Source organism: Hyla sarda, chromosome 5 (assembly GCF_029499605.1).
Source record: "Hyla sarda isolate aHylSar1 chromosome 5, aHylSar1.hap1, whole genome shotgun sequence".
NCBI classification, from domain to species: domain Eukaryota; kingdom Metazoa; phylum Chordata; class Amphibia; order Anura; family Hylidae; genus Hyla; species Hyla sarda.
Window position 1 is genome coordinate 31,974,878 of NC_079193.1, and position 262,621 is coordinate 32,237,498.

Genomic DNA, 262,621 nt, shown 5'->3' on the forward strand with positions numbered 1-262,621 from the left:
AATGTTGTGTACGGTTGCATCCGTTTTGCCTCGGATATGGTTTTGCCGATTTTTGACTGTCCTGCAACTCCGTCCCACTATCCTCCTCCACCTCTACCCCAGAGAGTACTTGCTCAGATAGCAGGAGACTCTTTTCCAAGTTGTCTCAGTGTTGCCAGTTGCTCCTCTAGATCCAGGATATGGGCTTCCAAATGAACAACTCACACAGCAATATGCACCCTCAAACTGCTGTTCAAGGATTGCATACATCGCGCAAGATGTACACCGGACTGCATTTTCCAACATGGAGGCCATCTAGTTATGGGGATTTCAAAGATGAACAGCCAAAAATAGACAGTATATATTACAATTAAATTCTCAGTAGACCTTGTGAGTTTGAAGTCCCTACAGTGTAAGGACAGTAACACTCACAGCGATCTCAAACTCCTGCTTTCAAACTCCTGTTTTACAACTCTCTTTCAGCTGCCTCTCTTCCAAAGCAACACTCATTTTATCAGTCACTCCAACTCCACAGATTCACTCCGCACAGCAGATATTTCCTGTTTTACAACTCTCTTTCAGCTGCCTCTCTTCCAAAGCAACACTCAGATAGAGTAAGCAAGCAGCTGATAAGTACTGCAGGGATTAAGATTAATTTACAAATCTGTTTAACTTTTTGGCACCAGTTGATGTAAAAAAAAAAAATAGTTTTCCACCGGAGCACCCCTTTAACAGTCCTGTATAGCAGTTTCTCTGCTACATCAATCTCCGTGGAAAAGAATATGGCCACCATTGCACAGCTTTCATTACCCTACATAGGCATGACCAATTGGCCTTTCTGCAGGTACATTCCCCCCACTGAACAAGGTATATTCAGTACTCTGGAAATGTTGGGTAGTTTGTTGGCTCCCATTCTATCAGATATATTACAATATATTGTATTATGAACAACCATAACAGACATACAAGTTCTGATAAAGTGAACCAGTGAGACATTGGGTACATGGCAGCCTTCTTCTTGCGCTTATTAAACATTGAAAATGACATTAGGCTCCTCTGCAGTTTTGGAAGTGTAATTTTCAGCCGCCCTTCTAGAACTGCAGCATCTCCTACCAGGACAGTGGGATATCGATCCCAGTTCTGCAGACACATGAAAAATTCACCAAAGCCTTTGTGTCAGAACCTTCCTTTATAGTCTTTCCTTTATAGGTTTTCACTCAGCGAAATACATCAGCAAAAATACATCCAATAAATCCTATTGTGTGATCTGTAACAGAAATTTCCAATTCGAATATTAGATGCCACATGACATATAATAATGGCTGCCATTAGGGTCGCCATAGGGATATCATCCAGCAACCCAAAAACTCATTACTATACACAGTTACCCAAAAGATCTGTCTGCAGATGGGTATTATTTTTCCTTCTGGAGAGTTTTCTTCCTTGGCATACATTCCCAGTCAATTTCTAATATTCCTGATTGTTTAAGGGAAAGTTAACTGAAAGGATGGCATGATTTTGCTGATTTGAAAATCCTTTCTTCCCAGAATTCAAAGAAGAGTGCTAATGGCTTATAAATCTCCACCCACAGTTATGGTGCTCTCCTCAAGGAGAAATCTTACCACTTTGACCAACTACGGTCTGCAAATTGAAAATTTGCTTCACCTAAAACTTCATGTTAAAATTATATAAAGTCTAGTTAGTCAAACAAAGAAGGTTTAGTATTAAAGATTCTTAAAGATTCCCTAACTGCTCCCAATACCCCTCCTGCCCATAAATGTTTTACCGAGCATTAAAAAGCTGTGTATCATGCCTTTCCCCTTGTTCCCAGCAGGCGCGACGTCACAGAAGCCTTTGAGAGCTGCGCCTCGCCATGCCCTGCATGCACTTCTTGAGTTTGGTCTCCTGCCAGGCCGGGAGGAGACCAAACTAAGGGTATGTTCACACTGAGGAATTCATGAGGAATAATTTTGGTCAGGAAATTGTTGCCTTCTGTCATTTTATCCCTCAAGCAGAAATCAAGCGGAATTTCCACGCGGAATGAAGAATGAGAATGAGGAATGGAGTAGGAGGCTATTTAATTCTACTTTTATGAACTCCGATTGAATTCCGCGATGTCGGGTGGAAACATTTTTTACCATTAACAATTAACTATTGGATTCTGCTCACTGATTCCGTTTGAAGAATGAACATGTTCTTTCTTCAAGCGGAAAGGAATTCAGCTTTGGAATTCCGTGAGCTGAATCTCCGCACTGTGAACAGGACAGCAGAAAAAACATTAAAGTCAATGGACAGAGGAGATGTGCATTAATTTGGAGCAGAGAATTCAAGAGGAATTACTCGAGTAAATTCCTCTTGAATTACTCATTACTAACTGTTCGACTGGCGGTAGGGAACAGAACAGAGCTACCTAGTGGCTATTTTTTCAATCACATTAAAAACATACACTGCTCAAAACAATAAAGGAAACACTAAGAAACACATCCTAGATCTAGGTCTTTACATAGTTGAATGTGCTGACAACAAAATCACACAAAAATTATCAATGGAAATCAAATTTATCAACCCATGGAGGTCTGGATATGGAGTCACACTCAAAATCAAAGTGGAAAACCGCACTACAGACTGATCCAACTTTATGTAATGTCCATAAAACAAGTAAAAATGAGGCTCAGTAGTGTGTGTGGCCTCCACGTGCCCATATGACCTCCCTACAATGCCTGGGCATGCTCCTGATGAGGTGGAGGATGGTCTCCTGAGGGATGTCCTCCCAGACCTGGACTAAAGCATCCACCAACTCCTGGACAGTCTGTGGTGTGACTTGGCGTTGGTGGATGGAGTGAGACATGATGTCCCAGATGTGCTCAATCAGATTCAGGTCTGGGGAACAGGCGGGCCAGTCCATAGCATCAATGTCTTCCTCTTGCAGGAACTGCTGACACACTCCAGCCACATGAGGTCTAGCATTGTCTTACATTAGGAGGAACCCAGGGCCAACCGCACCAGCATATGGTCTCACCTACCTCTGGCAAGCACATGGCTGTGCGGCCCTCAAAGAAATGCCACCCCACACCATTACTGACCCACCACCAAACCGGTCATGCTGGAGGATGTTGCAGGCAGCAGAGCGTTCTCCAAAGCTTCTCCATACTCTGTCATGTCTGTCACATGTGCTTAGTGTGAACCTGCTTTCATCTGTGATGAGCACAGGGCGCCAGTGGCGAATTTGCCATTCTTGGTGTTCTCTGGCAAATGCCATACGTCCTGCACGGTGTTGGGCTATAAGCACAACCCACACCTGTGGACTTTGGGCGCTCATACCACCCTCATGGAGTCTGTTTCTGACTGTTTGAGTGGACACATGCAAATTTGTGGCCTGCTGGACGTTATTTTGCAGGGCTTTGGCAGTGCTCCTCCTGCTCCTCCTTGCACAAAGGTGGAGGTAGCGGTCCTGCTGCTGGGTTTTTGCCCTCCTACGGCCTCATCCACACCTCCTGATGTACTTTCCTGTCTCCTGGTAGCGCCTTCATGCTCTGGACACTATGCTGACAGACACAGCAAACCTTCTTGCCACATCTTGCATTGATGTGCCATCCCGGATGAGCTGCACTACCTGAGCCACTTGTGTCCTTTTACCACTAGAGTTAAAGCACCGGCAGCATTCGAAAGTGACCAAAACATCAGCCAGGAAGCATAGGAACTGAGAAGTGGTCTGTGGTCACCACCTGCAGAATCACTCCTTTATTGGGGGTGTCTTGCTAATTGCCTATAATTTCCACCTGTTGTCTGTTCCATCTGCACAACAGCATGTGAAATTGATTGTCAATCAGTGTTCTTCCTGAGTGGACAGTGTGATTTCACAGAAGTGTCAGTGACTTGGAGTTACATTGTGTTGTTTAAGTGTTCCCTTTATTTTTTTGAGCAGTGTATAAAGGTTGAGAATATTAACACCAAGTAATTAGCAAAGTGTCTTATAATTACATAAGCAACAATATATTAAATGGGCACTGTCAGATGCAATAACTTTTGATATGTTATAAAGCATGCAAAAAAACCATATGTTTTGCAATTGCTTTCATCAGAAAATTTTCTGTATTTAATACTGAAAAAGCCAGTCAAAGAACTGGCCACTAGTGGTCCCACTGCCTCCTGGGACACATTGCAGCAGTCCTGCAGTGTCCAGTTGTCATCGACATGTCTTGGACACCATGAGTGATTGACAGGGTTTCAGGCAGGTCCAGGGCCCTCTGTGAGTCAGAGCAGAATGAGGGTTAGGAAGGAGGGGGAGGAGTCATCACAGTGAGGAGGAGAGAGGGATACGCCCCATGCCTCTGCATGGACAGAAACCCCACTGAGCAAATGATGGCAAGTAAATAAAGGTAATTCTGAGAGAAATATAGGTCGTAGACACATAAAAATCAAATGCACATGATCAGGACGAGGTACTGAGCAACATGTAACAGGTTTTTTGGGTGGAGGATCTGACAGGTACGCTTAAAGGATACGTTCAGACGTACAGGATCCTGCGCAGATTTGATGCGCAGGATTTGTAACTGCAGATTAGTCATTTAGTTTACATTGAAATGTAGCAGCAGCAAATCTTGTGCATCAAATATGCGTATGTAAGTATATATATCCTATATATAAGTATATGATATCCTGCAGCGGCTCTAGAATAAATACAATCTGCTTTCTGAGTATTAAATATAAACTTTATATGAACAAGTGTAGATGCTTCTCATTTCTTCAATATATGCATTTTAAAATGTGATTAACAGAATATATAGAAGCTTCACAGTTTTATCATCTCTCTTTCTATCTGTTTTTCCAGTTCTTCCACCTTTCCAAAGCGTTGACCACCCTGATGCCCAAATAGAGCCTTCCCTTTGGCCATAGCACTAATGAAGTCCAAGCATTACACTGGCAGGCAACTCACAAAGTCCAAAGCTGACACATGGGTAAACAGCAAGGATATAGGATATTGATACCATATAGTTGGGGTTATTTTTTTGTCTTCTGTTTTTTCTTTTTTTTTTGTATATAAAATTGGTATTGTATAGGATTTCATTCACACAGGCACAGACAGGGAATTTCGGCTTTGGTGGTAAGGGGTGTCACATCTGTGTTACTTGTACAACATGTATGTATATATGTATTATGTATAGGTTTTTTATTTTTTGAGGCGTACAGAGGTTAGTCAGGTAGCAGTGGATCTCCAAACTGTACTGAGTCCATAATAAGAAGTGTCCTCCAGCACTAAAGAGTCTGTAGCCCAAAGAATCTGGGCTACGTATGGAAAGATACAAGTCTTTGCCATAGGCGAGGTATTCTCAGTCAGCGTAGATGATAAATCCAGAGAATGTGCTGTATTTGTTGTTGTTACCGCCATGGGCTTTCCCGCCATCCAGTTTAATATATACTTCGTCACCAGGCTCTAGGTGTAGGACCACGCTGTTACTGGCATAGTCGTAATTCTGGTCAGCGTCCTGCGCAATCGCACTTGCCCGGACCTGCGCAAGAGAAGAACTAGAATGAGTCATTCATATACAGAAATTGGTTATGGACATCATAATATAAATATTTATTTATTTAGTTATTTATTTTAATAAACCACCATCATTTTTTTTTTCTTTCGCCGAAGCACCATACTTTGGGGGTGGGTATAGTTCTGGGGATGGGAGGTAATTTCCTCCCCCTAGAATATAACACGCTGTAAGTTGTAATTATAATTATTGATATAGGGTTAGGGAAAATGGGGAAAAGTGCATTTCCTAAAGGTTTACCGTATTTTTCGCCATATAGGACGCACTTTTTCGTCCCCGAATACACACCTATCGGGTCGGTCCCTGCAGCCATCAACGGCCGGGACCCACGGCTAATACAGGACATCACCGATCGCGGTGATGCCCTGTATTAACCCTTCAGACGCGGCGATCAAAGCTGACCGCCGCGTCTGAAGCAAAAGTGACAGTAATCCGGCTGCTCAGTCGGGCTGTTCGGGACCGCCGCGGTGAAATCGCTTCGTCCCGAACAGCTTACAGGACACCGGGAGGGACCTTACCTGCCTCCTCGGTGTCTGCTCTGTGCCGGGATCCCCTGCATGGCGGCGCTCTCCTTCGACGTCATCAAGTCGCCGCGCACGCCGTCCCGTCATCCAATAGGAGCGGCGTGCGTAACAACGTGATGACGGCGACGGAGAGCGTGGATCCCGGGGAAGAAGACGTCCGGAGCATCGGGGACACCCCGGGAACGAGGCGACAGCGATGGAGCGACATCCAGGGCAGCGGTGACATCCAGGGTCCGGAGCGGCGGGGACACGTGAGTATTACCTCCTATCCAGTGATCTTCAACCTGCGGACCTCCAGATGTTGCAAAACTAGAACTCCCAGCATGACCGGACAGCCGTTGGCTGTCCGGGCATGCTGGGAGTTCTAGTTTTGCAACATCTGGAGGTAAGCAGGTTGAAGATCACTGTTGGGTGCAGAATCTTTTTTTTTTCTAGATTTTGCACCTTTAAAATTGGGTGCGTCTTATATGCCGGTGCGTCCCATAGGGCGAAAAATACTGTATGCTTTATATTTGGATAATATTGAATTCATAAAGAATGATGGAAAAAAGACAAAAAAAACACCATCATAACATAAATATATATTTATTTATTAATTAATTTATTTATTTATTATTAATCACCATCATGTCAGGCTGCACCCCCTTAGTCCCTGCTTTAGGGAAAACACAGTCTGGGGGAGATTTATTAAAACCTGTCCAGAGAAGAAGTTGCTGAGTTGCCCATAGCAACCAATCAGATCGCTACTTTCATTTCTGAAAAATGAAAGAAGCAATCTGATTGGTTGCTATGGGCAACTCAGCAACCTTTTCTCTGGACAGGTTTTGATAAATCCCCCCAGTTTATGCACATAAAAACAGTAAATTCCCTCAGCTTCCCAATGCCATAAAGAGAATACAGGTAGACATAACAATAACAATCGTAAATCACCATATATGGAGCATCAGTGTCACCATGGAAGTGGATCCTACAGGACGGATTCCTTGGGCACCTGTGGCTTTTACCCCAACCCCATATTTCTCACATAAACCTATGAAACTGTGCTGGATGCAACTATATTTATGGTGTCCTGAAGTGGAACATCCTTGTCTACCTGCTCTGTTGGGTGGATGTTATGCTAAGGTGCCCGCTTCCGACAGCCAAATTTGTGTCTTAATGTGTTTTGTGAGAGAAATGCTTTAAAGGGGTACTCCGCTGCTCAGCGTTTGGAACAAACTGTTCCGAATACTGGAGGCGGTGCCGGGAGCTCGTGAGGTCATAGGCCTGCCCCCTCTGGACGTCACACCCCGCCCCCTCAATGCAAGTCTATGGGAGGGGGTGTGGTGTTTGCATTGAGGGGGCGGGGCGTGACACCATGAGGAGGCGGGGCTATGTCGTCACGAGCTCCCGTCGCCGGCTCCAGCATTCGGAACACTGATGGTTCCAAATGCTGAGCAGCGGCGTACCCCTTTAATTTTGTTTTCTAACTTTTTGGTGATATTGTGCCTTTAATTAAATGTAAAGGGTAAACTGTATTTCTCTGTTAAGGATGAGTGAGGAAGCCACAGCAGCAGTTGAGCCAACCAGGGCCCTCCTGCCCGGCCTTCACCCTAGTCTGGCTAGATAGGGTGGATCCCTCAGTTAGTGTAGTAGTCTGGCATTGGCCTCATGGGAGTAAGCCTTTGGTTTTTCCTCTAGACTTCTTCTTGAGTGGCTTCTCACCCTCACACAGATCCCGCCATCCAGGTCTCAAGTCTCAGTAGTCCCAGGATGAAGGTGTGATGATCCTACAGTCACATCTATCCAATCTGTTGACCCCTGGCGGTAAGCACTAAATAGGAAACCCGTTGTGAGGGACTTTACTGGTAGCAGCCCTCTCTACGTCTCCTCTACCTCTTCTACTATATAGTCAGTGTCAGTCATCTCTTCTAAAGTCGAGTCCAGCCTAGATCAAGTCATAGTCAAGTCAATGTCTACTACTACTACAACCTCTCAGAAGGAGACTAGTGAATGGAGGATTATTCTTATCGCACAACACAAAAGTGGTCAATAGAACCCTTTATTTCCCAAAACACCTAAACTAAACGTACAAAAGTAAACCTTTATTGGGAATTAGACACACACATTATTAAAAACATACAGTGCGCCTCCTCTCTTGTTATCCTGTCATATCATGGGAGCCTTCCAGACTGCTGGCTTAGTAGAACAGTATGTGTATATGAAACACATCTACAGATTATGTCCACACTATTATAGAGGCATTAGCACACTGTAGGCTTAAAGGGGCACTCTGCTGCTAGACAAGTTATCCCCTTTCCATAAGATAGGGGATAACATGTCTGATCGTGGGGGTCAGCTGCGGGAGTCGGTGCCCGCCATCTCAGTCATCCGGGGTGAACCCTTCGCAGTGCCAGATGACTGGCAAACACAGCCGCCATAGACATGAAATGAGGGGGCATGGCGTGACGTCATGATCACGGGAGCCCCAGGCTTCCATGACCCTAACGCCTCAGTGCCGGCCCGGAGATCGTGGTGGGTCCCCACGGCCAGCCCAGACACCCCAAACCCCCCCCCCCCCCCCCCCCCCCGCGATCAGACATGTTATCACCTATCCTTTGGATAGGGGTTGATATGTATAGGGGCAGAGCACCCCTTTAACATCACAATCTCAACATTTCACCACATCAGTGGCGTTGTTAAGAGGTACTTGGGCGAAAGCCAAAGACTGTCTGGGCATGCTGGGAGTTGTAGATTTGCAACAGCTGGAGGCACCCTGATTGGGAACCGCTGCTTTAGAAGCTTAGAAACAGCTAAGAACAGGTTTCCTGTACCTGCGACCAGTGCTTGACACTTTATATAAGAAGCCACTGGAGTCTTTCCTTCATCATGTTTCTTTCTCCTTTAAAGGGGTACTCCGGTGAAATCCTTTTTTCTTTTAAATCAACTGGTGGCAGAAAGTTAAACATATTTGTAAATTACTTCTATTAAAAAATCTTAATCCTTCCCGTACTTATTAGCTGCTGAATGCTACAGAGGAAATTCCTTTCTTTTTGGAACACTGATGACATCACGAGCACAGTGCTCTCTGCTGACATCTCTGTCCATTTTAGCAACCATGCATAGCAGATGTAAGCTAAGGGCAGCATGGTGGCTCAGTGGTTAGCACTAGGTTCAAATCCCACTAAGGACAACAATAGATAAAGTGTTGTTATTATTATAATAACGTCAGCAGAGAGCACTGTGCTTGTGATGTCATCAGAGAGCATTTCAAAAAGAAAAGAATTTCCTCTGTAGTATTCTGCAGCTAATAAGTACAGGAAGGATTAAGATTTTTTAATAGAAGTAATTTACAAATATGTTTAACTTTCTGCCACCAGTTGATTTAAAAGAAAAAAGATTTTCACCGGAGTACCCCTTTAACATCATGAATAGATGGAGAAGTTTGCGCGTACGTCTATACATAAACAAGGCCGGATCCGGGTAGCTTGGCTGGAACGTACATGTAACAAGTGCAGTAATTAGGTTTGTAGGGGGGAAAAAATGAATGAAAAAAAAGTAAAAACCCAAACAACACGACCCTTTAATACTAAACTTAGAACTTCTGATAAAAGTATGCGGATTCTGAGACATTTTCAAATACTACCTCACGCTGGGAGCGCACTTTAACTTTCCCGGCAGTGCACAAGTCGAAATAATAAGAGAAGAGTTCAGAAAACACTCGGCTGAGATGTGCTGGCATCCCGAGCTTTTCATCCCTCTCCATGGATCCTGAGTTACCCGCACTGTAATGGAAGAGTGGGCTCTGTAACTAGGTCACATGGCTGACATGTGCCTTTCATCGCTCCGGTCCGATATCAGCCGCTGTGATCAGTATTAAAGGGAATCTGCTCTGATATCGCAGGTGAGCGGGAAGTGAATACGCACCACAGGCTCGTGCACGTGGATCTGTGTCGTACGGGTCTATGGGCCTATACTGCACTGCTATGTCTTCTGTTTTCATAGGGAGAGTATAGAAAATTGGGGCTTGCTCTGTTGCTTGGGATGCCACCCGGCTGGTATTTTACTGGCACAGACGGTATTTTGGCCACCCTGACGGTATTTTCTATATTAAAAATACCGGCCATGCAATGTTTTTTTTTGTTGCACCATATGCTATACCAGTGTTTCCCAACCAGAGCACCTCCAGCTGTTGCAAAACTACAACTCCCAGCATGTTGGACTATATAGTAGTACAGCGGTCCCTCAAGTTACAATATTAATCGGTACCGAGACGACCATTGTAGGTTGAAACCATTGTATGTTGAGACCAGAACTCTATGGAAACCTGGTAATTGGTTCTGAAGCCACCAAAATGTCATCCAAAAATAGGAAAAAAAAGTGAGGATTAAAGATAAATAATTAGATAACTAATATAGATAAAGCAAATCCTTACATATAAAATTAAGAAAGATCTGATGGGAGCTGTAAATCACTGTCTATTTCAGTGTTTCTCAAACAGGGTGCCTCCAGCTGTTGCAAAACTACAACTCCCAGCATGCCCGGACAGCCTTCGGCTGTCTGGGCATGCTGGGAGTTGTAGTTTTGCAACAGCTGGACGCACCCTCTTTGGGAAACACTGGTCTATGTAGAGGAAAGGAGCTTCTTCAGGGTCCTGTACAGTACACAGTGTCCTAAAAAAAGTAAAATGGAGCCGCCCTCACCTGGTGTCCAAAGGAGCAGCTAACCCTGGGACAGGTAAAGAGTACATAACATGTAATACCTCTCTGTACTGTAGGGGGCGCTACCAGACATCAGTCAATGCATACACTTCAGTAATACAGGTAAAGAGTACAGAACATGTAATACCTCCCTGTACTGTAGGGGGCGCTACCAGACACCAGTCAGTGCATAGGCTTCTGTAATACAGGTAAAGAGTACAGAACATGTAATACCACCCTGTACTGTAGGGGGCGCTACCAGACACCAGTCAGTGCATACACTTCAGTAATACAGGTAAAGAGTACAGAACATGTAATACCTCCCTGTACTGTAGGGGGCGATACCAGACATCAGTCAATGCATACACTTCAGTAATACAGGTAAAGAGTACAGAACATCTAATACCTCCCTGTACTGTAGGGGGCGCTACCAGACACCAGTCAGTGCATGCACTTTAGGAATACAGGGGTTTTACCAGTGAAATGTCCATTCTGATTGGTCGGTTCTTCCAGCCATTGACATGTTTTGCAGATTCCATTAGCATTGTATGTTGAGTCTAGTTTCAAGTTACAATGGTCCAGAAAAGACCATTGTATGTTGAAATTATTGTATGTTGAGGCCATTGAAAGTTGAGGGATCACTGTATATAGTATAGGTCAGTGTTTCCCAATCAGAGCACCTCCAGCTGTTGCAAAACTACAACTTCCAGCATGTTGGACTATATAGTAGTATATAGTTTAGGGCAGTGTTTCCCAATCAGAGCACCTCCAGCTGTTGCAAAACTACAACTCCCAGCATGTGTGAGGGTTCTGATTCCTTGCCACAAAGCTCCAAATGCAGCACATGGTCATAGAGTAAGGTCAGGATATTGTTTTCCAACCAGAGTGTCTCACTGTTGCAAAACTACAACTCCCAGCATGCCTTCGGCTGTCCGGGCATGCTGGGAGTTGTAGTTTTGCAACAGCTGGAGGCAGCCCTGGTTGAGAAACACTAACCTATACTATATACTATATATAGTCCAACATGCTGGGAGTTGTAGTTTTCGTTTGGGGCAGCTGCTGAGCCACAGGCTGTATCAGGGCATGCTGGGAGTTGTAGTTAGTAAGTAACTGCAACTCCCATATTTGCTACAAAAAAAAAGCGATCAAAAAGTCCCATCAAAACAAAAATGGTACTGTTAAAAACTACAGATCGAGGTGCAATAAAAAGGGGCCCTCATACAGGCTCGTATAAGGAGAAATAAAAAAGTTATAGGGGTCAGAATAGGACAAAATTTCCCCTACATATGTGTGTCCTGTGATGTTACGCATCTATAATGAATTATGCAAATTAGCATGGCCGGTATTTTTTTGCAAGAAAGATGGCAACCCTATCTGTTGCATGTCATGCTCCCAGGCCTGCGGCTCTATATTAAGAGACCTGTAGGAGATACACATGCAGCTGTACCTGCAGTCAACAAGCATATTATAGGGACCATGAATATGGCTAAATTCAAGGGCCCAATTCTATTGCATTTGATGTACAGCAGGGGCTCGAAAGACAATGTCTCAATGAAAGGACTGTCCATTGCATTTAATGTACAGCAGAGAGGAGGTAGGTCTTGCACATTCACTATTCCTCAAAGTCTATGGCCAAATAAGAGAGGGGTTCTTTGACCCAAACACAGGGGTGTAATCTGAGGGGTGTAGTCACATATGGGCCTTGATACCTAAGGGGTTCCAAAGACCTCTCTTCCACATAAGAAAACTCTTGTATTATAAATGAGACAAGGCAGGTGGGGGCACTGAAACAAGTTTTTCCCTCAGGTTCAGGAGCCTTAAATGGGCACTTTTGGATTCAAAAACGTTTTATATTTTGTACATCTTGGAAAAATATTATCCTTTCTAACAAACGTTATAAGAACATTTTTTTTTATAAAACACCACTAGGGGTCCCCATACCATCCAGAACATAATGTCTGGCTGCAGCATCATCTTTGTCCTAGCTGAAGCACAGGCACAAAGTCCAGCACTAGCATTTCTCTGTGTTCACTCCTGTCCTATCAGCATAAAAATAGGGAGGAGGGGGTCACTGAACAGCCTGCAGTGACTGGATGAAGAGACCCAGCACAACACAGCAGACTCAGGGAGGAAGATGAGTCATGCAGAGTAAGGACATGTCCCCTCCAAAGCGCAGGAGAAAAAACTAAGTGAGCACTAAAAAGAAGGTATTTGTGATAGAAATATAAATGCTTGGACCCATTCTTTAAATTAAAATGGAAGTCATATTAAAAGGCTCAAGGGTCAAACATTGACAACATGAAATGTTCCCTTAAAGCAGCATTCCCTTAAAAGTCAGTGTTTCACTCCATCTCAGAGTTTTAGAAACTGACTGGGAATGTATGCCTTGCCAGAGATATCTCCACAAGGAAAGACTACCCACCTGAAGACAGCTGTTTAGGGTTATTGCCCCTTGACAATAAAGAGCGGGGTTCTGGCTGGCTAGTGAGAGGCCTATCGGTATGGGACCAAGGGGTAAAGGTGAGAATGGCATAAAGACGTGTGGAGGCCTACAGGCCATTCATGCCTCATGGGAATTCTGGAAAGGAAGGATATATACCTCTCACTTGCCAGCCAGCACCCTGTTCTGTACTGTCAAGGGGCAATTACCCTAAAACAGATGTCTGCAGATAAGTATTCTCTCCTTCTGGAGAGACTGCTGGCTTAGCTTACATTCCCAGTCAGTTTCTAAGACTCCCAGTTGAAGTTAAATACTGACTTTTAAGGTCAAGCTACCTAAAGGGGTTTGAGAGCTGCTGTACAAATCATTTCTTTCCAGAATTTCCAATGGAGCATCAATGGCCTATATGCCTCCACATGTCTTTATGACACTCTTACGTAGGGCAAGGAAATGTGCCGTCCTGAGATTACCCACAGCCACTTTTCTTGCCTACGTTAGTATCCTCCCTAAGCGATGGTTTCTTAACTGGACAGTGGTCTTTGTTCTGAGTAAGTGCAGGGGTAAGCTAAGGGTCAGGATACATAGGATATATCAAGCAAGGAGTTATACAAAAGGTAGTGCGGAAAGACTGAACACAGGCAACTCAATAACAGACAGGTTGGGAAATTATATCCACCTGAGAAGGGCATGGAGGCTGGGATCAGATGTGATTAACTTAATGTCTAAGCCCCCTGATAGGCCCCAAGTTTTGTCACAACAACGGAGAATGCTTAAGCCAAACACCAGAGAACTTAAAGGGGTACTCGGCTGCTCAGCGTTTTGAACAAACTGTTCCGAATGCTGGAGCTGGCGTTGGGAGCTCGTGACATCATAGCCCGCCCCCTCATGATGTCACGCCCCGCCCCCTCAATGCAGGTCTATGGGAGGGGGCATGACAGCCGTCACGCCCCCTCCCGTAGACTTGCATTTTTCATTGAAAGCTGTCACGCCCCCCTCCCATAGACTTGCATTTTTCATTAAAAGCCGTCACGCCCCCCTCCCATAGACTTGCATTTTTCATTAAAAGCCATCACGCCACCTCCAATAGATTTTCATTTTTCATCAGCCGTCACACCCCCTCCCATAGACTTACATTTTTCATCAGCCGTCACGCTCCCTCCCATAGACTTGCATTTTTCATTGAACTAAAGATTAAAATGGAAAATTTCTTAAAGGGGTACTCCACTCCTAGACATCTTATCCCCTATCCAAAGGATAGTGGATAAAATGTCTGATTGCCGGGGTCCTAATCTCGTCTGCGGCACCCCAGACATCCGGTGCCCGTCAAGCCCCCTCCCATAGACTTGCATTGAGGGGGCGTGGCTGTGACATCACGAGTAACAGTAATACTGTTACTGACCAAATCCTGTATACTGAGACGAATATTACCAATAATACCAGTATACAAGGAGGAATATTATCACCATAGATATTACCATCATACTGTTACTGACCAAATCCTGTATACTGAGATCAATATTACCAATAATACCAGTATACAAGGAGGAAATGTTATCACCATACATATTACCACCATACTGTTACTGACCAAATCCTGTATACTGAGATGAATATTACCAATAAACAAGGAGGAATATTATCACCATAGATATCACCATCATACTGTTACTGACCAAATCCTGTATACTGAGACGAATATTACCAATAATACCACTATACAAGGAGGAATATTATCACCATAGATATTACCATCATACTGCTACTGACCAAATCCTGTATACTGTATCCATGTGCCATCAATAACCACCACATCTGCAGCTATGGTGACCTGTTGACAACACATGAATCTACGCCAAATCGCACATTATGAAGGCTATGCGACAACTTAATATTTCCACGACACAAGGAGATCACCAAACAGGTAATGGATAAAGGGGAAGGGTCATCCCCTGGTCAGCTGACATCCTGGGAATTACAGGATAACATAATCACCTACCAGATCCCTTCTAGTAGTTCACAGATCTTTCCCCACCAAGCTCTATCTGTATACTGCTGCTATCTCATGGGATCAACATATATAGCAGTTGTACACCTCCCCTACAGCTCTATCTGTATACTGCTGCTGCTATCTCTATGGGGTCAGGATATACAGTGGGGCAAAAAAGTATTTAGTCCTGTATGAGGCCTGTAATTTTAATCATAGATATACCTCAACTATGAGAGACATAATGAGAAAAAAAATCCACATTGTCTTATTTTTAAAGAATGTATTTGCAAATGATGGTGGAAAATAAGTATTTGGCCAATAACAAAAGTTCATCTCAATACTTTGTTATATACCCTTTGTTGGCAATGACAGAGGTCAAATGTTTTCTGTAAGTCTTCAGAAGGTTTTCATACACTGTTGGTATTTTGTCCCATTCCTCCATGCAGATCTCCTCTAGAGCAGTGATGTTTTGGGGCTGTCGCTACAGACTTTCAACTCCCTCCAAAGGTTTTCTATGGGGTTGAGATCTGAAGACTGGCGAGGCCACTCCAGGACCTTCATTGCCCGGGTGGTGTGTTTGGGATCATTGTCATGCTGAAAGACCCAGCCACGTTTCATCTTCAATGCTCTTGCTGTTGGAAGGAGGTGTTCACTCAAAATCTCACGATACATGTCCCCATTCATTATTTCCGTTACATGGATCAGTCGTCCTGGTCACTTAGCAGAAAAACAGCCCCAAAGTATGATGTTCCAACCCCATGCATCACAGTAGGTATGGTGTTATTGGGATCCAATACTCTTCTGGATCATCCAAATGCTCTCTAGCAAACTTCAGACGGGCACGGACATGTACTGGCTTAAAGGGTACTCCTGTGGAAAAAAAATGTTATCAACTGATGCCAGAAAGTTAAGCAGATTTGTAAATTACTTCTATTAAAAAATCTTAATCCTTCCAGTACTTATCAGCGGCTGTATGCTACAGAGGAAATTCTTTTCTTTTTGAATTTATTTTCTGTCATAACCACAGTGCTCTCTGCTGACCCCTCTCTCCATATCAGGAACTGTCTGGAGCAGGAGACAATCCCCATAGCAAACATATGCTGCCCTGTAGCATTCCTAAAATGGACAGAGGTGTCAGCAGAGAGCACTGTGGTTATGACAGAAAAGAAATCCCAAAAGAAAAAAATGTCCTCTGTAGTATACAGCCGCTAATAAGTACTGGAAGGATTAAGAATTTTTAATAGAAGTAATTTACCAATCTATTTTACTATCTTGCATCAGTTGATTTAAAAAAAATAACGTTTTCCACCAGAGTACCCCTTTAAGCAGGGGGACACGTCTGGCACTGCATGATTTGAGTCCCTGGTGGCCTAGTGTGTTACTGATAGTAGCCTTTGTTACTTTGGTCCCAGCTCTCTGCAGGTCATTCACTAGGTCCCCCCGTGTGGTTCTGGGATTTTTGCTCACCGTTCTTGTGATCGTTTTGACACCACAGGGTGAGATCCTGTGTGGAGCCCCAGATTGAGGGAGATTATCAGTGGTCTTGTATGTCTTCCATTTTCTAATAATTGCTCTCACAATTGATTTCTTCATGCCAAGCTGCTTGCCTATTGCAGATTCAGTCTTCACAACCTGGAGCAGGTCTGCAATTTTGTTTCTGGTGTCCTTCGACAGCTCTTTCGTCTTGGCAATAGTGGAGTTTGGAGTGTGACTGTTTGAGGTTGTGGACAGGTGTCTTTTATACTGATAACAGGTTCACACAGGTGCCATTAATACAGGTAACAAGTGGAGGACAGAGGAGACTCTTAAAGAAGAATTTACAGGTCTGTGAGAGCCAGAAATCTTGCTTGTTTGTAGGTGACCAAATACTTATTTTCCACCATAATTTGCAAATAAATTCTTTAAAAATCAGACAATGTGATTTTATGGATTTTTTTTCTCATTATGTCTCTCATAGTTGAGGTATACCTATGATGAAAATTACAGGCCTCTCTCATGTTTTTAAGCGGGAGACCTTGCACAATTGGTGACTGACTAGATACTTTTTTGCCCCATTATATAGTAGTTATACACATCCCTGAGGCTGTGTTCACACTGCATTTTGGCTGTTTTCTTCTGTACTATTATAGGTCAAATCACTTTTTTATGGCAATATTTCTATAAAAAACACACTTTTTGTATAAAAATGCATCAAAATTGCATGCAATGTGAACTGACACAAAACCAGCTATGAGCCTCAGGAGTTTAGGTTTCTGATTGCTGGAGCCTAGCCAGGTGATTAGGTTGATTTCATATAGAGAATTGCAGTGATTGCACTTCACCCTGTCTCTCTGCAAAGTCAGAGAGTTAATGGGAAATGTAGGCAGCATGAGAAACTCATTTTTGTTCTAAAATAGAATTAGTATTACTAAAAACCCATGCCTTCCACATCATCTAAAAGCGGTAAGCACAAGGTGTTCACATGAACCTCTACATGATTCTCTAATAATAGACTATGCTGCACAGTAAAAGTAAAAAAATATATATATATGCCGAAGTGCTTCTTTAATAAAACCCCTGTGATCTCGGCTGTGGCACCCCAGTCATCCGGTGCACGAAGCGAACTTCGCTCCCTGCGGGATGACTGGTGATGAGCCACTGGAGCCTTGTGGCCTCACGGCCACACCCTCTCAATGAAAGTCTATGGGAGGGGGCGTGACGGCCGTCACGCTCCCTCCCATAGACTTGCATTGAGGGAGCATGGCCGTGACGTCACGAGCCTCCGGCGGTGCATCCGACACTCTAAACGAATGCCGAGACTGAAACGCAGCAGCACGGTGCGCTACACTGTGGGAGAATATGAAGCTTTGTTAAAAGTTATTTTATATATTAGCAATTCCACTCTTCGTGCATCATAATAAAAATAATGGAAATTGGAAGAAGCGGAGCCTATTTACTCCAACACTAAGAAAACAAAAGTAGTAATTTTGGTGCATATAAGGTCATTACGGCGGCCGGCGAAGGCTGTGGTTTCCTGCAAAACGCTTTACACCCCGTCCGAGTAAATATGCCAGAAAATGATTTTATATTTTCTTTTTTTATTGCTGGAGAAATAAATATTATATTGTACCAAGAAGAAGTGATTTACCAGCGGCTGTCAGTAGTGTAGGGTGAAAAAAAATCCTAAAAGAGTACGGCCCTACATTACGGGGAATGTATCATCACAAAATTTAGTGTTTAACACCTTATGCTGCAAATTTTTTATATTTATGCACTGTATGTACCCTGCTATATATAATGTCTCTATTTAAAGGAAAACTGTAGTGGTATATCATTTATCCCCTTTTCAAAGGATAGGGGATAAGTTATAGATCGCGCTGGGGCCCCCCGCCATCTTCTCTACGGGGCCCCGGCAGTGCACAGGAAGGGGGCATGTCCGTCCCCAGCATGAGGCCGCGGCCGACACGCCCCCCCTATATGACTCAATTATTAGGGGGACAGACAGGGCAATCTGTCACAAAGACCGGGATTGCCGAACAGTGTGCTGTCTGCCTGGCGCACGAGTTCGGCACATCGCGGATCGGGTTGACAGGTTGTTGGGCGGGGCTGGAGAGGACCCAGCAGTCATGGTACATATTGGCACCAATGACAAAGTAAGAGGTAGGTGGAGTGTCCTTAAAAATGATTTCAGGGACTTAGGCCGCAAGCTTAAGGCAAGGACCTCCAAGGTAGTCTTTTCTGAAATACTACCAGTACCACGAGCCGCACCAGAGAGGCAGCGGGAGATCAGGGAGGTAAACAAGTGGCTCAGAAGCTGGTGTAGGAAGGAAGGGTTTGGGTTCATGGAGAACTGGGCTGACTTCGCTGTCGGTTACCGGCTCTACCGTAGGGACGGGCTGCACCTCAATGGGGAGGGTGCAGCTTTGCTTGGGGAGAAGATGGCTAGAAGGGTGGAGGAGTGTTTAAACTAGGGACTTGGGGGGAGGGAACCTACAGCAAAGAGGGGGAAGATAGTGTAGATAGAGAGGTGGGAATTATAAATGTACCTGGGGGTGGAGCGGAGGGAGGGGTTAGAATAGTTAATAGGAATAGGCTTCATAGGAAAATAAAACTTACACCCTTGAATCCCATTAACCCCAATAACATAAAGGATGGAAATGTAAAGTGTATGTTCACAAATGCCAGAAGCCTAGCAAATAAAATGGGGGAGCTTGAGGCCTTGATACTGGAGGAACATATTGATATAGTTGGGGTCACTGAGACATGGCTGGACTCCTCGCATGACTGGGCTGTCAATCTCCAGGGGTTTACATTGTTTCGCAAGGATAGAATGAACAGAAAAGGTGGTGGAGTCTGTCTGTATGTAAGAAGTGGTATGAAAGTCAGTGTGAACGATGCCATAGTGTGTGATGATTCTGAGGAGGTGGAATCACTGTGGGTAGAATTACAAAAGGAGGGAAATACTGAAAAAATAATATTTGGGGTAATCTACAGACCCCCTAATATCACTGAAGAGATAGAAGTTCGGCTTCATAAACAAATAGAGAGGGCCGCCCGGGCAGGTACAGTGGTAATAATGGGAGATTTTAACTATCCAGATATAGATTGGGGTCCGGGGTTGGCTAAAACTACAAAGGGGCGACAATTCCTAAATTTATTGCAGGATAATTTTCTGGGCCAGTTTGTGGAGGACCCAACAAGAAGTGATGCCTTGTTGGATCTGATCATTTCCAACAACGCAGAGCTGGTTGGTAATGTAACTGTGCGGGAAAACCTTGGTAATAGCGACCACAATATAGTTACTTTTGACTTAAAATGTAGAAAACAAAGACAGGCGGGGAAGGCAAAAACATATAACTTTAAAAAGGCAAATTTCCCTGGGCTGAGGGCTGCACTACAGGTCATAGACTGGGGGGAGGTGTTCTCAAATACTGATACAGAAGGTAAATGGGACATCTTTAAATTAACTCTAAATAACTATACAGCTAAATATATACCAAAGGGGAACAAATATAAACGATTAAAACTAAATCCTACATGGCTGACACATGATGTTAAAAGAGCAATAAACAGCAAAAAAATAGCCTTCAAAAAATACAAATCTGATGGGTCAGCGATAACATTTAAACAGTACAAGGAGCTTAATAAAATCTGTAAAAATGTAATAAAAACAGCAAAAATTCAAAATGAGAGACAGGTGGCCAAAGAAAGCAAAACTAATCCTAAATATTTTTTTAGATATATAAATGCAAAAAAACCAAGGACAGAGCATGTAGGACCCCTTAATAATGATAATGGGGAGGTTGTCACGGGCGATCAAGAGAAGGCGGAGCTACTGAATGGGTTCTTTAGTTCTGTATACACTATGGAAGAAGGAGCTGACATTGGCCAGGTCAGTGCTGGTAACACATCATGTAATGTACTGAACTGGCTTAATGTAGAGTTGGTACAAGGTAAGTTAAGTGATATAAATGTAAGCAAATCCCCAGGACCGGATGGACTACACCCATGAGTTCTTAGAGAGGTAAGTTCAGTAATATCTGTACCCCTGTTCATGATATTTAGAGATTCTCTGGTGTCTGGTATTGTGCCAAGGGACTGGCGCAAGGCGAATGTGGTGCCAATCTTCAAAAAGGGCTCTAGGTCTTCCCCAGGAAACTATAGACCGGTAAGTCTAACGTGCATTGTGGGTAAATTGTTTGAAGGACTTATAAGGGATTACATACAGGAATACATAGGGGATAATTGTATTATAAGTGATAGCCAGCATGGGTTTACTAAGGATAGAAGTTGTCAAACCAATCTAATTTGCTTTTATGAAGAGGTGAGTAGAAGCCTTGACAGAGGAATGGCTGTGGATATAGTGTTTCTGGATTTTGCTAAAGCATTTGATACTGTCCCTCATAGACGTCTGACAGGTAAGTTAAGGTCTTTGGGTTTGGAAATTTTAGTTTGTAACTGGATTGAACACTGGCTCATGGATCGTACCCAGAGAGTGGTGGTCAATGATTCGTACTCTGATTGGTCCCCGGTTATTAGTGGTGTACCCCAAGGTTCAGTACTGGGACCGCTGTTGTTTAATTTATTTATTAATGATATAGAGGATGGTATTAACAGCTCTGTTTCTATCTTTGCAGATGACACCAAGCTTTGTAGCACGGTACAGTCTATAGAGGATGTGCATAAGTTACAAGATGACTTGGATAGACTAAGTGTCTGGGCATCCACTTGGCAAATGAGGTTCAATGTGGATAAATGTAAAGTTATGCATCTGGGTACTAATAACCTGCATGCATCGTATGTCTTAGGGGGGATTAAACTGGCAGAGTCACTGGTAGAGAAGGATCTGGGTGTACTTGTAGATCACAGACTACAGAATAGCATGCAATGTCAGGCTGCTGCTTCCAAAGCCGGCAGGATATTGTCATGTATCAAAAGAGGCATGGACTCAAGGGACAGGGACATAATACTCCCCCTTTATAAAGCATTGGTACGGCCTCACCTGGAATATGCTGTTCAGTTTTGGTCACCTGTCCATAAAAGGGACACTGCGGAGTTGGAAAGGGTGCAGAGACGCGCGACTAAACTAATATGGGGCATGGAACATCTTAGCTATGAGGAGCGATTAAAGGAGTTACAATTGTTTAGTCTTGAGAAGAGACGTTTAAGGGGGGATATGATAAACGTATATAAGTATATTAATGGCCCATACAAAAAATATGGAGAAAAACTGTTCCAGGTTAAACCCCCCCAAAGGACGAGGGGGCACTCCCTCCGTCTGGAGAAAAAAAAGTTTAGTCTCAAGGGGCGACACGCCTTCTTTACCGTGAGGACTGTGAATTTATGGAACGGTCTACCTCAGGAACTGGTCACAGCAGGAACAACTAACAGCTTTAAAACAGGATTAGATACATTCCTGGAACAAAATAAGATTAATGCTTATGAAGAAATATAAAATCTCATCCCTTCCCCAATATCGCGCCACACCCCTACCCCTTAATTCCCTGGTTGAACTTGATGGACATATGTCTTTTTTCGACCGTACTAACTATGTAACTATGTAACTATGTAACTATATATATCCCATAGAGATACATGAAGGGGGCATGTCAGCTGCCTCGTCATTTGGGGACGAAACCCTCCCTTCATGCGGACTGTGGGGGCCCTGTACAGGAGCGTGGGGGTGTCCCAACGGTCAGACCCCCTGTGAACTATAACTTATAAGGGTATAAGTTACAAACCACTACAGTTTTCTTTTAATGCATATTGGGTTGATATATATTAATATTCACTGTATGTGTCACCTGGGGAATTGTTCAGCATGCATCATCTTTTTACTTTTGATAATATTGGTTTATACCCCCCTGAGATGTATATGGGTGTACAGAAATATTTATATTACTTATTGATCTGATCCCAAGAACCCCTGTTTTTCTTCTTTGGGTGGTTACACAAGACATGTCATAAATGATGGGTAAAAGCAAAGAGCTGTCTCAATACCTTCAAAACCTAATTGTTGCAAAACACAACAATGGTGTTGGTTACAGGCGCATTTCTACACTTCTGAATGTTCCAGTATGCACTGTTGGGGCCATAATACAAAAGTGCAAGGATAATCATTTCACCATGAATTTGCCTCGACCAGGCGCTCCTCACAAGTGAGAAGAATAATCAGAAGAGTTGTCCAAGAACACGTGTGAAGAGCTTCAAAAAGACCTGGAATCAGCAGGTACTGCTGTCTCAAAGAAAACAGTAAGTGATGTACTACCCTGCCATGGCCTGTATGCTCCATTTCTGAATAAAAAGCATGGGGAAGTTTCTTTATTGGTCAGGTGCAAAAATGGAATTGTTTGGATGCCATAATATACACCATGTTTGAAAAAGAAATGGCACTGCACAAGTGTGGGGTGAGAACATAATGGTATGGGGTGGAAAACTTCACATTATTGAAGGTAGAATGAATGGGCAAATTTACCGTATTTATCGGGGTATACCACGCACCGACCTATAACACGCACCCTCATTTTACCACGGATATTTGGGTAAAAAAAGTTTTTTACCCAAATATCCATGAAAAAATGAGGGTGCGTGTGTGCGCGTGTATACCCCGATATACCCCCAGGAAAGGCAGGGGGAGAGAGGCCGTCGCTGCCCGCTTCTCTCCCCCTGCCTTTCCTGGGGTCTAGAGCGCTGCTGTCGGCCCTTTTCACCCCCTGGTTATCGGCGACGCTGCCCGTTCTGTCCCCCTGACTATCGGTGGCGGCGCCGATAGCCAGGGAGAGAGAAGCGGCGCCGACAGCCAGGGGGAGAGAAGGGGCAGCGGCACCCATTGCCGGCGCCGCTGCCCCGTTGCCTCCCCCCATCCCCGGTGGCATAATTACCTGAGTCCGGTCCGCGCTGCTCCGCTGCTCCAGGCCTCCGTCGTGCGTCCCCGGCGTCATTGCTATGCGCTGAACGGCGCGGCGCTCTGACGTCATGCGCCGCGCCATGCATAGCAATGACGCCGGGGACGCACGACGGAGGCCTGGAGCAGCGGAGCAGCGCGGACCGGACTCAGGTAATTATGCCACCGGGGATGGGGGGAGGCAACGGGGCAGCGGCGCCGGCAATGGGTGCCGCTGCCCCTTCTCTCCCCCTGGCTGTCGGCGCCGCTTCTCTCTCCCTGGCTATCGGCGCCGGCACCGATAGTCAGGGGGACAGAACGGGCAGCGGCGCCGATAACCAGGGGGTGAAAAGGGCCGACAGCAGCGCTCTAGACCCCAGGAAAGGCAGGGGGAGAGAAGCGGGCAGCGACGGCCTCTCTCCCCCTGCCTTTCCTGGGGGTGTATCGGCGTATAACACGCACACAGACTTTAGGCTAAAAATTTTAGCCTAAAAAGTGCGTGTTATACGCCGATAAATACGGTACATTTGACATTCTTGACAAATATCTTCTGCCATCACCTGGGTGAAGAAGATGAAACGAGGGGGGACATGGCACAGCCAGTCACCTGATCCCTTTGAAAATCGATGAAAAGAACTGAAGATCATGATTCATAGAAGAGGCCCATGGAACCTTCAAGATTTGGAGACCTCCAGACAGCTGCGTATTAGGGTACGTGAGAATGCACAAGATATATTGTCAGCATGAAGTTGCACTGACATTTCTGGTCTCAAAACCTTACCACAACATTTTAAAGGAAAACTGTCACCCTAATCACCCATACTAAACCCAATTTAGTGTGGGTGATTAAGGTGACAGTTTTCCTTTAAAGAAAAACATGGATGTGACTCGAGAAGCTTTAAAATTAGTGGTATAGATAAAATTCAGGGGGGTATGAGAGGAGGTAATCTGAAACGTACTTTGGCACAGAAGGAGTGCAGGTGGATCATTACGTTAAATATGATGATCTCGAATGGGTTAAACGAGAAGTTGAGCTTTTCACCTTTTTTGTAACTTCCTTTTGATAATAGAATTATTCCATTGGTCCCTTTTTTTTATTTTAATTGTATGTCGTGTGATGTGATATGTTTTTGACAGTTGTAATATACAGTATGTATTCTTAATGTATTTTTTGTGTTAATTTCTTTAAGATATTTTCTCACATGTCTTCACAATTTTAAGATATTCACCGTGCCTTGTGTTCGGAAGATAACAGTTGAAATATCTAAAGTTTTCCAAGCAGCCATGTTCGTGATATATTTATATGTTAGTAAATAGGATTTTATGGTTAGTAAGAGGGATAAGAGCATGAGGTTTTATGTATGTAACCCATTACACTATTTCACATTATGGAGTGATTTTTTTCACGTGTTTTATGAAATGTGTTGTCATTGTAATATTCTTAGGTATGTGGAGTATATACTGTATATTCACCCTCTATTAGTCATATACACAGTAGTAGCACGCTTAATACTGTACTTATCACAATTGTTTAATGTATTTGGATTATTTTGAGCACATCGCTAGCACTTGTATTAGAATATTATTATATTAATATATGTAATTTTTAGAATATTGATTTGTATTTGTTTTTAGTGGTACAAGTTTGCATATGTATCTTTGACCACCATATGTGGCCAATTTTAAACTTACTGCACTTTAATGTGGGTTACAGGACATTTATTATCTTCCATTCATTGCTATGATAACTGCAGAGTAAAAACACGTAAGTGCAGATGTTTAATTGTATTCCATATAGATTGATAGATAGCGCTGCCTCCTAGTGTGCCTGCGCCCTATGTCCTGTCCGTCATGAGGGGGCGGGGCTATGACGTCACGAGCCTCCACACCGGCTCCAGCGTTCTGAACAGTTCCCCTTTAATGTCTGAGCTTATTTGTTTTAGTTTCCTTGTATGTATGGATTACTTGGGTTGTTACCAACAACTGGGAAAAAATGTTATGTCAATAGCACCTCTGTAAATATATTTAACCAGTTAAGGACATAGGGGGAGATTCATCAAAACCTGTGCAGAGGAAAAGTTGACCAGTTGCCCATAACAACTAATCAAATTGCTTCTTTAATAAAAGTGTAAGATAACATTTAAAGAAAGGTCTATCAAATTAATTTATTCTAATAAAAATATATATATATATTACGTCTTTGGTATCGCCACATGTGCAAATGTCCAAACTATTAAAATATAATGTTTATGACCCTACACGGTAAATGGCGTAAACTTTAAAAAAATACTAAATACCAAAAATACTGATTTTCATCATCTATCAAAAAAAAATTTTATAAAAAGCAATCAAAAAGTGCCATTAAAACATAATTTGTACCCAGTCAATCTACAGATCACAGCGCAAAAAATGAGCCCTTATACATCCCCGTATACAAAACAAGTATAAAGTTAAAAAGTTATACAGGTCGGAAAAGGACAATTTTATGCAAATTAATTTTATTTAAAAAAAAAGTTTGCATTTTTAAAAATAATTCAAAGATATAAAAACTATATATATTGGGTATTGTTTTAATCGCAGAAAACAGAATAAAGGTAAGATATCATTTTCACTGTAAAGTGCACAGCGTAAAAGTTAACACCCCCAAAAAATGTTTTGGGTTTCGCGGTACATTTTATGTAAAATTAAAAATGTAACTACAAAGAACAATTGGTCGTGCAAAAAGCAAGCCCTATATGGGTCTGAAGGAATTATGTCTCTTAAAAGGAAGGGAGAGAAAAACGAAAACACAAAAATGAAAATTGGCCTGGTCCTTAAGGAGTTAATGAAAAAAATGGTGATGTGTTCAATACTTATTTTGCTGTATATGTCTCTGTAAATATGTAATATGGTGGGTCACTATATTATTATCCATTGGGGTCCTGCCTTTGTGACCCCCACTGATCTGGGTAACAAAAAGAAAAAACAGTTCCTTCACTTTCTGTAGAGGAAAAAATGTTTTTAAAGGGTACTCCGTTCTTCCCCATCTTATACCCTATCCACTGGATAGGGGATAAGTGTTTGATCACGGGGGTTCTGGCCACGAGGACCAATTGCAATCTCCTGCCGGGCACACTGGTAATCCACATGCACGGAACGATCTCCCCTCCATGACAGTTTACAGGTGACCACAGCCCAAAGCAGTGGCCTACACACCCCCTCCATATATCTCTATGGGAGATATGGAGATACACGAATGCTGTATCCCCGTTTTTTCCATTGACATCAATGGAGGGGGTGTGATGACCATGGCAAGTCTAGTGTGGTCTCCCAGTGCAGAACACACTTGTCCACCTGCCCTGTCAGGTAGATGTCACTTTATGGTGTCTGCTCCGGCCCACAGCTGCAGGTTTAAATGTATTTTTGTAATATATTCTGAATGTATTCTCCATTATGATAAACCTATATATCCCTTCCCCAATGTCGGCTCCAATGTTGAAAAACATACAATGGACTCCATTGGTTAATGTACTCATATTCTAATTGCCATTAAAGTGCACAGGGAATCACATGTGCACTTTGGCCAATCAGGGCCTCCTGCCCTGTTCCCTCAGGTCTGTCTAGATGTAGAGGAGTTACTTAGCCAGTAGTTAGTTGAGTCTGGAGAGAGAGTGAAGGTTCAGCCCCAACCTCTGCTGTGTGACCTGTACCTCATCACATGGGGACAAGCCTAAAGGACTCAGTTGCTGCAAAGATTACAGTTCCAGAGCGACATCACCCTTCACCAGGATCACGCCGACCAGGTCATCCGTCTGTCAAGTTCCAGTCAGCTTTGAGGACAAGTGCCAAAGAGCTGTCAGTCCCCATAGCCAAAGAAAAGGATAAAGTGAGTGAAGAATGTGGCCAACCATACTGTTTGTACAAGTCCACCCTGGTGGTAAGCCCTTACATTGGATTCCACAAAGTGAAGTTGCAAGAGTCAGTGAGGGTCAGCTCCCAAATCAAGTCAAGGCTAATACAAGTCAAGTCTCAGTCAGTACAGTCTAGTCACGTCAAGGCTAGCTCAGTCAAGTTTGTCCATGTCAAGTTCAGACAAGTCAAGTCACATCTTAGTCGGAAAGTCCTAGAATGCCAATACAGCAACTGTAATTCCCTATAGCATCCTTCAACAAAGTTGCACTAAAATTGAACTGTTCTGTTTGTATCACCCTGCTACAATTCCTGAAGTAAAGTTTACGAGTGGTTTCCCCAACCTTGCATTAACTTGGCACCACCTTTTCGCATAACAAACTCTTACCATAGTCTCAAAACTCACCATTCTACATACACATTAGTACCGCCGGTGTTCTGAACATAAATGTTCAGAACACTGGGGCACCTGGCTGAAGATCGCAGGAGTCTAGGACCAGAGTACCCCTTTAAGAAAATTTTGTAGGACAGAGAAATATACAGTAGTAGAAAAAGACAATAAAATAAGAGAAAATGCTAGAATGAAACACCTGGATCTCTCTGAAGATATGTCAGTATTAATTCACACATTTGTATCTCTATAGTCAAAATTCTCCAGTCACCTGTAGAACGGGCAAAACAAAAATAAATAAGAAAATAAGAGCATCACCTTATTGTATATACAATGAGCCAGAGGTGTAAACTTGCAGATTCTAGGCTCCTATGCAAAATAAGTAACTATCTACCTAGGGCCCTGTCTACCTAGGGCCATTTATAATACTAGAAAATAACAAATAAAATGTACAAAAGTACAAACTAGCTCTTACCTCAAAACCAAACTTTATTCTGCACTGATGACCTGGAGCTTGATGAGCTGACGTGTTTCCGTCGCCATTGGCCTCAATGATAGACTAACTATGATTCAAGGGGTACTCCACTGCTCAGCGTTTGGAACAAACTGTTCTGAACGCTGTAGCCGGCAGCAGGAGCTCGTGATGTAATAGTTGCCACACCCCCTCCCATAGACTTGCATTGAGGGGGTGGTGTTTGACATCATGAGGGGGAGGGGCTATGGCGTCACGAGCTCCCGACACCGGCTCCAGTGTTCAGAACAGTTTGCTCCAAACGCTGAGCAGCAGAGTACCACTTTAAGGTTAATGGTGACCAAAATGTGCCAGATCCCTGTCTGTCCGTGCTGTGTAATCTTTGTAATTAAGATTTATGTAACGTAACAAGATTTATGGAAACTTATCCTGCCAGAACCCTTTTTGTGTCTTGTATACATTTATAATACTGGTGAATTCTTATATAGCAAAGGAGCATTTGGGAGCCCTCCTGCACCCCTGTTCTCCCTACAGCTTCTTCCCCTGCACAAAACATCTTGCTCTGTCCCAGTCAGCAGTATGTGTACATAGGTCTGTATGTGCCTTTAGGCACCCGTGGGCCTGTGTCTAGGGCAGCAGTGTAACAAGGGTACTTGGCTGCTCAGCATTTTTAACAAACTGTTCCGAACAAGGGAGCCGGCGCCCGAAGCTCGTGACGTCATAGCCCCACCCCCTCATCACGTCACGCCCCACCCCCTCAATGCAAGTCTATGGGAGGAGGCGTGACGGCGGGGCTATAACTTCACAAGCTCTCGGCGCCGGCTCCAGCATTCGGAACAGTTTGTTCCAAACGCTGAGCAGCGGAGTATCCTTTTAAGGGGGGGGGGGGGGGGGGGCTCAATAAAAATATATAGTTTTGACATAGCTGCCACCACCATGCTAGCTTGGAGAACAAAAATCTATTTACCCCTTTGGGTAACTCCACATGGGTCATAATTTTACCTTCTGTTCTACAGATGCTCATTATAGTTGGGATTTGTGATTGATTTTACCACTTTTATGTGTAGATGGGCGAGATACATGGTGAATCTGCAACATAATCTGCTTGTAATTCATATGGTTTAGGCTCCATATTTGTCACAGATCTGCATGAAAAAAATGTTGAGTCACCCTATATGGCCCTGCTTGTATGGTGTATCTTACCAATACAGCTAGGCTGTAAGCTCATGGGTTTCGCTCTCTCTCTCTCTCTCTCTCTCTCTCTTTCATTTATCTTTTTTTCATTTTGTATTGGTTGTTCTATTGTGATGTTATCTATTATCTACCATACTGAAACATGATTGTCCTAAATACAGAAAATCATCATTTTTATGAGATGAGGTGTGATACATAAGTGATACTCGTCTCTCTCTCTCCCCATGAGAAGAAGGCTATGAAAGAATCTCTTGCTGAGAGTTCTGCCAAAATCTGCCACTGGATAGGTGACAAATGCTGGATCAGAAGGTGTCTGACCACTGATACCACCAGGGATCACCAGAATGGGGCATCCAATCCTCCACATCCTGCCAACGGATTGCAGGTGGGAGGATCTCTTGGTTACATCTATCAGAAGTGAGGGGACTCCATAGCAGACATGATGTTTGCCTCCTATTATGGTGAACAGAATAGGAGGCATAATATGGTGGACAAAAAGGTTTGATGAATATTTCCCCTTTCTTTCTATGACCCATTGGTCAATACCCCCGCTATTAATTTGCTGACAATGCATTTCCTTGGAGAGAGGAGCGCTGCACAGTTTCCTACCGATAGAAAAAGAAATGGGACCAACCAGGATGGGACCCCCACTCTCCAAGGGCCCCATGGCAGCCGCATGGTCTTCCACTAAGGTAAGTATATGGTAAGTATGGTCTACCACTAAGGTAAGTACACCCGGTGCCATAGACCATGAATGAAGGAATGAGCTGCATTCTTTTGGCTCGGGTCCCCTCAGTCTGATGATGGATGGGAGTGCTTGGGGGTCCTGGTGGTGAGACCCTCACTGATCTAGCATTCATTACCTATCCAGTAGACATGTAATGATGGCCGCAGGCTGGAACATGTTACCTCAACACATTTTGTCACTGTACTGTGCATTTCTTAACGCGAACCTGTCAGTGGTGTTATGCTGCACAAAGCATTCAGGACTTGCTCGGGCATTTTAATGAAATCATAGGAGGGGATTTATGAAGTTATCTACAATAAAGACTATGGCCCTCGTTTACTAAAGTCCAACCGACTCTTTTTCTCGGTTATTGCGCCTAAATTTTTGTCGCAACGTCTGTGCGACTAATTATGCGACCAAATTTTAGTCACACAACCGACATTTTAGAAAACACTCGGAGTGTTTTTTTTTCACTCTGAAATGGGTGTGTTATATGCAAAAATGGGCGTTTTACCGACAAAAACCAAAAAATACTCAGAGTACATCCAAAATTACTCGAGAAAAAATGTGAGTTTGCCTCACAGAATAACCGACAGCCAAGAGGCCAAGTGAAATTCCCAAAATGGAGCGATTTCTAACAAGGGACTGTTTGCCATTGTGTTTTGTGTGAAAGTAACTTGGTTTATAACCGGAAAACATTTTGTACAGTTAAACACTTTTATGAATAAAATATTTAATGTTTGGGTGATAATTTTTTTTATATTTTTTTTTACATTATAACACCTGAATAATTTTAATTAATGAAACTGTTTATAAACAAACTAGTCCAAAACCTTTTGACTCACACAAATACATTTTTATTTATAAATGGTCTATAAGGTCCAAAAAAAGTTTGTTTTACGTGTTTACATGTGCGACAGATTAGTAAATAAGCCTGGAAAAAAAATTGAGTGATATAGAAAACACTCCACAATAAACACTCCACTTTTAGTAAATGAGGGCCTATATCTGTTGCCCGTAGCAACCAATCACAACACAGCTTTAATTTTTCAAGGCTAAAATAAAATATGAAATAAAAGCTGCGCTGTGATTGGTTGCTATTGACAACAGAGATAGTTTTTGTTTTTAAATGGCTTCCTATTTTTCCCCCACAGCATTACAAGCTGCCGGGAATAGAGTAACTAGTCATTTGGACGCTCTATGGTGGCTGGGTCCGCCAACCGTGACTGAAGCTTTATCTGAAATACCCAGGCGTTTTTAGAGTAAGGTCAGGTTCACACTATGGAATTTCCAAGGGGAAATCCCGGTGCAGCAGAATCCCATTGCTGGAATTCTGCCATCAAAAGAATGAGCTTGCTTATTCTTTCGGCGGAATCCTTGCCAAAGACATTGCCGTCTATGAAGATGACAATGTCCGCACAGTCCTAGCAGCGATTCTCCAGCCGGGAATTCTGTAGTGTGAACCTAGCCTAAGGGTCTATTCATTTGTACAGTATTCTGAGCATTTTGATGCTGCAGATTTGAAGTTTATATTGGACTCTGCATAAAATGCATCTGCATCAAATATGCGCGGGATACTGTAAATGCAAATACACCTTTAGGGTAGGGTCACAAAAAGCACATACACAGCGTATTGTGTGATAAATCAGCCATGCGAAATACACTGTTATGTGCTATGAGCAGACACACAGGACTTTCTCCACCACAGACCTGTGTGTGTACTGAGGTTCGGAGGCGGACCAAGCACATCAACGTAGCTGTGTCACGCGGGCCGTCTCCAAACCTTATTGCACACACAGGAAAAGCCCTGTGTGTCTGCTCTTAGTGCATACGCAATGTATTTCATGCTGCCCGGCAGATCTCTTGCAGTGTCAGGGTAGGATTACACATGCTGTATTTTGCTGCATAATTACTGCTTTTACTGATTTTGCTACCCAGGATCTGAAGCTGCAGATTTTATGCTGCAGAGTTCAATGTGTGGTAGCGCCTTGGGGGTGTATTGTAGTTGAGGTGTTGCTTCGGTATATGAGGAGCTAACTTGACCCCTGTCACTCGTGACGCCAGGGTGAGGGTTAATACGCTGAGGTAAATCTTCGGTCTATCGCCACCCTTCCCAGAAACGATAGGTGCGTGCTTAAATGAATGAAGGTCCACAATAGAGATGAATTTGAACAAACTTTACTGAAGTACTTGCAGTACATCCAATTAACAGCAACATTCTTAGCAATACAGTCTCTATGTAGTACGGCAGTGATTGACAGATGCCACGGACCATTAGCTTATCCAAAGGACTAGTAGAATTAGGATTGATGCAGAGATCCGTCCGGATTTAGGGGTCTGTTTAGGTCCGGTGATCTTGCAGATTGAGGTAACTCACAGTTTTGTAAGATGGCCGTTGCCGCAAGGCTTGGGCCTAGTCACTGCTGATGACAGCTGCGCAGATCCTCCTCTATCAGCAGCCCACAAGGAAAGAGAGATGCTGCTTGCTTGGCAGCACAGGAACAAGAGAGAGATTAATGGCCACCGCTCCCTTATATGGGCAGGGCCGTTTTGGATTGGTCCAAGTCAGCTGTCACTCACCGTTACAATGCATGGTGGGCGATCACCTGACTTCCTCCAAATGTCCTTGAACCATAAACCATAGAGTTTTGCAACGCATCACGTGACCCACAGGTTCTGCGACACTACAACAAGGTAAGTACACTTTATATACATATATACACTTAGAATTTGAATAGTTTTAACTATTAAAGGGGTGACTAGGGGCTAACTATAGATGAGGACCACACCAGTACCTAGGGACTCTGACTTTGGGGACCTCACCACAAGGTAACGGATGCAATCCGGGACACCACAAATGTAAATATATACCAATGTAAAAATATTTTAGGTCCCACAAAAGAAAAGTATGATTTTGAGAAATTGTCCCAATGTAATGGTAAATTACATTTGGTCTTTTAAATTCAATGGGCCTGCTACAAGTACGCCAATGTATGTTTTTTTGACAGGATGCAACATCCACCTCTAAAGTAGTGAAGGCACGCGGTGTGATCTTAGCCCAATTTTTCCCTACCATGCAGCCTCCAGCTGTAGCAAAACTGCAACTCCCAGCAGTCCGGGCATGCTGGGTGTTTTAGTTTTGCAATAGCTGGAGATACTCTCGTTGGGAAACACCGTCCTGGCCTTACTCTATGACTATGAGCTTTGTGGCAAGGAATCAAAACTTCCACACATTTGACATATACTGTACAGGAGTTATACATTGTTACACATTTCTATATGTTTTTACGTGTAAAGGCTTTTTTTTCATGTTTTTTATTCTATGCTATTCCATTAAACACAATATATAAACAGATTAAATAAAATTATATATATATATATATATATATATATATATATATATATATCAGTCCAATGATTCCACAGCACACCAAACGATTTTTTCAAAAATAAATGGTGATTTATTCCATATCCAGTGTTACAAATACGCTACGTTTCAGCAGCCTCTCGCCGCCATTTTCCCTGGATATGGAATAAATCACCATTTATTTTTGAAAAAATCGTTTTGGTGTGCTGTGGAATCATTGGACTGCTATACTGAACAAGCCCCTGACCAAGGCTCTTGCCTCTGCGAGCACCCTCTTTATTTATATTTTTTCTTTTTGTAGTAGTGCTGCTCTCCTGGAATATATATATATATATATATATATATAGATATATATATACTAGCTCAGTACCCGGCGTTGCCCGGTTTTTCCTTCCTAATCCTTGTTGTGGAGGAAGATCAGTAAAGGAGGAAGCTTTTGATTTCCTGTCCTGTCCTCATATATTGTTGTCATATCCCAACCCCATATCCTCATATCTCCCCCATCCTCCTATCCCGACCTCCTATCCCGACCTCCTATTCGTCTTGCTATCCCCTCCTCCTATCTCGACCTCCTATCCCGTCCTCCTATCCCGACCAATCTCGACCTCCTATCTTGACCTCCTATCCCGACCTCCTATCCCGTACTCCTATAACGTCCTCCTATAACGTTGTCCTGGAAAATAAGTATTTGGTCACCTACAAACAAGCAAGATTTCTTGCTCTCACAGACATGTAACTTCCTCTTTAAAGAGGTACTCCGCTGCTCAGCGTTTGGAACAAACTATTTCTAATGCTGGAGCCGGCGCCAGGAGCTTGTGACATCATAGCCCTGCCCCCTCATACATCACGCCACACCCCCTGAATGCAAGACCATTGGAGGGGGCGTGTCAGCCATCACGCCCCCTCCCATAGACTTGCATTGAGGGGGCAGAGCCTGACGTCATGAGGGTTCGGGGCTATGACATCACGAGTTCCTGGCGCCATCTCTAGCGTTCGGAACAGTTTGTTCTAAACGCTGAGCAGCGGAGTACCCCTTTAAGAGTATCCACTGTCCTTCACTCGTTATCTGTATTAATGGCACCTGTGTGAACTTGCTATCAGTATAAAAGACACCTGTCCACAACCTCAAACAGTCACACTCCAAACCCCACTATGGCCAAGACCAAAAAGCTGTTGAAGGACACCAGAAACAAAATTGTAGACCTGCACCAGACTGGGAAGACTGAATCTGCAATGGGCAAGCAGCTTGGTGTGAAAAAATCAACTGTGGGAGCAATTATTAGAATATGGAAGACATATAAGACCACTGATAATCTCCCTCAATCTGGGGCACCACGCAAGATCTCACCCTGTGGTGTCAACATGATCACAAGAACGGTGAGCAAAAATCTCAGAACCACACAGGGGGACCTAGTGAATGACCTGCAGAGAGCTTGGACCAAAGTAACAAAGGCTACCATCAGTAACACACTACACCGCCAGCGACTCAAATCATGCAGTGCCAGACATGTCCCCTGCTTAAGCCAGTACATGTCCGGGCCCGTCTGAAGTTTGCTAGAGAGCATTTGGATGATCCAGAAGAGTATTGGGAGAATGTCATATGGTCAGGTGAAACTAAAGTAGAACTGTTTGGCAAAAACTCAACTTGCCATGTTTGGAGGAGAAAGAATGGGGAGTTGCATCCAAAGAACACCATACCTACTGTGAAGCATGGGGGTGGAAACATCATGCTTTGGGGCTGTTTTTCAGCAAAGGGACCAGGACGACTGATCCATGTAAAAGAAAGAATAGTGGGCTCATTCTGTCTCTCATAGTTGAAGTATACCTATGATGAAAATTACAGGCCTCTCTCAGCTTTTAAGCGAGAGAACTTGCACAATGGGTGGCTGACTAAATACTTTTTTGCCCCACTGTATATATATATATATGTATATATATATATATACACACTCACTTAGGCACTAAGGTTTATTAATGAAAATGTATAAATACATACTGAACAATAGGTTTCAAAGCTTTTTTCCTTTTTTCTTTTTTATCTTACATGGTAAACGTATATCTATGTGTGTGTGTGTGTGTGTGTGTGTGTGTGTGTGTGTGTGTGTGTGTGTAAATGAAAATATATGTGTGTATTGAGCAATAGGTTTCAATGCATTTTTTCATATATACATATATAAAGATATATACTGTATAGTATACATATAGATGCTATAGTATAGTATAGTACTGCAGATGGTTTATTATCAAGGGATAAGACTTGTTTTTTTTTCTTATAGGTTTTCAGCTTATTCATTTCCTCATATAATCATATCCTGCAAACTGGATTTACATGAATGTCTGCAGATCCTATGGGATTTCTATTTATACACATAATCATGTACACGGTCTGTGCCACTGCCAGGCCTGCTGATATTTTATAATACAGTGAATCTGAGGGAAGTCTCTACATACTGTATATGGTTAGACATTTATAACTTTTTTGTCATAGCCATAGCATTCAAACATGCAAAGGGAATACCAAGGATTAAGTGGTGACAATGGCATCAATCGGGGGGGGAGGGGGGGTTATATTAGGCAGCAAGTGACCAGTTTGTTCTTGCAGCTGATGCAAGAAGCAGGAAAAATGGAGAAGTATAAGGATCTGAGCGACGTATCAGGGCTGAGTTGTGATGTCTAGATGACTGGGTCAGAGCATCTCCAGACCTGCTAGGCTTTTGTGGTGTTTCTGGTATGTAGTGGTTAGTACCTACCAAAAGTGTTCCAGAGAAGGACAACCGGTGACCAAGGACATGGTCATGGGTGCCGAAGGCTCATTGACGAGTGTTTGGCATAAAAGGTATGTCAGTTGTGGTGACACCAGGGCACCGTTAGCCTATACACGGTGGAGACAGCTTCTCCTGGGCCAGACACAAGGGGTAATAACCACACCGATGTCGGGATACGGATAACTGTCTTTTACTGAGCAGGGTGCAGATGGTATTACACACACACACACACACACAGTATGGAGCAGAGTAGAAGGGATGCAGTGTCACCCTTTGGGAGCCCTGTTTGGACTTATGGTGCTTTTCACCAACTTGAATAATACTGACTTGAGAATAGAGACTGCAGATTTCCCACGCAGACTAGGGTTCTGACAGGGTCCAAGTACTATCACCGCCAGGGCTTGACTCACCGCTGTACGGGGGAACACTTCCAGAATAGCAGGGCTGATTTGAGAAGAGATTTCTTAGGTTTCCCTATAGATTCACCCCACACTACTTCCACCTCCTTTCCTCACTGTTGCTCAGACTCTCCTTACTACTAGACTGGGGCAACCCCCCCTACACTATATACTGACCAATTTAGGGGTTCCCATTGGGCAGGCAGAGTCACCTGGTTTACACTGCTCCTCTTGCTCTTAAAGGCATAGTACACAGATACCATGTTATACAGTGCATGTAGAAAATATAATAAAGTGCATTAACATGATGAACATAACAGACACTTTCACAGTGGGCCCAACACAAGAGCAGCAGGAATGCCCGAGGAGATCCACAGCCCACAGGACAGCCTTTGGTGCTGGGACACCACACAGTTCGATCACACACAGAAGCTGCTGTAGAGCAACTGCTGAAAAAGTTCCTGCTGTCTGTGATATAAAAGAGTCAGATCACACGGGGCATCACAGCTTTCTGTGTATGAGGCTCTGCAGACCAGTTAGAGTGCCCATGCTGACTCCTGTCCACTGCTGAAAGTGTCTACAATGGGCTCGTGAGCATCAGAACTGGACTTAGGAGAAATGGAAGAAGGCGGCCTGGTCTCATGGATCACAATTTCCTTTTCCATCATGTGAATGGTCGGGTACATGTACGTCACTTACCTAGGGAAGAGATGGCACCAGGATGCACTATTGGAGGAAAACAAGCCGGCAGGGTGGTGTGATGTTTGGCTGGAAATCTTGGATCATGTCGATGTTATTGTGACACGTACCACCTACCTAAGCTTTGTACAGATCCATTCCCCCCCCCCCCCCCCACACACACACAACCCTCTTCATGGTTGTGGGATCCCATAATGCCTGTGGCTTCTTTTTGTAGGATAATGCCCCCTCTAACATACTGTTTAGGAATGAGGAACATGGTAAAGAGATCATATTGGTGACTTGGCCCCCTAATTTCCTAAATCTTATCAAATTGATCGATGTGCTGGATAAGCAAGTCTAATCCATGGATGCCGCACCTCCCAATTTACAGGACTTACAATGTTGGTGTCAGATATCACAGGACATCTTCAAAGGTCTTGTGGAGTCCAGGCCTTCAGGGTCAGAGCCGTTATGGCAGCACAATAAGATCTACACTATATTATGGCTGATCAGTGTATAGGGTAATATGTAACTACAATACATACCAATTCAAATATACATTTCCATTGCCATATATAGACATTACATTCTGATGCTTGAACCTTAGTATTATACAAAGATGAGATTACTACATAGACTACGCTTATCTCTTCCTGCAGACACAGATCTCTTTTGCAGAAGGTTCTCCAGTGCCAACCATTAATTCACTGATACATAGCTTAACAGATGCATCATTATACAATTCTGCCCCAAGCTGCTGCAAAACATCATAATGCACAGACCCTCACTAATCATAAAGGGATGGCATATTGCTAGAATAAACTCAATTTATATGTCTATATACACATATAGATATATATGTATATAAACACACACGCCAAGATAAATATGAATACCCAATGTTCAGTGTTCCTAGGGTTGTACCCCCCATGTTTCAGATTGCCGGTGGGGTATATTTCCATGTCAGAGATTTATTTTACACAAGTGAATAGGATTAATATAAATCCTATTTACAATAATCTGGAGTAAAATCCCTTATATGTCATAGGATTTTCCTGCAGATCTGGCCTTTTTGAGATCCATAGTAACATTTGGGGAAAACATTAGGGGAAAACCATAATTATTATTATAGATTAAATTAGGTATCTGTGTCCAGCCCTCTCTGGTGCCCCAGTCACTGGTCTACGAAGCTGATGAAAGCTGTGAGGGGTCCTGACAGTAAGTTTTGAATTTCTTCATGACAAACACTGTTAGTGCAATCAGACATTACTCCTTTATCCCACCTCAAAATAAGTACAGACCGCAGACCGGACCCCTGGAATTAATGCAAAACTTAGACCAGGCCACTAAAATCAATCAACCCCAGATCAGACTCTTTAACTTAATAGAGACCCCAGACCCTTGTAATTAATACTGACCTCAGACCAGGCCTCTGAAATTAATAGAGACCCCAGACCATATTCCTTTAATTAATACAGACCCCACTCCAGACCCCTGTAATTAATATAATCCCCAGACCAGCCCTCTGTAATTAAAACAGACCTCAGACCAAACTCCTTTAATTAATACAAACCCCAGACCAGGCCTCTTTAATTAATACGGACCTAATATCAGACTCCTTAAATTAATACAGACCCTAGACCATACCCCTTTAATTAATATAGACCCCAGACCAGACCTGTAAAAATAATACAGACCCCATACGAGACTACTATAATTTATACATACCCCAGACAAGGCTTCTATAATTTCTACAGACCCCAGACCAGACTCCTATAATTAATACAGACCCCAGACCAGACTCCTGTAATTAATACAGACCCCAGACCAGACTCCTGTAATTAATACAGACCCCAGACCAGACTCCTGTAATTAAAACAAACCCCAGACCAGGCCTCTGTCATTAATACAGACCTCATATCAGACTACTGTAATTAATTCAGACCCCAGACCAGCCCTCTTTTATTAATACAGACCCCAGACCATACTCCTTTAATTAATACAGACCACATTCCAGACCCCAGATCTCTGAAATTAATACAGAACCCAGACAAAGCTCCTATAATTAATACAGACCCCAGACCAGACACCTGTAATTAATACAGACCCCAGACAAAGCTCCTATAATTAATACAGACCCCAGACCAGACACCTGTAATTAATGCAGATCCCAGACCAGACCCCTGTAATTATAAAGACCCCAGACAAGACCCCTGTAATTAATACAAACCCCAGACCAGGCCTCATTCATTAATACAGACCTCATATCAGACTACTGTACTTAATACAGATTTCAGACCATACTCCTTTAAATAATAGAGACCCCAGACAAAACCTGTGAAAATAATACAGACCCCAAACCTCTAAAATTAATACAGACCCAAGACCAGAACTCTGGAATTTAATACTGACTCCAGACCAGACCTCTGAAATTAACAGTATAAAAATACAGAGACAGAGAATTACACCCAGTATACAGAAGTGGTTCTGTGTACTGTCCATATATACAGAATAAGAACAGACACTGAGCATTACATGACTCACACTGTCTCTCCTAGGAGTTCAAATCATATATATATATATATATATATATATATATATATATATACATATATTTATTAGGGATGTCCCGATACCATTTGTTCAAGACCGAATACAAGTACCAATACAAGTACTCGGCAATACCAATTACCAATACTTTTTTTTCAATGTCATGTGACAGGTTTTTTTTACATTCTCATAGCATCGATCAGTCTTATCGCCAATCCCTCACTACAGCCTTCCATGGCTGGCTGCAGTAAAGGAGCGACGATCGGACAGCACGGAGCTTGGTAAGGGACCTCCGGCTGTCCTCTCAGCTGATTGGGACACCACGATTTCACTGCAGTGATCGTGATCAGCGTCCCGGAGCTAACCGGCAGATACTATCAGAACTTTTAGACGCCGCAATCAACTGATTGCGGCGTCTAAAGGGTTAATGCAGGTCTCAGCTACGATGCTCGCTCAGCTGCTGAGTGCGCTGCATAGCTCACTTAAATTTATGCCCTGCGTCCTGTATGAGTTGATCCGTGTGGAGAGTGCAGGCAGCTTACCGTACCTCTGTGATACCTGCCGGCAGGTATCTGATTAGGTATCGGGAACATTTGCATGAGTACAAGTACTTGTGCAAACGTCCAGTATCGGTCCCAATATCCATACCAGTATCGATATCGGGACATTCCTAATAGATTGTATATAACAGGTGTCAGCAGAGAGCACTGTGGTCACACTAAAAAGAACTACATAACTTCCTCTAAAGCATATAGCAGCTAAGTGCTGGAAGGATTAAAAAAAAATTATAGAAGTACCGTATTTATCGGGGTATACCACGCACCGGCCTATAACACGCACCCTCATTTTACCAAGGATATTTGGGTAAAAAAAGTTTTTTACCCAAATATCCAAGGTAAAATGAGGGTGCGTGTGTGCGCGTGTATACCCCGATACACCCCCAGGAAAGGCAGGGGGAGAGAGGCCGTCGCTGCCCGCTTCTCTCCCCCTGCCTTTCCTGGGGTCCAGAGCCCTGCTGTCGGCCCTTCTCTCCCCCTGGCTATCGGCGCCGCTGCCCGTTCTGTCCCCCTGACTATCGGTGCCGGCGCCCCATTGCCGGCGCCGATAGCCAGGGGGAGAGAAGGGGCAGCGGCACCCATTGCCGGCGCCGCTGCCCCGTTGCCTCCCCCCATCCCCGGTGGCATAATTACCTGTTGCCGGGGTCAGGTCCGCCCTGCTGCAGGCCTCCGGCGTGCGTCCCCTGTGTCGTTGCTATGCGCTGCACGGCTCGGCGCATGACGTCAGTGCGCCACGCCGTGCAGCGCATAGCAACGACGCAGGGGACGCACGCCGGAGGCCTGCAGCAGCGCGGACCCGACCCCGGCAACAGGTAATTGTGCCACCGGGGATGGGGGGAGGCAACGGGGCAGCGGCGCCGGCAATGGGTGCCCCTTCTCTCCCCCTGGCTATCGGCGCTGCTTCTCTCCCCCTGGCTATCGGCGCCGGCAATGGGGCGCCGGCACCGATAGTCGGGGGGATAGAACGGGCAGCGGCGCCGATAGCCAGAGAAGGGCCGGCAGCAGGGCTCTAGACCCCAGGAAAGGCAGGGGGAGAGAAGCGGGCAGCGACGGCCTCTCTCCCCCTGCCTTTCTTGGGGGTGTATCGGCGTATAACACGCACATAGACTTTAGGCTAAAAATTTTAGACTAAAAAGTGCGTGTTATATGCCGATAAATACGGTAATTTACAAAAGAGGAAGAAATATGTTTAGCTCACAATTATATCACCAACCGAGGACAAATGGGTAATGCACCTATACCTATGGTGCCAATAATAAATATTAGAAAAAGAGACAAAAATACCCAGACCTCAAGGAAGGTAAACTATATGAATCAATTCAAGGAAACAAGGATTGTGCTTCAATTATAATAGGATATACAGATTTTATTAAAAATGTATATAAAATATTCCACCTCACAAGGGGCCCCTTGTGAGAGGAGTAGACAATGACCTAAAATAGACTATCAATGGTAATTAATTAATATCACAGAATGCACTATTAAACTGGAACAGTTATAGACAAATTGCACTGAAATAGTGAAGGCAAAATATACTGATTTAGACTGAAAGAGTTAAAGACCCTTGAATTGCCGGAAAGTCTCTTGGAAAACAGTCCTTTTCACTGGAGAGATGATAATGTAATATTGTAACAAGTTCCTCTTAATGGATGGCAATGAAACAATGTTTGGGGTGTTAAACTGAGGAAGTATTAAAGTTCACAGTTGCTAGTATCACTGTATCACTGTGTCAGGACGGATAACAGGCAGCTTGGTGGTACATTACCGGTCCTGAGAGCGGAAGACTCCTGTGAGGCTGGATTGGTGGTACATTACCGGTCCTGAGAGCGGAAGACTCCTGTGAGGCTGGATTGGTGGTACATTACCGGTCCTGAGAGCGGAAGACTCCCGTGAGGCTGGATTGGTGGTACATTACCGGTCCTGAGAGCGGAGGACTCCCGTGAGGCTGGATTGGTGGTACATTACCGGTCCTGAGAGCGGAGGACTCCCGTGAGGCTGGATTGGTGGTACATTACCGGTCCTGAGAGCGGAGGACTCCCGTGAGGCTGGATTGGTGGTACATTACCGGTCCTGAGAGCGGAGGACTCCCGTGAGGCTGGATGGATCTAGCACTTGGATGGTCACTGCAGGTGGGCTACCTCCGAGTCCCGGCGCTGGCAGGCGTCGGGGATGGACACTTTCAGAGGTGGCACTCGCTGGTGGAAAAGTCCTGCCGTGGAGACCAGGTGTGCAGCAGACCGGTAGTAGATGCCTCTGCCCCGTGAGGGTGGCGTGTGGTGTCAGTGCCAGCACCTGCAGGATGGGCTTTGATTCCACAGCTCACTGAGGATCCACTCAAAACTAGATGTAAATTATGGACCGGAGCGGCAAGATCAACAGGGTCGTCTCCGGACCGGACCAGCAAGGCCACAGAGGCATGTCCAGATAAAATTTAAGTGCCAAGTACAGTCAATGATAGTCCGCAAACTGACTAGACGCGTTTCAGGGTATATGAATGGACCCTTTCTTCAGTAGTCAGGACTTTTCCACCAGCGAGTGCCACCTCTGAAAGTGTCCATCCCCGACGCCTGCCAGCGCCGGGACTCGGAGGTAGCCCACCTGCAGTGACCATCCAAGTGCTAGATCCATCTAGCCTCACGGGAGTCTTCCGCTCTCAGGACCGGTAATGTACCACCAATCCATCCTCACGGGAGTCTTCCGCTCTCAGGATCGGTAATGTACCACCAATACATCCTCACGGGAGTCTTCCGCTCTCAGGACCGGTAATGTACCACCAATCCATCCTCACGGGAGTCTTCCGCTCTCAGGACCGGTAATGTACCACCAATCCATCCTCACGGGAGTCCTCCACTCTCAGGACCGGTAATGTACCACCAATACATCCTCACAGGAGTCTTCCGCTCTCAGGACCGGTAATGTACCACCAATCCATCCTCACGGGAGTCCTTCACTCTCAGGACCGGTAATGTACCACCAATCCAGCCTCACAGGAGTCTTCCGCTCTCAGGACCGGTAATGTACCCCAAAGCTGCCTGTTATCTGTCCTGACACAGTGATACAGTGAAACTAGCAACTGTGAACTCTAATACTTCCTCAGTTTAACTCACCAAACATTGTTTCATTGCCATCCATTAAGAGGAACTTGTTACAATATTACCTTATCATCTCTCCAGTGAAAAGGACTGTTTTCCAAGAGACTTTCCGGCAATTCAAGGGTCTTTAACTCTTTCAGTCCATATCAGTATATTTTGCCTTCACTATTTCAGTGCAATTTGTCTATAACTGTTCCAGTTTAATAGTGCACTCTGTGATATTAATTAGTTACCAGTGATTGTCTATTTTAGGTCATTGTCTACTCTTCTCACAAGGGGCCCCTTGTGAGGTGGAATATTTGATATTTTATATCAATTTTTAATAAAATCTGTATATCCTATTATAATTGAAGCACGATCCTTGTTTCCTTCAATTGATTCATATAGTTTACCTTCCTTGAGGTCTGGGTATTTTTGTCTCTTTTTCTAATTTACAAATCTGTTTAACTTTCTGAAGCCAGTTGATTGTTTTTCACCGGAGTACCCCTTTAACACCTTAACAATGCAGGACGTATATTTACGTCCTGCGCCGGCTCCCGCGATATGAAGCGGGATCGCGCCGCGATCCCACATCATATCGCGTCGGTCCCGGCGCTCATCAACGGCCGGGACCTGCGGCTAATACCACACATTGCCGATCGCGGCAATGTGCGGTATTAACTCTTTAGAAGCGGTGGTCAAAGCTGACCGCCACTTCTAAAGTGAAAGTGACCCGGCTGCTCAGTCGGGCTGTTCGGGACCGCCACGGTGAAATCGCAGCATCCCGAACAGCTTACAGGACACTGGGAGGGGCCTTACCTGCCTCCTCGCTGTCCGATCGGTGAATGACTGCTCTGTGCCTGAGATCCAGGCAGGAGCAGTCAAGCGCCGATAACACTGATCACAGGCGTGTTAATACACGCCTGTGATCAGGATGAGAGATCAGTGTGTGCAGTGTTATAGGTCCCTATGGGACCTATAACACTGCAAAAAAAAAAGTTAAAAAAAGTGTTAATAAAGGTCATTTAACCCCTTCCCTAATAAAAGTTTGAATCACCCCCCTTTTCCCATAAAAAAATAAAACAGTGTAAAAAAAAAAAAATAAACATATGTGGTATCGCCGCGTGCGTAAATGTCCGAACTATAAAAATATATAATTAATTAAACTGCACGGTCAATGGCGTACGCGCAAAAAAATTCCACAGTCAAAAAAGCGCATTTTTGGTCCCTTTTTATACCATTAAAAAATGAATAAAAAGTGATCAAAAAGTCCGATCAAAACAAAAATCTTACCGATAAAAGCTTCAGATCACGGCGCAAAAAAATGAGTCCTCAACCCACCCTGTACGTGGAAAAATAAAAAAGTTATAGGGGTCAGAAGATGACATTTTTAAACGTATAAATTTTCCTGCATGTAGTTATGATTTTTTCCAGAAGTCAAACCTATATAAGTAGGGTATCATTTTAATCGTATGGACCTACAGAATAATCATAAGGTGTAATTTTTACCGAAATATGCACTGCGTAGAAACGGAAGCCCCCAAAAGTTACAAAATTGTGTTTTTTCTTCGATTTTGTCGCACAATGACTTTTTTCCCGTTTCGCCGTGCATTTTTGGGTAAAATGACTAATGTCACTGCAAAGAAGAATTGGCGACGCAAAAAATAAGCCATAATATGGATTTTTAGGTGGAAAATTGAAAGGGTTATGATTTTTAAAAGGTAAGGAGGAAAAAACGAAAGTGCAAAAACTGAAAAACCCTGAGTCCTTAAGGGGTTAAGGATCTTCCTAAAGAACAGGATATGTGATGCTCAGCAATAGGAAGGCTGAAAACCAGCGATAGTCACTACATGTTTAATGCTCCACCACCGAGCTGTCATGTTACTGTGTCTTTTGCCGGTGCTGACTACAAAGCCACTTGTAACCACAAGATTATATAAATATTGATATGACCTGGATGCCAAGTGTGCCACCCGCATCTTATCTCATTGCCCCCTGCCCTGTCTGCTCTGACAGCAGCGCACATCCTCCCAGTCATATATACTGTATATCCCCATGTATACGCTCATACACAGTTCTGAAGATACAATGTATCCGATCCATCTGTAGGAGGTTTACATCCATCTGCTGTGATAACCGTCTGCTATATTGACCTCGTAGCTGCTGGATTCTATTGATGGAATAGGAACACAGCGAGAAGATCAATATGTTTCCTACTTGGTGCGCGTTTACTTATAGAAGTATCTATCATGTAATTCCATATGGAATGAGGCTTAAATAAATTAACCAATTAAACCAATTATTATTGGTATGCAATATAACAATGACATATAGCAATAGTTATTGATCTAAATGGCAAAGACGTATCAGCGAATGGCGACGACACATCAGTGCGCTGTCTGTGCGTGTTATTTGTGGGTTCCTCCCACACCCCACAAGGGAGCAATGAAAATGCCGTCTATGTATAGTGCAGCGGGATATGTTGTTACCATATGTTGTCACTTTGTAGAATAAAAAGCACTCATATATTGCTATACACAAAGGCGTAGCTCGTAGCTTCTGGGCCCCGATGCAAAATCTGTAACAGGGCCCCCCTATGCCAATTATATATAAAATTCTAATGGGACAGATGTGCTTTGTGGCCCCTTTAGGCACCAGGGCACTGGTAGACTGCCCCTGGCTATATATAGCCACGACATCCATCATCAGCCATAACATTCAGATAAAAAAGATGAATAGAGAGAGAAAAAGATAGATAGATAGATAGATAGATAGATAGATAGATAAGAGATAGATAGATATGAGATAGATAGATATGAGATAGATAGATAGATAGATAGATAGATAGATATGAGATAGATAGATATGAGATAGATAGATATGAGATAGATAGATAGATAGATAGATAAGAGATAGATAGATAGATAGCTAGATAGATAGATAAGAGATAGATAGATAGATAGATAGATAGATAGATAGATAGTACAAACAAAGGGGCTGCACGTCCCAACAAAGGCTTGTGTCCGGGTGCCTGGTGTGTCCGGTCCGGGTCAGGACCCCCAATAGTAGCAATCCAAAAGACAGCGGCACTCCAATGGATGAATTAAGTGAGGTTTATTGCATACAAACGTGAGGCAACGTTTCGACTAGCTCACCTAGTCATTTTCAAGCCTAGGAAGGCTTGAAAATGACTAGGTGAGCTAGTCGAAACGTTGCCTCACGTTTGTATGCAATAAACCTCACTTTATTCATCCATTGGAGTGCCGCTGTAGATAGATAGATAGATATGAGGTAGAGAGATAGATATGAGATAGATATATAGATAGATATGAGATAGATATGAGATAGATAGATATGAGATAGATAGATAGATAGATAGAGATAGATAGATATGAGATAGATAGATATGAGATAGATATGACATAGATATATAGATAGATATGAGATAGATAGATATGAGATAGATATGAGATAGATAGATAGAGATAGATAGATAGATATGAGATAGATATGAGATAGATACATAGATAGATAGATAGATAGATAGATAGATATGAGATAGATATATAGATAGATATGAGATAGATAGATATGATATAGATAGATAGATTGATAGATAGATAGATAGATAGATATGAGATAGATAGATATGAGATAGATACATACATACATACATACATAGATAGATAGATAGATAGATAAAAAGATAGATGGATAGATAGATACAGTTTACAATTTATCACAGGAAAGGATTGCAGTAACACATATTTCACTATAAACATTTTTATTAAAAAAAGCTAATTGGTCATAATGTCACCAAACTCCATAAATGGGCTGCACAAAATAATTGGCACCTTTCAAAATTGTGGATAATTGTGGATCAGGCGACCCCCTGACGAAGCACAATGCGAAACGTACGTTGGGTGGAGCTGGTAGGTGGTAATGTGTATGGTGAGTAGTTTCTTATTTCTTGGCTGGTTTTCCTATATAGGATCTATCTTATGTCCTGACAATCGCTCTGTCGTTGCCTATGGTACTTTTTTTTTACATGCAATAAATACCCTGCGGTTGATTATACAAAGTCAATTCTACTATATAAATGACTTTGTTGACAAAGTCAGCTCAGATACATTTCTAATAAGACAATAGAAAACAGATAATAGAAAATAATCTAGTTAAGGAGAATTACATGGGACTGGCCCTAATATGTAAATGTTATATCGCCTTTCCGAAATGTTTATTTAAGATTGTAGCATAAACTGCTGTAAGCATAAACACATCTGTTCTATGGTGACTGCAGGAATGTAGGCACAGATGCTATGGTATATACTCTGCTCCAAAAAATATAAAGGGAACACTCCTACAACACAATGTAACTCCAAGTCAATGACACTTCTGGGAAATCTCACTGTCCACTCAGGAAGAACACTGATTGACAATCAATTTCACATGCTGTTGTGCAAATGGAACAGACAACAGGTGGAAATTATAGGCAATTAGCAAGACACCCCCAATAAAGGAGTGGTTCTGCAGGTGGTGACCACAGACCACTTCTCAGTTCCTATGCTTCCTGGCTGATGTTTTGGACACTTTTGAATGCTGGAGGTGCTTTTACTCTAGTGGTAGCATGAGACGGAGTCTACAACCCACACAAGTGGCTCAGGTAGTGCAGCTCATCCAGGATGGCACATCAATGCGAGCTGTGGCAAGAAGGTTTGCTGTGTCTGTCAGCTTAGTGTCCAGAGCATGGAGGCGCTACCAGGAGACAGGCCAGTACATCAGGAGACGTGGAGGAGGCCGTAGGAGGGCAACAACCGAGGACAGGACCGCTACCTCCGTCTTTGTGCAAGGAGGAGCAGGAGGAGCACTGCCAGAGCCCTGCAAAATGACCTCCAACAGGCCACAAATGTGCATGTGTCCACTCAAACGGTCAGAAACAGACTCCATGAGGGTGGTATGAGGGTCTGACGTCCACAAGTGGGGGTTGTGCTTACAGCCCAACACCGTGCAGGATGTTTGGCATTTTTTCCAGAGAACACCAAGATTGGCAAAATCGCCACTGGCGCCCTGTGCTCTCCACAGATGAAAGCAGGTTCACACTGAGCACATGTGACAGACGTGACAGAGTCTGGAGACGCCATGGAGAATGTTCTGCTGCCTGCAACATCCTCCAGCATGACCGGTTAGGGGTGGGTCAGTAATGGTGTGAGGTGGCATTTCATTGGGGGGCCGCACAGCCCTCCATGCACTTAGAGGTAGCCTGATTGCCATTAGGTAACAAGATGAGATCCTCAGACCCCTTGTGAGACCATATGCTGGTGTGGTTGGCCCTGGGTTCCTCCTAATGCAAGACAATACTAGACCTCATGTGGCTGGAGTGTGTCAGCAGTTCCTACAAGAGGAAGGCATTGATGCTATGGAATGGTCCACCTGTTCCCCAGACCTGAATCCGATTGAGCACATCAGGGACATCATGTCTCGCTCCATCCACCAATGCCACGTTGCACCACAGACCACCACCTCATCAGGAGCATGCCCAGGCATTGTAGCAGGGGCGGACATACCATATGTGCAGCCTGTTCAGCTGCACAGGGGCCCAGGAGCCAGGGGGGCCCAGCCGGAACTGAAACTATTAGCGAGTCAGTGAGTGACAGTCACTCACTGACCGCTGGGGCCAGGCCCGTCTTTAACGCGGGGCAAAAGGGGCAGCTCCCCCAGGCCCTCTCATTCCTGGGGGCCCAAAAGCAGCTAGCCCCTTTTGCCCCACGCGGGGCTCTGGTCATGACAGGCGGGCTGGGAAACAGGCGGGCCAGGCTTAAAAATTTTTGACTGAGGGAGGGGGCCCACCACCACCGCCGCCCGCTACCTTTTTTTTAACTCATTGCTGCCGCCTCCGCCGTCAATCTTCCACAGGCAGCCACTATCCCAGGACCGCTGTGGCTGCCTGGGAAATAGTCACGCCCGCTGACGTGACGTGCGACGTCACGGCGGGCCGCGGGCATCATAGAGATGAAAGGAGCGGAGCAGAGAGGAGTCCTCCACTCCTCTCTATCAGTGATTTACAGCCCCCACACGGCCTCCAGGCTGCAGCGTCACTCACCGGCAGACCGGTATATCATCTGGATTACATGTGAGTTGAGGGGTAGGGGGTTGTTTGGCAGGGGGGTGGGGTGAGGATTGGGGGGGTTGCGATTGTGTGTGGGGTGGGTGGAAGAAATTATGCATGTGAGTGGAGGATAATAATGATTATTATAATCCTCCCATCACATGTATGTAACATCTCCCCCTCACATGTATAGTCTGATAACCCCCTCACATGTAATCTTATTAGGAGATTATATTTGTGAGGGGACTATAAATGTGAGGAGGGGATTATCAGATTATACATGTAAGGGGGAGATAATACATATATGTGAGGGGAGGATTATAATAATCCCCTCCTCCCCTGTATAATCCCCTCACATATACTCTGATTATGATATTATATATGTGAGGGGATTAAAAATGTGAGGAGGGGATTATCAGATTATACATGTGAGGGGAAGATTATAATAATCCTCTAACGTTTATAATCCCCTCCTGACATGTATAATCCCCTCCTCACATGTATATAATCCCCCCTCACATGTGTATAGTCCCCTCCTCACATGTATAATCCCCCCCTCACATGTGTATAGTCCCCTCCTCACATGTATAATCCCCCCTCACATGTGTATAGTCCCCTCCTCACATGTGTATAGTCCCCTCCTCACATGTGTATAGTCCCCTCCTCACATGTGTATAGTCCCCTCCTCACATGTGTATAGTCCCCTCCTCACATGTGTATAGTCCCCTCCTCACATGTGTATAGTCCCCTCCTCACATGTGTATAATCCCCTCCTCACATGTGTATAATCCCCTCCTCACATGTGTATAATCCCCTCCTCACATGTATATAATCCCCTCCTCACATGTATATAATCCCCTCCTCACATGTATATAATCCCCTCCTCACATGTATATAATCCCTCCTCACATGTATAATCCCTCCTCACATGTTTATAATCCCCTCCTCACATGTATAGTCCCCTCTTCACATGTATAATCCCCTCCTCACATGTATATAATCCCCTCCTCACATGTATATAATCCCCTCCTCACATGTATATAATCCCCTCCTCACATGTATATAATCCCTCCTCACATGTATAATCCCTCCTCACATGTTCATAATCCCCTCCTCACATGTATAGTCCCCTCTTCACATGTATAATCCCCTCTTCACATGTGTATAATCCCCTCCTCACATGTATAATCTGATTTTACGATTATAAATGTGAGGAGGGGATTATTAGATTATACATGTGATGGGGAGATGTTACATATATGTGAGTGGAGGATTATAATAATCCCCTGCTCACATGTATAAGGCTTGGTTCACATTGATGAATCTCCAGAAGCGATCCCTTTGGGCGGCGCTAGGACCGTGCAGATCTTTTTGCTGATCCGCTCAGAAATGCATTGCTGTCTGGAGAGTTTTCAGTGTGAACCTAGTAATTATAATAGTTATATCCTGTATTATATTCCAGAGCTGTACTCACTATTCTGCTGGTGAGGTCACTGTGTACATACATTACATTACTTATCCTGTACTGATCCTGAGTTATATCCTGTATTATACTCCAGAGCTGTACTCACTATTCTGCTGGTGAGGTCACTGTGTACATTACATTACTTATCCTGTACTGATCCTAAGTTATATCCTGTATTATACTCCAGAGCTGTACTCACTATTCTGCTGGTGAGATCACTGTGTACATACATTACATTACTTATCCTGTACTGATCCTGAGTTATATCCTGTATTATACTCCAGAGCTGTACTCACTATTCTGCTGGTGAGATTACTGTGTACATACATTACATTACTTATCCTGTACTGATCCTTAGTTATATCCTGTATTATACTCCAGAGCTGTACTCACTATTCTGCTGGTGAGGTCACTGTGTACATACATTACATTACTTATCCTGTACTGATCCTGAGTTATATCCTGTATTAAACTCCAGAGCTGTACTCACTATTCTGCTGGTGAGGTCACTGTGTACATACATTACATTACTTATCCTGTACTGATCCTGAGTTATATCCTGTATTATACTCCAGAGCCGCCATTCATATAACAGAACCTGAGGAGCATCACAACAGTCGAATCTAAAAGTTTCCTTAGGAGACGAGGTGAGTGACCTGCTGCTTCCACCATAAGTAATGTAAAGTGACCCTTCATTTATTGCAATAGTTAGATTTTGCACAATGGGTGCCACCCGTTGTACAAGATGTCACTATTGCGGTGAATGTAGGGTCACTTTACATTACTTATGTACTGATTTATATCCTGTATTATACTCCAGAGCTGTACTCACTATTCACTAGACTGTCCGGGAATGCTGGGAGTTGTAGTTTTGGACCACCTGGAGAAACACTGTTTTGAAAACACTGCCATAGTCAGTATTTTCCAACCTGGGCTCCTCCAGCTGTTGCAAAACTACAACTTCTAGCATTCCCCGGATAGTCTTTAGCTGTCCAGGCATGCTGGGAGTTTTAGTTCTGCAACAGCTGGAGGCACTCAGGTTTGGTAGGTAGGTCCTTAGTCCATTGTTTCCCAACCTGGGTGCCTCCAGCTGTTGCAAAACTATAACTCCCAGCATGCCCAAACAGCCAAAGCCTGTTTGGAAAACACTGGACTAAGGGCCTACCCACCAAATGTTATGTGGCTACCCACCTACCAACCAAACTTATACCTGCCTACCTACCTAGCACCAAACCTTTTACCTGCCTCCCTACCAACTGAACTTACTAACTGCCTATATGTTTTGAAAATTTACTACTTGCCTACCTACTTAGAAAATGTTCTACATACCTAACTAGCAAATGTACTACTTGCAAACGTACTACCCACTTACCTAGCAAACATATTACCTGGGGGGGGCCAGGCATATTCTTTGCACAGGGGCCCTCTGCTGTCTGTGTCCGCCCCTGCATTGTAGGGAGGTCATACGGGCACGTGGAGGCCACACACACTACTGAGCCTCATTGTGACTTGTTTTAAGGACATTACATAAAGTTGGATCAGCCTGTAGTGGGGTTTTCCTCTGTGATTTTGGGTGTGACTCCATATCCAGACCTCCAGGGGTTGATAAATTTGATTTCCATTGATAATTTTTGTGTGATTTTGTTGTCAGCACATTCAACTATGTAAAGACAAAAGTATTTCATACGATTAGTTCATTTATTCAGATCTAGGATGGTGTTTCCTTAATTTTTTTGGGGGCATTGTAGTTGTGGCAGTGCTGAGTGTGTCTGGTATAGCCGTATTGAAGTTGTAAGATGTAGCAGTATTTATAGTAGTATTGATTTTGTAAGATGTAGCAGTATTGAGTCTGTGTGGTATACTAGCATTGAATTTGTAATATGTAGCAGTGCTGAGTATGTCTGGTACAGCAGTATTGATTTTGTAAGATGTAGCAGTTTTGAGTTTGTCTGGCATCATTGTATTGTATTTGTAATATATAACGCCCTGAATGTGTCTGGTGTTGTAGAAATAAATATGTAAAATGTAGCAGTGCTGAGTTTGTTTGACATAGTTGTATTAAATTTGCAAGGTATAAAATGCTGAATGTGTCTGGTGTAGTTGAATTAAATTAGTAAGACGCAGCAGTGTTGAGTTTGTCTGGTATAGTAGTATTGAATTTGTAAAATGTTGCAGTGCTGAGTTTGTATGATATAGTAGTAGTAGTAGTGATCAGTCTCGTATAGGCTGTAACAGTGCTGAGTATGTCTCGTATAGTAGTATTGGGTTTGTAAGATATAGCAGTGCTGAGTTGTCTGATATACTAGTATTAAATTTGTAAGAATTGAATTTGCAAGTTGTACAGAGCTAAGATGGTTTGGTGTACAAGTGCCGAGCATGTGAAGTATAGCAGTACAGAGAATGTCAGATGTAGCAGTGCTGAAATGGTGCCGTGGCACAAGTCATTCATAGTTTAGAATGTTTTATCTATGGTTTTACTTGGGACTATAAGAAAACCTACTGAGGTGTAATACCAAAAAAGAGTGTAAGAGTTAAATGTCAAACTCAGCTCTGCTGAGTCCATTTTGGTATAGACTGAACTCCCGCTGTGGGAAACCCGCTACGAGTTACGCTACCATTGATTTAAATGGGTCCACGGACAGCACGCAAATCTGACACTATTGTGGACTGTCTGTGGACCCATTCAAATCAATGGTAGAGTAACTTGCAGCAGGTTTCCCGCAGTGTGAAACCCGCTGCTAGTAATAGCGTGTGAACGCACCCTTAAAGGGATTACCCAAGATAAATAAAAAAAATAAAAAAAAAATTATATATATATATATATATATATATATATATATATATATATATATGCTTTCTTCCAGAGCCATAGCTGTGCTCAGGTTGTGTGTGGTACAATTTGGCTCCATTCACATCAACAGAACTGATCTGCAATGCCACAGACAAACTGAGGCCAGGAGTGGCGCTGTTTCTGGAAGAAAGCCGCTATGCCTTTTTAATCATGGAGAACCCCTTTAATGCGGATGCGACTGTAATAATTCTGTATTACACTGCACAGTCACTACACGTCAGCAGGAAAAATTAACAGCTTTAAAACAGGGTTAGGCTGAGTTCACACCACGTTTTGTACTTACGGTTCCCGTATACGGCTGGGAGGAGGGGGCGGGGCTTAATCGCAGCGCCCGCAGTCAGCCGTATAGGGGAACCGTATTTAATGCATGTCTATGAGCCGACCGGAGTGAACCGCAGCCTCCGGTCGGCTGCGTTTTTGGCTGTATGCAGTTTCCCGACCGTAGGCAAAAACGCAGTTGACCACGTTTTTGCCTGCAGTCAGGAAACCTCATACGGCCGAAAACTCAGCCGACCGGAGGCTGCGGTTCACTCCGGTCGGCTCATAGACATGCATTAAATACGGTTCCCCTATACGGCTGAGTGCGGGCGCCGCGATTAAGCCCCTCCTCCAAGCCGTATACGGGAACCGTAAGTACAAAATGTGGTGTCAACCCAGCCTTAGATACATTCCTGGAACAAAATAACATTAATGCTTATGAATAAATATAAAATCCCATCCCTTCCCCAATATTGCCCAACACCCCTACCCTTCAATTCCCTGGTTGAACTTGATGGACGTATGTCTTTTTTCAACCAAGGGTTTAATGCAATCTGCCCCTAGGGTAATTCCATCTGCCCTCATCACACCCTCACCACAGATAGATAGATATGAGATAGATAGATAGAGAATAGGATAAATCCGCAGCACACAAGTCCATATAAAGGGGAAAAAAAGGGAATTGTTTCCATAAAGTTGTGAATGTCACACAGCGGCGTTTCGAACAAGCTCTCCTGGTCTTTCTCAAGCTCAATATAAGTGACAAACCGCACAAGTTATATAGGAGTGTCAATTCCAATTCCAATTAATGAAAATAGATAAAAATTTAAAACATAAACATGCAGGCAATATGGGAGTTCTCACTCACCGCTGTAATGGAGGTAGTTAGCGTGGGTGAAAATCCAAACCACATGTGCGCCGGAAGTGCGGTGTGTTACACTAGAGGCATGGGAGTACATTGTGTTTGCGCAGATGCTCCAGTGACTAGTAGCCGGAAGCCTCCCCACTGCGCACACGTACAGTGAGGCAAGCGCTGGCAGCGTCATTTCCGCGCAACTCACATCTGTGTTACTATGGAAACACACACTCTCTATTACATACCATCTTGAATGAGGGCAACAGAAAGGGCACAAAATGAACAAAATAAAAATAAAGATAACAAAACATGTACTAAAGGTCTCAGTTTCATCATTTAGCACATTCACCTCAATCCAAATCTCAGTCTCCGGTGTTATTTGGATATCGGGGTCCAGCACAATGAAGTGTCTGACTCCAACATCCAGGGAGCACGGAACCCGGGGGCAACCATATTCTGAGAATGGCACCCAGATTCCAGCTCTCGCCAATTGCACCATTATTGCTGACAAGCACTGTGACATTCAGATAGGGGTTCACAGCATTCTATACATCAGGATCTTTGTCCAAAAAAAAGACCATTTCCATATATCAAATAAATAAAATAAATAATTATTAAACAAAATGAATAAAGGAATTTAAAAAATTGAATTTAATTAAAATAAAATGAATGAAAAGAATAAATAAAAAAAATTATAAAAAATAAAGAAAATATAAAGAAGTTAACCTAAATAGTGTCACTACTATCCTTTCCCATTCATCTATTTAACACATTACGCATGAAAACATGAGTTATAAAGAATATTAGGTGTTAGGGTTTACAGTGAATCATAACTGTACTTAATGTTATATTAATGTATTCACATGATGTTGATCAATATGATGTGTTGCATGTATACACTTTATTTATGAATTTTGCTGTGGAGATTGTTTGTGTAACACTATTTTCATTAATTGGAAGTGTAATTGACACCCCTATGTAACTTGTGTGGTTTATCACTTGTATTGAGCTTGAGAAAGACCAGGATAGCTGGTTGAAACTTCGCTGTGTGACGTTCACAACTTTATGGAATAAATTACCTTTTTTCACCTTTATATGGACTTGTGTGCTGAGGATTTAGCCTATTTTCTGTACTGTATATACTCGAGTATAAGCCGACCCGAATATAAGCCGAGGCCCCTAATTTTACCCCAAAATCCCAGGAAAAGTTATTGACTCGAGTATAAGCCTAGGGTGGGAAATACATCATCCCCCCGTCATCATCCAGACCCCCGTCATTAACACCCTCATCATCATCACCACCTGTCATCATCACCCTCGTCATCATCCCCCCTTCATCATCCCCTTGTCATCATCCCCTTGTCATCATCCCACACCCCCCCTTCATCATCCCCTTGTCATCATCCCCTCCCCCCTTCATCATCCCCTTGTCATCATCCCCACCCCCCTTCATCATCCCCTTGTCATCATCCCACACCCCCCCTTCATCATCACCACATGTCATCAGCCCCCCCCCCCCCTTCATCATCACCGCTTGTCAATGTCTGATACAGTGGTCTTCAACCTTGCGGACCTCCAGAGTTGTAGTTTTGAAACCTCTGGAGGTCCGCAGGTTGAAGACCACTGCGGCCTTCGACATCATCCAGCCCCCCCCCCCCTCTCACCCCCTTTAGTTCTGTACTCACCTCCGCTCGGCGGGACGTTAGGGTGCGCTGGTCCGGTGCTGCTGGACTGTCCGGTGGGGAGGTCGTCCGGTGGAATAGCGGTTCCGGGCTCCCATCTTCACCGGGGGGCCTCTTCTCCGCGTTTCCGGCCCGGAATAGAGGCATTGCCTTGACGACGCAGAGGGACGTTGGTAATGAACGTACCTCTGTGTTGTCGTCAAGGCAACGTGACTATTCCGGGGCCGGGCCCGAAGCTCGGAGAAGAGGCCCCCCGGTTAAGATGGCAGCCCAGAACCGCTATTCCACCGGACGACCTCCCCACCGGACAGTCCTGCAACACTGGACCAGCGCACCCTAAGGTGAGTATAGGCCTGTGTGTGGCCTCACCCAGAGGTGAGTACAGAACTAAAGGGGGTGAGAGGGGGCTGGATGATGTCAAAGGCCACAGTGGTCTTCAACCTGCGGACCTCCAGAGATTTCAAAACTACAACTCCGAGCAAGCCCGGACAGCCGATGGCTGCCCGGGCTTGCTGGGAGTTGTAGTTTTGAAACATCTGGAGGTCCGCAGGTTGAAGACCACTGAGGGCGGAGAGTTCACTCGAGTATAAGCCGAGGGGGGTGTTTTCAGCACAAAAAATCGTGCTGAAAAACTCGGCTTATACTCGAGTATATACAGTATTTATATGGACCCCTGACCAAGGTCTGGTTCTGCGTGCACCTGCGGTATTGGTTTATTACAGAAGTGGTGACGTTTTCCAGAATTTAGCTGCTGTTGGTTTACAAGCGTACATCCCAATTGCATCAGTTGGATTTTTTTCAAGATGGTAACACAACAGTGAATGTCTTTTCATATACTGATACAGATGTGTCACGCATCCTTGGGAGTGTGTCGGAGGATGCAACTTCCCTACACACGCCATCCAGTATTGATATACAGAGAAACTATGAGTTTGCTGTAAAAAAATGAATGAATTTGCAATTACATCTGACTATGATGGCGGAATACTATAAAGCTCAGAGAGTTCCGAGGGGGATGAGGTCCCACCCGAAAGATAATGCCTATGTGAATGAGACCGAATACCGCATGAAGTTTGAGGCCATATCAAATAAATATGCGTTGGATTAGATTTTGCTCCAGATGGAATTTTTGCAACAAGACTTGACTGGCTCCAGAAAGTTAAACAGATTTGTAAATTACTTCTATAAAAAAAAATCGTAATCCTTTCAGTACTTATGAGCTTCTGAAGTTAAGGTTGTTCTTTTCTGTCTAAATCCTCTCTGATGACACCTGTCTCGGGAAACGCCCACTTTAGAAGAGGTTTGCTATGGGGATTTGCTTCTAAACTGGGCGTTTCCCGAGACAGGTGTCATCAGAGAGGATTTAGACAGAAAGGAACAACCTTAACTTCAGAAGCTCATAAGTACTGAAAGGATTAAGATTTTTTAATAGAAGTAATTTACAAATCTGTTTAACTTTCTGGAGCCAGTTGATATATAAAAAAAAAGTTTTTTTCCAGGATAACCCCTTTAAGGGAATGGTTTGTGAATATGAATCTACTTTAAGGGACATATTGCCAGAGAATGGATTACAATGTTTTACTTTTACTAAACAAAGAGACTTTCTGACTAACTTCCAAAGTGAGCTGGAGGAGGGTAAAAAGAGGAAATGGCACAGGGATGTACAAGATTATTCCTCAGGGAAGGTGTACAATTGGGGAGCCGTATCCGCCAACTGGAGAAGTAACAGACGTAACAAAGGATCTGCAGATGGTATAAATTTCATTAAAGAAGGATCCCAAGAGGAGGATCAAGGGAACTCTGACAACATCCAGTCCCAGACTTTTTTAGGGGTTCGAGAGCCACAAGGGGACGCTACAGGAGGAGCGGAAGGAAACACGGTAGAGGGTGCAAAAACACGAAGTCGCAGGAACAACAGGACACCACAGAACAAGGGTGCACGCGGAAAGTGACAAACATTGTGAACATTTATTCTAAAGAACTGTCTCTTGATCAAAAGCAAGTACTGTGCAAAGGACTTAATTTTTGACCGCATGTTTAAATGGAGTGGTTCCAGCTTGAACTGGATTTTGCCCAATTTGTTAGGAAACTTAAATTGAAAGTCTGGTTTTCCAGCAAAAATGTATCTACCGATGCTCAACCTACTGTTTCTCTCTTCCCCTAGTGTAAGAACTACAATGAAACTGCAGGACTTTGGACTTAAAAATGTAAGGGACTTCATACCTATTGTTGAATCACATGCCATTGATACCTATGCAGATCGTGTTAAAAGGGACTTTTTAAAATTGAAAAATCATATTGTAAAATTGAAACACCTGAACATGACTCGGAGTGAGATGGATTCACTCGTGTCCCTTGTCCATGACTGCGATCGTGTCATTAAACCAGGGTGGCGCCGTCATCGTCATGGACAGGTAACAATATATTAGAGAGGCAAGACGACAACTTGATGATGAGTCAGTCTACGAGTGTCTATCAAGGGATCCAAAATTTGGGATTGAAAACAAGATTAAAAGAGTGATTGAGATGGGTCTTAGTGCTGGACTTGATTGATGAAGAGGTTCAAAAGTTCTTAACTGTTCATTTTCCAGTTACACCACTTCTCTATCTTCTACTTAAGATACATGAGGACCTGACTAATCCGCCAGGTCGTCCAATTGTATCAGGGAGGAATTCTATCACTTCAAGGATCTCTATATTTCTAGACCAGCTTCTTAGACCCTTTGCTGTGAATGCGAGATCATACATAAAGAATGCATCTGATTTCTTGAATAAGATAGAAACAGTTCATATACCAGAACAGGCAATTATAGCCTTGTTTGATGTGGTGAGCCTCTACACCTCCAATCAGCACGATGGGGGTGTGGAGGCAGTGTCCACATATCTGCAACAAACTAATTTTTTTCACATGCAAAAATGTACTTCATTGTTTCCTTGTTGAGGATTGTGCAAGAAAATAATGACTTCTTATTTAATGCTAAGTTTTTTTCTACAAAAGCGGGGCACCGCGATGGGGAGCAATGTCGCACCAACTTATGCAAACATTTTTATGTCAAGATTTGAAGATCATTACATCTATGTGTCCCACCACTCCAGGAACATCTTGGAGTGGTGGCGATACATAGACGACATATTCTTGATATGGACTGGTGAATTGATGGAATTATTGTCTTTATCAGAATTACCTTAACAGCAGGGACCCTGACATTAGTTTTACACTTACCCACTCGACTGAATCGGTGAGCTTTTTGGACGTACTTGTGACAGTACAGAATGGACGTTTGACCACAGATCTATATACTAAAGAGACTGACTGTAACACATTGTTAAAGTTTGACAGCTGCCACCCTAGACCCATAGTGAACTTCTTGCCCTAGAGCCAAATGCTGAGGGCAAGGAGGATCATGGATACCAGTGGAAAAATTGGAAAAAGCACTTGATAGGATGGTGAAAAATTTTAGGGAGAGGGTTACACTTTGAAACTGATTGAGAAACAGAGATCCACAATCAGTGCACAACAGTATAATTTACGCATCACATTTGTAACAACTTACAATGATCGTTCCCCAGATATTGTCAGGACAATACAAAACTTTTGGCACATACTTGAGGGCTATAGTCATATACCTGAGTTTAGATCTCCACCAATTATGTCATACAGATGCCCAACTAGCCTAAAAGACAGGTTAGTGAGAGCAGATATTTCTTTAAAAGGCATTGATACCCAACGGTATCTAACAACATAAAAAAAAGGGGAGTTTCCCCTGCAGATCATGCATTAACTGTGGACTGATGTGTAAGGGGAGTGTATTTACACATCTGTCCACAGCTAGAACCTATCCCATAAGACATTACTTGACCTGTAACACAGCTTTTGTAATCTATGTACTGTGGTGCCCATGTGGTCTCCTCTATGTGGGGGAGACCACATGGGACCTACAAACTAGACTCAACCAGCATAGATATATGATTCGTAAAAAGAAAATGGACCTCCCGGTATCCAAACATTTCACGGAAATTAATCACAGTGAAAAGGACCTTAGATATGTGGTGGTGGACCACATCCCACCCATGAAACTTCTGTGTTAGTATATTTAATACAAGTGGTCATTTTTGATAGAATATTGTTGTTACGTACATATATTAATTAGTTCTTTCTCTCTCTTTTCTTGCAGTAGCTATATGGGAGGAATTTGTCACTCACTGGATACTGAAGAGATCTATTTTGCCCTTTTATGATAAAAACTGTATCTTTATAACTCATGTTTTTTTTATGCGTAATGTGTTAAATAGATGAAAGGGAAAGGATAGTAGTGACACTATTTAGGTTAACTTCTTAAAATTTTCTTTTTTCTTTTTTATAATTTTTTTAATTCATTTTATTTTAATTAACATTTTATTATTTAATTTCAAAATGTCTTTATTCATTTTGTTTAATAAATATTTATTTTATTTATTTGATATATGGACATGGGCCTGTATTTATCAAACTGTGTGAGAGAAGAAGTGAAGAGATTTCCCCACAGAAGCCAATCACAGCTCAGGTAAGGAGCTCTGGTAAAGTGAAAGCTGAGCTGTGATTGGTTGCTGTGGGAATGTTGGAGTCTCCCGTGCTCCCTGGATGTTGGAGTCAGACACTTCATTGTGCCGGACTCCGATATCCAAATAACACCGGAGACTGACATATGGGGTGAGGTGAATGTGCTAAATGATGAATCTGAGACCTTTAGTACATGTTTTGTTATCTTTATTTTTATTTTGTTCATTTTGTGCCCTTTCTGTTGCCCTCATTCAAGATGGTATGTAATAGAGAGGGTGTGTGTTTCCATAGTAACATAGACGTGACTTGTGCGGAAATGACGCTGCCAGCGCTTGTGTCACTGTGCGCGTGCGCAGTGGGGAGGCTTCCGGCTGCTAGTCACTGGAGCGTCTGCGCGAATGCAATGCACTCCCATGCCTCTAGTGTAACACACCGCACTTCCGGCGCACATGCGCTGTTGATTTTCACCCACGCTAACTACCTCCATTACAGCGGTGAGTGAGAACTCCCATATTGCCTGCATGTTTATGTTTTTAATTGATTTGGATACACGTGCACATATGTTCTGAATGATTAATCAGAACCTTATTAGGTGTTAGGGTTTACAGTGAATTATAACTGTACTTAATGTAATATTAATGTATTCACATGATGTTTATCAATATGATGTGTTGCATGTATACACTTTGCTGTGGAGATTGTTTGTGTAACACTATTTTCATTAATTGGAAGTGTAATTGACACCCCTATATAACTTGTGTGGATAATTACTTGTACTGAGCTTGAGAAAGACCAGGAGAGCCGGTTGAAACGCCGCTGTGTGACATTCACAACTTTATGGAAAAAATTCCCTTTTTTTCACCTTTATATGGACTTGTGTGCTGCGGATTTATCCTATTTTCTGCATTTATATGGACCCTTGACCAAGGTCTGTGTGCTCCTACGGTATTGGTTTATTACAGAAGTGGTGCTGTTTTCCTGAATTTTGCTGTAGATAGATAGATAGATAGATATGAGATAGACAGATATGAGATGGATGGATAGATAGATAGATAGATAGATAGATAGATAGATAGATATGAGATAGACAGATATGAGATGGATGGATAGATAGATAGACAGATATGAGAGATAGACGGATATCAGAGATAGATAGATAGATAGATAGATAGATAGATAAACAGGAGAATACAGCAGCACACTGTTAGCACAAAGATACAGATAAAACATGAAATGCTATATAGGTATAATGCAAAAAATGAAAGTGTGGGTACTTAGCTCACAATTTGGCGGCCAAATAGTTTGGACCATCCCACCACGGTAAGGTGACCTCATGGGATGGTCCAAACTATTTGGCCGCCAAATTGTGAGCTAAGTACCTCACTTTTTCATTTTTTGCATTATACCTATATAGCATTTCATGTTTTATCTGTATCTTTGTGCTAACAGTGTGCTGCTGTATTCTCCTGTTTATGTATATTCAGCTTAGCAGCGTGCACCTGTATGCCAGGTCCATGCAGTAGTTTCGCTATCAGTATGTGCTGGCCAACTTATCCTTGTTTAGATAGATAGATAGATAGATAGATAGATAGATAGATATGAGAGAGAGCGATAGATAGATAGATAGATAGATATGAGAGAGAGCGATAGATAGATAGATAGATATGAGATAGTTATGAGGTAGATAGATATGAGATAGATAGATAGATAGATAGATAGATAGATATGAGATAGATAGATATGAGATAGTTATGAGGTAGATAGATAGATATGAGATAGATATATATAGATGATAGATAGATAGATAGATAGATAGATAGATAGATATGAGATAGATAGATAGATAGATATGAGATAGATAGATATAGATGATAGATAGATAGATAGATAGATATGAGATAGATAGATATGAGATAGATAGATAGATATGAGATAGATAGATAGATAGATAGATATGAGATAGATAGATGTCTATATATATATATATGTCTATGTATACAAATATTTGTTGTTTTTTATTCTCTGCATGTGGACATTTATGCTCCGCTTTATCCTTCCATAATATATATAAGCCATTCCCTCACACGCAGAAGGGCCTGCACTCCCCTGGGGCTGTATACATTAATATCACTCTCGGTGTAGGAGCGCTGTGTTATCACTGTGCACACACTCATTACCTGTGAGCAAACAATCCTGACACAGCAGGTATACAGAGAGCAGCGCAGGGTATACAGGAGATATCAGGATCAGTGTGTACAGCTCACTCAGGATTAGAAGAAATGTGCCAAATATCCTCAAAGACACAGAGATATACTACGGTACTGTATATTATCCTCACTGTACTCTGTATAGCAGACCTGAGTTTGTCATTAAACTATTTTTATTTTCTACTTGCTGGGCCAGGATAATAAATACGATTATATGTAGTCACATGAAAATAATATTGTGATGATACAATGCAAACTCACTGTATTTAGATAGATAGATAGATAGATAGATATGAGATAGATAGATAGATAGATAGATAGATAGATATGAGATAGATAGATAGATAGATAGATATGAGATAGATAGATAGATAGATATGAGATAGATAGATATGAGATAGATAGATAGATATGAGATAGATATATAGATAGATATGAGATAGATATATATTAGATAGATAGATAGATAGATAGATAGATATGAGATAGATAGATAGATAGATAGATAGAAAGATATGAGATAGATAGACATGAGATAGATAGACAAGAGATAGATAGATATGAGATAAATAGATAGTTTAGATAGATAGATAGATATATAGATATGAGATAGATAGATCTGAGATAGATAGATAGACATGAGATAGATAGATTAGATAGATAGATAGATGGATAGATAGATAGGATATAGATAGATATGATATAGATAAATAGATATATAGATATGAGATAGATAGATCTGAGATAGATAGATAGATAGATAGATAGATAGACATGAGATAGATAGATTAGATAGATAGATACAGACAAAGACATCTTGGATGTTCCAAACCCTGCCATGCTTACTGAACTGTTCACACAGAGGCATATTCACAGTGTAGGGTCCGTCCCAATGAGGCCGCCTTATCGCGGTGGGACGGTCCAAGCTATTTGACCGCCGGCGGAGACAAATTTGTGAGCTAAGTGCCTGACTATTTCATAGTTTCACATTTGCATCTATTACACCATAGCTGTATAGATCTCCATGTTTTATCTGCATGTTCATGTTTCACCTATATCCTTGTGCTGGCAGTGTGCTGCTGCATTCTTCTGTTGCTAGATAGATAGATAGATAGATAGATAGATAGATAGATAGATAGATAGATATGAGATAGATAGATATGAGATAGATAGATATGAGATAGATAGATATGAGATATATAGATAAATATGAGATAGATAGATAGATAGATAGATATGAGATAGATAGATAGATAGATAGATAGATATGAGATAGATAGATATGAGATAGATAGATATGAGATAGATAGATATGATATATATAGATAAATATGAGATAGATAGATAGATAGATAGATAGATATGAGATAGATAGATAGATAGATAGATAGATATGAGATAGATAGATATGAGATATATAGATAAATATGAGATAGATATGAGATAGATGGATAGATAGATGATAGATAGAAATGAAAGAGATATATAGATATAAAATAAATAAATAGACTTATTAGCCCCAGTATTCGCACCCACAGAGGTCCAGGCAGTAGTGTCACTAATACAAATACAAAATCACCAGAAACCATCAAAGACCATCAGCTCCCTAGGAATAAGAATCAACCAAGCAACTCCCAATACTTCCGCTTACAAGGCCCTCATGGGGGTGGGATGAGATATTAGGGTTAGCTGCTGCCTTATATCCTATCAGAAAGTGGTAAAGAGCATTAAAAATAATGGGGCTTAGATGAAGCAGAGTGCAACGTGTACAGGACACTATCTGGTCCGTGTCGCACATCTCGTGAAATTGCACTTTTACTATTAATACACAATATCAATTTGTCTGACTATTCCACCTCTCAGGGAGACAAATTGCCCTTCTGTCTCTTCTGGAGAAGCTAAGGGGAGCTTATAAATGGGCGGTAGACATAGCAGATAGCAGAGATCAATCTTCTAACATGGAATTACTTACCCAAAACAAGGTGACCTCAAAGACAGAAGCCCCGGATAGAGTCGCCAAATGAGACGTATCTATACATGACTTTTCACATCTTAAACTTTTTGATAAACCTTTTTTTTTTTTTTTGGGCTACGCTATATTGATGATTTAAAATACATATAATATAAAGAGGACGCATGAGATGAGGGTATCTATTTAGACCATTGTTTCCCAATGAGTGTGCCTCCAGCTGTTGTAAAACTACAACTCCCGGCATGCTGGAAGTTGTAGTTTTTCAACAGCTGGAGGCACACTGGTTTGGAAAACACTGATTTTGACCAACTTCAGAGCCACAGGTTGGAGGGGTGACTGACTCTCTGTTTTACCAGTCTCTGTTTTCTGAATTCTCTGGAGCATATAGAGTTAACAAATTCTTGGAGGTCACATTACAGCCTACATTGGGCTAAAAAAAAGCTAATTTCATATCCGAGACACATAAAAACATAGATGTAAAAGCACCAATCACTTGTAGTGGCAGTACAACTCCCAGTAAAAGCCCTTACGTGCCTGCTGGGAATTGTAGTTACACTAGAGCCTCAGGGACCATTGCTTGGTTAGAAAAGCATCAGCTGGTCAATTATAAGTGAGGGGACTATTGCTTGGTTAGAAAAGTGTCAGCCGGTCAATTATAAGTGAGGGGACTATTGCTTGGTTAGAAAAGCATCAGCTGGTCAATTATAAGTGAGGGGACTACTGCTTGGTTAGAAAAGCGTCAGCTGGTCAATTATAAGTGAGGGGACTACTGCTTGGTTGGAAAAGCGTCAGCCAGTCAGTTATAAGCGAGGGGACTACTGCTTGGTTAGAAAAGCGTCAGCCGGTCAATTATAAGTGAGGGGACTATTGCTTGGGTAGAAAAGCATCAGCTGGTCAATTATAAGTGAGGGGACTATTGCTTGGTTGGAAAAGCGTCAGCCAGTCAGTTATAAGTGAGGGGACTACTGCTTAGTTAGAAAAGCGTCAGCCAGTCAATTATAAGCGAGGGGACTACTGCTTGGGTAGAAAAGCATCAGCTGGTCAATTATAAGTGAGAGGACTACTGCTTGGTTAGAAAAGTGTCAGCCGGTCAATTATAAGTGAGGGGACTACTGCTTGGTTAGAAAAGCATCAGCTGGTCAATTATAAGTGAGGGGACTATTGCTTGGTTGGAAAAGCGTCAGCCAGTCAGTTATAAGCGAGGGGACTACTGCTTGGTTAGAAAAGCATCAGCCGGTCAATTATAAGTAAAGGGACTACTGCTTGGTTAGAAAAGCGTCAGCCAGTCAGTTATAAGTGAGGGGACTACTGCTTAGTTAGAAAAGCGTCAGCCAGTCAATTATAAGCGAGGGGACTACTGCTTGGTTAGAAAAGCATCAGCTGGTCAATTATAAGTGAGGGGACTATTGCTTGGTTAGAAAAGTGTCAGCCGGTCAATTATAAGTGAGGGGACTACTGCTTGGTTAGAAAAGCATCAGCTGGTCAATTATAAGTGAGGGGACTATTGCTTGGTTGGAAAAGCGTCAGCCAGTCAGTTATAAGCGAGGGGACTACTGCTTGGTTAGAAAAGCATCAGCCGGTCAATTATAAGTAAAGGGACTACTGCTTGGTTAGAAAAGCGTCAGCCAGTCAATTATAAGTGAGGGGACTACTGCTTGGTTAGAAAAGCGTCAGCCGGTCAATTATAAGTGAGGGGACTACTGCTTGGTTAGAAAAGCGTCAGCCAGTCAATTATAAGTGAGGGGACTACTGCTTGGTTAGAAAAGCGTCAGCCAGTCAATTATAAGTGAGGGGACTACTGCTTGGTTAGAAAAGCGTCAGCCAGTCAGTTATAAGTGAGAGGACTACTGCTTGGTTAGAAAAGCGTCAGCCAGTCAATTATAAGTGAGGGGACTACTGCTTGGTTAGAAAAGCGTCAGCCAGTCAATTATAAGTGAGGGGACTACTGCTTGGTTAGAAAAGCGTCAGCCAGTCAATTATAAGTGAGGGGACTACTGCTTGGTTAGAAAAGCGTCAGCCGGTCAGTTATAAGTGAGGGGACTACTGCTTGGTTAGAAAAGTGTCAGCCGGTCAATTACAAGTGAGGAGACTACTGCTTGGTTAGAAAAGTGTCAGCCGGTCAATTATAAGTGAGGGGACTACTGCTTGGTTAGAAAAGCGTCAGCCGGTCAATTATAAGTGAGGGGACTACTGTTTGGTTAGAAAGCGTCAGCCGGTCAATTATAATTGATACTAAGGGGACTGCTCCTTGGTTAGAAAAGCGTCAGCTGGTCAATTACAAGTGATACGGCAGGTTATGGGTGCACTTGGAGGGGGGGGGGTTCTATCACTGAAGCCTTTCAGGGCATGATGGGAGTTGTCATTTCATAGTAACAACCAAGAACAAGTGAGTAGGAAACTGGGGAACCTAAGTAAGTCATCATGTGGAAAACATGTTACCTCCATTCTGGATGGATAGGCTAATACACTGTGACTGTCAGGGTATGCTGAGGGTTGTAGTGCTGAAGGTACTGCAATATTAATGCGAGAGACCCAATATGGTGGTCATACAACGTCCATGCAGATGTGTCTCCTGGTTGGGTGTGAGCTCATGGTCCTATTCATTAGAACAAAGCATTTATTATAATAATAATAATAAGGCTGGTATATACTATCCGACTCAATGCAGACCTTATGAAATGAGAGCAAGTTATATAACGTGATACATTGATGATGTAACCCAATAATTAGGATTATTATTATTAACACAGTGAATATGGATCATACCCTCAAAGCCTCTGTTATGTCACATACTAAACACCTATGTGCAACTAATCCATTAAAACATATTATACATCAGTGTTTTCCAAACGGGGGGCCTCCAGCTGTTGCAAAATTACAACTCCCAGCATGCCCGGACAGTCAAAGGCTGTCCGGGCATGCTGGGAGTTGTAATTTTGCAACCCTGGTTGGGAAACACTGTAATAGACACATGCACCTGTATAGCAGAGGTGAGTTGGTTGCTTAGTGCAGCTCCATAACATGTATATATTTATCACCATTTGTTTCCAATGGAAACACTGGACTCTGCTACATCTCGACTCTGCTACATCTCGACTCTGCTACATCTCGACTCTGCTACATCTCGAATCTGCTTCATCTCGACTCTGCTACATCTCGAATCTGCTACATCTCGAATCTGCTACATCTCGACTCTGCTACATCTCGACTCTGCTACATCTCGACTCTGCTACATCTCGACTCTGCTACATCTTTTTATGAATGAATTTAACTTCTGCGGGTACTGTTTTAGCTGACTGTTCTATGTCTATGTGTTCTGGAACCTGTGACTCTCGAACGGTTGCAATACTACAATGCCCAGCATGGCCTTGTCGGCGTGCGGGTGTCAGAGCATGCTGGGAGTTGTAGTTTTATAACAACTGGGGAGTTGCAGGTTGGCGAACTTTGATCTAGTCTCTAAGAAGCTATATAAATAAATTTGAATATTAGTTTCCTATAGCGGCTGCAAAATCTGTAAATTCAAACTATATCGACTGACAGAAAAAGCTTTTGCAGTTGCATGTCAGGGCATGCTGGGAGTTGTAGTATGTAAAACAACTAGACACATGTTAGAACGTTTTTTCCCAACCGGGGTACTTTGCATAACTACAACTACCAGCATGGCCGGACCGCCAGAACTTTGCTCTACATCACAGTTTCCCAACTAGGGTGCCTCCAGCTGTTGCAAAACTACAACTCCTGTACGGGCATGCTGGGAGTTGTAGTTTTGCAACAGCTGAAGGCATGCTGATTAGGGAAACACTGCTCTATGCCCTATTTGATCACTTTCCCATAGCGCCTGCTAAATCTGTAAATGTAAATGCAAACTGTGACAGAGAAGCTTTTGCACTTGCATGTCAGGGCATGCTGGGAGTTGTAGTACGGCAGCAAATAGACAACCACAGGTTGGGAAAACTTTGTTCTATGTCTTAAGTTGCTATTTAGATAAATGTGATCACTTTCCAATGGTTCTGAAATCTGCAAATGCAAACTGTCATTGACCGGAAAAGCTTTTGCAGTGGCATGTCAGGGCATGCTGAGAGTTGTAGTATTGCAACAACTAGGTAATCAAAAATTGAGAACTTTTCTGTATGTCTATTTACGAAAAGGTGGCTATTTATATGAATGCAATCAGTTTCCAATTGTGGCTGCTAAATTTGTAAATGCAAATTACAAATAAAGAGAAGAATTTGCGGTTGCGTGTCAGGGCATGCTGGGAGTTGTAGTTGTATGGCAGCCGGAAAGCCACAGATTTGGGGATTTTATATACATTTGGTAAGTATGGGAAACATATTATTCTTATGTAAACATGATCAGTTTCCAATACTGGCTGCTAAAATCTGCAAATGCAACGTATAATAGAGGGAGAAGATTTTGCATTTGTCCAAGGGCTATAGAGGAGAAACAAAACTCAGAAATAATAATAATAATCATTCTACACTTAGGTTTCTATAGGAGTAACTCAATTAGAATTTTTCCTGGCCAAAGTTGTAGTAGGGATTTTACTGGAGCTTGTGAGAAAGCTAGTAATTGTTAATCCAGCCTCTGCCAGTCCGGGCATGCTGAGTGTTGTAGTTCCTGCAACAAATGTTGTTGTCCTTTTTGCAAAGGGCCAAGTTGACTCCGAGCAGGAATTGGGCTTCTTAGGAATCAAAGCAGATTGTGCAATTATACAGTACAAAATATGTACATAAATAATAAAAATAAAATAAAGTAAAAAATAAATAAATAAATTTAAAAAAAAGGTTGTGCAATTATACAATACTAAATAAATACAATTATAAATAATAAAATAAAAAAGTAAATAAAATAAAAAAGAAATATGTAAATAAAAAAGAAATACATTATAAAATAATATATAAATGAACGAATAAATAAATAAATAAACACATAAATAAAGTGATTCAGTCATGGTTGAGTAGATCTATGTTTATGTATATCCCAATACATGGAATGCAAACTATTCTCATCGCTCTATGCGGAGGCACTCCACTTGTTGCAGAAACTACAATTCCCAGCATGCCAGGAAAGCCTTTGGCCTTTACAAACTTGGCATTTACCAAATGGAAAGTGATCAAATGGGGCATAGAGCAATAGTTCCCCTTCCAGTGTGCCTCCAGCTGTTGCAAAACTACAACTCCCAGCGTGCTGGGCGTTGGAATTTTGCAACACCTGGAGGTGTGCTGCTTGGGAAACACTGACACAGAGCAAAGTTTTGCCTGTCCGGGAATGGTGGGAGTTGTGATTTTGCAACAGCTGGAGACACAGCGGTTGGGAAACATGTTGTTGTCTAGTTGTTTACACTACTACAATTCCCAGCATGCCCTGACATTGAACTGCAAAAGCTTCTCTGTCAATTATAGTGTGCTTTATAAATTTAGCAGGACATAAATAAAGCAGTGTTTCCCCTACAAGTGTGCCTCCAGCTGTTTCAAAACTACAACTCCCAGCATGCCCGGACAGCCAACGGCTGTCCGGGCATGCTGGGAGTTGTAGTTTTGCAACAGCTGGAAGCTCCCTGGTTTAGAAAACACTCTTATAGACACATGCATCTGTATAGTAGACAACCCTTGGCTGCCTGGGTATGCTGGGAGTTGTAGTTTTGCAACTGCTGGAAGCTCCCTGGTTTAGAAAACACTCTCATAGACACATGCACCTGTATAGTAGACAACCCTTGGCTGCCTGGGTATGATGGGAGTTGTAGTTTTGCAACAGCTGGAAGCTCCCTGGTTTAGAAAACACTCTCATAGACACATGCACCTGTATAGTAGACAACCCTTGGCTGCCTGGGTATGATGGGAGTTGTAGTTTTGCAACAGCTGGAAGCTCCCTGGTTTAGAAAACACTCTCATAGACACATGCACCTGTATAGTAGACAACCCTTGGCTGCCTGGGTATGATGGGAGTTGTAGTTTCGCAACTGCTGGAAGCTCCCTGGTTTAGAAAACACTCTTATAGACACATGCACCTGTATAGTAGACAACCCTTGGCTGCCTGGGTATGCTGGGAGTTGTAGTTTTGCAACTGCTGGAAGCTCCCTGGTTTAGAAAACACTCTCATAGACACATGCATCTGTATAGTAGACAACCCTTGGCTGCCTGGGTATGCTGGGAGTTGTAGTTTTGCAACTGCTGGAAGCTCCCTGGTTTAGAAAACACTCTTATAGACACATGCACCTGTATAGTAGACAACCCTTGGCTGCCTGGGCATGCTGGGAGTTGTAGTTTTGCAACTGCTGGAAGCTCCCTGGTTTAGAAAACACTCTTATAGACACATGCACCTGTATAGCAGACAACCCTTGGCTGCCTGGGCATGCTGGGAGTTGTAGTTTTCCTACAGCTGGAGGGCCATAGTTGAAGACCACCATTGTAACCCAAATCCCACCCACCCACTCTCTTTTCTCACCTGGTTGTTTTTGCAGAGATCTGCCCACATGCTGGTGCCATCTCCACCCCTCATCAGGACATGGTAGGTGAAGAAATAAATGCCCGGGATGGAGCAGGTGAATTTGCCTGTAGTCGGGTCGTAGTGGTTGCCCAAGTTGGTGACCACGTCGTCAAACTTGAGCAGCTCGTACCCTTCGTGCTGCCTCTTGAGCCCGGCATAGAAGGCGATCTTGGGCACGGTGCTGTAGGTGGCAGCGCTAATAGCCCCAGCAGCATTTAGCCCTGGTGCTCCAGGGGGTCCTGGAAGACCGGGTCTGCCCGGCTCGCCCCTCTCTCCCGGAGGTCCCATCGGTCCAGGAGGTCCTGGTTCCCCCGGAGGTCCTCTAGGACCCGCTTTTCCCGGTCGCCCAGATTCCCCTTTAGGTCCTTGGATGAAGGTGGGTAAGGACTGAAGAAGGCTATGATCCCGCACCGTCTCTGCAGTGGCAGTACTGGGGGGCTTGGTCCCATAGGGGTCGCAGACCATGCGGCAGGTGCCCAGCATCTCGTAGTGTGCAGAGGTCCCGGCTGAGTTGACCAGGACCGGGATCAGGATGACCAGCAGGAGGACCATCACCACCCCCAGGGCTCCGGCGGCGACGAGCCGCTTCCTGGCCACCAGCCGGCTGAGAGCTGGCCGTTCCTCCTGCCTGCTTTTCGACGAAATCTTGAAGCCTTTCTAAAACCCCAAATAAGTAAAAAATAAAAAGGACTTTAAAAAAGAAAAAAAAAGGACCGATGAAGGAAGTCTTCTGAACCAGCCTGTGCAGGTCCTGAACTCAGGCGCTCTCCAAGGTGCTGAACCTCAACTGACTCCCCAGACCTCCTCAGCCACCAGGACTCCTTGTCCAACTTTGTCCTCTCTGAGCAGTCTCTTGGGGGCTTCCAAGAAGGGCAGTCTCTCTTCTCTTACACAGGACAGTCTCCCTCCTCCCTTGGTCGAATTAGAGTTCCTGTACTCTCTTCTGCAAATGTCTCATCCCTTTCACCTCCTCAGAAGAATGGCAAAAGAAAGCTGATGTAGGCATCAATGGGGGAGCCTTCTCCCACCTCCAGGAGCCCCCACGTGTAGCCTTCACAGATCTGCGCCTCCCAGATCCTTCTTCTTAAGATTCCTTAATTGTCATTGACTTTCTCCTTATTTTTTCCTGCAAACTCCTGAACTTTCCTGCTGCTCCCAGTTGTCTGGTGTCCTTCCCAAGGAGGTGACCGCAGCAACTCTGAGCTGGAAGGGGGGTCTCCTGCAGATTGATGGGGAGGGTGGAACCTGAGCTCATCGCCCACTCCAGCATTAAGCATATCAATGCCTCGCAGCCATGCACAGGGCTTTCCTGTAATCCTCACATTCACACAGAGCTCAGACAACCAGGCATCCAACACCTGTAGATCAAAAGCCTGGCAGCCCCTGTGCCCAAATCCAGGGAGACCTCCTTCCCTCATTTCTGCTCCTTGGAGATCTCTAGCCTTATGAAGCTGGGATGCAATGTAATGCTACATTCATACAGAAGCTCAGCTTGCAGCTTACAGTCACTGCTCACTATAGCGGAGCTTTTTACAACAGCCAAATGCATAAGCAAAAGAGCTCAAAGAGGAGAAGAAGAAGAGCTCCAAGAGGAGAAGAAGAAGAAGAGCTCCAAGAGGAGAAGAAGAGCTCCAAGAGGAGAAGAAGAGCTCCAAGAGGAGAAGAAGAGCTCCAAGAGGAGAAGAAGAAGAGCTCCAAGAGGAGAAGAAGAAGAGCTACAAGAGGAGAAGAAGAAGAGCTCCAAGAGGAGAAGAAGAAGAGTTCTAAGAGGAGAAGAAGAATAGCTCCAAGAGGAGAAGAAGAAGAGCTCCAAGAGGAGAAGAAGAAGAGCTCCAAGAGGAGAAGAAGAAGAGCTCCAAGAGGAGAAGAAGAAGAGCTCCAAGAGGAGAAGAAGAAGAGCTCCAAGAGGAGAAGAAGAAGAGCTCCAAGAGGAGAAGAAGAAGAGCTCCAAGAGGAGAAGAAGAAGAGCTCCAAGAGGAGAAGAAGAAGAGCTCCAAGAGGAGAAGAAGAAGAGCTCCAAGAGGAGAAGAAGAGCTCCAAGAGGAGAAGAAGAAGAGCTCCAAGAGGAGAAGAAGAAGAGCTCCAAGAGGAGAAGAAGAAGAAGAGCTCCAAGAGGAGAAGAAGAAGAAGAGCTCCAAGAGGAGAAGAAGAGCTCCAAGAGGAGAAGAAGAAGAAGAGCTCCAAGAGGAGAAGAAGAAGAAGAGCTCCAAGAGGAGAAGAAGAAGAGCTCCAAGAGGAGAAGAAGAAGAGCTACAAGAGGAGAAGAAGAAGAAGAGCTCCAAGAGGAGAAGAAGAAGAGCTCCAAGAGGAGAAGAAGAAGAGCTCCAAGAGGAGAAGAAGAGCTCCAAGAGGAGAAGAAGAAGAGCTCCAAGAAGAGAAGAAGAGCTCCAAGATGAGAAGAAGAAGAGCTCCAAGAGGAGAAGAAGAAGAGCTCCAAGAGGAGAAGAAGAAGAGCTCCAAGAGGAGAAGAAGAGCTCCAAGAGGAGAAGAAGAAGAGCTCCAAGAGGAGAAGAAGAGCTCCAATAGGAGAAGAAGAGCTCCAAGAGGAGAAGAAGAAGAGCTCCAAGAGGAGAAGAGCTCCAAGAGGAGAAGAAGAAGAGCTCCAAGAGGAGAAGTGGAAGAGCTACAAGAGGAGAAGAAGAAGAGCTCCAAGAGGAAAAGAAGAAGAAGAGCTCCAAGAGGAGAAGACTTCTTCTATCTCCACCGAGCAGTCCCCTATTGTATTGCAGCAGTGTTGGAGATCAGGCTTTACAGTGCAAGGATGTACCTGGTATTAATATGATGAGGATGAGATTTATTTTTTATTGTATTTTTTATTTTATATATATATATATATATATATATATATATATATATACACAGTGGTCCCTCAAGACGACCATTGTATGTTGAAACCATTTTATGTTGAGACCAGAACTCTATGGAAACCTGGAAACTGGTTCTGAAGCCACCAAAAAGTCATCCAAGAATAGGAAAAAAAGTGAGGATTAAAGAAAAATAAGTAGATAACTAATACAGATAAAGAAAATCCTTACATATAAAAGTAATAAAGATCTGCTGGGAGCTGTAAATTAACTTTTATTGTGTGCATTTAAAACACTACTGTGTGCCCCCAATGAAGAGTTAAAATACTCTCAGGACGGACCCTGTATGCTGTAAATATATGCAGAGTTAACACTCCCTTTCCCTAAATAGTATGGCTCTGCAGTGCCATCATTATTAGGTCCGTGCTGGTGTGTTAAAATCACTCAATTGCCCGCCTCTACATGTTTCGCCGTCTCCACAGCGTTTTCAAGAGGCAAGAGTGGTCACTCTTGTCTCTTGAAAACGCTGTGGAGATGGCGAAACATGTAGAGGCGGGCAATTGAGTGATTTTAACACACCAGCACGGACCTAATAATGATGGCACTGCAGAGCCATACTATTTAGGGAAAGGGAGTGTTAACTCCGCATATATTTACAGCATACAGGGTCCGTCCTGAGAGTATTTTAACTCTTCATTGGGGGCACACAGTAGTGTTTTAAATGCACACAATAAAAGTTAATTTTTAAGGGGTTGATTCTAAAGGGGTTTTTTGCCCTGGGGTTAGGTTTTTGTGATTAATAAGGGCCTCTTTTTGCCCTAGGGTCATTTGGTTCTATTGGGAGCTGTAAATCACTGTCTATGTCAGGGTTTCCCATGCAGGGAGCCTCCAGCTGTTGCAAAACTACAACTCCCAGCATGCCCGGACAGCCAAAGGCTGTCCGGGCATGCCGGGAGTTGTAGTTTTGCAACAGCTGGGGGCACCCTGCTTGGGAAACACTGGTCTTTGTAGAGGACAGGAGCTTCTTCAGGGTCCTGTACAGAACATGCGATGTCCTAAAAAAGTAACATGGAGCCGCCCTTACTTGGCGTTCAAAGGAGCAGCTAACCCTGGTTCAGGTAAAGAGTACAGAACATGTAATACCTCCCTGTACTGTAGGGGGCGCTACCAGACACCAGTCAGTGCATACGCTTCAGTAATACAGGGGTTTTACCAGTGAATGTCCATTCTGATTGGTCGGTTCTTCCAGCGATTGACATGTTTCACAGATCTGGACTGTCTGTACATTGTATGTTTAGTCTGGTTTCAAGTTACAATGGTCCAGAAAAGATCATTGTATGTTCAAACTATTGTATGTTGAGGCCATTGTAAGTTGAGGGATCACTGTGTATATATATATATATATATAATTTTATTTTTTTATTTTTATTTTTTTGCAAAATGTCAAAGTGTTTGTGTCTTGGAAGAATATTGCTTTGAAGATCTGTAGAGTCTTAGGAAGTTCTAACTTAAAAAGGAGCTGTAGTTCTTCAGTTCTAACCTCATGTTCCCAGAATCTTGATCCTGTCGCATCTATCTATAAGTGGTTTCACATTCCCAATCGGGGTGCCTTCAGCTGTTGCAAAACTACGACTCCCAGCCTGGCTCGGACAGCCAAAAGCATGCTGGGAGATGTAGTTGTGAAACTACAGCCACTGTTAGACATAGCGGCCGTAGTGCGTTATCGCCTTCTTGATCCTGTAGCACAGTGGTCTCCAACCTGCGGACCTCCAAATGTTGCAAAACTACAATTCCCAGCATGCCCGGAAAGCCAATGGCATGCTGGGAGTTGTAGTTGTGTAACTAAAGCCACTGTTGGACATAACGGCCGCAGTGAGTTATAGCCTTCTTGATCCTGTAGTATCTATTATTCGAACAGAATGTGGTTAGTATCTTTTTTCTTTTCAATCAGAAATTTTTATTAAACATTTTGTAGTTTACAAACAAACAACAAAAGAACCATAAACAACATCCCCCCTCCCCCCACCCACATAGTGCACCCACCCCCCACCCCTAAGTCCTGTGTCTTACCCTCGTAAAAGAATAAGTATAAAACTTCAAAATAGAAAAATAGTGCAATATCTTTTTTTCTTTTTTTTCTTTCCTGTTCAAACAGAAGAACAGGAAAGAAAAAAAAGAAAAAAAGAAAGAATAAATAAATAAAGAAAGAAAGAAAAATAAATTAAAAAAAAAGGGGAAAAGGGAAAAAGGGTCAGAAAGGCCACAATAGTAGCAAAAGGAGGGTCGCCACCCCCGAGAGTCCGCACAAAGAGCGGATAAGCACATTTAGGGAAGGTAACAAGAGAACATGTAGAGGGCCATATACAGAAACAGTCTCACAACATTGGGACATAGTAACGTATCAAACATATACAAGACAAGACGTATCAAACATATACAAGACAAGATGTATCAAACATATACAAGACAAGCAGAACAGAAACGACACAGAAAAGACAACAGAAAACACAGATAGGCAGATTGTCTCGCTCCCCCTAACAATACTTCCATATGGGTCCTCCGAAAGTATATGGAAGGCAGACCCGGAGTGTCAATCCAAGGCCCCCAGATATGTGGTTAGTATCTAAATGGTTTCCCATTCCCAACCAAGGTGCCTCCAGCTGTTGTAAAACTACAACGCCCAGCCTGGCCCGGACAGGCAAAGGCATGCTGGGAGTTGTAGTTGTGCAACTACAGCCACTGCTGGACATAGAGGCCGTAGTGAGTTATCGCCTTCTTGATCCTGTAGCATCTATCTATAAGTGGTTTCCCATTCCCAACCAGGGTGCCTCCAGCTGTTGCAAAACTACAACTCCTAGCCTGGCCCAGAAAGCCGAAAGCATGCTGGGAGTTGTAGTTGTGCAACTACAGCTACTGTTGGACAAAGCGGCCGCAGTGAGTTATCGCCTTCTTTATCCTGAAGCGTCTACTATCTGTATAGAATATGGTTGTATGCTTAGTATCTATAAGGGTTTCCCAACCAAGGTGCCTCCAGCTGTAGCAAAACCACAACTCCCAGCCTTCCAGGATATGGACACAACATCTGGACCTTTGCCTCATGGATGTACTGAATCAGACTTAGATTTATGTTCCAGGTCCATGATCTCGGGACCATAATGCAGACATTAAACCAGTGTTCTTCAACCTTTGGCTCCCCGGTTGTTGCAGAACTACAACTCCCAGCATGTCCTGATGTGCAACCGCAAAATCTCCTCTGTCAGTCATAGTTTATATTAAAAGACTTGGCAGCTACTGTCGAAAAAATTGAATCTTAGATCTATGTCCCGTCACAGAGCAAACTTCTCCTACCTGTGGCTGTCTGGTAGTCAGGGCATGATGGGAGTTGTGGTGCAACAGCTGGAGAGCTACAAGCTTTGTCCTGCAATGGTCTACTCCAGTGTTTCCCAACCAGGGAGCCTCCAGCTGTTGCAAAACTACAACTCCCAGCATGCCCGGACAGCCGAAGGCTGTCCGGGCATGCTGGGAGTTGTAGTTTTGCAACAGCTGGAGGCACCCTGGTTGGGAAACACTGGTCTAGTTATTGTTGTAAATCGGGCTGCAAGACACTGAAGTTACAAACTGATCCACTGTTACGCCTAGTGCAGGGCCCGAGGGGCCACAACATCATACAGGGAGGCATCTTTGATGTCCTTTGATGTCCTATGTCCTGCTTCACCACCTCCAGGCATTACACAGGTTCCAGTATAGATTTGCCCAGCGTTCCTTTATCATCAGCCATTGATGCTGTTTATTTTTTTAATTATTTATTTATTTTTAATTTATATACAAAAATATTTTTGACCCAAAAAAGGACTACACATTATATTAAACTTTTGTAGTTACCAGACTTCCATTTTTCTGACCCGGAAGCTCCAAACTGTGTGTAGGGAATTTTTTGAACTTTTTTTGTAAAACACGTGCACTGGAAAACATTTTAAAAAATAAAATAAATCAACTGGTGCCAGAAAGTTAAACAGATTTGTAAATTACTTCTATTAAAAAAAAAAAATTTAAAAAAAATTCTTAATCCTTCCAGTACTTATCAGCTGGTTTTTTTCTCCACATGAAGTTCTTTTCCTTTTGAATTTCCTTTCAGCCTGACCACAGTGCTCTCTGCTGACACCTCTGTCCATTTTTAGGAACTGTCCAGAGTGGGAGCAAATCCCCATAGGAAACCTCTCCTGCTCTGGACAGTTCCTAAAATGGACAGAGGTGTCAGCAGAGAGCACTGTGGTCAGGAAAAAAAAAAAGAAAAGAACTTTCTGTGGATCATAACAACAGCTCATATGTACTGGAAGGATTAAGATGTTTTAATAGAAGTAATTTACAAATCTGTTTAACTTTCTGGCACCGGTTGATTTAAAAGAAATGTATTCCAGTGGAGTACCCCTTTAATGCTCGCATAACTAGGAGTGTCCTGTACACATATTTTGGATCACCTAGATCGGTGTTTTCCCAGCCAGTGTGCCTCCAGCTGTTGCAAAACTATAACTCCAAGCATGCTGGGGGTTGTAGTTTTGGAACAGCTGGAGGTATGCTGGACGGGAAACACTGCCCTAGACCCACCATAGGTTTGAAATTCTGCACTGATTTTCGTTTCTTTTCAGTATCTCTCTATGGACATAAAATCAGACCATTTTCTGATGGAGAGTTCTAGATCCCCTGCATAGACATAGAATTAGCCACCCCTAATGGTGGAAGCCTATAGTCCGCATTTTATCTTTAAAGGGGTACTCCACTGGAAAACATTTTGTTAAATCAACTGGTGCCAGAAAGTTAAACAGATTTGTAAATTACTTCTATTAAAAGATCTTAATCCTTCCAGTACTTATCAGCTGTTCTTTTATCCACAGGAAGTTTTTCTTTTTTAATTTCCTTTCTGCCTGACCACAGTGTTCTCTGCTGACACCTCTGTCCATTTTAGGAACTGTCCAGAGCAGGATAGGTTTGCTATTGGGATTTGCTCCTACTCTGGAAAGTTCCTAAAATGGACAGAGGTGTCAGCAGAGAGCACTGTGGTCAGACAGAAAGGAAATTAAAAAAAAGAAAAACTTCCTGTGGAGAAAAAAGCAGCTGATAAGTACTGGAAGGATTAAGATTTTATTTTAATAGAAGTCATTTACGAATCTGTTTAACTTTCTGGTACCAGTTGATAAAAAAAAAATGTTTTCCCCTTTAAACCCCTTGTCCGTCATACATGTATGGCAAATGTATAGCATGTATGTGCTCTTCCATCCATCAGAATAATAGGAACCCTGATAGAAACCACCTAGCTGGAGACCAAAAATGACACAGCAAATCAGAAAGAAACCTAAAATTACTGCTTGCCTCCCCCCCCCCCCCCCCCCCAAAAAAAAAAAAAAACAAGCCTTTCTAATTTTGCCATTGCCATAATTGTCCCACAAAGGAAGAATATACATGATGTGTTATTTGTAACTTTAAAAAGAACCAAAAACTATAGAATTGCCTTTTTATATTCTCCCAGAGGGTACGTTCACACACGCAGATTTTCACCGCGTATTTAGCTGCGGATCCTCTGGTGAAGGCCCCGCTCTATGCTGTCTTTACATGTGCCTGCTGGTAGCGGCAATACGCTGCTATGAGCAGACAACCTGCAGCAATGTGCACAGCGTACTCGCACATCGCGGCTGCTCTCCCTGCTCTGAGCGAGGCAGAGAGCTCCCCCGACGTGCGAGTATACTGCTGGTAGCGGCGTATTGTATAGCAGGCACATGTAAAGTCAACATAGAGCGGGGCCTTCACCAGTGGATACGTAGCTAAATACGCTGTAAATCTGCGCGTATGAACATACCCAGAAAGAGTAAATAAAATGTGACCAATAAGTAAAACGTGCCTCAAAATTGGGGGGGAATTAAACTTAGAACAGTTTTATAGTTGTGTCGACAGAAAAATAAAGTTATGGGGGAGATTTATCAATACCCGTCCAGAGGAAAAGTTGCCCAGTTGCCCATAGCAACCAATCAGCTCACTTCTTTCATTTTTCAGAGGCCTTTTAAAAAATCAAAGAAGTGATCTGATTGGTTGCTATGGGCAACTGGACAACTTTTCCACTCCACAGGGTTTGATAAATCTCCCCCATTGGTTTTTGGAATTTGGAGATTAAAAAAACGGAAAAATAAAAAAGCTTAAATAGAATGTGTCATCATGACTTATTATTTAAGCACGTAAGGACTCAGGGCGTACCTGTACATCCTGAGTCCGCTCTCTTTCTATAACATAGCGGGTCAGGCCCGGCCTCTAACAACGGGCGGGACCCGTGGCTGATCGTGGTGCCGCGCGCTATTAACCCTTTAGACGCGGCGTTCAAAGTTGATAAAGTTGATCGTCGTGTCTAAAGTGAAAGTAAACTACTCCCGACTAGCTCAGTGGGCTGTTCGGGACCGCTGTGGTGAAATTGCGGCGTCCCGAACAGCTAGTAGACACAAGGAGGGTCCCTACCTTCCTCCTGCGTCGCCAATCGCCAAATGACTGCTCAGTGCCTGAGATCCAGGCATGAGCAGTCAAGCGGCAGAAACACTGATCAATGTTATACTATGCGATACCAATGATCAATGTAAAAGATCAGTTAGTGCAGTGTTATAGCCACTAGAGGGGGCTATAACACTGCAAAAAAAAAAAAGTTAAAAAAAGTTAAGATAATTTAACCCCTTCCCCCTTGAATCACCACCCATTTAAAAAAAAACTGTGTAAATAAAAATAAACATATGTGGTATTGCTGCGTGCAGAAATTTCCGAATTATGAAAATATATAATTAATTAAACTGCACGGTCAATGACGTACGCGCAAAAAAATTCCAGAAACCAAAATAGTGTATTTTTGGTCACTTTTTATATTATGAAATACAGTGACCCCCGACTTATGATGGCCCCGACATATGATCATTTCAACATATGATGGCCTCTCAGAGCCCATCGTATGTTGAAGGCAGCATCGACATATGATGCTGCTGTGTGTCGGGGCCATCGTACAAACAGCTATCTGACAGCGCAGACAACTTCAGCAACTGACAGATAGTTGTTTAATGTGCCCGTGTGCCCCGTTCTGCCTCCTGTTACTCACATGCTGTCCTGCTAACTCACACAGGCTTCCACTGTGAGCTCCGTGTAAGCCCCGCCCCCCCAGTGCAGCCATAGCCAATAGCCTGCAGCATCTTGCTGCAGGCATCCAATGAGCTGCTGGCTGCCCTCCCCTTCCTTTCCTATAGAGCTGTAGTCGGCAGGATCGTAATGGAGGACATTATGTCCCCCCTGAAGGTATTTAAAGAACTGTACAGTACTGTATGCGATGTCACACATCACATACAATACATATACACACTATACACCCCATACATCAATGTTTTCCTATCAGTGTGCCTCCAGCTGTTGCAAAACTATAACTCCCAGCATGCCCAGACAGTCAATGGCTGTACATGCATGCTGGGAGTTGTAGTTGTGCAACAGCTGGAGGCACCCTGGTTTGTTAAACACTCCCCATACACTCCACATACAATGGTCATCCCAGAACCAATTAGCAGTTTCCCATAGAGATATGTATTCAATATACAATGGTTCCGAGGCCCCAGAACCAATTACCATTTTTACATAGACATATGTACTCAACATATGATGGTTTCAACATATGATGGTTCTCCTGGAACCAATTAATATCATATGTTGAGGGACCACTGTAATGAATAAAAAGCGATCAAAAAGTCCAATCAATACACAAATGGTACTGCTAAAAACTTCAGATCACGGCGCAAAAAATTAGTCCTCATACCGCCCCATACGTGAAAATAAAAAAGTTATAGGGGTCAGAAGATGACAATTTTAAATATATAACTTTTCCTGCATGTAGTTATGATTTTTTCCAGAAGTACGACAAAATCAAACCTATATAAGTAGGGGATCATTTTAATCGTATGGACCTACAGAATAAAGATAAGGTGTCACTCTTACCGAAATATGTACTGTGTAGAAACAGAAGCCCACAAAAATTACAAAATTGCAGTTTTTCTTCAATTTTGTCTCACAATGATTTTTTTTTCTGTTTCGCCGTAGATTTTTGGGTAAAATGACTGATGTCATTACAAAGTAGAATTGGTGGCGCAAAAAATAAGCCATCATATGGATTTTTAGGTGCAAAATTGAAAGAATTATGATTTTTCAAAGGTAAGGAGGAAAAAACGAAAGTGCAAAAACGGAAAAACCGTCCTTAAGGGGTTAAATCGAGTTTTTAATGTTCACTATCTATTTTTTTTATTTTGTTGATGCTTTTTCTAATTTTTCATTTTACCATCTATATTTTATAATAATCATGAAATCTTGCAGTTTCCTTTCTGGCCACTAGGCCTAATAATAGGCTGAGACTTCCAGTTTGACCACAGTGCTCTCTGCTGACACCTCTGTCCATGTCAGGAATTGTCCAGAGCTCTCTGCTGCCCGGGACAGAGGTGGCAGCAGAGAACACTGTAATCAGACTGGAAAGAACTACACAACTTCCTCTGGAGCATACAGCAGCTGATAAGTACTGGAAGGATTAAGATTTTTTTTTATAGAAGTAATTTACAAATCTGTTTAACTTTCTGCCACCAGTTTGATTTGAATTTTTTTTTAAGGGAGCAATCTTACAAACTGTGGCCCACCAGATGTTGCAAAACTGCAACTCCCAACATGCTGAGAGTTGTAGTTTTGCAACATCTGGAGGCACACAGTTTGCAGACCACTGCTTTAAGGGATAAGGAAGCTGTTCGATTTTTTACCATGTTCCTCAACCTGGAGACTTGAAATGTATTGAAAAGCATAATTTTAATCTCCATTTCTTAGTAGATTCATAGATTAATTTATTTATGGGAATGAATGGGATTAATGGGAATAGGTGGTGGTCCCATCCCCCCCTGGTCCGAGATCAATTATCCCTTTGATGACAACAAAGATTTGGATAAAGAAAAACAAATTGATCCTTCAGTCTCATCATCATCCTCCTCCTCCTCTCGGGCAGCGCCTGACAATCAAAGGCATCTGACATTTCCTTGTCTACATGTGAATGATGATGGCCCCGAGGTGACTTATTAGATCAGGTTCAGAATGGAAAATGAGCCACAACAACAAGTTACAAAAAAAAATATAATAATAATAAAGAAAGAAAGAAAGAAAGAAAGAAAAAATAAAGAAAAAAAATAAAATTTCTCCACTTCTGACAGGCTTTACGTGCCGCAGCTTGGCATTTTATTATCACCGACTGCCTTTTATTATTTTTTTATTTTTTATTTTTTTTTACTCTGCAAAACACAATAAGGTCAAAGAGCCCGACACCGGGAAACAAAGATTTATCGATTCTTCCATTTGCGGAGAAATGTCAGATACGGGTAACGCCGCTTCCCTTAGAGAACGAGCCGTAAACTTACAGGAGAGAGAAATTCTGCAGGGAAAAATATTTGCGTTCTTTTTCCATGCTATCTTTTCCATCAGCCTGATAAGGTTGGATTGCTGCTTTATTTTTATTTTTTTCGTCTTTTCATTTGTAAATACAGTATTTGTCCCATTCTTGCCTCTTGTCACTTCTGGAGGTATTATCTGCCGCAGACGCACAGAGAGGCTTTGGTCACCAGAGCAATTCGGGTCTGGGAGGAATAGGACGTATTGACGGGGACGGAACATTGTTACTTTTGTCAGACGGCGCTCGGATTTAGTAGATAAAGGGCTGCAGGGCTCGGGACCGGAATAAGAAATCATTTTACTTTGTCATTTTCAAAGTTTTGACAAGTGATCAGATTAAACGCGGCCGAAGAGACGGAACTTTTGATTTGTTGTTTGCGTTTGGAAAAGATGGATGAGCTTTACTGCGTCGTAACAGAAAAGTGTGAGGGGTTTGTAAGACTAAACCGTGAGGTCCTAGTCGGAATTTGTACTACTTTTCCTTGGGTCTATCAAAGCCGAAATCATCTGCAATCAGAACACAGATTCACCATCTCTGGAAGGGACCCAAAATGGACCCTGAACCACATACAGGTGAAACTCGAAAAATTTGAATATCAAGCAAAGTTCATTAATTTCAGTAATGTAACTTAAAAGGTGAAACTAATATGTGAGAGAGACTCATTACATGCAAAGCAAGATAGTTTGAGCTGTGATCTGTCATAATTGTGATGATTATGGCTTACAGCTGATGAAAACCCCATAGCCCCCCCCCCCCCCCAATTACTATGATTTGGGGAGCCATGTCATCTGCTGGTGTTGGTCCACTGTGCTTTATTAGGTCCAGGGCCGATGCATCCATCTACCAGGAGCACTTCATGCTTCCTTTCCTTTTAAGTTGCATTGATGAAATACAATGGACTTTTGCACGATATTCAAATATTTCGAGTTTCACCTGTATAAGAGAAGTGGATTTGTATGTGTATGGCCTCTTCACTTTCCACCACCTCCGGGAAAGGGTCGATGAATGGCCAACATACATGTTGGGTGGTCGAGGCCCCATGTGACCTTATATGTGCATGGCCCTCTTCACTGTCCTTCACCACCTGCTTAAGGTCAATTAATGGCGGACCCATGTGCCCCATGTTGCCCAACAGCTGTCTTCACCCTCCACCACCACCTTGACAGAAACAATAAATGGAACCATCAGGCAGGATGGGTGGTGGTGACTTCATGTGATCTTACATGTGCATGGCCCTCTGCTCTTTCCACCACCTCTGGGAAAGGATCAGAAAATGGCCAACATATATGTTGGGTGGTGGATGCCCCATGTGGCCTCATATGTGCATGGCCCTCTTCACTATCCATCATCACCTGGATAGCATCAATGATCCATAAGGGGGATTGGATAGTAAAGGACCCATGTGCCCCATGTAGCCTAATATGTACATGGCTGTTTTCACCTTTTCCATAGATAGGGACAATGAATTTAACCTCCAGGATGGGTAGTGGAGGACTCCTGTGCTTCTTTAATCTCATATGTGCATGGCCATCTTTACTTTCCACCACCTGGATAGGATCAAAGATCGGGCCATCAGGGAAGTTTTGTAGTGGAGTTTCCATGTTTCTGTGGTATCCCAGCACCAATAGCTGTCCTGTAGCTTTGGACTGTCTCCGGCAGCTTGACAGCACAAGGTGTTGAGCCCACCAGAGACTTACTGTTATATTAATTATGATCATATTCTATTGCAAGATAATATATTTTCCTAAATTCATTGTATTGCTGTAATATGTATGGATGTTATTAACGTGTTACTGTACCTTTAAATGAGAGTGGTGACCTCCATGTGACCCTGCCTTCTAATGGGAACCCCTCAAGTCTCCCCTATATAGAGTAGTGGGGGAGGAGTTGCCTCAGTATAGTGGCTCCTGAGCTACAGTGTGGTTCAGGTTTGTTGTGCCGTGTGCTCTGAGGAGAGGACTAGTTCAAGTCTAATCTCAACTGGCCATTCTGCAAGGATCACTCGCACGGTGGAAGTTCATGCCCCGGCAGAGAAGACTTCAGTAACTTGACAGGACCCTACCTACCAGGATTCATCTACCCATCTTACTAGTCAGTATTAATCTGTTGGGTGAAAGCACCACAAGCCCCAGCAAGGCAACAGGGCTACCAATGGGTTACGATGCACCCTCTCACTCTGAACCATACTGTGATAATACCACCTGCACCCAGCTCAGTAAATAAAGTTATCCATAACCGGTCGGTGTGTTCATTTACTCCCCATGTCTGGCCCAGGAGAAGCTGTCTCCAACCTCGGACCATGTATAGGATAACTGTGCCCTGGCGTCACAAAGTGATCAGATATTTCTACTAAAACCTTGTGGCTACCACATTTCCACCCTATTTATCATGGAACTGTTTTAAGATGTTGAGGAGCAGAGGACAAAACTATACTGACATCATGCGTGGACCAATTACTTCAATACTATGTTTATTGGCTGCATAGATAATCTCAACACACTAAATAAAGAAAAGGGAACTTGCATTTGAGGGTGCCAGGTCCCATAGTACTGTAGAAACATGGCCCAAAAAAATGAGAAAACATAATTTTCCCTGTCACATTCAGCCCAATGGATGAGTAGACGGAGACGACTGCTGCGTAGGGCAGCATTGAGTGTTAGAGTCATAGTTATTGGTTAGACATATAAAAGCTATATTCTGCCTTTACTTTACACAATCAATAGGATCGCAGGAGGGAAATACAGGGACTATGTACAATGAGTAAGAACTCTGGAGATTGGAGGATAAGGACAGGACACTAGGGGGCTTCTAAATAACTCTTCATCCATCCAACGGCCACTTAAGGGCCCGAAGATGATGGGGTGCATTCTAAAATCTCTGCCTTGGGTACCAAGAGTGCTTGTCCTGCCCCTGAGTGTAGATACCTACTCAACATAAGCTCCTCCCAGGCAGCGGTCTACCTTAACAGCCTTCCCATTGTGTGTATGAACTGTCAATCATTGAGTGAATCTGCCCCTCTGACTCAAACCCATAGACATTGAGCTGACACATTTCATGTATTTCAATAAAATATGCATTTGTTTTATTTCAAATAAAGATTTATAAAATAGAAAATGTTATTCTTTTTGAAAATAGGTCTAATGAAAAAAAAAAAAACCTAAACTTCATTATATTTTTGATATTTTTTTCAATTATCATGCATGGGTAACAATAGATGGAATCTTTCATGTTTTGCCATTTGTATTTCTATAACAACCATTGTGACTAATATAATCCGTAATGGCTCTTCTGAAAGGAAGAGAACATTTCATTTGGGTTAATGTTAATAAAGAGCATTTCCCATATATAAAAATACAGATGCTGGAGACGCACAGCACTGAGTGGTCCTATTGTGGGGATTCTTTTAATTTTCTATTCAGACATTTATGAGTTACTTTGGCTTTTGCTAGATAGAGAAATCACACTACCAGAATTGTCTTCTCAACATAAACAAAAATCAAAGAAGTGCCTAAAATATAACTTTTCTTCTAAGTTGCAATAAAAGTCACCACAAAAGCCACCACTACAAAAAGCTCCTAATAAATAGTCAATATAGTATATACAATCAATTCACATATGGGAACAAAAGTAATACACAGTGCGGGCTATTACCGACACGGAACCGCTAACACATGGCTACCCTCAGGGGTGGGGGGCCGTGATGTCACAAGGGGGTGGGGCCGTGACGTCACGAACAGCCAGCCTCTGTATCGTGAGTCATCAACTACGGAGCTAACTTAGCTCCGTACAGCTGATGACTCGGGGGGGCTGCAGGAGAGATCGCGGGGGATCCCCAGCAGCGGGACCCCAACAATCAGACATCTTATCCCTTATCTTTTGGATAGGGGATAAGATGTCTAGGGGTGGAGTACCCCTTTAAAGGACAAGTCTCATTCTCAAAAACATATCCAAAGGATAGGGGATTTTAGATTGTGGGGGGTCCATGCGCTGGGGCCCCCGTGATCACCTGTTTGGAGCCCCAATGCGCTTGCACAGGAGCACGTCACAACCCCACCCGAAGCAGAGGCCGCCACACCCCCTCCATATAGTTCTATGGGAGAGCCGAAGATTGTCAAACGTCTCTCCCATAGAGCTATATGTAGGGGGCGTGGCGGCCTCTGCTTAGGGCAGGGGCTCCAAACAGGAGATCACGGGGGGCCCCAGCGCTCGGACCTCCCACGGTCTAAAACGTATCCCCTATCCTTTGGATAGGGGATACGTTTTTGAGAATGAGACTTGTCCTTTAAATGGGTACTCCCCACCTAGACATCTTATCCCCTATCCAAAACATAGGGGATAAGATATCTGATTGTTGGGGTCCCGCTGCTGGGGACCCCCCGCGATCTCTCCTGCAGCCCCCTGAGTCATCTGATCTGAACCTTATCCACTATGCTGGTGTTTCCCAACCAGGGCGCCTCCAGATGGGGGATAGGGGATACGTTTTTGAGAATGAGACTTGTCCTTTAAAGGGGTACTCCCCACCTAGACATCTTATCCCCTATCCAAAACATAGGGGATAAGATATCTGATTGTTGGGGTCCCACTGTACAACACATCAAAGTGATCCAATAATTACTGTAGGTGCAGAACACAAGCCATGTGGCTTGTAAAGTAAGCCCAGCCGCAGTGGCGCATATGAGTTAACGTTCCTCTTGATTTCCTTGTGTCTCCAGTATGGAAGGGAGCCTTGGCTATTTTTACCACCAGTAATTACACTCAATACATTGGGGGAGCACCTGCGGACCTTCTCATATCTGAACTGATTGTACATACTATATTGACTAATTATTAAAAGCTTTTTAATAGTGTTGGTATTACACATTCATTTTGGTGGCTTTAATTGCAACTTAGAATAAGAGTTATATTTTAGGCACTTCGGGGAAGATTTATCAAAACCTGTCCATAGGAAAAGTTGCCCTGTTGCCTATAGCAACCAATCAGATTTCTTCATTCATTTTTAACAATTACACTAAAAATGAAAGAAGTGATCTGATTGGTTGCTATGGACAACTGGGCAACTTTTCCTCTGGACAGTTTTATTTTATTTTTTTTTTATTTTTTTTTGGGGGGGGGTTGTTTCTACATGCTGTTTTCAATAAAAATGACACATTATCTTCATTCTGTAGGTCTACACAATTATGATACTCACCTTTTTGTATGAAAAAGGGTATTCTTAAAGGGAACTGACAGATGGATCAACCCCGCCTCAGTCATTAAAATTCATCTCCCTCCCATTATAAGTAGGGTGGAGCAAATAGGACCCAGGGGAGGGCCTCAGATGAGAAGATAGCCATCAGACCCACCTCTGGTGCTGTTAAAGGAGTTATCCAGGAATTAAAAAAACTGAGATAATTTCGTTCAAAGACCGCGCCCTGTCTGTCTCCAGGCTGGGTGTGGTTCTGCAGCTCAGTTCCATTGAAGTGAATGGAGCCAAGTTGTAATACCACACCCAACCTGGGGACAGACAGGGAGCAGTCTTTGAAATAAATTAGGCCTGTTTTTTTATTCCTGGAAACCCCTTTAAGAGTTTATTTGCATCGTAATGGCAGCCAAAGTGGCTTCACCTAAGTCCTTAGTAAAGGATCTGAAAACTTATGTCACTGCAAGATTTTAGTTTTTCCTTTTCAGAGAAAGTTTCACCTTATATTTGTTGAGGTATTGAGTGCAGAATGATAAGGGGACTGTACTAGAAGATTGCCGATTTCACAGTTTCTACCCATGGCAGTATATGGCAGTCCCCTTGGGGGACAAAAATTGTGTGAAAAATATTAATAAAAAAAGTTTTTTTTTAAATAATAAAGAAAATAAATAAAAAAAAATGTATAAAGAAAAGCATATATTATTATTATTATGACTATTATTAGTATTGTTGTTGCTATTATTATTAATAATAATAATAATAAAAATTACCCCCTTTTCCAATTTTTTTTAATAATATAGGTTAAGCTACAAAAAAAAAGCCTATTTAAAAATCGCTGCATGCAGAAATGTCTGAATAATGTTATTGTTCCTGAGTTAATAAAAAAAAATAATAATAATAATAATAATTTAAAGAATGACTATGCCTAAAATAAAAGTAAAAAGATAATAGGTGTCAGAATATGGGGGTTTGGCACATTTTTTTTTATCTGTTTACATTTTTTTAAAGTAGTAAAACAGCAGAAAAATTATAGAAATTGGGTATCCCTGTAACCAAGCTGATCTGCAGAATAAGGGTACGTTCTAATGCCAAAATTTCCGCAATTTCATTCAGCAAAGCTTTCTAAATGGAATTGTGGAATTCAGGGAGATTCCGCCAAAACTAAAAGCCCCATTGACTTCACAGGGATTCCGACGCAGAATTTCGCAAAACGTAAGACTGGTGTAATATTTTTGTGGAATGCGGAAAGCAGAACTTTCCGTGGCGGAATGCACGCTTAGGAAATTCTGCAGTCTTAATGGGACTGCGGAATCCCATTAAAATCAATAGGCAATAAATTACGGAAGATATGCCGGCAGAATTTTTCACGGAAATATCGCTGTGTGAAGATACCCTAAGGATAACCTATCCGTTATACTGCAAAGTGGACAACGCACCAAATCTCGAAAAATTAGCAGAATTGTTATTATTTTATTTATTTTTGTATTTCAAGAGTAGGTAAGTGTCTTCTTTGACACTGAAAATCTCTAAATTTTAAGAACATCTATGGCAGTGGTCTTCAAACTGAGAACCTCCAGCTGTGGCAAAACTACAACTCCCAGTAGCCCTTGGCTGTCCGGGTATGCTGGGAGTTGAAGTTTTGCGATAGCTGCAGAATTGTGGTGTTTTTTAATAGTTTTTTTTGTTTTGTTTTTTATTCCAAGAGTAGGAAAGAGTAGTTAAAGGGGTTATCCAATAAAAAAAACCTTTTTTACATACATATTTCAACTGGCTCCAGAAAGTTAAACAGATTTGTACATTACTTCTACAAAAAAAAAAAAAAAAACGTAATCCTTTCAGTACTTATGAGCTGCTGAAGTTGAGTAGATCTTTTCTGTCTAAGTGTTCTCTGATGACACCTGTCTCGGGAACTGTCCAGAGTACAAGCAAATCCCCATAGCAAACCTCTTCTACTTTGTGCAGTTCCCGAGACAAGCAGAGATGTCAGCAGAGAGCACTGTTGCCAGACAGAAAAGAACAACTCAACTTCAGCAGCTGATAATTATTGGAAGGATTAAGATTTTTTAGTAGAAGTCATTTACAAATCTGTTTAACTTTCTGGAGCCAGTTGATATAAAAAAAAAAAGTTTATTCCTGGAATACCCCTTTAAGTGGCTAATATTACTCTGAAAAGCATCTATGACAGTGGTCTCCAAACTGCGGACCTCCAGCTGTTGCAAAACTACAACACCCCGCATGCACGGACAGCCAACGGCTGTCCGGGCATGCTGGGAGTTGTAGTTTTGCAACAGCTGGAGGTCCGCAGTTTGGAGACCACTTATCTATGAAGGTCACAGAAGCATCTATGAATAATATAGAACAATACTATAGAACAATACTATTCTATTTCCTGCTCTTGGGTAGTGTAAGGCCATGTTCGCATGGCGGAAAATATAGCGAAATTCCCCAAAGAGAGAGCAGCGGAATCGTGATCTCTGCAGCAGAAATTCCGCCGTGTATACGGTGCAGCAGAAACCCATTGAAATCAATGGGACTCCTCTGCAACGGAATTTCCGAGTGGAATTTATTTCCGGAAAAAGTTCAGTGAATCTTTTCCTTCACGAAAAAAAAAAAAAAAACCTCAGTAACGTGTGAAGCTGCTTTTATTCTCTTTATTCTCAGTGTTCAGTCCCCAATCAGATGTTCTCAGCGCGGGGAGGGATGAGTCTGGCGTGCTAGAGAAGTACAGGAAAATATTGGAGGAGTGTTTGTCTCGGAGTGTAAGAGCACAAACTTCTGAGCAAGGAATGTAGGAGGAACATCTGCTTCCAAATATAAGAAACCGCCATCTCCTCAGCCGATAGATGTAACACATAGGAGCTCGGAAACGTAACTGTCTGTGGAGGGAATAAACAGAGACAACAAAACCGGCGCAAGCGGCAACAAAGGGGGAGATTTATCAAAACCCGTCCAGAGGAGAAGTTGCTGAGTTTCCCATAGCAACCAATCAGAGCGCTTCTTTCATTTTTCACAGGCCTTTTCAAAACTGAAAGTAGTGATCTGATTGGTTGCTATGGGCAACTCAGCAACTTCTCCTCTGCACAGGTTTTGATAAACCTCCCCAATTTTTTTTAAATGGCGTAAATGATAGGATGAAAAAAATTATGACTATTATTATTATTAAATTATAACAGATAAAATTATTTTCTTTTGCTCAGTTATTAAATACTTTTTTTTTTTACATTTTCGTGTTCCAAGAGCTGACTAAGCGCGAAAGCGTGAAACGCGTCAGAGTTTTTACTGTGTACATGCAAGTTATCCAATAAAGAATTCCTTGTATTACCTCAACCTGGATGCTGGACGCTTTCTTCCCGGCTGAAACTTCTCCGTTTTTTTTTTTGTTTTTTTCTTCTTCACTGTAGTTGTGTGCAGGATAATTTTTGTAGAATGGATGGTAGGGGGTTTTATGCCACCATATTTTGGGAACGTATAACGTTGCCTGAATTTTTATTTTATTTTTTTCAGGCGAAATGGGAAAACATAAGCAAATCTGCCATTGTTTTTCTCATTTGTTTGAAAAATGTCTTTCCACAGTCTGACCACAGTGCTCTCTGCTGCCACCTCTGTACGCGTCAGGAACTGTGTGGAGCAGGAGAGGTTTGCTATGGGGATTTGCTCCTGCTCTGGACAGTTCCTGACAGGGACTGAGCTGGCAGCAGAGAGCACTGTGGTCAGACTGGAAAGAACTACACAACTTCCTCTGGAGCATACAGCAGCTGACAAGTGCCGGAAGAATTAAGATTTTTATATAGAAATAATTGACAAATCTGTATAACTTTCTGACTTTCCTTTTCTTTTAAATGGGCACTGTCAAATCCAAAAACTTTTTATATGTTGTTACTAATAAGAATTAAAGACCTTTTGTAATATGGTTGTTTAAAAAAGATGTTGAATATTTAATTACGAAAATGGCTCATGAAAATCCTACCACTAGGGGTCCCCATACCTACTATGACACTAACCAGTCCTGCAGCAGCATCAGCTTGTCCATGAGTCATGGACAAGAGATGACACATGGACAAGGCTGCATGAGCAGACACACCAATCACTTCCAACCACCACAAGGATGGACAAACCCCCTCCCACCACACACCAATCACCTCCCACCACCACAAGGATGGACACGCCCCCTCCCACCACACCCCAATCACTTCCCACCACCACAAGGATGGACACACCCCCTCCCACCATACACCAATCACTTCCCACCACCACAAGGATGGACACACCCCCTCCCACCATACACCAATCACTTCCCACCACCACAAGGATGGACACACCCCCTCCCACCATACACCAATCACTTCCCACCACCACAAGGATGGACACACCCCCTCCCACCACACACCAAACACTTCCCACCACCACAAGGATGGACACACCCCCTCCCACCACACACCAATCACTTCCCACCACCGCAAGGATGGACACACCCCCTCCCACCACACACCAAACACTTCCCACCACCACAAGGAGTGACACACCCCCTCCCACGATACACCAATCACTTCCCACCACAAGGATGGACACACCCCCTCCCACCACACACCAATCACCTCCCACCACCACAAGGAAGGACACGCCCCCTCCCACCACACACCAATCACCTCCCACCACCACAAGGATGGACACGCCCCCTCCCACCACACACCAATCACCTCCCACCACCACAAGGATGGACAGGCCCCCTCCCACCACACACCAATCACCTCCCACCACCACAAGGATGGACACGCCCCCTCCCACCACACCCCAATCACTTCCCACCACCACAAGGATGGACACACCCCCTCCCACCACACACCAAACACTTCCCACCACCACAAGGATGGACACACCCCCTCCCACCACACACCAATCACTTCCCACCACCACAAGGATGGACACACCCCCTCCCACCACACACCAAACACTTCCCACCACCACAAGGAGTGACACACACCCTCCCACGATACACCAATCACTTCCCACCACAAGGATGGACACGCCCCCTCCCACCACACACCAATCACCTCCCACCACCACAAGGATGGACACGCCCCCTCCCACCACACACCAATCACCTCCCACCACCACAAGGATGGACACGCCCCCTCCCACCACACACCAATCACCTCCCACCACCACAAGGATGGACAGGCCCCCTCCCACCACACACCAATCACCTCCCACCACCACAAGGATGGACACGCCCCCTCCCACCACACCCCAATCACCTCCCACCACCACAAGGATGGACAAGTCCGCTTCCCCTGAGAGGATTTCTAATACTGTGAATTAATGAATAGAGGGAGTTTTATAATAAATATTGGTGATAGAAACATAAAAATGTTATGTACATAAATCGATAGTATGGGTCATTACAGACAATATAAGCGATGTACTTTTAAACTATTTTTTATGTATTATATATAAACACACACACAAACACACGTATATATAATTATTACTATTTTTATAATTGTTTATTATTATCATTAATGTTATTATTATGTTATTTTTTTGTTATTCCAACTTTTGACCATGCAATTTTTTTGTTCACCCATATAAGATATGTCAATCCTTCATTGCAGTGTATTATGCTCATTATTGTAATGCTGCCTGTAGCCCTCACCATACAGATATCATCCAGTCTATAGAGCTCATCCACCCCTAGTATATACCAGCTCCTTCTTATAGTAAACTCCTTACACAACTTGAAGGTAGAAAAAGAGCAATGAAATAAAATATCCGAATCAGTTTAGGAAGTGTCCGAAATATGAACCTTCTCCAGACTCCCCCATAGAATTGTGTTTGGCCTCAGCTCTAAGTAAGAGCCAGGAGCGATGAAAAGCAATAAGATGTAGTGTAAAGGCGAGAGGAGATCACCGCTCCAGACGGGAGGGTCCTGAGAGGACCAACAAAGGCGCAAAACTTCCTCCAAAACTTCCAGCACTGAAAATGGGAAAAATACAATTACACTAAAAATGACAAATCTGATGTCACTTATTGTTTGTTGGGTTTTTTAATAATGAAATTTTGTTATTGTCAGAAAAACAGAAATACCTCTAACTAAACATGCAGAAAAAAATTCTCATATCTATCTATCTATCTATCTAACTCATATCTATCTATCTATCTATCTATCTAACTCATATCTATCTATCTATCTATCTAACTCATATCTATCTATCTCATATCTATCTCATATCTATCTCATATCTATCTAACTCATATCTATCTTTCTATCTATCTAACTCATATCTATCTATCTCATATCTATCCATATCATATCTATCTATCATCTATTTATCTATCTCATATCTATCTCATATCTATCCATATCATATCTATCTATCATCTATTTATCTATCTCATATCTATCTCATATCTATCTATCTCATATCTATCTATCTCATATCTATCTATGTAACTCATATCTATCTCTCTATATATTTCTCCTATCTATCATCTATCTATCTATCGATTTATCTATCTATCGATTTATCTATCTATCTATCTCATATCTATCTATTTATCTATCTCATATCCATATATCTATCTATCTCATATCTATCTATCTAACTCATATCTATCTATCTATCTCATATCTATCTATCTAACTCATATCTATATATCTATCTAACTCATATCTATCTATCTATCTAACTCATATCTATCTATCTCATATCTCTCTCATATCTATCTCATATCTATCTATCTAACTCATATCTATCTATCTATCTAACTCATATCTATCTATCTCATATCTATCCATATCATATCTATCTATCATCTATGTATCTATTTATCTATCTCATATCTATCTCATATCTATCTATCTATCTCATATCTATCTATGTCATATCTATCTATCTCATATCTATCTATATCTATCTATCTAACTCATATCTATCTCTCTATATATTTCTCCTATCTATCATTTATCTATCTATCGATTTATCTATCTATCGATTTATCTATCTATCTATCTCATATCTATCTATTTATCTATCTCATATCCATATATTTATCTATCTCATATCTATCTATCATTCTATTTATCTATCTTTGTAATATCTATCTATCTCTCTATCTCATATCTATCTATATATCTCATATCTATCTATGTATATATCTATCTCATATCTATCTATCTCATATCTATCTATATATATATATCTCATATCTATCTATCTATCTCATATCTATCTATCTCATATCTATCTATCTATATATATATATCTCATATCTATCTATCTCATATCTATCTATCTATCTATCTATCTATCTATCTATCTCATATCTATCTATCTATCTCATATCTATCTATCTCATATCTATCTATCCATCTCATATCTATCTATCTGTCTCATATCTATCTATCTCATATGTATCTATCTATCTCGTATCTATCTATCTCATATCTATCTATCTCATATCTATCTATCTATCTCATATCTATCTCATATCTATCTATCTATCTATCTATCTATCTCATATCTATCTATCTATCTCATATCTATCTATCTCATATCTATCTATCCATCTCATATATATCTATCTCATATCTATCTATCTATCTATCTATCTCATATCTATCTATCTCATATCTATCTATCTATCTATCTCATATCTATCTATCTATCTATCTATCTATCTCATATCTATCTATCTCATATCTATCTATCTATCTCATATCTATCTATCTATCTCTCTATCTATCTCATATCTATCTATCTATCTATCTCTCTATCTATCTCATATCTATCTATCTCATATCTCATCTCACCTGATGTCTTTTCCATTAGTTCACATCTAATATTGTGCATTTATACTTATTTCCTCTTTTCCTCCCCAACATAAGAAAACATCTTCTAACCTGTCTAAATGATTCTTTCCTGGCTATGATCCCGTATTTCTTATTATCTAATATTATTTCCATCTGCTGATCTGTGCAGCATGTGTTGGGGTGTGATGGAAGTGACGGGAGTGTTTAGCTGTGGAGGCTTCTGGTTACGGGAGAAGGAGGATACAGGGCGAAAATCAATAAAACCAGACAGAACCCCCCACCCCCTCCCCTCCCGCCCCTCTAATAAAAGCCAAAAACTAGAACATCAATCATATCCTAATATCTCATCTTCATGTAGAATTTGCGCAGATCTGGTCCTAATTGTAACGTTATATTATGACCACATGTTCACTGTCCCAGCTGGTTCACAGCAGGACCCGCAGAAGTATTTTACATATATAGTTACTTTACCAGTTGCACATTATAGAGATGTTGTACGGCTAAAATATCACAGTAAAATCTTCCGTTCTTCTGTTTTCCGATCACCCCCTAGTGCGCCAATGAACATCTGAATCAAACGGGTCTGTACTTGTGCTTTCTTAGACAGGGGACCTTGCGGGCGCTGCAGGATTACAGTTCTGTACTGTTTAGTGTGTTACCAATTGTTTTCTTAGTGATTTTGGTCCCAGCTGCCTTGAGATCACTGACTAGTTTTGGGCTGATTCCTCACCGTTCTCATGATCATTGAGCCTTCATGATGTGAGATCTTACATGGAGCCGCCAACCGAGGGAGATTGACAGGTTATTATATTTTCTTCCATTTGTAAATAATCCCACCAACTATTGTAAACTTCTCACCAAGCTGCTTGGCGACGGTCTTGTAGCCCATTCCAGCCTTGTGTAGGTCTACCATCTTGTCCCTGACATCCTTGGACAACTCTTTGGTCTTGGCCATGGTGGAGAGTTTCTGAATCTGATTGATTGATTCTGTGGACATGTGTCTTTTATACAGGTAACAAGCTGAGATTAAGAGCACTCTCTTTCCTGGATGTGAGCAAATGACTGTCCACTGCAGCGATGTCTGGTGATTGGCTGAGCAGGCCGCCACTTGCTCTTGTCTAGGAAGGTGTGGACCGGAGCGCACCAAGGATGGAGAGGTAGTCGGGGCCTCATACAGGAGATCGCAGGGGATCCCAGTGGTTGGACCGCAGAATCAGACACTTATTCCCTACCCTGTAAATAAGGGCATAAGCGTCTGATAAATAAGTTCCGTCTTTTGTTTAAAAAACATATAAAAATAAAAACTGAATCATTTTCAAAAAAGATTATGGGGGAGATTCATCAATAACTGTGCCGAGGAAAAATTGACCAGTTGCCCATAGCAACCTATTAGATTGCTTCTTTCATTCATAAAAAGAAAGGCCTCTGAAAAATATAAGAAGCAATCTGATTGGTTGCTATGGGCAACTAGTCAACTTTTCCTCTGCACAGGTTATGATGAATACCCCCCTATGTATTTGAACCCCCTCCCCCTACTTCTGCAATCACTAATAATAATAGACGCCATGAAGATACATATTGTAGGTAAAACTCTTGTGTTGCCTTCTTGTAGTTATAAGGGTGGACAATTAGGCCATTTAGTGCCGCATTTAATGGCCAAATCTCCGTCACATTGAGACAGAATGACAATATCTACCGGGAAATCAATGCTGCAGAAAGACCCCGACTCCGGCACGGTGAACAGTTCATCGATGATCCCTTTCCATATACTCAGTGAGGTCAATTCCGCCAGTCTCCTTATCGACAACGTGTAAAACTAACAGTCAATTCTGTACATCAGATCCGATAGTGAAGACGCTTACGCTGAACTTTGGGATTATATAAGCAGCTCCTTGACTTACATAAGACACGACTGTTGTCTTTAAGGAGTCGCCTCAGTAAGGGTTAACCTGGTGGAGAACGAAAAACCTTCCCCACGTATTCTTCTCCATCCTCGTGCATCTCTCTTTAGATCTTGTTCCCTGTTTATGCTGGATTGTGTCCTATTAGGGCAGTGTTTCCTAACCAGGGCGCCTCCAGCTGTGGCAAAACTACAACTCTCAGCAAGCCCGGACAGCCGTTGGCTGTCCGGGCATGCTGGGAGTTGTAGTTTTGCTTACTCATGCTAAGGAAAAGTTCTCTAAACTGCTCCTCTGTTCCTGTTATAATCTGCTAACCTAAACGACGAAAATTTCTGTGATGGTTCATTTCTCCATATATCTTTATAGTGGTTGGGGTTTTATTCTTTCTGATACAGAGCTCCAAATCTTCTACATAGACATAGAAGTTGAATGATAAACTTTCTGGCTGCCCACAGCCACCAATAGGGGGAGTTTCATGCATACTTTTAAACAATATTTCCACACTTAATATTATGGGTGAATATAAGAAGAGAGACTCTAAGAAGCAGCAGCATGGAGGACATTATAGAGTGTGATGTAAAGATATATGGAAGCAGGATCCCCTCTTTTGCAGTGCAGGGGAGAGGGAAAGAAAGAAAGTTAGGAAGAAGAGAGAGAAAGAAAAAGGGAGAGAACAAAAAGAGAGGGGGAGAGATAGAAAGAAAGAAAAAGAGAGAGAGAAAAAAAGGGAGAGAATGGGGTCGAGAGAGATAGGGAGAGAAAGAGAGAGGAAGAAAGAGAGAAAGGGAGAGAGAGAGGAAGAGAGAAAGAAATAAAGAAAGAACGAGACTCAATAATGTCCTCCATGCTGCGGCTTCTTAGGGTGTGATATAAAGATATATTGTGGTTATGGGGTGTGATGAGGGCAGATGTTGTTACCCTAGGGGCAGATGGCCTTAACCCCTTGTATTTGTGATGCCAGGGTGTGGTTTATCCTCGATACCACCCGAAGGTATACCGCTAGATCCTGGGCTAGGCACGGGGGGCAATAATGACTCCAACGCTAAGTTACATATAACGGTAGCTTTGCTGAGGGTAGACGGTTGGTAAAGTCTATATAGTTCAGCCAGGGTCCACGGAGGTGACCAGTGATGCAGAGACCTTAAGGGTTTGCTGGGACTTGTAGTAGGACTGGACAATTTAATGCAGACCACGCTGACTTGACAGTTACTGACAGGGACTGACTTGACTGAGGACTGACAAAGCTATGACTGTGGCTGCAGACTGGACTTGAGACCTCCAATGACTCTGGACACACACACTAGGACTCAGCAACAAGAGCTCTAAGCTCCAAGAGAGCGGGAAGAGGCTCCACCCAGGGCTTATATGGAGAAGACTAGCAGGGAGCCCATAGGTCACCCCTGGGATCACCTGGTCCCTGGTACCTCCTGGGTAAGAATCACATGGTACATTTCTTAAAGCAACAACACATTATATACTAAAAACCATAGCAAAACATATATACAGGGGGAAACAAGCACAAGGGGCCCTGGAAACACTGAAGGGAGGCTGCCGGACAGGGCAGCAAGGGTATGGGGTAACACCTCCCGTACTGGACCACCACAATATGAAAGCAGAATCTCCTCCTCTGTGTTTTTTCGGAGCATGGGAGAAGGAAAGAAAGAAAGAAGAGAGAAATAAAGAAAGACAGAAAGGAAAAAGAGAAATAGAGACTCTATAATGTCCTCCATACTGCTACTTCTAAGTGTGTGATATAGAGATATATGGGAGCAGGATACCATCCTCCTTCTTGTGTTTTTATGCAGTGTGTGGGAGACATCAAAACAGCAAATCTTTACCAACTAACTCAAGGGCATCTGAGATGAAGGAAACTAGTGATCGATGCCATATACAAGCTACATAATAGTGCTGCCCCTCATGTACACACACTGGACAACTTACCTGAAAAGTTACCTGAAACTACAGGTATTCCTCAAGATTCCCTGCGTCGGTAGAATAGATTTATTATGTGATGAATTTGCTGTTTTTTTCATGGACTTTTTATATTGATATAAATTGATGAAACTGACATTAAAGCAACACATGAAGAAAACAACACAATACTTAAGCGCAGCTCAGCCCAAGTTGTCCCCCCCCCCCCCCCCCCCTCCTTAAATGCCATTGAATGAACTTCTCCTGTAATATCTGGAGGAGCTGCCAATTTATTGTATTATAGGTCCCGGAGCCGGGAAAGGTTAATTGCTTAACTGGAAGGTTGTATCCAGCGAGGGGCGAGGATGTATCGGATGTGATTGATCTGTGGATCTATAGAGGGGATTGTTCAATGACACTTCTGCCGTCCTTAATAGGTAATTCTATCTGCGACGCGCGCGGCATAAATCACTCATACACAATACTATTGTGCCGCTGCTTTCTTCATTTAACGTCTTTATTGCAGAACTTAAGACATGTAATCCATACCATGACGTAATACCGTATAAAGCGCCATATAAACAACCGGGCTTCTGTGTATAAACACAATCTTCATATCCGACCAGAATCTATTTAAGGGATTGATTCATTGTTACTGTGTGTATGCGCTTTATATATGGGATAGAATGTGCTAGAAAGTAATGGATGAATGCAAACATGTGCAAATTCAAGAAAGCAAGACAAAGAGCATGAAGGGGATAATACAAAGTTAAAGGGGTACTCCGCCTCTAGACATCTTATCCCCTATCTAAAGGATATGGGATAAGATATCTGATGTTTACAACGCGGGGATGCAGCACCCAGCATTCCAAACAGTATGTTTAGAATGCTTCATTCCTGTGGCGGGGGTGGTGACGTCATGTCCCCCCCCCCCTCCCACACCCGTCACGTCAAACCACGCCCCCTTGTGACATCACTCCACACCCCATCGTGGCATAATACCCCACCCTCTATATTTATGTCTATGGGAGGGGGCATGACGGCAGTGCAGTTACGCCCCCTCCCATAGACATGATTGGAGGGGACGTGACTATGATTGGCCACCCAAAACTTGTACAATGATCTAATAGCTTCTCAGCATTATTTCATTAACTAATTTGTTAGGTTGTTATTTAGTGGGTCCCTAAAGTAACACTGGTGTAATGCCGGGTGGTAACCACCAACACTGCAACACTAACCCTACAGGGGAAATGATCCAGTGGCCAGGCAGCCCCACTGCTGCTCGACCAAGCCCCCGGCTCTGGGCCCCACTAACCCAAAGACAAGGTACCACAGCAATAATGACCACCGCAGCCCACCACACCAGTGTGAACACCTACCATGTGCTCCTTGTCAGAGGGCTGGGAGAATGCTTGGTGTTGTAGCGGTGGTGGTCACCTCTCGGCATTACGCCAGTATTATGTTATGGACCCACTCTCGTCAGGTGGCCTTGAGGTGGCGAGTGGGCTTGCACGCTTCAATTAAAAGAGACAAGAACAACCTGTTAGTTTTTGAAATTATACTGAGAAGTAATGAGATCATTGTACAAGTTATGGATGTGCGGCCATGTTCTGTTTCCTAATAGACAAGTCGGGGACAGGAGCCTACAATCGTATGTAGCCAGAGCCATTGCTATTGGGTTGTCCCCGCATTATGGGGCTTCACCACATGTGCTCTCTGCTGCCACCTCTGTCCATGTCAGGAACTGTTTAGAGCGGGAGAGGTTTGCTATGGGGATTTTCTCCTGCTCTGGACAGTTCCTGACCCGGACAGAAGTGTCAGCCATACCATAGGGAAAAGTGGAGCCAGCACTGAGTAAAAACATTCTGTTTATGGAGTCATCTTTAAAAATCCAGAGAAAGGCAGGGAAAATGAGCACAAGGACAAAAGTGCATCAGTGCATAGTGGTATGAAAACGCCTCTAAAAGCCGACGCGTTTCAGGTCAATTGACCTGTAGTCATGGCATGCATGTTGACTCTTTGACATACTCTTTTATACTGAATGAGCCCTGTGTTCACCTCCCATAAGGGGAGGGGAACCGGAACCAGCTCATTGCCAGACAACTAACTTTATTGTCCTGAGTGCGATAAAAACAAACAAAGCAAAAAAAGGTGCATACAATATCAAATGAAACAAAAAAGGAAAAATACGGGTACAAAATTTATATACACAAAAACCAAAATGGAAAAGTTCGTAATGAAGAATAAAATCCGTTCTGTTATTCAGACCAAAAGTATAAATACTGGGGGCAGATTTATCAAAACCTGTGCAGAGGAAGAGTGGTGCAGTTGCCCATAGCAACCAATCAGATTGCTTCTTTCATTTTCCACAGGCCTCTAAAGAGGCCTGTGGAAAATGAAAGAAGCAATCTGATTGGTTGCTATGGGCAACTGCACCACTCTTCCTCTGCACAGGTTTTGATAAATCTGCCCCACTATTGAATAAGTAAATCCACATAGCTTCTCTGTTGTGTAAGTGACGCATGTTGTCACCTCCTCTTTTACTAGGAATAAGGTTTTTTTATTGCAGAAAATTTCAGTTTTGTGACATCACCATTATGAACAGAGAAGAAATGTTTTGATACATTAGACATACCGTTAGTGATGGGACCTGCTGATTGCCGAATATGTTTCTGTATTTGCTTTTTTAATGAGCGTTTAGTACTACCAATACAAGTAAGTGAACATTCTGTACAGATTTTATATACTACTAGTTTAGAATTGTAATTGATAAAGTTACAAATCTTGTTTTTTGTTGTCAAATGTGCTTTCAATAACGGTACATCTCTCTGCATATTTGCATGTCACACATCGAGTTTCTGAGCATTTAAAGGGGTACTCTGGCCCTAAGACGTCTTATCCCCTATCCTAAGGATAGGGGATAAGATGTATGACCGCGGGGGTCCCGCCGCTGGGGACCCCCGCAATCTTGCATTCGGCACCCACCTCTTTGAGCTGCACGCCGCGCTGCCAGCTCAGAAACTGCCAGGTGCCGACCACAGAGGCGGAGTATTGTGACATCATGACTCCGCCCATGTGTGACATTACGCCCCCGCTATGCAAGTCTATGGGAGGGGGCGTGACGGCAGTCACGCCCCCTCCCATAGACTTGCATAGCGGGGCGTGACGTTACATGGGGGCGGAGGCGTGACGTCACCCGGGGCGGAGTTGTGACGTCATGATACTCCGGCCCTGTGGTCGGCACCCGGCAGTTTGTGAGCTGGCAGCGCGGCGTGCCGAATGCAAGATTGAGGGGGTTCCCCAGCGGCGTGACTCCCGTGGTCAGACATCTTATCCCCTATCCTTTGGATGGGGGATAAGATGTCTTAGGGTCGGAGTACCCCTTTAAAAAATCCCTTCATTATTAACCAGGTATCACTTGTATTTTGATCGTCAGCTGTGCTGGGAGCTAAAAAACTGGACAATGTTGGAGCTCTACCAGTAGAGAATCTGACACCTTTTTGTAAAATACAGCTAAGGCTGGGGTCAGAGTGTAGTATGGGAAGATGTTTTTAATCTTATTAAATTTGGGGCTATAGGTAGTAACAAATGTAATGCTATAACTAACCTGATTTTGATCCTAATTTCTCAATAACGATGATCTGTTCAGGGGATCCACCCGTTTGTCGGTCTGGTCTAAAGTCTAATTCGGGTAACCACGTTGTTTCAGACGGGTGCACACGGAATTAGCCTCCTCCTGATACACTAGCTCAGCACAGCTGTTCCGTTTAACACGGAGAAGTTCTCCAACTGGAATACACTCAATGGTGTGTTTAGAGTGACAGGAGTCGGCCCTAAGGATAGTGTTGCCCGCTATGGATTTACGGAACGGACGTACTTCAGCAACCAACAACACATCCAAGAACGGAGCGCAGGATTTGGACCAACTGTGAGTGAAGAAAGAAGAAATATTTAAATACTGCATAAAGGTGTTGACCAGGGATTCACCCCCTTCAATGTCATCAACCTATTTGCCAAACCATGCGACAATGGGGGGGATTTATCAAAGGATTTAGACTAAAATTGTCACACAGAAAGTCGCAGTCTAAATACGTGTGACTTTTTCGCGACTTTTGCTTTAGAGGATTTTTAGAACATGATGCAATCTAGTCTATTTTAGACAGAAAAATGCATTGGTGCTAAATTTATCAATAGCGACTTTTCAGCGAAAAGTTGCATTGGCCGAAAGTGGAGCAGGTTTAAATACAGTCTAAACCATAGATCCCGAAGTCTGTGTGCAGAATTTATCATGAGCCGTGCGACTTTTTCAAAATTAAGCGCACAATAGACCGGCCTTAAATGGGCACTGTCAGATACAAAAACTTTTGATATGTTGTAACGCATGTATAACAAAAAGGTTTTGCAATTGCTTTCATTAGAACATTTTCAGTATTTCATACTGATAAATCCAGTCAAACAACTGCCCCCCTGCCTGCCTGGACACATACTAGTCCTGCTGTGTCCATGCATCATCACCTATGTCATGGACACACTTCCTTGATTGACAGCTGTGAGTGCAGGGCTCAGAGCTGGAGGAAAAATCCTCCCACTGTCATCTTCTGTCCCGCTACTGTCAGTGAGGACAAGCTGGGAGTTGTAGTTTTGCTAATGCTAGGGGAGATGGGAGCAGACAGCATACTGAAGGAGGGGGCGGAGACCTGCACAGTGAGGCCACGCCCCTTCCCTTTGAGAGGAATTCAGACTAGTGAGCTAAACTAAAAATGTAATAAAAAAATAAATAAAGGAGCTAGACACATTAAAAAAAAATGTTTTTTTTTGATCTGACGGGTACGCTTTAAGCTTTGTAGGCTGATCTATATTGATGCGGGAAATAGACAACTTTAATAAATCCCCCGCCCCCCATGGTCTCTGTACGGATTGTGATCAGAAAAAATATAAAAATTCTCCTACCAAAAAACAAATAAATTGGCAAGTGCAGGGGAAGATTTGGCCCCCATTGACGCTCTGTTTTTTTTGGAAATAAAAAACCCCATTTAACAAAAAATTATTGTGCTGTAAAACATTCGCCGTGACATACAAAATAAATAGTTTTTAATCCAAATCATAATTGGAAAATGTGTTCATGATATCTGTAAGGGCTGTCAGTGCTAAATGGTGAGGAACACATGAGCAGACACATTCAATGTCAGCCATCAATACTGTTCATACCACTGAAAAGAATTAAGAATTTTTAAGAGGGGCTTAGTATCTTTTATGAAACGTGGACATTTACCAACTAGTGGCTGTAGAACGGAATCAAGCCACTCAAAGATCCGGTCAAGGAACCGATTCCCGCAACGATGGGTCGCATCGGCAGCGGGAATCGGGCTTTGTGTATATATGGGGCTGACCGGTTTTTCAGCATACATGTGCTCGCCTTCTTTTTGACTAGAAACACCCTCTTTCAATGACTCGAATAGAGATTTTTTTTAACATTACAGTGGGATCAGTTGTTAACGGCTGATATGTATCGTGATCTGACAATAACTTTTTGCTAAGTTTGATATACAGTGGTCCCTCAGCTTACAATGGCCTCAACTAGAGATGAGCGAATTTACAGTAAATTCGATTCGTCACGAACTTCTCGGCTCGGCAGTTGATGACTTTTCCTGCATAAATTAGTTCAGCTTTCAGGTGCTCCCGTGGGCTGGAAAAGATGGATACAGTCCTAGGAGACTCTTTCCTAGGACTGTATCCACCTTTTCCAGCCCACCGGAAAGCTGAACTAATTTATGCAGGATAAGTCATCAACTGCCGAGCCGAGAAGTTCGTGACGAATCGAATTTACTGTAAGTTCGCTCATCTCTAGCCTCAACATAAAATAGTTTCAACATACAATGTTTTTTTCTGGACCATTGTAACTTGAAACCAGACTCAACATACAATGTACGGACAGTCCAGATCTGTGAAACGTGTCACAACTGGAGGAACTGACCAATCAGAATGGGCATTTTACTGGGAAATCACCTCTATTACTAAAGCGCATGCACTGACTGGTGTCTGGTAGCGCCCCCTACAGTACAGGGAGGAACTACATGTTCTGTACTACTCTTTACCTGTGCCAGGGTTAGCTGCTCCTTTAGACACCAAGTAAGGGGCGGCTCCATTTGGGACACTGGGGGAGATTTATCAAAACCTGTCCAGAGGAAAAGTTGCCCAGTTGCCCATAGCAACCAATCAGATCGCTTCTTTCATTTTTCAGAGGCCTTTTCAAAAATGAAAGTAGCGATCTGATTGGTTGCTATGGGCAACTAAGCAACTTTTCCTCTGGACAGGTTTTGATAAATCTTCCCCACTGTGTGTACTGGAGGAAACCATTGTCTCCCAACCAGGGTTCCTCCAGCTGTTGCAAAACTACAATTCCCATCATGCCCGGACAGCCAACGGCTGTCCGGGCATGCTGGGAGTTGTAGTTTTGCAACAGCTGGAGGAACCCTGGTCGGGAAACACTGACATAGACAGTAATTTACAGCTCCCAGCAGATCTTTCTTACTTTTATATGGAAGGATTTGCTTTATCTATATTAGTTATCTACTTATTTTTCTTTAATCCTCACTTTTTCCTATTTTTGGATGACATTTTGGTGGCTTCAGAACCAATTAGCAGGTTTCCATAGAGTTATGGTCTCAACATACAATGGTTTCAACATACAATGGTCGTCCCAATTAATATTGTAACTTGAGGGAGCACTGTATAGACCTGTATTCATACACACAACCCACCCGCCTTTGTCAGCGGATGGGATTGTGAGATTAGAATTGTTCCGAAGGTTAAATAGAGCTTTTATTTCTTGCTTGGAAAGGTTATCTTTAATATCAGATGCTTAGGTCCATAATTAAAGGGGTTATCCAGGAGATAACTTATGTATATATATATATATATATATATACTGGCTCCAGAAAGTTAAACAAATTTGTAAATTACTTTTATAAAAAAATCTTAAAGGAGATATCCAGTGCTGAAAAACGTATCCCCTATCATAAGGATAGGGGATAAGTTTCAGATTGCGGTGGGTCCGACCGCTGGGGCCCCCCGCGATCTCCTGTACGGGGCCCCGGGAGCCCGCAGGAAGGGGGCGTGTTGACCACCGTACGAAGCGATGGCTGACACGCCCCCTCAATACAACTCTATGGCAGAGCCGAAGCGCTGCCATCGGCAATCTCCGGCTCTGCCATAGAGATGTATTGAGGGGGCGTGTCGGCCGTCGCTTCGTGCGGTGGTCGACACCCGCTATCTGGCCAGCAAGCCGGGGCCCCGTACAGAGAGATCGCAGGGGTCCAAGTGGTCGGACCCCCCCACGTTCTGAAACTTATCCCCTATCCTTAGGATAGGGGATACGTTTTTCATCACTGTACTACCCCTTTAATCCTTCCAGTACTTATGAGCTGCTGAAGTTGAGTTGTTCTTTTCTGTCTAAGTGCTCTCTGATGGCACCTGTCTCGGGAACTGTCCAGAGTAGAAGCAAATCCCCATAGCAAACCTCTTCTACTCTGTGCAGTTCCCGAGACAAGCAGAGATGTCAGCAGAGAGCACTGTTGCCAGACAGAAAAGAACAACTCAACTTCAGCAGCTGATCATTAGTGGAAGGATTAAGATTTTTTAATAGAAGTCATTTACAAATATTTTTAACTTTCTGGAGCCAGTGGATATAAAAAAAATTAAAAACAATAAAATAAAAAGGTTTTTCCTAAAATACCCCTTTAAATCTTGAAACCGGTCCAAGATAGGTGGCCAAGTGTGAACAGGGTAGAAGTCCGGATTTTTTTCTGAAAAAGTGCTAAAACTTGCTGATTACATCAGATGTGCTGGATGCACTTTTGTCCTTGTGCTCATTTTTCCTGCCTTTCTAAGGATTTTTAAAAATGACTTAATAAACGGAATGTTTTTAATCAGTGCTGGCTCCACTTTTCCCTATGGTATATGCTAATTTAAAAATCTGTTTAACTTTCTGGCACTAGTTGATTTGATTTTTTTTTTTCCTCCAGAGTACCCCTTTAAGCTTTATTTATATGAACTGGAATACATCTTTGGGGGGGGGGTGCAGAAGTCTCACGAAGACAGACCCTTTCCATACGTCCTATTAGGGCCCATGAATAGAGGGAATCTGCTTATACACAGGGGGAGGAGACCAATAAATACGCCAACAGGTAATTAAGTAAAACTGTTTGTACAGCCGGTTTAATAACTTACGCTCCCCCTGGGGGACTGCGCGGCGTTAACACTATGGCGGTATAATGACTCCGCTGCAATGATCTCCTCATATTTGTGCGCATAGGCAGATATTGTTCCCGGTAATTGTAAATGTACGTGAAAGCCATCACCTAGATGAGAGTCATGGCCTAAGAAGTGATGTAAGAGCTGGATTCTGCAAGAAAATCATGGCGGCTCTCCTCCAGAAATGGCGCCACACCTCTTTATTGGTTGTTTCTGGCATTGCAGCTCAGCTCTACTGAAGCAAAAAGAGTTACACAGCAATAACACAATATGGCCGATTTACTATTACTGTCTAATACAGTGTTTCCCAAATGAAATGCCTCCAGCTGTTGCAAAACTACAACTCACAGCATGCCCGGACAGCCGTTGGCTGTCCGGGCATGCTGGGAGTTGTAGTTTTGCAATAGCTGGAGGCACACTGGTTGGGTGTAAGAAGCTTATTGATTGTTATAGGAAGCGACTGATTTCAGTTATTTTTTTCCCAAAGGGTCTGCAACCAAATATTAAGTTAAGGGTGCCAATAATTTTGTCCAGCCCATTTTTGGAGTTTGGTGACATTATGTCCAATTTGCTTTTTTTCCTCCCTTTTTTGGTTTAGTTCCAATACACACAAAGGGAATAAACATGTGTATAGCAAAACATGTGTTACTGCAATCCTTTTCTGTGAGAAATTCTTCATTTTCTTGAAAAATTTCAGGGGTGCCAACATTTACGGCCATGACTGTATATATATATATATATATATATATATATATATATATATATTTACACACACATAATATATATCTATATCTCTATATCTCTCTCTCTCTCTCTCTATATTATATATATATATATATATATATATATATATATATATATTTAAACTTGAGCACCACCACAAGGTTAACAGACATGAATTGGTTAAAAAAAAAAAAAAAGGAAAAATATAAAAAATAAAACTTTGGCGGCATGTGAAGTTTTTATTATTCAACTGAAACGATGTAGTCAGGTGGCATTACATACTGAATACATAGATACATTGGGCAGAGGACAATATATATATATAAAAAAAAAACAAGCAGATGCTCTTGGGAACCAATCAGACAGCTCCAAGTATTTTTCTTGGGCAATGTTTCCAAACCAGGGTCCCTCCAGATGTTGCAAAACTACAACTCCCAGCATGCCCGTTGGGAGTTGTAGTTTTGCAACAGCTGGAGGCACCCATGTTGGAAAACACTTTTCTAAGGGTTTGGAAAAGTTGAACCAAAATTTTTGCAAAATTTGCCTTGTGGTTTTACAGGAAAATGAACAAAATAGATAGAAGATGTACAGTCTGCAAAGTCTCAAACAGGACCCTCCCCGTCCATGTACCATATATAACACTGGGGTATTCTTGTGTTGGTAGAGGGGTCTCTGGGCACCATGAGGAACCAGGGAATGGGCGCAACTGCTACTTTCGCACCCCCTATGGCTACGACCCTGACCACAGGCCCTTAGAAGCTATAAAATAATATATATATATAGAAAATATATAATAACGGTAATAGACATAATTAGAAGAGAAAAATGTGCAGATTACACCCCGTCCATGACTAATAGAACGGTATGACGGGTTATCTTACAGGAATTGGATGAGTAGCGCCATAATGTAAAGGCGATGGTGAGCAGCAAGGGTTAATGGCGGTGAATGCATATACAGTATATAGGAGTAACAGATATAAATGCATAGCTAATAACGTCTTCTCCAGGAGAATATCGATAAGGCAAACAAGGTCGGCAGTTCGGTGGCCTCCAAGTCTTCGTGTTTTTTCTCCTCGATGTGATATTCCAGGAAATAAATAGAAGTGATCGGCCTCATGCAAAACTGTTTGTGAATGCCGAGCGCCTAGCGATGCGCTATTTATTCTTCGCTGCCAGGGGCTTGCGGCTGATCTTCTTAGACTTGTCATTGTTCTTCTTTGGGGGCTCCGGGTTCGCTTGCATGTGTCTCCCGTAAAGGCTGAGAATGGAAAATAAAAAGAGATAATGTGAGATAATGTATGTAGTTTAAAAAGGCAGCATTAAAAAAACACTGTAAAGTATAGAAAACATAATGTACTCATCTACATAAACAAGGAGTATACACTAAAGTATAACATGAGAGAGAGAGAGAGAGAGAGAGAAAGAGAGAAAGAGAGAGAGAGAGAGAAATACAGAGAGAGAGAGAGAGAGAGGGAGAGAGAGAGAGAGAGGGAGGGAGAGAGAGAAAAGGAGAGAGAGATAGAGAGAGAAAGAAATAAATAGAGAGAGAGAAATAGAGAGATAGAAACAGAGAGAGAGAAAGTGAGAGCGAAACAGACAGCGAAACAGAGAGAGAGAGAAAGAGAGAGAGAGAGAGAAAGAGAGAGAAAGAGAAACAGAAAGAAATAGAGAGAGACAGAGAGAGAGAGAGAGAGAGAGAGAGAGATAAAGTGAGAGCGAAACAGAGAGAAAAAGAAAGAAAGGGGAGAGAAAGAGAGAAACAGAGAGAGAGAGAAATAGAGAGAGAAACAGAGAGAGAGAAAAAGAGAAAGAGAGAAAAAAGAGAGAGAGAGAAAGAGAGAAATAAATAGAGAGAAAAAGAAAGAGAGAAAGAGAGAAATAGAGAGAGAAATAGAGAGAGAGAGAGAGAAACAGAAAGAAAGAGAGAAAAAGAGAGAGAAAGATAGAGAGAGAGACAGAGCGAGAGAGAGAGAGAGAGAGACAGAGCGAGAGAGAGAGAGAGAAAGTGAGAGCGAAACAGAGGGAGAGAGAGAAAGAAAGAGGAGAGAGAAAGAGAGAAACAGAGAGAGAAATAGAGACAGAAACAGAGAGAGAAATAGAGAGAGAAAAAGAGAAAGAGAGAAAAAAAGAGAGAAAGAGAGAAATAAATAGAGAGAAAGAGAGAGAAAAAGAGAGAGAGAGAAAGAGAAATAAAGAGAGAGAGAAATAAATAGATAGAGAGAGAAATAGAGATAGAGAGAAATAGAGAGAGAGAGAGAAAGAGAGATAGAGAGAAAGTGAGAGTGAAACAGAGAGAGAAAGAGGAGAGAAAGGGAGAAATAGAGAGAGAAATAGAGAGAAAGAGAGAGAGAAATAGAGAGAAAGAGAGAGATAGATAGAGGAGAGTGAGAGAAAGGAAAAGAGAGAGAGATAGAGTGAACAAAAGAAGGAAGGAATAAATAAAAAGTGAGAACAAAGTTATAGAAAGAAAAATGGACAGAAAGAAAGAAATAAAGAAAGAAAGGTAGAGAGAGAGAAAGAGAGACATTGCCCTAAATGAGACCATTGCCTTAAACAATACAATTCCTGTGATCTGTGGCCACCACTAGGGGGAGTTCACCGATTCCTGTTGTACACTGATCTTAATTGGTGGATGCAGGTTTCCAGAATTTTATGACTTAAATTGAATGTATCACATAGTTTTTTTTTCTACTGGTGAAAGTAAGATTCTTTTTTCTAATATGTTTTTTATTTTCTGACTGTAATTTTTGTTTTTATGCTTTAAAGCAGGACCCGTGGACATAGGCAACAATAGACTGGAGGGGATCCTACTGACATCTATGGGAGAGTTTTCTGGACAGCCTTGGTGACCTGCGCAGAGATTATTGTGCAAGGAGGGGGAAGGGGGCTTGGGTTGCCCATATCATGTACACTCCCCATCACTAGTCTTACACTTGTTTTATTCCAGCACAGCTGCATCTATATATTTCTTACAGTAACTTGGTCATGTGATCACCAGTCTGACTCTACAAACCTTCCAGTGTCAGAGCAAGATGTCAGATTTGGGTTCTGATTTCCTATGAATTACAGGATGACATCATCACCTATCAGATCCCTCCTATTATGTCTCAGACTCCTCCCCCTCCAACTCCATATGCTGCTGCTATCTATATGGGATCAGGATATATAGTAGTTATACCCCTCATCGCCAGCTCTATCTGTATACTGCTTCTGCTATCTCTATGGGATCAGGATATATAGTAGTTATACCCCTCACCTCCAGCTTTATCTGTATACTGCTGCTACTATCTCTATAGGATCAGTATATATAGTAGTTATACCCCTCACCTCCAGCTTTATCTGTATACTGCTGCTACTATCTCTATAGGATCAGTATATATAGTAGTTATACACCCCTCTCAGAGTGTTTCTTTAACTCTATGTCCAAGGTATTTAAAGCTCAAATATAAGAAAAGCTGAACCCATACAAGACACTGTGAGAATAGATGGAGATTTCCCATGAAGTCATCCACTTCTGTCACATGTAAAAAATTATAAGTAAAAAAAATTATATTGGAGTTCTTTTTATTGGTGAGTTTCTGAGTTAAGGGGGACAATGTGCTTTAAGAGACATATGAATCATATGTTCCTATTAAAACAGTCACCACCTCCAGCAACACGGCCACTACTACCTCCCCCATCATCCTCCTAGGTGTAACATTTACTATACTACATATACTGAGCACTTCTCCTACCAGCAGGCGCAGGATCTTCTATTGTATTACAGACACACTGGCACATGGTGAAGACACTGAACGGTGCTGCCAGCAGAAAGTTTTGCCGGCGGACCCCCAGGGCTCAGTAACGCTGTCAGAATCCTCCCCGGCTCTTCCCGCATGATTGATTGTCCAGACATGGCCACCGCCACATCAATGCCACATTAATAAATACTACTGATTACACGGTGACAAACTATCCTACAATTAGAATAGCAGGCACTGGGGGCAAACACTGTGACAAAAGGTAATTGATGGAAACATCCGTCACTGGTGACTGCCCGAAACATCTACATTCTCTCTAATTCTACAAAAGAAAACTTCAAGGAAAACATTTTTTTTTTTTTTTTTTTTTAATCAGCTAAAGATTTTTTTGTTACAAGCTGAATTTTCTATCCGTTCATGCCCATAGAGGGCAGTATTATAGTGGTGGTCATAATGGATGGTTCTTTTTGCACTGGAAGGGTCTCCACATAGGAGGGACCCTATGGGATCAGGATATATATTTAGTAGTTATAAACATCCCCTAGCTCTATCTGTATACTGCTGCTGCTATCTCTATAGGATCATGATATATAATAGTTATAAATCTTCTCTCCAGCTCTATCTGTATACTGCTGCTGCTCTCTATGGGATCAGGATATATGGTAGTTAAATAACTCCCCTCCAGCTCTATCTGTATACTGCTGCTGCTCTCTATGGGATCAGGATATATGGTAGCTATATAACTCCCCTCCAGCTCTATCTGTATACTGCTGCTGTTATCTTTATGGGATCCAGTTTTATCTGTATTGTGCTGCTGCCATTTCTATGGGATCAGGATATATAGTAGGTATAACCCTCCCCTCTAGCTCTATCTGTATACTGCTGCTGCAATCTCTATGGGATCAGGATATAGCAGCAGCAGATACAGCGATGGGCACTCCCTTCACGGCTAGCAGCTAGGCATGTGTAACCAACTAGGGTATACACGAGAAATGTCCCGATATAGCGGTGCACCGTAAAGCCTCTGTTCAGGTGCTAACACCCCCAAAAAAGAGCTTCACTAGCATAGGTACAAATGCAGCACAAGAAGACGTACAGGGGAGCACTCAAATAGTCCACTCACCGTTACGGTGCCAGGATCATCTTTATTCAGGTGCAGTTAAAACATCAGCTGGATGCCAGGTTCCCGTAGCAGGGTAAGCAGCTTTCACGCAGATATATAGTAGCTATACACCTCCCCTACAGCTCTATCTGTATACTGCATCCGCTACCTCTAAGGGATCGGGATATATAGTAGATCTAGAACTCCCCTTCAGCTTTATCTGTATACTGCTACTGCTATCTCTATAAGATCAGGATATATTGTAGTTATACCCCTCATTTCAGGCTCTATCTGTATACTGCTGCTATCTTTATGGAATCAGGATATATAGTAGTTATACCCCTCACCTCAAGCTCTATCTGTATACTGCTGCTGCTATCTCTATGGGGGAGATTTATCAAAACCTGTGCAGAGGAAGAGGGGTGCAGTTGCCCATAGCAACCAATCAGATCGCTTCTTTCATTTTCCACAGGCCTCTAAAGAGGCCTGTGGAAAATGAAAGAAGCAATCTGATTGGTTGCTATGGGCAACTGCACCACTCTTCCTCTGCACAGGTTTTGATAAATCTCCCCTTATAAGATCAGGATATGTAGTAGTTATATACCTCCCCTCAAACTCTGTGGGGCAGATTTATCAAACCCTGTGTAGAGGAAGAGTGGAGCAATTGCCCGTAGCAACCAATCAGATTGCTTCTTTCATTTTTCAGATCTGACTGGTTGCTATGGGCAACTGCACCACTCTTCCTCTACACAGGGTTTGATAAATCTCCCCCTATAGGTGGGGTTCACACTGAGGAATTTTTTCCGTCCCGAGATTCCGAGTGCGGCCAGCACGTACATTGGACCACAAGGACATTGCTATCCCCATAGACGGCAATGTATTCCAGGCGGATTTTGCCGGTAGAATGGCGGCGGAATTTCAACCGCAGAACCTAGTCTTAGGGTGCAGAAACAAAAGAAACAGAAGTAGTTTGTAAACCTTTTACTTACCCCTATGGATGTCTCCTAGGATCCATTAACCCTTTGTGGCCGGCAACAGAACAAAAGATTGTAAATTCGACTACACAGCAAACGTTAAAGGGGTACTCCACCGGGAAACCTTTTCTTTTACATCAACTGATGCCAGAAAGTTAAACAGATTTGTAAATTACTTCTATTAAAAAAAATCCCAATCCTTCCAGTACTTATCAGCTGCTGTATAATACATATTAATTTTTTTTCTTTTTGAATTTCCTTTCTGTCTGTCCACAGTGCTCTCTGCTGACACCTCTGTCCATATCAGGAACTGTCCAGAGCAGGATAGGTTTGCTATGGGGGATTTGCTCCTGCTCTGGACAATTCCTAAAACGGACAGAGGTGTCAGCAGAGAGCACTGTGGTCAGACAGAAAGGAAATTCAAAAAGAAAAAAACTTCCTCTTTATTATACAGCAGCTGATAAGTACTGGAAGGATTGGGATTTTTTTTTTAATAGAAGTAATTCACAAATCTGTTTAACTTTCTGGCACCAGTTGATTTAAAAGAAAACGTTTTCCAGTGGAGTGCCCCTTTAAGAAGGTCGACTATAGAAGGAAGAAGAGACTTCAGATCTCATCGGAGCAGAAACTGGGGCAGGTAATTGCTCATCTAATGTTATTTGACAAATCAAAGAAATCAGAGCCCCCGGCGGCACGTACATGCCAGGCAGCGGAGTGGCATCTGACATGAGGAGCTTGTGCTACCAGTCTACCTCCTGGCATCGTCTACAGAACGTCAGGTAACAAGCGCTGCTAGTGCAATATGCCTTTATACATTCACATGCCAGTCATACTCAAACCGCTGCGTACAATGGGTCTCCAAACTGTGGACCACCAGATGTTGCAAAACTACAACTCCCAGCATGCCCGGACAGCCGTTGGCTGTCCGGGCATGCTGGGAGTTGTAGTTTTGCAACATCAGGAGGTTCACTGTTTGTAAACCACAGGTATAAAGAAGACACAGGACATTGTTTTTTTAATGAATTGTATGTTCAGTCTTGAACCTGTCTAATTAAATTAAAATAAAATTTCCTAATAACATTTCCTAATTCAGTTATTCTGATACAGAGCTCAGAACATTAAAGGGGTATTCCAGGCCAAAACTTTTTTTTTTCATATATCAACCGGCTCCGGAAAGTTAAACAGATTTGTAAATTACTTCTATTAAAAAAATCTTAATCCTTCCAATAGTTATTAGCTTCTGAAGTTGAGTTGTTGTTTTCTGTCTAACTGCCCCCTGATGACTCACGTCCCGGGAGCTGTGCATGATGGGAGAATATCCCCATAGGAACTGCACAGCTCCCGGGACGTGACATCATCATTGAGCAGTTAGACAGAAAACTTCAGAAGGTAATAACTATTGGAAGGATTAAGATTTTTTTTAATAGAAGTAATTTACAAATCTGTTTAACTTTCCGGAGCCAGTTGATATATATATATATATATATATATATATATATATATATATATATATATATATATATATATAAATAAAAGGTTTTGCCTGGAATATCCCTTTAAGTTAGACATTGAGTTAGAAGATAGGATCTTGGCTACCTGTCGCCACCACTAGAGGGAGCTCTACAGCACACTGTTAAGACATAGAACTACAGGATAAGGGACAAGTGTCTGATCGATCGCAGGTAATCCAACTGAAGGGACCCCTCCCACCCCCCGCATTCTCCAAAATAGAACCCCTTCTCTCAATGATTTGCTTTAACATAACGCTCCCTAAATAAAATAAAAAATATTGTGATGGTCCTGGAGCTGGACTTCTCTTTAATAGACCCCCTAGGCACTACTTGGGTTGTCACACACTACTCAGGCACCTCTAGTTTAAAACTATGTCTTTTTGATGAAAAACTATCATAGGGGACATATATATAAGGCTATCCTTCATATAAGATAGGGATAGGCATAAGGCTATCCTTCATATAAGATAGGGATAGGCATAAGGCTATCCTTCATATAAGATAGAGATAGGCATAAGGCTATCCTTCATATAAGATAGGAACAGGTATAAGGCTATCCTTCATATAAGATAGGGATAGGCATAAGGCTATCCTTCATATAAGATAGAGATAGGCATAAGGCTATCCTTCATATAAGATAGGGATAGGCATAAGGCTATCCTTCATATAAGATAGGGATAGGTATAAGGCTATCCTTCATATAAGATAGAGATAGGCATAAGGCTATCCTTCATATAAGATAGGGATAGGCATAAGGCTATCCATCATATAAGATAGAGATAGGCATAAGGCTATCCATCATATAAGATAGGGATAGGCATAAGGCTATCCTTCATATAAGATAGGGATAGGCATAAGGCTATGCTTCATATAAGATAGGGATAGGTATAAGGCTATCCTTCATATAAGATAGGGACAGGTATAAGGCTATCCTTCATATAAGATAGGGATAGGCATAAGGCTATCCTTCATATAAGATAGAGATAGGCATAAGGCTATCCTTCATATAAGATAGGGATAGGCATAAGGCTATCCTTCATATAAGATAGGGATAGGTATAAGGCTATCCTTCATATAAGATAGAGATAGTTATAAGGCTATCCTTCATATAAGATAGAGATGGGCATGAGGCTATCCTTCATATAAGATAGGGATAGGCATAAGGCTATCCTTCATATAGGGTCAAGGACTATTCACAGTATACAGAAAGTTGGGCAGACTAGATGGGCCAATTGGTTCTTATCTGCCATTCTATGTTTTAATTTGGTAATAAAAAAAAACAGAAAAGAAATTCAAAAAGAAAAGAACTTCCTCTGTAGTATACAACAGCTGATAAGTACTGGAAGGGATAATATTTTTTTAATAGAAGTAATTTACAAATCTGTTTAACTTTCTGGCACCAGTTGATTTAAAATAAATTGTTTTCCACCGGAGTACCCCTTTAAGAATCGGCATTATTACACTTTTGCCCACGATCCATCACCAGCAGTGTTAAAGGGGTACTCCGCTGCTCAGCGTTTGGAACAAACTGTTCCGTACGCTGGAGCCGGTGACGGGAGATCGTGACGCCATAGCCCCGCCCCCTCAATGCAAGTCTATGGGAGGGGGTGTGATAGCTGCCACGCCCCGTCCGATAGACTTGCCCTGATGGGGCGGGGCTATGGCGTCACGCGCTCACGGCGCCGTTCCAAACGCTGAGCAGCGGAGTACCCCTTTAAGAGCGTGGCATGATAATTAAGGGGTTCCTGCCCATTAGCCTCTATACACGGACAGACACCAGGACACTATGCAGTGTATACAGCTATTCGTCAGCCACAAAGCATCGGAAAAGTAGCGTCCGGGGGGCCTGTAAACCTGCAAAGCGACAGCTGCTTTATTCCATAAGACGCCATCTATGTTCATTGTTCTGCTGATGAGCTTTTTATAGGTTGTGCGCCGGTATACATGTGCGTAGCCGTTCAGCAGGATGAGGATACAGAGAGGAGTTTGCTCTCGGACTTCTTTCGGTGAGATGAGGGCATGGGCTGATGCCTCGGATAAGTGTCTCAGCAGCTATAGTTGTGCCTGCAGGTGGATATCCTGAGATGCAACCAAGCATGCACTTATGTACCATGACTGCCGAGCGGTGACTATTTTGAGATGATTAAGGTCTGCCATCTGGATCCGAAGCTTCAAGACAACTGGAATCTTATAGCGAAGAATAAAAATCATCTTCTATTGTTTGCCATCTTAAAGGGGGACTCCAGTGGGGGAAAAACAAATGTCAAATCAACGGGTGCAAGAAAGTTAAACAGATTTGTAAATGACTTCTATTAAAAAATCTTAATCCTTCCGGTACTTATCAGCTGCTGTTATGATTCACAGGAAGTTATCTTCTTTTTGAATTTCCTTTCTGTTTGGTGCTCTCTGCTGACACCTCTGTTCATTTTAGGAACTGTCCAGAGCAGGATAGGTTTTCTATGGGGATTTGCTTCTACTCTGAACAGTTCCTAAAATGGACAGAGGTGTCAGCACTGTGGTCAGACAGAAAGGAAATTCAAAAAGAATACAACTTCCTGTGGATCATACAGCATCTGATAAGTACTGGAAGGATTAAGATTTTTTAATAGAAGGAATTTGCAAATCTGTTTAACTTTCTGGCCCCAGTTGATTTAAAAAAAAAAAAAAAAAAAAAAAAAGTTTTCCAGTGGAGTACCCCTTTAATCCTTCCTGTAAAGCAGTGGTCTGTAGACTGTGGGCCTCCAGATGTTGCAAAACTACAACTCCCAGCATGCCCGGACAGCCGTTGGCTGTCCGGGCATGCTGGGAGTTGTAGTTTTGCAACATCTGGAGGCCCACAGTGTGGAAGACCGCTCCCTTAAAAAAAAAAATTCAAACCAAACTGGTGCCAGAAAGTAAAACAGATTTGTAAATTACTTCTATTTAAAAAAAAAAATCTTAATCCTTCCAGTACTTATCTGCTGCTGTATGCTCCAGAGGAAGTTGTGTAGTTCTTTTCTGTCTGACCACAGTGCTCTCTGCTACCACCTCTGTCCGTGTAAGGAACTGTCCAGAGCAAGAGAGGTTTGCTATGGGGATTTACACAGTTCCTGACACAGACAGAGGTGTCAGCAGAGAGCACTGTGGTCAGACAGAAAAGAACTACACAACTTTTTCTGAAGCATACAGCAGCTGATAAGTACTGGAAGGATTAAGATTTTTTTAATAGGAGTCATTTACAAATCTGTATAACTTTCTGGCACCAGTTGATTTGAAATTTTTTTTTCCACCAGAGTACCCCTTTAACCCCTTGTAGATCTGGACAGTTCTGACCCTCAGGACCCAAAGAATGTTATTGTGTTTCGGTTTCCCTGGTCTGACCATAACTTTCTTACTTTTATATCGTTGTGGCAGTACGGTTCCTCATCTTTTTGCAGGACAAGTTGCATTTATGTACAAGACAAAAATAAAATAAAATGTAAGCACGCCGACCCAACCCGGCCAAAAGTATCCAATATTTTAGTGTGAATTTTGCAAATTAAAAAAAAAAAAAAGTATTATTTTCCTTTTTGCATAACTGGGGCAGCTACCATCAATGCACAAGGATTAGAAACTTCTATTACCACAAGACAAGATGTCAGCTCAAGGAAGTACGGAATCATCAGTGTAGGTACCAGGGCTTATGCAACCTGCCAAGATGGCGGCTCTGTACCGGCTCAAATGGAGATCCGCCTCAGTGATAGGCAGGCTGGACTCTAAGTGCAAAAGGATCAATGATCGAGTGTTCTTCATACACAGTATATAGAGGCTGGGGTGGGAATACAGGATATATGTACATAAAAGGTGTAGAAAGGGAACTACATGATGGAGCCATTCATCCACGAAGAGAATGCCAGCTCTAATGATGAAAGTGCCAGCTGCATGGACCACCCGCCATGAGAAGAGAGACAGCTGCATATACCTCCCATGAGGAGCATGGCTGTTGCATAGACTTCCTATGTGGAGGGTGCCAGATGCCTGGACCTCCCATGAGGAGAGTGCCAGCTGCATGGACCACCCGCCATGAGAAGCGAGACAGTTGTATATACCTCCCATGAGCAGCATGGCTGTTGAATAGACTTCCTATGTGGAGGGTGCCAGGTGCCCGGACCTCCCATGAGGAGTGTGACAGCTGCATGGACCTCCCATGAGGAGAGTGCCAGCTGCATGGACCACCCGCCATGAGAAGCGAGACAGCTGCATATACCTCCCATGAGGAGCACGGCTGTTGAATAGACTTCCTATGTGGAGGGTGCCAGGACGTCCCATGAGGAGAGTGTCAGCTGTATGGATCTCCCATGAGAAGTGCAGGTCTGGGAGTTAGGTCTGGGATCTGATATTAATAAAGGTATTCTAATCTGGGGTCTGATTAGCTAAACTTAACTGTGGGTTCTGATATTTATAAGGAAGGGGCGTGGGTCTGATGAAAGTATAGGGGTGTAAAATATTATCGGGGTCTCAATTTTATTTAGAGGGCCTTGTTATATATATCAGGCCCTGTTATATATATATAATTCCCTTCAGGTATCAATCACCCCGTGAAGAGGTCGTTTAGGTTGACAACTCTGAATTTTCTCCTAATAAAGCTAACATAAATGACCTTGGAAGAAAAACATTTAAAAAATACATAATTATTATAGTAGCTATTGAGAAGTTAGGACTCTTAAAGGGTTACTCTGGAAGAAAAAAAAATGTTTTTAAGTTAACTGGTGCCATATTGACCACAGTGCTCTCTGCTGCCACCTCTGTCTGTATCAGGAACTCTACAGAGCAAGAACAAATCCTATAGCAAACCTCTCCTGCTCCAGACAGTTCCTGACAAGGACAGAGGTGTCAGCAGAGAGCACTGTGGTCAGGCCGGAAAGAACGACACAACTTTCTCTGGAGCATACAGCAGCTGATAAGTACTGGAAGGATTAAGATTTTATTATATAAGTAATTTACAAATCTGTATATTTTCTGGCACCAGCTGATCTAAAAGCACTTATACCCTCCGGAGCACCCCTTTAAATGCTCAAGTGTGCTAAACGGAGACTTGTCATTAAGGCTGTTAATGGGTTAACCCTCCTTTTACCATAAGCGGCAATTCGAATTTGTGAACAATCTTTTTTTTTTTATAAATTTTCCAGAACGCTACGGTGGGATTTGGGAGCATGTGTCGGCCGAGTATTACCCAAGAAGAACTATACAGTTAAATAATAAGACGCCGGACTTCTTCGGCTGCCGCGCTGGAGGTGACAAATGAGCGTCCGGACGCCGGCTACGGCAAACTACCAATATCATGCGAGAAAGCTGCTCATTAAGCTTCATCATCCTGTCGGCTTTAATGGGGCCTTTACTTAATAAAAATTCCCAGAGCTATCGCGGGGGATATTAGGCCGAGTCCTTGCTTATGTATCAGGTGGTCTCAGCTGTCACCGGTAAGCGTAGAGTTCACGCGGCGGCCTCTCTGGAGAGCGCTGTGAATTTAGCCTCCACATAATAAATGCAGAAGTGAATCAATAACTGCAGCCCCGGCGCATTACTTAACCGTTTAAGAAAACAGGCGATCTGTTCACATTAAATGACATTGTGCTTAATACCGTAATTTCCCACTTAAGATTTTGCACCGCTATATAGAAAAAAAAATCCCAATAAACAATTTTTTCTTTCTTTTTTTTTTTTCTCCCCTCCTCTTAACTTAAGAAGTGCAAAGGCGGCCGCACTGGGGACTTTCCAGCGTGATTTCTAATACACTGTGACAGTCCTGGAGAGAGTATAAATCATGTCATGTCCGTATTAGAGTACATAATAGGGAGTGGATTCAGATCCGTATGTCCTATAACAGCATTTATTTTATGGACGTCTGTGCGTGTTACCGTATTTTTCGCCCTATGGGACGCACCGGTATATAAGACGCACCCAATTTTAAAGGTGCAAAATCAAGAAAAAAAAGATTCTGCACCCAACAGTGATTTTCAACCTCTGGACCTCCAGATGTTGCAAAACTACAACTCCCAGCTTGCCCGGACAGCCGTTGGCTGTCCGGGCATGCTGGGAGTTGTAGTTTTGCAACATCTGGAGGTCCGAAGGTTGAAGACCACTGGATAGGAGGTAATACTCACGTGTCCCCGCCGCTGCGGACCCGTCACCGCTGCCCTGGATGTCGCTCCATCGCTGTCGCCGCATCCCCTGGGTGTCCCCGACGCTCCTATTGGATGACGGGACGGCGTGCGCGACGACGTGATGACGTCGAAGGAGAGCGCCGCCATGCAGGGGATCCCGGCACGGAACAGGTAAGGTCCTTCCCGGTGTCCTGTAAGCTGTTCGGGACGCCGCGGCGGTCCCGAATAGCAAGACTGAGCATCCGGGTTAGTGTCACTTTCGCTTCAGACGCGGTGGTCAGCTTTGATCGCCGCATCTGAAGGGTTAATACAGGGCATCACCACGATCGGTGATGTCCTGTATTAGCCGCGGGTCCCGGCCGTTGATGGCCGCAGGGACCGACCCGATAGGGGTGTATTCACCATATAAGACGCACCAACTTTTCCCCCCCAGTTTTGGGGAAGAAAAAGTGCGTCTTATACGGCGAAAAATACGGTATGCTGTGTTCAACTATATTGCATTTTACGGTTTATAATCGGTATGTTTTTGTTTTTTTCCTCGCAGTAAAGTTTTTTTTTATTTAATTAAAAGAATTTTTAAGCATTCAATTCATACTTTGTAATATAGAAAATTCTGTGATAGAAGAATTCTAAAATAGGGTTCAGGCCACAAAGAGCGTTCATTGCTCTGGAGGACTCGACATGTCCTGCATTACATCAACAGTTCAGGAAGCGGTGTAATTCTTCTTTTCTCCTGTAGTGGTGCTGCCAAAAAAAATACAGATTGCTGCTGGTTGCTATGTCTACTAACAGGTTCACAGGGCAGATTAAGAAGTAGAAGAATTCAGATCCTTTTACCAGTGTTTCCCAACCTGGATACCTTCAGCTGTTGCAAAACTACAACTCCCAGCATGCCCGAAAGGCTATACAGTAGAATCTCCCAATAGCGAACACACACAGGGGGAAAAAAACTGTCCGCTATTGAGAGACATCCTCTATTGGGGAAAAAGGCTCAAAAATCTTTCTAAATGACCAAATACTGTCCTGTACTCACTCCAGAGTGTAATCACCTATAAAACATGATAAAAAGCAATAGTACAATAGAATCTCCCAGTGCCATTTAGTCACACCTTATCAACCCCCTGTACCATGGCATCCCCCCGTGCCACTTTATTCCCCCTGTGCCCAATGCCAAATCATCCCCCCTCACCCCTTGTGCCACATCACTTTTTCCCTTCCCTTCTCCCCCTGTTGCTCTTCTTACCCGGCCAGCAGGCTCAGGTGCCCTCAGCGGGCTTGACGTTCTCCTGACATTCTCTGTTCTGCACTCACTGAGAGGCTGTGAGCAGTGGCGGCTGCCAGCAGTGACAAGTCCTGACAGCCCACAGCCACCGCTGCTCTCAGTAAGTGTATAGCAGAGGGCATCAGGAGAATGTCAAACCCGCTGAGAGCCCCTGCACCTGAGTCTGCTGGCCGGGTAAGAAAAACAACAGGGGGAGGAGGGTAGGGGAAAAGTGATTCAGGACAAGGGGTGGGTGGGGGTTGATTTGGCACTGGGCACAAGGGGAATAAAGTGGCACAGGCACAGGGAGATGTAATGGCACAGGTGAGATAAGGGGGAAAAGAAATGGCACAGGGGGGATGAAATGAAACAGGGTGGTAAAGAGAGGGTGATGAATTAGCACCCCCCCCCCCTTGTAATAAGAAACCTGCAAAAGAAAAAAAAAGACTAAGCAAGACTAAAACCCCACTTTCTTTTAAGTGCAACAAATACTGCTTCTTGGGAGTGCAAAATGAAGACATGTTTTTTTGTGACTTTTTTCAGGTAAAGAAAACAAACAAACCATAAATAAGTTGTGTGAAAACATAGCCTAAGGGTAGGGTCACATGTGCCTTATTTTGCTGCTTTCCATGTACTACATCAGTGTTCTCAAGCATGGCCCAACAGCCGAAGTTGCAACAGCTGAAGAACCAAAGGTTGAGGAACACGGTATTACACAGTCAGCCTGTCATTCGAAAAGTTAGCATGTAATACCATAACTCCCCAACAGTGGCCACTGTAGGGAAATTGTTTAAGAATAGATGATCATAGATAGTTCCAAGATCCAGATCTGTAGGGATCAACCTTTTTTTTTCTTAAAGGAGCAGTTTTAGCAAACAATTGTTAAAACTGCATTATACAAAGTCAAAATACCATGCGCCACGTACAAATTAACTATTTGGTCCCCTCATGTCTGATATATATATATATATATATATATATATATATATACACACACACACACACACACACAAACTCATATACTGCATATACTCGAGTACAAGCTGACCCGAATATAAGCCAAGGCTTTTTGACTCAAGTATAAGCCTAGGGTGGGAAATGCAGCAGCCCCTGTCATCACCCACACTCCGCAGCCATCCGGCAGCGGTGGGATTCTCCCCTTGCGGAGCGCAGCCGAAAAGGGACACGTCCGTGATGTCAGGGGCGTCCCTCCGCACGAACGTCTGCTGCTCTTTAAGCGCCAGCATCCCTACCCTGGCTGAGTTTACTTGGGGTCGTGGTCAGCCCTGAGCGGCGACACCAGAGAAGGGGGCCTTCCGGTGGGATGACAGGAGGAGATGGGGGGCAGATTGGCAGGTGGGCGGCCCGGCATGTCCTCACTCGAGTATAACCCGAGGGGGGCTTTTTCTGCCCAAAACAATGTGCTGAAAAACTCGGCTTATACTTGAGTATATACGGTATATATTTATATACACGCACATATATACATATATATATATATATATATATATATATATATAATTAAATTTCCCATCTAATAATGCTCCGATACCCTCACATGCATATGATAAAGTTGTTCCGAGCTGCTCAATGGAAAGAGAGGAGATCAGCGCAGTGACCTTGTAGATGGACACACTGATTTCTGCGACGACTCTGTCTGCGAAATGACACTTTGTCATGGCGGCCTGTTGGCTGATAGCTGACTCTGCCGGCCGGCGACAGTGACACTGTCTACATAGATTCCCTAATTGTCAAATAGCAGCACTTACTTCCCATCAGCCCTGATCCAGGCGCTGTCAGCGACTCACTCAGCTCCACTACTTTCTCCGCTGTCTTAATTAACTCCACAGATGCTTTAGAGAACACGGCGCAGGCCACCGGATAGCGGTTTTATAAAAAAGAAAAAAAGACTGTGTCGTACGAAAAAAGCTTCTCTATCACATGTGACCTAAATTTTTATTTCGGTAATGGTACTCTAAAAGGCTAAACTTTCCAGTGTGAAGGATGCCTCACAATGTACAATGGAGCTTCATCCAGGATGTAGTTTACTTATTTAGTCAGGAACGGTTTCATTTACTGTTTACATTTTAACAACCAGATCAAGTACATTGTTTTAAAGCTTCACATTCAAATATATATACTTTATTATTTTATTTTTATTAATTCATAAAAAAATTTCCCCCTTCGAAGATTTTTTTTTTTTAGTTTTTATTGGTATCACATAGAGTGACACCTCTCCTAAAGACCACCTCTTTGAGAAGACCGCCCCCTTATACAAAGTAGATTTCCGGTGAAGTTTTTCAGTTCCGCCATGTATCATGCCCACACTAGCCATTTTCTTTGAGAAGACCACTCTCATTATTAATACAATTGTGGGTGGTCATTACTGCAAATTTATTGGTTCATGTATTTATTTAACAATTATAAAATAATTTATTGATTTATTGTTATACATTTTTGGAAGTGTGATAGCCCAGTACGGTAGATGTTGCCCCATACACTTGCTGTCCTGTCAGGCAGCCTCCTTAGGTGTCCACAGGGCCCCTTGTACCTGTTTCCCCCTGTACATATATTCTGCAGTGTATTGCATATTTAAGAGTTATGTCATGTGATATGTCATGTGATTGTTACCCAGGAGGTACCAGTGACCAGGTGATCCCAAGAGTGACCTATAGGCTCCCTGCTAGTCTCCCCCATATAAGCCCTGGGTGGAGCTTCTCTCTCTCTCTTCTGCTGAGGTCCAGTGCAGTCTTGTCTAGTGTGTGTGTCCAGAGTGTTGGAGACCTCAAAGTCCAGTCCTGCAGCCAACATCAAGTCAAGTAAGATAAAGTCACAGCTTTATGAGTCAAGTCAAGTCAGTCCCTGTCATCTGTCAAGTCAGCGTTGTCTGCATTCAATTGTCCAGTCCTTCTACAAGTCCCAGCAAGTCCTTAAGGTCTCTGCGTCACTGGTCACCTCCTTGGGCCCTGGCTGAACTGTATAGACTTTACCATCTGTCTACCCTCAGTAAAGCTACTGTTGTCCGTAACTTGGCGTCGAAGTCTTTATTGCCCCCGTGCCTAGCCCAGGATCCTTTGGGTGGTTTTAGGCTAATGTCACAAATACAAGGGGTTAATGCCATCTGCCCCTAGGGTAACAACTGCCCTCATCCCATACTGCTACCACAGAAGGGTAGGGTCACATGTAGCACATGCGCAGCGAGTTTCTCACTACTTAAATTCCACTTGCCGATTTTCTGCTACAAAATACTGCAAGTGGAATTTCTGCAGTGGAAATTCCAATAGCAAAACCCATTGGCCAGGTTCACACTGTGGAATCTTTGGTTGGAGGAAATCCGTCCGGAGATTCCAAGTGTGGCCAGCGACAAATTATTAATGATGGCGCAGACATTGCTGTCCCCATAGAAAGCAATGTTTGTGGAGTGGAGATCCACCTGAATATTGAACAAGTTCAATGTTCTGGAGGAATTTATCCAGGGGATTTTCTGGGTGGAAAGTCTGCCTGGAAAAACCTGCAGTGTACACTGTGTAGTAGAATCCCAATTGACTTTAATGAGTAGCAACATAATCCACTTGCAGATTTTCCTCCATGGAAATTCTGAAGCGGAAAATCAGCAAGTGGAATTTCAGCTGTGGGAAACCTGCAGCGGATGTGCTACATGTGACCCTATTTTAACTTTCCTAAAAAAAATTAAAAAAAATTAAAGAGGGGGGGGGGGGGCGCGGTTTGCGGTCGCGGCAACTTGTGGGCTGCAATGAGACAACATTCACTTACATTATAGCAGGTAATTATGCAGGTAATGCTACACGACAATCTCTGGCTGAGCAGCATTTGTCTTGGGCAAGGTTACCTTGTAGTCCTAGACTTACACTGACAGACAGACTAATAGGGAGATACCAATGGCAGACCGGGCCAAGACAGGCCCCCTTGCTTTCAAACTAACCTACTGGCACTCCACAAATGTGTTGTGGGGCTCTGATGGCCTGACAGAGAGAGTCCCCTTTTCTCTATCAATCCTCTTAGATGCTGTGGTCACTATTGACCTAAGGAGGTAAATTTCCAGGACTGGTGTTATCATCGATCTTGACAGGGTGGGTAGTAGTCTATTACAACCATGCTCTCACCACAATCTCACACACCTAAATCTGCTCTCTTATTATCGAGTTCCAAGTGTAAACCAAATGGTCTCAACCTGTGACTCTCCAGCTGTAGCCGTCAGGGCATGCTGGGAGTTGAGGTTTTCCAACAACTCTGACCATTACCAAAATTCACTGATTTATTTTATATCCAACACTGTTGTGTTCATTCATCTCATTTCTATAAGAAGGTGGATGTTCTTCTCATTTTGATGTTCACTTTGAAGTATGTGTGAATAAACTCGAAACTAATCAAATTCTCTCCAAACCTTCCAAACAATTACGATATTGGTAAATCCAAAGAGTATTGGTTGAAATCACTCAAGATGGTGGCTGCCATTTTAGCGATCAGAAATAGGCTTAGGTGGCGGAGAACTAACTTAGGGTTAGCAAAGAATTGGTGATTCTGAAACTTGGTAGGAATCATAACCCTACTAACCCTAATTTAGGGCTTTTTTGGGCACTTTCAATTTGGACTAAATTTATCTGGTCAAAACTGAATGCAATAGATTCAAGTTAATTGGACCCAAAACAATTCAACGTTTGTCTACTTTTAACCCAGCCCTCTGTACCTCAACACTTTCAACCTTATTTTCAGTGAAATTTTTCAGTTAAACATTTTCTCCAGCTTAACTTTTACTTCTTCAAACAAAATTACATCAGCGGCTCGGAGTGACGTACATTAAAAAGCCACCTTGTCAAGTCTCCCTTTGTTCCTGAGTTACTTTTTAGATCTAAAAAGATGAAAAAAAAGTGAAAGATTGTTTTCATGCTCCTTAGCTACTTGCACAACACGTCCCCGATCGCCGAGGCCCAGAGATATAAAAGATGAATCTACCTCCATGTGGGATGTTAAACAGGAAACGGCTGTAATGTTATAAACCTAGAGCCGGGGATGTGATAAACTGGTGAGAAGATCTTTAGGTCAGTGGGCTTTAATCAATCACAGGGCGGCCCATCCCATGTATAATTCATGATCTCTCGGACTCCATAGACTGATATATACGCCATTAACAAACAGCAGAATCCTCTGTATGTTGACAGGCTGGTGATAGGTGCCTCTGCGGGACACTGACTTACATCCTGAGAAAGACTTTTATGTTTTCTTGAGTTCAGATTATCAAAGCAGATCAAGTGCAAGGGGCAGAGAATCCTTTGGCACCATTATTTGTAAAGAAAAACATACAATTCCCTGTATGTAGATATGTAGCCATAGATTTGTAGATCAGCGGAACAATCCTCACCTAGCCCCACCACTATTCCGGCAAGGAGTCGGTGCTGCAATGCTCCACCCGACATCACACAGTACAACCAGACACTTATTAAGGGAACATAACTTCAACTCAGGGCTGGTTTCTCAAGACATATGTTGTTTTAGAGCTTCAGTTTGATGAAGGAGATGGCATTCTCTGTGTGCAGTAACCTCCCCCTAGTGGCAGCAACGTGCCTGCAGCATTGCAGAATTTGGACATTTGGGCTTGGGAACCGAACCCGCCCATTAACCAGCAGGTAGCAGCCCGCAACTGTCAGTATCGACAGACATTGGAAGATCACTCAGATGCTGCTCATTTAAAGGAGTACTCCAGGTAAGTTAAGAAACATAAAAATGCCCCAAAGCCACCACAATACCTGTTCTGTGTCCCCTGTAGTTATTCCATGTGTTTTTTTGCAGCTCCTTTGGGCCCTGATGCCTCCGAAATACTTTTTCCTTGTTTGCAGCATAGACTAACTCCCAGAAGTCAGTGCAGCTCTGTGTAATGGCTGCCAGCCAACTGATTTCACTGTCTGTGTGCATGTTCACACTGCAACTCACACACTGTACATGTCTTTTTTTTTTTCAGACTATCCTTCCCCAAGCAATAAATCATGCTGTGCTCTGAATAGCAGAAGTCAGTGATTAGATTTTCGGCAGTAAAACAGCAGCTATGTGCTCAGTTGTGACTGAGAATCTTCACTGCTTTTATCTCACAGCTCACAAGCTCTCACACAGGGAGGGGAGGGGGAGGGGAGGTGTGGCTGTACAGTCAGAGCTCTAGACCAAACAGAAATTAGACAGAAATCAGGTGGTGTTGTCTTCAAGGGAGGGGGCTAGGTCTCAATGAGGAGACAAAGCGGATCTAAAAATTACATTTTTCTCTCACTTGCTGCATGTAAGTGACAGCTGAAAGAGGGAAACTGCTCTATATAGCTGATGAATTTAGACAAATACATAGATTGGCGAAAGGGAAAGGATGTGCTATGTGTTTAGTTCCCCAGAGTACCCCTTTAACTGTTTACATGCCACAGTCAATAGTGATCATGGCATCTAAACCGTATTTATATAGGTCTATGGTAGTATAGAGGGACCATTCAGCACATCATATGTCAGAAAAGAATGCTATAAAAAGAGATAAAAAATTACATCTAGGCAAAAGTTGTACCGATAGAAAATTCACATCACTGAGCTTTATAGGTGCTAAAAAAAAGTTGTAGGGGCCAGATGCAAAGATTATTACTTTTTTTAAGTTTTTGTTAAAGTTACTAGTGAAACAAAATAAAAATCATCCATATTTGGTATTTCTGGATTTTTTTTCTGGCTTTGTAATACCTTATAGAGTAAAAAGTACAATTTGTCCCACAATAAAATAAGACCTCACGGGTTAAAAGGAAAACCCGGGAACGGGTTAAAGACATCAAACAGGATCCACTGTGGAGGTAGCCGGAGGGCTTACCTCTGCATTCATGGCTGCCCCCATGGATCTGCATTTGATTGAGCCTGCCTTGAGCAGGCTCAACCAAATGAACACAGATTAATTGAGTTTAATAGAACTGCATTGATATGTATGAGGAATCTAATAATTGCTCCTAAAAAAGTATATGGATAAAAAAAATTATGAAAGTTTAAAAAAAAACACCCATTAACCCCTTCCTTATTAAAAGGGGCACTCCGGCGCTAAACATCATATCCTCTATCAAAAGGATAGGGGATAAGATGTTCGATTGCGGGGATCCTGGGGACCTGAGCGATCTCTCCTGCAGCACCGCTCTGTGGCTGATGACAGGTGGTGCAGGGGACAGAGTATCATGACGTAGACTTGCATTGAGGGGGGGGGACATGATGTCACGAGGGGTGGAGCCGTGACGTCACAATACTCCGTTCCCCATCCTCGCTCTGTGCAGCTGAAAAACGGTGGTGCTGCAGGAGAGATTGCGGGGGTCCCATCTAACATCTTATCCCCTATCCTTTTGATAGGGGATAAGATGTTTAGCGCTGGAGTAACCCTTTAAGTTCATATCAGCCCCTTTTACAATGTTCTATATAAAAAATATGTAAACATAAAAAAATAAACATATTTGGTATTGGCGCGTGCGTAATTGTCTGAAGTATAAAAAAATAACATTTAATATCCTGTTCATTCAATGGCGTTAACGTAAAAAAAATAATACCAAATCACAGAATTTAGTTTTTTATGTTTATAACATCATATCCCAGAAAAAAGTTAAGCAAAAAGTGTTCAAAAACAGCAGATTACGGCCCAAAAAATTAGCCCTCATACAGCCCAGTATACAGAAAAAAAATGTTTTATTTAAAAGTTTAAAAAAATTTAAATTAGTAAAACATGACGGAAACGAAACAAATTTGGTATTGGTGTAATCAGGCCGACCTAAAGTATCAAAATAATATGTAAGTTTGACCACAAGGTAAATGGCAAAAAAAAAAAAAAAAAAGAAACCCACCAAATTTGCATTTTTTTTTAACAATTTCCCCTCACAAATATTATATATATATATATATATATATATATATATATATATATATACATACGTAAATATATATATATATATATATATATATATATATATATATATATATATATACACACACATACGTACACACATATATATATATATATATATATATATTTTTTTTTTTTTTTTTTATTCCAGAGCATATGTTATTGAAAAATGAAAGGGGTCATTATAAAATATACTTGGCCCCGCAAAAAAACAAGCATCATGAGTCTGTAGATGGAAAAATTTTAGTTATGGCTATTATTGGGTGAGGAGGAAAAAACGTAAGTGCAGAAACTAATAAAGAGGACAAGATATGAGGACAAGATATGAGGACAAGATATGAGGACAAGATATGAGGACGGGATATGAGGACGGGATATGAGGACGGGATATGAGGTTGGGATATGAGGACGGGATATGAGGTCGGGAGCATCACTATTGCCTTTCGTCTCCCACAAATTTTAGGCAGGAAGATCGAGCAACACAGAGTAATAAACTAGTATACTATAGTAAACCCTTCAATATTTATCAGAAGAAGATAAAGGGAAATTACTGGGTGCACTATAAAAGTTCTTTACCATCCCTCAGCTATATTAAGGGGATAACTTGAATCTCCAGGACCCCAATGGTCATTTACAGTACTGGTCTCCTATTATGGAGCAGTGGGACCTTTCATGGGGCTAGGATACAACCACAACCCTTGCCCCTCTTATAGCTTTTCGCCTGTTACTATACATTTCCTTTTTTTTTTTCCTTGCAGTGAACAGGTTAAGGACCGCTCGGTTGATACAACCTTCACCGCAGTTCTCAGAGTCCTTCCGAATCCTTCTATAAAGACTTCAACCGTGGACAAACACACAGAAAATAAAAAATAAACCAAGATGATGTCTATTTTTGTAAAGAAATACGGTGACATGTATATTGGTTTAAAAATGAGAAAGCGCAGGAAGACTATATGAAAGGTTCGGCTGTAAATTCAGAGGGGTACAAGCGTTTTCCTATATTTCCGCCATACATTAAGTAATCCAACAGCGAGGTCCTTGACGTGTCATGTGCTGATGGATGAGCCCGAACAGGTGAGGCCTGCGCATAAAAGCTTTATTGCTGGAGACGTTTTCATCTGCGCTGAGCTCTCCGGAGAGAAGATCTGTCAGACGGCTTCATTTCCCATAGATGCTATACCGCAGCTATCTATACCTAGGAGGAGGATGCTAACAAGGAATCCCAGACGCCGTGGTACGCTTACTGATATGTAAATGTATGTAAAGCATCGGCACTGATCTACAGATTGGAGGACATACAGAACAGTGGTCTCTAAACTGTGGACTTCCAGGTGTTGCAAAACTCAGGGCCGGCTCCACCAATAGGCAAAATAGGCGGCCGCCTAGAGCGTCTTCTTGATGGGGGTGCCGCTTTGTCCACTGCAAGAAAGTTATTGCACACTGTCTCCAGGTCCTGATAGCAACCGCTCACCCCAGTAGTAATGTGATTACATGAGGGGTAGGTCAGTTTGTTAATGTGTTACCCCTGTAGTAAGGTGGGGCGTGTAAAAAGGTGGGGCGTGTAAAAGGGCTGAGCCAATGGTTGAATCAAAGGTGTGGCAGAATTAGCTTTTACAAAAATTCGTGCACCAGTCCTTGCAAAACTACAACTCCCAGCATGCCCGGACAGCCAACGGCTGTCCGGGCATGCTGGGAGTTGTAGTTTTGCAACAGCTGGAGCTCCACAGTTTGAAGACCCCTGCTCTATTATGAAGTCTTCTCAGGGGCAGAGATAACCCCCTAAAAAAGTGCAGCCATCACTGACAAAAAGATAAAATTTTCTGGGGGAAAGGTGCATCCAGCCATTTTTCCTGCATGGCCATGTAGCATTAAAGGGGTACTCCTGTGGAAATATATATTTTTTTTTTTTAAATCAACTGGTGCCAGAAAGTTAAACAGATTTGTAAATCGCTTCTATTAAAAAATCTTAATCCTTCCAGTACTTTTTAGGGGCTGTATACTAAAGAGAAATCCCAAAAAGAAATGCATTTCCTCTGATGTCCTGACCACAGTGCTCTCTGCTGACCTCTGCTGTCCATTTTAGGAACTGTCCGGAGCAGCATGTGTTTGCTATGGGGATTTTCTCCTGCTCTGGACAGTTCCTAAAATGGACAGCAGAGGTCAGCAGAGAGCACTGTGGTCAGGACATCAGAGGAAATGCATTTCTTTTTGGGATTTCTCTTTAGTATACAGCCCCTAAAAAGTACTGGAAGGATTAAGATTTTTTAATAGAAGTGATTTACAAATCTGTTTAACTTTCTGGCACCAGTTGATTTAAAAAAAAATAATAATAATATTTTCCAGGGGAGTACCCCTTTAAGAATCAAATGTTTCTTCTAAATGTTTCTTACATCTTTATTCCTGACAACAGAAAAAAAAATAAAAAAAAAACCTCACCACATTGCTTTATATATAACCTCGCAATTTCACTGGAAGAAATGTGCCCATAGTCCGCGCTGGACATTTACAGCAGGGCCATAAAGGAATAGCAGCAATCTGACATTTTCAATCCGATTGTGAGGAAAAAGATAGCATAAATATTTCCAGACTGTGTTCTTTTATGGGCTACACATATTGCACATACAGCCATTCTGGACCATGAATAAATTTGGGCTGGAGCAGCACTCGGGCAAGAGATGAAGCATTTATATGAAAAATAAAAAATAAAAAAATAAGTGCTATATTTCTATTTTCGCAAAAAACTATTCAAACAAAAAACAAACAAACTGATATTATTTTATTTTATTTATTTATATAGCGCCTACAGATTCCGCAGCGCTTACAATAATATAAACAAATATATAATAAAATGGGTCAATAAAAAATAAATACATAAATAAAAAAATTAAGATCATAAAATAAATACATAAATAAAAAAATTAAGATCATAAAATAAATACATAAATAAAAAAATTAAGATCATAAAATAAATTATTTTCGATTGTTTAGCAAAGCATATGCCCATAGAATTGATATAAACAACACGGCTAAAAAATAAACAAAAAATAAATCTTACATCCTTATTCAAATCTATTAAAAAAGGAGGGGAAGGGGGGGGGGGGGGTCACCAATAAAAGGGTTTATTGTTTTTCGAAACAATGTGGACGTTGATACATGAAGGTATGATTTATTTCTATAGATAAAGGCGGCACGGCTAACACAGGTAATATATGGGAAAGAATAAAAATTAATTTATTTAAAAAAAAATAAAAAACCCTATAGATTTACATGGTGAGATGGTATTTTTGCCTCGTAGATATTGGAGGTGTTGCAGATATGAAAAATCATGACTTATTCATGGCATGAAGATGATACGCCATCCGATCCCATAAGATATAAAGTACATCAATGCAGCTGCTTCGTTTTCCCCAGTCCGTTCCCATATAAATGTCTGCACATACTATTACACATGGGGCACAAATGTGGAGAAGAGACGAATAGTAAGATCATCTAAGGTGCTATGTGCTTAGAAATGTAAAACGCATGACGTGAGGATTTTCCATTAAAAAGGACCAGTTCGTTCTCCTGATTTGCATTCCCCATGAATGCATTGTGCCGTTCCTCAACTATTCCTCCTGGAAATGTATAAATAATTGACAAATGGTTGTTGCAAGTCCCTAAGTCGATGGAGGCGCCTAATCCTACACGATCTGACCATGTCCAATCAGTGGTGATGGTCATAGTGCGCTAGGACACACCCTATTGACAAGGGAGAATGGGAACGCCAAGTTGTCAGTTAAGGCAACCCAGGGGGAATAAGGCCCCTTTCACACTGCCGGTGTGAGGTGAGATTTCCGAACCCATGCAAAAACCGAACCACTCCTCTCCTCAGCATTTTTGCTCCAAAGGCGTGGCTTAAAGGAGTAGTCCAGTGGTGACCCAGTGGTGAACAACTTATCCCCTATCCTAAGGATAGGGGATAAGTTTGAGATCGCGGGGGGTCCGACCGCTGGGGCCCCCTGCAATCTCCTGTCCCGACAGCCCGCGGGAAGGGGGCGTGTCGACCTCCGCACGAAGCAGCGGCCGACACGCCCCCTCAATACAACTCTATGGCAGAGCCGAAGCGCTGCCTTCGGCAATCTCCAGCTCTGCCATTGAGATGTATTGAGGGGGCGTGTCGGCCGCCGCTTCGTGCGGGGGTCGACACCCGCTATCTGGCCGGAGAGCCTGGCCCCCATACAGAGAGATCGCAGGGGGCCCCAGCGGTCGGACCCCCCGCGATCTCAAACTTATTCCCTATCCTTAGGATAAGGGATAAGTTTTTCACCACTGGACTACCCCTTTAATTCCCCCTGCTGTGTCTTCTTGGGTAATGTAGAGCGGGGGGTCTGAAGTGAGATTTCCGAACCTAAGGGGCGCGGCTTAATTATCTCCTGCAGACGTGCGATCTCGGGTTCTGCCAAAGAGCTGAGGGGAGGAGCGGTTCGGTTTTTGCATGGGTTCGGAAATCTCACCTCACACCGGCAAATTCAGCCGTCAAACTCCCTTTATTTTTATTTATTTTTTGCAGTTTGCCGGCCGTAATTTTGCTGGAGCATACCGGCAAATAACGGGTCCCGATGGACCCCATTGTATTCTATAGCTGCCGTTATTTTCGGAGAAAAAAAAAAAACGGAGAAAAAGACGGTGCAAGAACTATTTTTTCTCCGGCTTCTCTCGATCCTAAAATAAACGGGCTTCACACTGCCTGAGACAGCCGGCAGTGTGAACGTAGCCTAAGGGTATGTTCACACTACGTAATTCCTGTGGAATTCCTGAACGGAATTACGTGCTGAGAACATAAACATCAGTGTGAATGGGTTTTCCGCGAGACCCGTTCACACTGCGGAATTTCAGCCACGGTCAATTCCGCCGCTGAAATTGTTCCGCGCACAGAAAGAACATGTTCATTCTTTGCGCGGAAGTCCGGGAACACTGCATAGCAGTCGATGGTGACGGCGCAGTGCCATGTGGTCCTACCACCGGCGGCCGCCAGAATGGAATCTCCACTCGTGGAATTCTGCAAGCGGAGATTCCGTTCACAATCCGTAGTGTGAACATACCCTAAAAGAGAAAGAGCACAACGCAGATCTGTGGCCTGCCTCCGGCGCCGAAGTTGGGGCCTTCTACAGGGGATTGTGTGAGAGGCCAAATCTACAGGTGACGTGCAGCAACTAATCCCATTTTGATATACAAGCTACCAGAGAATGATGGGAGTTGCAGTTTTGTATCAGCTGTGAAGTCACAGATATACAGGCTATCTGGACACGATGGGAGTTGTAGTTTTGTAGGAGTTGGGAAACCGTTATAAAGGCTTTCAGGGTATTCTGGGGAGTTGTAGTTTTGTAACAGCCGGAGTCATAGTTTTGGGGAACACTGATATATAGTCTGTCAGGGCTTGATGGTAGTGACAGGTTGGGGAATACTAATTTATATAGCAACCCTGTGGAACCATTTACCCCAATAAAAATGCTAGCATCTACTAAAGAGCAAAACCATGGTAAGACCCTATAAGCAATGTTTCCCAGGAACTGCGCCAACAGCTGTAGCAAAACTACAACTTCCAGCATGCCCGGACAGCCTTTGGCTGTCCGGGCATGCTGGGAGTTGTAGTTTTACAAAAGGCACACTGAGAGATATAGCTGGCACTACCACACTTCTCTGACCGGCTTTCTGCTAATCACCCACCGATGCCCAGCTCCCGCTATTCCCCTGAAGCCTTCTAGCGGTGCTCATTCCTGTGAAATGTAGAAAACTGTAATCACGCAGTAGAGATGGAACGGACGGTAACTCACTGTGTGAATCCACGACTTCTTTATTAGCAGGGACAGGTGCAATAACAAAACAGGCACAATCCAATAGAGCAACGTTTCGCGTTACACGCTTCTTCCGGCTCACCAGTTTTACAACAGCTGGGGGCACACTGGTTGGGAAACACTGCTGTAGACAAAGTAAGGAAGCCAAAATGGCTACTGGATTTTAGCATAATAACTCTATAATGATAGCCAATGTTAGAACGTAATTTTCACAATCATTTCGGTGAAGTGATTTTCTGTAGACCAGCAGACACCGCCATGTGCCATCCCCTGTAGCTCTAGAAGACATCTCCATGTGTGATCCCCTGTAGCTCCAGAAGACACCGCCATGTGCCATCCCCTGTAGCTCCAGAAGACACCTCCATGTGCGATCCCCTGTAGTTCCAGAAGACATTTCCACGTGCCATCCCCTGTAGCTCTAGAAGACATCTCCATGTGTGATCCCCTGTAGCTCCAGAAGACACCGCCATGTGCCATCCCCTGTAGCTCCAGAAGACATTTCCACGTGCGATCCCCTGTAGCTCTAGAAGACATCTCCATGTGTGATCCCCTGTAGCTCCAGAAGACACCGCCATGTGCCATCCCCTGTAGTTCCAGAAGACATTTCCACGTGCGATCCCCTGTAGCTCTAGAAGACACCTTCATGTGCGATCCCCTGTAATCTAGAAGACATCTCCCTGTGTGATTCCCTGTAGCTCCAGAAGACATCTCCATGTGTGATCCCCTGTAGCTCCAGAAGACACCTCCATGTGCGATCCCCTGTAGCTACAGAAGACACCGCCATGTGCCATCCCCTGTAGCTCCAGAAGACACCGCCATGTGCGACCCCCTGTAGCTCCAGAAGACATCTCCCTGTGTGATCCTCTGTAGCTCCAGAAGACACCTCCATGTGTGACCCCCTGTAGCTCCAGAAGACATCTTCATGTGCCATCCCCTGTAGCTCCAGAAGACATCTCCCTGTGTGATCCCCTGTAGCTTCAGAAGACACCTCCATGTGCCATCCCCTGTAGCTCCAGAAGACATTTCCACGTGCGATCCCCTGTAGCTCCAGAAGACACCGCCATGTGCCATCCCATGTAGCTCCAGACGACACCTCCATGTACGAACACTGTAGCTCTAGAAGACATCTCCATGTGCGATCCCCTGTAGCTCAAGAAGACACCTTCATGTGCGATCCCCTGTAATCTAGAAGACATCTCCCTGTGTGATCCCCTGTAGCTCCAGAAGACACCTCCATGTACGATCCCCTGTAGCTCCAGAAGACACCTCCATGTGTGATCCCCTGTAGCTCCAGAAGACATCTCCCTGTGCGATCCCCTGTAGCTCCAGAAGACACCTCCATGTGTGACCCCCTGTAGCTCCAGAAGACATCTCCATGTACGATCCCCTGTAGCTCTAGAAGACATCTCCCTGTGCGATCCCCTGTAGCTCCAGAAGACACCTCCATGTGTGATCCCCTGTAGCTCCAGAAGACATCTCCCTGTGTGATCCCTTGTAGCTCCAGAAGACATCTCCATGTGCGATTCCCTGTAGCTCCAGAAGACATGTCCATGTGCGATGCCCTGTAGCTCCAGAAGACATCTCCATGTGCGATCCCCTGTAGCTCCAGAAGACACCTTCATGTGCGATCCCCTGTAGCTCCAGAAGACACCTTCATGTGCGATCCCCTGTAGCTCCAGAAGACATCTCCATGTGCAATCCCCTCAGAAGACAGCACCTTTTGCTATCCCCTCAGAAGACACCACCTTGTGCGATCCCCTCAGAAGACACCCCCTTGTGAGATCCCCTGAAGCAGGCATCAACTCAGACATTAGAAGCAGGCCACAAACCCTGCTGGGGACCTCTAGAGTTTGCGGCCTGCTACAGGACATCGAGCAGGAAGGATGGCCAATGAATCGATAATGAAAAACGTTGAGAAGGATTTCCATTATCGATTTTCACTGATTAATCATCGCAGCCCTACATTATATGGATGTGGTTTCCTCAGAGACAATACTTGATTCAAAACACCATTTTCCAGTTTACATACACAGTTAATCCTTTACATAAACAGTAGGGATGTCTCGATACCGATACTGGACAGTATTCATGCAAATGTCCCTGATACCTAGACCGATACCTGCCAGCAGGACCTGCACTGTATTGGGCTGATGATAAAACACAGTACATTACTATAGATGGAATGTGGGGGGAGAAGGAGCTACTGACACACTGGGTTTTTCGCAAGGTGCTATGTGAGCAGAAATGAAAAAACAGCAGGGCAGCTAGGAAAGGGTTACCTAGGCACTGGACAGACTGCACTATGCTGGGGGATGATTTATACAGTACACTACAACAGATATGGACACAAGGGGTTACTGATGCTCTGGCTTTACAAGATGCTATGCGCAAAAAGACACTGCTGCTAAGATCAGAGGGGAATCTTCATTATCCTTGCATGGATAGTGCTAATGCTCACAGATACCAGTTTCTCCAGCACAAAGCACATGCTAAGACCCTCCCCCTTTATGCATTCTATCTTGTTGAGGCTGTTACAAGAGATAGATTTTTCCTCACAATAGATACTGGACAGCATAGAGCAGGTAAGAGAGACACCCAGTGGCCAAGACTTTAAAGGGGAATTGTGGTGAAAAACTATTTTTTTTTTACTTCAGAAAGTTAAACAAATTTGTAAATTACTTCTATTAAAAAAAATCTTAATCCTTCCAGTACGTATCAGCTGCTGAAGTTGATTTGTTCTTTACTGTCTGACCACAGTGCTCTCTGCTGACACCTCTGTCTGTCTCAGGAACTGTCTGGACAGTTCCTGAGTCAGACAGAGGTGTCAGCAGAGAGCAGTGTGGTCAGACAGAAAACAACTCAACTTCAGCAACTGATAAGTACTGGCAGGATTAAGATTTTTTTAATAGAAGTAATTTACAAATTTGTTTAACTTTTTGGAGCCAGTTGATATGAATTTTTTTTTTTCACTGGCTGCTTTTCTGGAGTAAAGAGTAATTTTTGGTAAATAAAGTGAAATACAAAAATGTTAGGAATCACATAGGTTTTCACATGGTAGGAAGTTGTTTGGAACGAGAATGCCCATTTAAGTAGTGTTCCTATCAATGTAGTAAGTCCTCTAAACCATGTTTTAGCTAAACCATAGAATGTCAAGCCTTGGTCAATCATGGCCCTGAAAGGCTATACCTCATCCCAAAATGAAAGCCCATGAGGCAATGAACATTTTAACTTTGTCCACACCAGTGTTCACATTGCCAGTGTCGACTGAATACAGTAACTTCTGTAGGACAAATGCAGTAATATATGGTGGACATAACATTCTCTGGTCATAGAGAGGGGTCCGCTGCAGGGAACAGGCTCATGGACAGGGGCTGTCTTAAACAGAGAAACCCCTTTAACTTGTGTATGTTATGAGTTAATGTCTTAAATATAAAAGACAAGACGTCCGAGGCTTAGCGTCACAAGGTTGAGGTCTGGTCTCGAGCTCTGCTACCTTGATAAAACAGAATGCTAAAACTAGTCCCTGTCTGGTGTCAGTGTGATGTATGCTACCTCATTTTTTTTGCATTAAAGAGCAAAGATTTATAGCTGCAGTGGCTGCTTTCATTCAGAACATTTATTACCGGTTAGCATGTAGAACTCTGCTAAACATGTATCATAACACCGCACTGTTCCCTCCTGTCCCTAGAAATAAGAATCAGACACAGGTTTTATCATTCCCTCAGAGTGTATGTGCTTTATGGTGAGCCAAAGAGAACACTATAGACAAATGGCCAACTACAGTACCTAATATGTTACTATTGTAATGGGCGTTCCTATAAAACGACATAGTGGTGCCGTCAATGTCAAGGGGTTAAAAGAAAATATTAAAAGAAAAAAGTCTCCTTTCTCTCACTGGTGTCTTGATTTTTTTATTAAAGGGGTATTCCAACCTTATAAAGTGATGGCATGGCAATGGGATATGCCACAACTTTATGATCCATAAAGATATGACCTTTGAGACCCCCCCCCCCCCCCCCCCACCTAGTGCTGTTGGGGATAGTAAATGGGATACAACACAGATTTACAGCTACAATGCCTTCATTGTTTTACTGTGTACATTGCCATCTTCTGCCACCTAGTTGTTTAGAGAACTGCAGCCATCCCCATTCGCTTAAATTAATGTTGCGCCCCTTGATGGGGGCCTAAAGGTGGCCATATACATTAGATGATTTCGGTAATGCTGAACAAATATCTAAATGTGTATAGAGGCTTCTCGACTCCTGACGACAGATATCGGGGGAGCGAAGGATCGGCCATGTTGGATTTAAAATGACCCATCCTCTTGTTTTTGGGGGATAAGCTATCAACGGAAATGTATTTCAGCTCCTCTTTAAGAGTTCATGAATGGGGGATTAGGAGACATAGCGTTAGCAGACCTTGCCAACACAAAATAGACCCCCATCAATCATACATAATAAAGGCATACCCTGGTGATAAGCCATCACTTTATAAGTGAAGTGGCCAATCGTGCACGTTTATCCCCATGGTGGTTTCTATATTATTTTCCCTGGGAAGAGTGTCATTAAAACGTGTGGAGACTTATAGGCCATTTAGTGCAGGGAATCCTGGGAAGAAAGGATATGCAAATCAACTCTCTCATGCCACCTTTTCAAGGTAGCTATTAATTAAAGCCAGTATTTCTTTCCAGCTAGGAGTCCTAGAAAATGACCGGGAATGTATGCCAGGCCAGAGATCTCTACGGGTAAAGGTAAGAATTGTAATGGAGCACAACTACATGTACATAACCACCTATTTGAGGCTCCCATAATGTTTTAAGTTGACCACTACTTTGGTATAGCTGATCGGCCTAGGTCTGGCTTTCGAGACCTCTTGTAAACAGTTGACCGGGACAATGCAGCCGCTGCTCATTTTCCAATTTAGTACTAAATTGCAGTCATTAAGATGAATCATCAGTCTAAGCAATATGGAGGGCTTCAACAGAGTAGAAGCTGCTGCACGCATCAAAAAAGCGCCTGAACCAAGCAGGGGACCCCAATGTATGAATTCCACAAGTTTTAATAAAAATGGCAAATACTATTTAAAAAAAAACTATTAAGATAAAAAAAACTATTAAAATCAAACAAAACACTTCCATCAATTGATCCTGATCTAATTCCTTTACCCTACACTACTTGAAGCATTAGGCAGCACTGAATGAGTTAAGCCCAAACCATAATGTATGTCCTGTAGCTAATTAAGGTTAATGACCCTTTAGATCTCCTTAAACAAACAATAGCTTACCCCATTAAATTTCTTAAAATACACACAGAATCGTGAGCGAGAACCCGAAAGAAAAGGAGAAAAAAACAAACACAAAAGAAAATGAAGACAAAACACCGAGCCGTCTCCGATTACTGAGAGGGAACTGCAATTTAAGCAAAAGGCGTAAAGAAAATGCAAACAAACGATGAAACAAACCGCACACGCTCAGGTTAGCGGATTATCGTGAACCCGTAATTAATTGCCTGTTGAAAAGTTACCGAGCTCTACGTGTGCAAAATAAAATAGTCCTTAGTCTGTGGAACGCTGCCATCTGATTCCATCTGGCACAGGAGCTGTACAGGAGCAGCAGGGCACTCACCTGTCTGCAAATAATGATTAGGAGTCATTAGCTGGAAAATTACAAGAAGCTGTCAGCAGGGCAGCGACGGACAAGCGGCATAAAAGCACAACGGCGACTGCGGCTCAATGTCATGGCTGGGATACTGTGTGACTGCTCGATTTCTCTTACTGTACCAGCGTAAGCTACTGCCCTGCTCCACAGATAGAAACTCTGGTACTACTGGCATGGCAATAAACATGAGTGAGCAGCTCACTAACACAGCGCATTTAGTATGGAGGGTGATGCTCTGGGGCAGGGGAGGGGTGCAAAAGGCAGGAGAGGGGTGCACAAGGCAGGGGAGGAGTGCATAAGGAAGGAAAGGGGTGCACATACCAGGGGAGAGGTGCGCAAGGCTGGGGAGCGATATATAAGGCAAGGGAGGGGTACACAAGGCTGTAAAGGGGTGCACAAGGCAGGGGAGGGGAATACAAGGAAGGGGAGGGGAATACAAGGCAGGAGAGGGGTATACAAGGCAGGGCAAAGGTGCACAAAGCAAGGGGGGAGTGCACAAGGCAGTGGGGGGTATACAAAGTAGGGAGGGGGTAAACAAGGCAGTGGAGGGGTATACAAGGCAGGGGATGGGTAAACAACGAAGAGGAAGGGTGTACAAGGCAGGGGCGGGGTATACAAGGCAGGGCAAAGGTGCACAAAGCAAGGGAGGGGTGCACAAGAGAGGGAAGGGGTGCACAACTCTTTTTTTGGTCTCAGGGTCACACTGTGAGATTGTGCTCCACAATAAATTTTGTGTATGGACCATGGGACTGCTCTGTCTACAGCATCCAAATCAGAATTTTTTTTGTAGCTGGCTTCTTTCAGTAAGGGCGTGCTGCTACCACCCGTTATAAATAACAGGGGGCACCTCTGTGGGAACTATAAGTAAGGGGGAGCATACTGCTGGTACCATTAATAAGGGAGAGCACCTTACTGAAACTATTAATAATAGGGAAACATATGCTGGTAATACTTTTGGGCAAACTCTGCCACACTAACAGGGATACTAAGCTGGCACTATGTGGGGTACTCTGTTGGCACCATCAATAATGGGGGCATAATTTGGGGGGGGGGGGGTAATCTTCGTACATTATTAATTGGGGAAAATCTGGCGGCACTATTTATAATTAAATTATTCTGAAGACACTTAATAATGGGGTACTATAAGGGACCTTGTAATAGTGGGGAATGTGCTAAGAATACAGACAATAGAAACAGTAGCAAGAACAGTAGATAAAAAGAATGCTTTAGTAAAATCAATTAAAAATATATATATTTGTGGGATACAGTCACTGTTGGCTCTATCTCATGCTCAGAGCTCCAGACAAGGGCAGTTTGCAGATTAAACAAATGATACCTGTCTCTAAGCTGATGGCTGCTATCAAAGTTACAAAATGTTGTTTCCTGTGTAAGCTCAAGTGTCACAGAGGCCGGACTGAGCTGCAGTATGCACACTGCCTCCCTCCCCCACCCCTCCCTACTTGGCTTCCAGCACTGAGCCATGTACATCAATGATGCAGGGAGGGGAGGGGAGGGGGAGGGAGGAGTTGTGCATGCTGCAGCTCGGCAGTGCTTGTTGAGCTCTGAGCAGGATATAGAGCTGACAGATTTCCTTTTATACAGCACCACCTGCAGTCAGTTCAATATACTTTTCACAGCTTCCCATACTTTTCCTAGCATTTTAGCTGTTAATCATATTTCAGCAGTCTATTTTGACCTTTTTTTCATTCCGCCTTCTCTTTGAATCCATGTGTTTTGTTCCACCCCCGAGGACCTGCTCTAGGGGTAACATCGTGTATCAGTTTTGCCTCCAGTAATATTAAATGTCTATCATGTGAATGTACTAAAACTACAGCAACCATCCACCTGTGATATATTTAGGCTGCATTTTCTTGGCACACACAGACTAAAATCAGCACGATATCACTCCAAAGATCACCATATGTATACATTGGTTGCAACGCAATTATTTTAGGAAATATTATAATATGAAACCTGGGATCTGTATGTAGTCATGACAGCAGAAGACAAAGATGTGTAAGACGCAGAAGGGAAAACAGTTTCATGACAATATTTTTCATGCAAAGCTGCTCTAGTTTCAAATTGAAATTTTTATTATTCTAAGTCACCAATTTAATCAGATACAGGGAGGCAGAGTGTCAAGGATTACAATTTAATTTTTTCTTTAAGAAAAAATTCTTATCCAAAGTTTGTGTTTGGAATTGCAGCATTCATTTACCTTGCAGCGCCACCACAGGGGAACATATGCATTACATGGTGTTTAGTGAAATCTATGGACTGTGAGGTGATGCAAAACACTTTCTTCTCTAGCTAATGGAGGACTACCCTAAATGGAGGTCTCCTAGCACAGTATTTGAGTAGGAGTTTTCTAAACCAGATCACCGCTTTGGGTTGCCATTCAGGGTATTATCTATCAATTACATGGGTAAGGTTATCATAATAAAGAAGACAATGGGGGAGATTCATCAAGACCTGTGGTGAGGAAAAGTTGACCAGCTGCCCATAGCAACCAATCAGATCGCTTCTTCTATATTTCAGAGGCCCAAAAATGAAAGAAGCGATCTGATTGGTTGCTATGGGCAACTGGTCGACTTTTCCTTTAAACAGGTTTTGATGAATCTCCCCCAATATGTATTACTATTAGAACATATGGATGCCATACAGGGGTACCCCATGCTTAGGACCCCTCTATTTGAGCTAGAATGGAGAGACACTCTGCTGGACCCAATCTGATCAGGCATTACTTGGTAGCTCCCTTCCTTGCTAAAAATAAAATGTATAGGCAGATGTGACTTCTGTAGATGATAAGCTACAGGCATTGTGGTGTGGCTGTATCATAGGAACTGTAATATCAGGACCTGTGGCCATAAGCTATAATCAAAGGACTTGGATGCTAAGCTGTAATCATAGGACTTGTGGTCATCAGTTGTAATCACAGGACTCTCGGGACTGGCTGTAATCACAGGACTCTCGGGACTGGCTGTAATCACAGGACTCACGGGACTGGCTGTAATCACAGCACTCACGGGACTGGCTGTAATCCAGGGCCGGACTGTCCATTGGGCACACCAGGCATTTGCCCGGTGGGCCGGGCCATCCTCCTGCCCTGTACAGTAACATGGGCCGGACTGGCCTAATATCCCGGTTCGGCTGCTCGCCCTGTCGGCCGGCCAGGTCGGTAGTGCGAGAGCCTGGCACCGAAGCGGGAGGCAGAGAGTAAAAATGCTCGGAATCTGGCTCCCATTTTTGGGCCTAGCATTTGCTCTCCGGCTCACCTGTAATTGCTCCGCCCCAAAATAAGAGCCAACTCAGCTATGTGTATAGGCCGGCCACTGCGTAATGATGCTCGCTCATGTCACGCTCCCAGAATTCAAGGGCCAGCGTGACTACATCCTGACGCTGGCCCTAGGTATTCCGAGAGCATGACGTGACCGAGCGTAATTATGCTGCGGCTGCCCGACGTGCGTAGCGGTGCTGGCTCTTATCTGGGGGAAGGTGCTGTCCTGAATAACCGACAACTACAAAAGGTACCAGCCGGGGGTGGGGGGTTGTCTAATCTGGTGGTACTATCTGTCTAATCCGGGGGTACTACCTACCTATTGGGGGGGGGGGGGTTAATCTGGGGCTACTACCTGCCTACTGAGGGGGGGGGGGGGGTTAATGGGGGATACTACCTGCTGTTACGCCGAGCGCTCCGGGTCCCTGCTCCTCCCCGAAGCGCTCGCGGCGTTTCTCTCCCTGCAGCGCCCCGGTCAGACCCGCTGACCGGGAGCGCTGCACTGACATTGCTGGCGGGGATGCGATTCGCATAGCGGGACGCGCCCGCTCACGAATCGCATCCCAAGTCACTCACCTGTCCCGGTCCCCGGCTGTCATGCTCTGGCGCGCGCGGCTCCGCTCTCTAGGGCGCGCGCGCGCCAGCTATCTGAGGTTTAAAGGGCCAGTGCACCAATGATTGGTGCCTGGCCCAATCACCCTGATTAGTTTCCACCTGTGCACTCCCTACTTATACCTCACTTCCCCTGCACTCCCTGGCCGGATCTTGTTGCCTTGTGCCTAGAGAAAGCTACCCTGTGTTTACCACTACTGTGTTCCTGACCTTCTGCTATCACCATTGACTACGAACCTTGCCGCCTGCCCCGACCTTCTGCTACGTCTGACCTTGCTCTTGTCTACTCCCTTGTACCGCGCTTATCTCAGCAGTCAGAGAGGTTGAGCCGTTGCCAGTTGATACGACCTGGTTGCTACCGCCGCTGCAAGACCATCCCGCTTTGCGGCGGGCTCTGGTGAATACCAGTAGCAACTTAGAACCAGTCCACAGACACGGTCCACGCCAATCCCTCTCTGGCACAGAGGATCCACCTCCAGCCTGCCGAATCATGACACCTGCCTACTGGGGGGGGGTTAATCTGGGGCTACTACCTGCCTACTGGGGGGTCTAATCTGGGGGTACTACCTGCCTACTGGGCTGGTTAATCTGGGGGTGCTACCTGCCTACGGGGAGGTCTATACTGGGGGTACTACCTGTCTACTGGGGGGGTCTAATCTGGGGGTACAACCTTTCTACTGGGGGAGGGGTCTAATCTGGGGTACTACCTGTCTAATCTGGGGTACTACCTACCTACTGGGGGGTCTAATCTGGGGTAATACCTGTCTATTGGGGGGGGGGAGAGTTAATTTGGTGGGGGTACTACCTGCCAACTGGGGGGGGGGGGAAGGGGGTTAATCTGGGAGTACTACCTGCCTACTGGAGGGAAGGGGGTTAATCTGGGGGTACTATCTGCCTACTGGGGAGGCATCTGGGGATACTACCTGTCTACTGGGTGGGATTAATCTGGGGGTACTACCTGTCTACTGGGAGGGGGGGGGGTCTAATCTGGGGGTACTGCCTGCCTACTGGGAGGAGAGGGGTTAATTTGGGGGTACTTCCTACTTACTGGGGGGAAGGAGGTTAATTTGGGGGTACTGTCTACTTGGGGGGGTCTAATCTGGGGGTACTACCTGCCTACTGGGAGGTGTCTAATCTGGGGGTGCTACCTGCCTGCTGGGGGTGTCTAATCTGGGGGTACTACCTGCCTACTGAGGGGGCTAATCTGGGGGGACTACGTGCCTGCAGGGGGAGGGGGGTCTAGTCTGAGGTGACTACCTGCCTACACACCTTCCAACCTAACTACCGGGAGATGAGACATGGGGGGAGGAGAATGTGACATGACATAGGGGGAGAATGTGGCATGAAATGGACATGTGACATAGGGGGAGAATGTTACTGGGGGAAATAGAAATGAAATGGGGGAGATATGAAATGGGCTGTGGACATGAAATTGGGGAATAGATGTAAAATGGCAGGGAGATTGGAGATGAAATGGGAGGATTTCACCATATATCGAAATCGAAATATTTAGGTCCATAATCGCAATTGTACAGTTTCCCCATATCGTGCAGCCCTACTAGCTGTGTACCTGGCTACCTAACTACCTACATCAGTGTTTCCCTACCAGGGTGCAAAACTAAGACTCCGCAGCCAGAGGCCGTCTGTGCATCCTGGGAGCTGTTATGTACCTTAATATGGTCCTGTATATAAATCACTTATATGGCATACATAATGTGTACATCTGGTATATACCTCTATATGGTCCTGTATATAATCACATATGGTATATATCCTGTGTACAGCTGGTACATACCTCTATATGGTCCAGTATATAATCACTTATTGTATATGGTATACAATTCCAGTACATGGTGGTATCTACCTCTATATGGTGAATGTATGTGGGGATTTTGGTCTTTTGCATAGTCGATTTTATTCTGTAACAATATAGCAATATTAGTCAATGGTGTTCATGGTGTGGCTGTATTATTTGTCCCTTACTGGTAACACACAAAACTAGCACTGTGCACGCATTTCATTTTTTTTCTTTTTGTACTGGTAAGATTAGTAAGTATTATTGGTCTCAGATTTGTTCAGTAACAGTATGATGGTGATATGTATGATGATATTTTTCCTCCTTGTATACTGGTAATATTGGTCTCAGTATACAGGATTTGCTCCGTAATATAGATGGTGATAATATTTCCTCCTAACATACCAGTGTTGTATTATATATATATATATATATATTTTTTTTTTCTTATATATATACACATACACACACACACATATACAGTCATGGCCGTAAATGTTGGCACCCCTGAAATTTTTCTAGAAAAGGAAGTATTTCTCACAGAAAAGTATTGCAGTAACACATGTTTTGCTATGCACATGTTTGTTCCCTTTGTGTGTATTGGAACTAAAGCAAAAAAGGAGGAAAAAAAGCTAGTTGGACATTAGGTCACACCAAACTCCAAAAATGGACTGGACAAAATTATTGGCACCCTTTCAAAATTGTGGAAAAATAAGATTGTTTCAAGCATGTGATGCTCCTTTAAACCCACCTGGGGCAAGTGTGGGCAATATAAAAATCACACCTGAAAGCAGATATAAAGGAGAGAAGTTCACTTAGTCTTTGCATTGTGTGTCTGTGTGTGCCACACTAAGCATGGACAACAGAAAGAGGAGAAATTAACTGTCTGAGGACTTGAGAACCAAAATTGTGGAAAAATATCCACAATCTCAAGGTCACAAGTCCATCTCCAGAGATCTAGATTTGCCTTCGTCCACAGTGCACAACATTACCAAGAAGTTTGCAACCCATGGCACTGTAGCTAATCTCCCTGGGCATGTACGGAAGAGAAAAATTTATGAAATGGTGGATAAGCAGCCCCAAACAAGTTCCAAAGATATTCAAGCTGTCCTGCAGGCTCAGGGAGCATCAGTGTCAGCGCGAACTATCCGTCAACGTTTAAATGAAATGAAATGTTATGGAGGAGACCCAGGAGGACCCCACTATGGAGGAGACCCAGGAGGACCCCACTGCTGACACAGAGACATAAAAAAAGCAAGACTACATTTTGCCAAAATGAACTTGAGCACGCCAAAATCCTTCTGGGAAAACATCTTGTGGACAGATGAGACCAAGATAGAGCTTTCTGGTAAAGCACATCATTCTACTGTTTACCGAAAACGAAATGAGGCCTACAAAGAAAAGAACACAGTACCTACAGTGACATATGGTGGAGGTTTGGGGTTGTTTTGCTGTCTCTGGCACTGGGTGCCTTGAATGTGTACAAGGAATCATGAAATCTGAGGATTACCACCCAGAAAAGGATGGCAACAAAAGCGCTGGAGAGTTCTGAAGTGGCAGCAATGAATCCAGGTCTAAATCCCATTGAACACCTGTGGAGAGATCTTAAAATTGCTTTTGGGAAAAGGCGCCTTCCAATAAGAGAGACCTGGAGCATTTTGCAAAGGAAGAGTGGTCCAACATTCCGGCTGAGAGGTGTAAGAAGCTTATTGATGGTTATAGGAAGCGACTGATTTCAGTTTTTTTCCAAAGGGTGTGCAACCAAATATTGAGTTGAGGATGCCAATAATTTTGTCCAACCCATTTTTGGAGTTTGGTGACATTATGTCCAATTTGCTTTAATTCTTCCCTTCTTTAGTTTAGTTCCAATACACACAAAGGGAATAAACATGTGTATAGCAAAACATGTGTTACTGCAATTCTTTTCTGTGAGAAATACTTCATTTTCTAGAAAAATTTCAGAGGTGCCTGTATATAGGTGTGTGTGTGTATATATATATATATATATATATTATATATATATATATATATATATAGAAGATTGCAGACAGGAGCAGCACACCTCAAGATGTGGGTGCTATAGGTGCAAATCCCCGGTCACGGGATATACTGTAAGTTAAGTAGATATTCAAGAAGACCGCAGCACTCCAAGTAATGGTGAAAAAACGTGAAGAAGTGTTTATTCCATCTAGTTCAAAAAGGGCAACGTTTCAGCTGCGCACATGCAGCCTTTATCAAGCGATACATTTTTCCAATTATGTACCCTATTATAACCAACTATGATTGACATGTGGTCCCTCCCCTTTTTGGGTCCGCCTTCACATAGCCACACCCATGACCAATGTGGGCTGCTTAGTTGAAAATGCCCGGGCCTATTTTCTGTCCCAGTCCGGCCCTGCCGTAATCAGAGGACTCACGGGAGAGACTGTAATCACAGGACTCATGGAACTAGCTATAATCACAGGACTGGCCGTAATCACAGGACTCACGGGACTAGCTGTAATCACAAGACTAGCTGTAATCACAGGACTCACGGGACTAGCTGTAATCAAAGGACTCACGGGAATAGCTGTAGTCACTGGACTCAGGGGACTGGCTGTAATCACAGGACAAAGGGGACTGGCTGTAATTACAGGACTCAGGGGACTGGCTGTAAACACAGAACTGTCTGTAAGCGTAAGACTCAAGGGAATGGCTATGATCAAATGACTCACGGCACTGGCTGTGATCAAAGGACTTGTGGTGAATCGGCTGTAATCAGAAGACTCATGGGACTGGCTGTAATGAGAGGACTGGCTGTAATCACAGGACTCACGGGACTGGCTGTAATCACAGGACTCACGGGACTCTCCGGACTGGCTGTAATCACAGGACTCACTGGACTGGTTAAAATCAAAAGCTCATGATACTGGCTGTCATCTCAGGACTCACGGGACTGGCTGTAATCTTAGGACTTGCTGTAATCACAGGACATACGAGACTCACTGTAATTAAAGGACTTGTTACGATTGGCTGTAATTGTAGGGACCTTAATGGATAAACTCAGTGGTAATCATAAGACTTAAGGCGTTAAACTGTAATCATAGAACTTGTGATCAGCTGTGATCATAGATCTCTTGGTTGTAATTGTAAGATCCTTTGCCCTATTGTAGAACCTGTATAGTAGGAAATGTAATCGCAAGACTCACAGCGACTGGCTGTAAGTGAAGGACTTGTGGAGATCATCTGTAATTGTAGGGACTTTAATGCTTCGACTCATGTTGATCAGCTGTAATAATAGGACTCAAGGCTTTAAGCTGTAATCATAGAACTCATGGCAAACAAATATAATCATAGGACTGGCAGTGATCAGTTGTAATCATAGGACTGGTGGTTATCAGCTGTAATCATAGGACTGGTGGTTATCAGCTGTAATCATAGGACTGGTGTCGATCTGCTGTAACTAAGGACTGGTGGTGATCATCTGTAATCATAGGACTGGTGGTGATCATCTGCAATCATAGGACTGGTGGTGATCAGCTGTAATCATAGGACTGGTGGTGATCAGCTGTAATCATAGGACTGGTGGTGATCAGCTGTAATCATAGGACTGGTGGTGATCAGCTGTAATCATAGGACCGGTGGTGATCAGCTATAACCATAGGACTTGTGGTAATCAGCTGTAATCATTGGATTGGTGATGATCAGCTGTAGTCATTAGAATGGTGGTGACCAGCTGTTATCATTGGACTGGTGGTGATCAGCTATAATTATAGGACTGGTGGTGATCAGCTATAATCATAGGACTGGTCATGATCAGCTGTAATCATAGGACTGGTGGTAATCAGCTGTAATCATAGGACTGGTGTTGATCAGCTGTAATCATTGGACTGGTGGTGATCCGCTATAATCATAAGACTGGTGGTGATCAGCTGTAATCATAGGACTGGTGGCAATCAGCTATAATCGTTTGACTGGAAATGATCAGCTGTAATCATAGGACAGGTGATGATCAGCTGTAATTGTAGGACTGGTGGTGATCAGCTGTAATCGTAGGACTGGTGGTAATCAGCTGTAATTGTAGGACTGGTGGTGATTAGCTGTTATCATAGGACAGTTCATGATCAGCTATAATCATAGTACTGATTGTCATCAGCTGTAATTGTAGGACTGGTGGTGATTAGCTATAATCATAGGACTAGTGATGATCAGCTGCAATCGATAGACTGGTGATAATTAGCTGTAATCATAGGACTGGTGATGATCAGCTGTAATCGTTGGACTGGTGGTGATCGGCTGTAATCATAACATATGTGGTATTACAAATGGTGGATGTGCGGCTGTGTTTCTCTTTTTGTGTTGTACATTTGTAGTCTCTCCCTTCTTCCATAGCCTCCACTCCACCCATTTGGCCCAGGCGTTTTTAATTAGCAGGAAACTGCATAAGGGTTTCCTCCTACCATTCTCCCAGCCCTCTGGCAGGGAGCACATGGTAGGTTTCATACTGGTCTGGTTCTCTGTGGCGGACATTGTTTCTGTGATGCTTTGTCTGTGGGGTGGAGCGGCCCAGAGCCAGGGGCTTGGTCGGGCAGTAGTGGGGCTGCCTGGCCACTGGGTCGCTCCCCCCGTTGGGCAGGGGTCTCGGAGGCAGTGGTCGCCGCCGGGGGCTACGCCAGTGTTAGGTTAGGGACCCACTCTAACGAGGTGGCCTTGATGTGGCGAATGGGCATGTACTCTTTGATCAAAATGTATACTAACAACCTGTTAGTTTTTGAAATTATACTGAGAAGCAAGTAGATCAAATTACAAATGATGGATGTGCGGCTGTGTTTCTCTTTTTGTGTTATAACATATGTGGTAGTCAGCTCTAACGGTGTACGATAACCCTTAGTAGGACTTATGTCGATTGACTGTAATTGTAGGACTCATTGGCAAGGAGCCGTTCCACAGCGCCAACCCCCCCGAGCATCACTGTGTGCCAGGCCTTTCACTACAAGGCTACAAAAGTCTTCAACATAAAAACATTGGATGCTTGTAAAAATAAATAAATAAAATTCTATTTGACGGGAACACCTCGGTAAACATGCCACATTTCTTATTAATGTCAGAACCCCCCCTTCCCCAATAGTATCTCATGGTGGAGTATTTTCATCACCTGACGCCAGGAGCAGCGCCGCGCTCCGTCTTGTATCTCCTCACACATCAAGTCCCCGCGCTTATTAACACCTGTCCAGAAGCACGCAACACATTTCAACACAATCGTCGCAGTTATGAACTGTAATTAGTCTGGCTGTCAGGAAGGCACTAATATTATTGCGTTAAGGCCCTTTTATTACCGTGTGATGGATTTAATAAGTAGATGGTCTTTTTCATTTTTTTTTATATATTTTTTTTCTTTTCTCAAGTGACATAAAAGAAGCTGTTGGCGCATTCAAAGAAAAGTCGTGTTTCTTTTCCATAAAAATAAAACTCAACGTCAAATGTTTTAGAAGAGAATTTTCTATTTAGGTAAATGTTGAAAAGCAGACCTTTTATTACTATAAGATAAAAGATGAACTTAGCTGCTAAATTATAGCGACTATTGCAATGGTTTTTTCCAGTGTCGGTTCTGTAACCTGTAATAATAGACCTTCCAAGATGCGTGAGAAAAACCAAAAATTTATAACTTTTATGTGGTACAAACCTGTGATTGACAGGGGAACGCTTTTTTTTTTTTTTTTAACCATGGGTTTATGCATGGCGAATACAACAAAGTGCCAGTCTTCATTGTTGTGCTTTGAAGATATATGTATACCTCTGATGAGACACTTTGGTACACATTGGAGCATTCATATTCTAGGACTATAATATTGATGGTTTATCTTACAATAGATCACCAATATTAGATCGGTGTGAGTGTAAATAACACTGCAGCACACTTGTGGCCATTCCTGGTACTGCAGTTCATTCTCATTCTAGGGAATGGAAACAAGCTGGAGTATCTAGCACAGCTACAACCAAAGTTATGGCACTGTGTCTATATAAACCAGTGTTTATATAGAACGCCGGGTTTGGGAGGCCATGGTCGTGATGTCACAATCACGGCCTCCCAAACCCAGCTTTCTGAAAATAATGTTCAGACTGGCGGGTGTCTGCATGGAGATCGCGGGGGTCCCCATGATCAGACATCTTATCCCCTATCCTTTGGATAGGGGATAAGATGTCTAGCAATGGAGTACCCTTTTAACTTGTTCAGGACCCATGTCGTACCGGTACGTCATGGGACCCTGGTAGTTAAGGACCCATGACGTACATGTACGTCCGTGGGAATTTCGGTCCCCGCCGCGCGCTGGGCGGGGACCGGACTGGGGTGACTGCTGATATCGATCAGCAGGCACCCCGCGCAAATGCCTAGGGGGGTCATCAGCCCCCCCCCCCAACCATGTCGGCGATCGCCGCAAATTGCCGGTGAATTCACACCGGCGATTTGCGCAATTCCGGGTCATACAGGTCTATGGTGACCCGGAAAATAAGGGGGATCGGGGTTGTCCAAGACACCCACGATCCCCCGAAGGGATAAGAGTGAGGTGGCAGGGGTGCCACCCCTCCTATGCCTGCTATTGGTCTTATAGAAGCGACGACCAATAGCAGATCGGGGGCGAAGGGGGTTAACTTTCGGTTTCCCTGTTCTGCCCACCCACAATAGACAGGACAGAACACGGAAACCGACGGGGACTGGCACAGGAGGTCCACTTACCCACCGGCGGCGGTGGAGGCTCAGCGGCAGCAGAGGACGGCGATGCGGCTCCCTGGATCCTACGGAAGCCGGTGAGTTGCCACTATACAGTGGTTACTAAACTGTAGCTCTCCAGATGTTGCAAAACTACAAATCCCAGCATGCCCAAACAGCAAACAGCTGTCTCACCATGCTGGGAGTTGTAGTTGCATACCTCCAGCTGTTGCATAACTACATCTCCCAGCATGCCCTTCGGCGATCAGTATATGCTAGGAGTTGTAGTTTTGCAACAGCTGGAGGCACACTGGATGGAAAATACTGAGTTAGGTAACAGAACCTAACTGAAGGTTTTCCAACCAGTGTGCCTCCAGCTGTTGCAAAAGTACAACTCCCAGCATGCACGGTCTGTCAGTACATGCTGGGAGTTGTAGTTTTGAAAGAGCTGGAGGTTTGCCCCCCCCATGTGAATGTACAAGGTACAATCACACGGGCAGGTTTACAGTAAGTTTCCTGCTTCAAGTTTGAGCTGCGCAAATTTTTCGCAGCAGCGCAAACTTCTAGCGGGAAACTCACAGTAACTCGCCAGTGCGAATGTACCCTAAAAACACTACACTAACACAAAATAAAGAGTAAAACACTACATATACACCCCCTTACACTGCCCCCCCCCCAATAAAAAAGAAAAACATATCGTACGGCAGTGTTTCCAAAACGGAGCCTCCAGCTGTTGCAAAACAACAACTCCCAGCATTTCCGGACAGCCACTGACTGTCCAGGCATGCTGGGAGTTTAGCAACAGCTGGAGGCACCCTGTTTGGGAATCACTCGCGTAGAATACCCCTATGTCCACCCCTATGCAATCCCTAATTTAGTCCTCAAATACGCATGGCACTCTCTCACTTCGGAGCCCTGTCGTATTTCAAGGAAACAGTTTAGGGCCACATATGGGGTATTTCTGTACTCGGGAGAAATTGCACTAAAAATTTTGGGGGGCTTTTTCTCCCTTTACCCCTTATGAAAAGGAAAGGTTGGGGGCTACACCAGCCTGTTAGTGTAAAAAAATTAAAAAATTTACACTAACATGCTGGTGTTTACCCATACTTTTTATTTTCATAAGCGGTAAAAGGAAAAAAAGACCCCCAAAATTTGTAACGCAATTTCTCCTGAATACGGAAATACCCCATATGTGGGCGTAAAATACTCTGCGGACGCACAACAAGGCTCAGGAGTGAGAGTGCACTATGTACATTTGAGGCCCAAATTGGTGATTTGCACAGGGGTGGCTGATTTTACAGGTTCTGACATAAATGCGGTTCTGACATAAACGCAAAAAAATAAATACCCACATGTGACCCCATTTTGGAAACTAAACCCCTCACGGAATGTAACAAGGAGTATAGTGAGCCTTAACACCCCACAGGTGTTTGACAAATTTTCGTTAAAGTTGGATGGGAAAATGAAAAAAAAAAAATTTGTCACTAAAATGCTGGTGCTACCCTAAATTTTTCATTTTCACAATGTAAAATAGGAAAAAAGACCCCCAAAATGTGTAACCCCATTTCTTCTGAGTCTGGATATGGAGTCACACTCAAAATCAATGTGGAAAACCACACTACAGGCTGATCCAACCTAGCTGTAATATCCTTAAAACAAGTCAAAATGAGGTTCAGTAGTGTGTGTTGCCTCCACGTGCCCTTATGACCTCCCTGCAACGCCTGGGCATGCTCCTGATGAGGTGGAGGATGGTCTCCTGAGGGATGCCCTCCCAGACCTGGACTAAAGCATCCACCAACTCCTGGACAGTCTGTGGTGCAACGTGGTATTGGTGGATGGAGCGAGACATGATGTCTCAGATGTGCTCAATCGGATTCAGGTCTGGGGAACGGGTGGGCCAGTCCATATCATCAATGCCTTCCTCTTGCAGAAACTGCTGACACACTCCAGCCACATGAGGTCTAGCATTGTCTTGCATTAGGAGGAACCCAGGGCCAACCACACCAGCATATGGTCTCACAAGGGGTGCGGCCCCCCAAAGAAATGCCACCCCACACCATTACTGACCCACCGCCAAACAGATCATGCTGGAGGATGATGCAGGCAGCAGAACGTTCTACGCGGCGTCTCCAGACTCTGTCACGTGTGCTCAGTGTGAACCTGCTTTCATCTGTGAAGAGCACAGGACGCCAGTGGCGAATTTGCCAATCTTGGTGTTCTCTGGCAAATACCAAACGTCCTGTACGGTGTTGGGCTGTAAGCACAACCACCATCTGTGGACATCGGCACTCATACCACCCTCACAGAGTCCGTTTCTGACCATTTGAGTGGACACATGCACATTTGTCAATCAAGAAGAGGAAGGTATATAATCACACACTCACCCGGTGTATACCAAAGAAGTTGCTTTTATTCCATGCTTGAAGGTTACAGCAGTTCGGGTCGGGGAGAGGAAGAAATCTTGAGCTCAGCCGAGCTCGTGGAACGAGTTCCACGAGCTCGGCTGAGCTCAAGATTTCTTCCTCTCCCCGACCCGAACTGCTGAAACCTTCAAGCATGGAATAAAAGCAACTTCTTTGGCATACACCGGGTGAGTGCGTGATTATATACCTTCCTCTTCTTGATTGATCATGCATATGTTTTCCATATAAAGCGCACCCCCGACCTGCCGCACCACTTGCCCAAAAGTAACCACTTCAGTCTATCACTGCATCCGCAGCACTGCAAACTACACTATAGTTCCGGCTCTCTTTTGCATATTGATACATGCACATTTGTGGCCTGCTGGAGGTCATTTTGCAGGGCTCTGGCAGTGCTCCTCCTGCTCCTCCTTGCACAAAGGTGGAGGCAGCGGTCCTGCTGTTGGGTTGTTGCCCTCCTACGGCTTCCTCCACGTCTCCTGATGTACTGGCCTGTCTCCTGGTAGCACCTCTATGCTCTTGACACTACGCTGACAGACACAGCAAACCTTCTTGCCACAGCTTGCATTGATGTGCCATCCTGGATGAGCTGCACTACCTGAGCCACTTGTGTGGGTTGTAGACTCCGTCTCATGCTACCACTAGAGTGAAAGCACCGCCAGCATTCAATCAGTGTTGCTTCCTGAGTGGACAGTGTGATTTCACAGAAGTGTGATTGGCTTGTAGTTACATTGTGTTGTTTAAGTGTTCCTTTATTTTTTTTTTTTTTTTTTGAGCAGTGTAGTTTTGCAACAGCTAAAGGAAACACTGCTCTAACACAGTGCTTTATAAACACTGCAGCTCCAGCTCCAGTTGTAAAACTACAACTTCCAGCAAGCATGAAAAGCCAAAGCTTTCTCTGACTCCGGAATGACAAAGAATATGGTCAGACATTCAGGAGTCTATGAAAGCTGAATGAAACACATAGTGACCGCAATGTTGATTAGCATCCAGCTTTACTAGGAACAGATAGACAATGTATGCATACAAACTACTGTGCTTTTATCATTAAAATCCTTGCACTAATTTAGAAAGATCTATTTTTATATTTACACATTTTATATTGTTATAAACCATAATGTCTTACAAATACTGCAGGCAAACTCCAATGATCTTCCTCTCTGTGTAACATGTACAGTATGAAACCAGAGAGGAAAGGGTTACAGAGCATAGTGCAGTGATCTGCAGACTGCCAGGCTGCTCCCAGACTCAGAACAGATGAGTCATCCACAGTGAGGAAGAGAGACGGACGTGCCCTCTCCACAAGGCAAGAAGACAAAGCAAGTGAGCAAGATATAAATGCTATTAGTTAGGGATATATAGGTCCTAGACACAACAATTGTTTTTGGGCAATATGACAGGTACCCTTTAACATAAAACCTGAAGTAAACAGAAGGTAATTTTTTTTTCTTTTTTCCCTAATATTTTTTTTATTGAGTTTTGCAATAGACATTACATTGTGAAATAAAATAATGCATCAAAGATTGATTATTAATGTTAAAAATTGAATAATGTATAGAGATTCAAAAGAACTACGATGTACAATGTCACATACAATTGAGAAAAGATGAAAAAAATTTGGTCATTTTCTAATTACACATTCCCTTTAAGATTGGAATGGGTTTTTTTTTTACACATTTGTCTTTGCCTTGATGTTTGTAATGTAAAGTATTATTAAGTAATAAATATAAATCCTATTATATTTCAAATTTTTGCCTTTGCTCCTTTGAAATCTATGACATATTTATAGAGTTCCAAGTATTCCATCTTGTTAATAAAACTAATTGACTTCTTGGAATCTCTCGGAGGTCCTCAATGCTCAGTTCTAATCAATACTTCAGTTAATGCCCTGCAGTTTCTAATTGTATCATTGTCATCACCATCCTGATCGACTGGAAGCAAAAATGCAATACAAGACTCTACATTCTGTGTCACAAATTGCCTTTAGGGCGCACAAAAGAAAACACAAAAGATCCCCAAATTTGGAAAGTTCTTTACATGCCGCGTTGTGCAGCCTATTAAGGAGCCGGCTGTTTCGGTGATTTATTGGCTAATAAATTTTTGATGACTGGTAACTCCTATAAAATTGCTTGGGTGCTGAGGACTTTGATTAATAATTCCAGAGCATCGAAACCGTCAAGAATTCATGTATCAGAGTAAATTACAGCTACAAGAATATTAGATATTCCATAAAACAAAAAAGGAACAAAGGGGTTGGTTTGGTCGTTTTATGTTGTTCCATTTTATTCCTTTTAATTTATATTCAGAATTATAATACCGGTGAAAGCGTTGCAAATGTATTGCTGTGGGAAAGAGAGAATGTTATAAAAAAAAAAAAATGTAAAAGTCAATATAGTTAGCTGGATTGTTAATTTTCTATTCTCAAATTTATGGATATTTTATTTACTTTGACAAGGTCTGGAAATCATGTTTGTAATTGGCTTTAAATGGTTCTTATATATCAAAACTGATCTTTAGTCAACCTCAAACTCTAATACATACATTGGGGGAGATTTATCAAAACCTATGTGGAGGACGAGTCGTGCAGTTATACACAGCAACCAATCAGATTGCTTCTTTCATTTTTAAAAGGGCCTTTGAAAAATGAAAGAAGCAATGTGATTGGTTGCTATGGGCAACTTTTTCTCTACAAAGGTTTTGATAAATCTCCCCCATTGTGTCTGCAGGAATGCTGAGAGATTTCAGCTCTGAAGCCAATAAAATTGTGAATGCAGCTCAAGGAACACATAGAGACTATAATGTTTAATAAGGCATACCGGTCATTTCAGACTTTTCAGGATAAGCTGCCCTGGGTGCAGCACTATTTCTGGCCATTATATAACTTGTATATAGTATTTATTTTTTTAGCAGATTTTCTTTCATCTATAATTTGCAGTTCTCTTAGAGCTGGTGAGTGGAGCTCCCTCCTCTCTCTCCATAGACTTGCATTGCTTGTCTTGTGGAAACAGGACAAAGCTGGGCTGATTCTCAGAAAAGGAGATTTGCGCAGCAGGCTCTTAAAATAATAGTTTAATAGGCTCTTAAAATAATTTAAAAAATAGTTTAACAGGAGAAACATTTCTTTTTTCTATTCAGTCTATTTAAAGGGGTACTCCACCCCTAGACATCTTATCCGCTATCCAAAGGATAGGGGATAAGATGTCAGATCGGTGGGGTTCCGCTGCTGGGAACCCCACGGATCTCGGCTGCAGCACCCACCTCAACGGCTTCCCGGCAACGCTGGAGGCTTCGGATCCCGACCACGCGAGCGGAAGAGCGTGACGTCACGCCCGCCCCTCAATGCAAGTGAATGGGAGGGGCGTGACGGCTGTCACGCCCCCTTCCATAGACTTGCATTGAGGGGACGGGGCGTGATGTCACACGAGGGCGAAGTAGTGATGTCATGCTCTTTCGCTCGCATGGTCGGGATCCGAAGCCTCCAGCGTTGCTGGAAGCCATTGAGGTGGGTGCTGCAGCTGAGATCCCCAGGGTCCCCAGCAGCGGCACCCCCGCGATCTGACATCTTATCCCCTATGCTTTGGATAGGGGATAAGATGTCTAGGGGCGGAGTACCCCTTTAAAGCTTTTATTCATCAAATGTCTGGACCCCAACCGAATGCAAGAACACAAGCAAGGAGAGAAGAGCGCAGTGGTTAAGTAAGTCCCCCTCCTCTAGTAACTCAAACTGCTCTAATAAAGCATTGAAAAAAGGGGTACTCCGAAGGAAAAAAGAATTCAACTGGTGCCAGAAAAATATACAGATTTGTACATAACTTCTATTTAAAAACCTTAATCCTTCCAGTACTTAGTGCTGTATGCTCCAGGGGAAGTTGTGTAGCTCTTTCCAGTGTGAACACAGTGCTTTTTGCTGCCACCTCCGTCCATGTCAGGAAATGTCCAGAGTAGGAGAGGTTTGCTATGGGGATTTGCTTCTGCTTTTGACAGTTCCTGACATGGACAAAGGTGTCAGCAAAGAGCACTGTGGTCAGACTGGAAAGAACTGCACAACTCCCTCTGGAGCATACAGCAGCTGATAAATACTGGAAGGATTAATATTTTTATATAGAAGTCATTTACTAATCTGTATAACTTTATGGCACCAGTAAATTTGTATACTTTTTTTTTTTGCCTCTGGAGTACCCCTTTAAAGTAATTCTTTTAAAACTTACAAATCACAGGACTCAATACTCTCTTACAACAAGGTCTACAAAATCCTGCATTCCATAAGCAGTAACATCCAACCCGAAAGTGTTGAATACAGTCGAGCATATGGTTAAAATACAGTCATGGCTGTAAATGTTGGCACCCATGGTTGGTTTTTCTAGAAAATGAAGTATTTCTCACAGAAAAGGATTGCAGTAACACATGTTTTGCTATACACATGTTTATTCCCTTTGTGTGTATTGGAACTAAACCAAAAAAGGGAGGAAAAAAAGCAAATTGGACATAATGTCAGACCAAACTCCAAAAATGGGCTGGACAAAATGATTGGTACCCTTAATTTTTGGTTGCACACCCTTTGCAAAAATAACGGAAATCAGTCACTTCCTCTAACCATCAATAAGCTTCTTACACCTCTCAGCCGGGAGGACCACTCTTCCTTTACAAACAGCTCCAGGTCTCTCTTATTGGAAGGCGCCTTTTCCCAACAGCAATTTTAAGATCTCTCCACAGGTGTTCAATGGGATTTAGATCTGGACTCATTGCTGGCACCTCCAGAACTCTCCAGCGCTTTGTTGCAATCCATTTCTGGGGGCTTTTTGATGTATATTTGGGGTCACTGTCCTGCTGGAAGACCCAAGATCTTGGACGCAAACCCAGCTTTCTGACACTGGGCTGTACAAGGTGACCGAAAATCCATTGGTAATACTCAGATTTCATGATGCCTTGTACACATTCAAGGCACCCAGTGCCAGCGGCAGCAGAACAACCCAAAAACATCATTGAATCTCCACCATATTTCACTGTAGGTACTGTGTTCTTTTCTTTGTAGGCCTCAATCCATTTTCGGTAAACAGTAGAATGATGTGCTTTACCAAAAAGCTCTATCATTTGTCCACAAGACGCTTTCCCAGAAGAATTTTGGCTTACTCAAGTTCATTTTGTCAAAATGTAGTTTTGCTTTTTGCATTTCATTTCATTTAAATGTCGATGGATAGTTCGCGCTGAGACTGATGCTCCCTGAGCCTGCAGGACAGCTTGAATATCTTTGGAACTTGTTTGCTGCTGCTTATCCACCATCCGGACTATCCTGCGTTGACACCTTTCATCAATTTGTCTCTTCCGTCCACGCTCAGGGAGATTAGCTACAGTGCCAAGTGCAGACGATGGTTTCGGCATTCCTTCCTCCTGCACAATTAACTAATGACTTCAGAAAACTCAATCACCGGACGCCTGTCGAGTCGAGTCAAGGATAAATTGATTATATATTCCACCATTCCATTTGTTGGCTTGAGTCCACATCTAACAGAGTAAATATTTCGCTAGCCCCCCCTCCGGGGACGAATTGCCAATATGCTATTGCCTGAGCGTGGCAGTTGGCAAGCTCCAGAGGAAGACATAATGAGCATTTTACTGAAATGTTAACCATGCAGAATTAGGAAGGAAAATTATATTTTAATAAGAAAAATCTGATGTTTTTGACTTGTACAGCCATGAGAACTTCATCTGCTCTCTCGAGCATACAATGTTCAGACACAACAGTAGCTCTGAATCCCCAATGAATTATCTCAGGAAATACTGAGCTTACTAGGCATTGTCTGGATAAGTATGAGAGGATGACTAGAGAAACGTGCTACTGCCTCGATCCACTCTGCAGATCAAGCGATGTCACTCATTGTACCGGTATAGGCTTGTGCAGTGTGCTGAGACTGTACAACTTCATATGTATGGAGAATAGATTTGTACATATGTACAGTGAAACCTCTCCAAAAAGCCACCTCTTGGAGAATATCACTCCTATTCCAGACCTGAGTTTGTGTGGAGCAGTCCCACTTCATTTTTGGACCCAGCAGATGCGCTTACTGGACATGCTGTTCCTCAACCACTATATGAGCTGAACGCAACCACTATAATAGTGGTTCCCAACCAGTGTGCCTCCAGCTAGTGTAAAACAACTCCCAGCATGCCCAACAGATGTTTGTTTGGCTGTATTCTTCCTTGAGCTTTAGGCTTGGGATAGCTGGTCTCGGGTCTACTAGCTATCTGTTTCTTTTTAGGAATCGCTCAATATCAATACGCAATTATATCCGTGTGTGTGGAGCGGTCCCTTTTTGTTTCTGAACCCAGCGGTTGTGCTTACTGGACAAGCTGTCCCTGAACTTAACCACTGTATTAGTGTTTTCCAACCAAGATGCCTCCATCTGTTGCATAACCTACAACTCCCAGCTGGTCGCAGGTTAAGTAGCTGTCTCTCCATAGGAAACGCTCATTATCTGTATACAACTATCTTAGTTTGTGTGAAGCTGTCCCTCTTTCTTTCTGGACAAGATGTCCCTGAACTCAACCACTATATCAGTGTTTTTTCCAACCAGGGTGCCCCCAGCTGTTGCAAAACTACAATTCCCATCATGTCCAGACAGCTGAAGGCTGTCTGGGCATGCTGGGAGTTGTAGTTTTGCAACAGTTGAAAAAGTGCTGGTTGGGAAACAATGGTCAAAATAGATATCCTCAGCTCATGAATACAAGTCCCATTCTTATTGTATGTATTTAAGTAGTCAATATAGCGGAGGCTACAAAAAGTTATTACAGTTTATCACAAAGTTTAAGTCAATTGTAGATACGTATCATTTTGGCGACTCTATTAGGGGCTTAAAGCGGAATTACTTTTACAGTACTATTGATAGCCGATTATGTTCCGCGAATCTTAGTGTAGATTTGCTCAATTCTAGTTCAGGGGATGGAAAATAACTTAAAAAAAAAAATAAACTAATAATATAGTAATAGAACTATTTTCAGCAACACACAAGAGCAAAACCAGATGTCATGACCAACTGGGGGGACAGGGAGAGTGAGCCCTAACTGACCCTAAAAAGACTCTCCCATCCATCCTAAACGATGGATCGACAATGGGCGCCGATCCCTTCCTGCGCTAAAGTGCAGTGGCGTAAAAACACAGACCAGAAATGGAAAACAACTAGAAAACCAGATATACCAAACAGGATGCAAATACTAACAGGGCAGAATATAAACAGGCAAACTGATAAGGAAACATAAGACACTGTTCACACTGGGACACAGAATAAACAAACTGGACACCCCACTCCACAAAAGGAGTAGCCATTAATAATAAAGCCAAATAGGCAACTGGCCAGCGGACACACTCCACCGTGTAGACAAAATGCTGACCCAGTAGGAAACGGAAATATAATACATGAAACACTAGACTAAAATCGGATGAGTCTGAATAGACTCAAGAATACCAAACAGGAATATACAGTAACTATACAGGGCACAGGTAACAAGCAAGACTCAGACATAGTGTGAACAGATACATAACAGAAAGGATTTACAAATCCTAAAACCAACAAATGTTACAGACTAAAATACAAGGAGCATGCTATATAACCATGGCTAAAACCCCAGATAAAAGGACAAGATAAATACAAGATAAATGCTCAAGCTGACATAGTCAGAATATTGCACAAAAAGACATAGTGGCATTAAACTAACAGACATCATAGTATTGCACTGAACAACTAGCACCAGAATGCAGGAGAACTCTGGTTAAATAACCACACTTGAGTTTTCATTCGTTCAGAACATTAACTATTTCCTATCCAGGTAAAATAGCAAAATGCTCTGAACAAACTAGTGTGTGAACACACACCTAAACAGAAAAATACAAAAACAAATAAACGGACATCACCCAAAATCTGAGATATGTCACTGTATAAGAATAACATCTTGTTAATGGCAACCTTCCATTTCCTGTCTAACTGATAGATATATGAACAAAGATACTTTCCCCTGTACAGAACAATCTCATTGGAGATCTAGATTGTTACTTGACCGCCTACCAGGGAAAAAATTCTAGTTGTTAACAGCTGTTGACTTTTCCATCAAGGTTTCAGGCTCCAAGTAGAAAGGAGGTCAGGCAAGGAGACAAGAGTCATTAAGGAGTTGTTGTCCGGCTGCGGAGGAACTTGTCAGCATTCAGCACGTCATCCCGTTTCCTTTATGACTCTCTCAATAATATTCAGATTCCACCAATTCATCTACTTCCCCTGAAATTTAAATCAAATTGACGTGAAGTAATGATGGATAATGGCTCGTCCCGGACAATGAGATGACAGCACATGAAGATTTTTTTATATATAATTTTTTTTTTCTTCTCGTCTTCCCTCGACCGGAGACCACTAAGACGGATTGTCTCTTTAGAACAGATAGGAGAGCGAAGATTAATACAAAAAATGTACCAGGGGCATCAATCTTCTTTAGTGGTGTCAGGATACAAGCAGAGATCCGCTCTACAAGTCTTTAGGATACGGTAATAAACAAGGATTAATTCATCAACTCGTTGTGCCCTGGTCACAAGCGCCCACGGGCAACCTTTAAGCGAATACGTTGAGAAGAATCATAGTGGCAACAATCACCATATTTTTCAAAATTACATAACACAATTTTTTTTCTTTTGTTTTTTTTTAAAGAAATCTTGCATTTTACAAAAATTTGGAAAAATTATAGAAAAATCCACAAAAGATAAAAAATGCAAAAACACAAAAAAGTATTTTTTGATTTTGCCCCAAAATTAGCATTAGATCACATTTATTAACTTTTTTTTAAAATCAATCCTAATATACACAATCTTTAGTAATTCAGAGTTAAATTGGCACTGTCAGAAACTTTTTATATGTTGTACATCTTATATCTTGGCTAAACATAACATTTTCTAATATACTTAATAAGAAATATTTATTTCCTTTTTATAGAATTGATGGCTTACAAACACCACCACTAGGGGCCCCCATACTGTCCTGAAAATAATTCTATCTGGATGCAGCATCATCTTTGTCCCCGCTGAAGCACAGACATGGACAAAGTTAAAAGGGGTACTCCGCTGCTCAGCGTTTGGAACAAACTGTTCTGAACGCTGGAGCCGGGAGCTCATGATGTCATAGCCCCGCCCCCTTATGACATCATGTCCCCTACCATAGACTTGCATTGAGGGGGTGGGGTGTGACATCATGAGGGGGCGGGGCTATGACCTCACAAGCTCCCAGCTCCAGCGTTCAGAACAGTTTGTTCCAAACGCTGAGCAGCGGAGTACCCCTTTAAGGAAGTGATCGCGGGGCTAGCACTTCTCTGTGCTCCCTCATGTCTTATCAGACTGCGGCATGAAAACAGAAAGGCTGTAAGGACATATTGGGAGTTGCAGTTTTGCAACAGCCGGAGGCACCTTGGTTGGGAAACACTGATTTAGTGGTTCAGGGACAGCTTGTCCAGAGAGACAGACAGATACTTAACCAGAGACCAGTCATCGCAAGCCTGCATGTCACGGAGGCAAACAACCGAGTGAACATCTGCCGGGCAGAGTTTTGCAACTGCCGAGTTGTAGTTTTGCAACAGCTGGAGGCACACTGGTTGGAGAACACTGATATAAAGGTTGAGTTCAGGGACAGCTTGTCAAGCAAGCGCACCTGCTGGGTCCAGAAAGGAAGAGGGACAGCTCCATGCAAATGGAGATAGTTGTATACCAATAATGAGCAATTCCTACTGAGAGACAGACAGCTACTTAAAGGGGTATTCCAGTAGAGTTTTGTAACAGCAGGAGGCACCTTGGTTGAGAAACACTGATTTAGTGGTTCAGGGACAGCTTGTACAGAGAGACAGACAGATACTTAACACGAGACCAGTCATTGCAAGCTTGCAGGTCAAGGATGAATACAGCCTAGCGAACATCTGTTTGGCACGATTGGAGTTGAAGTTTAGCAACAGCTGGAGGCACCTGGGTTGGGAAACACGTGATTTTTGTGAGATGTTAGCTCCCACTGTTCTACACACAACCTCATGCATTAGACAAAGCACGCCCACTACACTTTCTCACAGAAATCAATAAGTCCTCCTCCAGTCTATTGTTTTCTATGTCCATTGTAGGTACTGCTGACGAAGAAAAGTCAGGCAAGATGGCTGCCTTCATAGAAACACATTAGAAAAACATAGTGTTTTAAATATTTCAATAATATTTAATTTTATGTTTCAGTATCTGGCGCTAATCTATAAAAATATTAATTAAAATAAAATAAATAAACTAATCTAGGTGACACATTTCCTCTAACAATAAGCTATCAAACCTTTCAACCACCCACGTTTTTAGTACTCCGTGAAATAAGACGCTCAGTTTTACTTTAACTGCTGAAAATGAAAGTGAAAAAAAACAAAAACAAATAAAACATGATCGTATGTTAAAAAAATAAAAATAAATTCTGATTATAGAATCAGGAAGGAGAAGCAGCAGTGCCGTGCTGTCACTATAGTCAGCGACCATGTGGGCAGACGCATCACATCCCAGCTGTTAATTAATCTAATTTAAATCGCCTTCACATATAATCTGTCTAAAGTGAAGACTGAAAAAAAGACACGCACCGCGGGCTGGTGGGTCCATAGTAATAGGATTCATTAACCCCTTCAGGACCAAGCCCATTTTGGCCTTAAGGACCAGAGCGTTTTTTGCACATCTGACCACTGTCACTTTAAACATTAATAACTCTGGAATGCTTTTAGTTATCATTCTGATTCCGAGATTGTTTTTTCGTGACATATTCTACTTTAACATGGTGGTAAATTTTTGTGGTAACTTGCATCCTTTCCTTGTGAAAAATCCTAAAATTTGATGAAAAATTTGAAAATTTTGCATTTTTCTAACTTTGAAGCTCTCTGCTTGTAAGGAAAATGGATATTACAAATAAAAAAAATTTTTATTCACATATACAATATGTCTACTTTATGTTTGCATCATAAAAGTGACGAGTTTTTACTTTTGGAAGACACCAGAGGGCTTCAAAGTTCAGCAGCAATTTTCCAATTTTTCACAAAATTTTCAAACTCACTATTTTTCAGGGACCAGTTCAGGTTTGAAGTGGATTTGAAGGGTCTTCTTATTAGAAATACCCCACAAAAGACCCCATTATAAAAACTGCACCCCCCAAAGTATTCAAAATGACATTCAGTCATCATTTTAACCCTTTAGGTGTTTCACAGGAATAGAAGCAAAGTGAAGGACAAAATTCACAATCTTCATTTTTTACACTCGCATGTTCTTGTAGACCCAATTTTTAAATTTTTACAAGGGGTAAAAGTAGAAAATGTATACTTCTATTTGTAGCCCAATTTCTCTCGAGTAAGCACATACCTCATATGTCTATGTAAAGTGTTCGGCGGGCGCAGTAGAGGGCTCAGAAGGGAAAGAGCGATAAGGGGATTTTGGAGAGAACGTTTTTCTGAAATGGTTTTTGGGGGCATGTTGCATTTAGGAAGCCCTTATGGTGCCAGAACAGCAAAAAACCCTCACATGGCATACCATTTTGGAAACTAGACCCCTTGAGGTACGTAACAAGGAATAAAGTGAGCCTTAATACCCCACAGGTGTTTCACGACTTTTGCATATGTAAAAAATAATTATTTTTTTTTCACTAAAATGTGTGTTTCCCCCCAAATTTCACATTTTTCCAAGGGTTAATAGCAGGAAATACCCCCTAATATTTGTAACCCCTTCTCTTCTGAGTATGGAGGTACCCCATAAGTTGACCTGAAGTGCACTATGGGTGAACTACAATGCTCAGAAGAGAAGGAGTCATATTTGGCTTTTTGAGAGCAAATTTTGCTCGGGGGGCATGTCGCATTTAGGAAGCCCCTATGGTGCCAGAACAGCAAAAAATACCCACATGGCATATCATTTTGGAAACTAGACCCCTTGAGGAATGTAATAAGGAATAAAGTGAGCCTTATTACCCCACAGGTGTTTCATGACTTTTGCATATGTAAAAAAAAAAAAAATAATTTCCACTAAAATGTGTGTTTCCCCCCTAATTTCACCTTTTTGCAAGGGTTAATAACAGAAAATACTCCCCAAAATTTGTAACCCCATCTCTTCTGAGTATGGAGGTACCCCATAAGTTGACCTGAAGTGCACTATGGGCGAACTACAATGCTCAGAAGAGAAGGAGTCATATTTGGCTTTTTGAGAGCAAATTTTGCTCGGGGGCATGTCGCATTTAGGAAGCCCCTAAGGTGCCAGAACAGCAAAAAAAAACACACATGGCATACCATTTTGGAAACTAGACCCCTTGAGGAACGTAACAAGGGGTACAGTGAGCATTTGCCCCCCACTGGTGTCTGACAGATCTTTGGAACAGTGGGCTGTACAAGTTTTCATTTTCATGGACCACTGTTCCAAAGATCCGTCAGACACCTGTGGGGTGTAAATTCCCCCTGCACCCCTCATTACATTCCGTGAGGGTTGTCGTTTCCGAAATGGGGTCACATGTGGGGTTTTGTTTTTTTTGCGTTTGTCAAAACCGCTGTAACAATCAGCCACCCCTGTGCAAATCACCTCAAATGTACATGGTGCGCTCTCCCTTCTGGGCCTTGTTGTGCGCCCCCAGAGCAGTTTGCGCTCACATATGGGGTATCTCTGTAGTCGGGAGAAATTACGTTACAAATTTTGTGGGGCTTTTTTCCCTTTTACCTCTTGTGAAAATGTAAAGTATAGGGCAACATCAGCATGTTAGTGTAAAAAATAAAAAATTTTGACACTAACATTCTGGTGTAGACCCCAACATTTCCTTTTCATGAAGGGTTAAAGAAGAAAAAGCCCCCCAAACCTTGTAACGCAATTTCTCCCGAGTACGGCGATACCCCATATGTCGCCCTAAACTGTTGCCCTGAAATACGACAGGGCTCCAAAGTGAGAGCGCCATGTGCATTTGAGGCCTAAATTAGGGATTTGCATAGGGGTGGACATAGGGGTATTCTACGCCAGTGATTCCCAAACAGGGTGCCTCCAGCTGTTGCAAAACTCCCAGCATGCCTGGACAGTCAACGGCTGTCCGACAATACCGGGAGTTGTTGTTTTTCAACAGCTGGAGGCTCTGCTTTGGAAACAGTGGTGTACCGGACGTTCTTATTGGGGGAGGGGGGCTGTGTAGGGGTATGTGTATATGTAGTGTTTTTAACTTTTTATTTTATTTTGTGTTAGTGTAGTGTAGTGTTTTTAGGGTACAGTCACATGGGCGGGGGATTACAGCGAGTTTCCCAGCGCAAAATTTGCTACATCTCAAGATGCGAGAGACCCACTGTAAAAGCCTCGCCCATGTGAATGTACCCTGTACATTCACGGGGGTGGCGGGGCGGGGGCTTGCATCAGCTGTTGCAAAACCACAACTCCCAGCATGCATGGTCTGTTAGTGCATGCTGGGAGTCATAGTTTTGCAACAGCTGGGGGCACACAGGTTAGGAAACACTGAGTTAGAAACAGACAATGTTTCCCAACCAGTGTGTCTCCAGTTGTTGCAAAACTACAACTCCCAGCATGCCCAGACAGCTGAAGGGCATGCTGGGAATTGTAGTACGGCAACATCTGAAGGGCCAGATGTTGCTGAACTAAAACTCCCAGCATGCCTGGACAGTCAGTGCATACTGGGAGTTGTAGTTTTGCAACAGCTGGAAGAGCACAGATTGGAGACCATTATACAATGGTCTCCAAACTGGGGCCCTCCAGATGTTGCAAAACTACAACTCCCAGCATGCATGGTCTGTTAGTGCATGCTGGGAGTCATAGTTTTGCAACAGCTGGAGGCACACAGGTTAGGAAACACTGAGTTAGAAACAATGTTTCCCAACCAGTGTGTCTCCAGCTGTTGCAAAACTACAACTCCCAGCATGCCCAGACAGCTGAAGGGCATGCTGGGAGTTGTAGTTCGGCAACATCTGAAGGGCCAGATGTTGCTTAACTAAAACTCCCAGCATGCCTGGTCAGTGCATGCTGGGAGTTGTAGTTTTGCAACAGCTGGAAGAGCACAGATTGGAGACCATTATACAATGGTCTCCAAACTGAGGCCCTCCAGATGTTGCAAAACTACAACTCCCAGCATGCCCAGACAGCCAAAGGCTGTCTAGGCATGCTGGGAGTTGTAGTTTTCAGACTCCTAGAAGCAGCAGTGAAGATCTTCACTGCTGCCTCTGAGGACCACATACTTACCCGTCGCTGCTCGTCCACGTGGCCGGTCCCGCGCTGCTCCTCGGTCCCGCCGCTGGATCAGGTAAGTCCGCCGGTCCCCACGTGTTCCCCCCGAATGCCGCAGGTCCCCGTGAGCCCCTGCAGCCTTCGTCCCCCGTTCTGCCCGACTTCCAGGGGCGGGCAGTGCGGGGGATCTGAACTTTCACCCCAGATCACTGTGATTGGTCCACAGGGACCAATCACAGTGATCGCTGACCAGGACCATCAATGGATGGTCCTGGGGGTGAAGCAGAAGTTGTCCCCTGCTGGAAACAGCGGGACTTCTGCCAGTTAACCCGTGCGATGCTGCGCATCGCCGGGTTAACTGAATGTCATATATAAACGCGGGGATGCGCGAACGCACTGCACAACCCGGCGTTTATATATGACATTCTGCGGGAAGGGGTTAATGCTCAATCTGTCAGGGTATCCGAATGCGAGAAAATTCCTTAAAGGACGCTTGCACACTGTGACGCTCCTTCCCCTGTACTGTGCAACTCGAAGAAATGGCCTTTAGCGGTGAACGGCAAATCAGTCACAAATTGGAGGGGCACTTGTAAGCAAATAAGAAGATAAAAGCTGGACATACACATTGGGGGAGATTCATCAAAACCTGTGCAGAGAAAAAGTTGACCAGTTGCCCATAGCAACCAATCAGATCGCTTCTTTCTTTTTTAAGAGGCCTTTTCAAAAAGGAAAGCAGCGATCTGATTGGTTGCTATGGACAACTGGTCAACTTTTCCTCCGCACAGGTTTTGATAAATTTCCCCCCCCCCCCCCCACCACATTATGCTTATTCTGTCGACAGCAATTTCTCTGTCACGAGGCGCAAGCGATCACGTGACCTGCGACCAGGAATATTTAAATTCACCTGGCGGGCACACCTCCAGCGTGCAGTTCAGCAATTGGACCTTGAGGGGGACACCACGCTGGACTGAAGGTAGGTATATTAGTCAGAGACCCCACATCGGTCTCCTCTTCACCCGTACAGTGATCCCCCGACCTACGATGGCCCCGACATACGATCATTTCAAGATACGATGGCATCTCAGAGGCAATCGTATGTTGAAGGCAGCATCAACATACGATGCTTTTGTATGTCGGGGCCATCGCATAAACGGCTATCCGGCAGCGCAGACTGCTTCAGCTGCCACCGGATAGCCGTTTACGGTGCTCTGTGTGGTCCGCTGACGATCACTTACCTGTCCTCGGGGCTCCGGCACGTCCTCTTCGGGATCCCCTGCATCGTCGGCACTCTCCATCATTGTCATCACATCGCTGCGCACGCCGTTTCGTCATCTAATAGGAGCGGCATTCGTAGCGACGTGATGTTGGCGATGGAGAGCGAGGATGCCGGGGAAGCAGAGGCCTTGCCGGAGCGTCGGGGACATGTGAGTACAATCTTTAATACCAGTGGTCTTCAACCTGCGGACCTCCATATGTTGCAAAACTACAACTCCCAGCATGCCCGGACAGCCGTTGGCTGTCCGGGCATGCTGGGTGTTGTAGTTTTACAACATCTGGAGGTTCACAGGTTGTAGACCACTGTCCTATACTTTACATTGCACGGATCCCTCAACAAACGATGGTCCATTTGGAAGGGATTACCATTGTATGTTGAGGGACCACTGTACTATATACCGGTGTATTGGGTTTAGTGTGGGTGAAAAGGATGACCGTTTTCCTTTAAATGGGCATTCTCATTAAAAAAATGCTTGCTATTGTGCTCCTTATGGTAAATAAAAAAATCTTTCTAATGTACTTTGTTTAAAACACAAATAAAACATAGAAAACTTTTTTTTTTTTTTTTTTTAAACAGCTGCCACTAGGCGTCTCCCTACTTGTCATTAGAACATTTCCCCCCATTTCCTGCACAGACTTTGGACTCTTGCTGGCCTGACAGGAGTCCAAAATCAGGAAATGCAGTCTGGAGTGCTGAGGGGTGTGTGCAGCCTTAGCCAATCATAGCTCATCTCACACTGAACTGCTCTGGGCTGTGTGTAGCAGAGTGGGGGAGGAAGTTCTCCCCTGTATGGCTTCAGATGATGTCACGCCTGCTGGGGAACGCCCCTTCCCAGTCTGTGAATCTGACTGAGGAGAAAATACAGAACAATATCAAGGTCGAAAACTAAAAAATTATAATAAATAAAGGCAGGGGGTGGTTTATCATGATGGGGCAGTGAACTGGGAGGATTATAACATTTAACAAGATCATGACAGGTACATCAACCCCATAATGTTACAAAACTACAACTCCCAGCATGTCCCGACAGACAAAGGCATTTCTCTTTAGTTTTTTTTTTTACCTGAAGTTGGAGGACCTCTTTAATTCAACACCTGTCAACCCCATTTGGACGAACTACATCTACAACAGTGTTTTCCAAACCGTGTGCCTCCAGCTGTTGCAAAACTACAACTGCCAGCATGTCCCGACAGCCAAAGGTAACTTTTTTCTTTTTTTTTTTTACCTGTAGTCAGAGGACTTCTAAAATTTACACCAGCCAAACCAATTAGGACGAACTACATCTAGATGAGTTTTTTCCAAACAGTGTGCCTCCAGATGTTACAAAACTACAACTCCCAGCATGCCCGGACAGCCAAAGGCTGTCCGGGCATGCTAAGAGTTGTAGTTTTGCAACAGCTAGAGGTTATAGCATTTAATCTTGGGATAACCCCAAAAGGAGTTGCCTTTGGCTTTCCAGGCATGCTGGGATTTGGGCAACAGCTGGAGGCACACTATTTGGGAAAACACTGATCTTGTAAAACCATAGCTACTTCTAGCTCTTATTTATGGTAAATTGATAGTACGGCGGCGAATCGTAAAGTACAACGCTGCTTAGCCCCACAATTGGCGAACATCAGAAGCGCCACAGGTTGTCCGAGCCTATTAATGAACACTTCAGCACTCCCCCCCCCCCCACGCAAGATGTCGATTTAAGAATCATCTCTGAAAATAGCCGCTTCCTTTTTCTTCGTATCGCCATGTTTTAAAATCAATAATCCAGTAGGACTCCTCCGGGCTGTCAACTGGGTCAACATCTACAGCTTGATCTTGCTCGGCTGATTCCGAGTGCATGAAAGCGCCGAATTTAGGATGAGGTTAGCGACTTGTGAAGGGATTAAAGAGCCGTCTCTGCAGCCCGGTGATTTGCTTAATGAGAAGCTTTGGCGCTATGACTCCTGGCAGGCATTGATGAGCGTTAGGGGGTCACGTTAGACCACACATGAAAAAGACTTTCCCCATATACTTTACAGAACTTTTTATACCTCGTTTAAAAAAAAAAAAAAAAAAAAAAAAAAAAAAAGGAGCTTTGCCTGGATAATAAATTATACATCCCCCTGATCAAAGAGCCATTAGCCATAATTAACTACAAAGTCACATAATGCAACCTAGGCAAAGTACGCAGCGGCACTGACACGTAACTAGAAAGGTGTGTTATTTAGTATTGTGCATGAAGATGAAACATTACATTAAAGGACTACTCTGCAAGGAAGTTGTGTAGTTCTTTCCAGTCTGGCCACAGTGCTCTCTGCTGCCACCTCTGTCTGTTTCAGGAACTGTCCAGAGCAGTAGAAGTTCACTATGGGGATTCTGTCAGTGTGGTGTTGTCTCCGCAGCTCCCTGGCTTCTCCCTCTCTCCTGAACCGATGCATCATTATCTGCTGTCTGTGACTGGATCTTGTCTGTGAGCTGTAGCCCCACCCACTTTGTGATGTCATCGTGCCTCTGACAAGTGCCTAAAGCCTACACCGTCCTGTCATATACAATATATCTTTATTGGGACATTTAGAGAAGAATGAGGAGTGTATACAGCATGCCGTCTTGTGCTGTACAATGCCACAGGCAGAGCAGCAGACAGAGAATGAATACAGCAGGTGCTACGGAAAAATAGTCTGCTGTGTACAGAAATGTTCTGCAGCAGCTCTGGGCAGAGAACTGGCAGGAGTGCTGTAGGAAGCAAGTAGGCAGGTTGGGAGAACTGTGTTAGAGAGTTAAAGGAATACTATGCATTCTGGGAATTGTAGTACTGAGCAACTGTCCAACCAAAAAGTAGTGAATGGCAATGGTAGCGTAGAGGATTACATGCCCACAAAACAAATGGATTTCTGATCTAAGAAGTTTGGCAGACAGGTAAGCAGTGTGATATGCTCATGCAGCATTTGTATTTTTTACCTGACGGAGTACCCCTTTAATGATCAGCTTAGTGTCAAAGGGCATAACGAACAAGTAGGGGTCATCCAAAGAGAAAAACCCCTGGGATAAGACATTTTATTATTTTAAGATCTTTTAACGTGTGGGGGCTGGCCTCTTAGACCCTGTATATCCCAATGGCATGGTTTTGATCCTGGTTGCCCATGTAAAGGAGGATATGCCTGAATAGTATATACTGTGATCTAGAGTCTACTGATCGATACTGGTTAACATACGAGGTAGCCTGTGGTCTGCTGACAGATTTCCTTTCATTGACTACCATTGCTGCCAACAGAGAAATGTAAAAAATAATTTAATCTGAAAAACAATATAGTCAAATGAATCACTCACCCCACTCCCAAAGTTACACCTTAAGGGTGCGTTCCCACCTGGCGTATACGCAGCGTATTTCACGCTGTGCAAAATTTAAGGCAGCAGCAGGAAATATGCTGCGTATTCCTTGTTCACTATACACACAGGGCTTTCCGGCGGCAGTCCTATGTGTGTAGTGAGTTTTGGAGGCGGAGCCGCGCGTCACAGTCACGCCGACACATTGCCCCGCCTCCAAAACTGACTACACGCATAGGATTTCCGCCGGAAAGCCCTGTGTGTATAGTGAGCGAGGAATACGCAGCGTAGTTCCTGCTGCTGCCTTAAATTTTGCGCAGCGTGAAATACGCTGCGTATACGCCAGGTGGGAACGCACACTTAATCTTAATGGGTTATGCAGGAGCAGTAAAGGTATTACCTACAGTATGGAATTCTGTAATGTGAACAAGTCCTTGCTGAAATACTCTTTTTGCTCCATGGTAAAATGGATCAGAACTTAGGTGAAATTGGAGCTTATTTTCTGTGACGAAATCGGTTGAAATTCAAAGAGCCATTATGGGCTTTACGGGATTCCGCTGGAAGAATGAACATGTTAATTCTTCAGTATGAATTCGGTTCCATATCAAAAATTTCTGCACAGAAAAATCAATGGGAGTCTGATTCAAGATCGAGTCTGTGAGGAATTCAACAGGGATATTCCTTGCAGGTTTCACCTAAGGGCCTAGTCACACGGCAGAACTTCCGCCTCAAATTAAAGCCCATAGACTTCTACGGGATTGTGCACACCCATCCACACGTCTGAATTTCCGCTTGCGGAAATTCAGACGTGTGGATGGGTGTGCAGAATCCCGTAGAAGTCTATGGGCTTTAATTTGAGGCTGAATTCCGAAAGCGGAAATTTTGCTCTGTAAAAAGACCCTTACTCTTCCGAAGTATGAACGAGCTGTAACTGAAAGCAACAACAGGGAACGCAACATATGCGGAAAGTAATTTGTTGGGTCCCCCAGAGTGAGATCTGATGTTTTATAGTGACATCCTGCTATGGGTAAAAGAGTGGGGTCCTCCCCATGACTTCCATGTGCCCCGATAAATCACATGTGAAGGAATTGTCTTTATAAACATAAGTATGACAATGAAAACAATCAATACATAAGATCTCCTTAGATCTCAATTAAAAAAAACGACTTACTATTTGTAGGTTTCCGAGCGAATGTATTCAAAGACATGAGACACTCCGAGCTGGAACTGATCAGCGATCGGTGTGACCCAGGGGTTATTCTCCGCCTTGAAGACCTGCTTCTGACCAGTGAGATCCAAGTTTCCTATAGGGAAAAAAAAACACAGAAAAAAAATCTGAGTTACAATACACGTAAATGGGCTGCAACATTATACCTTACAGGGTTGTATGGGAACATGGCAAAAACCTGTACAAAATGGGAATACTTAAAAAAAAATGATAATAATAATAATTATTATAATAAATAATTAAAATAAAATAAATACATAAAAAAAAACATTCAACTTGTTTTGTGGAAAAAAAAACACAGAAAATGATACAATATACATAAACGGCCTGCAACATTATACCATACAGGGTTGTATGGGAACATGGCAAAAACCTGTACAAAACGGGAGAACTTAAAAATAAATAAATTATAATAAATAATTAAAATAAAATAAATACATTAAAAAAAAATCATTCAACTTGTTTTGGGGAAAAAAATAAAACACAGAAAACGTTACAATACACATAAACGGCCTGCAACATTATACCTTACAGGGTTGTATGGGAACATGGCAAAAACCTGTACTTTAAGAAAAAAAAAAATTATAATAAATTAAAGGGGTTATCCAGGAAAAAACTGGCTCCAGAAAGTTAAACAGATTTGTATATTCGGGTAGAAAACAGACATGGTGCACATCTACAATCTTGTATAATGATCTGATTGCTTCTCAGCACAATATCAAAAACTAACAGGTTGTTAGTATACATTTTTGATCAAAAAGTACAAGCCCACTCGCCACGTCAAGGCCACCTATTTAGAGTGGGTCTCTAACGTCCCTAGCATAAAATGGCGTAGCACCGGGCGGCGACCACCACCGCCGCGACACCCCCCTCAGCCCAACCCTATATAAGTAGCAGATAGCTACACAAGGGCCATTTCTTTCCTAGCAGCCTGACTGGGAGAGCATGGTAAGTGAGCTGTAGCACCTTGTTCACACTGGTGTGGTGCTGTGCGGTGTCCGTTGCTGCCGTGGCGCCGTGTCTGCGGGGAGGTGCGACCCATAGACTGGTTTGAGTGGCACTGGGGCCGCTCTGCCAGTGGGTCGTTTCCCCCCCGTGGGCACTGGTGTCGGGGCGGTGGTGGGCGCCGCCCAGTGCTGCGCCATTTTATGCTAGGGACGTTAGGGACCCACTCTAAATAGGTGGCCTTCACGTGGCGAGTGGGCTTGTACTTTTTGATCAAAACGTATATACTAACAACCTGTTAGTTTTTGATATTATGCTGAGAAGCAATCAGATCATTATACAAGATTGTAGATGTGCACCATGTCTGTTTTCTACCCGAATTCAGATTTGTAGATAACTTCTATTAAAAAATCTTAATCCTTTCAGTACTTATGAGCTTCTGAAGTTGAGTTGTTCTTTTCTGTCTAAGTGCTCTCTGATGACACGTGTCTCGGGAACCGCCCAGTTTAGAAGAGGTTTGCTATGGGGATTGTCTTCTACACTGGGCAGTTCCCGAGACACAGGTCATCAGAGAGGACATAGACAGAAAAGAACAACTCAACTTCAGAAGCTCATAAGTACTGAAAGGATTAAGATTTTTTAATAGAAGTAATTTACAAATCTGTTTAACTTTCTGGAGCCAGTTGATATATATAAAAAAGTTTTTTCCTGGATAACCCCTTTAAAATAAAATAAATACATTAAAAAAATAATTCAACTTGTTTTGGGGAGAAAAAAAAAAAAAAACACAGAAAATTTTACAATACACATAAACGGCCTGCAACATTATACCTTACAGGGTTGTATGGGAACATGGCAAAAACCTGTACAAAACGGGAGAACTTAAAAAAAAAAATTATAATAAATAATTAAAATAAAATAAATACATAAAAAAAAACATTCAACTTGTTTTGTGGAAAAAAAAACACAGAAAACGATACAATACACATAAACTGCCTGCAACATTATACCTTACAGGGTTGTATGGGAACATGGCAAAAAGCTGTACAAAACGGGAGAACTTTAAGAAAAAAAAAAAAAAGAAAAAATTATAATAATAATTGAAATAAAATAAATACATTAAAATGAAATACATAAAAATCATTCAACTTGTTTTCCCTGGACCACCAGATATAAAAAAGAAATCTATATAGAGCCGTTTAAACTACTCATCTATGTGCAATTTCTGTTCATTTCGCAACTAAAAATTCCAACTCTCAATGGACGGTTTCAACTACAAATCGGTGACATATTTAACATGAAAACCAAAAACTTTTCTTTTGTCAGTAGAAGTCCTGAATAAGATCTCTTCGGTAGCTGCTGGGAGTGAAGTAACAGATGTGCATTAATACACGCCGCTTCCCACGCATGCTACAAATGTCCCCGCTCCACAGGTAGCACCATCTCCGTGGTATCTCTCACAGTCAGACAAGATGCACACACCTGACTCACTATTTCTCTACAAGACTCTTCTTACACATTTGCCAGAGTGGAAATTTAAACACAAAACTTTTAGGGCTAAAACTTTTTGGTCCTTTTTTTTTTTTTTTGTCTCTATACCAGAGTTACAGCCGTTGGCTGTCCGGGCATGCTGGGAGTTGTAGTTTTGCAACATCTGGAGGTCCGCAGGTTGAAGACCACTGGTATAAAAGATACAATCAGAACATAGAAAAGACAAAAGTAACAGCTCACCCAGTCCCACTCGGTACATCTGTGCCGCAGACCCGCCGGCAACACCCCCGGCTTCAGGAAAGGAAGGATGTCCAGCATCAAGGTGTAGATAGAAACATCTTACTTTATTAATAGATCAACATGTAGGTAGAACAGGTACAAAATAAAAAAAACTCTACCAGCATGCTGATCTATTAAAGGGGTACTCCCTTAAATTTTTTATTTAAATCAACTGGTGCCAGAAAGTATTACAGATTTGTAAATTAATTCTATATAAAAATCTTAATCCTTCCAGTACTTATCAGCTGCTGTATACTCCAGAGAAAGTTGTGGAGTTCTTTCCTGTCGGACCGCAGTGCTCTCTGCTGCCACTCTGTCCATGTCAGGAACTGTCCAGAGCAGGAGAGGTTTGCTATAAGGGATTTGTTCCTACTCTGGACAGTTCCTGACATGGACAGAGGTGTCAGCAGAGAGCACTGTGGTCAGACTGGAAAGAACTAGGAGATAGGAGGTCAGGATAGGAGGACGGGATAGGAGGATGGGATAGGAGGTTGAGATAGAGGTCGGGATAGGAGGACGGGATAGGGGGTCGAGGTATGAGGACGGGATAGGGGGTCGAGATAGGAGGACGGGATAGGAGCTCGAGATAGGAGGTCAGGATAGGAGGATGGGATAGGAGGACGGGATAGGTGGTTGAGATAGGGGTCAGGATAGGAGGTGGAGATAGGAGGACAGGATAGGAGGTCGAGATAGAAGGACGGGATAGGAGGTTGAGATAGGAGGTTGAGATAGGGGTCAGGATAGGGGGTCGAGATAAGAGGACAAGATAGGAGGACAGGATAGGAGGTCGAGATAGGAGGAAGGGATAGGAGGAAGGGATAGGAGGTCGGGATAGGAGGTCGGGATAGGAGGTCGGGATAGGAGGAAGGGATAGGAGGAAGGGATAGGAGGAAGGGATAGGAGGTCGGGATAGGAAGTCGGGATAGGAGGACGGGATATGAGGACGGGATATGAGGACGGGATATGAGGACGGGATATGGGGTTGGGATATGACAACAATATATGGGGATGGGATTTGAAGTCAAAAGCTTCCTCCTTTGTTGATTTTCCTCCCCAACAAGGATGAGGAAGGAAAAACCGGGCAACACCGGGTACTATATATATATATATATATATATATATATATATATATATATATACACACACATACATATACATACACACACACACACACATTATATATTATTTATTTATTTTTATTCACTTCAAATTTATAAATATGATGTATTAATGTGGAATATGCTAATATCTGGGGGGGAAAACACAATTACATGACACAACAGTTCATTTAAAATTAGTCATTGTCAGCATTCAGTTTCCAGATTTCAGGAGGGAATCCCCCCAAACCCACCCCAGTCAATGCCGGTCACCATCACCAAAGACAAACCCCACAGTCCCCTATATGACAGAGTGCAATGCGGTGGACAAGTGCACGCCCTCGGCGCTGGAACAAGTAAAAAAAAAAAAGACAGAGAAGCATATACAATGCGTTTCACCCTCCGCCAATCATGCAGCAATTGCCCTAAATGTTGTACGCCTCAGTGGTCCTGCCTGAAACTGTCTCCTTTATTAGAGAGTTCAGAAGCAATAGTGTTTAACAAGGATCAAGCAGCAGGCAGCCAGATTAAGCAGCGTGACAAGGAGAACCTAATAAGATAGGAGCCGGTGAATCTCAAATGATGCTTGTTGGCTGCGGGAGAGGCGCGGGGATTCGGCTTTCAAGGCACAGACCACAGGAGAGCAGGGAGCGCTGCGATTAGTAGTCACCTCCTGACCGCCACCGCCATAAAGATATATATCACTCACAAGTCTACTCTGCAATCGCAAATTGGATTTCGTGTTTATTGCTTAAAACAGAACAACATGTCTTTGTTTGCAAAGTCACATAAAAGTAACGCTCGCCATCCTGAAGGGGACTTAAGAAAAAAATAAAATAAAAAAAAAAAAAAAAAAAATCAGTATTGCAGGTAAAAACTATGGCACGTGCAAAGAACATGTTCTCCTAAGACATGTTCTCCTCCAGCTGTTGTAAAACTACAACTCCCAGCATGCTGTAGATATATACAGCCCATTTGATGAGCTATGTGTCTCCATGGAAACAGACTACAAATACTGTGTGTAGTCTGACCTTACAGTCTTGTGTTACGCCGATTTATCTGTCCTTACTTCTACTGTCTATAGCAGTGTTTCCCAATCAGGGTGCCTCCAGCTGTTGCAAAACTACAACTCCCAGCATGCTGTAGATGTATACAGCCCCTATGATGAGCTATGTGTCTCTATGGAAACAGACTACATATACTGTGTGTAGTCTGACCTTAACATCGTGTTACGCTTTATCTGTCCTGGCTTCTACTGTTTATAGCAGTGTTTATCAACCAGGGTGCCTCCAACTGTTGGAAAACTACAACTCCCAGCATGCTGTAGATGTATACAGCCCCTATGATGAGCTATGTGTCTCTATGGAAACAGACTACATATACTGTGTGTAGTCTGACCTTAACATCTTGTGTTATGCTTTATCTGTCCTGGCTTCTACTGTTTATAGCAGTGTTTATCAACCAGGGTGCCTCCAGCTGTTGGAAAACTGCTGGGAGTTGTAGTTTTGTAACAGCTGGAGGCACTGTCCTAAGAGCTGTGGTTGCAGTGGAGACAATATTTACAAGGATGAATTCATTCTCTGATAAAAAAGAACCTGTGTGCAATCCGCACATCGGTTTCTTAAAGGGGTACTCTGCTGCTAGACATCTTATCCAAAGGATAGGGGATAAGATATCTGATTGCTGGGGTCCTGCTGCTGGGGCCCCCGCGGTCTCCTGCAGCACCCGAAGTTCTAAACAAACACCAGGTTCCTGTGGCAGTTGTCATGATGTCATGGTCACCCCCTCTCCATTCATGTCTATGGGAGGGGGCGTGGCGGCTGCCACGCCCCCTCCCATAGACATGAATGGAGCGGGCGTGACCATGACATCACAAGGGTGTGTGACCATGACATCACGATCACAGCCTCCGGCTCCTAGTGTTCTGAACAAAATGTTCAGAACGCTGGAGCACCAAAGAACCCCTATAAATACTTGCACAGTGATCCCTCAACTTACAATGGCCTCAGGTTACAATATTTTCAGGCTTTTCTGGACCATACAATACTACGGACAGTCCAGATCCGCAAAACATGTCAATTGCTGGAAGATCTGACCAATCAGAATGGGCATTCACTGGTAAAACTCCTGTATTACTGAAGTACTGACTGGTGTCTGGTAGCGCCCCCTACAGTACAGGAAGGTATTACATGTTCTGTACTCTTTACCTGTATTACTGAAGTGTATGCACTGACTGGTGTCTGGTAGCGCCCCCTACAGTACAGGGAAGGTATTACATGTTCTGTACTCTTTACCTGTACCAGGATTAGCTGCTCCTTTGGACACCAGGTGAGGACGGCTCCATGTTACTTTTTTAGGACACTGTGTGTACTGTACAGGACCCTGAAGAAGCTCCTGTCCTCTACATAGACAGTGATTACAGCTCTCAGCAGATCTTTATTACTTTTTTTATTTTTTGTTTTGAAATTAGATATTTTTTTATTAGGTTTTTGACATTACAACACAAAATAAACACAAGGGATAGCAGGGGGGTATGGGACAAAATAGTAGACCACTCATCATCCAACAAGGGCCCTAAATCACCCTCCCATTTTGCATGGACCAACAAGGAAAACATTTTCACGATAGGAGTGTAAAATGTCCCCTTAAAGCCATGAAGTCTTTCTTACTTTTATATGTGCGGATTTGCTTTATCTCTATTAGTTATCTACTTATTTTTCTTTAATCCTCACTTTTTCCTATTTTTGGATGACATTTTGGGTCTTCAGAACCAATTACCAGGTTTCCATAGAGTTATGGGCTCAACATACAATGGTTTCAACATAAAATGGTCGTCCTGGAACCTATAAATATTGTAACTTGAGGGATCGCTGTATTGTCCTTGACACAAAAATTCTGGAGCACCTGTTTTTTGGAACTCTGATTTGCTATTCTTCTGTTATTCCTCCTGTAAATTCAAAAATTAAAAGGACAATTTGGTACTGCCATTCCTGTTGGTAATAGGGTGTGTACCTACATAATCTGACGCTTAAAGGGGTATTCCAGACTTTTTTTATATATCAACTGGCTCCGGAAAGTTAACGTATGTGTAAATTACTTCTATTAAAAAAATCTTAATCCTTCCAATAGTTATTAGCTTCTGAAGTTTTCTGTCTAACTGCTCATTGATGATGTTCACTTGGATAGATGAAACACAGATTTATTAGTCTGGCACTCCTCCTATTTTACTACTCCAGATTGTGCATCTGATGAAGAGTCCAGTATGGACTGGAAACGTGTTATATGTGCTTTTGATAAACATTATTAACCTTCCTGTAAAGCAGTGGTCTGCAAACTGAGTGCCTCCAGATGTTGCAAAACTACAAATCCCAGCATGCCAGGACAGGGAGTTTTAGTTTTGCAACATCTGGAGGCCCACAGTTTGGAAGACCGCTCCCTTACAAAAATGTTTTCAAATCAAACTGGTGCCAGAAAGTCAAACAGATTTGTAAATTACTTCTATTTATATAATCTTAATCCTTCCAGTACTTATCAGCTGCTGTATGCTCCAGAGGAAGTTTGGTAGTTCTTTCCTGACATGGACAGAGGTGCCAGCAGAGACCATGTGGTATGGCAGAAAAGAACTACACAACTTCCTCTGGAGCATACAGCAGCTCATAAGTACTGGAAGGATTAAGATTTTTAAATAGAAGTACTTTACAAATCTCTAACTTCCTGGCACCCCCTTAATATTGGATAACCTCAATACTTTAAAGGAGTTGCAAGGGGATCTAAAAAAATAAATAAATAAATAAAAAGTGATACTCCCAATCCTTGCTTCTTTCTAGTTTCTGTGATGCGTTGCAATCATTGGAAATGTGTGGCAGTTCCTGCTGGGCCTATGTGTTGCTGGAACAATAAAAAAAAAGCAGTGTGGTGATTTGCAGTCTTTTTTAATTTTCTTTCATTGACCCAGAAGAGCATTTGTGAGGTCAGGTACTGATTTTGGAGCAGAGGATCGGTTCACAATCTCATCTCTGTTCTACTTCATCCCAAAGAAGTTGGATGGGGTTGAGGTTTGGGTTCATAGTGTGACAGAAAAGGGCAGAACCTAAAATGTTCCCACAATGTTTGAAGTGACAACTGTCCACAATGTCTTGGTGCTGAAGCATTAAGATTTCCCTTCATTGGAACTTAGAGGTCGCGGCGACCCCTGAAAGCCACCCCCATAGCATTATCCCTCTTCATACTTCACGGTAGGTACTTTGTTTTTCCCTAATCAACTTTGATTGTGGCATCTAAGGGGTTAATGCCGGGCATCACCGGGATCAGTGATGGCATTAGCCATGGGTATTGGTGGCTGATAGCTGCTGGAACCACCCCGCTATGATCCTGAGCCCCCGTCATAGAAGGGGAGCGGGACAAGGACGTACAGGTACGCCCTTTGTCCTTAAGGTGTTAAAGCAGGACCAGAAACTAAGCATTTTGGGTTAATTTTCAGCCCCGTCTAACAAATCTGGAGAATTTTCCATGGGAATATTACAACATACTCAGAAATAGACTGCCCACTAATGTCGATCTTCACTTCCATATGTTTTGCAAGAAAGTTTGTCATGGAAAGGAGGTGTTAGGAAGTGTTTAATGCAAGCAAGAGACCGCAGCAAGATTATAGTCAAGTAAATCGCCACTCCGAGGAGGTAAATAAGAGGAAACTGAGAACGTCTATTAAGGATACAGATTAAAATGGTTAACCAAAAATAGTAAGATGTTGGAAACGGGGAGTGTCGCACGTGCCCCAACGTTCATACTGAAAAAGAAGCTCCTAAAACAGGAAGCAATTCAAGCTTACAATGTGCAATTTGTATACTATAAAAATGTATGTAGCAGAAATATAAATACTTTCAAAGTTCGTGGTAACGTATATTATTATTACCATTACTGCAGGTGCCTTATTTTGTGCCAAACATTTCATGCTGCTTTCCATTTATCCCCTCTATAGGCACGATGGGCAAGAACCTGTCCAAGATGGTTCTTTATTTTTATTAATATATTTTTGTTGGGGCAAAGGCAGAATAACTACTAACTACTGGTTAAGAAAACAAAGGGAGCCCCCCCCCCCCCCCCCCCCCCGAGTTTGTGGGAAAGAAAGGTGTAAGGAATCAAGAGGAGCACCATTAATGCATAGGGCCTCATGGGGGGGACACATTTGGAGTACTGTTAATTTGTGGGGTTACAAAAGGGGTGTTATTACCGTTTTGAACAATACAGGGTGTGGGGGTTTGTATACACAGCAGTTGTATTTGGGGAGGCAGTCTGAAAATCAAGGAGCCTAGAATGCTTGTACAGTAAATTCTGCAGGATGTAACTGCACTGTAATTACTTAATTGGTCTACAGAGCATGTGCACAGCTGATATCTACCACTAGAACAGACACCTGATATACTGCTATAACATAAACATTGAGACCATTAAAACAAAAAATGTATTTCAATGTGAAAAGAGGAACTCTACCTAAATTCACAATGGCGCTTCACCTTACTCTAATCATCCCCCTCTCCCCCCTTTAACTTTACTGATATCCCCAAAGCCAAATGTATGACACAGAGTTATTCTGGTTCCACATAGCCCGATCCTTTATTACAAATAGTATAATACAGGTATAGGTAATAGAAATGTCAATGGGTTTAATGACTCATGTTTCCTATATTACACAACTTAAGGATTTTCTGTACGAGAATTTATTATAAATCACTAACCCCCCCCCCCCCTTTCTGTTCTTTATATCATCAGGTAGAAAATAAGTGGACTTTCTCTTTTCTCATTAACCAACAACTTTTTTTAGCTAGTGGGTGGAGTTCTCATTTAACCCCAATTGCAATAACAAACTACACAAACATAATAGGTGGTGTAGTCCAGGAGTAGTCGGACAAGGTGCGATTTATAGTCATTTCGCATCAAAGGAAACAGGGATTTTGTTCCTTAATTAAAGGCAGACGGCACCTCTGACATATTAATGTAATATTCCGCACCCGCCTAAGTAACTAAATTCCAGTTTTATTAAAGGTTAAGTCAGGGATCAGAGCAAACACGTGTCTCACAACCTAGAAGCAAGCAATATGTAAAATTAGGATGGGGCCGAGCACGTCCCTAAATGTTGCTTTTTACCCCGGGGCTTTGTATTTTTTATTACTTTGGAGCTGGGAGTTAAGGCTCAGGGATGCGAATAGTGGAGAAAAGGAATATTAGAAAAAAAAAAGGGCAGAAAACAAAGAAAAGAAAAATATCTATATTTATGTCTATCTATATTGCATACAGTCACATACACAGATACATGCAAACAGCTGCATAACAACAAACAGATATAATAAGATCACATACCGTATTTTTCGCCGTATAAGACGCACTTTTTCTTCCCCAAAACTGGGGGGGGGGGGAAGTTGGTGCGTCTTATACAGCGAATACACATTAAAACCCTGTCCTATCAGGTCGGACCCGGCGGCCATCAACGGCCGGGACCCGCGACTAATACAGGACATCACCAATCGCGGTGATGCCCTGTATTAACCCTTCAGACGTGGCGATCAAAGCTGACCACCGCGTCTGAAGGGAAAGCGACACTAACCCGGCTGCACCGGGAGGGACCTTACCTTGCATGGCCGGCGCTCTCCTTCGTCGTCATCACGTCGTCACGCATGCCGTCCCATCATCCAATAGGAGCGGCGTGCGTAGCGAGGTGATGGCGGCGACGGACAGCGAGGATACCGGGCTGCAGAGACGTTCCGGAGTGACTGGGACACCCCGGGGACGCGGCGACAGCGATGGAGGGCGACATCCAGGGCAGCGGTGACGGGTCCGGAGCGGCGGGGACACGTGAGTATTACCTCCTATACCATTGGTCTTCAACCTGCGGACCTCCAGATGTTGCAAAACTACAACTCCTGGCAAGCCCGTACAGCCAAGGGCTGTCCGGGCATGCTGGGAGTTGTAGTTTTGCAACATCTGGAGGTCCGCTGGTTGAAGATCACTGTCCTATACTTTACATTGTATTCTAGATTTTTCTCCTTTAAAATTGGGTGCGTCTTATATGCCGGAGCGTCCTATATGGCGAAAAATACGGTACTATGTCTTTTACAAACCAATTGGTTCAGCAGTAAAAACAAAGATCTGCTGTAAATATACAACGTCAATATTAAAGGTTAAAAAAAAGCTGTGTAATTTGTAAAATGCAGTTATGTGGGCCGAACAGACCCCTATCAATCACTAGATATAGCCGAGTGACGCATTATAACCCCCCCCCCCCCCCCCCTTGTAAGGCATTTAATCACTGACGGGGCCATACACTATAATACAGCCAGTCTCCTGCAATGACCGCTAGGCCGGGGACTAAAGCTCGCTGCTAAGATCAGTGGGGGTCTCAGTGATCAAAATAGTAACACTTTAAAGGGGTTGTCTGGTGAGATAAACTAGTGTTCTGGCACTTGAAAGGGGTACTCAACTGGCCAGAGTTCGGAATATTTAGTTCCGAACGCTGGCCAGTGGAATACCCCTTTTAAGTGCCAGAACACTAGTTTATCTCACCAGACAACCCCTTTTAAGTCTTTAGTTTTCGCGTTGCGGGGGTCGGTCACACCCCTTATGACATCACGCCCCTTCAATGCAAGTCTATGGGAACGCAAGTCTATGGGCCAGTGTTCCATTTTGTTCCGAACGCTGGCCAGTGGAGTACCCATTTTAAAGGGGTACTCCGGTGGAAAACTTTTTTTTTTTTAAATCAACTGGTGCCAGAAAGTTAAACAGATTTGTAAATTCTTAATCCTTCCAGTACTAATCAGCTGCCGAATACTACAGAGGAAATTCTTTTCTTTTTGGGACACAGTACTCTATGCTGACATCACGACCACATTGCTCTCTGCTGACATCTCTGTCCATTTTAAGAACTGTCCAGAGCAGCATATGTTTTCCATGGGGATTTTCTCCTATTCTGGACAGTTCTTAAAATGGACAGAGATGTCAGCAGAGAGCACTGTGGTCATGATGTCAGCAGAGAGCTCTGTGTTCTGTTCCAAAAAGTTAAGAATGTCCTCTGTAGTATTCAGCAGCTAATAAGTACTGGAAGGATTAATATTTTTTAATAGAAGTAATTTACAAATCTGTTTAAACTTTCTGGCACCAGTTGGTTAAAAAAAAAAAAAAAGTTTTCCACCGAAGTACCCCTTTAAGTGCCAGAACACTAGTTTATCTCACCAGACAACCCTTTTAAAGTCTTTAGTCTTCACGTTGCGGGGGTCGGTCACGCCCCTCGTGACATCACACCCACGCCCCCTCAATGCAAGTCTATGGGAGGGGGCGTCACGCCCCCTCCCATAGACTTGTATTGAGGGGGCGTGGGCATGACGTCCGATTGCTGGCCAGAGGAGTACCCCTTTAATGGATCCTGCTGATCTCTATTTCCTGGTCCTTTCTTGACAGACAGGAAACACTCAAATTCCAGTGCTGTCAATGGAGACGGTGCATTTCCGATCGTACCCCGGGCCAGCAGAACATGCACATTTGTGGAGTTCCGCAAATTTTCCCCTGTGTGAGCATAGTCTAAGAACGATAGTCCAAACAGTAGCAGATAACTTATCTTCCGAGTATCAGAAGAACTACATATGCAAAGCCAAATTCCGAGGAATAAACAGCAGCACAAACACATGCAAAATCAATCACAAATCGACTACATAAAATATTCAAGATCACAGGAAAGGTCGTGTGAATCATTACAGGCAGCCTGGCAGGATTGTGGTAATACATTATTTCTATAAAACAATAAAGAGAGAAAAGATTAAAAAGCTAAAGACCAAGTGGAGATGAGCAAATGAATGCGGAGCGGAGCCATCATTTAACTTCTCTAATCAACAATCAATCATCGCTAAAGAGGCTGTAATCTGGTGACGGAGCCGCCCGCCGGTATGATGGACTCAAGTGCTCACGTCTTGTGACTCATGAGCAATGGTGGAGAAGGAGAGAAGGTGAGAGAGGAGGACAGAATAAGATGGCTTTATTCTAGATCATACAACTTCACATACAAAGGGCCGAGGAATCAAGGAGGGTCAAAACGAAAAGAAACAAGATAAGTGTACGATTGAGTAGGGTCCGACCACTGGGGCCTCTAATGATCTCAAGAAGAGTTTTAAATTCCAATATTCATCAAACAAGTAGAAGAACGAAAGGATGCACTCACCTGGGATTCTTGGAGATAGAAGAATTTATCGAGTCATCGGTGTGTGACACAGGCGGGTAGGCGCAGAGGAGAGACCTCACAGCGACAGGCTGTTTCCTGCGCACAAGGCGCACTTCTTCGGGCTGCTAATAGCAGCCCGAAGAAGTGCGCCTTGTGCGCAGGAAACAGCCTGTCGCTGTGAGGTCTCTCCTCTGCGCCTACCCGCCTGTGTGACACACCGATGACTCAATAAAGTCTTCTATCTCCAAGAATCCCGGGTGAGTGCATCCTTTCGTTCTTCTACTTGTTTGATGAATATTGGCTTCCGCTCTTTCTGGATTGAACCCCCGGCACCACAGTGAACGTGTGAACAGGGATAGACTTTTCTATAGGGACTGGTCTTAGTCTTGGGCAGCAGTGCCGGACTACACTTTCTACGTTTGCCGAGTTTTAAATTCCGTAGCCAGTGACTACCGATTCATTATAAATAGAGATTCAGGACCTCCATTCTCGACATTGCATGCTGTTATTGCTCTGACCCCCCCAAGTTCAAACATTCATCTCCAATCCTGTGTATAGGGTGAAGGGTTGATAGTGGGACAACCAGTTTTAGGGACTATGGGGGAGATTTATTAAAACCTGTGCAAAGGAAAAGTTGCCCAGTTGCCCATAGCAACCAATCAGATTGCTTCTTTCATTTTTAACAAGGCCTCTGTAAAATGAAAGAAGCTAGCCGATTGGTTGCTATGGGCAACTGGGCAACTTTTCCTTTGCACAGGTTTTGATAAATCTCCCCCTATATGCTTCTCAGGTTATGCTCACACGTTCAGAGCCTACGTAAAAAGGTATACATCAGAAAACATACCAATTCACCAACGAATACCTCCGATAGAAGGTAGTGATAAAGCGTACAGACATACTGGCCCGATGGAGGCCGGAAAGCTCACTCTCTTGATCTGTGCAAGTAAATGGAGGCATATGAATATGTTTGGTATATACTCTAGGAGCATTTCAATAATGTATACATCAAATGCAGGCTCTAAGTGTAACGTCACCTAAAGGGGTACTGCAGCAAAAAGTAACTAATCCACTAAGAGTGTTGTGTAGGTTTCTTTGTGGGTTTTAATTCCCTACAATTTATTTTCCACGGTATTTACTAAGGTTTCCCTACATTTTCCACTTTCCCTACATTTTGCTTTTTTTTTTTTTACACATGCTCTGATCTGTAGTGTTTTCCTCAGCTCAAATCCACCACATTTTATGTGAAAAACTTAGTAAATATGTTGGGTTTTTGTAAAAATGTCAGGAACACGCCCCTTTTCTGAGACCACACCCCATTTCCCCCGCGGTCACGCCCCTTTTTCAGGGTTTCTCAGCAAAATGGAGAGTTAGTTGGGGTTTTTTGCGACAGAATCTGGCGCACAACCAGACAAAACATGTCGGGTTTGCAATAGTAAATGAGGGCCAATGTGCGTGCCGGCCTCAGCAAATTCCTCTCAGAAATCCAAGGTCTGGTTAGGGGGTTGCAGGGGTTCCCAGAGGTCAGACCCCCGCAGCTGTCAATTATCCCCTATCCGGTGGATAGGAGATCAGTTACTTTTGCACTGCAGTTCCATTTTAAAGAGGTATTCCCATTCAGCCATCTATGGTTCATCAACAGGACATGGCAGATATGTTTGATAGACGAGGGTCTTACTACTGAAGCCTCCACTTTTGTCAAAAACAAGGGTCTCTCGACACCTGTCCCACCTGAAAGGGTGGCTCCCGGCTGCATCCTGTGGATATTGCACTAAAGAAAAAAAATACACAACATAGCGCACACACCCACAGTTTACAAAAGCAGACAATACAATTAAAAACATTTAAAAAAAGGCCCAAAATGGCCACCTGCAGGTGGCCATTTGGGCCTTTTTTAAATGTTTTTAATTGTATTGTCTGCTATTGTAAACTATTTGTATGTGTAAAATAAAGACTATTTTCTTGGTACATATATTGTGGGTGTGCGCTATGTTGCGTATTTCTTTTCTTTGGTGCAGTGTTCATATTTGGTACGAACAGTAGCACCCCTTGTCGGTTTATGGTAGCTGAGCCCACTCATTTGAGTGTGTGTAGCATCCTGTGGGTATGACAAAAAGCCTACACACAGAGACGAATTACAGATCTATGAAATCTATATGCCTATACTACACTGTAGTAGATTCATACGGGGAGATTTATCAAAACCTGTCCAGAGGAAAAGTTGTCCAGTTGCCCATACCAACCAATCAGATCGCTTCTTTCATTTTGCAGAGGCCTTGTTAAAAATGAAAGAAGCGATCTGATTGGTTGCTATGGCCAACCGGACAACTTTTCCTCTAGACAGGTTTTGATAAATCTCCCCCCATAGTGAGGAAAAAAGGTGGAGGAGAGAATACAGTCCCGTATGTAGGTACCACCCGGGACTCGTCGGGACTTAGTGTGATGCCATATGTTCTCTGTGCACAAAGCAAAGAGACCTTCAGATATCACTGACCACAGAGCTAAAGATGGGGGAGGGATATCTGAATATCGACAGCTTGTTATACCTTCTAAACACAATTATTTGACAACCACTTGAGAGTGATACATTGTGGAGTGATAGAAAAGGGATATGTTTTGCTGGAGGTCACAATCCATCATTTCGCCATCGCTATAACGTCAGAAAAAGTACTTGGGCTTCATCAATAAAAATTGTTAATGCAGACGTGATGCGCAGCCTAATGGATCATGAACCATCACTACTTGAGACGCTTAGTCTACTCGGTTATGGATGGCTATGTATAATAGAGCGGACTAGTGACAGTACCGTGTAATGATATTACATAATCTGATCAAGACGGGAGCAATCCCATCACTCACAGCGGATGCAGCCTCTACTCGTGGTGGTGGCCACCATTTTACCATTCTAACTGCTGTGTGGTAACAAATCTGTACAGCGTATTCTGCAAACAATGGCACTAATTTTCTATTGTAAAGCCGACATGTTTTGTCAGGTTGTGCGCCAGAGAGTCTGTCTGCGCCAGAAATGAAAAAGACCTGACCAACTCTCCATTTTACTGTGGGAAATAAAAAAAAAAGGGAGCATGGTCATCACAGAAATGGGCATGACCACATATGCCCAACCATTTATTTTTTATTTTTACCAAAACCTTACATATTTATTAAGGTTTCCACAGAAAATATGATGGATTTGAGCTGAGGAAAACCCTAAAAATCAGAGCAGGTATAAAAAATAAATAAATAAATCGCTTCTCGGCCTTTTGGCTAAGATCAAGTGTAGTATCTGTTCTTATCAGTTTAATAGCTGATACGTCCCCTATCTGGGGACGATATATTAAATGGATTTTTGAGAACGGGGGCCGATTTCAAAGCTTGCTTCCGTCGCCCTATGCATTGACCCGATATGGCAGTATCTTTGGGTACAGTGAACCAAAAAAAATTAAAAAGAAAAAAAAAAAAACACAACATGTAGGGAAAAGTGCAAACTGTAGAGAAACCTTAGTAAATACAGTGGAAAAAAATTGTAGGGAATTAAAACACACATATAAAACTAAACAACACTCTTAGTAAATCAGGGCCAATATGTATCTCTGGGGTCTGTATTTATGGGCTCTTTTATGAGAATTGTATTTATGGGGATCTGGGTCTGAATTTATATAATTAGACTGTAATAATTTAGAGGGTCTTGTTTGGGGTCAGTTTTTATTTAGGTGATCAAGTCAGTAATTTGTGCCTGTTTTAAGGGGAGCTAGAGATTGGAATAGCTCTAGAGGGTCTTTATTTATTTAAAGAGTACCTGTCACCAAATAAAATTTTTAATATAGTGTTCCTTGTGTAATTAGCAGACACTTTCCCATTCACGTGCTTTTAAAATTATCAACATAAATATGTTTAAAATGTAATAGGATAATCAGCCACTAGGTGGCTCTGTTTTGTTCCCTGCCACAATTAATACAGTGAGTTTGGTCTCCTCCTGGCCTGGCAGGAGACCAAACTCAGGAAGTGCTTCCCTGCACTGAGCTTGATTGACAGCTGCACATTAACCTCACTGAAAACTGCACAGACTGAAAGCTGCAAATAGCCTCACCGAAAGATACACAGAGCTTTAGGTCTTCTATTCATAACAGCACTGCAAACATGTGAGGGTGGAAGTGGTCCCCCAGCAGGCTTCAGTGATGCCATGCCTGCTGGGAAACGCCCACTTTTTTCTGCTGGGAGATTGCACTATGTGAGCAAGAAGAACAGTAAGATACACAGCTTTTTAAAGCTTAGAAAAAAATTTTAAGGGTGGGAGTAGTGTTAGGAGTAGTTAGGGAACATAGCCTGAATTAGTTTAGAAAAGTTTATTTGGTGACAGGTACTTTTTAAAGAGTTTGATCTGGGGTCTTTATTTATTTCATGGTCTCATCTGGGGTCCATTCATTTTGGGATCTGGTCTGGGATTAGAAATAATTTAGGTGTCTGGTCTTGGGTATGAGTTCATATTGGTTTCTAGCAAAGACCGAAGTAAAGGGGACTTTCTGCTTCCACCAGTGATCCTCTGTGACCTGTGGCTTAGCCCAGCATCAACTATTCTATTTATATCCAGCGCCACCACTTAAGCATTTCACAGATTTCATTGAAAATAAATGGACTGTTAAGGTAAAGACTGCAAGTTTTGGGTCCTCCAGAGCGAGAGAAGCTCTTTGTAGTCGCTCTCAGCCCTGTTTAATAACAAATTATTTACATAGGGCTCTTGGTTTCAGGGGGTTGTACATAGAATAGGGGTTTAAAGTACATTTCATAACACAAACGCGAGTACAATGAATGCGAAATAGAGAAAATTACAACAGACTGATATAGAGGGAGAGAGGGCTCTGCCCGAGAGGGCTAACAATCTTAAAGGAAGGATCCTACCTAGTAGAATTGTCTCATTTTCTCTTTGAAACTGGATTTTCTAAGCAATACAACCTTTTGTAACTTCACGCCTATTTATTTTGTCTCGTAAAATTTCATGCTATTGTATATGAAAAACAAACGTCAAATTATCAGACTTTCAGAAATATTAGATAACTAATAGAACTTCACTGCATTAGGTTTCCATATCATAAAAAAACTACCAAGTTACAATCCATAGAACTACAGTGGTCCCTCAAGTTACAATATTAATCGGTTCCAGGACAACCATTGTAGGTTGAAACCATTGTATGTTGAGACCATAACTCTATGTAAACCTGGTAATTGGTTCTAAAGCCACCAAAATGTCATCCAAAATAGGAAAAAGTGAGGATTAAACAAAAATAAGTAGATAACTAATATAGATAAAGCAAATCCTTACATAAAAAAAGATAGAAAAATCAGCTGGGAGCTGTAATCACTGTCTATGTAGAGGACAGGAGCTTCTTCAGGGTCCTGTACAGTACACAGTGTCCCAAAAAAGTTAAATGGAGCCGCCCTCACCTGGTGTCCAAAGGAGCAGTTAACTCTGTCACAGGTAAAGAGTACAAAACATGTAATACCTCCCTGTACTGTAGGGGGCACTATCAGAAAGGAATTGAGTGCATTGGTAATACGGGGGTTTTACCAGTGAAATGTCCATTCTGATTGGTCAGTTCTTTCAGCCATTGACACGTTTCGCAGATCTGGACTGTCCGTAGCAAGGTTACAAGTTACAATGGTCTAGGCCATTGTAAGTTGAGGGATCACTGTAAATACAAAATGAAGGTTCAAGTCTACATTGTCCCTCAGCTGCCCCATCCAATGGATCGCTTAATATACGGCACAGGATCTATAATTCTGTATTTGACAAGAAATCACCCAATGGTTTCACAGATCTCGGCTTTCATCTTCCTGAGATTCGTTGTTACTCAAAAGAAAAAAAAACAGAAAAGGACTTGTAGAGAGGAAACGTTTCAGTGTAACATTCCCTCAATCCAACCTCATTAAACAGACGGAGATGAACGTGCGTTGCGGATCCTGTCATTTCGTTTTATTGTTCTACAGTAAAAATGAACTTGTGCAAATTGGACTCATTCTACAAGTCTGGAGAACCAGAGAGAGCTGCGGCAAAGCTTCCCTGCGCATAAGGAAGTGCCTTCCCCGCCCTGTAAAACAACAAAGACTGGAGGCCTCTGTAGTCTGTGACTATGGGGACTACTTTACAAGGGGTTTTCCTTTAAAGGAGTACTCCACTGCTCAGCGTTTGGAACAAACTATTCCGAACACTGGACCTGGGAGCTGGTCACGTCATAGCCCCGCCCCTTCATGACATTACACCCCGCCCCCTCAATGCAAGTCAATGGGAGGGGGCGTGACGGCCGTCACGCCCCCTCCCATAGACTTGCATTGAGGGGGCGGGCTTGACATCCTGAGGGGGTGGGGCTATGACGTCACGAGCTCCCGGTGCCGGCTCCAGCGTTCTGAACAGTTTGTTCCAAACGCTGAGCAGCGGAGTAACCCTTTAAAGCCAAGTTTGTAGACAAGTTGGGGGAGTACAGATGTGCTGCCTTCTTTAGGTAACATGCCCAACATGTAGAAATAGTCCAAAACTGGTTGACGATTGATCCATCACTATAAAGTTGATGCAGATTAATTCCATTAATTCATAAGTGAACAGCACACTCTGTCAAGTCATAGTTCAAATCTTGATGCATTTTAAGGGAAAAAATTTAATTTCAAATCAACTGGTGCCAGAAAATTAAACAGAGTTGTAAATTAAAAATCTTAATCCTTCCAGTACTTATCAGCTGCTGTATGCTGCATAGGAAGTAGTGTAGTTCTTTACAGTCTGTCCACAGTGCTCTCTGCTTCCACCTCTGTCCATGTCAGGAACTGTCCAGAGCAGGATAAGTTTGCTATGGGGATTTGCTCCTGCTCTGGACAGTTCCTGACATGGACAGAGGTAGCAGCAGAGGAGCACTGTGGTCAGACTGGAAAGAACTACACAACTTCCTCTGGAGCTTACAGCAGCTGATAAGTACTGGAAGGATTCATATTTTTAAATAGACACAATATCTCTCCACTTTTTATGTCACACATTTGGATAAATTAGTTCCAGAGTATGGATGCCAGAGAAGTAGTCTCACATTCACATCATCGACGTATCCTTTCTAAAAATGTCTATAATCCACCGGCATCAATCTAATGCGTATACTCAGTTTTCGTAGTAAAAATAAATGTCCGGAGCCGCTGCTCTTAAAACTTTACCCAAAATCCCCCGGAATAAAGACATTAACTTCAGAATTTCATGGAGGAAAAAAAACTATATCTTCAGGGCTCCGTAGCACAAAACAGTTCTTAATGGTATTTCAATACATTTCGGAAGGATAATAGGGGACAAAGCTGTGAGCAAACAATGAATGATAAGTTTGGGGAGGGGGGTTCATTCTCTCTTGGCTATCTTTACGGCAGGCAGAGGTCATCGCTGCTCCATCCATTTTGTCCCATAGCCCTCTCAGGGATTGTCGCCATACAGCACTGCCGGTACATTTCCCTCCGTAGTGCCGCAGAAGAGGAACTTTTCAGGCTTTTTTTTTTTTTACAATTCCAAAGGCAAGAAAAGCAAGCGAAACCTCATTAAATTGAAATCTGCGCTCTCATGTGTCATTCACCTCGGAATTATTAGAAGAAATAAACAACTCGCACTAAATAGTCATTTTTAACCCGGCTGTCATTTTTTACCCCGCATCCAATTGTCCCCGAAGCGCCATCGAGAGATGCATCAATGTGCACATCACTTCCTTGGGAAATTCATTGTCCCGGAAAACTGCCGATTCGGAGACGGACAATAAGCAGAACAAAAAATAATGAAATCTGGATGTGACTCTGCGGATCGAGAGAGTGTCATAGCCTATAACGCGGGTTTTCGCTTATCCTTGTGAATTTACTGCAGACAGGATGCGTTATGAATGCACCGGTGGGGGGTGGGGGGGGAGGTTAGTGGCGATGATGCAGTCAGATCTTACGTGCTGCAAACACGGTGGCGTCCTGATGCTACGCACTGTATACGGCGTCATTGACAAAACTGCTGACGGTGCTAAATGAGCGGCATTGATCATGCTAATTGTACCTGTCACGTCTTCGCTCTTCTTTGGGTTGCAGTCTAATTGTTTAACAGTAAGAATGGGAAATGAGACGGCTTTAGCGATTCTCGTATGATTTATACATCTACCTGCGACGTGCTTCTCTGCGAGGAATCGTGAGGGTTTGTATGTATCGCTGTACTGGAGATTAGATTACAAAGGCTGCTGAAGCAGTTTGTAGACCGCAACACCTGCTTCCCTGCATCCGGTCTTCAAATAATTTCTAATATCGGGACGTTCGGGCATAAAAGTTAATATACAAATGTAAATACTGTTCATGTGCATCGGGGGAACGTTAGAGTAGTGGTGGCTGTAAATTATTCCGTGGGTTGGGATCAATAGATTTTGTACCGTAGACATAATAGTTATTGTTACATATCTACAGCTTTATATAAGGTTTTGTCTCTGGGTGTAAAGTATTATAGCTACAAATGTATTACTTTAGACCGGTGTTTCCCAACCAGGGTGCCTCCAGCTGTTGCAAAACTACAACTCCCAGCATGCCCGGACAGCCTACGGCTGGAGTTGTAGTTTTGCAACAGCTGAAGGCACCTTGGTTGGGAAACACTGTTTTGAACAATTGATCAGCTGCAATCTGTAATCTGCTTGATCTCAGACCAGAGAGGTAGATGCCGGGAGACGGACGGAGGCAGGTGAGGGGACCTCCGTCCGCCATTACAGATGATCGGATCGCCGCAGCAGCGCTGCAGGCGATCCGATCATGCATTTTTTTGACCGCACTCCCACAGATGCCGTAATCTGTATTGATCACGGCATCTGAAGGGGTTAATGGCAGACATCCGCATGATCGCAGATGTCGGCCATTATCGGCAGGTCCCTGGCTGCTATTAGCAGCCGGGAACTGCCGCGCATGAAGATGCTCGCGGTCATGTAATGTAAGTGTACGTCCATGTGAGTTACGTACCACCGCACCTGGACGTACATTTACGTCCTGCGTCGTTAAGGGGTTAAAGTGTTCTGTTTCTCTTTGTTTCTCTGCAGCGCCACTACAGGAGAAATGAAACATTACACAACGGAAGAGATTCATTATGCCTCCTTCTTGATTTCTTCAACGGAGGCCAAGAGACCCCTGTTTTACCAAAAGGCGGAGGATCTAGAAGTGGATATGCCATAAATGACAATGGCCTCAAACGCCAATGCATTACCCCTCAGCATCTGCATCCAGATACCAGTGTGAAAGAATGACACGTCACTGTCACGTCTTCAATTCATCATAACAATTTATCCATCAGGACATCACAGCAATGACTGACATCTTGGATTCCAAGTTCTTATGTTACAATGGCCCTCACTTCATTTATAACCAGTGTGTCATACTCCTGGTCTAACACGTGTCACATCCGCCATCACTCGGCCTGTGCTTTATAGATACAAGATCGCCATTAATCATGACTGATCCCTGAATTCATTAACATAAGTCTGAGCTAATTCTCTTCGATGATCAATACAGAGTCTCAGTTCCCATCAGTATTCTGCAAAGACTATGTCTCCGCATGACATCACATTAACTGTTATTAGGTCCTGCAAAGATTATAGTTCAGGATGGTGCCCCCGACACCTCTACCATTTGTAGGACTTCACTTTATTGGTGGTGATCTGTCCCGCCACGATCATATCACGGGGCATTTCAACAGAAAAATGTGTTGCACTATAGTCAAGAATTGTGTTAAACCCTTCCACCATAGCCAGTTAGGGCTTTTAAGGAACATTTTTCAAGAAGAGTTGTAATAAGAAGAGTTGTAATTTTTATTGGAACCACACACACACTTGACATATCTGAATCAAATAAAACGTATCTTGGTCTCATCTGACCACAGGACATGGTTCCAGTAATCCATATCCTTAGTCTCCTTTTCTTCAGCAAATTGTTTGTGGCCCTTTGAAAGGGTTTTTTCTTCCTCGCTACTGCATATCTTTCCAGGACTGGCTAGTCCTGTCCTGTACCCTGGGCTTAGCAGCTGCATCCGGTGGACTATCATCTATACCACTAACCCCATTGTGGGTCTACATGCGAGTTTTTTGCTCGCTCAAGGTGAGCATCCATTACCTACTCTTCGACTAGCCCCCCCCACACCTGTCATCAACGGTATCACACTAGGCGCCTTCCCGTCGGTCTTTCCTTTTTTTGCTCTTTTCAGATTTCTTTAGAAGAGGCTTCCTTCTGGGACCACAGACATTCAGACCAATTTGATGCAGTGTGCGGCAAATGGTCTGAGCACTGACAGACTGACCCCCGACCTCTTCAACCTCTGCAGCAATGCTGGCAGCACTCATACTTCTAATTTGCGAAATCAACCTCTGGATATGACGCTAAGCACATGCACTCAACTTGTTTGGTGAACCATGGTGCGGTCTGTTCTGAGTGAAACCTGTCCTGTGAAACCATTGTATAGTCCTGCCCACCGTCCTGAAGCTCAATTTCAGGGTCTTGGCGATCTTCTTAAAGAGGTACTCCGGTGGAAAACTTTTTTTTTTTTATCAACTGGTGCCAGAAAGATTTGTAAATTACTTCAATAAAAAAAAAATCTTAATCCTTCCAGTACTTATTAGCTGCTGAATACTACAGAGGAAATTATTTTCTTTTTGGAACACAGTGCTCTCTGCTGAAATCTCTGTCCATTTTAGGAACTGTCCAGAGCAGCATATGTTTGCTATGGGGATTTTCTCCTACTCTGGATAGTTCTTAAAATGGACAGAGATGTCAGCAGAGAGCACTGTGCTTGTGATGTCAGCAAAGAGCTCTATGTTCCAAAAAGAAAAGAATTTCATCTGTGGATTAAGATTTTTTTAAAGAAGTAATTTACAAATCTGTTTAACTTTCTGGCACCAGTTGATTTAAAAAAAATAAAAAAAAGTTTTCCACCAGAGTACTCCTTTAAAGCCTAGGCCATCTTCATGTAGAGCAACAGTTCTTTTTTTCCCCCCCGAAAGTTCTTTGCCATGGGGTGCCATGTTGAACTTCCAGTGCCCAGTTTTAGAGAGTGTAAGAGCGATAATGCCAAATGTGAGACACCTGCTCTCCATTCACACCTGAGACTTTGTAACATTAACGAGTCACATTACAACGGAGAGCGAAAATGACTAATTGGGCACAATTTGGATATTTCCACTTAGGGATGCACTCACTTTTGTTGCCACGGTGTAGATAATAATGGCTGTGTGTTAAAGGGGTACTCCGTTGAAAACCTTTTTTCTTTTAAATCAACTGGTGGCAGAAAGTTAAACATATTTGTAAATTACTTCTATTAAAAAATCTTAATCCTTCCAGTACTTATTAGCTGCTGAATGCTACAGAGGAAATTCCTTTCTTTTTGGAACACTGATGACATCACAAGCACAGTGCTCTCTGCTTACATCTCTGTCCATTTTAGCAACCATGCATAGCAGATGTATGCTAAGGGTAGCATGGTGGCTCAGTGGTTAGCACTGCTGCCTTGCAGTGCTGGGGACTTGGGGTCTAATCCCACTAAGGACAACAATAAATAAAGTGTTATTATTATTATTATAATAACGTCAGCAGAGAGAACTGTGCTCGTGATGTCATCAGAGAGCATTCCAAAAAGAAAATAATTTACTCTGTAGTATTCAGCAGCTAATAAGTACTGGAAGGATTAAGATTTTTTAATAGAAGTAATTTACAAATATGTTTAACTTTCTGCCACCAGTTGATTTAAAAGAAAAAAGGTTTTCACCGGAGTACCCCTTTAAGTTATTTTGAGGGGACACAACAATAAACACTGTTATACAGGCTGTGCACTCACTGCCTATGGTGTTCAGCATCTGATGTCTTCGATCGGCGCTCCGATGTCACACTCCATACTCAGGAGTACAGAGCCTCAACGCCAAGGCCAATTGGCTGTGTCGGTCACCTGATGTCCGCAGCTCCTGTAACACCCGAGCGCTGACCGCAGACATGGGGGATCAGCACAGGAACAGAGGTGAAAGTAAGTAAAAAGGTTTGTTTTTTTCAAAGGACAGACAACCCCTATTGGAAAGGGCTGATAGAGACCTGGACGCCACCATGAAATTCTTAGTCATTGTGGTGACCTGGCGCCTGGGATTTGTCTAGCCTTGCAATAACCATATATGTACCTTCAAAATAAACAAGTCATATCTTAACATTTAGCGGCAATGGCACCTACCGAGCTCAGGGGGCAGCACCGTCAGTCTGTTCCCTTGTATGTGCAGCTCCTTCAGCTGAGACAGTTCACCGATCTCTTTGGGTAAGGAAATCAAGTCATTATCCCGCATGCTGATCTTTTTGGGGAAAAAAAGTAATAAACAAAAAGTCACAAAAACTATCAAAGCTGAGATCTGTAACAATACTGCTCTGTATAGGCCTCTTAAACACTGAGCTTGCTGACTATCCGCTAACTCCAAACCTTGTTGCAGTGTTTCCCAACCAGGGTGCATCCAGTTGTTTCAAAACTACAACTCCCAGCATGCCCGGACAGCCTCTGGCTGTCCGGGCATGCTGGGAGTCGTAGTTTTGCAACAGCTGGAGGCACCTTGGTTGGGAAACAGCATTGCGTTCTGTTCACTTAAATCAGTGTTTGCCAACCAGGGTGCCTCCAGCTGTTGCAAAACTACAACTCCCAGCATGCCTGGAGTTGTAGTTTTGCAATAGCTGGAGGCACCTTGGTTGGGAAACACTGATTCAAGTCAACAGGACGCAATGCTGCTACAGTGTTTGCAAGACTGACCCAGCTTTAGCAGTGACTGCGACCAGCCAGCGTTTTATCCAATGACTTCTATGTCTATACAAGGGATATGGCGCTCAACATCAGAGAAACCAAGATCTGACCACTATAAAGAAGTATTAGGAAATAATCAGCACAAAACATTAAAGCTACTTCTAAAATAGTATTCAAGGGCAAACATTCATTTAAAAATAATAAATTAATTAATAATAAAAATAAATAAAGAATAAAAAATAATAAAAAAATTAATTAATAATGAAAAATAAATAAATAAAATAAAATAAAAAAAAGAAGGCCTGAATACAACATAATGATCGATTCCACTCAGCGCTGGCAGACCGGACAATAGAACTCGGTAGTGCGCTAGTTTATTCCCGAAAAAAATAAACTATGCCTACTTTTCAAATTGACTGGAGTTTACTGTGGGCCTCTGCGAGAGCGAATCGATTTTTTTCCGGGGGAATTTAGATAAATTACTTACTATCTGCAACTTTGTGAGCTTCCCAATATCGGACGGCAGGACTTCAAAATCGTTGTCACTTAGATAGAGAGCACGCAGGGTGGCTGCAAATTAAACAGCAATATATAAGCGGAGTGGCGTGGAGCGCGGCGAGCCGCAGCCCTGATCAATAACACCAGTCAGCTCTGATTAATAACCCTGAGCCGCTGAAAAGCCTCTGACATACCCGGGGCTCACCGTAATAACAAGCAGGTCAAAGGCAGATTTAAAGGCTTATTGTCTGCCCCACATGTACAGGAAAACATCTATATCTTACGGGACTGACACAATTAACAATTTGCGCTGTAGTAAAATGTGGCAGGTTTCGTCGTGCGCTCGGATCACTAGGTGCTTTTATAGACAAAGGAAGCACTTCTATAGCGAAACGGTCGTTGGGGTTTGGTAGGTAACGTCTGGCACCCTGAACACCAATTGATTCCAGTCATGTTGACATTCTGCATATAGGACTTGTGCTGTATTATGGTGTATGCCCCTTTTTTGGTAACATTCCTTAAGGGTACATTCCCACACGGCGTATTTGCTGCGTATTTGCTGCTGCGTATTTTATTTTCTCTGTTGAAGTCAATGGGTAGGAAAATACGCAGCACCAAATACGCAGCAAATACGCAGCAAAATACGCCGTGTGGGAACGTACCCTTAATCACAGTCCATCTGCTATTGATTCATATCTTATTTATTCAGTACTTACAGCTTTTTTACCTACCTGTCTGTTGTATTCTGGTGCCCCTTGTTTTCATTTCTTTTGCGGATTTTATGTTTTTATGTATTTGCTACTTTTCTAATAAAGTTGGTTCAATTTAATCATTCTTTTTCGGTGTTGTGTGCACTAATTAGTTCTCAAGTCGGTGTTGCATGTTTTTCATGGGATTGAAAAAACAGCCACTAGGTGGCTCTGTTCTGTTCCCTGCCGCAAGTCAAACAGTTAGTTTGGTCTCCTCCAGGCCCGTCAGGAGACCGAACTCAGGAAGTGCGTGCAGGGTATGGGGAGGCACAGCTCTCGCAGGCTTCAGTGACGTCACGCCTGCTGGGGAACGCCAACTTTCTCCTGCTGGGAGCTCACACAATGTGAGCAAGGGGAAAGGTATGATACACATCCTTTTAAAGCTCTGAATTTTTTTTTTAAGGGCAGGAGGGGTGTTAGGAGTAATTAGGGATTATAATCTGAGCTAGTTTAGAAAATATGGTTTGATGATAGGTTCTCTTTAAAGCTGCAGATTTCAATGTAAGCTAAATGACTGAACACAGCTTTGAATCCTATATCACTCATATATTCCAATACTGTTTGTGTGAATACACCCTTAGGGTAGGGTCACACACAGCGCATATGCTGCCGATATCCCGCTGCGCAGCGAGAAATACACAGTATATTCTCCTGCACACACACAGGGCTACCCGCAGCAGCTTGTGTGTGCTGTGAGGTTTGGAGGCGGAAGTAACTGTGATGCATTGACCCGCATTTAAACCTAACTGCGCACACAGGGCTTCTGACAAGTAGCCCTGTGTGCGCTGACAGGAGAATACGCAGCGTATGCGCTACGTGTGACCCTACCCTGATAGTAGAAGAAGAATGCTATAAAAAAAACATGAGGATAGGAGTAGAGGGGGGACATCTACTTGGCTTGATTCCATTAAAATACTACCCATATAAGTTTTCTTACAAGTACAGTGGTCCCTCAACTTACAATGGCCTCAAGTTACATGTTCGGTCTTTTCTGGACCATTGTAACTTGAAGCCATGCTCACCATACAATGCTATGGACAGTCCAGATCTGCAAATTGTGTCAATGGCTGGAAGAACCAACCAATCATAAAGGACATTTCACTGGTAAAACCCCTGTATTACTGAAGTGCATGCACTGACTGGCTGTCTGGTAGCACCCCCTACAGTACAGGGAAGTACCACATGTTCTGTTCTACTCCATGGTTAGCTGCTCCTCTGGACACCAGGTACAATTTAAATCCACAATTTGTTATTCAGTGTTGCGGATTGTTTGCAGATTGATGCAGATTTTGGTCAGTATTTTTAGCCAAAACCAGGATTAGGTCTTTAGGACTTGATTTCTTAGGGCAGATGCATAACAGCTTTTTAAATAATTCACAAAATGTTCTTACTTAGATAAAAGAAGTTCCCAGGTAAGGAAGTCTCACTCAGGTTGTTGTAAGTCAGATCAAGAACTTCTAGGGCTGGCAAGGAACCAAATCCTCGAGGTAAGGAGTTTAACCTGTTCATGCTGAAAGACAAAGAAGATGAGGAATGAAAGGTTTTGTGTTTGTTTTACATAGTTTCTCTTTCATGTATAAACAGCATATATAAACATTTGCATTGGATACAAGATGCTATCATGTCTTGGCTAGAGCATTTTGTTCTATATTAGGCTTTATGGAGGCATCTAGGCCTACAAATGGCAGGAGCGGCCCCTCAATACAACATCTAGGCCTACAAGTGTCAGGAGCGGCCCCTCAATACAACATCTAGGCGCCTACAAGTGTCAGGAGTGACCCAACAATACAACATCTAAGCCTACAAGTGTCAGGAGTGACCCAACAATACAACATCTAAGCCTACAAGTGTCAGGAGTGACCCAACAATACAACATCTAGGCCTACAAGTGTCAGGAGTGACCCAACAATACAACATCTCGGCCTACAAGTGTCAGGAGCGGCCCCTCAATACAACATCTAGGCGTACAAGTGTCAGGAGTGACCCAACAATACAACATCTAAGCCTACAAGTGTCAGGAGTGACCCAACAATACAACATCTAAGCCTACAAGTGTCAGGAGTGTCCCAACAATACAACATCTAGGCCTACAAGTGTCAGGAGTGACCCAACAATACAACATCTCGGCCTACAAGTGTCAGGAGCGGCCCCTCAATACAACATCTAGGCGTACAAGTGTCAGGAGTGACCCAACAATACAACATCTAAGCCTACAAGTGTCAGGAGTGACCCAACAATACAACATCTAAGCCTACAAGTGTCAGGAGTGTCCCAACAATACAACATCTAGGCCTACAAGTGTCAGGAGTGGCCCAACAATACAACATCTAGGCCTACAAGTGTCAGGAGTGACCCAACAATACAACATCTAGGCCTACAAGTGTCAGGAGTGACCCAACAATACAACATCTAGGCGCCTACAAGTGTCAGGAGTGACCCAACAATACAACATCTAGGCGCCTACAAGTGTCAGGAGTGACCCAACAATACAACATCTAGGCCTACAAGTGTCAGGAGTGACCCAACAATACAACATCTAGGCTTACAAGTGTCAGGAGTGACCCAACAATACAACATCTAGGCGCCTACAAGTGTCAGGAGTGACCCAACAATACAACATCTAGGCGCCTACAAGTGTCAGGAGTGACCCAACAATACAACATCTCGGCCTACAAGTGTCAGGAGTGACCCAACAATACAACATCTAGGCGCCTACAAGTGTCAGGAGTGACCCAACAATACAACATCTAGGCGCCTACAAGTGTCAGGAGTGACCCAACAATACAACATCTAGGCGCCTACAAGTGTCAGGAGTGATTCAACAATACAACATCTAGGCGCCTACAAGTGTCAGGAGTCACCCAACAATACAACATCTAGGCCTACAAGTGTCAGGAGTGACCCAAGAATCCAACATCTAGGCCTACAAGTGTCAGGAGTGACCCAACAATACAACATCTAGGCCTACAAGTGTCAGGAGTGACCCAACAATACAACATCTAGGCCTACAAGTGTCAGGAGTGACCCAACAATACAACATCTAGGCGCCTACAAGTGTCAGGAGTGACCCAACAATACAACATCTAGGCGCCTACAAGTGTCAGGAGTGATTCAACAATACAACATCTAGGCGCCTACAAGTGTCAGGAGTCACCCAACAATACAACATCTAGGCCTACAAGTGTCAGGAGTGACCCAAGAATCCAACATCTAGGCCTACAAGTGTCAGGAGTGACCCAACAATACAACATCTAGGCCTACAAGTGTCAGGAGTGACCCAACAATACAACATCTAGGCCTACAAGTGTCAGGAGTGACCCAACAATACAACATTTAGCGCCTACAAGTGTCAGGAGTGACCCAACAATACAACATCTAGGCCTACAAGTGTCAGGAGTGACCCAACAATACAACATCTAGGCCTACAAGTGTCAGGAGTGACCCAACAATACAACATCTAGGCCTACAAGTGTCAGGAGTCACCCAACAATACAACATCTAGGCCTACAAGTGTCAGGAGTGACCCAACAATACAACATCTAGGCCTACAAGTGTCAGGAGTGACCCAAAAAACTGGATAAAAAAATTATTTTTTTCTGCAGCGCTGGACCAAGTAGGTTACAAGAGACTAAGCTCTTAATAGTTGAATAAAAATGGCATTTATTGGTAGCACATACAACACGTTTCTGGCCCGGAATGGGCCCTTCATCAGGACAAGGTGCTGATACAAACTTATGCAGCACTGACATTATATACACACAGAGATAATTTGCCTAACCTTTGTATCAGCACCTTGTCCTGACGAAGGGCCCATTCCGGGCCAGAAATGTGTTGTATGTGCTACCAATAAATGCCATTTTTATTCAACTATTAAGAGCTTAGTCTCTTTTAACCTACTTGGTCCAGCGCTGCAGAAAAAAATCCAACATGTGGCAGGAGTGACCCATCAATAGAACAAGGGGGGAGAAACTTCCTATAAGACCGCTGGATAAATCTCCCCCTAAGGTCTTTTTTTTTTAACAACCCTGCACCTGGCAGAAACCAGAACAACAAATGTTGCCATCACAGCAGTGCGGCCTCAGGTTTGGGCCAGTAAATTAAAATGAGAATATTAAAACATGGCGGGGAATTTGTTCAGGTCAGTATTTCATATGCTAGTTTAAGGATCCATTCACACTACGGAACCTCCACCCAGAGAATATGTCTCCAGTGGGCGCCGCCAAAATCCATCCATGCCAGGACCTCACCTCATCATTGATGGCAATGCAGTCTGCGCAGAATAGCGCTGACAGAATGAACATGTTTATTATGTCGGCGGAGTCCATAATTAAATTTCCTTCATGGGTGCACAGTGCTGGGAGTTGTAGTTTTGCAACATCTAGGAGGCACCCTGGTTGGGAAACACTGGTCTACACAATGAACAGGGCCAGAAGAAGACAGCGCCATACATCCTATAGTGGCCGTGCTGAGTTACTGCAGCTTAGCTCCTGCTCACTGTTCCCTTCTACAATGTACAGAGCTGTCTGCTTCTGGTCCTGTTCTCTGCATAGGCAGGTGGTAAATGGCTGATCCGAGGAGGACCCCCGACAATCTAAAATTTAGGTTCAGTCATCAATTAAAGTCCAAGGCCATGCCCCATTTTATTTTGGCTTTTTATTGATTCTCTACCCCTACAGGTCTTTTCAAAACTTTTCTATGATCCCCCTATAATGCCGGCTACGCGGACCATTGTCTACACTAGTGTTTCCCAAACAGTGTGCCTCCAGCTGTAGTAAAACAACAGCTGTGTGCCTCCAGCTGTTACAAAACTTTTCTATGATCCCCCTATAATGCAGGCTATGCAGACCATTGTCTACACAAGTGTTTCCCAGTGTGCCTCCAGCTGTTGCAAAACTATGCGGACTATTGTCTACACTAGTGTTTCCCAAACAGTGTGCCTCCAGCTGTAGCAAAACAACAGCTGTGTGCCTCCAGCTGTTGCAAAACTTTTCTATGATCCCCCTATAATGCAGGCTATGCAGACCATTGTCTACACTAGTGTTTCCCAAACAGTCTGCCTCCAGCAATTGCAAAACTACTAGTGTTTCCCAAAACAGTGTGCCTCCAGCTGTTGCAAAACTACTAGTGTTTTCCAAAACAGTGTGCCTCCAGCTGTTTCAAAACTACTAGTGTTTCCCAAACAGTGTGCCTCCAGCTGTTGCAAAACTACAAATCCTAGCATGCCCGGGCATGCTGGGAGTTGTAGTTTTGCAACAGCTGGAGACACACTAGTTGGGAAACACTGGTCTACAGTTTCAGTCTCCTTCCACACTGGCACGGATATCTCTCTACCTCTGCACAGTTGATGGTATTTATCTAAGTCATTAAATCCTCCATCTTGAGAAGCGTCTTCTGCGCCTCCTAACCAAGTGGCGTCCACAATCATTAGAGGAAGACGGCTGATGAATGGAGCGCTCCCCCGAGTCTTCTCTCTCCCAACTCCTCTGTCTTTGAGGAGGCCTTTGGAATACAATTCCAAGAAAAAAAAAGGCAATCATCCTCCTGTCTATTGGAAAGACTTCACTAGGAGTACGAGACCCGATAGTGACAAAGCAAATCGCCGCTAATACAAAGCTACGCCAAGAAGGCAGAAGAAGAGTGCAACAAAGTATCTCAAGTAGGAAACACTAACAAACCAGATGCAGAGATAACATATAAAAAACAGAAGGACAAGACGGGTTACAACATAAACAGATAAAAGAACACAACCTTAAAGGGGTACTCCGGTGGAAAACATTTTTTTAAATCAACTAGTGCCAGAAAGTTATACAGATTTGTAAATTACTTCTATTGATCAAGCTCAATCCTTCCAGTACTTATCAGCTGCTGTATGCTCCAGAGGAAGTTGTGTAGTTCTTTCCAGTCTGTCCACAGTGCTCTCTGCTGACACCTCTGTCCGTGTCAGGAACTGCCCAGAGCAGGAGAGGTTTACTAAGGGGATTTGCTCCTACTCTGGACAGTTCCTGACATGGACAGAGGTGGCCGCAGAGAGCACTGTGGTCAGACTGGAAAGAACTACACAACTTCCTCTGCAGCATACAGCAGCTGATAAGTACTGGAAGGATTACGAATTTTTAATAGAGGTAATTTACAAATCTGGATAACTTTCTGTAGCCAGCTGATTTAAAGGAGTACTCCTGCGCGCACTTTTTTTCTTTTATCCCGTCCGGGCTGCAAAATAAAAGAAAACAAACTTTCTCTTACCTGCCAACGAGCCCCCGGAGCTCCGGTACACTCCGGTAGAGGTGTTCGGTCCCCGGCTGTATTTTTCTTACTTCCTGTTAGCCCGGCACGTCACACGGAGCTTCAGCCTATCACCGGCCTCAGCGATGTCCCGCCTCGGCCGGTGATAGGCTGAAGCTCCGTGTGACGTGCCGGGCTAACAGGAAGTAAGAAGAATACAGCCCGGGGACCAAACACCTGTACCGGAGTGTACCGGAGCTCCGGGGGCTCGTTGGCAGGTAAGAGAAAGTGTGTTTTCTTTTATTTTGCAGCCCGGACGGGATAAAAGGAAAAAAGTGTGCGCCGGAGTACTCCTTTAAAAAAAAAAAAAAAAAATGTTTTCCAATGGAGTACCCCTTCAAAAGAGGGGTTGCCTGGTTTTAATTTTATTTCTAGAATCTGAGTTAAAGTGGAACTCCAGGGAAATGAAACAAATCCCTTATACACAGTATTGGGGATAGGTGTCTTATCTTAGGGGATCCTTTTTCAGCTTGTTAATGGGCCGACACTCAACCACATCTCTGAGGGTTGGGGCCAAGGACAGGTGAGCAGCCAAACTCCATAGAGGAGAACTTGGGGGGCCCCAGCATTCAAACCCCCCAAGATCAGACACTTATTCCCTAGTTTTTGGATAGGTTTTCACTTCCGTGGAGTTCCCTTTTGGAGGATCCTCATCTCTTGTCTATAATAAGGAGTGACTATATAAAGCATCTCTCACTCCGTAGAACCTCTCCTGTCTTGCATTACACAGGCAATACATTGATTGAAGAGGATTTTGTGTAATACCTAATTTCCCCTGTGGAGGTGCTGCAGGGAAGATGAAGACTTTCTGACAGACTTTCCATAAATTACTGCTCATCACTGGGGGTCCTAGCTGAGGGACATTTTATGATCAGCTTTTTATCAAAGGAAACTTCCAACAAGTAGGGACTGTCCAAAATGGAGAACCTTATCCCTTAGTTCAGGGCTCAAGAAATCCCAAGTGCCTGGTCACCATGGTGATTAAGACTTTCATCTTAGCACCTAGGATTTGGTAGCGCAAGCAGCAGTGGCAGCATACAATGATTATATGCACACGAAGGGAGAGCTGGTAGTGACGCTGCATGGTTCTGCCCCAGGTGATACCCAGAGGTACCTCCTCCAAAATTTTCTCTCGGCCCGAGGCAGAGTTTTTGCCTCTTGTCATAGAGCTGGTTGTTGGTTGGTGGGAGGCCAAGGGGGTAATGTTCCTCCTTGAGAAGATTGTTGTAAAGACATGTGGAGATTTATAGGCCATTCATGCCCCAATGGGAATTCAGGGAAGATGGAATATGCAAAGTAGCAAAGTAGCTAATGTAATTTTTTTGAGGTATTAACTTTCCCTTAAAGGGGTACTCCACTGTTAGACATCTTATCCCCTATCTGGCTTGTCAATTAGCCTGCTGTGTGAGCCGGGGGCGTGTCATAGAGCCTCAGTGCACAGAGCAGCCAGGTGTCAGATCTGAGGAGTGAGGGAGGAAGTTCCCACATGTGATTGTAAGTAAGGGAATGCCCTTCCTCCTCAGTGAACTGCATGCAGAGTGAGCAACAAAAACAAGGGAATTAGGAGACATAAAAAGATGAAACCACAAGGGACTATTTTGTGACAGGTACACTTTAAAGGGCTACTCTGGAGGAATTTTTTTTTTTATATCAACTGGTGCCAGAAAGTTAAGACAGATTTGATAATGACTAATAAAAATTCTTTACCCTTCCAGTACTTTTTAGCAGCTGTATGCTACAGAGGAAATTCTTTTCTTTTTGAATTTATTTTTGTCTTGTCCACAGTGCTCTCTGCCGACACCTCTATCCGTGTCAGGAACTGTCCAGAGCAGCATAGGTTTGCTATGGGGATTTCCTCCTGATCTGGACAGTTCCTGAGACGGACAGAGGTGTCAGCAGAGAGCACTGTGGACAAGACAAAAAAAGAAATTCAAAAAGTAAAGAATTTCCTCTGTAGCATACAGCTGCTAAAAAGTACTGGAAGGGTAAAAAAATTTAATAGAAGTCATTTACAAATCTGTTTAACTTACTGGCACCAGTTGATTTAAAAAGTTATCCTCTTTAAAAGTTATCCTCTTCTGTCAAGTTGCAAAAAGTTTCTGTTCTGCTCTGTGCTTTGGAGAATCTGGAAATCACAGACTTGGTGACCACCCAACTTTCTAGAAATCTGTTGTATAAGTCCACAAAATATAGGAATAGGGGGATGTGTCACTGCATCAGTAGGTAGACCTGCACTTCAGGAGTCTGGGAAAGTGGAGTGGAGTAATAAAAATGGTTGCCACTCTGCTTGCCCAGAACGTGACAGAAGAGCCCATCATAGGATCTTGTCCATGATCCACCGTTGAGGGGGAAGAGATAAGGCCAGTGGTTTCCAAACTGGGAACCTCCAGCTGTTGCAAAACTACAACTCCCAGCATGCCCGGACAGCCGTTGGCTGTCTGGGCATGTTGGGAGTTGTAGTTTTGCAACAGCTGGAGGTCCACAGTTTGGTGACCACTGTCTTAGGCCATTACTGAGTTAAATTGAAGGCAAAAAAAAGACGCTTTTTCATTTCCACTCCTTATGAAATCAGAACATGAACGTAAAAATACCATAAATGATATGCAATGAGGCCACACAATCATACCCCAGATTAAGATGCTTAAGCTTCTGAAGGCTGCTTATCTGCGTCGGGAGCTCCTCAATCTGGTTATTGAAAAAGTTTAGCACCTCCAAGTTTTTTAAATCTGCAATGTTGGCCGGAACACCTAGGAAAAAAAAAAAAAAAAAAAAAAGAAATTAGGACAGACATGATGGGAGAACGCTTCACCAGTTATACCTATACATGGGATACGTCATGGCCGCCTGCTGTATACGGTTTACTGTAAGGCAGCAGTTCTCAACAACCTGGGTACCCTAAAAAAATCTGTAATGGGGTAAAATTAGGTCACATATAAATTCACCTTAAAGAGTATTGTTTCTTATAAAAGTCTGTGTTTCACACCATTACTTTGTTATTTCTCTTGGAAACGTCTAAAATAAATATATATATATATATATATATATATATATATATATATATATATATGGACAATTAGCTGATTTCTTTCAGGAACAGTGCCACCCTTCTCCTTAGGTTGTGTGTGGTATTGCAGCTCAGTTTCACCGACCAGGATCTAGGTTGTATGTAATACCACTCACAACCTGAGGACAGAGGTAGCGCTGTTTTTGGAAGACAATAGCTATGTTTTATGTTTTTTTTATGTTTTAATCCTGAATAACCCCTTTAACAGAGCATGTACCCGATTTCTTCCAAAAATAGCACCACAACTGTCCTTTAGGTTGTGTGTGGTATTATAGCTCAGTTCCATCAAAGTCAAGTTGTAATACTACACACAACCTAAGGACAGCCTTTGTCTGTCTGGACATGCTGGGAGTGGTAGTTAAGCAACAGCTGGAGGCACCGTGATTGGGAAACACTGATTCAAGTGAACAGGACGTAATGCTATTTCCCAACCAAGGTGCCTCCAGCCTTTGCCTAACTACAACTCCCAGCATACCCGGACAGCCAGAGGCTGTCCGGGCATGCTGGGAGTTGTAGTTATGCAACAGCTGGAGGCACACTGGTTGGGAAACACTACTTTACTATAATAGACATGACAGGAAAAGCCATATTCCCCCTATAAAAGGACTCCATAAGTCTCTATATAAAATAATAATAAAAAATCCATATAGAAAAAGGAGATTTTTTTTTGGGGGGGGGGGGAGGGTTTACAGAAAATGACATAACTCCGAACTGTCTAAAATAATAACAATGCAGTCACATGAGAAGAAAGTAAGCGGCCATAAAACGTCTTATTCTACCAAAACTGATTTTGTTTTTGGCCGCCCTCTCCCGAGTATAAACCTGTGATCAATACGCACAAAAGGTTACATCAGATTAGTAACAGATCAATGTTTAGCTATTATCCAGAAATATGAGGACGCCGGCTGACAGCGCGCTGTGAATGCCGCTCCACAGATAAAAGGTTAATATAGCTGGAAGGATTTACCATCATCCAGAATTTACAGAGGGCACGGCGGTAATTATTCCTGTCCCGGAGACCGCCGTCAGGGATTCATCCCAACTCCCTCAGTATTAGCGGGAAACAAAGGGGTTAAGTGCTGCCGCTCACACACACATAAAAAAAAAATGGACAAGGTCGTTGTTCACACTGGAGCCACGGGAACCAATTTTCTCTGCTTCCAAAGATAGAAGGAAGAGCATCCCCTATGTACCTTTTAACAGCCCTGCAGAACATGACCACTTTCCTGTGCTGTGCCCCCCGAGATAAGTGCTTGGCCGCCTAGTGATAGCTTAGCCCCTGCCTGGACAGTAAAAGGCTGTAATTGGTAAAAGGGGTGATAACATGAAGAAAAGTTCTAGCATCTCTACCAGGAGTCACTAGAGGCTGTACAGGGGATGTCAGGTGACCACTTCAGCCAATCAGCCACTCTGGAGTACAGAGCGTGACCACAGAGGCTGCTGATTAGCTGCGGCAGAAGAGGTGAGGGGGATACTAATGACTGTGACACAGGTAGAGATGAGGGGGATACTAATGACTGTGACACAGGTAGAGATGAGGGGGATACTAATGACTGTGACACAGGTAGAGATGAGGGGGATACTAATGACTGTGACACAGGTAGAGATGAGGGTGGACACTAATGACTGTGACACAGGTAGAACTGAGCGGGACACTAATGACTGTGACACAGGTAGAGATGAGCAGGACACTAATGACTGTGACACAAGAAGGGATGAGTGGGATACTAATGACTGACACAGGAAGAGTAGGGGATACTAATGACTGTGACACAGGAAGAGATGAGGGGGACACAAATGACTGACACAGGTAGAGATGAGCGGGACACTAATGACCGTGACACAGGTAGAGATGAGGGGGATACTAATGACTGTGACACAGGTAGAGGTGAGTGGGATACTAATGACTGTGACACAGGTAGAGATGAGTGGGATACTAATGACTGTGACACAGGAAGAGATGAGGGGGACACTAATGACTGTGACACAGGTAGAGATGAGGGTGGACACTAATGACTATGACACAGGTAGAAATGAGTGGGATACTAATGACTGACACAGGAAGAGATGAGGGGGACACTAATGACTGTGACACAGGTAGAGATGAGGGGGATACTAATGACTGTGACACAGGAAGAGATGAGTGGGATACTAATGACTGTGACACAGGAAGAGATGAGGGGGACGCTAATGACTGTGACACAGGTAGAGATGAGGGGGACACTAATGACTGTGACACAGGAAGAGATGAGTGGGATACTAATGACTGTGACACAGGTAGAGATGAGGGGGACACTAATGACTGACACAGGTAGAGATGAGGGGGATACTAATGACTGTGACACAGGTAGAGATGAGGGGGATACTAATGACTGTGACACAGGAAGAGATGAGGGGGATACTAATGACTGTGGCACAGGAAGAGATGAGGGGGACACTAATGACTGTGACACAAGAAGAGATGAGTGGGATACTAATGACTGTGACACAGGTAGAGATGAGGGGGATACTAATGACTGTGACACAGGAAGAGATGAGGGGGATACTAATGACTGTGGCACAGGAAGAGATGAGGGGGATACTAATGACTGTGACACAGGTAGAGATGAGGGGGATACTAATGACTGTGACACAGGTAGAGATGAGTGGGACACTAATGACTGTGACACAGGAAGAGATGAGGGGGACACTAATGACTGTGACACAGGTAGAGATGAGGGGGACACTAATGACTGTGACACAGGTAGAGATGAGGGGGACACTAATGACTGTGACACAGGAAGAGATGAGTGGGATACTAATGACTGTGACACAGGTAGAGATGAGGGGGATACTAATGACTGTGACACAGGAAGAGATGAGTGGGATACTAATGACTGTGACACAGGTAGAGATGAGGGGGATACTAATGACTGTGACACAGGAAGAGATGAGGGGGATACTAATGACTGTGGCACAGGAAGAGATGAGGGGGATACTAATGACTGTGACAGGTAGAGATGAGGGGGATACTAATGATAAAGTGTGAGGGGACACTACTGATTGTGACACAGGTAGAGCCGCGGGGACACTGATTACTGTGACACAGGTAAAGATGAGGGGACACTAATGACAGACTTTGAGTTTTCTCTTACAGAACTCTTACACCATATCGGGGGGCCCTTTGAAAGAGATTTTGCTGTACATACGGAGGCACTGCCAAGTCATGAATGACAATGAGGTCTACAAAGAGGACATGAGGGGAAATCTAAACACATTTGATCATAGATACAGGTCATAACATTACATGGATGAAGTTGGTAAATATAAGCCACCACCGACAATGAAAACATTTTTTTTCTTCAGCCTACTTCTTCTCATGGAGTCAACCCATTGGTGTTCCCTATAAGTATATAGAGATGTTGTGGTAGACTGTATCCCTCCACGAGACGCTCCTATTCTGGGGGACTCAAACATCCTTGCAATACCCAAATGTTTTCTGAACACAACCCCTGTCCATACACCCTTCGGGTACGTTCACATGAGCGGATTCCCAGCACGTATTAAGCTGTGGCTCCGCCGCTGAAGGACCGCTGTATGGTTCCTTTACAGGTGCCTGCTCGGAGCGGCAATACGCGGCTACAAGCAGACACACTGAAGCGATGTGCAAGTCGCTGGCTGCGCGCATGTGTGGTGTACACATTGCGGCCGCTCACCCTGCTCTATGAGCTAGACCGAGAGCTGCTGAATCTGTTGAGTGTCATTCCTGTGTGTCATCCTTAGGCAGTCCTGTAATGCTGGGACTTGTAGTTTTGGAATAGTTGGAGGTACACTGTTTGCATAAATATTTTTTGCAGCAGTGTTGCCTTCAGCTGTGTGCCTACAGCTTCTGCAAAACTACAACTCCCAGCATGACCAGACATCCTTTTACTGTTCATCTCGTGTCCATGACCCTTGGACACCCTCATGCTGCTGTGGGACTCATCAGAGGTATGGGGACCCCTAGTGGTGGCATTTTCAAGGGCAGTTTTCTTAAATAAAATATGAACATTTTTTAAAGAAGTTTATTGGAAAAACTATTATTTTGCCAAGATGTACAACACATAAAAAGTTTTTTTTTATATCTGACAGTGCCCATTTAAGACATCCCACCCTATAAGGGCACTGCCTCTTACAAGACGGCAGTCCCCTGGTGCTTGTCAAACTAAAGCAAAATCTTTGGCATGGTCTGTCTAGACCATTGGTCTTAATCTGTGGCCCTCCAGATGTTACACAACTTCAACTCCCAGCATGCCCGGACAGCCAACGGCTGTCCGGGCATGCTGGGCGTTGAAGTTGTGTAACATCTGGAGGGCCACAGTTTGAGACCACTGGTCTAGACAATCGTCATGGAAACATCTCACAGGAGCCACAGGTTAGAGAATAGGAGGAGAAGTAGGCCCCAGCACAAAAAGTGGACATACATGTCAGAGGGTAACATGACTTGGGGGGAGGGGGGTCTATCACCCATCCGGCGCCCCTGGGAGCCATCGTATGTTTTATACGCTCTCGATCAGACCGGCCACAAAATTAAATGTAACTAGGCCAAAAATCCCCCTTCACAAGGTGCAGCCTTCTTCTGTGTTTTTCTGCAGATGCAATTAAACCTGGATGGGAGGTATTACCCTCCTGACAGGATGAGAGATTATTTCAGGCTCCTTTCTAAATCAATTCTGTAATTTAGTGCAGTGAATTATGGCGAATGTGTTCCCGGCCTCACAATTGATACCTCTCACTTCATTTTTCTAAATCACCTGTTAACATCTGCTCCGCATTTAAATTGGCACAAAAAAAAAAACACCACGGTTCTCGGTGAAGCCGCGCCGCGGGTGCTTATCTGCTGCTCAACGCCGTACGAGAGAGCTTTCCCGGTTTTAAGTAAATGCAACTTGATCTTCCTGTAATAATATGGAATATACTTTCTACTTTATACTGAGATCTTTAATCACTTTCAAGACCTCCGATTGCTGCCAGTGAATTGGAACAATCAGAGCAAAACATGGATATATATATATAGTGCCGTGATGGAACAAGGTCATGTTCACATAGTCAGGATTCGTCCAGATATAATATCTATAAGGCTGGGTTCACACCACGTTTTGTTAAATACGGTTCCCGTATACGGCTGGGAGGAGGGGGGGCGGGGCGGTGACAGTAACAGGCTGTGATTGGTAAAAGGGGCGGTAACATAAAGAAAGGTTCTAGTATCACCACTAGGAGTCACTAGAGGATGTAGAGGGGGGGGGAGGATGACAGTAACAGGCTGTGATTGGTAAAAGGGGCGGTAACATAAAGAAAGGTTCTAGTATCACCACTAGGAGTCACTAGAGGATGTAGAGGGGGGGGGGGGGATGACAGTAACAGGCTGTGATTGGTAAAAGGGGCGGTAACATAAAGAAAGGTTCTAGTATCACCACTAGGAGTCACTAGAGGATGTAGAGGGGGGGGGGAGGATGACAGTAACAGGCTGTGATTGGTAAAAGGGGCGGTAACATAAAGAAAGGTTCTAGTATCACCACTAGGAGTCACTAGAGGATGTAGAGGGGGGGGGGGAATGACAGTAACAGGCTGTGATTGGTAAAAGGGGCGGTAACATAAAGAAAGGTTCTAGTATCACCACTAAGGGTAACTAGAGGATGTAGAGGGGGGGGGGGGGGATGACAGTAACAGGCTGTGATTGGTAAAAGGGGGCAATAATATGAAGAAATGTTCTAGCATCACCCCCAGAAGTCACTAAAGGTTGTAGAGGGGGAGAGATGACAGTAACAGGCAGAGATCTCTCTTTTTGCTCTCACTTGCAGCTTAACCCTACACCCCTTCCCTTTCATAAACAGATACAGAGCCAGGAATTTAAAAAAAACTTTACATTAAGAAATAAAAATCAAGTCCTCATATTCATTTAAAGCCATAACATAGTAAACAACATCCCTGGCACTGCGATGGTTACAGGGGTCCAATCCTAGGTACAGGCCACCAATGTTCTAGTTCCAACACTTCCCGTTAGAGGACCACTCCAAAGCTTAAATATTAAAAGGGTTACTCCGCTGCTCAGCATTTGGAACAAACTGTTCCGAACGCTGGAGCCGGCGCCGGGAGCTCGTGACGTCATAGTGCCGCCCTCTCATGACGTCACGCTCCGCCCCTAAATGCAAGTCTATGAGAGGGGGCATGACAGCCGTCACGCCCCCTCCCATAGACTTGCATTGAGGGGACGGCGAACGCTGAAGACTGCGCCGGGAGCTCATGATGTCACGCCCCGCCCCCTCAATGCAAGTCTATGGGAGGGGGCGTGACAGCCGTCACGCCCCCTCCCATAGACTTGCATTGAGGGGACGGGATGTGATGTTATGAGGGGGCGGAGCTATGACATCATGAGCGCCCGGGCGCCATCTTCAGCGTTCGGAACAGTTCGTTCCAAATGCTGAGCAGTGGAGTACCCCTTTAAAGGCTTTCATTTTTTTATTTCCTATTCGGAAAAAATGTTTGCTTTAAATTTAATCTAGGGGTTGAGCCTTTAACCCCTTGGAGACGGAGCCCATTATGACCCTAAGAACGGGAGCATTTTTTGCAAATCTGACCACTGTCACTTTAAGCATTAATAACTCTGGAATGCTTTTACTTATAAATTTGATTCCGAGATTGTTTTTTCGTGACATATTCTACTTTATGTTAGTGGTAAATTTTCGGCGATACTTGCATCCTTTCTAGGTGAAAAATGCTAAAATTTCATGAAAAATTTGAAAATTTTGCATTTTTCTAACTTTGAAGCTCTCTACTTATAAGGAATATGGATATTCCAAATAAATTATGTATTGATTCACATATACAATATATCTACTTTATGTTTGCATCATAAAATTGACGAGTTTTTACTTTTGGAAGACATCAGGGGGCTTCAAAGTTCAGCAGCAATTTTCAAATTTTTCGCAAAATTTTCAAAATCAGAATTTTTCAGGGACCAGTTCAGGTTTGAAGTGGATTTGAAGGGTCTTCTGGTTAGAAATACCCGATAAATGACCCCATTATAAAAACTGCACCCCTCAAAGTATTCAAAATGACAATCAGTAAGTGTGTTAACCCTTTAGGTGTTTCACAGGAATAGCAGCAAAGTGAAGGAGAAAATTCAAAATCTTCATTTTTTACACTAGCATGTTCTTGTAGACCCAGTTTTTGAATTTTTACAAGGGGTAAAAGGAAAAAAATTCTCTCAAAATTTGTAACCCAATTTCTCTCGAGTAAGAAAATACCTCATATGTGTATGTAAAGTGTTCGGCGGGTGCACTAGAGGGCTCAGAAGCGAAGGAGCAACAATGGGATTTAGGAGAGTGAGTTTTTCTGAAATGGTTTTTGGGGGGCATGTCCCATTTAGGAAGCCCCTATGGTGCCAGGACAGCAAAAAAAACCACATCGCACACTATTATGGAAACGACACCCCTCAAGGAACGTAACAAGGGGCACAGTGAGCCTTAACACCCCACAGGTGTTTGACAACTTTTTGTTAAAGTCGGATGTGTAAAGGAAAAAAAAATATTTTTCCACTAAAATGCTGGTTTTTCCCCAAATTTTACTTTTTTACAAAGGGTAATAGGAGAAAATGCCCCCCAAAATTTGTAACCCCATTTCTTCTGAGTATGGAAATACCCCATGTTTGGACGTCAAGTGCACTGCGAGCGAACTACAATGCTCAGAAGAGAAGGAGCTTTGAGCTTTTAGAGAGATAATTTGTTTGGAATGGAAGTCGGGGGCCATGTGCATTTACAAAGCCCCCCGTGGTGCCAGAACAGTGGACCCCCCCACATGTGACCCCATTTTGGAAACTGCACCCCTCACGGAATGTAATAAGGGGTGCAGTGAGCATTTACACCCCACTGGCGTTTGACAGATCTTTGGAACAGTGGGCTGTGCAAACAAAAAAATAAAATTTTTCATTTTCACAGACCACTGTTCCAAAAATCTGTCAGACCCCTGTGGGGCGTAAATGCTCACTGTACCCCTTATTACATTCCATGAGGGGTGTAGTTTCCAAAATGGGGTCACATGTGGGTATTTATTATTTTGCATTTATGTCAGAACCGCTGTAAAATCAGCCACCCCTGTGCAAATCACCAATTTCGGCCTCAAATGTACATGGTGCGCTCTCACTCCTGAGCCTTGTTGTGCGTCCGCAGAGCATTTTACGCCCACATATGGGGTATCTCCGTACTCAGCAGAAATTGCGTTACAAATTTTGGGGGTCTTTTTTTCCTTTTACCTCTTGTGAAAATAAAAAGTAAAGGGCAACACCAGCATGTTAGTGTAAAAATTTTTTTTTTTACACTAACAGGCTGGTGTAGACCCCAACTTTTCCTTTTCATAAGGGGTAAAAGGAGAAAAAGCCCCCCAAAATTTGTAGTGCAATTTCTCCCGAGTACGGAAATACCCCATATGTGGGCGTAAACTGTTTCCTTGAAATACGACAGGGCTCTGAAGTGAGAGAGCACCATGCGCATTTGAGGACTAAATTAGGGATTGCACAGGGGTGGACATAGGGGTATTCTACGCCAGTGATTACCAAACAGGGTGCCTCCAGCTGTTGCTAAACTCCCAGCATGCCTGGACAATCAGTGGCTGTCCGGAAATGCTGGGAGTTGTTGTTTTGCAACAGCTGGAGGCTCCGTTTTGGAAACACTGCTGTACAATACGTTTTTTATTTTTATTGGGGGGGGGGACAGTGTAAGGGGGTGTATATGTAGTGTTTTACTCTTTATTAGGTGGTAGTGTAGTGTAGTGTTTTTAGGGTACATTCACACTGGCGGGTTACGGTGAGTTTCCCGCTAGGAATTTGCGCTGCGGCGAAAAATTTGCCGCAGCTCATACTTGAAGCAGGAAACTTGCTGTAAACCCGCCCGTGTCAATGTACCCTGTACATTCACATGGGGGGAGGGCAAACCTCCAGCTGTTTCAAAACTACAACTCCCAGCATGCACGGTCTGTCAGTACATGCTGGGAGTTGTAGTTTTGCAACAGCTGGAGGCACACTGGTTGGAAAACCTTCAGTTAGGTTCTGTTACCTAACTCAGTATTTTCCAACCAGTGAGCCTCCAGCTGTTGCAAAACTACAACTCCCAGCATGCATGGTCTGTCAGTACATGCTGGGAGTTGTAGTTTTGCAACAGCTGGAGGCACACTGGTTGGAAAACCTTCAGTTAGGTTCTGTTACCTAACTCAGTATTTTCCAACCAGTGAGCCTCCAGCTGTTGCAAAACTACAACTCCCAGCATGCATGGTCTGTCAGTACATGCTGGGAGTTGTAGTTTTGCAACAGCTGGAGGCACACTGGTTGGAAAATACTGAGTTGGGTTCTGTTACCTAACTCAGTATTTTCCAGCCAGTGTGCCTCCAGCTGTTGCAAAACTACAATTCCCAGCATGTCTGATCACAGAAGGGCATGCTGGGAGATGTAGTTATGCAACAGCTGGAGGTACGCAACTACAACTCCCAGCATGCCGAGACAGCTGTTTGCTGTGTGGGCATGCTGGAATTTGTAGTTTTGCAACATCTGGAGTGCTACAATTTAGAGACCACTGACCAGTGATCTCCAAACTGTGGACCTCCAGATGTTGCAAAACTACAACTCCCAGCATGCCCAGACAGCAAACAGCTGTGTGGGCATGCTGGGAGTTGTAGTTTTGCAAGATCTAGAGGGCAGTTTAGAGATCACTGTGCAGTGGTCTCTAAACTGCAGACCTCCAGCTGTTGCAAAACTACAAATTCCAGCATGCCCACACCGCAAACAGTTGTCTGGGCATGCTGGGAGTTGTAGTTTTGCAACATCTGGAGGGCTACAGTCTAGAGACCACTATAGTGGTCTCAGACTGTAGCCCTCTAGATGTTGCTATGCAACTACTCACCGGCTTCCGTCGCATCCGGGAGCCGTCCTCTTCTGCCGCACGCCGCCGCAGATCTCCGTCGCCGCCGCCGATCCCCGTCGCTCCGCTGCCTCCGGAGGGGTAAGTGGACTCCGGCGCCGCTCCTCTTCGGTTTCCCCGTCCTGCCCCGCCTATTGTGGGTGGGCAGGACGGGGAAAACGAAAGTAAACCCCTACGCCCCAGATCTGCTATTGGTGGTCGCATCTAGACCACCAATAGCAGAGATAGGAAGGGTGGCATCCATGCCACCTCACTCCTATCGCTTTAGGGGGATCGTGGGTGTCTTAGACACCCGCGATCCCCCTTCTATTCCGGGTCACCGGGTCACCATAGACCCGTAATGACCCGGAATCGGCGCAAATCGCAAGTGTGAATTCACTTGCGATTTGCGCCGATTGCCGACATGGGGGGGGGTCTAATGACCCCCCTGGGCATTTGCACGGGGTGCCTGCTGATAGATATCAGCAGTCACCCCGGCCCGATCCCCGCGCGGCGGGGGCCAAAATACCCACGGGCGTATGGATACGCCCTTCGTCCCCAACAGGTTAAAAGGGGTATTCCAGGAAAAAAACTTTTTATATATATATATATATATATATATATATATATATATATATATATATATATATATATATATATATCAACTGGCTCCAGAAAGTTAAACAGATTTGTAAATTACTTCGATTAAAAAATCTTAATCCTTTCAGTACTTATGAGCTTCTGAAGTTAAGGTTGTTCTTTTCTGTCTAAGTAATCTCTGATGACACGTGTCTCAGGAACCGCCCAGTTTAGAAGAGGTTTGCTATGGGGATTTGCTTCTAAACTGGGCGTTTCCCGAGACACAGGTCATCAGAGAGCACTTAGACAGAAAAGAACAACCTTAACTTCAGAAGCTCATAAGTACTGAAAGGATTAAGATTTTTTAATAGAAGTAATTTACAAATCTGTTCAACTTTCTGGAGCCAGTTGATATATATAAAAAAAAAAGTTTTTTTCCTGGATAACCCCTTTAAATACTGGCGTTCAGGAAGATATTGCATAAGGCATAAAGGTAAAATTAATATAGCAGAGAATAAAACAATGAAGTCAAAGTCTGCTGGAATTTTCCCAGTATTAAGCAGAGGTATCCTAGCAAGGAGAAATCAACTTGACAGAATCTGCAGATATAGAGCAATTAAAAAGTAAAATGTTGAAACTCAGTCGGGTGATACATGTCACCCACGTATAAATAGAACTGTGTAGAAATTATATATATATATATATATATATATATATATATATATATATATATATATATATACACATATACATACACATATAACCAGAGATGTTTTATTTATTTATTTCATATTCAAGTTCAGATGCAATTCATATTTTCTGACCTTTTACATTAACAAATTTCCCAGAGGTGTTGTCAGCATCTGACTAAGAACATGTGATACATAGGATCAGGTATATTGTGATGGCTCCTCGACACGACTTCGAGAGGAATTAAAAATAACATCAGCCGTCGAGAGGAAATTTCGAGACTTATAATGAAATATTTAATATACGTTAACAAGAACCAACAAAAATAAATCAAAATGACTTAAAAAAGGAAAAACTTCAAAGTTTCTTGGTGGGTAATAATTCCTTATAGATTCCTTGAGGCACAATCATTTTTTTTTACTAGTTTCCATGTTGAATTGGCAGAATGTTAATATCTGAATACCGTATATACTCGAGTATAAGCCGACCCGAATATAAGCCGAGGCCCCTAATTTCACCCCAAAAACCCAGGAAAAGTTATGGACTCGACTATAAGCCTAGGGTGGGAAATACATCATCCCCCCCCCCCATGTCATCATCAACCCCCCGTTATCATCACCGCCTGTCAATCCCTTCTCAGTGGTCTTCAACCTGCGGACCTCCAGATGTTGCAAAACTACAACTCCCAGCATGCCCGGACAGCCATCGGCTGTCCGGGCATGCTGGGAGTTGTAGTTTTGCAACATCTGGAGGTCCGCGGGTTGAAGACCACTGAGAAGGGATTGACAGGCGGAGATGGACGGCCGGGACCATCCCCTCACAGCTAAAGCCAGAAAGGTTTTTTTATTTGTTCACTCGAGTATAAGCCGAGGGGGGTGTTTTCAGCATGAAAAATCCTGCTGAAAAACTAGGCTTATACTCGAGTATATACGGTATGTTCACACTGCAGTCAAACCATACCCCAAAACCCCCCCCCCCCCCCTCCACAAGTGCCTTTCGGGCCATCAGTCTGGAGTGGTAGTGGTGGCAAATATCAATGGGACTGCCACTAGAAAGCAATAGGAATGTTTTTTTATTTTATTTTTTGGCCAGTCAACAAGTAAGCACTGAGCTTCTTTCTACGAAATTCTGATTCATCTATTGTAGGTATCGTAATTTTTTAAAAGACAAAAGAAAAAGTGAAGACAAAAGAAAAAGAAAAAAATTTTTATTAAAGGGAACCAATCATCAGAATTTACCATCTATAACATGTGGCAACACGTTATAAAGTGGGGCAAAAAAGTATTTAGTCAGCCACCAATTGTGCAAGTTCTCCCACTTATAAAGATGAGAGAGGCCTGTAATTTTCATCATAGGTATACCTCAATCAGGAGAGACAGAATGAGAAAAAAAAATCCATAAAATCACATTGTCTGATTTTTAACACATTTTTTTGCAAATTATGGTGAAACATAAGTATTTGTTCAATAACAAAAGTTCATCTCAGTACTTTGTTATATACCCTTTGTTGGTAATGACAGAGGTCAAACGTTTTCTGTAAGTCTTCACAAGGTTTTCACACACTGTTATTGCTGGTATTTTGGCTCATTTCTCCATGCAGATCTCCTCTAGAGCAGTGATGTTTTGGGGCTGTCGCTGGGCAACACAGACTTTCAACTCCCTCCAAAGGTTTTCTATGGGGTTGAGATATGGAGACTGACGAGGCCACTCCAGGACCTTGAAATGCTTCTTATTGTTACGCCGAGCGATCCGGGTCCCCGCTCCTCCCCGGAGCGCTCGCCACATCCTCGCTACTGCAGCGCCCCGGTCAGATCCACTGACCGGGTGCGCTGCGATACCGCCTCCAGCCGGGATGCGATTCGCGATGCGGGTGGCGCCCGCTCGCGATGCGCACCCCGGCTCCCGTACCTGACTCGCTCTCCGTCGGTCCTGTCCCGGCGCGCGCGGCCCCGCTCCCTAGGGCGCGCGCGCGCCGGGTCTCTGCGATTTAAAGGGCCACTGCGCCACTGATTGGCGCAGTGGTTCTAATTAGTGTATTCACATGTGCACTTCCTATATAACCTCACTTCCCCTTCCCTTCCTTGCCGGATCTTGTTGCCCTTGTGCCTAGTGAAAGCGTTCCCTTGTGTGTTCCTAGCCTGTGTTCCAGACCTCCTGCCGTTGCCCCTGACTACGATCCTTGCTGCCTGCCCCGACCTTCTGCTACGTCCGACCTTGCTCTTGTCTACTCCCTTGTACCGCGCCTATCTTCAGCAGTCAGAGAGGTTGAGCCGTTGCTAGTGGATACGACCTGGTTACTACCGCCGCTGCAAGACCATCCCGCTTTGCGGCGGGCTCTGGTGAAAACCAGTAGTAACTTAGAACGGGTCCACTAGCACGGTCCACGCCAATCCCTCTCTGGCACAGAGGATCCACCTCCTGCCAGCCGAATTGTGACACTTATGTTTGGGATCATTGTCATACTGAAAGACCCAGCCATGTTTCATCTTCAATGCCCTTGCTGATGGAAGGAGGTTTTCAATCAAAATCTCACCATACATGGCCCCATTCATTCTTTCATTCTACATGGATCAGTCGTCCTGGTCGCTTAGCAAAAAAACAGCCCCAAAGCATGATGTTTCCACCCCCATGCTTTACAGTAAGTATGGTGTTCTGTGGATGCAACTCAGCATTCTTTCTCCTCCAAACATGACGAGTTGAGTTTTTACCAAAAACTTCTACTTTGGTTTCATTTGACCATATGACATTCTCCCAATACTCTACTGGATCATCCAAATGCTCTCTAGAAAACTTCAGATGGGCCTGGACATGTACTGGCTTAAGCAGGGGGACACGTCTGGCACGGCATGATTTGAGTCCCTGGTAGTGTTGTGTGTTACTGATGGTAGCCTTTGTTACTTTGGTCCCAGCTCTCTGCAGGTCATTCACTAGGTCCCCCCCGTGTGGTTTGGGGATTTTTGCTCACCGTTCTTGTAATCGTTTTGACACCACGGGGTGAGATCTTGCGTGGAGCCCCAGATCGAGGGAGATTATCAGTGGTCTTGTATGTCTTCCATTTTCTAATAATTGCTCCCACAGTTGATTTCTTCACACCAAGCTGTTTGCCTATTGCAGATTCAGTGTTCCCACCCTCAGGTCTGCAATTTTGTTTCTGGTGTCCTTCGACAGCTCTTTGGTCTTGGCCATAGTGGAGTTTGGAGTGTGACTGTTTGAGGTTGTGGACAGGTGTCTTTTATACTGATAACAAGTTCAAACAGGAGCCATTAATACAGGCAACGAGTGGAGGACAGAGGAGGCTCTTAAAGAAGAAGTTACAGGTCTGTGAAAGCCAGAAATCTTGCTTGTTTGTAGGTGACCGAATACTTATTTTCCATCATAATTTGCAAATAAATTCTTTAAAAAATGAGACAATGTGATTTTTATGGATTTATTTTCTCATTCTGTCTCTCATAGTTGAGGTTATAACCTATGATGGAAATTACAGGCCTCTCTCATCTTTTTAAGTGGGAGAACTTGCACAATTGGTGGCTGACTAAATACTTTTTTGCCCCACTGTATATGGTAAAATCTTTATCCTTACCTTCGGCCGGAAAAATAAATGCCCAATAAAATTCTATGGGATTCCGCACTCCCTCTCGAATTCTGCATGGATTCCGCACCAATTCCGCACAAGCCAGAAACCTTCCTAATGAATGCAGAAGTGGAACTGGTGCGGATGTGCAGAAATTCTGCCGTGTGTATAGACCCTCAGTCTCCCCCCATCAGCCCAGTAAGTAGTCCCCTTGGAGAGAATCTTTACAAACCTAGTTCTGATGGTTGCAGCTTTAATTACAGTCCCCTCAGCGTAATTGACAACCCGCATCACCGCTCTGCTACCTAAGCAGACAGAGCAGTGACATATGCTATCAATCACGAGGAGAGAGCTTGATTACAGCGCAGCCAACAGGATTAGGTGAGTATAGCTCCCCCCCTGGGAACTACTTACAGGGCCGGCGGGGGAGACGTACTAACTTCTCAATCTTGCATCCCTGCAGGCAGGAATATACCCCGGGGATGGTGAGAATGAATATATTACCATATATAAAGAGTTGATACACGTTATACATGGAAAAACCTGATGCTTGGTTCCCTTTAAAGATTACCTTAAAGGGGCATTCCCAAGATAACAATATTCCGCTAGGATATGCTATCACTTTATAACCAATATAGGTCTGAACTCCGAGACCCTCACTGATCCAGAGAATGAATACGGCGCAGTGCTTGTTCAGCGTTTCTGGCCACCCATCTGTGCAGAGGACTGCAATGCTGAATCAGGAGCAGTGGGGTTCCCAAAGGTCGGACCTTCAACAATTAAAAAATAATGACATTTCTTACTACACGATGACAACCCATTGTCTCCTAATTAGTGCTTGGAGTTTATCTCAATTGGTTTTATTGTTTGTCCACTCACTTTTTGAAGATTGACTGCAGGTTCTCAGGGGAGTTTACTGGCCATGGACCCAAAAAAGTCAACGTTTTGTTCACCGTGCCACTTAGTTATCACTTTAGCCTTGTGACTTGGTCTCCATTATGCTGGAAAAAGCATTGTTCATCATCAAATTGCTCCTGGTTTAAAAAGTTGCTCTTGGAGGAAGTTTAGGTACCATTCTTAAAGGGGTACTCTGCTGCTCAGCGTTTGGAACGAAGTGTTCCGAACACTGAAGACGGCGCCGGGAGCTCGTGATGACATAGCCCCGTCCCCTCAATGCAAGTCTATGGGAGGGGGCGTGACATCATGAGGGGGCGGGACTATGACATCACAAGCTCCCGGCGCCGTCTCCAGCGTTCGGAACAGTTTGTTCCAAACGCTGAGCAGCAGAGTACCTTTTTAATTCATGGCTGTGTTCTTCAGCAAAATTGTGAGTGAGCCCACCCCCTTGGGTGACAAGCCAACCCACACTTGAAACGGTCTCAGGAAGCTTTACTCTTGGCATGACACAGGACTCCTGGTCCCCTTTTCTCCTTTGGACAATCATTTTTCAGCTTTCTTAGAGAGCCTAATTTTACCCTTGCACAGGGGTAAATCATTGGGCTGCAGAGGACTGAGGTAAAGTTATAAAAGTTTGTTCACCAAGCCTAAGTGATTTGCAAAACAAAACATAGAAATTTTGGTTTCATGAATAGAAAAATCCTGTTGACAGCCTACGATCAATCCTTAAAGGGGTATTACAGGATGTTTTTAATTTTTTTTTCATCTACCTACAGGCACTGTAAAGTTAGTAAAGTTTATAATAAAATGTCTGTACCTGTGTTTTATGGATGGTCTCGCAAATCTATTGTGATCTTTGCAACAAAGTTCATTTTTAGCAGCATACAAAATAAGTGTCGAATCAGGTTTTTCCAGGTTGCAGTGCGGCCAGAGACATTACATTATTAGTCAGGTGTTGAAAGGGAGCCTGTCTACTTCAATGGGTGGAGCGACCACTGGGTGGGAAGGAGATCATTCTCCACTAGGTGTGCTTCAATGGGTGGGGTGACTGATGTGTGCGAGGGAGAAAAGTGACCTCACACTTACAAACAAGAGATCCTGGGACTTTTAGTTGGAAGGAGGGAACTCCAACAGGAAATAGCCATTTCATAAAAAGAAAGTAGCAGTGTTATGGTGGACTCCCAGACAAGCATGGATCCTTCCTAAGCATGTCCATTACTGTCTGGCAGGTAAGTACTAAAATCACCTTATGGTGGATACTCCCTTTTTTTAAAGAAAAACAAAAACAAAGAAACCGATAAACTCCAAGCTGTTATGATTCGGCTAGCTGGATGTGGATCCACTGTGTCAGCGAGGGATTGGCGTGGACCATGTCGGTGGACCGGTTCTAGGGTTGCTACTGGTATTCACCAGAGCCCGCCGCAAAGCGGGATGGTCTTGCTGCAGCGGTAGCAACCAGGTCGTATCCACCGGCAACGGCTCAACCTCGCTGACTGCTGAGAAGGCGTGGGACAGAAGGACTAGGCAGAGGCAAGGTCAGACGTAGCAGAAGGTCGGGGCAGGCGGCAAGGTTCGTAGTCAATGAGGATAGCAGGAGATCTGGAACACAGGCTTTGGACAACACTAAACGCTTTCTCTGGCATAAGGCAACAAGATCCGGCAAGGAAGTGCAGGGGAAGTGAGGTATATATGAGCAGGGAGCAGGTGGAAGCTAATTAGGCTGATTGGGCCAGGCACCAATCACTGGTGCACTGGCCCTTTAAATGTTAGAGAGCTGGCGCGCACGCGCCCTAGAGAGTGGAGCCGCGCGCGCCAGAACATGACAGCCGGGGACCGGGACGGGTAAGTGGCTTGGGATGCGATTCGCGAGCGGGCGCGTCCCGCTATGCGAATCGCATCCCCATCGCGAATGTCAGTGCAGCGCTCCCGGTCAGCGGGTCTGACCGGGGCGCTGCAGAGAGGAGAACGCCGCGAGCGCTCCGGGGAGGAGCAGGGACCCGGAGCGCTCGGCGTAACACAAGCGTTGTTTAGGTAAGAATGGGTTGTCAAAACTTTTGGACGTGACTGCATATAGTCGACCATTTAGTAATAGTTTTAAAACGTACCAAACCATGTATAGTACAAATGTACCTCCTATTCACATATCAATCGACAAATTGCGCAAAAACTTTATTTTTTTTTTTTTTTGTGCAAGTAAAAATCGAGAGCACCAACCAGTACAATAGGTAACCACACTTCATGGAAGCTCACAACAAGAAAAATGACAAACCCAGCGTAGACAGCATAGAAATTGTGCAAAATAATTTCAGGGTCAATGTGCAAAATAGAAACACACTGTGCACGCAATTTTGCAGTTGTATGGCTATTAATAAATTTCCCCCATAGTGTCCACAACATGGTACCACCTTGCGGAGTTGCCTCCACTTGCTGCCTGAGACCATATCACAGTAACAGCCATAGGACCTAAAACTAATAGGACAGAAATGTCGAAAAATATGTGTGACCCCAACATTATGTACAATCTTAGCCCAGACATGTATATAAATTAGGCGACAACTAACTCAGAAAATCTAAATATCTTGTAGCCACCATAGATATAATAATGGAGTCACATATCTCTCTCATATCAAGTTTGTTTGTATTTTGTTTACTAGATGGAAAAACTGTGTCGTCCCTATATTATAAGGCGACTAGAGGAACCATTGTTCTCGCGTTTGGAGAGTAACCAGTCAGACACTTTGTAGAATTTGTTAATTTCTGAAAAATAACTTTTACTATTGCTTTAAAGTCGCATTTCTTTTCCAATTGGAACTGAAGCACAACAGTGCCCCCTACTGAAAGTAAACAGTAGTGTTTGGTGCCAAGGTATTGGTACCACAAAGCTGTGAAGAATTCATGTATTCATGTAAAGGGGTTAGCAAAAGTCCCAATAAGAAAAAATGAAATTATCAAAATGCAAAAGTCACAAAAATTCCAATGAACACAATGAAAAAATAAAAATAAAATAAAAATGAAAAGCAAAAATGCTTATGTTTAGTTTTGATGGTAAAACAGATCCAGTTTTAGATTCACATTCACCCCCCCCCCCCCTTATCCTCATTCATGCCCATTAGTTTAATATTCACACCCCCTGACATGCCTAATTAAACCCTCTCACCCTCACATTCACACATCCATCACTCCCCCGGACTGAGTCACACCCTCTCAGTCCCATAGTAAAGGAGCACTCCCGTGCTAGACATCTTATCCCCAACGGCCGGACCCCGCGATCAGACATCTTATACCCCATCCATTGGATAAGATATAGGGGATAAGATATCTAGTACCAGAGTACCCCTTTAACACTCTCTAAACCCGATTCCCACCTCTTAGCCTCATATTCATGCCCCATGAGCCTGATTCAACCCCCTCATCCTCATACACACCCCCTTAGTCTAAAATTCACACAACCCTCCCCCGAGCCTCATTAATACCCCCAATTTTTCATATTCACACTCCCTCAGCCTCATATACACACCCCGAGCCTAGAATTCATCCCCCCTCTCATAAAAAGTTCCTGCCCACCAAATAGTAAAATCCCTATAGTCATTGGGGGAGATTTATGAAAACCTGTCCAGAGGAAAAGTTGCTGAGTTGCCCATAGCAACCAATCAGATCGCTTCTTTCATTTTTGAAAAGGCCCCTGAAAAATGAAAGAAACAATCTGATTGGTTGCTATGGGAAACTCTACCAAAGGGCAGTCATCCCTACTCTCAACGGGGCGTGAACTGGACTGCGCTCCCTATTGAGAACTCAACAGTGGTGACCACCCATTTGCCAGTCTGGACCCTGATTAAAATACAAACTATCAGAAAGCTGACAAGGGTTCTTCTTAGGAGCCTAAGCTAGGTTTGTAGTTTCGTAACCATGGAGACACAAAGTTCTGCACAGGAGCTGTATACACAAAACAACATAAGCTTTTTTATTTATTTAATTTATTTTTTTAAGTAAGGACAAAATTGATTCATATTCATTTTTGGCACATTAGAGTAATAAATAAAATAGTTGCTAAGGTGGCTATAGCATTTATTTTTAACCATATATATATATTATATATATATATACATACATATACACACACTTTTTTAATTAATTTGTTTTTGTTTTATTCATTTATTTTTAGAACATATTACCGTACATTGTTTCCCAACTAGTGTGCCTCCAGCTGTTACAAAACTACAACTCGCAGCATGCTCAGACAGCCTTTGGCCCCTCTCTTTCCCCATGTTAACCCTTCATTTGCTGTCCCCTTCATTCTCCCGTTAACACTTTAGGGGCCAACCTCTCTTTTCCCCTGTTAATCTTTTAAGTGCTGTCCCTTTATTCTTACCCCATTAACCCTTCAGGTGCTAACCCCTCTCTTTCTTTCCTGTTAACGCTTCAAAACGCGGTCCCCACTCACACCCGTCCTTCCGTTAACTCTTCCCTGGTCCCTAAAACCGTCTATTTAATTATTTTTCATCCAACTAATCAATTATGACAATAATACTTAGTTGCAGCTCTAATATTTATATGACCTCACGATAAAGCTGGGATGCGAGACGCTCCGTAAGGTAATGACTTCACCTCCGTTAATTGGCCCGAAGGTTATCGAGCAATTTTTAGCACCAGTGGAACGAGTTGATCTATTACAGAATCTCGGGTCCCAGTATGAATTGTGACTGCCGAGCGGCTAATGGACGGAATTGTGCCCGACGCGGCACTCGGCGGACATTACTGTACAGTCTGATGACTGACAATATATTTTCCTAATTGCCGACCCGGTGGACACAATGAATTAGTGACAGAGCAAGAAAAGAAAAATTATTTTTATACTCAAGTAAAGCAGGAGATTTCCCAGAATTCCCTGCCCCATCAATACACAGCGCACATGTTTTCTTACCGTCAAATGGAGGCGTTTATGCCAAACAGGGACAAACAGGCGTGAGCTTAAAGGCCACAAATCTGGGCAGAAGATGCTAATTTGACCTTAGAATAACAGGAATAACAGGCCACTCGCCGCTGCCAGGCCGCATCAGATGGCGGGGAGCGTCATCCGCGCCGACAGGTAATTAATGCGCTTTATTGGATTAGGTCAAAAATGTCCGAATCTCTGTTAATGTTAACCCTGACATCCGGGAAACAGGTGCCATGGCAGCTTATGTAATGTCTTGAGACAGGTGGGAGAGCGAGCGCTGGCAAAACAACGGCTAGAAAACAACGCGAAGGTCTGTGACGGCGGCGACTGCGGCCTGAGACAATGCTTCCCTGGTTAACCCCCGGAGGGCTGAACCAGTTTTATATTTTATTTTTGTAGTTCTCACACCAACTCAATGATATCATTTTTTAAAGTTTTCCCAAACAGGGTGATTCCAGCTGTTGCAAAACTACAACTCCCAGCATGCCAGGATAGCCAGACATTCAGACCCTTCCCCTCTTTTGACATTTTTGTTGTGTTGCTCCTTGTGCTAAAATCATAAGTTCCCCCCCCCCCCCCCCCCCCATCGCTCTGCACTTAACACCCTTATAGTAAAAATGTGCAAATTTGCATGGGCAGAAGTATTCACACCCTTTGCTATGACGCTTGGAATTTATCACTGGAGCCTCCCATTTCTCTTGATCATCTTGGATAGTGTTTGCCAACCAGGGTGCCTCCAGCTGTTGCAAAACTACAACTCCCAGCATGCCCGGACAGCCAAAGGCTGTCCGGGCATGCTGGGAGTTGTAGTTTTGCAACAGCTGAAGGCACCCCGGTTGGGAAACACAGATCTCTGACCTGTTTCTCCAGCTTGTTTGGAGTCACCTGTGGTAAATTCAGGTGATTGGACAGGATTGGGAAAAACAGTCCTGTCTTTATAAGCCATGAGGCGGAAAATAACTGCCTGTAGAGCTCAGAGACAGGACAAAAACCATTTCTGCTGCACTGAAAGTTCCCAAGAGAACAGTGACCTCCATAATTCTTAAAAACAGCTACATGGCCCACTTCAAGTAAAAAAAATAATAATATTTTTTTAATTACCGAAACCACTGACAATATATCCAAGTATGCACTCCAACAGCCATTTCATAAAAGTCATAGTAAAGGAGGTTCCCCAACCTATCCCAAAAATGAGGGGTCCCATCACATTGTCGTACAATGGAATAAGTGAAAATTCAACAGGGAAAGACCTGTAAATCTCTAACTCCTAGGGGAGGTCCATATCCCTTAGACCCCCCACAGCTCAGGACCCCCCCTCTACAGGACAAAGCAGAGAGCTGCCATGTCATTCTACTTTGCCATGCAGTGGGTGGGACCTGCCAGGCAGACACCTACCCATCAATGTCAGCCATTTGCCAGGCACCGGAAATGTCAACAGAATTGGCTCTGAAGAAACCACCTCTTTAAGGGTACGTTCACACTGCGGACTCTCCACCCGAGGACATTTTGGGTCGAAGATTCCATCTGAGGATGGAGTTACATATATCCGGCGTCCGGCTCTGGTGAAACTGGGCGAAACTTGCCATAACTGATACCAGAAGTGCATCAGCTGTGTAGCATCCGGCGTCCATTGTTTGTGATCGCCAGATGGGGAACGCAGCAAGCTGCGTTCCCATGTCGGTGCTGGTCCGGCGAGTCCAATCATTCAGCGTCCAAATGAAATGGGATCAGTTCTGCTATCATTTTCCCTCCGTTGCATGCCGCCAGACAACTAATATATGTAAAGGAAGCCCAACGCATAATACTGTTCAATCTTTCGGCATGGGGAATCTCCGAGGCGGAATTTTCTGCCGCAAAGATTCCGCAGTGTGAATGGGTCAGGGGGAGAGCCATTTACACCGATGCAAGATAAATGCAGTGGAATCCCTGAGCAGAATTCAATGTGGAGATTCCGTAGTGTGAACATACCCTAGAGGGTAAAACCCATCTCCTATACATGGGCCCCATTCTGGAGATCACCAGGGGGTCCCAGCAGTTGAACCTCATGCAAACGGGGCCCGTTTCTTACCTTGGAGCACTAAGGTCTCAAGAGTGAAGACCCCGGCTGGGGCAGCCGTTGCTGCGGCCGGTGATCGGTGGAGCGGCCCATCACTTCCAAGACCAGTTCTTCATGAAAGGTGGGAGCAGAGTGCTCCAAGGTAAGAGATGGACCCCGTTCTGGAGATCCCGGGAGGTCCCAGATTTTTTTAAATAGAATTTTAACAATTTTTATAAAACATAGAAAAACAAACACCCCACCAAGACAGCAGCCCACTTCTCGTCAGACAGAGGTCCCAAGCCAGCCTCCCGCATACTACGAACCCACAAGGGAAATGATAAGAGTGTACGATAGTAGTGCTGGGCGATATACCGCTTCATACCGAATACCAGTGTGTTTTTTCTGTACGGTATGAATTTTTCCCTATACCGCAATCCCGGTCGGGCCCCTCCCCCCTCGAATGAATGAATTATCAGCCGCAGTTTGCTTGAGAACTAATGATATATGACCCGCGAATGAACTATTAGCCACAGCGCTGTCCTCACATTGGGGGACTAATCATGTTACCCGCAGGCGCTGATCTCCTTTTCCTCCTGTGAGCCGCGGCGGCAGGACTTCTGTTTGGAGAACGGAAGCTGTCACCTCCCCCTGCAAGCGCTGAAAGCCAGAGAGCCGCAGGCGCTGCAGAACTTCTGTGCCAAAATGGTGTAAATTTGGTGCAATTAGTCATTCCTAGCATAGTCCTGGCCTTACCCCGAACCTTACACAGCAATTGGGTGGTGGGAGAATTGTCAGGAGGTCGTGTGAGAGCGCCAATGTTTAAGACGTGGATCGGCACTCGACCACCATGTTTAACCATAAAGGAGAACCACTTTAAACACGAATGGAGAGGGGACCACACATCTGCAGCCACTTCTCTTCTAAAAATGGACTTTGGCATCTCATCCTATGGTCAAACCATCCAGCGGCTGCACTCCACAAGTCAAGGCTGTTAAGACATGTGCAATGTGCAAGTCACCAGCGATTTACGGAGACCCCCTTTGAAGAGTTACCGTCATTTATATTACTCGTCACAAGATAAGATTGATCGGGGTCTCAGAGCTCTGACCATTCGCTATAGCCTGGTAGGAGTGTACAGAGCAGATTGCACGCTGAGTCAGTGAGTGGAGCGCGGTACCACAGCACTAAGGACGGACTGATTTTGACATCCCTGTACGAGGAGCCAAAAGTTAAAAGGGGCACTCCGGTGGAATATTTTTTTTTTTTTTTTATGAACTGGTGCAAAAAAAAAAAAAAAAAAGATTTGTTAATTACTACTATTTAAAAATCTTAACAACTGTCATCCTGTTCACCCACACTAAACCCAATACACTGGGTTATAGGAGTGCGTTGAGGGGTCACACAACTACAGCCAACGGGGCCCACCTCCAGCGCGAAATTCAATGAAGATAGAAGAGGGTCTTCGGTGGGACATTACTCCGGACCTAAGGTACATATCTTAGTAAGTGATCCCTTAACGCACTCCTGTTCACCCACACTATAGCCCAGTGTATTATGTTTAGTGTGGGTGAACAGGATGACAGTTTTCCTTTAATCCTTCCAGTACTTATAAGCTGCTGTATGCTCCAGAGGAAGTTGTGTAGTTCTTTCGAGTCGGACCACAGTGCTCTCTGTCCGTGTCAGGAACTGTCCGGAGAAGGAGAGGTTTGCTATGGGGGATTTGCTCCCGCTCTGGACAGTTCCTGGCATGGACAGAGGTGTCAGCAGAGAGCACTGTGGTGAGACCGGAAAGAACTACACAACTTCTTCTCGAGCATACAGCAGCTGATAAGTACTGGAAGGATTAAGATTTTTATATAGAAGTAAATGACAAATCTGTACAACTTTCTGGCACCAGTTGAGTAGAAAATATTATTTTCCACTGGAGGACCCCTTTAAATGACAATTTAAATGGCAGCGACACCATAAATTGCTAAAATGTTCTCTATAGCAAAAAAAAAAAGTTAATGTAACCAGCAGAACATAAACCAATGTAACAAATAAGAGTATAGTACTTACTGGTCAGCTTGTTGTGACTTAGGATCAGCTGGGTGATGTGCGACAGCGTGACTACGAAAGAAAAGACAAAGCCTTAGTACTGTAGACATATAAAGTACACCGCATGACGTGTTATAAAGGAGAAGGTAGTCGTGTTACCTATAGCAACCAATTGTAAACCCATTTCCATATATCTCATTAGGGAATATAGAAAGGGGGGTCTTCAGTTCACTAACTTCATTTAATGCAGTGTTTTCCAACCAGTGTGCCTCCAGCTGTTGCAAAACTACAACTCCCAGCATGCCCGGACAGCCTTCGGCTGTCCGGGCATGCTGGGAGATGTAGTTTTGCAACAGCTGGAGGCACACTGGTTGGAAAACACTGACCTAGAGGCCTAAACATCTCTGGAGGACTCATCAAGCATGGATCAAGCATTACCCAGGCAGCCACTTACATTAACAGAAACAGAGTAATTCATTAAACCTCCTAGTGGTGGCGCTGCAAGGCAAATGAAGCTCGCTGCTGGGTTCCCCACAGATTACAGTTGGATACCCTATGATCCCCATCCAAAGCAGACTTTTAAAAAGGGTTATCCAGGAATAAATAAATAAAAAAAACTGAGCTAATTTCTTTCAAAAACAGCACCACGTCTGTCCCCAGGTTGTGTGTGGTATTATAACTTGGCTCCATACACTTCAATGGAACTGAGCTGCAGAACCACACCCAGCCTGGAGACAGAGGGGGAGCGGTTTTTGAAAGAAATTATCTCTGTTTTTCAATTTATTTATTTTCTTAGCATTTTCGTTTTTTTCCTCCTCGCCTTCTAAAAATTCATAACTCTTTATATTTCCATCCACAAACCCATATGAGAGCTTGTTTTTTTGCGCAACCAATTGTACTTTGTAATAACATCTCTCATTTTACCATAAAGTTTATGGCGAAACCAAAAAAAAATAAAAAAAATTTGTGTGGGAAAATTGAGAAGAAAACGGCAATTTTGCTAATTTTGGAAAGTTTTGTTTTCACGCTGTACACTTTACGGTAAAAATGACATGTTTTCTTTATTCTGTGGGTCAATACGTTAATAATGATAGCCGTGATTACATACTTTTCTATTATAGTACTACTATTGTTACAAAATACCGTATTTTTCGCCCTATAGGACGCACCGGCGTATAAGACGCACCCAATATATAGGTGCAGAATCTAAGAAAATAAAGATTTTGAACCCAATAGTGGTCTTCAACCTGCGGACCTCCAGATGTTGCAAAACTACAACTCCCAGCATGCTCGGACAGCCGTTGGCTGTCCGGTCATGCTGGGAGTTGTAGTTTTGCAACATCTGGAGGTCCGCAGATTGAAGACCACTGCATAGGAGGTAATACTCACGTGTCCCCACCGCTCCGGACCCGTCACCGCTGCCCTGGATGTCGCTCCATCGCTGTCGCCGTGTCCCCGTCGCTCCGGAACGTCTCTGCTGCCGGCCGGGTATCCTCGCTCTCCGTCGCCGCCATCACGTTGTTACGCACGCCGAAGCACGTACGAGACGACGTGATGACGAGGAAGGAGAGCGCCGGCCATACAGGGGATCCCTGAACGGAGAAGACACCGAGGAGGCAGGTAAGGTCCCTCCCGGTGTCCTGTAAGCACTAACCCGGCTATTCAGTCGGGCTGTTCGGGACCGCCGCGCCGCGGTGGTCCCGAACAGCCCGACTGAACAGCCGGGTTAGTGTCACTTTCCCTTCAGACCAGGCGGTCAGCTTTGATCGCCGCGTCTGAAGGGTTAATACAGGGCATCACCGCGATCGTTGATGTCCTGTATTAGCCGCAGGTCCCGGCCGTTGATGGCTGCAGGGACCGCCGCGTTAGGGGTGTATTTGCCGTATAAGACGCACCGACTTTTTCCCCCCAGTTTTGCACAGGGGTCTTTTGCTGAGGGGCTAGGGCTCCCACTGTATAAACAGGTGACGACCTGGCTGAAAGCCCCTCGGTGACCGCTGTAAAAGGACGTATGAGTGGTCACTAAGTGGTTAAAGGGTTATCCCCATCTAATTAAGTTAAAGAATACCTGCCACCTACTAAACTTTTAATATATAGTTCCTAATGTAATTTTAGGACACTTTGTAATTTAATTGCTGTTATAAATTTCAACCTTTATATGTTTTAATGTGATAGAAAAAAAAAAAAAAAACACCACTAGGTGGCTCTGTTCTGTTCCCTGCACAAGTCAAACAGTTAGTTTGGTCTCCTCCTGGCCTGGCAGGAGACCAAACTCAGGAAGTGTGTGCGGGGCAATGGGAGGCACAGCTCTCGTGGGCTTCAGTGACACTGCACCTGCTGGGGAACGCCCACTTTCTCGTGCAGGGAGCTCATACAATGTGAGCAAAGGGAAAGGTATGATACACAACTTTTTAAAGCTCGGAAAATATTTTTAAGGACAGGAGGGGCGTTAGGAGTAGTTAGGGAATATAATCTGAGTTAGTTTTGAAAATATGATTTGATGACAGGTACTTTTAAAACCCTATACCTCCAAAGCAGGCTGATCAGCGAGGTGTTTAACCTCTGAGCTTGGCAATAATAGGAAGCCTCATAGAGAATAAATGGCGCGCCGGAAGCACACACGTGATGTACTCTGCTCATTCGGAGTAATTTCCCTCAGTTCTTGTGATCAGCTAGTTATACCCAGTGGATGGAGGATAACCTTATGACTTAGAAGTCAGAGATAGCGATGGTATCAGTACTACACTACCCCAGATGGGGCGCTATACTCACACAGGCCGGGGACGTCCAGCATGTTACCGATCCCCCGGTCGGACATGTCGATATCCGTGATGTTCTTCTCCCGGCTCTCCTCCACAATCTTCTTCAGGGACTTGGACATTGTGATCTCTAAATAAAAGATGAAACATCAGCTGCAACCACAATAACATGACAGGTCAGTGGAACTACAAGTCCCAGCAAATCCAGCTTCTGCTGACCATCCTTGGGAGTGTCAGTTATTCCCCTACAAGGCAGTGTTTCCCAAACAGGTTGCCTCCAGCTGTTGCAAAACTACAACTCCCAGCATGCCCGGACAGCCGAAGGCTGTCCGGGCATGCTGGGAGTTGTAGTTTTGCAACAGCTGGAGGCACCCTGCTTGGGAAACACTGTTTTATAGAGCTACATCTAGTACTGAGAAGAACTGTTACCCTGTTTATTGATCCCAGAGGAAACGTGCCCTAAAGTTACACCCGAGTTCTCAGTGGACGCCCGAACACACCCGACAGGAAACCGCCCGCCCCGGGCTGTAAAATTACTCACAGTCCTAATAAGGCAAATTCCACCCAAAGGAATCCCGTACAGTGTGTGGAGAAGTGTCAGCCAATGGGAGCGCCGGGATCTGCAACGTTCTAACGGCTGCAACCAATCAGAACTCACAGAACGCAGCGGCGGCCAATCAGAGCGCGGCAGGAGAGAGATGGATACAATGTGTCACCGCCGGGTGAGAGGAAGTACCTTAGCGGCTCCGGCTTGTTTTGCTTCCGCTGTTCGGAGGAGTCGGCGTTCGGGTCACAAATGTGGGCGCAGCTTTTGTAGGGACTTTTTCTGGTTCAGTGCCATTTAAAAAGTTCACTTTATGTCACTGACATATTGGGAGAGCGGTGTGGGGACAGAACTAGTGTGAGGGTGCATTACCACCGAGAACCGTGTGGGGGCAGTCTAGGCTGGGTTCACATCACGTTTTTGCCATTCTGTTTTCAATCAGTTTTTCTAAAGAAAACCGTATGGCAAAAAACGGATGGAACAGTATGGTAAACAGTTAAACCGTATGCGTTTTTAAACTGTATACTGTTTTTAAAAGTGCATATAGTTCCGTCCGTTTTTATTTTTTTTTAAAAACATACATTTTTGAAAATTTTGTCCATTTTTAATGGGAGGGGTGTTGGGTGGGGACTGTAGGATGCAAATGCGCATGTGCAAAGTAAAAACCGTATACGGTTTCCTGTATGGAACTGTATATATGTGCGTTTCCCACTGACGTCCATGTTAAAAAAAAAAAAAAAAAAAACGTATGCGGTTGCAGTACGGTTTTTAAACCGGAGACAAAAACGTAGTCAACCACGGTTTTGACTCCGGTTTAAAAACCGTACTGCAACCGCATGGTCAATGGGAACTGTACAGAACCGTACGGTTTCATCCGGTTTGCTCAATACGGTTTTGCAGTTTGCACATGCGCAGTGTACGCCAAAAGTTCTTCTCACAAATTGAACAAGAAGAACTTTATTTAATTAAAGACAAACATAAAACCGTATCCGTTTATTTTTTTCTTTTCAAAAAAATGTATTCAACCGGACATCTGTTTTCAAACCGTATATGGTTTAAAACCGTACAGAGGTATATACGGTTGTATACGGTTCTGTCCGGTTTTGAGACATACATTTTTTTTTTTTTACAAAAAAACCTGATACGGGAACCATGTTGCAAAAACGAGATGTGAATGCAGCCTTATGTGTCAAGTATAGACCTATACAGTGATCCCTCAACTTACAATGGCCTCAACATACAATAGTTTCAACATACAATGGTCTTTTCTGGATCATCTTAAGTTGAAACCAGACTCAACATACATTGTACAGACAGTCCAGATCTGTGACACGTGTCAATGGCCGGAAGAACTGAACAATCAGAATGGGCATTCGCTGGTAAAACCCCTGTATTACTGAAGCGTATGCACTGACTGGTGTCTGGGAGCGCCCCCTTCAGTACAGGGAGGTATTACATGTTCTGTACACGTTACCTGTCCCAGGGTTAGCTGCTCCATTGGACACCAGGTGAGGGCGACTCCATTACTTTTATAGGACATCGCATGTACTGTACAGGACCCCAAAGAAGCTCCTGTCCTCTACATAGACCAGTGTTTCCCAATCAGGGTGCCCCCAGCTGTTGCAAAACTACAACTCCCAGCATGCCCGGACAGCCTTTGGCTGTCCGGGCATGCTGGGAGTTGTAGTGTTGCAACAGCTGGAGGCTCCCTGCTTGGGAAACACTGACATAGACAGTGATTTACAGCTCCCAGCAGGGTGTGTGCGGGTGTGTCTCCTGAGACTTCCAGCAGAGCAGAACCAAGCAGAGATTTCCAACAAGCCTTCCCCAGGTTTGTGGCAGATTCCTGGGGAAGAAGCTCCTGCAATGGAGCCTCGTGGCTCCACTCCCCGTTCCAGGCTGGCGGGAAGTGGAGTGAAAACTTCGACAGCCATTGTTCCGGCCGGGAGAAGATCGGGCAGAGTCTGCAGCAATGCAGGCTCTGCTACCCAGGCTACGGGTGCCAGCCAGAGATCCACTGGTGGAAGAAAGGCACGGAAAAGCAGTGTGGAGATGTGGTCGGAGAGTGGGCCCGGCGAGTCCAGTTCCACGTACTGCTCCCGCATGGCCGCAAGGTTTGCGGAGTACGAGCAGCGCGGCAAGGAGCTGAGGATGGCCAGAGAGGATCTGCGTGCGACCCAGAGTCTGATGGGTACCGGATCCAGAAAGAGCAAGCCAGAACTGAAGAGGAGGATAACATCGCTGAAAGGCGAGATTGTGAGGCTGGAGGCGAGGAGAGCGGAGATACTGGAGGGGAGCGGTCTCTTCAAGGAGAAGCTGATCAACAGCAATCGGTTTGCCGCCACGAAATCCCCAGGTAAGGTGGAGGTGGATGATGGGGAGAGTAGTGGCGGCGAAGATAGTGAGGATGGTGGTGAAGAGGAGAAGATGGAGGGGAGTTGTAGCTACTCCAGGTGACACCCAGACCCAGGACAGCTACATTGAGGCTGGACAGGTGGCACTTCCACCAAGCGAGAGTGAAGAGGATGACGTGGAGGGTGAGGCTGGAGGTCTGCTGAGGGCAATTGTGATGCAGGAGTCCCCAGCCCACCTCCAGAATTTCACCTTTGGGGACGAGGAGTGTGAAGATGTGGTGGTCAAACAGAGGTCCAAGAAAAGGAAGACAAAGGAGACGGTACAATATGTATTTGTCCCCTTCCAGCAGTCTGGGCCAGCTGCAAAGCTGGTTCAGGCTGCGGGCTCCCCCAAACTGCCAGACCCCGTTCCTGTGGTGGAGCGGGGCCAGCACGGGGAGTACAGTAAGGCGTCAGGAAAGGCTAAGGGCGCAATAGTTGTGAAGCCCACCCATCCTGTCGGTAAGGAAGGGCAGGATGGGCTCATGCCGGGCAGCTCTGGCACTGCAGGACCGCCCCAGGGTGGCAGGGGGCGTGTCCAAGTGCCAGAGACAAGTTACGCTGCCGTGTGCTCGGGGGGCGGTTCCCCGAGTACTGTGGGCACTACTGGCGCCGCGGGGCACTCCCCTGTGAGGGGGGGGAGTGTCCGGGTGCCAGAGAGCGTTGAGTCCGTGTGCTCGGGGGGCGGTCCCCCGAGTACAGTTTGTTCTGCGGGCACTGCGGGGAACTCCCCTGTGAGGGGGGGGAGTGTCCCAGTGCCTGGATCATTGCCCAGTCAGGAGGAACCATCATCAGCAGCAGCAGCAGCCAAGCCGGACAAAAAGAATGTAGTTAAGCCAGCAGTACTACAATTCCCAGCCAGCCCAGAATCAGTTAGGCAGGGTATGAGTGAGAATGCTGAGTGTAGTAGTGTTGTGGATGAGAGGAGTGTCAGTGGAGTGAATGTTGGTGGGAGTAGTGGTATGGATGGAAAAAAGGATGATGTGAGTGGTGGTGTGAATGGTGGTTCTGGGTCTGGGTCTGGGTCTGGCCCGGCTGCCCCCCCGGCAGTGACTGCTCCTAGGAGCTATGCTAATGTCGCTGCCGGGGGTCCAGGGGGGTCCCCGTCTCCGTCCGTCCCCGGGGGTTACTTGCAACAGCGCCTCCTGGAGGCTCTGCGTAGGGGAGACAGGTCGATCCAGGTAGAGGGAAGGGGTAAGGTCGACCTGTCTTTCTGGATAGAGAGGCACGGTTTGGGGGCTTTCCGAGAGCAGAATGGGGAGGTGGTCTGGTCCCTCCCGACAACCGGGCAGGACAATAACCGCAGGAATGTGGTCCGTCTGATTTGGAGGGGTGAGGATGCGTGCCCACCTCGCGCTAAAGTGGTTGAGCTCCTCCTCCAGATGGAATTTAGGGCGAGTGACATCTTTGCCCTGATCCACCCCTACGGTACGTCCGAGTTTGACGTCAGTTTCGTTCGGCCAGAGGGTCTCGAACTCTTCTGGTCAAACTACGAGGTGGCGAAGAACGAGCCCGGCTGGCGGGATTTTGCCGTAAAGGCAATTTCCCGTCAGAACTCGGTCAAGAAGGTGACCGTTTTGACCCGTAACGAGTCACTTTCCTGTTACGACATCATGACCTGGCTCGGTCGGTATGGGGATGTGACGGACATGCCCAAGAAAAACATTGATGAGCACGGGATCTGGTCCGGGGCCTGGACGTTTTCCGTCAAACTCAGGCGTTCAGGGAGCACGGTTGCCCACATTCCGTCAGCCGCCTTCCTTGGACGTGACAGGATCCAGGTCTTCTACCAGGGGCAGCCTAAGGTCTGTCACAGGTGCGGTAGCCCCACCCATTTTAGCGCAGCCTGTACTGTACAGGTCTGTGCTTTGTGTGGTGGGGTGGGTCATCTGGCCGCATCCTGTAGGCAGATCCGCTGCCATCTGTGTGGTGTCCTCGGGCACCCTTTCAGCCGTTGTCCTAGCGCCTTCGCCCGTGCGGCGGCCGCTCCGGCTGGGGAGAGCTGTGAGGTTGCCTCGGCTGGAGAGGGTACGAGCAGGGATGGGGGCGCACCAGGGCTAGTGAGGAAGAAGGGCCCCGCCAAACTAAGGCGGGAGGAAAATCGGAGGAGGAGTAGGGAGCAGGAGAGTGCCCAAGTGACGGGGGTAGCTCCGGCCCCTGCTCCTGAAGCTGGCCCTGAAATGACTGAAGCCCTGGAGGAGGACGTGCTGGATGAGGAGGTCAGGAGACTGGGCGAAGAGGAAGGCAATATGGCCGACTCTTCCGATTCCTCCCACTATGAAAGTGTGGATGAGGAGAGTGTAGAGAAGGCCAAAAAGAAAGACAAGGGCAAAAGGAAAGGGAGAAAGAAGAGGTCCAAGCCCTCTCCCTCGTACTGCGGGCCGGGTCCAAAGCGGAAGCCTGACTGCCCCCCCTCTGGTTGACCTGTCAAACCGGTACCTCGTCCTTGATAACATCTCCTCCCCCTCCTTGGAGGGGGAGGGTGAGGGCGAGGTGCCTAGGGAGAGAGAGCCTCTGGGGGGAACTGGGCCCTGTCCTGTTGAGGCACCTTCCTCGGAGGGCAGGGCTAGACCGGGGTCGGACGGAGACGGGGACCATATGGATCAGAGCGAATCCAAAAAAAGGGTTAAAAGTGGTCCTGCCCTTTCTTCTTCTTCTGGGGATGAGGGCACGAAGAAGAAGGGGAAGAAGAAATAAAGGTGAGGCCGTCTAACTTAATCACCCATGATGGCGGCACTCACCCCATTGACGCTGGCATCCATTAACTGTGCCAGCATAAAGTCGGATACGGCTAGATTCGCAGCCTTTGATTTTCTCGGCCGTGTTGAAGCCGACATTTTGTATCTGCAAGAGACCAGGTTGTCAGATCTAGCCTCCCTGGTAAAAGCCAGAAGAGAGTGGAGGCGCGGGCCCTCCCACTGGTCTCTTGCGGCTGAGCCGTATAGTGGGGTGGCGGTCCTTTTTACCGCTCCGGTTGAATGCCGACGGGTTATTGAGTTAGAAATGGGGAGGTGCCTGATCTTAGATGTCCTCATGAAGGGGCAAGAGCTCCGGCTCATTAACATCTACGCCCCACAAACCAAGTGGGGCCGCAAAGATCTCTTTATGAGGATTAAGCCCTTCCTTTTTACTAGCCGGCAAGTGATTTTTGGAGGGGACTTCAATAATGTCACGAGGTCCCAAGATAGGAGAGGTTCCAATGGTCCGCTGGCTTACGATAGCGTGGCCCTAAATAATATAGTTAGGGAAGCTCGCCTAGAGGACGCCCACATCCGGAGCCCCTCAGGCCACGTGGGTTTCACCTATCATCGAGGTAGCTGCAGGTCTAGGATAGACAGGTTTTATTTAAAGGAGGAAGCCGTCTCTTCCGCAGTGTCCGTGGTTGAGGTGGAATTCTCCGATCACTGTATGATTTTGTTTTCCTTGAATGTTTCAGAGACCCCCCGGATGGGTAAAGGTTATTGGAAGCTGAATTCGTCCCTCCTGGAGGAAGCGGAGATAAGACAGTCCTTTGAGGACTTTCTTCAGAGTCAGGTACCTTTTACTGGACTTTTGTAGTAGTAAGTCAGAGTGGTGGGAGATATTCAAGAAGCGGGTTGCGGGGTTCTTCCGCCAGCTCTCGAGCCTCAGGTCCCTGAATAGGTACCGCCTGTATCGGGGTCTGAGGAGGAGACTCGAGCTCCTTGTCTCGACTGGAGGTAGCCGGGAGGATATCTCCAGAGTGAAATCCTTGCTGATGAGGTGTCAGTACGATCTTTGGTTTTGGCATCTTTGGTTTTTGAGAGGGATTACGGGAGGTACCGCTCGCCCGACCCTTACAAGAACTGTAAGATGTCAGTGAGTAGTAAAGTGGTCTCAGGACTGATTGATAGTACGGGATCTCTGAATCGGTCCAGATCAGGGATCCTGGAGGTCGTCAGATCCTTCTACTCGCACCTCTTGGGAAGGAAGGATCTAGATCGAGACGGGATGTCGGCTTTCCTGGCTGAAACTATTCCTGAGCCAGGGGTAGACCCCTCTCTTGATGTTTTGGCAGAAGAAATCAGGGAAGAGGAAGTGAGACTGGCGATCGAGGGGCTCGCCCCCAAGAAGTCGCCAGGTCCGGATGGCTTAACATCCGAGTGGTACAGGACCTTTAAGGAGTCTTTAGCTCCCCTCTTGACTGAGGTATTCAATGAGTGTCTCTCCTCGGGCACTCTACCAAAGTCAATGAGGAGGTCAGCCCTGATTCTTCTGTCAAAGGGTAAAGATCCTAGCCGGATTGAGAATTGGAGGCCCATAGCTCTTCTCAATACGGACAGAAAGCTTCTGGCCAAGATACTGTTTAATCGGTTGGTGAAATTTGCACCCCGGCTCCTTTCGGGGGCCCAGCACTGCTCTGTTCCAGGCCGAAGCACCTTAAGTGCTGTCCTCAGTGTCAGGGAGGCAGTGGAGCGGAGTAGTGCGGGTCTCTGGAAGGGGTACATGCTGTCCTTGGATCAGGCCAAAGCATTTGATCGGGTGAACCACGAGTACCTCTGGTCCGTCCTCCTGAGATATGGCTTACCGAGTACTTTTGTGAATTGGCTTGTCACCTTATATGCAGGGGCAGAGAGTTTCCCGCTGGTGAACGGTTGGTCTGGCCGCTCATTTGAGGTGGGGTCCGGAGTCCGTCAGGGTTGTCCTTTGAGCCCGCTGTTATACGTGTTCGCAATCGATCCCTTCGTCCGGAGGGTAGATTGTGGGCCGTTGGCGGGAGTCGGGATGACTCTGGCGGAGCCGGATGTCGCCCAGAGAGTAGTGGCGTACGCTGATGATGTCACTATTTTCGTCTCCTCACGGGAGGAGGTCGATGTGGTGATGTCAGAGGTGGACCGCTACTCGGAGGCATCCGGGTCCAAGATCAACCGGGATAAGTGTGAAAGTCTCTGGCTGGGAGGGGGAGATCCCACGTTTGATCTCCCTGACACCCTTCCAGGGCTCCAAGAGTCAGCAAAAATTCTGGGCATCACATTCGGCCAGGATGATTATCCCACCAAAAACTGGGACGGTAAGCTCCAGGATGCCACTCAGAGGGTGAACCAGTGGAAGGGTTGGTCTATGACCCTCAGGGAAAGGGTACACCTGATCAAATCGTACCTGCTCCCCTTGTTTATCTATCTGGGCAGTGTATGTATCTTACCAGAGGCTTACTACACTAGGGTCTACAGCCTGTTTTTCCAACTGTTATGGGGGAACAGGTTGAACCTAGTCAAGAGGGAGGTTACATACCGCACGAGGAGACTAGGGGGTTTATCTATGGTAAACCCCGTGGTGTTCTTAACGAACACCTTCTTGAAAGCCAACATTGCAAACCTCTGGAAAGAGAGGGCTCCTCCGTGGGTACTCTCCTGCAAGGAGTGGTTTCGGCCTTTCTTCCAGGAATGGGAGACAGGAGGGCAAGTGAAGGACCTCCGTACGCCCCATGGATATCTTCCGGCTTACGCTACCCCGACTCTGAAGGCGATACGTCGGTGGGGTCTGGGAGTGTGGGAGATCAGGACCCAGTCAAGGCAGTTCCTTGACAAACGGGTTCTGTTGACCCACTTCCAGAAGCCTCTGGCGCTCAGGGACTGCCCAGGTCGGGATCTGAGGGAGGGGTTGTATCTTTTAAACATGAAAAGGATCCCCCAGAAGTTTTGGGACTTGGCCTGGCGCTGCTTTCAGGGGAAGCTATGTGTAAAGGACAACCTGAAGTACAGGAACTCTGATGACCGGGGATGTACCCGAGAAGAGTGCGGGGACACGCTGGAAAGCATGGACCACTTCCTGCTTCATTGTCCCTTTAACATAGGGGTCTACAACAGGGTGGGCGCTTCCATCGGCTGGAGTCAACTTGCCGGCCTTGCCTATCCGGAGTGGGCTTATGGGGCATTCAGGAACCTGGGTGGCCGAGATCGGGGCACTTTATTTTTAGTCAGTTTAGTGGTTAGGTACTACACGTGGAACGCACGGTGTTTAGTGTCGACCCAACAGAAAATCCTCTCCGAGGTGGAGGTCTGTAGGAACATCACCGGTGACCTCGGGAAGATCAGGTCTTTGGAGTATGGCAGTCTTGGTACCAGTAGGGCTTCTCTCCTGTGGAGAGGTTTCTCATTTCATGTGCCCTAGGTACTAAACCTTTTGGGTAGAGTACCTTTTATTTTTGGTTAGGGGCAGTGTTATAGGGGTAGAGATAGGGTGAGGGTAGGGTCAGATTTATTGTAGGGATAGAATTAGGGAGAATTGTAGGGGGAGTTAGGGAAAGAGTATAAAATGATTTATGTATCAGGTCTGCCATCCTTCTCCCTGGTGGTGGGCTGATGCATGTGCACATTAGCTTTTTGTTTTGTTTTCAATTTACATGGTATGAAGGGCTTACAGGGAACCAAACTTGGGCCTAAAGGGGGTGGTGGTTCAGAATGTATAAGTTTGTATATAAGTTGGTTGGGAGGAGTGTTAGGTGGGGAGGGTGTTTTTGTGGGTGGTGGTTTTGTGGTGTTTTGGGGTCCTGACATGGGTCAGTTAAGGACTGGACTTTGAGAACTGTATGGACGGTATGGACTCTGACCCATGTACAGGAGGGGTGGTGTGGGTGAGGGGACAGTTTTAGTGTAGGTGTTTTCCGTTGTTTTCTGTAGTATATTTTTGTGTATTTTCAGTAAGTTTTGTATATATTGTGTTTTGTATATATTGGGTTTTGTATTTATATTGTTTTATATTATATAGTGTATAGTGCAGTCGGGCCAGTAGTTAAGTAGTGTCATATGTGTTTATGTGTATGTATATGTGTGCGTTTATGTGTATATACATGTGTATGTATATATATATATATATGTATATATATGTATGTATATGTATGTGTATGCTTGCGTATATGCATGTATACATGTTTGTGTATAAAATTTTATATTTTATTTTTTCCTCCTTGGGGGGGCTGCTCCCCTCCGGTGTCTCTGTTCTCCTCGCCTCCGGTTTCGCGGTCTCGCTTTTCGGCGGTGTTGTCCTTTTCTTCGGTTGTGGCTTGCTCTTTTTGGGTCCGGCTCTCGCCGGTTTCTGGGCCGCGCGCAGATCCTCTCTGGCCGTCCTCGGCTCCTTGCCGTGCTGGGCGTGCTTTGCGGGCCTTGCGGCCGTGCGGGGGCGGTGCGTGGGGCTGGGCTCTTTGGGCCCTCTCTCCGGCCGCGTCTCCGCGCTGCTTTTCCCTGCCCTTCTTTCACTGGTGGATCTCTGGCTGTGAGGCAGAGTGTTATTTATTAGCAAGTTGTGCTGAAATATTATTTTTACTTTTTTTTTTTTTTTTTTTTTTTTTGCCCTGGGTAAGGGTAATTTTTGAGTTACAGCCAAGTTGTGCTACCTTTATGTTCCTTTTCTTTTGTTTTATAGCCAAGTCATGCTTATTTTATGTTTTATATATTTTTATAAGCCAAGTTGGGCTATTTTTATGTTCTTTTTGGAATGCGTGTTTGAGTGTGATATTTAGTTTTTTGGTATGTGAAAAAAGTAAAAGTATATTTTAGTAAATTTGGGCTGGCCGGTTAGGCAGATTTTGTGTTTGTAATTTTATTTATGTTATGTTTGTTATAGCTGGTTAAGCTTGTTTTTGTTTTATGTTTTGTATCAGATTTGTTTTTCATTTTTATAATAAAAAGAGTTACAGCTCCCAGCAGATCCTTATTACTTTTCTATGTAAGGATTTGCTTTATCTATATTAGTTATCTACTTATTTTTCTTTAATCCTCACTTTTTTCCTATTTTTGGATGACATTTTGGTGCCTTTAGAACCAATTACCAGGTTTCCATAGAGTTCTGATCTCAATATACAATGGTTTCAACATACAATGGTCGTCCCAGAACCAATTAATATTGTAACTTGAGGGACCACTGTATAGACAGATATGCTTTATGGCTTGCAGTTTTGGCTTTTTTTTCATTTTTTGCACTTTCGAATTTTCCTCCTCCCCTTCTAAAATTCAGAACGCTTTCAATTTTGCACGTAGAGACCCATATGAGGGCTTGCTTTTTGCGCCACCAATTGTACATTGCAATGACATCAATTATTTTACCACAAAATATACCGTAAAACAAATAAAATTTAAATCTTTGTGGGGTAAATTAGAAAAAAAATGCCATTATGTAACTTTTGGGGACTTCCAATTCTACGCAGTAAATTTTTCGGTAAAAATGACACCTTAACTTTATTCTGTAGGTCCATACGATGAAAATGATCCCCTACTTATATAGGTTCGATTTTGTTTTACTTCTTTTGAAAAATTATAACTGTACGAAAATTTGTATGTTTAAAAATGTCCGCTTCTGACCGCTATAACTTTTTTATTTTTCTGTATAGGGGGCTGTATGAGGGCTCATTTTTTGCGCCGTGATCTGAAGATTTTATTAGTACCACTTTTGTTTTGATGGGACTTTGTGATTGCTTTTTATACATTTTTTTAGGGTATACAAAGTGTCCAAAAATACGCAATTTTGGACTTTGGGATTTTTTTTTACGTGTACGCCATTGACTGTGCATTTGAATTAACGTTATATTTTTATAGTTCGGTCATTTACGCATGCGGCGCTACCACATATGTTTATTTACAATTTTTTTTAATGGGAAAAGGGGGCTGATTGAAACTTTTATTAGGGAAGGGGTTAAATCACATCACAGCATTGATCAGTGTTGGGCTGGGTTCACATTACGTTTTCAGCAATACGGGGGTATATAAGGCTGGGGGGGAGCTGGGGGCCGGGCGCTCCCGTATCCCAGCCATATGCGGCCCGTATGTAATTCATTTCAATCAGCCAGTCGTCTAATTTTTGCCCCGTATGTGGTTTTCCCACCGCACCGTGTAGCGTACCATGGTTTTACGTCCTATGGGAAAACGGCATAGGGGGCAAGAATGAGCCGACCGGAGTCAGCGTTTTACGCCGGTCGGCTTATTGAAATTAATTACATACGGGCCGCATACGGTCCCGTATTGCTGAAAACGTAATGTGAATTCAGCCTTATCTGTGCTCGATGCACCAGCCTGGCATGGATGACTGGAGCATCGAGGGACAGATCAGACGGTGAGGAGGCAGGTAAGGGCCCTCCCGCCGTCCTCTCAGCTATTCGGGAAGCAGCAATTTCACTGCTGCGGTCCCAAACAGCCTGACTGAGCTAGCCAGGAGGAACACACAGGAGGACTTTCTCCTCTTCTATAGAGATGAATAGACCAGCTGACATGCTGGGTGCTCCTGGAGCAAAGACGGGGCCAAGCCGAGGCCCCGTGCAGGAGATCGGGGGTGGGGTCCCAGCGGTCGGACCTCCTGTGTTCAGACACTTGTTTCCTATCCTGCAGATAGGGGATACATTTTGTTTAGCTGGACATCTTAAAACAATTAAATTTAGTACGAAAATGAGTATGCTTTTGACACCCTATAACAGTTTTATTTAACCCCTTAAGAACGCAGCTCATTTTCACCTTAAGGACGCAGCTCATTTTCACCTTAAGGACGCAGCTCATTTTCACCTTAAGGACGCAGCCCTTTTTCACAAATCTGACCACTGTCACTTTTCAATTTTCATCAGCATCACCCGCCCTACAAGCCTAAACCAACAGGTAAGTGCGGTGATACTGATAACAGATTCCCTATAAAGTGCTGCAATAATCATCTTGCATGTGTTTTGAGTTCCTAGTACTAGCAGCACTAAGATGGCAGACCGAGGGGCCTTCAGGAAGCCTTTTACCTGCAGAACACTGCGCAATCATGTCTCAGGGTGGCCAACCACATGACAGAGAAAGCCACTACCTGTTGTCTAAACACCTAAATGCCACGGCTACTATTGAAACCCTATTAATACTATTAAGATGGTGGATCTCCACATTGTTACGCCGAGCGCTCCGGGTCCCCGCTCCTCCCCGGAGCGCTCGCAACATCCTCGCAATTGCAGCGCCCCGGTCAGACCTGCTGACCGGGTGCGCTGCGATACCTCTCCCAGCCGGGATGCGATTCGCGATGCGGATGGCGCCCGCTCGCGATGCGCACCCCGGCTCCCGTACCTGACTTGCTCTCCGTCGGTCCTGTCCCGGCGCGTGCGGCCCCGCTCCTTAGGGCGCGCGCGCGCCGGGTCTCTGCGATTTAAAGGGCCACTGCGCCACTGATTGGCGCAGTTGGCTTAATTAGTGTGTTCACCTGTGCACTCCCTATTTATACCTCACTTCCCCTGCACTCCCTCGCCGGATCTTGTTGCCATTGTGCCAGTGAAAGCGTTTCCTTGTGTGTTCCTAGCCTGTGTTCCAGACCTCCTGCCGTTGCCTCTGACTACGATCCTTGCTGCCTGCCCCGACCTTCTGCTACGTCCGACCTTGCTCTTGTCTACTCCCTTGTACCGCGCCTATCTTCAGCAGTCAGAGAGGTTGAGCCGTTGCTAGTGGATACGACCTGGTTGCTACCGCCGCTGCAAGACCATCCCGCTTTGCGGCGGGCTCTGGTGAATACCAGTAGCAACTTAGAACCGGTCCACCAGCACGGTCCACGCCAATCCCTCTCTGGCACAGAGGATCCACCTCCTGCCAGCCGAATCGTGACACAGATTTTGCCAAACCACAACTCCTAGGAGGACATCCTGCTGCCGAACCAACCAATATGATCATCAAGTTCAGTGCAACTGAACCAATGGATCAGGATGATGTAGCCATGTTGTGGAAGACTGACCCCAGCTTTATCCTGTACAGTTTCTTTAGTAAGGATCATAGAGGCTGTGAGATTTCTGTTGGACCTCAGATCCCTTCTGTGCATATCCAGTCCTGGGTCTGATCCCTCTTTTCCCTATGAGGTTTTCCATTATTTCCGATCTACCCAACTTAATTATTAGGGATTTTCATTAGGGTCCTGGAAACCAATCTGACCATGACAAACTGCATGGAAGGTAACCTTTTGCATGTTTCCCCTACATAGCAGCATCAGCCAATAGCTGCAGAGAAGGAAGTGAGTGAGGAGTAGGGTAAGCCAAAGTGAGTGAGGAGCAGGGTCAGTCAATAGTTGCAGAGCAGGAAGTGAGTGAGGAGCAGGGTCAGCCAATAGTTGCAGAGCAGGAAGTGAGTGAGGAGCAGTGTCAGCCAATAGTTGCAGAGCAGGAAGTGAGTGAGGACCAGGATCAACCAATAGCTGCAGAGCAGGAAGTGAGTGAGGTCAGCATATAGCGCAGAGCAGGAAGTGAGTGAGGAGTGGGGTAAGCCAAAGGGATTGAGGAGCAGGGTCAGCCAATAGTTGCAGAGCAGGAAGTGAGTGAGGAGCAGGGTCAGCCAATAGTTGCAGAGCAGGAAGTAAGTGAGGAGTGGGGTCAGCCAATAGCTGCAGAGCAGGAAGTAAGTGAGGAGTGGGGTCAGCCAATAGCTGCAGAGCAGGAAGTGAGTGAGGAGCGGGGTCAGCCAATAGCTGCAGAGCAGGAAGTGAGTGAGGAGCGGGGTCAGCCAATAGCTGCAGAGCAGGAAGTGAGTGAGGAGCAGGGTCAGCCAATAGCTGCAGAGCAGGAAGTGAGTGAGGAGTGAGGTCAGCCTATAGCGCAGAGCAGGAAGTGAGTGAGGAGCAGTGTCAGCCTATATCGCAGAGCAGTAAGTGAGTGAGGAGCAGTGTCAGCCTATAGAGCAGGAAGTGAGTGAGGAGTGGGGTCAGCCAATAGCTGCAGAGCAGGAAGTAAGTGAGGAGTGGGGTCAGCCAATAGCTGCAGAGCAGGAAGTGAGTGAGGAGCGGGGTCAGCCAATAGCTGCAGAGCAGGAAGTGAGTGAGGAGCGGGGTCAGCCAATAGCTGCAGAGCAGGAAGTGAGTGAGGAGCGGGGTCAGCCAATAGCTGCAGAGCAGGAAGTGAGTGAGGAGTGAGGTCAGCCTATAGCGCAGAGCAGGAAGTGAGTGAGGAGCAGTGTCAGCCTATAGCGCAGAGCAGGAAGTGAGTGAGGAGCAGTGTCAGCCTATAGCGCAGAGCAGTAAGTGAGTGAGGAGCAGTGTCAGCCTATAGCGCAGAGCAGGAAGTGAGTGAGGAGTGGGGTCAGCCAATAGCTGCAGAGCAGGAAGTGAGTGAGGAGCGGGGTCAGCCAATAGCTGCAGAGCAGGAAGTGAGGTCAGCCTATAGCGCAGAGCAGGAAGTGAGGTCAGCCTATAGCGCAGAGCAGGAAGTGAGTGAGGAGCAGTGTCAGCCTATAGCGCAGAGCAGGAAGTGAGTGAGGAGCAGGTCAGCCTAAAGCTACAGAGCAGGAAGTGAGTGAGGAGTGGGGTTAGGCCCCATATAGTGTATACACCTTCTTGAAACCTTACATTTGAAGGAGTGAAAGAATTAAAAGGATTTTGTCATGATGGACACTTATCTCCTCTCCATAGGAAAAGGCAATGCGTATGATCGCAGGTGGTCCGACCAATGGAGCTCACCAATGTGTGGAGTGTCAGTTAACTTATAAGGCCGCTACTCTATCCAGACAGGAGCTTCAGGAGTCCTATTCTCAAGATCATGGGGCTTCCACAGCTTAGGGGATAAGTGTTCATGGTGGCAAAACCACTTTGACTGCCCCAGGATGCTACATGCTATCTAAAGGCTAGCGCAGCTTCAGGAGCCATGTCCTTTAAAGAGAACCTGTCACCAAACTAAACTTTTAATATATTGTTCCTTATGTAATTATAAGACACTTTGCTATTTGCTTCTGTTAAAACTCTCAACTTTTAGATGTTTTTAATGTGATTGAAAAAACAGCCACTAGGTGACTCTGTTCTGTTCCCTGCCACAAGTCAAACAGTTTTGTCTCCTTCCAGCCTGGCAGGAGACAAAACTCAGGAAGTGAGTGCAGGACATGGCGAGGCACAGCTCTCACAAGCTTCAGTGACATTTCATCTGCTGGGGGAACGCCCACTTTCTCCTGCTGGGAGCTCACACAATGTGAGCAAAGGGAAAGGTATGATACAGAGCTTTTAAAAACGTGGGAAAATTTTTTGAGGGGCGTTAGGGAATATAATCTGAGTTAGTTTAGAAAATATGGTTTGATGACAGGTACTCTTTAACCCCTTAAGTACCCATCCAATTTTCACTGTAGGACACGGCCATTTTTTGCACATCTGACCACTTTCATTTTAAGCATTAATAACTCTGGGATGCTTCTATCTTTCATTCTGATTCCGAGATAGTTTTTTCGTGACATATTCTACTTTATGTTAGTGGTAAAATTTTGTCGATACTTGCATCATTTCTTGGTGAAAAATTCCAAAATTTTATGAAAAAATTGAAAATTTTGAATTTTTTTTTACTTTGAAGCTCTCTGCTTATAAGGAAAATGAATATTCCAAATAAATTATATATTTATTCACATAAACAACATGTCTACTTTATGATTGCATCATAAAGTTGACATGTTTTTACTTTTGGAAGACATCAGAGGGCTTCAAAGTATAGCAGCAATTTTCCAATTTTTCACAAAATTTTCCAAATCGAAATTTTTCAGGGACCAGTTCTGTTTTGAAGTGGATTTGAAGGACCTTCATATTAGAAATGCCCCACAAATGACCCCATTATAAAAACTGCACCCCTCAAAGTATTCAAAATGACATTCAAAAGTTTTGTTAACCCTTTAGGTGTTTCACAGGAATAGCAGCAAATTGAAGGAGAAAATTAAAAATCTTCATTTTTTACACTGGCATGTTCTTGTAGACCCATCTTTTGAATTTTTACAAGGGGTAAAAGGAGAGAAATCTTCCTAAAATGTGTAAGTCATTTTGTCTCGAGTAAGGAAATACCTCATATGTGTAAGTCAAGTGTTCGGCGGGTGCACTAGAGGGCTCAGAAGGGAAGGAGCAACAATGGGATTTTGGAGAGTTAGTTTTTCTGAAATGGTTTTTGGGGGGCATGTTGCATTTAGGAACCCCTATGGTGCCAGAACAGCAAAAAAATACCCACATGGCATACTATTTTGGAAACTACACCCCTCAAGGAACATAACAAGGGGTCCAGTGAGCCTTAACACCCCACAGGGGTTTCATGACTTTTCGTTAAAGTTGGATGTGTAAATGATTTTTTTTTTTTCACCAAAATGCTAGTTTTCCCAAAAATTTTTAATTTTTACAAGGATTAATAGGGGAAAATGCCCCCCAAAATTTGTAACCCCCATCTCTTCTGAGTATGGAAACACCACATATGTGGATGTCAAGTGCTCTGCTGGCGCACTACAATTCTCAGAAGAGGAGTCATATTTGGCTTTTGCAAATCAAATTTTGCTGAAATGGTTTTGGGGGGGGGGGGCATGTCGCATTTAGGAAGCCCCTATGGTGCCAGGACAGCAAAAAAAACAACAAAAACACATGGCATACTATTTTGGAAACTACACCCCTCAAGGAACGTAACAAGGGGTCCAGTGAGCCTTAACACCTCACAGGTGTTTCACGACTTTTCGTTAAAGTTGGATGTATAAAGGAATTTTTTATTTTTTTTTTACTAAAATGCTAGTTTCACCCTAAATTTGACTTTTTTTTTTTTTTTACAAGGGGTAATAGGAGAAAATGCCCTCTAAAATTTTTAACCCCATCTCTTCTGAGTATGGAAATAACCCATGTGTGGACGTCAAGGGCTCTGCTGGCGCATTACAATGCTCAGAAGAAAAGGAGTCACATTTTGCTGAAATGGGGGGGGGGGGGGGGGGGGCATGTCACATTTAGTGCCAGAACAGCAAAAAAAAATATTATTTGTAAATACATTTCTTTAGAGTAAGGACATACCTCATATCTGGGCGTAGATTGGCTCTGCTCACTGGTCACGGAGGAACAGGAGGGCAGTCAGGGGCCTGGAGCTTCTAGACAGCTGCCTATGGAACCAGAACAGTGGGGCCGCCCCTCAAGGGGCATTATATGGGGTACACTAATAACTAACAAGGGGTACAGTGGGACATAAAATTATAAAACAGATTATATTCCCAGAATGATGACCCAGAGCATAGCCAAAACTAAAAATATGCCCACCCCAAACCCTATGCTCTGAATCATCATTCTGGGAATGTGATGTGTGTGGCCGTCCCTAACCTGTTGCCTCAAATGCGCACCCGCTCAGGTGGGGAGAGAGCGCTGCGCATTTGAGGCAACATAAAAAGTCCCCGATGATAGTGATTCAGTGACCTATGACCCATTTTTGGAAAAAATAGCCCAGAGGTCTTATCAGGTTTTTTTTTATGAAATAGTTTTTTGGGGCAATTTAGTGGTTTTATGGGGTTAAAATTTGGAATGTACTCTGGGCTTGGTACATTGGGGTCAAATTATGGAAAATTAAAATGAAGAGGGAAAATTTAGTACTGCATGGTAGTGTGATACTCCCTGAAGCAATCCTGTGGGGGGGATGCGGGGGAGTGTGTAGTGAGTGCTCGGTGTAACTATATATAACGGTGTGCGATTAGTAATCACACACCGTTATATGGGCAAAAAAAAACAAAACGCTGCGGCCCAAAAAAAAGGGGGGGCAAATCGCAGCGCCCTGAACCCCTAATAGGGCCCCCGGTCACGCTAAAAAAAATGTGGCGTACTCTTGAGCCCTATTAGGGGCTCGGGGGGGGGATTTTTTTTTTTTTTACTTTACTACATGGATTTCCCTTCCTTTCCCTCTTGAGGATTCTGTCCCTGATCTAGGGGCTCTTCGGGCCTCCTGAGGTGATCCGATGGGTGCAGAGGGGGGGTCCCTGGCTCCTCTTGCAGCTCTGACTGCTGACTGAACCCAGTTAACGGTCAGCGCTGCAGAGGATGCCGTTTAACCCCTCTCCTGCCTGCCAGCCAATAGCAGCTCCCCATAGATACAGTAGGTGATAGGGGGTGTATTCTACAACCCCGATCACCTTGTATCTCCGGGTCATCTGGTCATACGTGACCTGTAAGACCCGGAATTGCGCAAATCGCAAGTGCGATTTCACTTGCGATTTGCGCCGATCGCCGACATGGGGGGTCTGATGACCCCCCTCGGCATTTGCGCGGAGTGCCTGCCGATTGATATCAGCAGTCACCCCAGTCCGATCCCTGCTTGGCACGCGGCAGGGACCGGAATTCCCACGGGCGTACCTGTACGCCCTGGGTCCTTAAGACCCAGGTACAGAAGGCATAAGCATACGCCCTAGGTCCTGTACGGGTTAATGGGGTACTCCGGGGCTAAGACATCTTATCCCCATCTCCAGGGGCTGATGCTAATAGGGTGCGGCGTGGAAGATCACGGGGGTCCCCAGCAGCGGGACCCCCACGGTCAGGCATCTTATCCCCTATCCTTTGTATAGGGGATAAGATGTCTTAGCGCCGGAGTACCCCTTTAACTTCCGCTCAGCTAAAAGTGAATGGTATATGCTCGAAAGTAAAAAGATGCAGCGCTTGGAGCGGGTGCTGATTTGAAATGATAGTTATCCTTATGGGGTTGTTCACACAATATTTTATATTGAGAATATAATAGTTATATTCTGCTTTAAAATGTGTATATGTCTTAACAAGCTCTGGTAAAATGAAAGCTGTTTTGTGATTGGTTGTTATGAGCAAAACCAGAGAGTTTTGGTTGTACTGTTTTTATTTACTCCCCCATTGTATATCATGTATTTTATACAGAAATATAGACTGTACAGTAACCTCAGTCACTTTGGGGGAGAGTTATTAAAAACCTGTTCAGAGGAAAACTTGCCCAGTTGCCCATAGCAACCAATCAGCTCGCTTCTTTCATTTTTAAAAAGGCCTCTGCAAAACGAAAGAAGCGATCTGATTGGTTGCTATGGGCAACTGGGCAACTTTATCTCTGCACAGGTTTTGATAACTCTTTCCCTATGTGTCAGTGCTGCTGTAAACCCAGGAGTGCATAAAAAAAAAAAAAATCCAGTTTTAAAAATAGTTTTTATTTGCAAATATTTCTTAACATTGAAAAATAGCAAAAAATAGAGAAACTTTCT

At 43.8% G+C, this 262,621-nt stretch overlaps 2 protein-coding genes, 1 long non-coding RNA gene and 1 other non-coding gene across 6 annotated transcripts; 1 reads left to right on the forward strand and 3 right to left on the reverse strand.

The window, feature by feature from the left end:
* Nucleotides 1-4,669: 4,669 nt before the first annotated feature.
* Nucleotides 4,670-73,412, reverse strand: C1QL3 (complement C1q like 3). Its single transcript, XM_056519171.1, has 2 exons — nucleotides 71,954-73,412; nucleotides 4,670-5,489 (listed from the first exon to the last, which is right to left on the reverse strand). Exons 1-2 carry the CDS (start codon nucleotides 72,545-72,547, stop codon nucleotides 5,310-5,312), a joined length of 774 nt encoding a protein of 257 aa, XP_056375146.1. The 5' UTR covers nucleotides 72,548-73,412; the 3' UTR covers nucleotides 4,670-5,309.
* Nucleotides 73,413-101,488: 28,076 nt separating this feature from the next.
* LOC130272509 (uncharacterized) lies at nucleotides 101,489-107,309 on the reverse strand. Of its 2 annotated transcripts, XR_008843581.1 has the most exons (4): nucleotides 107,177-107,309; nucleotides 104,689-105,007; nucleotides 102,461-102,595; nucleotides 101,489-101,710 (listed from the first exon to the last, which is right to left on the reverse strand). It is a non-coding gene; the product is annotated as an uncharacterized LOC130272509 (long non-coding RNA). The 2 variants fall into 2 exon arrangements; XR_008843582.1 differs by lacking the exon at nucleotides 102,461-102,595 and having other exon boundaries at nucleotides 101,553-101,710.
* Nucleotides 107,310-110,282: 2,973 nt separating this feature from the next.
* Nucleotides 110,283-243,409, reverse strand: RSU1 (Ras suppressor protein 1). Of its 2 annotated transcripts, none has more exons than XM_056519173.1 (9): nucleotides 243,316-243,409; nucleotides 242,788-242,904; nucleotides 240,037-240,087; nucleotides 214,925-215,045; nucleotides 207,408-207,526; nucleotides 205,257-205,339; nucleotides 204,218-204,332; nucleotides 178,927-179,059; nucleotides 110,283-111,315 (listed from the first exon to the last, which is right to left on the reverse strand). In XM_056519173.1, the coding sequence occupies exons 2-9, from the start codon at nucleotides 242,894-242,896 to the stop codon at nucleotides 111,213-111,215; spliced, it is 834 nt and encodes a 277-aa protein (XP_056375148.1). In that variant the 5' UTR covers nucleotides 242,897-242,904; nucleotides 243,316-243,409; the 3' UTR covers nucleotides 110,283-111,212. The 2 variants fall into 2 exon arrangements, with proteins under 2 accessions (XP_056375148.1, XP_056375147.1); XM_056519172.1 differs by having other exon boundaries at nucleotides 243,204-243,332.
* LOC130275195 (U2 spliceosomal RNA) lies at nucleotides 195,239-195,429 on the forward strand. Its single transcript, XR_008844691.1, has one exon. It is a non-coding gene; the product is annotated as a U2 spliceosomal RNA (small nuclear RNA).
* Nucleotides 243,410-262,621: the final 19,212 nt, after the last annotated feature.

What these genes read in the sequence shown, in the direction of transcription:
- C1QL3 (XM_056519171.1), bottom strand. Translation starts at nt 72,547, where the DNA reads ATGGTCCTCCTGCTGGTCATCCTGATCCCGGTCCTGGTCAACTCAGCC. An exon ending in ATCTCTGCAAAAACAACCAG is followed by an intron (nt 5,490 to 71,953) that starts GTGAGAAAAGAG and finishes TCTCTTGCGCAG; the next exon opens with GTCCGGGCAAGTGCGATTGC.
- RSU1 (XM_056519173.1), bottom strand. Translation starts at nt 242,896, where the DNA reads ATGTCCAAGTCCCTGAAGAAGATTGTGGAGGAGAGCCGGGAGAAGAAC. An exon ending in AGCTCACAAAGTTGCAGATA is followed by an intron (nt 204,333 to 205,256) that starts GTAAGTAATTTA and finishes TTCCCCAAAAAG; the next exon opens with ATCAGCATGCGGGATAATGA. An exon ending in GGTGCTGCCCCCTGAGCTCG is followed by an intron (nt 179,060 to 204,217) that starts GTAGGTGCCATT and finishes TTTTCCCTATAG; the next exon opens with GAAACTTGGATCTCACTGGT.